The sequence below is a fragment of the Papio anubis genome, chromosome 18 (assembly GCF_008728515.1).
Source record: "Papio anubis isolate 15944 chromosome 18, Panubis1.0, whole genome shotgun sequence".
NCBI lineage: Eukaryota > Metazoa > Chordata > Mammalia > Primates > Cercopithecidae > Papio > Papio anubis.
The window spans coordinates 52,689,127-52,977,484 of record NC_044993.1 but is presented as its reverse complement, the minus strand read 5'-3'; the positions used below and the strand labels follow the sequence as shown (position 1 = coordinate 52,977,484).

The window sequence follows — 288,358 nt, the reverse complement described above, 5'->3', positions numbered from 1 at the left end:
TGTATTCTTGCAACAGCAAGAGAACACTCTTGACGGAAACCCCCCTTTCTGCAGTTTGTCTGTCTAGCTAACATCTTCCTCTAAGCTACACCATGAAAATCTGTGGTGCCATCTCCAACCCCTTTAGGTAGAGTTGATCACTCCTCCTCTGTATAGCCACTGACATTTGCCCTCATCTCTAGTTTTGTATTTGTTCCTAGTTCGTTTTCTTTCCTGGCCTAGTCTCACTTCCTTCATCGTGGACTTCTTGAAGGAAGAGACCATATCTTTATTGACCTTTGTATTCCCAAAGCCTAAGACAGTGCCTGTTTCCGAATAGCTGCTCCATCATGTTGGCTGAATGAATAAATTAACAAATAAATGATCACTGAAAATGGAGATGAACCTACCAAATTGAATTTGGACAATGAATCCGGGGGTGTGTTTATCCACTAGTTTACCAATCATGCAGATGAGCTTGTCTGCGTCTGCTGATGGGATTTCGGCATAATTTGCATGCTAGAGGGGGAGGCTGCCAATTCACAGAGGATTCTTCTAGGCATTTGTCATTCATTATAGAACATAAGCTTGCACTGGAGTCTATGCAGCACAGCATCAGCCAATTAGAGGAGATTGTAGCTTTGGAAACAAACATCTGCTTGATGCTGGGTAAATAATATTTAGAGTCTGGTGTCTTATGCCTGTCTATGTGATTAATTTGAATCCTGTGTAATTTTGTATTTGATCATGTGGGACTCACAGAGATTACTTCTATAGTCTAAGTTACAAAAACCATATCTGGCATTTCCCAGGATTGGTCCCATGTTTTAGGAGATGCTTTCTGGTTGAGATGACACCTGGGACTGCAGGTAAGTGTCTATGCAGTGGTAGCCACCTTCTATAAAGGAAAATAGAGACGGACGTCTGTCTCCAAATTCTATCCTGGATAACCCTCATGTAGAAAATTCAGGAGTATTGGGAAAACGTGAATGTTTTTTCTTAGCTGTTGCTAATTGGTGCTTCTCTTTCCAGGGTTAAGGAGGTTACAAGAGATGCAGTGAGATTAGTACCATTTATAAAGTTCCTACTCCATGGCAGGTTCTTCCCCAGATGCTTTTCTTACATTTTTCCCATTTGAAACTTTTTTTTTTTTTTTTTTTGGGACAGAGTCTCTCTCTTGTTGCCCAGGCTGGAGTGCAAAGATGTGATCTTGGCTCACTGCAACCTCCACCTCCCAAATTCAGGTGATTCTCCTGCCTCAGCCTCCTGAGTAGCTGAGATTACAGGTGCCTGCCACCATGTCTGGCTAATTTTTTTTTTTTTTTTTTTTTGTATTTTTAGTAGCAATAGGGTTTCACCATGTTGGGCAGGCTGGTCTGGAACTCTTGACCTCAGGTGATCCGCCCACCTTGGCCTCCAAAGTGTTGGGATTACAAGCGTGAGCCACTGTGCCCTGCCCCATTTGAAACTTATATTACTATGGTGTCAGTAGAATTCTTTTCTGTTTTACGAACAACAAACAGGGTTGAAAGAACATATCCTGGGCCCCCAGCTAGCAGGCAGCAGTGCTGGGAGTTAAAGCCAATCTGCTACAGTCTCTGCTCCTCCCAGGACACCACCCTGCCTTCCCAGGGGATGCAGCCAAAGGTATTCAACAGAGCTATTTGCTGTAATATAGCTGTGATTCTCTACAGAGAGTGCTGGGTGGATTGGCTGTGAATTTTGCCTCCCTTGCTTCCAAATGAAATAATCAAATGCATTGGCATCCTCATCCGTGGGGTTCTCAAGTATATCATCCAAATGCTTTTTGTAAAAAGATGAGAGACCCAGTCAAGAGCCTGCTGCTGGTGGGCTTGGGCATACAGCAAATGCTAGCCAAGTGGTTAAGAGTGCAAAATATTTGCCAAGCTAATAGTACTGCCTAGCTCTGTAGCTACCATCAGAATTAAACAAACAGATAGGCCACTGCATTTCAACAAAATCACCTATGGAGCTTGAAAAAATATGCATGTCTGGTCACCACCCACAGATATTCTGATTCCATCGGTATTTTAAACGAGCTTCCCATGCTATTCTGATGCACAGTCAGGCTTTGGAATCTGTGATCTAGTCTATGGATCATTTGAGTCATCAGAACTTGAATAAGAATTGCTTTCTTTGGATACATCTTTTCTTTATCACATCAAATCAATCTCCCCCCAACCCCCACCTTCCCTCTCCCTCTTTCTCTAGCAGTCAGAAATTCTTAAAAGCTTTTTGCCACTAAACCATCTGCTGGAGAAATCTCCCACTAGGTTTGAAATGCCAAACCTTTCCCAGTAGCAATTTTCTTTATTATTTTGGGGGAAAAGAATGCATTACATTTCTCCCTATGAAAGAAAGTACTTTAAAAATAAAAATGTTCATTATGGAACTGTAGCAGTTACTTATATTTTAAAAAAGAAAATAGCTTTATTAGACATGCGTCCTGGGAGTTTACTCCAGGCTTCCTTCACAGGCTTGATTCGGACTTCAAGGACGGGAAGTATGGCTGATCATAGCACCACGATGCCCCGGTGAATAGTGGTCATGTAGAGAATAGAGATTAATTCCAGTCAAAGAATAGTAGGATACTTTCTTGGCTTCCTGATGCCCACAAGCTTTATGGCAGCAGACCATGCTTCAAGCCTAATTTAAAGGTTTATGTAGGTTATAACCTTGTCATACTGCATAATCCCCTCCCTGTTCGAAGTCTTCACCCATTGGCATAAAAGCCTACATCCTGTGACAGGGAACAGGAGTGCTAAGAGACTTGGAAAGAATAGGCCGGATGTGGTGGCTCACACCTGTAATCCCAGCACTTTGGGAGGCCAAGGCAGGAGGAAGGCATGAGGCCAAGAGCTTGAAACTAGCCCGGGCAACATAGCAAGACCTGATCTGTCTAAAAAGAAAAAAAATAAATAAAAAATAGCTAGGCATAGTGGCACTCATCTGTAGTCCCAGCTACTTGGGAGGCTAAAGCAGGAGGATTGATTGAGCCCAGGAGTTCAAGGCTTCAGTGAGCTGTGATCCTGCCACTGCTCTCCAGCCTGCGTGAGAGTGAGATCCTGTCTATTAAAATAAATAAATCTGAAAATGTTGTGGGTTTTTTTTTCTTTTTTTTTTTGAGACAGAGTCTCACTCTGTCACCCAGGTTGGAGTGCAGTGGTATGATCTTGGCTCGCTACAACCTCCACCTCCCAGGTTCAAACAATTCTCCTGCCTCAACCTCCCAAGTAGCTGGGACTACAGGCACATGCCACCATGCCCGGCTAAGTTTTTTATTTTTAGTTGAGACAGGGTTTCACCATGTTGGCCAGGCTGGCCTCAAACTCCTGACCTCCAAGTGATCTGCCCGCTTCGGCCTCCCAAAGTGTTTGGATTACAGGTGTGAGCCGTGGCATCTGGCCTGGAGATTTCTTAAGGGTCTCATTAGACGATCTTCCAATTCCTTGAATTAGAAGATCATCTGAATCCTTTGAAATTCATTGGCTATGGCAGATGACTAGCTATCCACGAAAAATTCCTGATCCCCTTTCTACAGCATGAAGTTGCTGCTGTGAGGCGACTTCGAGGCCAGCAATGCCATTTCCCAGTTTCCTTCACATCAGCAGGGAGTCATGTGATGAGTTCGCACCACAGGAACACGAGCAGAAGTGATGTGTGTTATTTCTGAGTTAGCTTTACTTATTTATTTACATTTTGCTAAAGTTTCTCTCTTTTCTTTTTTTTTCCCCCAACTTTTATTTTAGACGTACACGTGCAGGTTTGTTGTAAAGGTGTATTGTGTGATGCTGAGGTTTGGAGTACAAATGAATCTGTCACCCAGGTAGTGAGGATAGTACCCAATAGGTAGTTTTTCAAATCTTGCCCCACTTCTCCCCTCCTCCATTTTGTATTCCCCGATGTCTGTTGTTCCTACTTTATGTCCATGTGTTGAGTCAGCATTTTTTTTCTTTTTAAAGAAGTGGGTACCCTCTTTCCTTCTTTATTTCTCTTTCCTTCTCCTCTAGCAGAGTGCAGATAATCCCAAAGCTTTAGGGAAAAGTGGAACTGTAAGATGGAAAGAGCCTGGGTCCCTGAATCACTGTGTGGAAGAAAGTTGCCTGTTGATCAGATACACCACCACTGTGCTTTATGTGCATGAGAAATAAACTAAACCACTGGAATTGGGAGGATTTTCTTATGACGCTGGTTTGGATCACCCTCATTAACTATACACTGACCAATCATCAGGATACTGAAGACTTTCATCTGGCGGGAGGCACTTTGGCTTCCTGACACGGGGATGCTGCTAAGAGCAAAGATGGTTTCTAATGTCTGGCATGAAGCATATGGAATGGGTAAAGAGTTTTTGTCCTATGACAAACATTCTAGGAGAAAAGGGAATAATATTTGTCATCAGAAAAGGGTAGATAAAAATATTAAGGATGAGAGAGGTCTTTAAAAGCAATGCCCATTGTGACAAACAGGCAGACAAATAATTTCTGCCCCTTAAGATGGGAGAGCATTTCTCACCCCAGTCCTGTTCAATCCTCCAGTAATGGGCTCTGTATCATCCAAGCACTAACCATGCAGTGACAATTGTGGCAGTAACCAGGGAAGAGGATCACTTTGCAAATAACATGTATCAGTAGCAGTAAATAGGGTGAGAGTGCGGTGGCGCGATCATAGCTCCCTGCCGCCTCGACCTCCAGGCTCAGATGATTCTCCCACCTCAGCCTTTCAAGTAACTGGGACCACAGCTGCACGCCACAATGCACAGCTAATTTTTTGTATTTATTTATTTATTTTTTTGTAGAGACAGGGTCTCTCTATGTCATTCAGGCTGGTCTCAAACTCCTGGGCTCAAGCAATTCTCCCACCTCGGCCTCACAAAGTGCTGGAATTATAGATGTGAACTAGTCAATAAATATCCTTGAAAGTCCACTACAAACCAGTCAGTAGGCTAGGTACAGTGAGGCCAATAAAAAAAAAAAAGTTGCCCAACTGTATGTCTTCACAGTGCTTACCAAGCAGTCAGGGTGACAGAACATAATGACAAGAAATATTAAGCAACAGAGGCTAAGTATGAAATAAGTGGGAGGAAGGGAGCTAACACAGGCCTGCAGAAAACAATGAACACACTCGGGTGCATGACATGACATCAGGGAGAGTCTTGGGTAACAATCCCAATTCAGCAGCTTGCATCTGGGTGAAATGCAAACCAGAATAATTTTTAAAATTTGGGTAAGCCTATGAGAGTGAGTCTTTTATGTAAAAGTAATTTGACATGTGAGTCATGACCGCAATAAAAATTGCGAACTGATGTTCTAAAATTCTTCAAGCAGGAGCATCATTATGCAATTCTGATTGGAGCCAACATGAGCCTTAAAAAAAAAAATCACTTTTTGGGGGAGGGGGAAAGAACAATAGATATTTTTAAAATTAACAATTTTCCCAGCCTGTAAAGAGACCAAGCTGAATGGACCCTGGCCTTAGAGTTATATTAGGGAATCTGGAAGCTCCTAGGTGTATTTGGTGTTAACCCTTCACCTGCTGGATCATGAGTGGATTGGGGAGAGTTCTTGCGGGGCTTGGGACAGTGGCTTTTTCCAACTAGTACAGAAGCATTTTATTATTTTGAATATCCACACAGCTGGTGAAATATACTGCATATTAGCCAAATGTCACCCCAATATAGAATCTGCTATGGTCTGAGTATTTGTGTCTCCCCAAATTCATAAGTTGGAACCTAGCCCCCAGTATGATGGTATTAAGAGTGGGCCTTCAGTAGGTGATTAGGTCATGAAGGCTGAAACCTCAGCTAAAAGTTGCTGTCAATGAGAAATGGGCCCTCACTAGGCACTGAATCTGCCAGTGATATTGGACTTCCCAGCCTCTAGAACTGTGAGAAATGAGAATGTTTGCTGTTTATAAGCCACCCAGTTTGTGATATTTTTGTTATAGTAGCCAAACAGACTAAGACAGAATTATTATAAAAAATGAAAATACTAGTGAGAAGGTAAAATCTCACTATGATCCCTCCTCTCAGAGATGCCTACCATTAACAGTTTAGGGTATATTTTTCCAGACTGCGAAAAGTTTTCTATGCAAACGTAAACAAGATTATACTATGCGTTCTATACTATGAGCTGCCCTTCCCTTCCCTCTCAAAACAGTATATTGTGAGTATGATGCTATGTGAACACATAAAGAATTATCAATTATCTTTTTCTCTTGCTCTTTCTTTTTTCTCCTAATTAGAAGTTTTGGATCTAAATCAATACTGTTATTGCAGTGTTTTTGTGCGCTACCAAGCTACATCCTTACACTCAGGCTGCATTTCTAGGTATACACAGTTCTTCAGTGTTTCTGAAACTACATCAAGAGTCCTCTCCTCATGAACATTTTCACAAAAAGACATACATGCAGCCAACAAGCATATGAAAAAAACTCAATATCACTGATAATTAGAGAAATGCAAATCAAAACCACAATGAAATACCATCTCACATCTGTCACAAAGGCTACTATTATTATTATTTTTTGAGACCAAGTCTCACTCTGTCACCCATGCTGGAGTGCAGTGGCGCAATCTCGACTCACTGCAAACTCTGTCTCCCAGGTTCAAGCGATTCTCTTGCCTCAGCCTCCCAAGTAGCTGGGACTACAAGTGTGTGCCACCATGTGCAGCTAAATTTTGTAATTTTTTTAGTAGAGATGGGGTTTCACCATGTTGACCAGGTTGGTCTCAAACTCCTGACCTCAAATCTGCCTGCCTTGGCCTCCCATGCTGGGATTACAGGCATCAGCCACTGTGCGCATCTCTGAATGGCTAATGACTATATTAAAAAGTAAAAAAAATAACAGGTGCTGTCAAGGTTGTGGAGGAAAGGTAACACTTATACACTGTTGGTGGGAGTATACATTCCTTTAACCATTGTGGAAAGCAGTATGGCTATTCCTCAAAGAGCTAAAAACAAAACTGTCATTCGACCCAGCAATCCCATTACTGGGTATATACCCAAAGAAATATAAATCATTCCATTATAAAGACACATGCACGCATATGTTCGCTGCAGCACTATTCACAATAGGAAAGACATGCATTTCACCTAAATGCCCACCAATGGTAGACTGGATGAAGAAAATGTGGTACATATACACAATGGAATGTTACACAGCCATAAAAAAGAATAAAGTCATGTTCTTTACAGGAACATGGATGGAGCTAGAGGCCATCATTCTTAGCAAACTAATGTGGGAACGAAAAACCAAACACCGCATGTTCTCACTTATAATGGGGAGCTAAGTTGATGAGAACACATGGACACAGAGGGGAACAACACACATTGGGGCTTATCAGAAGGTGGAGGGTAGGGGGAGGGACAGGATCAGAAAAAAACTATTGGGTACTAGGCTTAGTACCCAGGTGATGAAATCATCTGTACAACAACCCACTGTGACACAAGTTTACCTATATAACAAACCTGCACATGTACCCCTGAACCTAAAATAACAGTTTAAAAAAGTGAATCCTCTCCTGAAGCTACCTTCTTTCCATTATCTCCCCAGGCCATTTTCCCAGTCTCTCTCACCCTATACTCTGCAGGGCTTACTCTAATCTTGACTCCTTGAATGAACTTTAGCCTTTGGAAGGATCTGTTGAGAATGGATAATTTTTCAGCCAGTTCTCTTGTAGTGTAGCCTTTGAGGAGGTCAGTGGGGCAGTGAGGGATAGGATAGAAGGCAAGATACATAGGAGGCTGATTTAAACCTGGGTTTGTCAAAAGGGCCACTGGGCCGGGGGGGGGGGGGGGGGGGGGAGCTGTCCAAGGTGCTACACAATGGGTTCTGACATATCCCTGAATATGAAATGTATCAGCATGGTTTTTGTCAGCAATAGCAGGGGCAAGAATCAAACAAGACTCACAGGATAGAAGTTTTTCTTTCCTGGCTGTTTCTTCTTTACATAAGGAGAGTCAGAACAAATATAGGAGGCTGGCTGAGTTTTCTTTCTGGATATATTATCTTGAAAGCCTTGCAGTCATCTCAAATTCAGCATGTCTAGAAATGAATTCATCACCCTTACTCATCAGACCTGCTCCTCCTCTAGTTTTCTCTATCTCAAAATGACACCATTGTCCTTAAAATGTTAAATCAGCCTCCATGCTACCTTCTGTACCTTCATATCCTTGTTGGCTGCCTGTATGTCTCTGGCCTCATGCAGTCTCTCACCAAGTTTTGTTGCACTTACCAAAAGCATGCCTAGATACCATCCGTTTCATTTCCAGTAGTCTAGCCACTGGAAGTGGCCAACTTTCATCTGGACAACTGCAAAGGACTGCAATTTACTTCCTCCTTTTTCTCTTGTTTCTTCCCACCCAGCCATCAGAATTATCTTTAAGAATGCAAATAGAAATCCAGTCACTTCTTTGCTTAGATCATTTGATGGCTTTCCCCTGCCTTCAGGATAAATATGGACTCCCTAAGATGACTGGTCAGGCCCAATATGATCCAGTATCTTTGCTTTATCTTACATCACTCTCTTCCTTGTTCTATACTTCTTCCTCTTATTCAAAGCTGACATGCTCTATCCTGACTCAGGGCCTTTTCTCACATTATTCCTTCTGCCTGGAATGATTCATCTGTCCCCCCACCATCCAGCTAACACCTGCTTCATTTCTTACCTCACATATCACTTACTCCAGGAGACCCCACGCTGGTTTAGATATACCATGATATGTTACTGGTGTACTCTGTACATCTTTCCAATAGCCAGTTAACTTACTCAAAGTTTGTTTTCCCTTCTAGACTTTGTTTCATGAGGGCAGAACCTGCTTCTTTCTTGTTCACCATTGTATCATCGATAACCATGCTTGGCACATAGCAGATGCTTAATAAGTATTTGTTAAATAAATAAGCAGAAGTTCAAGGACCCAGACTCGTTGGAGACTGAACTAAATACCCTAAGACCCTTCATGCTTGTCCACAAGCCTGAAGTGACCTCAGAGAGGGAAGGGTTACAAGTTTAAAACAGCTGCAAAGTGCAGAGAAAAGGCCAGCAGATGTTCTGACTGTTAGATGTTCCCGGTGGGTTGTGTGCTGTGTCATATGGGACTGCCAGCCAGGGCCTGCCATGTCGGGAGACCTTGGGGGAAGGAGCAGATCTCAAGCTACAGCAGATGGTAAGTGCTGTCTTTAGTCTTTAACATTTAAGGAAAAGAACTGGGAATAGACGTTCGGCTCAGTAGCAGTTATGATGCATTTAAATAAGCCTTGCAAATCATTTACAGAATGCATATGCCTCCAGAATTCTTCATTGCTCATAGATTTTGTGGGAGCTTCCTCTGGTCCATCTTTGTATCCTCAATGTACAGTAGTGTCTGTGGCACAGGGTGAACCTTCAGTGTGGGTGGGCTACCCACTGAAGGAAGGCACATACTTGAGACATATTGGCATTTGACCGGCCATGGGTAATTGATCATCTTACTCGGGAGAGTCACGCCCCCTAAATGCAGAGACTGTGCCTTGTGCCTTTTTGTACTCCCGGTCCCATTTACGCAGTTTCTTGTTCCCCTCTAGCTAATATCAGGGCAGGTGGGTGGGACACTACTCGCCCTATCTTAGTTCAGGTTGCTGTAACACAAATACCATAGATTGTGTGGCTTAAATAGCAGAAATTTCTTTCTTACAGTTCTGAGCCTGGGAAGTCCAAGATCAAGGTTCTAGATGATTTGATTTGGAGAGAGTTTTCTTCCTGGTTTGCAGACAGACATCTTCTTGCCTGTATCTTCACACGACAGAAAGAGAGAGAGATGGAGGTGGAGTGAGGGAGGAGAGAGAGAAAGACACACACACACACACACAAAGGAGAGTGAACTCAAGAGTGCTCCATCTCGGCCGGGCGCGGTGGCTCAAGCCTGTAATCCCAGCACTTTGGGAGGCCGAGACGGGTGGATCACGAGGTCAGGAGATCGAGACCATCCTGGCTAACACGGTGAAACCCCGTCTCTACTAAAAAATAAAAAAAATAAAAAATTAGCTGGGCGAGGTGGCGGGCGCCTGTAGTCCCAGCTACTCGGGAGGCTGAGGCAGGAGAATGGCGGGAACCCGGGAGGCGGAGCTTGCAGTGAGCTGAGATCCGGCCACTGCACTCCAGCCCGGGCGACAGAGCGAGACTCCGTCTCAAAAAAAAAAAAAAAAAAAAAAAAAAAAAAAAAAAAAAGAGTGCTCCATCTCATCTTAGAAAAGTACTAATCCCAGCCGGGTGTGGTGGCTCATGCCTGTAATCACAGAACTTTGGGAGGCTGAGGTGGGCGGATCAGCCGAGGTTGGGAGTTCAAGACCAGGCTGACCAACATGGGGAAACCCCATCTCTACTAAAAATACAAAATTAGCTGGGTGTGGTGCACACGTCAGTAATCCCAGCTACTCGGGAGGCTGAGGCAGGAGAATTGCTTGAATCTGGGAGGTGGATGTTGCAGTGAGCTGAGATCGTGCCATTGCACTCCAGCCTGAGCAACAAGAGCAAAACTCTGTCTCAAAATAAATAAATAAATAAATAAATAAATAAATAAATAAATAAGTACTAATCCCATCAAGAGAGCTCCACCCCCATGACCTAATTACCTCCCAGAAGCTCATCTCCAAATACAATCACATAGGGCATTAGGGTTCAATGTATGAATTTTGGGGTGACACAAACATTCAGTCCATAGCATGCTCTATCATATTTTCCTGGAGAACCATAGTTTTGGAACAATGGAAGTAGGGCTCGGGTATTTCAATTAGCTTCCATTTGAAAATGGGAATGAGAATACCTGCTTCATAGGATTATTGTAAAGATTAAATGAAATCACATATGTAAAATGCCTCAGCCTCTGCCTGACCCATAAGTAGTTAGAAAATTATGGAGTTGAAGAGACAGTATGCCATGCCATTGTGGTCATGGGCCTTGCAGCCATAGAGTCCTGGGCTTCACTATGGGCCCTGCCACTAGTAAGTGAATTTGACAAGTTATTTAACTTTTCTGAGTCTCAGTGTCCTCATGGGGAAAAACAGGGCCAAAAATCTGTCTAGCTTATGGAGTGAGTGCAGGATTAAATGCAATATACATACAAAATGGCTTGCCATATAGTAAGTGCTCAATAAAAAGATAGTAATTGTTATTACCATCATTTTTATTGATCAGCGAGTGATAAATGGGGTAATCCTGACTGTCTTAAATTGTCTCAGAAATGTGGGATCTGGTGGGTATTTGTAGAGGCTTCTTGTTCTTTCAATTGTTCAACCTATAAAACTTAGAGTTGTCCTTGAATCTTCCATTTTTTTCACTTCGCACAACCTGTCCATTGGATATTCTTGTTGGTTCTACTTTTAAAATCTAGGTAGAATCAAGCTACTTCATTTCTTTCCTTTTTTTTTTTTTTTGGCAAAATTCAGAAGACAATGTAAAATACATATTACCAAATGCATTACAAATAACATTTCTATATCAATCAGTGATTTTTTTTTTTTTCCTTTTCAACTTCTATTTTAGGTTCAGAGGGTATGTATACTGATGTGTTACATGAGTAAATTGCTTGTCACTGGGGTTTGGTGTACAGATTATTTTGTCACCCAGGTAATGGGCATAGTACCCAACAGGTAGTTTTTTGATCCTCGCTCTCCTCCCACCCTCTATCCTCAAGTAGGCCCCAGTGTCTGTTGTTCCTTTCTTTGTGTTCATGTGTACTCAGTGTTTAGCTTCCACTTATGAGTAAGAACAGGCAGTATTTGGTTTTCTGTTCCTGCATTAATTCGCTTAGGATAATGGCCTCTAGTTCCATCCATATTGCTGCAAATGACATGATTTCATTATTATGGCTGCATAGTATTCCATGGTGTGTATGTACCACATTTTCTTTAACCAGTCCCCCATTGATAGGCATTTTGGTTGATTCAATGTCTTTGCTATTGTGAATAGTGCTGTGATGAATATATGCATGCATATATCTTTATATATTTTTTGAGATGGAGTCTCACTCTGTTGCCCAGGCTGGAGTGCAGTGGTGCAATCAGGGCTCACTGCAGCCTTGACCTCCTGGGCTCAGGTGATCCTCCCACCTCAACCTTCTGAGTAGCTGGGACTACAAGAGTGTGCTACCATGCCTGGCCATTTTTTTTTTTTTTTGGTAGAGACAGGGTTTTGCCATCTTGCCCAGGCTGGTCTCGAACTCCTAGGCTCAAGCAATCCACCTGCCTTGGTCTCCCAAAGTGTCAGGATTACAGGCATGAGCCACCACACCTGGCCGCATGCATGTGTCTTTATGGTAGAATGATTTATATTCTTTTGGGTATATACCCAGTAATGGGATTGCTGGGTCTAATTGTAGCTCTATTTGAGAAATCTCCAAACTACTTTCCACAGCGGTTGAACTAATTTACATTCACACCAGCAGTGTATACACATCCCCTTTCCCCTGCAACCTCACCAGTATCTGTTGTTTTTGACTTTTTAATAGTAGCTATTCTGACAGGTGTGAGATAGTATCTCACTGTGGTTCTGATTTACATTTCTCTGATCAGTGATATAAAGCATTATTTTCATATGCTTGTCGTCCACATGCATATCTTCTTTTGAGAAGTGTCTGTCCATAACCTTTGGCTATTTTTTAATGGAGTTGTTTGTTTTTTGCTTGTTAATTTGTTTATATCCCTTATAGATTCTGGATATTCCAATGGTTCTGCAACTACCCCAGAGTAAAAACCAAAGTCATTCCAATGACCCAGGAAGCCCCACATGCTCTGCTCCTTCCCTGATGCCATTCTCTCCTCATCTCCTGCCAGTCTCCCCCTTAGTCAATTCATTTTGGCCACTCTAGTTTATTTACTGTTTCTTGAACACACTGGGTACATTTCTACTTTGGGGACTTCGCACTGACCATTCCTTCTTCCAATGCTCTTTTCCTAGATATTTGCATGGCTAAGTTACTCTTCTTCTTCAAATCTCTTTTCCAATGTCACCTTCTATATGACCACTGTGTCTAAATATCAATAGGCAACCCCTGCACAATTTCCAGTTCCTTGCCCACTGTACTTTTTCTGTCTTTTCTTAGCACTTCTCCCATCTAACGTACCCTATGCTTTACTTAACATGTTTATTGCTTATGGTCAATCTCCCTCTTCTAGAATATAGGCTTCCTAAAGACAGGGATCTTTGTTTTCTTCATTGTTCTATCTCCAGTGCCTATAACAATGCCTGGCATATATTAAGCATTCATTAAGTATTTGTTAAAGGGAAAAATGAACCAAAGGGAAGGAATAACTTCAAAGACCTAGGAGGCAACTTACTAAGTGAGAAAAAAAATCACAGTTACGGCGAAGTATTTAAACAAAGTTTTTTAAAAAAACTGTTGAAAAAAGGTTTTTTCTTCCAACTTAAAAATGTGGTTTTGTTTCAGTTTACAATCCAAATACACAAATTTTAAGGAAGAGTGAAACGATTTGCCAGCATTGGACCCTCATTCCTTCATGGCAACTGTGGGCAGAGTAGAGAAAAGGTTGCCCTCTTTAGATCAGGCAGACCCTCTCCAGTTTGCTGTGGTACCAACTGAGCTCACTTTCCTCTTAGAATTCTGGCGCCTGGAGATATTTGGGTTTGCTTGTTTTGATACACTTTGCTAACAACTGGAGTGTCTGCGCTCCCATTTGTAAGGAAGGAGTTCCGTTCCTGGGAGCTGGATCTCCCCCTTTGCCTGGGCTCTCTATTCATGTTGCCAGTAATTAGAACCAGGGTGATTGACCATGAAAGATCAGTTCGCAATCATTCCCGAATACATAAAAATACCATGAGTACATGAAATAAAAATGTTACGTGCTGGGAACATCGATCAGAAGGATGATGTTTTTGTAGCATTGTTAATTGGATTTCTGCAGTGGGATATTCAGTGGGTTGGGGTTTATCTGATAACACTGTAGTCTGTGACAGCAACTTCTGTGACTCAGCGTGGCTTCAAGGTCAAGGAACTGAGCGGTCTCCTGACCAACAGGCTGGGGAGATCGTTGGGAGTTCTTGTGGGCCAGACTTATCGGTGAGCTGTATGGAGAACACCATCTCTCAGATTTATCCATAATTTTAATGAATGCTGTGTTTGAGATAATGACCCATATCTTGACTTGCACAGAGCCCTGAAAATACTTCTACGAATTGTGTTTTATCTCAAGTACTGCAGCATGCGGCATCCAACATTACCATTGATATAATCTATTGAGAACTCTTTCCCAGGTTCTTTATTAAGGTTTAATTAAATTTTATGTCTTATCAATTAGGATTAATCTACATTTAGTCTGAATTAGAGGGAGCCAATTATAAATAACACCACTTCTCATTTATTCCTGAATACAAAATGAAGGTTTTTAAACTTTCTTTGGAGGAAAAAATAAAAAACCTCACAACCCCCCTGACTCAAATATGTCCTTTTAAAGAGTTTTACGCCCAGGAGACCACAAATTCTATTATAATAAAGTGAAAAGATGAGAATTCCCATAGGAAGGTGTTACAGACAGAAATGGGGGTCCAGAGGGAAAGGAGAGGTAATTTCTGTTATGATGTGGGCAGTTGAAGCAAAGAGATTTTCAACTTTAAAGTTTTAACTTGGAACAACGGCAGAAAGAGAAACTGAATTCTCCACGGTTATTGTGACATCTCTGTTTCTAGAAGAGGACAGACCAGCTTGTGCCCTGCGGTTGTGTTCAATGCTGCTAATTAAATATTTCCAATTCTGTTATTTCTGGGCATAAGTTGGATCGTACTCCTCCCCTCTCTCCACCTTGGAGTCAAATATGGGCATGGGACTCGTTTGGTCAATGAAATGCAAGAAGAAGGAATATCTGTCAGTTCCATTTGGAAGCTCCCATATGGGTTAGAGTGCAATTTCTCATGTTTTCTTCCTCCTGCTGCAGTGGTCATGGAAACACAATTCAGACAAAAGCCCCATTAACCCAAGATGAGCCAGCCTGCATTGTTTGTGCAACATGAGCAAGAAGTAAACTTTTGTTGTGTTAAGCCACTGAGATGTTGAGTTTTTTGTTACTTCAGCATCACGTAGCTTATCCTGCCCTATAGAATCTCTAGGAGCTTTGATTTCTTCTAAGCTTTGGTACCGACTTCATTGGGTTGTTATATAAGGAAGACTAATGAAGTAATTAACAAAAAGTGTTTCATTTAGTGCTGGCACACAAGTACTCAGTAAACATTAGTGCTTCCTATTATTGTTGTTGTAGCTGGGGATGTCTATGTATTATGGCTAAATGATCCTATTTGGGATATTCTGATAGTATGTTCAAAGTTTATTTAAACTCTTAGTATTTCAATGTCTTGCCTTTCCACCTGATCAGAACAGAAGCTTCACATTGAGCACTTTTATTCCTCTCCGCTAACGAGTTTACAAAGCCTTCTACTTCTCAGTTCTATTTACTTCCTTCTTTCTCTTACAGCACTATTGAATAGTCCCATAATATATAGTTTAAGAAAGGGCAAAAAGCCTTATGGTAACAGTCCATTTAGGAAGGTACTGTGTTTTCAAATGAGCTTTTGGAGATCTGGCCTCGATCTGGCAGACCTGTGAATTCAAGGACTCCTTTTCCACAAGTATTCAGAGTAACTTGTGATTTATAACTTGGGCTTCTGTACATTTTCTGGCCTGGACCTCATTTAAGTGTGTCCAGCCAATATACAATGGTGTAAACCATAAGGTTTTTAGAGACTCAAATTCTTGTTGTGACCAATATAACGGGTACACACTGTGAACTCTTCCCATGAGCTTGGTGCATTATTGAGCCAAGAAACCTCTAGAGGTTGCCTCATAGTAGGAAACCAGAGAGATAGCCAGGAACAATGATAAGACCAGTTCAAATTTTACCTGGACCCAGCATTTAGAAAGTCTAGTTCTTACGGATGCAAAGGTCTTGTTCTAGAATTGGGGTGTGATCCCAATATGTGCAAACTCACCACAGTCGGGAAGGTTTTGATTGCAAGTGACAGAAACCCAGCACAAACACCAAAGGAAAATCGTTGGCTCTTGTAACCCTGAAATTTAATGGATAAACCCTTCCACCTTCAAGTATGGCTGTATGTAGTTGTCCAAATGAGGTCATTAGCTCTTTCTCTTCCACCACTCTGACTCGTTTTCTCTGTATCTATTTTCTTTTTTATCAGACTCTATCTACATGGCAGCAAATATGGCATTGGCACCTGTAGGTTCCCATTGCTTTTATTCCAGTGATCCCAGAAAAAAAAGACTGCTTTTTTTTTTTTTCTTTGATAGTTTCAGGAAAAATACTTGGGAGGGTGCCAGGGCTAGTTTTTCTGTTTCTTTTCTTTTGTAAACTTTTAAGTTCAGGGGTACAAGTGCAGGTTTGCTACCTAGGTAAACTTGTGTCATGGGGATTTGCTGTGGATTATTTAATCATCCAATAATTAAGCCTGGTACCCATTAGTTATTTTTCTGGATCCTCTCCCCCTCCCACCTTCCACTCTCTGAAAGGCCCCAGTGTATGCTGTTCCCCTCTATGTGTCCATGTATTCTCATCATTTAGCTCTCACTTATGAGAGCGTGTGGTATTTAGTTTTCTGTTCATGTGTTAGTTTGCTAAGGATAATGGGCTCCAGCTCCACCTATGTGCCTGCAAAGGATATGATCTTGTTTTTTATGGCTGCAGAGTATTCCATGGTGTATATGTACCACATTTTCTTTATCCATCTCTCATTGATGGGCATTAAGGTTGATCTAACCAGGGCTAATTTTTCTAATCCACAAATAACTTCTGCAAATTGAAAAAGACTTAAAAACCGAGTACAGAAATAGATAAAGTATAGGAGTAGGCAATCTTCAGAAGAGTGGAAATGCAAATAGCCAATAAACAAATTATGCTCATTCTTATAGGGGGAGGAGAAATGCAAATAAAAATGAGAATACATTACTTTAGAAATTAATCAATTTGGCCCAAACTGAAATGATTTATTACTGTCGCTTATGATTGTATGGAGGAAGAAAAGGCTTTCATACTTTGCTGGTATGAGTAAGAATTGCTTTAACCATTCAAGAAAATTCTGAAAGTAGCTACTGAAATTCAAAATATACTTACTCTTTGACTTAGAAATTTCACTTTTGGCATACAGAAATAAAAGTACCAATTCCATAGAAAAATGTTTATTACTTTACATACCTGATCTTTGCAAAAATCTGGAAACAAAATTAATGTCCAAAAGCAGGGAATTATTGAATAAATTATAATATTTTATGTTTTAGAATTTTATGCAACTGTTGAAAAAAGACGTTTCAAGACGCCTCAAAATCTCTCCATATCCTTGAGTATATGGAGAGATGGCTATACTTTCTGGTTAAGTAAAAATCACATTTGTGTAATATCATGCTATTTTTGAAAAAAAAAAAAAATCTTTCATGTGGCTTTTCATGTATGACGTTTGCGTGAACTCAGGAAAAACATGGAAAGATACATAGTAAATTGTTGACATTGGTTACTTTGAAGGGAAGGGCGCATGTGACATATACTGCAGCTTGAATTTGAAGGGAAAATTCATTAAAGTGCATATAAAACAGGATAAACTGCACCTGTGTCCTTAAGACAAATTACCGCAATGGACAGGTACAACGTGACATCCTAAATCTTGGGGTAGGCATATGGGGATATGCATGTCTTGTCAAGGTCTGTTTCATGGTGTTTAAAGAACTTTATTTTATTTTTTTGAGACAGGGTCTCATTCTGTTGCCCAGGCTGGAGTGCAGTGGTACAATCACAGCTCATTGCAGCCTCAACCTCCCTGGACGCAGGTGATCCTCCCACCTCATCCTCCCAAGTAGCTAGGACTACAGGTGCTCACTATCACACCCCGGCTGATTTAAAAATATTTTTTAGAAATGGGGTCTCATTATGTTGCCCAGGCTGGTCTCAAACTCCTGGTCTCAAGCAATCCTCCTTCCTCAGCCTCTCAAAGCGTTGGGATTACAGGTGTGAACCACCATGCTTGGCCTAAATGAAGAACTGTGGACAAATGAAATTTAACAGAGTTTAACTGAGCAAAGGACAGTTTGAGAATAGGGCAGTCCTCCTTTTCAGAGAGACTCCTGCACTGCCACATGGTTGGAGAGGATTTATGGACAGAAAAGGGAAGTGAGGTGCAGAAACAGCTGGTTTGGTCACAGCTTGGCGTTTGCTGTATTTGAACACAGTTTGAACAGTTGGTTGCCTGTGATTGGCCGAAACTCGGTGATTGGCACGAGAGTAGGTTACAGACTGTTGACACATCCGGTTAGGTTACAGTTCACTAAGTGCGGAGAAACCTTAAGCCCAACTTAGAACATGTCAGGAGGGGCTGGGTGCAGTGGCTCACTCCTGTAATCTCAGCACTTTGGGAGGTCGAGGCAGGTGGATCACCTGAGGTCAGGAGTTCGAGACCAGCCTGGCCAACATGGTGAAACCCCATCTCTACTAAAAATACAAGTAGCTGGGTGTGGTGGCACATGCTTGTAATCCCAGTTACTCCAGAGGCTGAGACAAGAGAATCGCTTGAACCTGGGAGGTGGAGGTTGCAGCGAGCCGAGATTGTGTCATTGCACTCCAGCCTGGGTGACAGAGAGAGGCTCTGTCTCAAAATAAATAAATAAATAAATAAATAAATAAATAAATAAATAATAACCAAGATATTACAATGTGACTCTATGTAAAGAAATACAAATGATTCAATGATGCAGATATTTTTAATAAAATATGAATTACAAAAATTGACTTATGAAAAAGTAATGTCTAGAATAAAAAAGTAAATATACAAAAATAAAAAGTGCTTGGGCATGGTGGCTCACACCTATAATCCCAGAAACTTTTTGGGAGGCTGAGGCGGGAGGACTGCTTGAGGCCGGGAGTCTGAGACCATCCTGGGCAACATTGTGAGATCCGGATCTTTACAAAAAATAAAAAACTATCTAGGCTTGGAGGTGTGTACCTGTATTTCCAGCTACTTCGGAGGCTGAGGTGGTAGGATCCCTTGAGCCCAGGAGTTTGAAGATGCAGTGAGCTATGATCACACCACTGCACTCCAGCCCGGGTGACAGAATAAGATCCCATCTCTTTAAAAAATAAAACAAATAAAAACAAAAAATTAAAGTATTTTTAAATGGTAATTTTAAAATAGCCTCCTTAAACAGATTTTTCTAATGTATTTTTTTCTCTGCAAATTTTCTAGTAACAAATTTATTCCTATACTCAATGAAAGGTTCCAGATTATAGAAAACCATGGAAAACTTTCTTTTTTTTTAAATTATTATTATTATACTTTAAGTTCTAGGGTACATGTGCATAACGTGCAGGTTTGTTACATATGTATACTTGTGCCATGTTGCTGTGCTGCACCCATCAACTCGTCAGCACCCAACTACTCGTCATTTACATCAGGTATAACTCCCAATGCAATCCCTCCCCCCTCCCCCCTCCCCATAATAGGCCCCAGTGTGTGATGTCCCCCTTCCCGAGTCCAAGTGATCTCATTGTTCAGTTCCCACCTATGAGTGAGAACATGTGGTGTTTGGTTTTCTGTTCTTGTGATAGTTTGCTAAGAATGATGGTTTCCAGCTGCATCCATGTCCCTACAAAGGACACAAACTCATCCTTTTTTATGGCTGCATAGTATTCCATGGTGTATATGTGCCACATTTTCTTAATCCAGTCTGTCACTGATGGACATTTGGGTTGATTCCAAGTCTTTGCTATTGTGAATAGTGCCGCAATGAACATACGTGTGCATGTGTCTTTAGAGCAGCATGATTTATAATCCTTTGGGTATATCCCCAGTAATGGGATGACTGGGTCATATGGTACATCTAGTTCTAGATCCTTGAGGAATCGCCATACTGTTTGAAAACCATGGAAAACTTTCTAATTCATTTTACGAGAACGGTACAACCCTGAAATTCAATCTTGAAGAGTTTAGTGGAAAAAAAAAATAGAACAGAAGACCAAGGCACTAGATGAAAAACTATAAATAAAATAATGGCAAACAGAATTCAATAATACATTAATAGAGTCACTTACCATGACCAAGCAGGATTTAGCCTAGGAATGCAAAGACATTTGTTTTTTAAATCATTTTATTTAAAAAAAAAAAAATAGAGTAAATCTTATAGGGTAGAGTGACACTTTTTGTACCCCTCCTGGGTTTTCTTCTCTTCCTTTTTCCATCCCCTATAACGTGCAAAAACCAGAGATAAGTACTATTTTGAAGTTAGTATTTCTCTTTCCAATCTATGTTTCATATCCCTACAATTTTTATAAGTATCCATCAATATTTAACTACATATTATCTTGTATGTTCTTTACAATTCCATAAGTGGTTTTATTCTAGGTGTGTTCCTGTGGAACTGGCCTTTGTTCTTTCAGCCTTCTGTTTTTGAGATTATCCACGTTGATACAAGTAGATCTAGCTCATTCATTGTATAAATGTGCTGTCGGGGCATGGTGGCTCATACCTGTAATCCCAGCACTTTGGAAGGTTGAGGTGGGTGGATCACCTGAGGTCAGGAGTTCGAGACCAGCCTGGCCAACATGGTGAAACCCCGTTTCTACTAAAAATACAAAATTTAGCCAGGAGTGATGGTGTGTGCCTTAGTCCCAGCTACTTGGGAGGTCGAGGCAGGAGAATTGCTTGAACCTGGGAGGCAGGGGTTGCAGTGAGCCGAGATCATACGTCTGTACTCCAGCCTGGGCAACAGAGTGAGACTCTGTCTCAAAAAAAAAAAAAAAAAAGTAACATTATTTATAATTTTTTACATGTAGACCGAATGTTTGGGTCCCTTGCCCCCAAATTGAAATGTTGAAATCCTAACTCCCAGTTTGATAGTTTTAGAAGGTAGATCCTTTGGGAAGTGATTAGGTCACGAGGGTGGAGCCTCATGAATGAAGTCAGTGCCATTACACAAACGACCCCTGGGAGCTTTCTTCCCCTCATTCCCCCATGTGAGGATACAACAAGAAGGTAGCCACCCGCAATCCGGAAGTGAGCCCTCACCAGAACCCAACCATGCTGGCACCCTGATCTCAGACTTCCAGTCCCCAGAACCATGAGCAATACAATTCTGTTGTTTATAAGCTACCCAGTTGATGATATTTTGCTATAGCAGCCTGAACTAAGACAAATTTGGATTGCTTTATTTTTTTCGGTAGATATTATAAACAATGCTATAACAAACATGGTACAGATTTTTTACACTGACATGTGTGAATAAGGTTGTGGCAGTTTACTGTCCTATCAACAGAATGTGAGAGTTCTTCCATATTCTTATTAACTCTTGTGTGGGATGCGATTTTATTCCCATTTTTATTTGCTTTTCCCTGATTACTAGCGAGGTGGAAATTTTTCCAATGTTTATTGATCCGGAGTACTTCCCATATCCAGAATTGTCTGTCTGTATCCATTGTCTAATTTATACTAGATTAAAAAAAATTCCTTTCCTATTGATTTGTAGGATTTCTTTATATATTCTCAATGCTGACCCAAGACTGTTTAATAACAGGAAATCTATTATTGTATTCTATCAAAGAAAGAGACAAAAATTCTGTATGATTTAGTCAATAAGTACCTAAAGGCATTCAATAGGCCTGATATCCATTCCTGATAAAAAGCTCTCTGAAAATTTGAGATAGAAACATGATAAAAATATCTCTTTTAAATCAAAGTACACATCAGACTTGAAGAAACATCAGATATATTCCAATGAGAGACAAGAAATATTCACTATTATGGATTGAATTGCATTTCCCCAAAATTCCCTTTTTTTTTTTTTTGAGATGGAGTCTCACTCTGTCACCTTAGCTGGAGTGCAGTGGTACGATCTAGGGTCACTGCAACCTTTGCCTCCTGGGTTCAGGTGATTCTCCTGCGTCAGCCTCCTGAGTAGCTGGGATTACAGGTGATTGGCATCATGCCCAGCTAATTTTTGTACTTTTAGTAGAGACAGGGTTTAGCCATGTTGGCGAGGGTGGTCTTGAACTCCTGACCTCAGGCGATCCACCTGCCTTGGCCTCCCGAAGTGCTAGGATTACAGGCGTGAGCCACGACGCCCGACCCATTTCTCCAAAATTCTTATGTTGAAGTCCTAACCCCAAATGCCTCTGAATATGACTAAAGACATTACCTTTAAGGAGGTGACTATGTTAACGTGAGGTCGTTAGGGTGGGTACTAATCCTATATAACTGATGTCCTTATAAAAACAAAATCAGAACACAGACACGTACAGAGGCAAGATCACGTGAAGACACAGGGAGAAGACGGCCATCTGTAAGCCAAGGAGAGAGGCCTCAGAAGAAACCGACCCTGCTGACGGCTTGATGTTAAGCTTCTAGCTTCTAGAACCAGAAGAAAATAAATTTCTGTTGTGTAAGCCACCTCGTCTGTGGTACTTCATCAGGCAGCCCTAGTAAACTAATATCCTCATTTACTGATCTAAGTGTGCTGTGATTTTTTGTTTTTTCTTTTGAGACAGGGTCTTGCTCTGTCACCCAGGTTGGAGTGCAGTGGCATGATCTCCACTCACTGTGGCCTCAACCTCCCAGGTTCAAGTGATCTTCCCACCTCAGCCTCCTGAGTAGCTGAGATTACAGGTGCACACTGCTATCCACAGCTATTCTTTATTTTTTAAGAGATGAGGCCTCACTATATTGCTCAGGCTGGTCTTGAATTCCTGGGCTCAAGTGATCCTCCCGCCTCAGCCTCCCAAGGTGCCAGGATTACAGGCCTGAGCCCCCATGCCTAGCCTGCTGTGAAGTTTTTGACCAATGGTGTAAGAGAGAAATAAGAGACAGAACTATGAGAATGAAAGAAACCAATGTATCATTTATAAGTGACATGATTATATGATAAGAATTATAACAATATCAATAAGACAGTTCAGGAAAGTGGTCAGATGTGAGATAAACCTCTGAAAATCAGTAACAAATAAGGAAACTATTATTAAAAGTATTTTGTGCAATAGCAATGAAAAAATAAAATAACCAGACTGTATGTAACATAAAATGTACATGAGAAAAAACTATAAAAATTTACAGAGCAATACAGATGGTTTAAATAAATAAAGAGAGATTTTAGTTGCTTGCATTGGAACGTAAAGAGTTTAGAGATTTAAATTCTTCCAAAATTAGCTGACAGACTCAACATATGGAATTTACTGTTTTTAGTAGCTTAATAAAATAATCCCGTGGTTCAATTAGAACAATTTGAGAAAGGTGGGAACATCAGATATAATGACTTATTTCAAAGCTCTAACAATTAAAACAAGATGGGATGGCTAAAAATTCAAAGCCAGGGAAATGGAACAGATACCTAACCACGTGTTACTTTATTATTATTGTTTTTATTATTATTATTATTTTTAGACAGAGTCTCACTCTGCCGCCCAGACTGGAGTGCAGTGGCGTGATCTCAGCTCACTGCAACCTCCACCTCCTGGGTTCAAGTGATTCTTCTGCCTCAGCTTCCCAAGTAGCTGGGACTACAGGCATGTACCATCACACCCGGCTACTTTTTGTATTTTTGATAGAGATGAGGTTTCACCACGTTGGCCAGTCTGGTCTTGAACTCGTGACCTCAAGTGATCTGCCCCCCTCAGCCTCCCAAAATGCTGGGATTACAGGCATGAGCTACCGTGCGTCACCACTATGTTACTTTACCTATTAGCAAAAGTAGAAAATAAGGAATAAATAATGCAAAGATAACATTTTATTATTATTATTATTGAGACAGGATCTTGCTCTGTCTTATTATTATTATTATTATTGAGACAGGCTCTCGCTGTCACCCAGGCTGGAGTGCAGTGCAGACCACGGCTCAATGCAGTCTCAGTTTCCTTGTGTTCAGCCTCCCAAGTAGCTGGGACTACAGGCTTGTGCAGTTATGCCTGCCTAATTTTTGTTTTTTGTTTTTCTGTAGAGACGAGGTCTTGTTATGTTGCCCAGGTTGGACTCCAACTCCTGGCCTTAAGCGATCCTCCTGCCTTAGCCTCCTCAAGTGCTGGGGTTACAGGCATGAGCCACCATGCCTGACACAAAGATAATATTTAAAAAAATCAAAGAGCAAGTGGAACTTGGAACAAAGGAGCAACATAGAGCAAATAAGGCCAGAACAGGCTGTGAATATAGTTGCTGGACAGTTAGAGGAATCTACAGTACCTGCCTCTGACCCTCATCTTCCCTTTGCATCTATTCCTGTTGACTTTGGGGCAGGGCTGTGGGATGGTCACCCTAGGTACTCCATCCTTATTTCTCCTCCAGCTGGCTGCATAGAATTTCTATAAGGGCCCCTCATGGAAAGGCTTTGTGCAATAAAAGTCACACTTGAGATGAGCGTTTCATAAAACTCATGCAGCTCAGGGCTCTATGGTTGCCCGTACATAGCACGAGTACTTCTTAAGAAATCACATGTGGGTGTGTGCTCCTGGGTGAGTGCTCCCCAGGTAAGTCCACTGGCTCATTCTCTGAGGTAGCAGACCTGGTGTAGGAGGCACAAGTTTCCCAGGAGTCTTGCTTGTGATGGCCTAGGCTTCACCTTACCCCTCCTCTCAGCAACAGAGCAGGACAAGAAGGAAGAATGCCAGTTGGGGCCGGGTGTGGTGGCTCACGCCTGTAATCCCAGCATTTTGGGAGGCCAAGGTAGGTGGATCACTTGAGGTCACGAGTTCGAGACCAGCCTGGCCAACATGGTGAAACCCCGTCTCTACTAAAAATGCAAAAATTAGGTGTGGTGGCACGTGCCTGTAGTCCCAGCTATTCAGGAGGCTGAGGCAGGAGAATTGGTTCAACCCAGGAGGCAGAGATTGCAGTGAGACTGTGTCTCAAAAAAAAAAAAAAAAAAAAGGAAGGATGCCAGGGGTCTTTGCAAGCTGGCTGTGGGAGTGGGAGGATCCCGGGAGTCCCACTCAACCATCTGGAATAGGTCTCCAACTTGTGAGTGGGGTGGATGGTATAGAAACGTCCTGAAGGAGTAGGAGGAGGAGTTATGAGGAAGCGCTCCCTGTGCAATGTATGTTCTAGAACAGGAATTGGCAAACTTCTTCTGTAAAGGGACAGACAGTAAATATTTTAGGCTCTGTGGGCCATCTGGTCTCTTGGCGAGGACTCAGCCCTGCCCTTGGAGTGGGAAAACAGCCATAGGCAGTAGGTAAACAAATGGTCATGTTTTATGTTCCAATAAAACTTTATTTACAAAAACAAGGGCAGGTGGGATTTTGCCCACAGGCCATCGTTTGCAGATCTCTGGTTTTAGAACTGGGTTTCATAGTTAGACCCATCTCTACTGCTTCCTTGTAAGTCATTGGCAAATATTTCTGGGATTCTATTTCCTCAAGTCTAACGTGGGGGTGGTAATAGGTCTGTCTCCTAATGTTGTGCATAGTAAGTGCTCAAGAAATGGTATCTGTTGTTACTTGGTTGTTAACTTCCTCGTCATGATTATTATTTCTTGTGATGAACAGAAGGCACTCAGGAAAGTCACCCTAGGACAAACACGATCTCCCTTCCTGGCTTAAAAATAAAATGGGAACACTGATTCTACTTAACACTTCTGTCAGTAGGCATGAGTCTCTAACATTTCCAAAACCCTCTAACATCTGTTGGCAGGTCTTTGGATAGACTTAACAGTAAATCTGAATTCCTGAAGGATCCAAACTCATTTTCGTAACTTCAGATTGGAGACTGAACTAGAGATTTTTATGGAACTCAGACAGGTCAGGACTTGATGGTGGTTTAGGAGAGTAAGTCATTGTGCCCGTAAATCATATTTGACTTCTAGTTTCACAGTGTGGTGAGACCATCTTTCTGCACTCGGGCTAAATTTCTTTCTCACCGGGCAGTCATTTGTTGCTGGACACTCAGGAAGGAACATACATTTTCCTTTTACCTCTCTGCGTGCTACTCCCCAAGTCCCTGCTCTGGGGACTGCCTGTGTGGCGACTCTGGACACTCAGGAAGGAACATACATTTTCCTTTTACCTCTCTGTGTGCTACATCCCCAAGTCCTTGCTCTGGGGACTGCCTGTGTGGCGACTCTGTTTGTCACTGTCAGGACCCAACATGCGGTCTCTGGAAAGCTGGCTTTTATTTGATCAAAGGGCCTCTGGCACTAAGATGTCAAAAATATTTTATTTGATTTTTTCAGAGCCAATATATCAGAGTCTGAGATATATCTTGCAGCCATCTCCTTACCTATATACCTACTGCCTTGATAGAGGCCATCGTGTTGCCTTCCTGGATTATTTTCACAGCCTCCAGACTGAACTCTATGCTTCTGCTCTTACGGGTCCTCACCACAGCCTCCCCACCGCCCCCATCATCACACAGCAGCCAAAGTGGTCTTGGAAACTGAAGATCAGATTACATTAAAACTTTTTAATGGGGATGGGCATGGTGGCTCACACCTGTAATCCCAGCACTTTGGGGAGCCAAGAAAGGAGGATCGCTTGAGACCAGGAGTTTGAAACAAGCCTGGGCAACATAGTGAGAGCCCATCTCTCATAAAAAATTTAAAAAAAATTAAAAGATTAGCTGGGCATGGTGGTGCTTGCTGGTAGTCCTAGCTACTTGGGAGGCTGAGGCAGGAGTCTGCAGTGAACTATGATCGTTCCACTGCACTACAGCCTAGACAACAGAGTTAGATCCCGTCTACAAAAGCAAAAACAAACAAAAACCAAAAATACTTTCTTTTTCTTTTTCTTTTTTTTTTTGAGATGGAGTCTCACTCTGTCACCCAGGCTGGAGTGCAGTGGCATGATCTCGGCTCACTGCAACCTCTGCCTCCTGGGTTCAAGCAATTCTCCTGCCTTAGCCTCCTGAGTAGCTGGGATTACAGGTGCGCACCACCATGCCCGGCTAATTTTTGTATTTTAAATAGAGATGAAGTTTCACCATGTTGGCCAGGCTGGTCTCAAACTCCTGACCTCAAGTGATCCACCCACCTTGGCCTCCCAAAGTGCTGGGATTACAGGTGTGAGCCACCACGCCCTGCCCCACAAAAACTTTTTAATGACTTCCCATCAATCTTAGAATAAAATCCTGACTTCTTATGGAGGGTGGTCCATGAGGGCCTGCATCATCTTGTCCACTTCTTCTACCTCCTGGTGTTCCTGGCCCACTGGGTACCAGCCACATGTGTCCACTTCACATTTCTCAAATAAAAGCCCTCCTGCCTCAGGACTCTGTACATGCTGATCCCTCTGGGGTGACACTTGTGTCAATTTCCTCTTTGTGCTGTGACTTCATGACCACAGACTTAGTGGCTAAAAACAACACAAATTTCTTATCCTCCAGTTCTGTAGGTCAGAAGTCTAAGATGGATCTCCCTGGGCTAAAATCAAGGGGCATTCTTTCTGGAGGCTCTCAGGATGATCTGTTCCCTTGCCTTTTCCAGATGTTCAGGCAGCCTGCATGCCTTGGCTCATGGCTGCATCATTCTGACCTCTGCCTCCATCATCACTTCTCCTTCTCTGACCCCTCTGTCTTCCTCCTTCCCTTATTAAGGACCCTTGTGATTATAGTGGAACAACCTAAATCATCCAGGATAATTGCCCACCTCATGATTCTTAATTTAATCACATCTGGAAAGTCTTTACTGCCATGTGAGATTACATGTTCACAGGTTCTGGAGATTGGGACGTGGACATCTCTAGGGGCCTAGTACTGTGTCCACCACTGTGTTCTTGTGAAACAGCTGATCCCTCTCCATCTTCTGGTTTTGATTTAAATGCACCTTCCTCAGAGAGGCTTTTGTGCCAACCCCATCTGCATTGACTTCTCCTGATTTTCTCTTCCATAACACCCTGTTATTTTGCTTTATAGCAATTTCTTCAATAAACATGCCTCTATTAAGTAAGCCCTTTAAAATTAGGTACTCTGTGCCCTAAAACTGAAGACATCCTTGCTACAAAAACCTTAACAGCCTGCACTTCAGTCCCCTAAGATCCTCTAGTCAGAGGAACCTCCTTCTCTCCACCCAAAAGCTTGGTCCTACCCTGCCCTGGTCTCACATAAAATTCTTTCTTCCTTTCCTTCTTTCTTTCCTTCTTTCCTTCTTTCTTTCTTTATTTCCTTCCTTCCTTCTTTCTTTCTTTCTTTCTTTTCTTTCTTTCTTCCTTCCTTCCTTCTTTATCTGTCTTTCTTTTCTTTTCTTTTCTTTTCTTTCTTTCTTTCTTTCTTTCTTTCTTTCTTTCTTTCTTTCTTTCTTTCTTTCTCTCTTTCTCTCTGACAGGATCTTACCATGTTACTCATGCTGGAGTGCAGTGGCACAATCATGGCTCACTGCAGCCTCCACCTCCCCAGTTCTAGCATTCCTCCTACTTCAGCCTTCCAAGTAGCTGGGACAACAGGTGTGCATTACCATGCCCAGATAATTTTTTATTTTTTGTAGAGATGGGATATCACTATGTTACCCAAGCTGGTCTCGAACTTCTGGGCTCTAGCTATTCACCCACCTTGGCCTCCCAAAGTGCTGGGATTATAGGCATGCACCTGACCCCAGATAAAATCTTGAGAAGGAGCAGGAGCATCTTAAAGATGATCTTGGCTTACCCCCAAGTCAGTCTTGCCACTGAGCTCCAATGTCCAGTTTGGTTGGGATCTCAGGGGCACAGACTTCTCATGCCTTCTCAGTGGGGCACTGGGCTAGTGGGAGAGAAGATTCAAGAGTAGAGGGGTTTAGCTTGTTGACACGAATATGCCCTGCCACTTACAGCGTTACTAGCAGGACTTTATCCTTGTCTGAACCAGCTAATGGCCTGTCTGGATAGAGTGCTTGCATGCACTAAAATTTATGATCTTAATCACAGCTCAGTGAGAATATTTGTGAGCAGAAGACTCTGTGTGTTTTAGGTTGGGCTCCCCAGAAGCAGACCCTGAGAGGAGGATTTGTGTGAAAGTGATTTATTATGAGGGGTTCTCAGAAACACTGGTAGGGGAGTGGGAAATGGGATGGGGAAGAGAAGAAGCCAAGAAGGGTATGTGATCAAGCAAGGTCCCACGGGAGGACAACTGTGGCTCTGTCCCCAGGGCAATTCCAGGGAGAGTTCAGGCTGCTCCTTGCAATTGTCCCATCAAGGCAAGAGAGCTGGTGTGATGTTTCAGAGACAGGATCTCGCTCTGTCACCAAGGCTGGACTGCAATGGTGTGATCATAGCTCACTGCAGCCTCAAACTCCTGAGCTCAAGCAATTCTCTCACCTCAGCCTCCCAAATAGCTGTGACTACAGGCACTCACCACCATGCCCGGCTATTTTTAATTTCCTTTTTTGGTAGAGATGGCGTCTTGCTATGTTGCCCAGGTTGGATTTGAACCCCTGGCCTCAAGCGATCCTCCTGCCTTGGCCTCCCAAAGTGTTGAGATTATGAGCATGAGCCATTCCACTCAGCCAGCTGGCATGCTTCTAAACCTGCCTTCACCACTAATTGGTTAAGGGCTGGCCTCCAAGGGGAATGTAAATTCCCAAGCACTCCAGTCTCAGCACACACAGGCAAAGTGAGAGCAGCCCTCTGCCAACATGTGGGTGCTGGCTAAGAGAAAGCACACCAGGAGCTGTGTGCAGAGCGTGGTCTGCGTGTGTGTGGGCAGAGGCCCCAAGAGCCCTGCTATGTGCTCCTATTGCAAGTGGATCCATTAGTTCATTCTGTACACATTCATCCATCTTCAACTCTGTGCCAGGCTCTGGGCATGCAGGCGACAAAGACACAGCCCCAACCCTCATGAAATTTTTACAGCCAAGTAGGGGAGACAGACATTAAGTTTTAAAAAGCCTCCAAAAATGAGGAACTGTGATTGTGAGTAGCACTGTAGATGAGAAGAATGTGCGACCACCTGGGAGGAGACCTCGTCTAGCAGGTGGATGGGGATGAAGCGTCCCCAAACAAGTGATGCTGAGCCAAGAGCTGAAGGATGAGTAAGAGTGAACCAGGCACAAAAGGGAAGAAGGAGCATTACAAGCCTGGGGTGCATGTGCAAGGGTCCTGGGGCAGGAATCCACAGGAGCAACTGAAAGGCTGGTGTGACTGGGGTCCCGAGACCAAGGGGAGAGCAGTAAGAGATGAGCCTGTGGGTTGCTGAGGGGTCATTATTCCCCACTTGCCACCTGATTCCTTTTCGAGCCTGTCCAATGTCGTTCATACCCAGATCTGTGAGCCATTCCTTGGTACGTTTCCTGGAAGCAGAGGGGAAATGGGGACATAGCGAGGATGTTAGGGTGGAAGAGTTTATTTTCAACGGTTCATCTTTTCCCCACTGAAGCTTATAGCTGAAATTAATACATAAATTTACAGCCACAAGTCAGTTGTGATAAATAATCCCAGAAGTGTTCCGATTATTTACATTTTTATGGAATCTTGCCTGAGCAAACCCAGAGAGCGCACCAGGCACTTGAAGAATTATGTCTTGTTCAAAACCAATTTAATAGCAATGGAAAATAAAGCCATCTGTGGGAACTTGTAGAGCAGAGTAGTAATTCTCTGCCAGATGAGCAATATACAAAAAACACCAAATCAACCCGAGCACGCCAAGCATTTGCACAGTTCAAGGGAAAGTAACAACTGCAACTTCAATGAACCGTCGGAAGACATCAGGCCTCAGAGTGTCTTTTGCTTGTGTTTTCGGCAGATGTCAGACAGATGAGGATTCTGCTCACGTAGCAACGTGAGAAGAGTCCCTCATGGTCTCCTTATATATACAGTGGTGCTGACTGGTGAGAGGCTGTACAAAAGGGAAGAAAGATCACATGTTGGAGGGGTTAAGAGCATGCGTTTGGGGCCAAAGAGTTGGGAGTTTGCATCTGGGCTCCCCCACTTACTAGCTGGGTGACATAGGGCAAGGCATTGTTTCTAATGTGTAAAAATGGGTAATACACGTGAGTGTTCTTCTCTCCCAGTTCAGCATCCTTTCCAGCTGTGTTAGTCTGCTTTGCATTGCTGTAAAGAAATGCCTGAGTCTGGGGTCTGGGTAATTTACAAGGAAAAGGAGTTTATTTGGGCTCACAGTTTTGCAGGCTGTACAGGAAGTATGGTGCTGGCTTGGAAGCTCAGGAAGCTTCCAATCATGGCGAAAGGCAAAGGGGAGCCCGTGTGTCACATGGCAACAGAGGGAGCAAGAGAGAGAGAGGGGAGGTGCCAGACTCTTTTAAACAACCAGATCTCATGTGAACTAAGAGCAAGAACTCACTTATTACTGTGAGGCAGGCACCAAGCCATTCATGAGGGAGCCACCCCCATGACCCAAACACATCCCACAAGGTCCCACTCCAACACTGGGGATCACATTTCAACATGAGACTTGGAGGAGACAAATATCCAAACCATATAATCCCCAATCTAACAGCATCACGGTTTTCTCTTTTCTCTTGCTTATTTTTTTCATGGTTTATTATTTATTTTTTAACAGCTTTATTGAGGTATAATTTACATACATTAAAATTCACCCATTTAAAATGTACAGTTCGATGAGTTTTAGCAAATTCATATAATGCCACAATTATCTCTACAATCCAGTTTTAGAAAACTTCCATCACTCCCAAAAGTTTTCTCATTTCCATTTATAGTCAATCCCAACTCCAACCTCCAGCTCCAGGCAACCACCAATGTTGTTACCATCTCTACTGTTTTCCTTTTTCTAGAAATTTCATGTAAATGGAATCATACAATATGTAGTCTTATGTGTCTGTTTTCTTTCACTTAACATAATGTTTTTGAGATTAATCTGTGTTGTTTATTTATTTATTTATTTTTTGAGACAGAGTCTTGCTCTGTCGCCAGGCTGGAGTGCAGTGGCATGATCTCGGCTCACTGCCACCTCTGCCTCCCAGGTTCAAGTGATTCTCCTGCCTCAGCCTCCTGAGTAGCTGGGACTACAGGCCTGCGCCATCATGCCCAGCTAATTTTTGTATTTTTAGTAGAGATGGGGTTTCACCATGTTGGCCAGTATGGTCTTGATCTCTTGACCTCGTGATCCACCTGCTTTGGTCTCCCGAAGAGCTGGGATTACAGGCATGAGCCACCACGCCTGGCTGATCTATGTTGTTTTAAGTATGAATAGTTTGTTCTTTTTTGTTTCTTTATGTATACACCACATTTTGTTTACCCATTTACTAACTGATGGATTTGGATGGATTTGAATTTGGATTGTCCACTTTTTTTGGCTGTTATGAATAATGCTGCTTTGAGCAATTGGATATATGTCTTTGTGCTGATATATCTCTGCATTTGAATCTTGAGTAGATACTGATGAGTGGAATTGTTGCATATGTGGTACATAACTTAAGAAACTGCCCAACTGGTTTCAAAAGTGGCTGCACAATTTTACATTCCTACCATCAATATATGAGGATTACAGTTACTCCATGTCCTTACTAACATGTTGAATTGTTGGCCTTTTCTATCTAACCATTCCATTAAGTGTGTCATGGCATTTCATTGTGGCTTAAATTTGCATTTCTGCAATAGCTAATGGTATGGAGCAAGTTTTTATATGCTTATTATTCATTGGTATATCTTCTTTGGTGAACGGTCTTCCATTTATTTAAAAAATTGGGTTATCTATCTTCATATTATTGAGTGCAAGCATTCACTGTGTTCCATACAGGTTCTTTATGCATTTTGCAAATATTTTCTTCCAGTCTGTGGTTTGTCTTTTCATTTTTCTTAGTGGTATCTTTTAAAGGGTAAAAATGTTAAATCCTGATGAAATCTAACTTGTCAATTTTTTTCTTTCATGAATTGTACTTTTTAGGGTTATTTCTAAGAAATGTTTGCCTAGCCCAAAGTCACAGGAGTTTTCCTCCTAGCCCAAGGTCACACAAGTTTTCCTCCTATGTTTTCTATTATATGTTTTATAGTTTTAGCTCTTATATTTAGGTTTCTGATCAATTTTGAGTATTTTGAGTTAATTTTTGTGTGTGAGGTAAGGACCTAAGTTCTTTTTTTTTTTTTTTTTTTTTTAACAGGGTCTTGCTCTGTTGCCCAGGCTGGAGTGCAGTGGTGCAATCATAGCTCACTGCAGCCTCGGACTCCTGGGCTTAAGCAATCTTCCTGCCTCAGCCTCTCCTGAATAGCCGGTACTACAGATATGCAACACCACCAGGCTCAGCTAATTAAAAAAAAAGTTTTTTAGAGATTTTTTTAGGTCTTGCTATGTTGCTCAGGCTGGTCTTGAACTCTTGGCCTCAAGCGATCCTCCCGCCTCAGCAACATATAGGTATCCAACTGTTCTAACACCATGTATTGAAAGATTGCCCTTTTCTTCTTGAATTACCTTGGCCACTTGTTGAAAGTCATTTGATCATTTGTGTGTGGAGTTATTTCTAGACTCTTTTAGTTTCCTTTTGAGGAATAAGCCCTTTTCTATTTGATGCAGATTCATAGGATAGTAATAGGAGAATTGATCTGGGGTTCTCTGAGGCTTTCAACCTAGGATTTGAATCTCTAGCAGAGAGACTTTGGTTATAATGGTGGTTTCCTAGCCACAAAACTATCAATGGTAACAGCTAGCACCCATATGGCTCTTACTAAGTGCCCAGCACTCGTGCAAAACACTTTAATTATATTAATTCATTTAATACTTACAATAAAACCATCAGACACATACTATTATTGTCCCCATTTCTGAGGGGAAAACCAAGGCATGCAGGGCCTAAGTAACTTGCCAACCTCAAAATTAGTAAGTAGCAGGGCCAGGATTTGAACCCAGGAAGTCTGACTCCAGAACCCATGCCTTTATTTTTTTTAGAGACAGGGGTCTCAGTATGTTGCCCAGGTTGGTTTTGAACTCCTGGGCTCAAGCGATCCTCCTGCCTCAGCTTCTTAAATAGCTGGGATTACGGATGAGCCACTATACTCAGTGTGAGCTTATGCTTTTAAACATCAGGCTATCCTGTCTTGGTTATGCTTCCTCTTTTCTACCCTCTGGGGATGCCTTAGTTCCTGTCTTCTCCCAGGCCTGGCCACAGTATAAGCCCATCTTAGAGGATCTGGTCCCAACTTCCTCCCAGGAAATGGTACAGGAGTTGCTGAAGGGGTTTACCTCCTGGGGTAACATTGTCAGATGTACGTTTAAAAAACAACTGTGATTTCCACCACAAAGTGATATTTTCTTCAATTGTATCTTAGTTTGCTAGGGCTGCCATAATGAAATTCCACAGGCTGTGTAGCTTAAAGAACAGAAATTTACTTCTCACAGTTCTGGAGGCTGGAAGTCCAAGATCCAGATGTTGGCAGGTTTGCTTTCTCTTGAGGCCTCTCTCGCTGGGTTGTGGGCGGCACCTTCTTGCTACATCCTTACATGCCCTTTTCTCTGTGCACACCCATGCCTGTGTCTCTTCCTCTTCTTATTAGGACACCAATCCTATTGCATTAGGGCCCCACCCTTATGACTTCATTTAACCTTAATTACCCCTTTGCAGGCCCTATCTCCAAATACAGTCACATTGGGGATTAGGACTTCAGCATATGAATGGGAGGCAGTAATTCAGCTGGTAACAAATAGCTACAATTTAATGAAACATTTATTATCTCCTGGGCTCTGCACTAAGTAATTCACATATAGTCTGTCATTTCATCCCCATACTAGCTTTGTAAACTTAGACAACTAACAAACTCTCTGTGCTGAGTTTCCTCATCTGCAAAATGGGGACACAAATAGTACCTGCCTTATAGTGTTGTTATGAGTATTAAATCAATGAATATGTGTAAAGCACCTAGAGCAGTGTCTGGTGCAGGGTGTTTGTTAAATAAACCCACACTGTGAAGTTGGTAGAATTCACATCCTCAGATAAGCAAACCAAGCTCATCTGAGGATATGAAGCAAGCACTTTGTCCAAGGTCAACTGGCAGAAACATGTTTAAATTCAGTGCCGTGAGCAAGGTACGGTGGCATACGCCTGTAATCCCAGCACTTTGGGAGGCTGAGGAGGGCAGATCACCTGAGGCCAGGAGTTTGAGACCAACCTGGCTGACATGGTGAAATCCCGTCTTTACTGAAAGTACAAAAATTAGCCAGGTGTGGTGACAGATACCTGTAATTCCAGCTACATGGGAGGCTGAGGCAAGAGAATCGCTTGAACCCGGGAGTCGGAGGTTGCAGTGAGCCGAGGTCATGCTACTGCACCTGCGCGACAGAGCAAGACTCCGTCTGAAAAAAAAAAAAAAAAGAAAAGTAAAGAAAAAATAATTCACTGTCATCCTGATCTTTGTAATGGGCTCAGGAAGTGGCCCTAGAGTCCTGGTAGATTCTAGTTTGTGTCTCCAGGGAAGGAGAGACTGACCAATCTTACATTTGGAGAGCAGGACTTAAGAAAAAGCAATCACCAACGGCCATTCTGCTCAAGCAGAACTCGCACTCTGATCCGCTGCAATCCACTGCCTTGAGTGATCGGTAGGGAATTTTTCAGGTGAGGAAGCGGGAATACAGCAGAGAGATCTATGCCATGCATTGGGAGAAAGAGCAGGAATTCCAAGTGACTGAAGCGGCAGGTGGCTGGGGGGATAGGGCAGTGAGGAGGCAGGGGCTTGGCAACTGGGGAAGCTGAGCCACAGTTGTACACATTGGGACTTGTCTGTCCTTTGTGTTGTAAGCCACAAGGATGCAGTGGAGAGTTTTGTGCAGGATCACTGACTGCATCAGTATCAAGCCACAAAAATGGATTCTGGCCAATTTAAGCCAAAAAAAAAAAAAAAGCTAAAATAGAAATAAAGCTTTTTTGAAAAGCCTGCCTCAAAGATCTAGGCAACAGGAACTAACCGAAAACCCTTTAAGGCACCTTACCACGTTTCTTTCTCTGGAATGGGGCTTGGGGGGCACCTCCAGGCCTGTTCTAAGGAGAGCTAATATGATTGGTCTAGCCTGGGTCACATGACCACGCCTGGGCGGGCAGAGCTTCTTGATTGACAGTCCCACCCGACTGTTCTTAATGAGGGAGGGAGGTTCCCCAGCGTTAGAGTGGGTGCTGTTGCCTGAGGAAGGGGAGTTGTCTAAAACAAGAGGAGAAGCTGCAAGTAGACTACTAGTAACGAGAGCAGACCTGGGAAGCAAACCAGAAAAAGGGACTTTTGTTAGTTTGTCACCAGGACACACTGCCGTTTCATGTGCAATGCAGCTGTGCTTAAAATCGGCCCCCTATGTAATTTCGAGGGTAAATAGAGCTTTTTCAATAGTTAAAAAAAATCTAATGGCAAGAACTAGATACATTTCTGTGTGTTTTATGAAGAAATTTACTATTTTTTTGCGTAGAGAATACTTGAGCAATATATCCACGTAGTTCAGAACTCAACATGATACAAAAATATATACATGTGACAGTTTCATTCACATCCCATTCTCACCCTCAGGCTTATACGTAAGCACTTACTTGTTTCCTATATGCCCTTCAGTGTTTTTTTATTATTATTATTTATTTTTTATTCTGCTATAAGTTCAGATGAGTATGTTTGAGTATATGAAGGATTTGTCCTGAATTTCCTTTTTGGACGGTGTTGGGGACCTGAGGAAGCCCAGGGGAAGTTGGAGGTCTATTTTATCAGCCTAGGACCAGCTCTGGGATTCTCCCATTGACCCATTGACAAGGCAGGTACTATTTGTGTCCCCATTTTGCAGATGAGGAAACTCAGCACAGAGAGGTTGTTAGTTGTCTAAGGTTACAAAGCTAGTATGGGGATGAGATGAAAGACTGCATGGGAATTACTTAGCACAGAGCCCAGGAGATAATAAATGTTTCATTAAATTGTAGCTATTTGTTATAGACTAAATTATTGCCCCCCCCCCATTCATACGCTGAAATCCTAACCCCCAATGTGACTGTATTTGGAGATAGGGCCTGCAAAGGGGTAATTAAGATTAAATGAAGTCATAAGGGTGGGGCCCTAATCTAACAGGACTGGCGTCCTAATAAGAAGAGGAAGAGACACAGGGATGGGTGTGCACAGAGAAAAGGGCATGTAAGGATGTAGCAAGAGGGTGCTGCCTGCAACCCAGGGAGAGAGGCCTCAAGAGAAAGCAAATCCGCCAACATCTTGATCTTGGACTTGGTCTTTTTTGAGGTCCTGGGTACACTGGAGTCCTCAGCCCCCTGCTGTATTTCTGGAGGAAGGTCTCCGGCTTCCAGGCCTGGGAATAAGTACTCTTATTTCAATGGAATACTCCAGTTCTTCAGGCCTGGGGAATGTAGGAGTTCAGCTTAGTTTTCAGATTCCTCCCAGTCCTCTAGGGCAGGAGTCTGCAAACTGCAGTTGGAGGGCCAAATCCTGTTCATCACTTTTTTTTTAATAAAGTTTTATTGGAACACAGCCACAATAATTTGTTTACATATTACTTGTGGCTGCTTTTGCTTTATAGCAGCAGAGTTGAGTAATTGAGACAGAGATGGTACGGCTTTTGAAATCTAAAATATTTTCTATGTTGTTCTTTATGGAAGTTTGCCAGTCCCTGCTGTGAGAGCTGAAAAGGAAATGAGGACCTTGTCCTGGAAGTACTTCCCAGTGGTTACAGAAACCCTCAGTGGCCCAAAACGAGGAGGCCATCACTACAGAGAAGGAGCAGCTCAGTCTAAAGTCTGGGAGTCATCCTTGTCACCTCCTTTCCTTCATCCTATCCCCACCCCACATTCGATTCCATAGCAATGCCTATGGATTTTTTTCCTCCAAAGTATTCCTTGATTCTGTCCTCTTCTTTCCATCTCCAGCAGCATCACTGCTTCATCTCTTGCCTGGACCCCTTCAGTCACCTCATGACCCCCTTTCCTCCTGCTTTCACAGCGAGGCTGTTGCAATCCATTCTCCACCGAGCAGCCAAAGTCATCCTTGCAAGGTGCAGATCTGAAAATCCTTCAATGGCTTCCTGTTGTACTTGGGATAGTGACCCAAAGCACAGTCTGACCTCTGCCCACTTCCCTGGAGCCCTCTTGTGTCATGCCTACCACCAGCTCTCTGTACTCTGGCCACACTGGTGGTGCTGGTTTCCTCCAGAACAGGGCTTTCCCACAGACTATTTACTGTGCCCACATGCTCCCCACTCTTCCTGCTTTTCCAGTGAGCTCCTTCTCATCCTTCAGGTGTTACCTTGACCATCACTTCCTCTGATAAATCTCTCTTGACCTCCTTTACTGGGTAAATGCCCTCATTACAGGCTGCTGCAGCCCTGTGTCCCCATTCTCCCAAATGGTGTTGAAGTTGCAATTCTATACGTGTGTGTGTGTATGTGTGTGTGTGTGTTTGTTGGTCACCTTCTCCATGAAGGCAGGAACCCACATCTGGCCTTGCTGACCATGGTGTCCCCAGTGCCTAGTATAGTGCTTGGCACGTAGACCCTCCATAAATATTTACCAAATAGATAAATAATGAATCTTACTCCATTCCAGCCATTTCCGAGTATGGGAGAGATTCTGCTGTGCTCTGCAACTTGCTGAGGTTTTAGGTGCCAAAGTCTCAACTTCATCCCTTGAGAACCACGTTTAACCGAGCGAGTTGGCGGAGCCAACCTAGCCTGGTGTTGATTGAATGCCACTTTGAGATGGCAGCTGCTGAATTTCTTCCAGTCGGTGTCTCCAGCCCCAGACGGGGTGTGCATGAGAAACTTTTCTCCAGACTGTGTCCTGGAGATCTGTCATATCAAGAGGAATGGATGCTTGTTCCATTTGCTTTTCCAGCTTCTGTGCACCTGGTTCCCACAACCCAACCAGTGAAGATGCTAGTGAGGAAGGCAGACAGGTGTCTCAGCGCCTCCCCCTCCACACCCCCACTAGCTGTTAAGTATTCCACGGCATCCAGAGAGAGAATTTTATTTGTTTTTCTGGACCTAAGCTGCCCCTTGACATAGCCGGTGATTGCTTTTTTTTTTTTAAACCACGAAGGAGAAACTAGGTTTTTTCATACACTGATAAGGTGTCAGGTGACAGAGAGATCAGCATCCCAACACATAAATCTGCAACTAATCCTTAGAAATCAATATTTTTCATTAAGAACCTGTGAGAGTTGGACCATTATGGGGAAAATCTGTTTAGGTTGACACCTTGATGAAGTTATTCAGTTCAGGGGCTTAAGTCATTGAAAGGTAATAAAGAGCACAGAGCAATCTCGGGACTGGTTAGGGGAGAAAACGATGGGAGTATTGAGCTTCAGTTCAGTGAAAAATGACCTCCTGATTTATTGGGGAATGATGGGGTGCTGGCCTCTTGGGCAGGCTGGGCCAGACACCATGCACATGGCAGCCTTTCAGTCTCACCACCTCTCCTCCCTCTGCAGTCACTGCTGTTTATAAGCTGCCTGGCAATAACAAAGTAGTGGGGAAATATTTAGAGGGTCTTGGGAGATTTCCAACATTCTCTAAGTCCCCACCCACATAATGCTCTTTCACATTGGACTTTCTCCAAAGGGAGACTTTCTCCAAAGGGAGTGGAGTCAGGGGAGCCAAGGGTTGAGAAGGACGGAAGGATTGACTGAGTCACCATCCTCAGAGGTTGTATAAGATCACTACTCAAAATGCCCATTTTGCTGGTCACAAGGAATGGGGGTATTTAATTATTCTAATAGTTTAACAATGAGATTGAATTCACTTTTGTAAAATTGCCTTTATGACCTATTGGATCTGAAAGGACCCAGTTCATTGTCAGAAAGAACCAGGGTTATTTGAAGCCAATCCCTGGTATCGTCAGGATCAAGAGGGTGAGGGTGGCATCAAATATTTCCTTGTGGGTCTCAATTGTTCATAGAGAATCATGCTGGATGGGCTCTAGGAAGTACATTTTCTTGTCTCTCTCTCTCTCTTTCTCTTTCTTTCTTTCTCTCTCTCTTTCTTTCTTTCTTCTTTCTCTTCTTTCTTTATTTCTCCTCCCTCCCTCCCTCTCTCTCTCCTTCCTTCCTCCCTCCCTCCCTCTCTTTCTCTTTCCTTCTTTCCTTCCTTCCTTCCTTCTTTTCTTTTTCTTTCTTTCTTTCTCTTTCTTTCTTTCTTTCTTTCTTTCTTTCTTTCTTTCTTTCTTTCTTTCTTCCTTTCTTTCCTTTCTTTCTTTCCTTTCTTTCTTTCCTTTCTTTCTTTCCTTTCTTTCTTTCCTTTCTTTCTTTCCTTCCTTCCTTCCTTCCTTCCTTCCTTCCTTCCTTCCTTCCTTCCTTCCTTCCTTCCTTCCTTCCTTCCTTCCTTCCTTCCTTCCTTCTTTCCCTGTCCATGATCCCTGATCCATCTTTCTCCAGTCCTCTGTAATCTATGCCACATGAGAGCCATTCCTGGTTTTGTCCTGGGAACAGAATGGTGGATTCTCACATTCTTAGAGTGGATCATTTACAAGACAAACAAGTCTCTGTCTTATGACTATTGATTCCCTCTCAGCATAACTTTCATGCATTTATAAGCACTGGAAGCCACGTGGCATGGAAATATCCCTTTGGTACCTTCTTATAAGGTCAACAGAGTGCTGCAGCACAGTCTTTTGGATCTGATGAAATATGATATGATTTCTGATTTAATGCAGTTGAAAGATGTCCTGTCTGGGTGTGAGGCTGAGGAAGTATTGAAGTGATGAAAGGTACAGAGAGCCCCATTCCACTGAAAAGCCACACTGGCGGCTGGGTGGGATGTGTGTGGGCAATTGCAGTAGGGATAGTAAGAGGAGGGTGGATTCAAGAAAGAGTTAAAAATTCAAATAGATAGGAGTGCTAACAATTTGGATTAGGAATCCGTTCATGTGTTGAGCTTTCACTACCTCCTCATCACTTAGAAAGAGTGGGAGGAAAAAGAAGATAAGAAGAGCCAAGAAGGGAATTCAGATGAATGTCGAGAACTAAGGCACAAATAGAGGAGACTGAGGCACAGTCAGAGAGAGAGGGAAAACCAGAAGGGAGTGGAGTCAGGGGAGCCAAGTGTGGAGAAGGACAGAAGGATTGATTGAGCCACTGTCCTCAGAGGTTGTGTAAGATCACTACTCAAAAATGCCCATTTTGCTGGGCAAATATGGTGTTTTCTATGACCCTACTCAGAACCGGCTCAGTGCAGTGATGGGAGCCAGAGAGCAGTGGATGGAGGGGTGGGTAGAACTCAACTTCTGGGGCTTCCCTTTTGCTGTGTTCCATAGAGCTAAGTTTCCAGATTTATCACCCTCACAGAGCATGATGTGAATGGTGCCCCTGGAGGTTCTGGTTGGAAGTGGAGTCCCTGAGCATAGACTACACTACTCTTGAGTCTCTTGGCTGAGAAGAGGAGGGAGGAGCCAGTAGCTAGTGGGGAGCATTATTTTTATTATTTTATGTTAATAAAATAATAAAAAATCCCCACTGAGGGGATAGTGGTGGTGAAGAGGCATCCATGACTATTAAAAACAAAGAGGGGCCAGGTGTGGTGGCTCACACCTGTAATCCTAGCACTTTGGGAGGCCAAAGTGGACGGATCGCCTGAAGTCAGGAGTTTGAGACCAGCCTGACCAACATGGTGAAACCTCGTCTCTACTAAAAATAGAGAAAATTAGCCAGGTGCAGTGGCATGAACCTGTAATCCCAGCTACTCGGGAGGCTGAGGCAGGACAGTCACTTGAACCTGGAAGGCAGAAGTTGCGATGATGAGCTGAGATCATGCCACTGCACACCAGCCTGGATGACAAAGCGAGACTCTGTCTCACACAAACAAACAAACAAAAAACCAAAGAGGGCAGGAAATAAATGAAAGGGTGGGATCTAGAGAAAAAATGGGGAACCTGGCTTTGTGCAGGAGCCACCTCTCTTCCACTGAGCAGCAGGAAAGGGATTAGTGTCCACCCATCCCTAGCTCTTTAATGGAGCTTGTTCCCTGACACAACATACACTGGGATCCTGTTGGGCTCAGTCTTTTTCTAGATCACAGCTGTGGGGCTAGGCCAGCAATTGTGCTCAGTGTTTTTCTACATTTTCTGGCTTGCCTACATGAACTGTCAGTCTAGCTCTTATTTCCTGGCAGTGCATTCTAACACCTCATTCATTCATTTCTCCATTCAATAAGTATTCATTGAGCACCTACTGTGTTCTAGATACTGTACTAAGCACAGGTGAGTACAAAGCTGAACACGATCCAATTCCTGTCCCCAAGGAGCTTAGAGTTTTGTGAGAGAGGCTGACAAGCAAACAGGAAATTACAGTATCATGTGGTAGGGGCTTTTCTATGGGTAAATCACAAGCACCAGACTCAGTCTTGGAGCAAGAAGCTGCCTGGAAGAAGAGACATCTGAGATTAAAAGGGCGAGTGCAATTTAGCCAAGCCAAGAGGTGGTAGGGATGGTATTTTGGGAGAAGAGCAGTCCAGTGAAAAGGCTCAATGAGTAGAGAAGGTGTGGCACATTGGATGAATGGAATAAGGCCCAAGAGGCTGGACTGTGGATTGAGAGAAGGGAAGTGGCAAGAAGTGAGACTAGGGCAGAGTTTGTTAGCCTTGGGACAATTCACATTTGGTGCTGGGTAACTCTTTGTCACAGAAGTCTGTCCTGCCCACTGTAGGATGCTTAGCATCCCTGGCCTCTTCCTGCTAGATGCCAGTAGTACTCATTCCCTGCTTGTGACCACCAAAAATATCTCCAGGCATTGCCAAATGTCCCTGGCTGGAGGTGGGGGAGCAAAATCACCCCCCACTGAGAACCACTGAATTAGAAAAATCAGGCAGGGATCCTGTCCAAAAGGGTCCTACAAATCATGATAAAGAGTTAGGGCTTTATCTGGGAGACAAGGGGCAGCCCTTGAGGGTTTTAATTATGGGATGGGGGAGGGGTCCCACGAACAAATCCATGACTTAGAAAGATCATCTTGGCTGCAATGATGCAGAGACAGAAGTGAGATCGAAGGCAAGAAGACCACTTTCGAGGCTGCTGCTGTGACCCTGGTGAGAGAGAATGGTGACACGGATCAGGGGACAACACAGGTAGGGAGAAGTGGGTGGAATTGGACTCTCACCCTTGTTCTGGTGGCCCAGTGAGATGTTTTCTTTGGTTTACAAATCTCAGCTTCTCTCTCCCCCTACCCTGTTTCAGGATGTTCCCTGAGTTGGAGACAGTGGTTCTCAACTTTGTGGGCAGTCACCAAGAGTACTAATAACAAGTGCAGTGGTTCAGGCTCCTTGAAGGAGGAAAGGGCCCAGGCCTTGGCATTCGGCCTGGCTTCCCTGGGTGATTCTGATTCCCACCAGCATTTGGAAACCACTGACTTAGGGTATCCATTGCTACAGGCAAGATATATACTGTGGGTCTCCGTCCCACCTGACCTGCAAAATCTGGGATGAATGTCCCATCTGATGCACAAAATCTGGGATAAATGTCCCACCTGACCCACAGAATCTGGGATGAATGTGCTACCTGACCTGTGGAATCTGGGTTGAATGTCCTACCTGACCCATGGAATCTGACATAAATATCTAACCTACCCGTGGAATCTGGGATAAATGTCCCCTGACCCATGGAACCTGGGATCAACATTTAACCTACCTATGGAATCCGGGATAAATGTCCCACCTGACCTATGGAATCTGGGATAAATAGCTAACCTACCCACAGAATCTGGGATGAATGTCCCACCTGACTTGTGGAATCTGGGATGAATGTCCCACCTGACTTATGGAATCTGGGATAAATGTCCCACCTGACTTATGGAATCTGGGATGAATGTCCCACCTGACTTATGGAATCTGGGATAAATGTCCCACCTGACTTATGGAATCTGGGATGAATGTCCCACCTGACCCACAGAATCTGGGATAAATGTCCCACCTGACTTGTGGAATCTGGGATGAATGTCCCACCTGACTTATGGAATCTGGGATGAATGTCCCACCTGACCCGCGGAATCTGGGATGAATGTCCTTCCCCCAGACGTGGTCTTTTCCAGGCTGCTCAGGGATCATACTGGGAACACTTGTTTCCTGGGCGTCCCTCCTGTCACATATCCGGGAGCAGTGCATGAGGTCTTGGTTGTGAAATTGAGTATCTGCCTCTTGCTGACAGCTCCTGCAGCTCAGGGGATGCCTTGAGGACAGAAGTTGACCATGGACACGTCTGCTGCTCCCATACAAGAGAAATTTGTAGGTGATTCCAAGCCCGGCTTCCTGGCCCTGATGCAGTCATATATCAAGATACAGAGGGGCTGTTTCCAGGGGAACCTAGGCAACAGTAATAACAATAAACAAGAACAGTAGTGATAACAGCAATAGTAAGAACTGCCATTTACAGGGGGCTTACAATGTGTGTACCAGACATTATGCTGAGAACATCGTATATAGTATGTCATTAAATCTTCCCATCAAACTAGAACATAATTACTAGAACGTTACCCACATGTTAGTGATAAGAAAATGGAGGCTCACAGAGGTTAAGAAACTTGCCCGAGTTCATGTAGCTATTAAAAGGTAGAATTAGGAACTCAGGTCTGCCTGACTTGAGCATAAGCTCCTAACCACTGCACAGCCACTATATCCTTTCCCACTTCAGCCCAGCATCCATCTCCAGTAACTTGAGACAGAGAATTTGTGGGTCCTTGTTTCGTTCCTGGGTATATCCATTAGGATCGTGTTTGTTTGTGACAGAAACCCCAAATAAAAGTAGTTTATGCAAGGTAGAATGTTGTCTCCTCTAAAAAGAAGTCCAGAAGTATGCAATTTAGAGCTGGTGTTATGTCCCTTTTACCTTGATGCTCTGTGATTCTCAGCAGACAACTACTACCTCATGATCCAAGATGGCAGCTCACATTAAGCCATCACATCTGCATTCCAGCTAGCGGAAGGGAGGAAGGATCAAAGAAGGCACCGTCTTTCCCCGAAGTCACACATAACCCTGGTTACATGTTGTTAGCCAGAATTAGTCACCCAGTAGCAAGAGAATCTGCTCATCAACTAAAAATGAGTGTTCTATTTCTAAGGTAGGCAGAGGAGAAGAAATTAGTGGCAGCTAGTAGTCTCTGCCGGTGGAAGGCTGCTAAGGGTCTAGGCTAGATAATTTTTAAAATTGTTTTATTTTACAACTTTCACTTTTGTGGGTACATAGTAGGTGTATATATTTATGGGGTACATAAGATATTTTGACACAGACATACAATGTGTAATAATCACATCAGGGTAAATGGGGTATGTGTCACCTCAAGTATCTATCCTTTGTATTACAAACAATCCAATTATACTCTTTCAGTATTTTTAAATGTATGGTTAGATTATTATTGGCTGTAGTCAATATACTGTGCTATCAAATACTAGCTGTTATTCATTCTTGCTATTTTTTTTGTAGCCGTTAACCATCTTCCCCTCCCGCTATTCCCCACCACCCTTCCCTTCCCAGCCTCTGGTAACCATCATTCTAGGCTAGATAAATGTTTTGGGAGGGTTGCCATATAATTTATCATCGTAAGATGGACACTTTGTGGGAGCAAACGAAAGTACTAAAATACTGAATAAGTATGAATGGGTTTAGATCGGGCATGGGACTGTCCAGGAGAACTGGAATGTAAAATCGCCCTACTGGAGGAATCTGCCTCCTGCATTAGAAATAAGACTGGGTCAAGGTTGTTCTCATTATAAACCTAATAAAGCAACTCCATCCCAGAAGAATGCATATGTCCACTCCCTGGCTGACTGTCAGCACACACATTTTGATTGAGGTTTTTCTCAAAATGCCAACTTGAGGTAATATCTTTGCCTTAGGTGTTTGTCCTCAAAGGGCAGCAACCACCATTGATTTCTGCGCGATGTGGCAGCTGTTTAATTCATTCCTTACCTAATTTTCCCTCCACCCTCTGAGGTCTATGAGTCGGGTGCTATCATCCCCACTTTACATGCATCCACTGAGGCTGGGGATGGTGGGATTAAAAGATGTTCCCAAAGTCACTCAACAAAAAATGGCAGAGCCTGGGTTTGAACTGGTACCTTGTGGATACTGAACACCCTTCTTATAACCACTCTATTATACTTCAGCCCTATCTCAGGCTATCCACTTCCCTGCCTGACCCACTGTACTGCTCGTCTGTCTTTTCCATTCCTGGTTCCATAAGCTGGGCTGCCTCATCACTGGGACAACCATTTGGATCTCCCAGTTGATGTTCCTTAGTTATTCAAACCTCCTCCTTAGCTCCACATCCTCTCCTTTCCTATTCCACTCTGAGCTCTCCACGCCATCTTGGTTTCTATTCATTGGTAGCTCCGTGCTCTTGGGCCCATCATGGAGCTCAGACCAACTGGACCATCTCTGAGGTTTTCCCCACAGTGAGGAAGGATGAAGATAAGACACAAAGAATGAAAGACATAGAGGCAGAGAAGTTTGCTGGTGGAGTGGTGGAAGCTTTAAGCTCTTCCTACTGTTGACCACAACTTTATAGGAGAAAGAGGGTGTGGGGTCTTAATAACTCACCTTGAAGATATGGAAGGGGGAGCCGACCAGGAGCACTTGAAAGGATGGCATAGCGGCGTGAGAGCTCTGCAGAGGTTGGAGAGCTTGTATGTAGAGCTGCTTGTATGTGGACTGGGTTCGTGGTGTGGTGTGATTTCCTTTCCTACAGCTCAGTCTCCTCTGGGGTGGGGAAAGAGAAGGCATGGTTGAGGGAAGCCTTGATGTGTATCCCCTGTGCTATTCTGCTGTAACTCATAGTTAATTTTTCACATGTCTCTCATCTTATCAATTCTTGTATCCCCAGGGTCAGACACAAAGCCTGACACCTGGGAAGGTGTTTCTCCGATGTGAGTGTCTGATGAATGTTTCCTTTCAGCTCTAAACCCTGATGGCCTTTTAAATGTTGAGTATTCCTGTACGCCTTTCATGATCCATCCTCTGTCTCCCTCCCAACCAAATACTCACTCAAAAAAGATGCAGTCTTTTAAAACCAGCTATATTTATTAATAGCCATTAATGCATGTGGTCATTTAAAAATTAATCATTCAATAAAGCAATACATCACAACATAAAATAGAAATAACACAAAAAACAGTGCTTGCTCTTTATTTAACTCTTTTTAACCCAAGGCTGGGTTTTTGTGAGCCAGCTGGGGTCTTTTGTAGCGAAATGTCCACATTTCATTAGGTGTTTGTGACCCCCTGGAAATAGCTTGTAGGTTCCCCTTCCTCTTCCTGCAGATGGCAGCATGGAGTAGTGGTTAAGCCCATGGGCTTTGGAATCAGGTTTTCTGCGTGCAAGTCTTGTCACTGTGATCTACTAGCTGTGTGACCTTGGGCGAGTTACTTAACCTCAGTTTCTCCATCTGAAAAATGGGGAGAATAATAAATACCTATCTCACAGGGTTGTTATTAGATCTTTCATAAAAAGCCTTGAATAGAATTGCTACTTTCCTTTCTGCCACCCAGGTGGGGTGGGAAACTTCTGCTCTCGACAGTCATTTAAATCCTGTGCTCTGGTGAGGTGGCTCACGCCTGTAATTCCAGCACTTTGGGAGGCTGAGACGGGTGGATTTCTTGAGGTCAGGAGTTCGAGACCAGCCTGGCCAACATGGTGAAACCCTATCTCTACTAAAAATACAAAATTGCCGGGCGTGGTGGTGCGTGCCTGTAATCCCAGCTATTCGGGAGGCAGGAAAATTGTTTGAACCTGGGAGGTGGAGCTTGCAGTGAGCTGAGATTGCCTCACTGCACTCCAGCCTGGGCAACAGAGCAAGACTCTGTTTCCAAAAAATAAAAAAATAAAATCCTGTGCTCTGACGACCCAGTGACTGACTTCTTCATAGACAGAAAGAAACTCCTGGCCATCCGACTCTTGGTGGAGAGGAAGGGGTATTGCTTTTTAGTTTTGCTCTCCATGATTTCCAAAGGCAGCAGCATTTCTGAGTGAAAACGAATGCTCGCCTGCTGCTCACTGGTTCTGTATGTATTGATTAGCGTCACAGGAGTAGGGCTGGGGGTACTGTTCTAGAAACACTCACTTTGATTCCTCAAATAAATCCCCCCTGGGTCCTGCTAGGAAACTAATTGGGAGTTGATTCTGATGAATAAACGTGCTGCCGCCGCCTGAGGAATTGACCACGCCGGCAGATGGCTGGAGCATGAGAAACACTCTGTCGTGGCCTTCTAAGGGGCCCATCAATAATAGATCGGCTCCAGCCCTGGGAGAGGGAGGCATTTCTGCTGCAGGTATGAATTATGGATGCCGTTTAGGGTAATGCGGATCTATCTCAAAGGTTCCGCTCAGTTTATGTGCTAGTAAAAGCGGGCAATTTGCTTGTGTTCCAGCTATAATTTGCGCTACATTAAGGGATCCTCCTTTCCATAATGGATGTGCGGTTGAACGCAAGCGCAGCCAGGCCTCGAGGGCAGGGCCTAGGCAGCCAGCTCAGGAGTACAGCTAGGTGTGATCCTCTGCAGCCCAGTCACAGCGCCCCAGATGTGTTGCTGCGTATGCAAATGGATGCCTTAAACTCTTTCCCAAGGTCCTGGAGAGAAACTGCACTACAGCCTTGCTGTGACGCAACTATCAAATGCAGTTGGTGCACATACCCAGAGGAGCACAAAGGAAAACCTACAGGCTACAGTCTGGACAAAGACACAGTAGTCTTGCAAGAGAAGCCATAGATAGGGTGGTTAAGAGCACAGATTCTGGAGCCAGATTGCTCAGGTCTGAATTCTGGCTTTGCCATTTTCTAGCTATGTAGCCTTTTGCAAATTATGTAGCCTTTCTGTGTCTCAGTTTCCTCCTCTATAAAATAGCAATAATAGCACTAGCCAGTTATATGCTGAAGCCAGAGCAAACACATGAAAGCCAACTGTTTAATTATCAGACACTTTGCAAACTGGTTGTTAAATACAGCCTTTATTAAAAATTAAATTTTATAAGCTTGCAATTAAAACTAAAGGTAATAAATGCTCCAAACTCATCAATTCCTAATTATTTTACTCCATTTTACTATTATCTATGCTCTTGAGGCTACTTATGTCTACTGTGTCTGCATGGTGGCAATGATACGTAATATATGTCCCTTTCCAGTGATACATGATGTACATCTTCCCAGTGATGTGTGATAGGCATTTCTTCCCAACGCCAAGATCATGACATTACACTGATAGCTTACAACTGGCCACAGTGGGAGTGTTTACACTAGGGACATTGGCAAGTGCTGCAAATCAAAGCTTTCCCATTGAGAGCTGGTTGTTAAACTTTTAAGAGCCTACCAGTGGTACTGACCTAATAAAGTTGTTTGGAGGACTGAACAGTTAATATGTTTATAAATTGCTTATAACAGAGCCTGGCACAAAGTAAGTGCCGTATAAAAATTTGCTGTTATTATTTTCAGAGATTTTTATAATTTTTTCTAGCATAGATCAAGTGGTCACTGTTTGAATGAAGTCCTTCAAGGAACGGCAATCTTTTTCTTTCTTCCTAGCCCCTGTGATCCAACAGCCTGAGAAAAGACATAAACTTTCCCTTAAAGGCAAGGACACACTGAAATGTAGGGGGGAAATTGGTTTGGGTTCTCCTGAGCTTTTCAAAGTACTTTCTTTGGTGTGAGCTGGTGCGATAGTGGACCGACTTTAGTGAGGAATGGGATTCTGGGTTTATCACTGATCTGAGAAGATTACTTTACCTCTTCAAGTTAGGACTACAGGCCCATGCCACCATGCCTGGGTAATTAATTTTTTTTTTTTTGAGAGATGGGGGTTTCACATTGTTGTCCAGGTTGGTCTTGAACTCCTGGTCTCAAGCAATCCTCCTGCTTTGGCCTCCTCAGTTGTGAAAAGAGGGTAATAACGGCTGCCTCATGGGTTTGGGTGGTAAAGGTGATATAGTTGCCTGAGATCCAATTCTACCTCTAGCACTTGCTGCCCCCAAGACCTTAGAAAAGCTCTCTGATTTCTATAAACCTTAGTTTCCTCTTCTATAAAATTGGAGCAATAATACTTCTGTTTCCTGGTGGCTGGGAGATGAAATGGGGCAATACAATTAAGAAGGTTAGCATTTTACCTGGATATAGGAGATGCTTAATAAATATTAACAGTAACCTTAGCTACTACTTGGCAATGATACCTCTTCCCATCCCTGATAACCTAGGTAGTTTTGGCTGATCTGGCTGGTTGGCTGGGGAAGGCTCCCTTTCTTTCTTCTCTCTTGCAGATCTCTTCCTCCCAAAACTCTGCCTCCTTGAGATGAAGGGCTTGTGACCCTCTCATACTGAGGCTGTGTCCTCTTGGATAGAGTGTGATCAGAAGGGCTTGTGACCTACTCATACTGAGGCTCTTTCCTCTTGGGTAGAGTGTGATCGAGCAGTGCATCCTTGCTCACACCTGCAAGCAAACGGCTCAGAACTGTTGTGAGGATTAAATGGGACAATGTAGGTGAGGATTAAATGGGATAATGTAGGTGCAGCAGGACCACTCATTAGGAATTTAACATGGCAGAATGGCCTGCTGAGGAACGAGTTGTCTTATTTTCTCAGCTGGATATTCATCAGTGAAGGATGAGACGTTCTTTCTCTTCTCTCGCGCAGGAGGATGGATGGGTCTTTGTGTCCTTAAGGTTTGAGTTTGTACTGTCTCCTCCTTGGGAAGGGTTAACAGAATTTTTCTTAAGCTGTTGGATCTCAGGAGTCCAGGAAGGAAGAAAGGGTTTTAGCTCCTTAGTGAGGTTTGCTCAAAAGCAGTGTCTGGGTGGTTTTCTCTGAAAAGCCAGATGATATGGGCAGGGGCCTGTGAATCATAGGAGGATATCCTGAGGCCAGGCTCTGAACGGTGGGTGACCCGTGGGTTTGCTGGCCACTACCCTCTCCCAAGTGGGAAACAGAACTTATGGCACCTTTGAATACTCGGTGGGAGGCTAGGCACTGAATGTGACTTGGGGCTTTCCAGGATCACACAAAGAGGAAGTGGGGCTTGGAGATGATCGGGAGAATCTATTTATTTATTTATTTATTTATTTGAGACAGGGTCTTGCTCTGTTGCCTAGGCTAGAGTGCAGTGGCTCAGTCACATAGTTCACTGCAATCTCCAACTCCCGGGCTCAAGCAATCCTGCCTCAGCCTCCTGAGTAACTGGGTCTACAGGAGCACACCACCACACCTGGCTAAATTCTTTTTCTGGAGGCAAGGGTCTCACTTTGTTATCTAGGCTGGTCTCAAACTTCTGGCCTTACATAGTCTTCCTGCTTTGGCCTCCCAAAGTGCTGGGATTACAGGTATGAGCCACCACACCTCACTTGGGAGAGGTCTAATAAACGACTGGTAACTCAACTTCATGGTAACCTTGTTCTCTTGGGGTATGAGGTTGGGTTTGTACTGGATTATGTTTAGTGCAGACAGAGAAACATGCTATTACTTTCACCTTTCAACTTGAGAGCAATTCATATTTGTGACTCATGTAATATGCTGGCTTCATAACATAATAGAGGCTCAATAAATGGTTGTTCTCTTCACTCTTCTGTTTATACTTTATTACATCTGATCATAAATCTGGATCCCATAGCAGTTTAGAGGTTGAAACCTAGGACTTGAGAGTTCAAATCCTTGATCCACCACTTACTTGGCTGTGTGAACCTTGGGTAAATTCCTTAATCTTCATGAACCTCAGTTATACTATGTGTAGAATGGGGATTAAAAAATAGTGCTGTCTGTGAAAATGAAATGATTTTTGACCCAGTGCCTCAGGTGTAATAAGTACTAAGTAAATGGTGCCTTTAGTTTTGTATGCGCTATGAGTCAAGTGGGACAAAATAAACTCCATTAAACAAGGGAAGAAATGAAGGCACAGAGAGCCAGATGTCTCCCCTGGGGTCAGTAAAGGACTCATGAACCCAACACGTGGCTCTCTTGTGATCCAAGCCAGAAGGGAACATGGTGTTCCCAGTACCGCTCAGAGCCAGGATTCCAGCAGCCTGAAAGTTCCCTGTTCCCAAAAGCTTTTCAAAGCTATAAATATAGATGGAGGCTTCTGAGAAATGTGCTGGGTCAGGGCTTCTGCCTAAGCAGACAACTTTGGCGGACTTTGGCGCTTTTTCCTGCTTGCCCTGTTCCATGAATCTGTTGTTGTAGTGCACTCTGTGGTTTCTATTTGAGTCTTCCAGAACCACTTTAGACTTAGAGAGGAGAGGCGGGTAGGATGCCAACCTCTGGAAAAACACAGGCACTGGAGAGACCCAGTTTAATTTAGCCAGAGTTACCACTGAATCTGTTGGGGCAATTGTTTTTAAATTTTAAGTGGTATATTTTCTTGTTTAGTTATTTTTAGAGCTGGTTTTCTGATTATAAATGCATTACGCGGCAATTCTGAAAAATATGGAAGACAAAAATCCCATCCTTTGTTTTTTTTTTTTGGGAAGGCAAGCAGTTTAGTAAAAACCCAATTTACCTAAATCCCATTGGAGTTTGAAAAAAATACATGCCTTATAGAATTGATAGCTTTTCCAATGAATTAATCAGTAAATCAATTAACCAGAAAATCTTTATTGAGTGCCTTTTGTGTGCTAAGGCAGATTCCCGGATGAGGTAAGAAAATGAAAAACTCTGAACTAATAAATGTCATCCAGTCCCAGAGGGAGATCAATCCAATGGCAATGCAATTAGTGATCAAGCGATTGGTCCTTAGAGGTGGCAGGAGTTGAGACAGACAATAAATGTGGTATGAACTGGAAGAAAAATGAGCCCCAAGGTGAAGGAAAGGCTTGTTGAAAAAACCCAGTAGGGAAACATCCTGTTTCTTAGGCCACAAGTGAAGGAAAGGCGACCATATCCATCCACCCACTCAGTCACCCACCTGGTTTGTAGAAATTGATCCAGTGATACATCTAGTTAAAAACTGCATGCAGTTAAAAATTTTTATTACCCTGGCCTGGCACACTGGTTCACGCCTGTAACCCCAGCACTTTGGGAGGCCAAAGCGGGAGGATAATGAGGTCAAGAGATCGAGACCATCCTGACCAACATGGTGAAACCCCGTCCCTACTAAAAATACAAAAATTAGCTGGGTGTGGTGGTGCACACCTGTAGTCCAAGCTACTCAGGAGGCTGAGGCAGGAGAATCACTTGAACCTGGGAGGCAGAGGTTGCAGTGAGCTGAGATTGAGCCATTGCACTCCAGCATGGGTGACAGAGAAAGACACTGTTTCCAAAAAAAAAAAAAAAAAATTACCCTTAAAAAACAGCCTTTTGAGGTATAATTGACATATAATGAACTGCACGTATTTAAAGTGTACAATTTGATAAGTTTTGACATAAGTCTACACCAGTGAAACCATTGACACAATCAGGATAATGAACTTATGCATCACCCTTAAAAGTTTCCTTGTGGCCCTTTCTAATTCTTTCCACCTACCTTCCCAGACAACCATTGATCTGCTTCTGTTGGTATATATTAGTTTGGATTTCCTACAATTTTATAAAAATGGAATAATACAGTATTCACTAGTTCTTGTTGAGTTTACTTCACTCTGCATAATTATTTTGAGATCTATCCACATGGTAGCATATATCAATATTTCACTATTTCTATTGCTGAGTAGTATTCCATTGTATGGATATACCACAGTTAGTTTAATTCACCTGTTGTTGAGCATTTCGGTCGTTTACAGTTCTTGGATACTAAAAACAAACTTACTTTTTGTATGAACATGTTACACAATGAGAGGTCAAAGGACAAGCCTGACAAATCCAGTTTCTCAGGAAGAAACATTTAACAGGGACTTACAAAGAGGACCAATGTCTTCGGAAGCCACAGGATGTTGGTTCACTGCATTCACCCTAAAAAATATATTCTTCCTATAGTAAGCTTTTTTGATAAAACATGTGCAGCTAGTCATGTCTCAGACTTTCTTGCAAAACTCTTGACTACTGGATAGGTTAGACAGATGTCTTTATGAGGGGTTATTTAAGCTACAGAAACATCTTGGTAGGCAGGAGTCACACATTGGTCATCTTGGTGGTTTCCCTTCAAGATGGTGTCACACTCCTGCCATGCAACACACTGTTTTCCTGCAAGACATATGCTTTCATTTGTTCATGGGTAAACACCTAGGAGTAGAATGTCTGGTTCATATTGTAAGTACATGTTTGACTTTTTAAGAAACTGAGAAACCATTTTCTAAAGTGATTGTACCATTTTACATTGCCACCAGCAGTATATAAGAATTCTATTTTCTTTTTCTTTCTTTTTTTTGTTTTTGAGATGGGATCTCACTCCTGGGGTCTCACCCAGGAGGCTGGAGTGCAGTGGCGCAATCTTGGTTCACTGTAACCTTGACCTTCTTGGGGTCAGGTGATCCTCCCACTTCAGCCTCCCAATAGCTGGGGCCACAGGTGCATGCCACCATGCCCAGCCAATTTTTTGTATTAAATATTTTGGTTAGAGACGGGGTTTCACTATGTTGCTCAGACTGGTTTTGAACTCCTAAGCTCAAGCAATTCTCTCACCTTAGCCTCCCAAATTGCTGGGATTATAGGCATGAGCCGCCGTACCCGGTCAAAAGTTCTATTTTAACCATTCTAATTGACATAGTAGGGATATGTGATTTTAATTTGCATTTCCCTAAAGATTAATGATTGAGTCTGTTTTCATTACATACATCCCATCTGTATGTCTCCTTTGGTGAAGTGTCTGTTCAAATATTTTGGCCATTTAAAAAATTGGCTTGTTTTCTTAAGTTTTGGGAGTTCTTTATATATTTGAGATATAAATTTTTTATAAACTATATGATTGATCAGACATATGATTCTCTAACTCTGTAGCTTGTCTTGTATTCTCTTCACAGTGTCTTTTAAAGAGCAAAAAATTTTTAACTTGATGAAGTCCAGTTTCTCAGTTTGTTCCTTTTGGGGTCATACTTTTGATGATAAATCTAAAAAATCTTTGCCTAGATCAAGATTAAATTTTTCAATGCCCTAAATGTTTTATAATTTTAGGATTTATGTTTATATCTACAATCCATTTTGAATTAAGATTTATATATGATGTGAGGTATGGATAGGAGTTCGTTTTTCTTTTGGCATATGGGTATCTAATTTTCTCAGTACATTTTTGAAGCAACTTTAATTTCTCCGCTGAATTACCTTCGCATGTTTGTTAAAAATCAGCTGTCCACATATATAGGGTTATTTATGGATTTTTTTATGCTATGTCATTGATCTATTTATCATCTTTTTTGCAAGTATTACACTGTCTTGATTATTACAATTTTGTAATAAGTCTTGGATGGTATTAGCATTACAACTTTGTTCCTTTTTTTCCCCCAGAGGTATCTTGGTTATTTTAGGTCCTTTGCAGTACCATATACATTTTAGAATACGACAATTTCTACAAAAAATTCTTCCTGTAGATTTCTGTTTGGATTTCATTGAATCTATACATCAAGTTGGGAAAATTTACATCATCTTAACAATATTGGGTTTTCTTGAACCTATAAACATAGGTTCAAGACCAACATTTTATGTATGTATGTATGTATGTATGTATGTATGTATTTATTTATTTATTTTGAGATGGAATCTCTGTTGCCCACGTTGGAGTGCAGTGGTACGATCTGGGCTCACTGCGACCTCTGCCTCCCAGGTTAAAGAGATTCTCTTGCCTCAGCCTCCTGAATAGCTGGGATTACAGGCATGCACCACCACACTCAGCTAATTTTTGTATTTTTAGTAGATACGGGGTTTCACTATGTTGGCCAGGCTGGTCTTGAACTCCTGACTTCAAGTAATCCACCTGCCTCGGTCTCCCAAAGTGCTGGGTTTACAGACATGAGCCACCATGCCTGGCCTATTTTGGTCTTTAACTTCTCTTGGCAGTAGTTAGTAATTTTCATAGTATAAGTTTTTCACATCTTTTGTCAGATTTCTCTCTAAGTATTTAATATTTTTGATGTTATTGTGAATGGTATTGTTCATTAATTTCAATTTCTGGTTGTTTATTGGCATCATATAGATATCTAATAGATTTTTGTATCTTGAGGTTATATCCTGCAACTTCACTAAACCCAATTGTTGGTTCTAGTAGCTTATTTGTTGCTTCTATCAGATATTTTGCATAGATGACCATGTCATCTATGAATAAAGAGAGTTTTACTTCTTTTCTATCTGAATGCCACTTTTCTTTTTGCACTACTGCACTGGTTAGAACCTTTAGTACAATGTTGAATAGAAGCAGTGATAGTGAACATACTTGTTTTGTTCCTACCCTCAGAGGAAAGCATTTATTCTTTCATTATGATGTTTGCTTGTAGGTTATTTGAAGATGCTACATGGTTCTCTTCAGGTTCTACATTGCTGAAAATTTTTGTTAGAAATGAATGTTGTTAAATATTTACAAATAAGTTTTTTTTTTTTTTTGCATCTATTGAGATAATCTGTTTTTCTTTTTTGTTTGTGAATTTGGTAAACTACTTGGTTTGTTTTCGAATGTTAAACCAACCTTGCATTTCTGGGATGAAGCACTACTCATCATAATATATTATCCTTTTTATGTATCGTTGGATTCAATGTGCTAATACTTTGTTTTGCAGTTTTATATGTATAATCATGAAGAATATCCATCTGCAGCCTTCTTTTTCTGTAATATCTTTATCTGATTTTAGTGGTAGGGTGATAGTGGTCTTACAGAGTCAGTTGGGGAGTATTCTTCCCTGCTCTATTTTCTGGACGACTTTATACATAATTGGAACCTACCAAGTATGTGAGTTTGGGGAAGTCTCTAAACATGCATCTGCAAAATTGAGGAATAACAATGCAATAGTGCCTACATCATAAAACTGTTGTGAGAATTAAATGAGATATTCAATAACTTTTACTTGTTATAATTATTACCATGAGCCAGTGTCTCCGAGACAAGACTAAACTGGAGAATAGGATAGAAAAGGGCCTCAAGGACTCCAGCCTGGGTGACAGAGTGAAGACTCCGCCTCAAAAAAAAAAAAAAAAAAAAGAAAGAAAAGGACCTCAAGGAAGGGTGTGGACTGTTTTTCTCTCCAGATATGGTCTCATTTGGGCCTTTATGTTCCTTACTCCTTAAGGTCATTGGAAAGAAAAAACTGGCCCCCCTTCTTAATCTCTGCCCACATTAATTAACTTCTGCTAGCCTTGTTTTCTTCATTCACATGAAGGGATATTATTAATAGCAAATATTTGTTGGACACTTTCTAGATGCCAGATACTGTCCTGGGCACTATCCATGTGTCATCACTTAATCTTCACAACAACTTATGAGGTAGGTACTATTATGATCCCCAATTTTGGTGATGGGAAACTGAGGCAGAGAGATGTTAGTAACATTTAAAGTCACACAGCTAATAAATGGCAGAACTGAGACATAAACCCAGGCGGTTTGGCTCTGGTGTGCACTTTCTTACCCCTTCTCTTTTCTTACCTCATAGATGTTGTTGTCATTGGTGGTGGTGGTGTGTGTGCATGTTGATTGAGATAACCTGGAACACATGAAAGATGTCAATAACTGTCACTTCACTTTCCACAAGTTCTACAAAACTCTGGAAGGAATAACACACTGATTATTTTGTCTTCTCTCAACTTCCATCCCCAGGACAGCCCCAATCCAGGGCTGACTCCAATTAGAAGAGACTCTGTTTCAGCAGAGAGGATAAGCTCTAGTCCCAGAAGAACCCTGACTCTCAGGGTAGAGTGCAATGCCAAGGCCCCGTGGCCCTTTGCTACTCAAAGTGTGGTCCTGGGACCAGCAGCATTAGTATCATCTGGAAGCTTGTTAGAAATGCGTGATCTCAGGCTTCACTATGACCTACTGGACCAGAATTTGTATTTTAACAAGACCCCAGGTGATTTGTGTGCACACTAAAGTCTAGGAATCACTGCCCAAAATCAATACTTTTTCTGCTTGATCCTTCCAAGCGGTCACTCATTTGCTGAGGTGATGGGGGTTCACCGATGCATCCCTTCACAGATGTGATGTTTATATTGAGTACACATTTATCTTCCCTGTGCAGGAGATGCAAAGTCAAATCCTGTTAGTCGGCCAGATGGGAACTCTGGTAAACTAGAGTGTGCGTGTTCTGTCTAAAAGGGACAGCTACCATTTCACTGCAGTCAACTGCAACATGGAAACACAATCCTAGTGTTTAGATCTTCTGATATTTTCTTTTAAGATGGGTCTCACTCTGTTGCTTAGACTGGAATGCAGTGGCATGATCACAGCTCACTGCAGCCTCAACTTCCCAGGCTCAAGTGATTCTTCTGCATCAGCCTTCTGAGTAGTTGAGACTATAGGCATGCACCACCATACCTGGCTTATTAATTTTTTTTTTTAGTAGAGACAAGATCTTGCTATGTTGCCCAGGCTGGTCTTGAACTCCTGAGCTCGAAAGATCCTCCCACATCGGCCTCCCAATGTGCTAGGATTATAGGTGTGATCCCCACACCTGTTGGGATCTTCTGATATTTTAATCAAAGCTGGAAATGTGGATCTTCGTCTGAAATCTCTTATTTGTTAAATGTTAATAACTAATTCAAACTAGTAAAATAACTCTGAGGGCCAAAGAAGCATGTGTGCTGGCCATATTCTCCAAGGGATGCCATCTTGTGACCTCAGACCTAAAAATGACTTCTAAAGAGTGCAGCTTCTCAAATAAATCAAGTATGTATTGTACATGACAGTCTTTTGAATGTTCAGAGGTTTTTGCAAAGCATGCAAGACTTTCCATTACTTGGTTGTCTCTACTGTCAACTACACTCAACCACAAGTATTTAATTGCTGTTTCATCTTCGGAACTTCGGCATGTATCTGTTCTCTTTGCTTTGACTATCCATTCCCCTTCATCCTTCTGGCTAGCTTTGATTCATCCAAGATGCTAAACCAAATTTCACCTCCTCTGTGAATATTTTCTGGTTTCCCTCCATTACAGTTAACCACTAGTGCAATTCTCCACCCTGGGCCATGTTGTGCTGGAATCATTTGTTTATATCATTGTTTCCCCTATAAATGCTCAGACGTCCGGGACCAAGTCTTATTCCCAACATTTAGAAAGTGTTAGGCACAGAGTAGATGCACTCACTAACTATTGCAGCATAACCAATCACTCCACAACTTAGCAGCCTGAAACAGTAAACATCTATTATCTCAGTTTCTGTGGGTTAGGAATTTGGGCACGACTTTCCTGGGTATCTCTGGCTTGAGGTTGCTTACCAGGTTGCAGTCAGACCTCAAAGTCTCTAACCAGGTTGCAGTCAGAGTATAGGCTGGAGCTGTAGTCTCACGTGAAGGCTCAGCTGGGGAGAATCTGCTTCTAGGCTCCCTCCCATGGCTTTTGGAAGGTTTCAGTTATCTGTGGGCTGTTGGAGCTGAGGGTCTAGGGTCAAAGTTTCTTGCTGAATGCTGGCCAGAGGACTTCCTCAGTTCTTTGTCACTGGGATCCTTGGACAGCTCACAACATGGCAGCTGGCTTCCCTTGGAGTGAGAGTGAGAGAGTGCTCCAGATGGACGACACCATCTCTTTGTAATCTAATCCCAGAAGTGACATTCTCCTCTTCTGCATTCTGCTCGCCAGAAGCCAGCCACTAAATAAAGTCCACACACAAGTGGGGAGGGAATTACACAAGAGTGGGGCTACCAGGAGGCAGGGTGTATTGAGGCCATCCAAGAGGCTGCCTACCAAAATGCCCTCCATGCAGTTATGTGCTGTGGTTACTCAGCCTTGGGATTCAGATTCCCCAGGTTCAAATCTTAGTCCTGTCACTCTCTGAAAGTTTGCTTACCTGTAATGGGCATCAAGGGCTTCTTGACCCATAGAATTGATATGGGGACTGTGTGTAACAGAATGCCTGCCTGCCTCTAAAAAGGTGAGCTATAATTAATGTTGTTTTAAGAAATGATGATGATGATGATGATTTTTTTTGAGGTGGGTTCTCTCTTTGTCACCCAGGCTGGAGTGCAGTGCAGTGAACATGACTCACTTCAGCCTTGACCTCCTGAACTTAAGTGGCCTCCTGAGTAACTGGGACCACATGTGCATGCCACCATGCCAGGGTAATTTTAAAAATTTTTGTAAAGACAGGGTCTCACCATGTTGCCCATGCTGATCTTGAACTCCTGGGCTCAAGGAATCCTCCTGTCTTGGGCTCCCTAAGAGTTGGGATTACAGGTGTGAGCCACCGTGTCTGGCCAAAGAAATGATTATTGAATGTACCATAGGTATCTAGGTAAGAGAGTGACCATACAAAAAAATGAAAGAAGCATGGATGGTTATATGCTCAGTTCTCTGAATCACCCCCTCCGACTCAAGTTCCTCATTCCTAGATTTTTTCCTTCCCTTCCTACAAATTAGCTTGATCTTTCCCTGGTGTGCTGGTGTGACTCCTACAATTCTGCCCTGGCCTCCAACTCTAAGTGAGCGCTCCCTATTATGCTCAAATCCCGCCCTTTTCCCACAGGAGATTGTTTTAACCCTTGCCATTCTTCAAGCCAACAATTCTCCCGACAATTTATTTCTTCCACTCCCACCACTCCAGTGCTCAGTCATTGAGTGCTTCTAGGAAGAGTGGCCTGGCTGGGTTGGATGGCCAGCTCTATTTCAAGTTCATCTCAGCCATTTGGTTATTTAAAAAAAAAGAAAAGAAAAGAAAAAAAAAAGCTCTGGGAAGTAGTCTATTTAAACACACACAAGCAGCTGTTCCTCCCTTTCCACCTGCTTTCATCCCTTTCTCAGCAGATGGGCTCATCATCTATTTTATTGAAATAATAATACCCCCAAGTTTTGTTTTGTTTTGTTTTTCTTGAGACAGAGTCTCACTCTGTTGCCCAGGCTGGAGTGCAGTGGCACGATCTTGGCTCACTGCAACCTCCTCCTCTTTGGTTCAAGTGATTCTCCCGACTCAGCCTCCTGAGTAGCTGGGATTACAGACTTGCGCCACCATGCCCAGCTAATTTTCGTATTTTTTGTAGAGACAGCGTTTCACCAGGTTGCCCAGGCTGGTCTCAAACTCCTGACCTTAAGTGATCCACCAGCCTCGACCTCCCAAAGTGCTGGGATTATAGGCATGAGCCACCCTGCCTGGCCAATACCCCCAAATTTACTGACCTCTTAACTATGTTCGATGCCAATCTAAGCCCCTTTAATGGATTATCTCCATTGTCACAATAACTCCTATGAAGATAGTACTGGTATTATCCTATTTTACGTGTAAGGAAAGTTAGGCTCAGAGATGTGGAATGATTGGCAAATATCCAAAAATAGAGCTGACATATGAATCCATGTTAACCTGATCCCCAAGTTTAAGCTCTTATCCACTTTTACTGAAAAGCCGGTTGGATTCTTTAGTCCACCTACTTTCTATCTCTGCTTAATGGGCTACAAGATGCCCATTTCACTGAACTTGTTTCTCCTAAGGACCTGCAGGCTATATTGCTGAATGCTCCTCCTCCTCCTTGATCCTGCTTTGGCATTCCAAACTGCTGGGTTTGTGATCCTTTTTGGATCTGTTTGCTAGTTTGTGGGGCTCTGCATGCTCCTGGCTCTCCAACAACCACTTGAACTGCTTACTGACTGGTCGTTTTCATTCCATCCCTTAAATGTCAGCATGTTCTGAGGTTCTGTCTCAGCCTTCCTTGCAGGCTACACATTCTCCCTTGGTGACCTCATGTCCTCTTGTAGCTCCAGAATCATTGCTTCATAAACAATCTCTCTGTTAATTTTTTAGTCCCTGCTTTTATTTGAATCTTCTGATCTGCATTTCTAACCAGTGGGTGTTCTGGGGGTGCTTCAGAATTAGCTTGACTCAACTCAATGTCATCATTCCCAAAATACTCCCTTCACCCATGTTCCTTAGCTTAGTAGTAAAACCAGTCTACCCAGGCTGGACTTTAATTAACAAATTCTGTTTGTTTCTCCAAAACAGTACCAGCGATTATTCCTCTGGAAAGACCTCTGTCTCAACTCAGTTTCCCATTATCATTTGACTGGACTATTGTAATAATTTCTTAAGGGTCTTTCTATCTTCAGAATCTTCACTGCTACCCATCTCCAAAGACATAGACCTATTTATGTTATTTGGCATCTTGAATTTTTCCCGCTATATATTTCATAAATATCACATTTCTTGGACTAGCATTCCATGACCTTCTCATATTGCCCAAACTGACTTTGCTAAGTTCATTTAATTATTAAAAGTACTATTTGGGGCTGGGCACAGTGGCTCACTCCTATAATACCAGCACTTTGGGAGGTTGACGCTGGAGGATTACTTGAGCCAGGAGTTTGAGACCAGCCTGGGCAACATGGCGAAACCTCGTCTCCATGAAGAAAAATGCAAAAATTAGCTGGATGCAGTGGCACGCCTGTAGTCCCAGCTACTTAGGAGGCTGAGGTGGGAGGATCGCTGGAGCCCAGGAGTTGGAGGCTGCAGTGAGCTGTGACTGCGCTGCTGCACTACAGCCTGGGCAACAGGATGAGATCCTGTATCAAAAAAATAAATAAATAAAAATAAAGAGCACTATGTGATAATTACTGGTAGAAAAGCTCTTCATTTTTATAGGTTTATCTCACAACCATACAGCATCTGAAATTTCTACTTTAAGTGGTAGATACAATGGATCATAGTGATAGATTCTCCTGCATCAGCCTCCCGAGTAGCTGGAATTATAGGTGCCCACCATGATGTCCAGCTATGATGTTAAGTCATTCTTGTGCTTCTAATATAGGTGTATTATTATTTTGATGAACTGATGGGCTTAATTTTCTAATATTTGTTTACAACTATGTATCTGTATTCATAAGTGAATTTGTCTGTGGCTTTCTGTTTTTGTGCTTTCTTCATCAGGCTTAACTAATAAGGTGATTCTAATTTCATAAAAATAGTAATATCAAACATGTATGCATGTGGCCCTTAATAGGCACCAGATGCTGCTCTAAGCAGTTTGTAGTTATAAACTCACTTAATCTTCACAACAATCTGTATGAAGTAGAGTTTCCTCATCATTTAACAGAGAAGGGAGTGGAGAAAGGGAGAGAATAAATAACTTGCCCAAGATCACACAGCCAGTATTATAGCCATGACTTGAACAAGGCAGATGGTTTTAAGAGCTTTGTACAAAGTGCTTTGCTAACTTCTTCGAAGTCACAGTCAACTTGGGGAGTTTCATCTTTTTCTGTAGTCTAAGATAGTTTAATAATATAGGAAGAATTGTCTTTTTTTAAGGCTTGATAAACTTGCATGTAAATCTATGCAAGTGTGGTGATTTTTAAAATGGTAGATCTTGACCTTTCCAATAGTTCGTGTTATTGATCTGTTTAGGTTTTCTTCTTCTTTGGTCAATTACTTACGTTTTAATTTTGTTAGACTTTCTTCAGTTTCCCTTAGATATTTAAATCTGTTGCCATGGTCTTGCACAGATTTGAAGATATTGCTCCATTGTTTTCCAGTTGATACTTGTTGCTAATTAGAAATGTGATGCCAACCAGATTATTGTCTCCCCTATACTTTCTATATTGGTTTCTTTCTTTTTCTTTTTTCTTTTTTTGGCAGAGTTTCACTCTGTTGCCCAGGCTGGAGTGCAGTGGTGTGATCTTGGCTCACTGCAACCTCCACCTCCCAGGTTCAAGCAGTTCTCCTACCTCAGCCTCCTGAGTAGCTGGGATTACAGGTGTGTGCCACCATGTTTGGGTAATTTTTGTATTTTGCATTTTTTTTAATGGAGTCTAGCTCTGTTGCCCAGGCTGGAGTGCAGTGGCATGATCTCTGCTCACTGCAACCTCTGCCTCCCAGGTTCAAGCGATTCTCCTGCCTCAGCCTACCGAGTAGCTGGGATTACAGGTGCCCACCATGATGCCCAGGTAATTTTTGTGCTTTTAGTAGAGATGAGGTTTCACCATGTTTGTCAGGCTGGTCTTGAACTCTTGACCTCAAGTGATTGGCCCGCCTTGGCCTCCCAAAGTGCTGGGATTACAGGCATGAGCCACTGTGCCCAGCCTATCTCTTAATCTCTATTACTTTCTAGGGCAAATGATACAAACTTGGTCTTCTTTTTAGGGCTCATGCAGGTATTTCCTTAATCAACTTATCCCATAAATCACATGACCTGTTTCAGAGACCAAGTAATTACAAATAAAAGATTCCCCCCATACCATAGATTCTTGTTGGCAATGAGCATCAGTTGAGCTCAGATTCGGTAAAAAGTAAAAATGAAAAAAGATCTATAGCTAGAGATTTACGTTAGCCTTTTTCCTATGGTTTTTAATACCAAAGGTATTAATTAATTAATTAATTAATAATTGGACCATTAATACCAATGGTCCAAAATACCAATAATGTAAGTATAAACTCTTCCCAATGCAGAAAGATCAGTCTTTTTTGTTTCAAAAGCCAATTTCTCCCTGGTGGGATTTTTTTTTTTAAACAAAATCTAAAGTCCTCTTCCCTTTTAAATATTTCTGACTTGGAAAATTAGTAGGTAGAATAGCTGCTGGCAGCCCAAACACTCAAAATCACTTCTTTGTTCTTTCAACGGTTGCTTCGTTCATTTAAAACACTAACAAACACTGCAAACCATGATGGAGTGCCCCCTGTGTTCCATGTGCTGAGGTCACAGAGATGATAAAGCCTATAGGCCTTGAAATGCCTATAATCATGCATGACTTCCCCCTCCACCTTTCTGTCTCCCACTACCTTCCTCTGGAGCTATTATACATTACTCTCCTCTGAGTTCCTTGAAGCATCTAGATCTCCTTTGAACAAGGCCTTTGCATGGAGAAGTTCTATTTTCTTGAAAAGCCTTTTCCTTTCTCCTGCCATCCAGGCCTCTTTCTTAGGAAAGCCTTTCCTGAGCCTCCAGTACCTGTATACCTTACTCACTGGGCACCCTGTACTTCTCCTTCCAGGCATGTGGCTCAAATGTAATGAACAATGTGAGTAACTGTGGTTTGTTGTCTGTTCCCTCCTGAACCCAAGTTTCACGCAAGCAGAGGCCATTATGTCTTTTTTGCTGCTGTATCTCTAGTGCTTAGCACAAGCCAGACCATTGGTGTTCAATAAATGCTTGACAGGGAAGGAATGTGGCCAGTTTCCCTACCCTTGGGATGTCCCCAGTCCTGTGGGTTTGCCTGTCACCACCTGAGTGACTGTAGATACTTTACCTCCTTCTCTGTGCCTCGGTTTCCCCTTCTGTGAAAGGGATGATAACAGTACTGGTCATAGAGTTGTGGTGGTAATTCAATGAAATAATGCATGTGAGGTTCTTAGAAAGTATGTCATGCATAGGAAGTGCAATGTTCAACCAATCTTAGTAATTATGACGATGATGGCAAATACATAGAGTTCTGTGCATCTGTGAGGAAGAAGCGATATGACTCAACTTTGGGTTGGGTCTGGGAGGATTCACTAACACATACACGTCCAAAAATCTAATCCTAATTCAAAAATCTGAAATCAGAAATGCCCCAAAATCCAAAACTTTTGGAGCACCAACATGATGCCACAAGTGGAAAATTCCACACCTGACCTCAGGGGATGGGAGCACAAAATTACTAAAAATATTGCATAAAATTACAATAAAATATTGTATAAAATTTAAATATTGTATATTTTATCTGATATACAATTGTATCAGGTGTGTATATAAAACAGATGAATTTCATGTTGAGACTTGGGTCCCATTTCCAAGTATCTTAGTATGCATATGCAAATGTTTCAAAGTCTGAATAATCTGGAATTGGAAACAGTTCTGGTCCTAAGCATTTCAGATGGATATTCAACCTGAAACATTGGACTGGGTGGTCAGGGAAAGGCTGCTTTGAGGAGTGGACTTTTGGGCTGAGACCTGAGTGGCAAGAAGGAAGGAACCATGGTTAGGGCTTGGAGATGAGCCTCCTAGGAAGAGAGGACAGGAGGTGCTGTGGACTTTATGAGGAACCATGTTGGGTTTGCCCAAGCAATGGCAAGGAGGCCAGTGTGGGTGGAGCAGAGCAAGTGAGCGGGAGAGTAGCAGGAGAGGAGGTCAGGTCAGGTCATTCAAGATCCTTCAGGTCATGGCAAAGAGTTGGGCTCTTATGTTGGAGAGTTTTAAGAAGGGGCATAACACAATCCAAGTTTAAAAGGGTCACTCCGATCACTCTATGAAGATTGCACTGCGGGGACAGGCTTGGAAATGTGAACAGAATATGTCAACCAGAGAAAGGCATTTCACGGGGAGAAAATGGCACAGTCAAAGGCCCTGAGCTGGGAATCAACATAGCTTGTTTTGGGGACTGAGGAATTTCAGGGGGGCAGGAGCTTAATGTGCCTAGAGGAACATGTGTCTGCAAATGTGACCCGGTCCTGCGTTGCAATAGGCCTGAAGGACATTCCAAGGTGTTTGAACGCACTCATGGAGAAAAAGATAGAGATTCTGGCAAGGTATTTAAGCAGGGGATTTATAAGGAGTATCAGTTGCTCAAGATCCAAGCAGAAAAACATAAACCTTTAGATACTTCTAACAGAGGCCATTTAAGGGAGGGAATTAGCTACACAGGTGAAGGAAGAGCTGAGAAACCAACCAGGGCATGTGAAGCAACTCATAGATGATTACTATCAGTAGGAAGCCAGTACCACCATTTGGGCTGGGGGAATGATGAGGGAGGAGGTGGTGTTAGTAGAATCTAGGAGCTGGGGCTGGTCAGTGGGACTAGATTCACTTGGGGCCTGTCCAGAAGGACCCTTTAGAAACCAGATCTATAATGGGGGCTGTCCAGTAGACATTAGTAGGAACTAGAACTGCAGTGGGGACTGTCCAGTTGAGCTTAAATCATGGGAAAGATGAAGCAGCTTCCAGAGTCACTGCCTGGTGCACTGAGGCTGGGAGATAAATGCCCTGACTTCTTCCTTTCCCACTGTGACTCTCCCACCCATGCCTCCCATTGGACAAACCCGGTCATAAGTCAGAGATCAGGAAGCCTGAGAAACCCAGCTTGCAGGAGGAGAAGGACAAGCATGGGTCTGTAAGCAGCAGGACATAGCCGGCCCACAGGACCAGGTCTGTTTTCTAGGGAGATCCCAGTAGTGACTGTGTTGGAAGGGCTGGCTGGCCTCAAGGAGTCAAATTGATTTTGAAGGATCCATAACGAGAACAGGGCATGAGCTCTACCGTGAACTTGGGCAAAGGCAGTGGAGATGGAGAGGAGGGGTGGCTTGAAAAGACCTGCCTAAGTCTAGGTGACCACCTGAATGTAGAGAGGGAGAGGGAGGAAGGAGAGCAGGTGTTGGATATTTCATGTTAGGGCAGTTGCACAGAATCCAGGTGCAGAGTGGGAGGAATGATAAGTAAAGAATTCCATTTCAATGTTCTACGTTTGAGGTTCCTCCAGGTCACCCACATGAAGGGGAAGCCCTTGTGCTTCCCTTCAGCCCTCTGCTTAATGATGATGAGTAACAGTAGATAACATTAATTAGTGCTTGTTATGTGCCAGACATGGCTGTAAGCACTTTATGTGTAATAACTAATTTAATCTTTTCAACACCCTTATGAGGTTGATAATTTTGCTCTCCCCATTTTACTCATGGGGCAACTGAGACACAAAGGGATGGTGATGCCTGACTACACTCACCTAACTTGTAAGGGTGACGATTTAAACCCAGGCAGCCTGGATTCAGCCTCCTAGTGCTGCCATGAGAATTAATTGAGATAATATAGATCCCTTGTTTTTTTTTGTTTTGAGACAGGGTCTTACTCTGTCGCTAAGGCTGGAGTAGTGCAGTGGCTATGATCATAGCTGGAATTCCTGAGCTCAAGTGATTCTTCCACCTCAGCCTTCCAAGTAGCTCAGACTACAGGCACACGCCACTATGCCCAGCTAAATTTCAAAGTTTTTTTGTGTAGATATGGGGCCTTGCTATGTTGCCCAGGCTGGTCTTGAACTCCTGGCCTCAAACAGTCCTACTGTCTTGGCCTCCCAAAGTGCTAGGATTACAGGTGTGAGTCACCACACCCCGCCACTTGTTTTTGTTTTAATATTATTATTGGAATATGTTAGTGTTTGTGAGAATTTTTGGCCCATACAACTTGACATTTAAGATCATGTTAACATCACACTGAGAGAGGGAGAGGGTGTGAGGATGGAAATAACAGAGTATTAAAAATTTGATAGACTTGAACTGAAATATGGTTACCTTTCCTGACATCTTGCTGATCTGGACAAGTAGACTTGAACTCTTTGGGCCTTAGTTTATTTATTGGTTAAAGAGGGCACAATAACACCTCACTTGGCTGTTGGGAGGGTTCAGCAAGGTTAAGTATGTGCAGTGCCTAGCTTGGTGCATGGTACATAGTAGGTGGGTGGCAATGTAAAGGTCTCCTTTCTTGGGGAATCTCCTGGTTTAATGGAGCAAGGGAATTTGGGGTCTAATCCAGCCTCACTAGGGACTTGTCTTTGGTGAGTCCCTCCTGCACTTGATCTTAGCTCCTCAACATCAGAGGAGTTGGATGCATCTCCAAGGCTCCAGCTCTGGAATCCCAGTAAGTAACCTGTGATTTCACGTCCCCAACATTCCATCCTGTCAAATGGAAATATAACGTCAACCTCCAAAGCAGACTGAGTGCCGGGGGGCCAGGTAGAGGACACATGGTCTTTGGGAACAGTGGTTTGTCCTCTGAGGGCATGGATTTGACATCATGAGAGCATTCTGAATCTACTCAAGGTGAAGGAAGAAGGCTTGGGGCAGGAGGATCAGTACGGGGATAACATTCGTAGGAGGTATTTTTTGGCATGGAGTCTTGCTCTGTTGCCCAGGCTGGAGTGCAGTGGCATGATGTCAGCTTAGTGCAAGCTCCACCTCCCAGCTTCAAGCAATTCTCCTGCCTCAGCCTCCTGAGTACCTGGGGTTACAGGTGCACACCACTACTCCCCGCTAAGTTTTGTATTTTTAGTAGAGACAGGGTTTTACTGTGTTGGCCAGGCTGGTCTCAAACTCCTGACCTCAGGTGATCCACCCACCTCGGCCTCTCAAAGTGCTGGGATTACAGCCATGAGCCACTGCGCCCAGCCACATCTGTAGGAGTTTTAAGCATTTTTGAGAAGAGTGTTCTGTTCATAAAACATCATATTAATACTCCGTTAATTTGGGCATGGGCAAATCCAATTCCTTTTGCTTTCCTTGATTTGCTCATGGAAAAATGATTGAGGACCTATTACGTACCATGCATAGCAAAAGGGGCTGCAGTTACAGCAGCAAACAGGAGTCCTCCTGGATCTTATAGTCTAGTAGGAGCAGCAATGAACAAATCAACACATAAGACAATTCAGCTTGACAAGAAGTGTTATGCAGAAAATGAAATAGAGACAAGGAATGTGTGGTTGGGAAGGAGCGGTCAGGGAGGTCTTTCTGAGAAGGTAACGTCTGAGCTGAGACCTGAACAGTGAGGGGAAGAGAATTCCAGGCAGATGGAACAGCAAGTGCTAAAATCGCAAGGCAGAATAACCTGGAAGGCTGTAATGAAACGGGACTGAGTAGGAGCCAGATTCTTGACGTATGCTAAGTAGAGTTTTGCTTTTATTCCAGGTGTACTGATCGCCATTGGAATGCTTTTAACATGGAAGTGGCAGTCTAGGTTGAGACGTCATTTACATTTTAAGAGTGCTCAGAAATCCTCGGAAGCTATTTTCTCTGCTGACTTAGGAGAGTTAATTAACTAATATCTGCACAACACTTGATATTCTTGGAGGAACAGAGATACGTTATGATTATTTCCCCGTTGAGGTTTTCTAAATGGAGGTCTGAGTACCTGGGATTCCCACCCTTAGGAGACTGAATGAGAATGGCACGCCTTCCCTGCTAAAACATCTCTTTCTCCTGCCCTGCAGGGAAATCTCACTTCCATTTTTATAAGGCCAAAAAGGGACTTGAAAACAGGGCTAGCTCTGACTCTAATTAATTTCAAAGAAAGTCTTTTACTTTTACTGCCTATAAAGATACTACAAAATAATTTTTGTTTAGATAATCCTTTTCTCTAGAGAGCTCACACAAGGAGTTTGATCTTCTCACCTTGGTGTGAAGTAGGCAGGAAACTTACTACCTTTTAATTTTTACTTTTAAAACAGGCAAAAAAAAAAAAAAAATTACACAAAAGATTTCCCGGCAACCTAGGGAAATCCAGCTCTTGGAACATCCACCCTTCACTGTATCTCAGATCCTTGTCCCTGACTCCATTTCATTTCTTTTGAGAATTTGGATTTTTGCTGATTTTCATCTAGTTAATCTCTCTCCCTGCCTTTCCTAATAACAGCTAAAGCTGATGGTGCTCTTGCCCTAAGCCACATACTCTGCATGCATCATCTCATTTAATTGAAAATTTACGGAGGTAAGTTTTGTTGATACCACCAATGTCACAGATGCGGAAACTGAGGCTCACAGGAGCCAAGCAACATCCTGAAATCACATTGTTTGTAAGAGTCAGGGTTGGGGCTTGGACCCAGGCAATTTGACGCCAGATGGCACATGCTGAAACATTACCATCTATTGCATCCTTAGACTTAAAACCCTAAGAATAACTTGGATGTCTTTGCAGATTCTTCATGTAGTACCATATTCAGGGCACTGAAGGCATACTCTTTTTTGTTTATTTACTTATGTTTTGGGCAGCAATATCATTTTTTTCTTTTTTTAAATGTGAAGTGCTGGAGGTGGGAGGTGGGTGGGTACCAAGTGGAGAAAAAATGCCTTTTATGGATTGTCTGTTAAACCTCATGAAGTCGGAGCTATGTCTCAGTGCCAGACAACTGTGCCTGCTGACTTAATGGCTCTGAAAGATGACAAGGCTTAAAAAATCGACTGTCACTGCAGCGCTTGGAACAGATTGAAATAGAGCACTTGAGTCATCTGTTAAAGATGCCACTCTGGGCCCCTGTCATGCAATGCCCAGTTAGAGGCAGGAATGCATTTTTAAAAAACTTTGATTCAATTCTGATGCCTAAGGTGCCCTGTCCCAGGTGAGGGGACTGTGGGATGGACACTGCTGCTTGGCAAATACCCCACTTCCAGTAGCTGCTTGAAGCTGAAGGGTGCAGCAGAGTTGCTGTGGTTAGTAAACAGTGATGTTCCCAGTAGAGCTCGCGACAAGGGCTAGGAGATATATACTGTATTGTCTGCAATGCCCCTGTATCTACTCTGCTTGAGATACTCCTATAATCCTTGGCATTCCACATAGCCCGGTGCCCACATGTGTTCCCAATGCTTGTACATCTGTACCCACAGCCCCACCCACACTCAGCCTCCTACCAGACTATCTCTAACCCAAACTTCACACCAAGCCTTGTCTGGAACTCACCTCCAATGGTATGGAAATTATTAAGAGCACGGGGTTTAGAATCAGAGGAGCTCTAAGTGGAAAGTCCCCACTGTTCCAAAGGTATGTAAAACAAACCCACACAAACTGAAGAACGCCTGATTGCATCGAATCAGGATGTCGGCGGAAGCCAGTACAGCTCAGATGGTATATTTGGGTTCCTTAAGTATTGTGGTGTAAGGGGTGCAATGTGTGTTTTGTTGAACAAGGTGGATGAGGGCCCCTCAGGAGGTAGAGGTGGGTTTACAGATATGATAGCAGGTAGAGCTGGAGGGCAAATGTATGAGAAGACCAATTGGCTTTGAATCCAGCTCCATTAATTACCAGCTGTGTGACCTTGGACAAGTTACTACTTAACCTCTCTGTCATTCAGTTTCCCCACCAGCTCTAAAATGTCGAGATGAATAATAATATCTAAGTTTGGGTTGTCATAAAGATTAGATCAGTCAGAAGTGCAAGTGTCTGGCACTGTGTTAGTGCTCAGTGAACTTTAGTTAAAAAAGAAAACCAATAAACGGAATGTAGGATCTTATTTTCAACCCGGGAAGATGGAGAGAATTGGTACGAGCAGAGGTAGCTGGAGGATATGGAATAGGAGGTCCCATGAGCTTCTATAGCCATTAGCCTGGGGGAATTGATAACCTTGTCTTATATGAAGTATCATGACCATTCCAATGGGTACTATTGACCAGAAGGAAAATCTATAATACCGGAAGAGGGAAATGTAGTAGGGAAAATAATATGTTTGTAAAAAGTAATTTATACAAGATTTGATGATTTGGCGGTGCCACTTGAGGAATGTTCTGCATGTTATCTGGGTTTCTACTATGGAAGTATAGTAATATTAGTGGGTTTGAGCAGACAAGTCTTGATTGGAAAGAGAGTTGAAGACTACCATGAGAGGAAGAGGAAGCTCTGGGGAAAATTTCTTTCTATAATCATAAGAATGAGGTAAGCCAAGGACACAGTTGAAGTACATCCATATGGAACAGAAGGCCTGGGTCTTATCAAGTTGTGTGGATACCACTCCTGGATTACAAAGCCCTGCTTCCCATTAATGATATTATACTGACACATGTCACAAGCTAATGAAGAAAATGTTAACCACAGGCAGGACAAAATGTGGACTTGCCTGATCCACTGTGAAAGAGGGTCTGCAGGGAAATTTGGGAGGGGCTCACAGAGAACGGTGAGATCACAACAGTGAGAAGGCTAGCACCGTGCATAGTGGATATGGAATGGGCATTCGGTAGAGCATCCTGGAGGGTAGGTTTAACTGGCACCATATTTTGAACCCAAGAGTATAGTAATTTGGGGAAAATTAATAGAAGAGCCCATACATGTACACACACACACACACACACACACACACAGAGATATGTAATTAGATATTTTGAGCAACACACTTTTTTTTTTTTTCCTGAGACAGGGTCTTGCTCTGTTGTCCAGGCTGGAGTGCAGGGGTACAATCACGGCTCACTGCAGCCTCAACCTTCTGGGCCCAAGGTAGCCTCCCATCTCAGCCTCTTGAGTAGCTGGGACTACAGGTTCATGCCACCACCCCTGGCTAAGTTTTTTTTTTCTTTAATTTTTAGTAGAGACAGGGTCTTGTTATGTTGGCTAGGCTATTCTCAAACTCCTGGGCTTCAGTGATCCACCAGCCTCAGCCTCCCTAAGTGCTGGGATTACAGGCATGAGGCACTGTGCCTGGCTGATCAACATACTTTTTAATCAAATATATTTAGTATTTTGTTGAAGCTTCTAGAATCCTGTGGGAGAGAAGTAAAACCATTAGTAAAGTCTTGTACTTAATCAGACTTTTAAGCAAGTACATGGGCAATAAACAATAATTTGTGCAAATAGCAATAAGGCCTGGCTGGGTGCGGTGGCTCACGTCTGTAATCCCAGCACTTTGGGAGGCTGAGGCAGGTGGATCACCTGAGGTCAGGAGTTTGAGACCAGCTTGGCAAACATGGTGAAACCCTGTCTCTACTAAAAGCACAAAAATTAGCTGGGTGTAGTGCTGCGTGCCTATAGTCCAAGCTACTTGGGAAGCTGAGGCAGGAGAATTGCTTGAACCTGGGAGGTGGAGGTTGCAGTGAGCCGAGATCACGCCATTGCACTCCAGCCTGGGTGACAGAATGAGGCTCCATCTCAAAAACAAAACAAAACAAAGCAATAAGGCCTAAATTAAAAACAGTGAAGTTGAGGATGAAGAGAACTTGGATGGAAACAGAATCCAGATTGGACCTTGATAAAACCAGCACTAGGTAATGTTTGTTGAGTCCTGTGCACAGATGAGGCTTTTACATGTATTAATCCTCACAGCATCCCAATGACATGGGAATTGTCCCCAGCATATCCGCTAGGGAACCAAGGCACAATAGCTGCCAAGTGGTAGAGTCAGAATTGGAAAAAAAGCCTGGGGGCTGAGTATGCCAATGTCTTATCCTTTACTATTTCTTTTATAGAAACAAAAATCAGAACTGCAGGTGTAAATCATTCATACTTTCGTTGTTTTTGGTTATTTCTCCATTTGGAGTAAAAGGTATATAGTTCTCATTCCTTGGCGGAGACTATATAATTCTAAATAAATCTTTTTGTGGTCTTCGTAAAGTCTTGCACTGAAAAATCCCTCCAGGTATAGTAATCGGTGGAAATCTTGGCAGGGTGGACCCTATTTATTCTGTTATTGTAGTGAAAATTCTGTTGCCCAAGCAATATATCTGAACAGCCTACTTCACAGATCCATCAAGATGTCTCAGGCACATCAAATTAATATGTCCAAGGCTGGACTGAAATGTGTTCTGAAGCTTTTTTTTTGTTGTTTGTTTTTTTCACAATCGGTGGCACCACTGTCCTTCTGGTCACTCAGGATATGAGCCTGGGATCCTTGATGTCTTCTTTCTCTTTCAATTTCCACCCCTATGTCCAGTTGGGCATCCAGTCATTAGGTGCTAGTTCTTAAATGGCCCTCAGACAGGGCTTTGGTTCCATCCCTACTGCCTCCACCCCAGTTCTGGCCCTCTCAGACTCATGACAATTGCAACAGCCATTTTCTAACTGGTGACCCCACTTGTGTTTTGTCATCTTGTTTTTAATGCTCTTCTTCTTCTTCTTTTTTTTTGAGTCAGGGTCTCACTCTGTCACTCAGACTGAAGTGCAGTGGCATGATCACAACTCAGTGCAGCCTCCAACTTCTGAGCTCAAGCAATCCTCCTGCCCCAGCCTCTGGAACTACAGGTTCCATAATAACTACTTTATTCAGGATGGATCTTTGAATGTCAATGTTTCAGAAAACTCTTTGGTTACTTCTCCCCAGATGACAACTTTGCTGGACATAGAAATCTTTGGTTGTAACTCTTTAGTGCTTTGTAAATAATGCTTCATTATTTTTTCGTTTTACCATTTAGTATTGCAGAATGCAAGTCTGATGCCAACATGATATTTCTCCCTGAATATTTGTTGGTGTTAACTTTTCCCAATAATTTCTACGTGTGGATCATTTTTGCCTAAGCAAAAGTCCAGTCTTCATTTTCAAGCTATCGTCTTCATTTAGATCCAGAATTCCTCTTCTTTTATTTGGTAGTGTGTTTGCTCCTTTTGAGGTTTCTGTTATCTGTTTTTGGGTTTGCTCATACTTTTTGTCACTCTGCTATCTTCTCTGAGTTTAATGAGAGAGGGGAGTGAGTTTTCTCAAGTGTATCTTCACTGATGCTGTCTTCTGTGTGGCCTTCTCTCCTATGCGCAACCTTCAAAGTGGCTTCTAATTAGATTATTGTGCTTTTCATCTTTAGATAATCCTTCCTGACCTACAATTAATTTCTCATTATGACTACATGCTCCAGTTCCATAGATTAAAAAGACTTATTGGATCTTGTTGAGATCACACATCAAATGTTTAAAAGGTGCTTTTCTTTTCCCCTTCCATTCTCTCACCTTTGTCTTCTTCTTCCTCTTTCTTTTTCTCCTTTTTTTTTTTTTTTTTTTTTTTTTGGGGGGGGGAAGCAAGTTAGTTTTCCTTGACTCTATAGACAGGTTTCCTTCCTTTGAACTGCAAAATGTTTTTCTATGCCTCATATTTCTCTTATTTGTCCAGATGGTTGTAAGAGGAACCTTCCAGTTCACACTTGAGGAGAAAGGCAAAACAAAACTTAAAGGAGTTCAGAGGCTTAGGAGGTATTGAGTCTGGTGGGGAGAGAAGACTTAAGAATAATGGAAGGAACAGAGTCTTCGGGAGACTCCTGTATGGGGCTTTGTCACAGACACTATAAACAAAACCCGGGTCTCTCTATGCTACACCCTGGACCCAGAGGTGTCATGTGTATAACACAAGGTATAAAAGATGGCAGAGGTTTTCCCCAACAATGTAAACAGATCTCACCCAACATGGATCTGCAAAGGAAAGGTTTTACTCCATCAATCCCCAGCTGAGAGTTGGTTCAGCCAGGAAGTCCCAAGTTTGGGTTTTGAAATCCACTCTCCCATCTCTGCTCATCTAGGGAAGCTGGATTCTAAGCTTAGTCTTCGGCCTTTTTAAATATGCTCAAAAATATGTTCAGTGACACTGCTGTAGGTGCCAGGGCTACAGTGATGAGTCTTTGCTGTCAAGGAGATTACAATTTATGGGGTAGTAATTGGATGCTAATCCAAGAATGACACTAATAAATGCAAATAAAGCCTAATTGCAAATTGAGAGTGTGTAACTGGAAGTAGGCAGGGGGCTCTGGGATGCTTCCTGGAGGAAGTGATATTTGAGCTGTGATCTGAAGGGTGAGTAGGAATTAAGTGAGCTAAGTGGGTGGGGATGGGGAGGGAAGGGCACACAAGGCAGAGGATGTTTGCATGCTAAGTATTCCTGGTGGGAGGAAGCCGGGACTATTTGAGGAATCTGAATAAACAGCTCCTGTGGTTGGAGTGCAGGTGCGGGAGGAAAGCTGCAGGGTAGGTGGGGAGAGGCAGAGGTCCAGATGCTGTGTCATAGTTATGGGCCCAGGTTTCCTCTTAAGAGCAAGGGGGGGCCTTGGAAGAGCTTCCTTGAAGGAAGGAGCTGGAAGGGAGGGATGACTCATTCAGAATCTGCCTTTTGGGAAAGTTAATTCTAGAATCAGAGACTCTCCTGGCTGGGGTAGCAGGTAATGAGCAGGAGGAAGAATAGATTAAGAAACACCTACCAGCACAAGAGCATCAGCTGTGCCCTTGTAGAAGGGAGTGGTGTTTTTTGTTTTGTTTTGTTTTGTTTTAACTTCCTTTGTGAAAACCAGGTGGTTTGTCCAAGCATGGGTCAGGATAGGTTGGGGAAATTGGTTACTTATTTGGGCTTTTTTTTTTTTTTCCTTATTATACTTTAAGTTCTAGGGTACATGTGCACAACGTGCAGGTTTGTTACATATGTATACTTGTGCCATGTTGGTGTGCTGCACCCATCAACTCGTCAGCACCCATCAACTCGTCATTTACATCAGGTATAATTCCCAGTGCCATCCCTCCCCCCTCCCCCCCTCCCCATAATAGGCCCCGGTGTATGATGTTCCCCTTCCAGAGTCCAAGTGATCTCATTGTTCAGTTCCCACCTATGAGAACATGTGGTGTTTGGTTTTCTGTTCTTGTGATAGTTTGCTGAGAATGATGGTTTCCAGCTGTATCCATGTCCCTACAAAGGACACGAACTCATCCTTTTTTATGGCTGCATAGTATTCCATGGTGTATATGTGCCACATTTTCTTAATCCAGTCTGTCACTGATGGACATTTGGGTTGATTCCAAGTCTTTGCTATTGTGAATAGTGCCACAATAAACATACGTGCGCATGTGTCTTTATAGCAGCATGAATTATAATCCTTTGGGTATATACCCAGTAATGGAATGGCTGGGTCATATGGTATTTCTAGTTCTAGATCCTTGAGGAATCATCATACTGTTTTCCACAATGGTTGAACCAGTTTACAATCCCACCAACAGTGTAAAAGTGTTCCTATTTCTCCACATCTTCTCCAGCACCTGTTGTTTCCTGACTTTTTAATGACTGCCATTCTAACTGGTGTGAGATGGTATCTCATTGTGGTTTTGATTTGCATTTCTCTGATGGCCAGTGATGACGAGCATTTTTTCATGTGCCTGTTGGCTGTATGCATGTCTTCTTTTGAGAAATGGGCTTCTTACTCACCCTTTCTTCGTAGGGTGGGTGAGGACAACCTCCCTGCTGAATCCACGGAGTTGAGTCCATGGGGCTGGTCACAGCCCAAGGAAGCCTGTGCTACAGCTATCACCACCCAAAGGGTTCATTTTGCCTGCTGCCCAGATAGGGCCAATTTCTCAAGACAGGTGAATCACAATAGAGAAAGAGTTTAATTCATGCAGAGTGTGCTGAATAGGAGACTGGGGTTTTATTATTACTCAAATCAGTCTCCCTGAAAATTTGGAGACTGACCAGAGTTTTTAAAGGATGATTTGGTGGATAGGGGTCCAGGGAGTGGGGAGTGCTGATGCCCATTGGTATGGTCAGATGAAATCAGCTGAGTTGAAGCTGTCTTCTTGCACTGAGTTGGTTTCTGGATGGGGGCCTCAAGACCAGATGAGCCATTTCATCGATCTGGGTGGCACCAGCTAATTCATTGAGTGGAGGGTCTGAAAAATATCTTGAGTACCAATCTTAGGTTTTACAATAGTGATGTTATCCCTAGGAGCAATTGAGGAATTTCAAAATCTTGTGGCCTCCAGCTGTGTGACTCCTAAACCATAGTTTCTAGTCTTGTGGCTAATTTGTTACCCTACAAAGGCAGTTTGGTCCCCAAGCAAGAAGGGTGTTTGTTTCGGGAAAGGGCTGCTATACTCTTTGTTTCAAAGTTAAACTATAATAAGTTCAACCCAAAGTTAATTTGGCCTATGCCCAGGAGTGAACAAGGACAGCTTGAAGGTTAGAAGCAAAATGGAGTCAGGTCAGATCTTTTCACTGTCATAATTTTCTCACTGTTAAAGTTTTTGCAAAGGTGGTTTCACAGGAACCAAGCCTCTCACCCTGCCCTTACCTGCAGCCCAAACCCCTCCAACTTAGAAGATACTTCAGGGGCTGGGGGGAGGGTGGATGTTTCTAGCAGGTTCTCCCCATTATGCCCCCGGTACACCACCTTTTCCAGAAGCATAATGGCATATCAGACTTCAAAGAACTCTTTTAGTCTGGTTTTGTCCACACTGCACTGTGCAGAAATTCCTTGAAACTCCTGCTATGTTACTTGCATCCCATCTGTGTCTTCTATTAACCCCTGGTGACGGAGGAGCTAGAAAGCTGTGCTCACACACACACAAAATAGATCTTTTTAAATGAACCTCTAAATAGCCTTTCTCAGACCAGTCTGGGCAACATAGCAAGACTCTTTCTCTACAAAAAATTTTAAAAGATTAGCCAGGCATGGTGTCCTGTGGCTGTAGTCCCAGCTACTCAGGAGGCTGAGGCAGGAGGATCACTTGAGCCTAGGAGTTCAAGGCTGCAGGGAGCCATGATTGTGCCACTGCCCTTCAGTCTGGGCAACAGAGCAAAACTCAAACAACAACAACAACAACAACCACAACCAAAAAACACCACCACCACTACCAACAAAAACCTTTCTGAAAAGTAAACCAGTTTACATGGCTCAAAACAATAAGCAAGAATGCCTGCTCTATTCCTTTGCTGGGTATTCTTGGGATGTCTGCTACTTTTTGGGATGAAAATATTATATCTTCTTCCTTGGATTTGCGCTTCCTTCTGTGAGCTTGCTTGGGAATCCTATTTTCTCTTTCATCAATGTCTGTTCAGGCTACAAAGGGTTAATTTAAAATGAGCTACAACTAATTACACTGGCTCTGGGAGATCTCTGAGCTCATTTCAAGGTAGATCAGAGGTGACTTTTGAAAATGTATTCATTGCTGGGTGGCTTTTGCAGGAGAAATGAAGGAGGGACCTGCTCTTCTTCAGGACTAATTGGTTGGCCATGTGCAATGCGAAAAGTAGTTCTTGGAATCTGTTCTGTTGTTGGTTTTTATTTTTTATTCTATAGCCGAGAGACTTGTTATCTATCACCAGAAAATTCGATAAATTAATGGACTCTGCAAATCAATAAAATAATTAATAGGACATTTCTGGGTGAAAATTTTTTTTTTAAATCAGAAGTTAATATGATTGATGACAGGGATTAAGCAGGTGACAGAGTGAGGCCAGCCGGGTCGCGGAAGGGAATAGTCAGGGTGTGACTGAGGAGAATCCGAAAGTGGATTTCCTGATAATGGGATTGCTGGGTTGAATCGTAGCTCTCTTTTAGGTTCTTTGAGATATCCTCACATTGCTTTTCACAATGGCTCAACTAATTTACATTCCCATCAGCAGTGTAGAAGCATTCCCTTTTCTCCATAACCTTGCCAGCATCTGTTATTTTTTGACTTTTTAATAACCATTCTGACTGATCTGAGATAGTATCTCACTGTAGTTTTGATTTGCATTTCTCTAATAATGAGTGATGTTGAAAAGTTTTTCATATGCTTAGGAAAATAAATCATTCTACCAGAAAGACAGATGTATGCGTATATTCATCACAGCACTAGCCACAGTAGCAAAGGCAAGGAATCAACCTAAACGCCCATCAGTGGTAGACTGAATAAAGAGAATGAGGTTTGTATATACCATGGAATATTATGCAGCCATCAAAAAGAATGAGATCATGTCCTTTGCAGCAACATGGTTGGAGCTGGAGGCCGTTGTCCTAAGCAAACTAATGCAGGAACAGAAAACCAAATACCACATGTTCTCACTTATACGTGGGAGCTAAATGTTGAGAACACATGAACACAAAGAACAGCAGACATCAGGGCCTACTTGTGGGTGGAGGGTAGGAGGAGGATTAGAATGGAAAAACTATTTATGTGGTACTGTGCTTATTACCTAGATGATGAAATAATCTGTACACCAAATACCCGTGACATTCGATTTACCTATAAAACAAACCTGTGGACCAGGCCTGGTGGCTCACGCCTGTAATCCCAGCACTTTGGGAGGCCGAGGTGGGTGGATCATGAGGTCAGGAGTTCGAGACCAGCCTAGCCAACATGGTGTAACCCTGTCTTTTCTAAAAATACTAAAATTAGCTGGGCGTGGTGGTGGGCGCCTGTAATCGCAGCTACTCAGGAGGCTGAGGTGGGAGAATTGCTTGTGAACCCAGGAGGCGGAGGTTGCGGTGAGTCGAGATTGCGCCATTGCACTCCAGACTAGGTGACAAGAGCGAAACTCTGTCTAAAACAAAAAGCAACAAACAAACAAACAAACAAACAAAACCCGTACACATAACCCTGAACCTAAAATAACAGTGTTTTAAAACCGAAAGCATATTTCCTGTCAGCTGCAGCTGACTCTAGCCATGTTGGAATGTAGGCCCACTGTTGTCTTGTCTTTCAGTTTTTTCCAATGAAGCTGAAATTCTGGATATTTATGTGAAATTAGTTGGCAGATAAATTCAAAATATGTATGTAGGCTGAACAAAACACACACATTATAGCCCACCAGTTTGCAGCATAGAGTCTAGATTGCAGAGTGAAGAAATTATTATTATTATTATTTTATTTTTATTTTTGGAGACAGAGTCTCACACTATCAACTCACTGCAACCCTCTGCCTCCCAGGTTCAAGCGATTCTCCTGCCTCAGCCTCCCGAGTAGCTGGGACTATAGGCAGCCGCCACCACACTCGGCTAATATTTGTATTTTTAGTAGAGATGGGATTTCACCACGTTGGCCAGGCTGGTCTCAAACTCCTGACCTCAGGTGTTCCGCCTGCCTTGGACTCCCAAAGTGCTGGGATTACAGGCGTGAGCCACTGCGCCCGGCAAAGAAATTCTTTTATCTCAGTGATTTACATCTACTTGGGACCCTTACCAAAGGAGGGAAGATTAAATATTGGGCCCCTCAACCTCAGTGCTTTGTTTTTCTTTTCATATTGGGAGAAGACTGGTATTTTCAGAGCTCTGTTCCTGAAGGACTCGATAAGTAAAGTGTGGAAACATAATCCATGTCTAACCCATCAACCTAACAGGGAGTGACCACTGGGGAAACCACCATGTGAGCCATCGGGGTGACAGCTCCGGCCTATCATTTTCTCAGCTGTACATGGGATCCAGTGGAAGCTGCCATGTAAGGTTGTGTAGGTTGTCTACTGTTCAACTGTAGAGAGTCTAATTTATACTGCAGACTATGTAAATGACAACCTGTGGGGTTGTGCAATGAAATCACACAAACCTTGTCAGACACCAGATGTCCCATATTTAAGAATGGACAGTGATGTATATGTTTGGATGTATGCTTAGTATAACTGAATATATTTAGATTTAACTTTTCCACTTTATTGTGAGCTTCTTGAGAGGAGGAAATTTGCCTCATTCATCCTTCTATTACTAGGAATTCACACAGTGGCACACGGTAGACCCAACACTTTTTTTTTTCTGCATAAAATGTCCAGAAAGCAATTGAAAGTATGCTTTGGAGATTGGGAAAAAGTTAGTTTTGGAGGTAGAGGTTTGTGAGTCATCAGTGACTTCTTCAAGATATTGGAGTAACTGTCATTGGTGGGAGAGCATCAAAGACAGGAACCTGGGGTAATGGAGGAAGAGAAAGTGTATTCATGAAGGAGATTGAGGAGGAAGGGTGTGAGGTGTGCAATCAGGAGATATGTTGTCACAAAAAGCAAACAATAAAAAACAACAAACACCACCCCCCCCATTATTGCATCCTCCTGGTCAACCCATAATATTCTCAATAACTATCTGGCAAATAAATAAATGAACAACATAGTGGACAATGGGCATTGCCAAGTCCTGCAGAGATATGTAGAATGCAGACTGATGCAAGGTCATTGGGTTAAAGAGAGTCATTCATAGAGTTGTGGGTGACTTTGAGAAGAGCAGTAGCAGTCTCAGGAGAGTGATGGCGGCAGAACTTTGAATTGAGTGGGTTAAAAGAATGAGCTTAGCTGTCTCTTCTTCCAGAGAGCCGTGTATGACTGTCTCAGTTGCCCTGTAACCTCCTGATTGAGTTTATGTTCCTATATGCCCTGCCGTAACACTCTGTATTCAACACCTAATGAAATAATTATTACTCAGTATTACATTTGTTGGCACTTCTCTGTAGCCTTCATGAATCTGTAAGCTATGTGAGCACTGAGACTCTAACCCGATTCCTTTTACATCAACCCTCATGGTTTAAGTAATGGTGTATAGTGAAGGTGTTCACAGATATTTTTTGAATAGCAATAACTGAGAAAACAGAGAAAAGTAACTGGCATACCATATAATAAATGTAGGCTTGAGAAACACACAAACCTAAATGGATGTAGAGTGGAAGGAAAAGTTGATTATTCCTGGCAGGGACATTACTAAGGTTTCACACCGAGATTCAGAGAGATCCTTCACAGCAGGAACGACTGAGAGAACAAAGTATCCATTTGGACTTCTTAAAATGCCACTTAAAACACAGGGGCATATTTTTCTACATTTTTCAGACCTAAGAAATGAGAAGAATAACTTTCTTAGCAGTAAGAGTTTCTGAGGTAAGAGCAGTCAGGGAGGTTTGGTAAGTCTGACCTTCAATAAAATAAAGCTGGAGGTTAGAATCCAACAGGGCTTCCGGCCAGCATACAAATATTTATCAAACATGGAAAAGTGTTCAGAATATATTGCTAAATAAACATCAGGCTACAAAATAATATGTAACATTTTTTAAAAATGCATTTTTCTTTTCCTTTCTGAAAACATGAGTATTTCTTAGAAATAAACGGATGTGTAGAAAATGAAAGATTGCAAGGGCATTCACTAAAGTGTTTACCTGGTTACGGTTGACTTTTGGTGCTTGGTACTTTTTTTTCTGGGGGTTCTGTGTTAAGAATTATTACTTGTGGAAAAAAGCCCCATAATAAATATATTCGATGAAGTCTTTGAATAACATGCTTAATAACATGGAAAACGATGATTGTATTTGTTAAGTGAAAAATGTAGGTTGCAAAATTTGTTACATGTGAAATGATGCCATGGTTATAGCAATTTATGGGTCTGCACATCTGTGCACAAGAAAAGATAGTGGTTATCTCTAGTTGGTGAGCCTAGGGGTGATTTTTATATTCTTCTTTTCTGCATTTTTTTGTTATAACAGGTACAATTATTGCTGTAATAAAAATTCTCTAAATTAATAAAAATTTGTTATAATATTGATGTGTTACTTTGAAGTTAAAATGACTAATGAACATAAATACCCACTAGGATGTCAGGAAAGGCAGAGATCAGAAAACATATCTGTAAATATCTAAACGTTTTTAGAGATGTTACATCTCTAAAAATTCATATTTGTTAGCTTTTTGTCTTTTCCGACTATTTTTTTTTTTTAGAGACAGGATCTTGCTCTGTCACTCAGGCTGGAGTGTAGTAGTGTGACTACAGCTCATTGCAGCCTCAAACTTCTGGGTTCAAGCAATTCTCTCACTTCAGCATCCGGAGTAGCTGAGACTACAGGTGCACACCATCATGCATGCCCAACGATTTTAAATACATTTTTTGTAGAGACAATCTGGTCTGTGAACTCCTTGGACTCAAACAATCCTCCTGTTTCAGCCTTCTGAATAGGTGGGACTATAGGCTCATGCCACCATGCCCAGTATCAATGTGTTCTCACTATTCTTGTTTTACTTTTTTGTAGAAGCAGGGTCTCACTTTGTTGTCCAGGTTAGTCTTGAACTCCTGGCTTCAAGTGATCCTCCTGCTTTGGCCTCCCTGAATACTGGGATTACAGGCATGAACTCCCATGCCTGGCTTATTCCTGACGTAGTATTTTATGTGTGTATATGTACCATAAAACATGATCAAAGTCTATCAGTGATGTGCCAGAATCCAGGAGCTACATTTGATCATGTCACTCCCCTGCTTTAAATCCCTCCATAGCTTTCCATTGCTTTGGAATAAAGTCCAAACTCCTTAGGCGGATATATTAGGTTGGTGCAAAAGTAATTGTGGTCTTTGCCATTGCTTTTTCAAAAACTGACTTACTTATATTTTATTTTACAATTTTATATATATATATTACAATATATTCACTAAATAAGGAGTGTTCTGTCTTGCTCTTTCCTTCCTTCCTTCCTTTCCTTCCTTCCTTCCTTCACTTCCTGCACCTCCCTGACCCTACACCTCTTTCTTTCTTTCAGCCTTCCTGCCCTTCCTTCACTTCCTCTCCTGTTCTGGGACAGTCTTTTTTCTCCCTACCCCACTGGCCTCCCAAATTCTTACACAAAGTTGAGACACCAGCTAAAATGTCACTTCCTTTCAACTCTCTCTGCTTCTCTGTTTAGTCATTCTGATTTACATATTCTCTCAGCACATGGTACATCTTCTATTTAAGTTCCCATGACACTGTTGTCATTTCTCCTTTAGCATCCACCTTGCTCATTAGATTGTGTTTTTGGCAACTTGCTCACTATGGTAGTCTTAATGCTTAGCACAGTGCCAGCAAAACCATAGGTGCTCCATAAAGATTTGTAGAATGAATGAATGAATGAATGAATGAATGAATACATTCAGGGGCAGCACAGAAAGGGAGAGCTCAAGGGTCCCAATCATTGGTCAGCCTTTGGGGGTGGAATAGGTGGTGACAGTTATAAAGGGATCCAAGGGTCTAAAGCCTGATAGAAGAAAAGCCCAGGGAACCAGCCTGGGCTGGGAACAGTGGCACTAGGCTTCGAACTAGAAAGGCTGATCCCTGAAAAGGTGATGTTTTAGTTAGGCCTTGAATGAAGACATTGCCCAGGGAACTTGCACAGGTAAAGCCTATAGGGTGGAAAGTGCTTATTGTCCGGAGTGACAAGGCCTTAGGGTGAGCAGAAATGGAGGAGAAGGGTATGACTGGTAAAGTGACATAGGACAAGATTGTAGGTCCAGATTGCAAAACCATTTAGCCAGTCACTTTGGGCTTTAGGAAACACAGAGCCATCCAAGATTGGTTTTGTTTTGTATGAATATTTAACAAGCAGCTTAATAATTGGAAACAATGCCAATTAGTTCTCTGTCATCGTTTCCATGTCACGTTTGCAAATTCAGCACACACAGGCATGCCATGAGCTGTGTCAAAGAAAACTCAAAACATGCAAACAGCTCATTTGATCTGAAATTCTAAGCTCTTTTATTCAAAAAATGTTACAGGAAACAAGCTTATAAACGGTGTTTACAGGCAGTGTCATTTGGGAGCTAAAGCATTTCTGTTTTGCTGAAGCTCTTTAAAAAATTTATGGCAAGATCAACATTATAATGCCAATAAAGGGAATTTTGAAAAGGCTGAACAAATAAAGAAATGTAACCACTGGTTAAACACAGGAGGATATGACAAGACTTGGGCTGAAGAATTGTTAAACTAGAAGAGCTTTTAAAATTTTTTAAATGAAAATAATATATGTTCATTGTAAAAAAAAAAAAAGGGGGGGAACAAAACAATACAAAATAGTTTTTTTGGTTTTTTTTTTTTTTGATGGAGCCTTGCTCTGTCACCCAGGTTGGAGTGCAGAGGCTTGATCAGGGTTCCTTGCAACCTCCGCCCCCCAGGTTCAAGTGATCCTCCCACCTTAGCCTCCTGAGTAGCTGGCATTACAGGGACACGCCACCATGCTGGGCTAATTTTTGTATTTTTAGTAGAGATGGGATTTCACTGTATTGAGCAGACTAGTCTTGAACTCCTGACCTCAAGTGCTCTGCCTGCCTTGGCCTCCCAAAGTGCTGGGATTACAGGTGTGAGCCACTGCACCCAGCCAAAATATTTCTTCTAGTAGTTACCTCCATATCTCTACATAATATGCAAAAACTGTTGTTTCTTGATTTATCAATTGTGGACATTATGTATTGACTGCCAGCCGTGATGGATGAGGATTTAACTGATTTTTCGCTACATTCCTTTTTCTTTTTTTTTTTCTTTTTTGAGGCAGAGTTTCACTCTTGTTTCCCAGGCTAGAGTGTGGTCACAGGATCTCGGCTCACTGCAACCTCCGCCTCCCAGTTTCAAGTGATTCTCCTGCCTCAGCCTCCCCAGTAGCTGGAATTACAGGCATGCGCCACCACGCCTGCCTAATTTTGTGTTTTTAGTAGAGACAAGGTTTCACCATGTTGGCCAGGGTGATCTCAAACTCCTGACCTCAGGTGATCTGCCTGCCTCAGCTCCCAAAGTGCTGGGATTACAGGCGTGAGCCACTGTGCCCGGCCACATTTTTTGTCTCTTCCGTGTCTTCCTGCTATGATTATCTTATTATATATATTTACCTTTGCAATTCTAGGGACAAATTTAGGCTAGAGTTTTACAATTTAAGCTGTTATAAATGTGACGTTTACGACAGCCCTGGGGAAGGAGGCCAGGTGGCCGCAGGATGGGTGGATAGCAGGTGAGGAAGGACAAAGCCTTGGGGGCATCCTTCATGTTTCTCTTTCTCGGACAGTCCATGTCCACAGAACCAGAGGATTCTCTTGGCTCTGCCTTCAAAATATATCCAGTTAGACTGCATCTCTCGATGCCTGTGATGCTTCCATTCTGGTCTGAGCCCTGTTTTCTCTTGCCTGCGTTATTGTAATTGCCTTCTGATGGGTGTCCCTGTTTCTGCTATTGCCTCTCTGCCAAACGAGACATTTAAAATGTAAGTCAGAGCACACCACTTCTATTCTAGCTCCCCCACCACCCCCACCACCCCCATAGCTCTCCACTTCATTCAGAGTCAAAGCCAACTCCCTGTTGCCACATCTGGACCATAGTTGCTGCCTGGGTTTCACCGCCAACACACTCCTCCTTACTCACTGTGTTCCATACTGGCCTGGATGTTTGTTCCTCAACCAGCCCAAGCACACTCCCACCTCTGAGCCTGTGCATTTTGATCCCTCTGTCTAGAATATTCCTCCTCCAGCAATCTGCATGGCTCATTTCCTTTCAGGAGCTGCTCTGGAGGGAGTGGCAGTAAATCTATGAAATGGCAGGTGCGACCAGGGTTTGAGGGAGCTTGACAGGTGGGGTAGAAGGAGAATCGGGCACCAGGAAAAGGTAGGACCCAGCTATGCCTGTAACAATACAACAGCCTCAGGCCTGATTTTTGATTAAAGTAGAAGGAGCAATGGGAAAGGGAGAGGCTAGAACCTAAGAAAGAAGGAAAAGTGGACAGGTCGCGGTGGCTCATGCCTGTAATCCCAGCACTTTGGGAGGCTGAGGTGGGTGGATCACTTGAGGTCGGGAGTTTGAGACCAGCCTGGCCAAGATGGTGAAACCCTGTCTCTACTTTTAAAAATACAAAAGTTAGCTGGGTGTGGTGGCACACACCTGTAATCCCAGCTACTCTGGAGGCCGAGGTACAAGAATCGCTTGAATCTGGGAGGCGGAGGTTGCAGTGAGTCAGGATTGCGCCACTGCACTCCAGCCTGGGTGACAGAGCAAGACTCCATCTCAAAAAGGAAAAGAAAAAAAAAAAGTTAATGCGGGAAGAGTGTCCCTAAGGAGGGAGAGGGCACAAGGTAGAAAGGATAAGGGTACAAAACAAAATTAATTAACAAGTTCATGCCTGCGAGTCATACTTTTCTCTGTGAAACAGAAGGCAGGGTCCAATCCAAAGGGGCTGGAGCCAACTTAGGGGACAGAGAAGTGATCACATGGGTTTCAAGCTCACCAGCTGCTGAGGGGTACAGGAGAGGGAGATGACAAGGAGAGTATAAATGAATTTCCCAGGGAGGGATAGCATTAGGAGAAATACCTAATGTAGATGACGGGTTGATGGGTGCAGCAAACCAGCATGGCACATGTATTCCTATATGACAAACCTGCACATTCCACACATGTATCCCAGAACTTAAAGTACACCAAAAAAAAAAAAAAAAAGTGGAAAAAAAAATGAAGTTTCCACTGAGACAGCACTAATTGTGAGCAAAGGAGGATCATTGATAAACATCAGCAGTTAGGTTTTGCGTGTGTTCAGTGTGAGACAACTATTGTATGCCTACATAGTACGTGGCCTTGTGCTTCCTGACCCATTCTTTGTGATTTCCTTGCTCTATGTGTACGGCAGGTCTTCACCCCTGCAAGTAGTATTTCCCAGGCTACCTTGTCAGCTAAATTTTGGTAGCATATGGCCCCTATTAAGAACTGGCTGGAGCTTGGAAGGCAGTATAAGGCAAAAAGGCGAGTATTTCTCCCTTTTTTTTCTGTGCTTTAAGTGTGGGTTTCCATCAGCAGCTATTCTCTTCCATGACTCCAGGTCCCTCCATGCAGTTCCGGTTTGTCCTCATTTATTCCCATCCAGTAACTCTGCCTTCTGCTTTTCCCCCTGCAGTGAAAGGATGGCAAAAACATCTCCTCTTACCTAAGGCTTATCAGCTCTTCTAACATCTGTATAAACAACTTCATAAATTAAATTATCTCGATTTCAAATAAAAAAAAAAAGAAGGATTTCCCTGAATGCTGAGAGACCCAGCTAAACTGGAGTTGAATTTGAAGTCTCCACATTGATGCTTGTATGATGTATGCTTTTCCCCTAGCAATGCTTGGCAGTATGTTGTAATAATAACAGCAACAATAATGATAACTGACATTTAGTAGTGGATTATTATTTTCCCCATTTAAAAAATGAGGAAACTGAGGCACAGAGAGGTTACATAGTGAGTAGTCAGTGTTAATCAGGGTTCTTTAGAGAAACAACAGAACCAATAGGATATTCATTCATTCATTGATTCATTCATTCATTCATTCGGAATTGGCTCATGTGATTATGGAGGCTGACAAGTCCCAAGATCTGCTATCAGCAAGCTGGAGATCCAGGAGAGCTGATGGTGTAGTTACAGTCTGAACGATGGTAACCTTTATAGCCAGAAAGAGCCCATGATGCGCTTTCAGTCTGAAGATAGGAAAGAACCAATGTCCCAGTTGAAAAAGCTATCAAGCAGAAAGAATTCCCTCTCACTTGTGGAAATGCCAGCCTTTCTATTCTATTTCTGCCTTTAACTGATTGGACAAGGCCCACCCACATTAGGGAGGCAAATCTGCTTTACTCAGTTTACCTATTCAAATGTCAGTCTCATCAGAAACACCCTCATAGACACTTGTAGAATAATGCTTGACATATGTCTGAGCACCCCATAGACCAGTCAAATAGATGCATGAAATTAACCATCACGGTGGTGGAGCCTCAATTCAAACCCAGGCAATCTCTACTCCATTGGAGTCTGAGGCCGAGCGATTTTTGAGATAGTGGCTGAAATATTGTAAAGTGATTGAAGTAATGCTCTAAAGGAAGTGGGAAATACTAGCACTGATGATATTACTACTAACAATTATTGCTTTTAGAGATCAAGCCAAGATAAAGGTTTGGGAGTGGGAGGTATTGGAAGTCTCCAGGGGGCTTAAGAAACAGTTGAAACAAAAGTGCTGGAAGGTGTATTATGGAAGGTATAGGAGAAGCTGCTGCAACAAAAGAACCAGAAAATACAGAGGTTTAAACAGAATGGAAGTTTATTTCTTCCCCTATAACAGTTCAGAGGTGGGTGAGAAGGCTCTGCCAACCCCAATACATAGCTTCCATCTCTAGCCCAGCTCTTTCAGTTGTTAGCATCTCCCAGCCAATGGGAAGAAGGATTGCACAGAGCAGTGCATGGCTACCTTTTCTAGGATCTGCACCTTAGCTGTCTGCCATGGTGGCCATCTGTGGCTATTGTGCACTTGAAATATGGCAAGTGAGAATGAGGAAGTGAATTTTGTATTTAATTTCATTCTAATTAGTTTAAATTTAAATTTTGAAAAATCATACTCCATTCAGTTATTGTAAAGCTTTTAAGTATGTTTCAATAACTTGGATATATTGAATGTGCTTTTTCAACTACAAATTTTATAAAACTGAAATACAAATCAACTCTTCCTTCCTCCCTCCCTCCCTCCCTCCCCCCTCCCTCCCTTCCTTCCTTCCTTCCTTCCTTCCTTCCTTCCTTCCTTCCTTCCTTCCTTCCTTCCTTCCTTCCTTTTTTTCTCCTTCTCTTTCTCTCTTTCTCTTCCTTCCTTTCCTTCCTTTCCTTTCCTTTCCTTTCCTTTCCTTTCCTTTCCTTTCCTTTCCTTTCCTTTCCTTTCCTTTCCTTTCCTTTCCTTTCCTTTCCTTTCGAGACAGGGACTTGCTCTGTCACTCAGGCTGGAGTGCAGTGACACAATTGCAGAGCACTGCAGCTTTGACCTCCTGGGCTCAGGTGATCCTCTCACCTCAACCTCCCTAAGAGCTGGGACCACAGATGTGCGCCACCATGCCCAGCTAAGTTTTGTATTTTTTTTTTTGTAGTAACAGGGTTTCCTCATGTTGCCCAGGCTGGTCTCGAACTCCTGGGCTCGGGTAATCCACTTGCCTTGGCCTCCCAAAGTGCTGGGATTACAGACATGAGCCATGGTGCCCAGCCCAGATCAACTATTTCTGATGAAAATGTAGCATCTTCATTGAAATGCGCTGTGAGTGTAAAATACCCTCTCGATTTTGAAGACTGAGTGTGGAAGAAAACAACGTAAGGTATCTGTTTAATACTTTCTTACATTGCTTACATGCTGAAATGATAATTTTTGGATATTTTGAGTTAAATAAAATATATTATTAAAGTTAATTTCCCTTGTTTCTTTTTACTTTTAAAAAATACAGCTACTGGAAAATTCAAAATTACATATGTGGCTCACGTTATATTTCTGTTGGACAGTGCTGGTCTAAACAACTGAAAAATGTACATGTCACTTGAGCTTACATCCATTGAGCAGGAATTAGTCACATGTAGGCACCAACCTGCAAGGGATGCTGGGAAGTGTAGATGTCATCTCAGCTAAGCAGCCAAGTATCTGCAGAGAATTAGCAGTGATGGACAGTCAGCAGCTTCTGCTTTGGAAAGACCAGAAGTTATTATCAGAGATGGTACAGGCATGACAAGGTCCAGGATGTAATAGAGTGTGAATAGTTAATCCAGAGGAGGAGGTTAAGCAATTGTGGATAATCATTTTGTCATTAAATGCAGGATACTTGTCTTCCTGTTTAGTCTAGCAAAAAGATACAAATACAATTCTCCTCAACAACTGTCTTGGACACTGTTACCAAGTTGCACCTTAAATTTTGACAGAGCGTTATAGTTTTATAAATATCATCATACAATCCTTATAAGAGCCAGCACTCAGCACAATGCCTGGCTTATGGTAGGTCCTCAACAAATATTTGTTGAACAAATACATGAATGAATTAGGCCATTTAGATGGAGATAAAAGACAAGGAAGTAAAGGCCGGGCGCGGTGGCTCAAGCCTGTAATCCCAGCACTTTGGGAGGCCGAGACGGGCAGATCACGAGGTCAGGAGATCGAGACCATCCTGGCTAACACAGTGAAACCCCGTCTCTACTAAAAAATACAAAAAAAATAGCCGGGCGAGGTGGCGGGCGCCTGTAGTCCCAGCTATAGGGAGGCTGAGGCAGGAGAATGGCGTAAACCTGGGAGGCGGAGCTTGCAGTGAGCTGAGATCCGGCCACTGCACTCCAGCCTGGGCGACAGTGCGAGACTCCCTCTCAAAAAAAAAAAAAAAAATACATAATTCATTTATTCAACAAATATTTGAGCATTTACTGTGCTAGGCACTGGGGATATAGCAGTGAACAAAAGAGACAAAGAATTCTCTTCTCTGGAGGAACAAGGCTTAAAATAAACAAGTAAGCATACAAATAGTATAATATGATATCGGTTCACAATAAATACAGTAATGTGTTGCCTAACAATGTCTTAGTCAATGACAGACGGCATGTGTATGATGATAGTCCCATAAGATTATAATACCATATTTTTACCGCACATTTTCTTTGGTTAGATACACAAATACTTACCATTGTGTTACAGTTGCCTAGAGTATTCAGTACCACAACATGCTGTGCAGGTTTTCAGCCTAGGAGCAATCGGCTATTTACCATGTAGCCTAGATGTGTAGGAGGCTCTACTGTCTAGGTTTGCGTAAGTACACTCGATGATGTTTGCACAATGACAAAATCAACTGACATTGCATTTATCAGAGCGAAGTGAGTAAGGTAGAGTTGGAGCTGTCTGTGGGAAGAGCGTGACAGGCAAGACGAACAGCAAGCTCAAAGACCCTGAGGCCAGAATGTGCTAGTGCTAGTCGAATAATAGCCAAGAGGCCAATGTGGCTGGCAACGAGTGGGTTAAGAGTGGGAATAACAAAAGATGAAGTCAGACCTGGTGACAGACTACTTGGATTGTATTTGATTTTTATCTTCAGTGAGAGGGAGACCCGCAGAAGAGTGTCCTTCTTTGAACTTGTTTAAAATTGTTACTGCACCTTTTTGTAAACAATTCCTGTCACAGAAGGCAAGGAGGTGTGAACAACCTTGTGAATAAGAGCCCAGGTAGGGAGAGAGCCAAGCTTTCTCTGACTTTTGCTAAAGAGCTTTCAGAAATTGGTTTACTTAACTGTGTTTAGCATTCCCACACTTTCTCTTTGGTGGACTGAGGAGACAGCAAAGTGCTATTTTGGGCTTCCTTCCAGACTTGGAATTAGTTTGTTTTCTGTCTTTTATCACAAACATCCTGCTGCCCTTTGACAGTATTCCTGGTAATGGAACCTTTTTGTTTTGTTATATTTTAATCTGCTTAGTGCATGTGGCTTGTCTATCTGGCCTCACAAATCACTGGTTATCATCACAGTCAATGGTCTGTGTCCAGCCAATTTCACAGACAAACACCTCTTTCCTGGTCACAGTCCCTGACGTGGGGAAGTCTGATTTACAAAGTCAATAAAAATGCATTCAGGGAATTACTGGGCCCCGTTGGCTTAATATACGAGATTAAAATCTCCAAGTTTAGGACAACAAGAAGTCATTTAACACACGTAAGATGGCAAGTGGGTTATGGAAATGTCAGCTGGTCAGGGTCAGGTACCACTGGGAGGGGATTTAGTGGAAGATGAAAAGACTAATTGATTAATTGCCTTCAGTACTTTTCCCAGTGCGACCTGGGGAACAGATATCATGTTACATCACTGGTCACTTTGGAAAGCGGACAGTTTCTCATAGCGGAAGGTCATCTAGACCCAAACCAGGAGGGTATTTTTAAAGAAAAACAATTTTTTAACTAAAAGTTTTACTCATTGCCAAATTAGTAAGTGTTCCTTTTACATGTTGTAGTCTGGTTAACCTGGAAAGTGAACTCTAAGAGAGGAATTCACGTACAGTTGACTACGGAGTACCCTTGGAATCACACCCCTCAGGGAGGGAGGAAAGGAGGCCTGGCAGGGGGAGAAACTGGGCTGTGATGCAGTTGCAACAGAGGCTTCAGCTGATCCCGGGAAAATTCGGGAACTGGGATTAGGGAAAGGGACCAGTTATTGGATGTAGATATCCCCAGGAAGGGTGTGTGACCCTGGGTGAGGCTGTTGTCAGCTGAGGACAATTCTTGGGAAGTGTTTCAGCTGAGAGCTGTTAGTGGCTAATGTTCCCGCAGCTGAGGCAGGAGTTCCTCAGGCCCACAGTGGTGATCTGGGTGGCACACCACAGCATCCACTACAATAAACATTTTAGAAAATAGAAGCAAAAGGAAGAAAATAAAAATGACTCCAGATTCCACCATGTTGGGAAGAGGATTATTAACTTTTTGGTGTGTATCTTCTAAATCTTTTATATCCTAAATATATAGATAAAGGCACAGATATCTATATCTATATACAGATACACACATAGGTATATACATAGAGACATGTACATATATAAACTGTGTATTGTGTGTATATTTTCTTCATACATATGCAAAAATGAATCATGTTATTTCATCTTGTTTTTTCTTAACATAAACATTTTTTTCTGTGTTAATGTAGATTAAAACAGATACATCTAGTTCTTGACCCAGAAATTCACAGCAAAGAATTTTCACTGGGGAAATAATCCAAGATGCACATACAAGATGTTTACTGCCACATTATTTATAACACTTAAAAAGTCTGGAACAACCAAATGTCCAACAGTAAGGGTCTAATTAAATTACATTATGGGATATCCCTACTGTGACCATCATGGCTTAGAACAGGGGTCCACAACCCCCAGGACTGGTACCGGGCTGCATAGCAGGAGGTGAGTGGCAGGTGAATGAGCACTACCACCTGAGCTCCGTCCCTGTCGATCATCAGAAGCATCAGATTCTCATAGGAGGGCAAACCCTGCTGTAAACTGTGGATGTGAGGGATCTAGGTTGCACACTCCTTATGAGGATCCAATGCCTGATAATCTGAGGTGCAGTTTCATCCGACAATCCTCCCCCAACCCTTCCCCAGTCCATGGAAAATTGTCTTCCATGAAACTGATCCTTGGTGCCAAAAAGGTTGGGGACCACTGATTTAGAAGTTTATTTTAATGATGTGTGAAACTGTGACCAATACATGGTTAATTTTTTTAAAATTTACAAATATTAGCATTTTGTAGAAAAAAGCTTATGTGCATTGAAAAAGAAATAGTAGAAGCCAGGCACAGTGGCACGTGCCTATAGTCCCAGCTACTCCGGAGGCTGAGGCAGGGTCACTTGAGTCCAGGAGTTCAAGGCCAGCCTGGGCAACATAGTGAGACCTGGTCTCAAGAAATATATATAAAGAAATAGTAGAATATCAACCAAAATGTTACCAATGGTTATACTGGGTCTTGAATTCCTGGCCTCAGTGATCTGTCTGCCTCAGCCTCCCAAAGTGCTGGGATTACAGACATAAACCACTGTACCGGACCCCAATGGTTCTAACTAGTGCCGTTTCTTTTCTTATTTTAAAAAATCATTTTGCATTGTTTTCCTTTGTCAGAATGCGTTCTTATTATTAGAGTTTATAGATTTAGGTGGTACAAATGCAGTTTTGTTACATGGAGATACTGTGTAGTGGTGAAGTGTGGGCTTTTGATGTAACCATCACCTAAATAGTGTATATTGTACCCAATAGGTAATTTCTCATTCCTCACCTGCCTCCCCACTCAAACTTTTTGAGTCTCCAATGTCTATGATTTCACTCCGTATGTCCATGTGGACCCACTGTTTAGCCCCCACTTATGAGTGAGAACATGTGGTATTTGACTTTCTGTTTCTGAGTTATTTCAACTAGTATAATGGCTTTCAATTCCATCTTTGTTGCTGCAAAGGACATGATTTCATTCTTTTTTATAGCTATATATGTATCACACTTTCTTTATCCAATCATCCGTTGATGGACACTCAGGTTGATTCTCTACCTTTGCTATTGTTAATAGTGCTGTGATAAACATGAGTGCAGATATCTTTTTTATGTAATGATTTCTTTTCCTTTGGGTAGATATCCAGTAGTGATTGATGGATTGCATGGTAGTTCCATTTTTAACTCTTCGAGAAATCTACATACCGTTATCCATAGGGGTTGCATTAATTTACATTCCCACCAATAGTGTATAAGCATTTCCTTTTATCTGCATCCTCGCTGGCATCTGTTGTATTTTTTGACTTTTTAATAACACTCACTCAGAATATATTATTTTCCAATTAGAAAAAAGCATTTAAAATATTTTCAGTTGGTCCCCAAATATTTTTAAGAGTACTTTAAAAGTTAAAACAGTAATTAATGCATATGGCACAATAGTCAATAAAACAAAATGCCATAAAATGAAAAGTTGTCTGTCGTTCCAGAAACCTCCTTCTTCTCCAGTTCTCTCCCCAAGAGGCAACCGCTATAAGGAGTTTCTCATCCATCCTTGTGGAAACGGCCTATGTAACATATACACTCACAACAGCACAGTCTTTGCACTGTTCAACGCCCCCCTCCAACTTAATATACCTTGGAGAACTTTCTAAATCACAACATATAGATCAACTTTATTCTTTCATTGCCTAAGTAGTATATTACTATATGGCCATGTCACACTATGGATAACTTTTTATTCTTGCAAATATTGTTGTAATGACCGTTATTCTACAATCTTAAAAAATACTCATGTACAGGTTTTTGTTGGATAAATTCCTAGAAGGAGAATTGCTGAGTCTGTTGGTAAGCGTATTTTAAATTTTGAGAGGTATTTTCAGACTTCTCTCCAAAGAGGCTGCCTTATTACCAGGAATGTGTATGCCTATGACTTCAGACCCTTGGGATATCTTGTTCTATCAAAGTCTTTGTTTTTGTCAATCTGGTGGGTGAAATGTACAGCTTGTCAATGTTTTAGATTGCAAATCTTTATAAACAATCATTGTGAAGGGAAGGACAATAAAGTAAGGTTGTGAGAGATTTTGTATTTTAATTTTCCTTTCTTTCCTCTCTCATCTCCCCTTTCCTTCTTCCCTCCCTTTGAGTGTGAGATGAGAATGTCTACAGAGGACGTAGGGTAAGGGTGGAGGAAGAAATAGAGTTAGCAAATAATGAAAAGAGAAGTCCTGTAGGTAAGGAAGGAGGGAATGGAATTTTCTCTTACCTCTAAAGTTAGCTCATTCATCCAACAAATACTTCTTGTGCATCTACTGTGATATTAGGGAGTATCATTTACTCTCATCTGCCTCCCTCTGTTGCAGGGGAGTTTACTTTTCCACCTCATTGATGTTGAACTTGACCATGTGACTTACCAATGAGAAAGTAGCAGATCTGATGTAAGCTCAGGCTCTGTACTCGGTTGCACCATTGATGTGGCTGCATTTGACTGTATCCAGTGATTCACCATGACAAGAGCTTTCTCCCACATAACTGCTGTCCCCTTTTCCTGGGCCCCAGTACAAGTACACTTGGTCAGACCTGACCTCATGCACAGCCTGGAGCCAAGCAAAACTGAGCTGCAGCCTGAAGCAGAGCTTCCTGGGTAACCTGAACTCCTGTTGGCCTGCAGATTCATGAGCTTGAGAACAAATGTTCGATGAATAAATCATTGAGCTTTGGGGTAGTTTGTTATGCAGCATGGTGACTACGGCAGTAACCAAATGATACACCCCCTTTGTGCCCAATGTTATTTTAGAACATTCCAGTAAGCAAACAAAAATTTAAAAAATCTTTCTTCTACCATTGAGTTTACTTTCTTGTAGGGGGAGATAGACACTAAGCAAATATATCAGATTGTGATAGGTGTCATGGGCCTCTGCTGTCAGCACAACGTGTTCATTATTCGGGACTGCTTAAGGCAGTCTCTGGTTTCCCTCTGAGGACATAGTTGGGCCATCCCTGCTATGGCTTCTAGGTTTTGGACAAACAGATCCTGTAGTTCCCCCGCTTTCCACTGTGCCCTCTCCTTCCTGTGCTACCTATCATCCTGCCAATTTCTTCCTAGCAACACAGGGCAAGAGCTGGCATGAATTAATAGCCACCATGCATAGAGCATCAAGTTCTGTGTGCCTGGCAGTGTGATAAGAATTCTACATGTGTGAATGTGCACAAAATTTTATGAGATAGCTACCATTATTATCCCCATTTTACAGATGAGGAAACTGAGAACCGCAGAGAAGAGGCAGAATCAGAATTTGAACCATGGCAGATAATCTCAGGAGTCCATAATATCTTAACTGTGATACTATAAATGTATGTCAACAGAAAGATTTCCTTTCTTTTAAAAAGTTGGATATTTTGACTTTTGGAGTAAATATTTCTAGGATCACTGTTTTTCACTCACTGGCTCTTGATTTTTTGCAACAGTTAAACTCACAATCAATTAAATTATTTAGCATATAAACCTAATTTGTTCCAGGAACTCTCTACACTTTAGGGATATAAAAATTAGGATAGACTTGGTATTCTAGTGAGTCTAGAAGTTCACAGTCTAATAATAAAGATGTAAACAAATGACCACAGCGGGCTGCAGATTGGATTATATAAAAATATAACAGTAATAATAACATAGCAGATAACATTTGTCAAGCACTGACAACATGCTAGACATTGCGTTAAGTACTTTATAGACATTATCTTGCATGATCCTCCTAAGAATCAGGAGATTTTACAAGATGAGGAAACTAAGGCTTAAAGAACCATCCCCTGCCCATAGTAGTGCCGCCAGATGAAATTCAAATTTCAATTAAACATGTCCCATACTTATACTGAAAAATTATTCATAGTTTATTTGAAATTCAAATTTAACTGTGTATTCTGTATTTTTAGTTGCTGAATCTGGCAACCCATGCCCAAGGTCACCTTTGGACCCAAAGCTGTTTGACGCTGGAGATAAGGCTTGCCATCCCCACCACACACTGTACCTAAAACACCCGCACAACCAACAGGCAGCATGCTTTCAAATGCCCCTTGGAGCCGGGTAATCTTCAGCGCTTACTGGCCTTGTAGAGTCAATGCACCAGAATGGTACAGGCACTCAGAGAATTTAGCGGGGTGTGTGTGTGCGCGCGCGCGCGCGCGTGCGCGCAGAGATGGCGACAGGAGGTAAGGGGGAATCTTGCCACCTTTGCCCTCCAGGTGCCGAGAATACAGCAGCTAAGCAGCAAAATGAGCGGCTCATCTCTGGGCTGCTCCTTCCGGAGGGAAATCAATGATTTAGTTAAAGCCTCGCCTGGCCCGTGCTGCGGATTGGGGCCGTCCCGAAGGAGCTGCTCTGCAGAGCCTTTTTATAAACCGGCATCAATTTACTCTCCAAATGAAGTCCTAATAAACTGCTGCCGCAGCCCTGCCAGGAGTAGGCCGGGTAAACACTTCCTTTTAATAAAACACATGCACACTGCTCTCAGCAGGGCTGGAGCTTTTGTGCACGGAGCGTCGGAGTCTGGACCCAGGGGACTGGGGGAGGAGTCCCTGCACAGCCCATTGGTGTAAGTTCACCTGTTCTCATTCGCCCAGGTCTCTCCTGGTCTTCAGATTCCCAGGGTGGGAGGAGCCTTAGATTTCCGCCAGGACAATCCCACACTGGATGCTGCTGGAACTCTAGTGTTTCCCAATCTGTCCACCATTCCTCACCACTTTCCTTGGGGGAACAGTGAAGCAATGTTTGTTAGGAACTCTGATCTAGCGTCAGGCAGTTTGAATTCACGTACAGATTCGACCTCTTGCTAGCTGTGTGACCTTGAGTATATTTACTCAGCTTCTCCGTGCTTTGTTTTATCATTTATAAAATAAAGATAATAATAGCATCTACCATTTAAAGTTGTTGTACAGTGACTGGTGTAAATACTTAATTACAACTGTTATTGTGATTTTATTACTAAACTGGCTTTATATATCACGATGTGACATTGTTAGCACATAATGAATGCTCAGTAAATGGTATAGTATTTGTATTATTATATTTAGTATGATTACACGAATTGGTGATCCATAGCAGAAAAACCTTTATAACTTTCAGACAAGGCTATGTTGCTATAAATTCTATCTGTTGTCCTAACTCCATCCTCCTGAAACAAAACGAAACAAATATAATCCTAACAACCTTCAAATATTTGCCCCACTCCCAAATGTGTCCTAAATTCTGTTTCATTTAGGCGAAAGTGCACCAATTTCTTCAGCTACTGATCCAATGATGCCCTAGTTCTTTTCCTGGGAAGCCTCATGTTTAAAATGCAGAATCAAATACTTATCTTCCAGGAGGGTCTGAGTTAGTGCACATTAAAGTTCCTAGCAAGTTTGTAGCACAAAGTAAGTACTCTTTCCCCGCTGCCTCCCACGTGAAAACAGAGCGTCGTTGTCCCACTTCCCGAAAGTCAGCCTAGCTAGTGGTTTTAAGTGTGGTAAGTTTGCCTGGGTCCAAAGCTGGCTTCGTTAAAGCTGTGTGACCTTGGGCAAGTTATGTAACCTCTGTTTGCTTCACATACCTCACCTGTAAGATGGCAATAATAACACTGTGTGCTTGTGTTGATTTGCTGAGACAATCTGGGTAAAGCACGTAGCACAGTGCCTGGTGTACAGTAGGTTCTCAATCCATCTTGGGCGATTATTATTCCAAGTGAGCCACACGGAACTAAAGGCTAGTGCTCAAGAGGAGAGCACTGTTTCTGCCTTAGTCCATTTGTGTTGCTGTACACAAACCCAGAGGTTGGGTAATTGATAAAGAAAAGATGTTTAGCTGGGCTCGGTGGCTCACACCTGTAATCCCAGCACTTTGGGAGGCTGAGGTGGGGGGATCACGAGGTCAGGAGATTGAGGCCATCCTGGCTAACACGGTGAAACCCCGTCTCTACTAAAAATACAAAAAAAAAAAAAAAAAAAAAAGTAAGCCAGACATGGTGGCGGGCACCTGTAGTCCCAGCTACTCAGGAGGCTGAGACAGGAGAATGACGTGAACCTGGGAGGCAGAGCTTGCAGTGAGCCGAGATCATGCCACTGCACTCCAGCCTGGGCGACAGAGCCAGACTCTGTCTTAGAAAAAAAAAAAAAAGAAGAAAGAAAAGAGGTTTATTTGGCTCATGGCACAAGAAGCATGTACAAGAAGCACGACGCCAGCATTTTCTTCTGGTGAGAGCCTCAGACTGCTTCCACTCATGGTGCAAGGGAAAGGGAACTGGTGTGTGCGGGGACCACACGGTGAGACAGGAGGCAAGAGAGAGGGGAGGGAGGGGCCAGGCTCTTTTTTAAATAACCAGGTCTCATGGGAACTAATAGAGCACGAACTCACTCCCCCTCTTCCCCTGCATGGAGGCCATTCATCTATTCATGAGGGATCTGTCCCCATGACCCAAACACCTTGTACCTCCAACATTGGAAATAAAACTTCACCCTGAGATTTGCAGAGTTCAGACATCCAAACTACAGCAGTTTCCTAATCCTTTCTTTGGTCCAGCATCAATCCACCCTCCTTGGCCATTCCAGCGTCAATGTGCCCTCATTGGCCATTCGAGCATCAATCTACGCTCCTTGGCTATCTTCTCCCACTGTTGACTTATTTCAAGTTTATAGTCTTTTCTACACAAGCCATCACTAAGTGTCAACACCTTATCCTCTACCACCTGTTATTTCCTTTGGGCTCAAATATAGGCCTTCCCATTAATCTGTATTGAATTTCATCTTGCTAGCTTTGTGCCATGATTCCAATTGTTCAAGAAGCTTTTGGATGCTCCGTCTGTCACCAAATACTGGCCAGCACTTCTAGTGTCCTGGCTCACAAACAAAGTGGATGTTATAAAACCTGGAGGAAGAGCCAGAGCTTGTAGTGGACTTCTGTTGCTCCTGCCTGCCCAGAATTCATGCCCATTTTTTGCTAACTGCCCTTCAGTATTTCTTTAGGAAACCATCCCTTTCCCATGGCATGTGGTTTTGGTGGGGTTGTCAGTCAAGGTGCTGGAGGAGGGTTCAGGTCCTAAGTTGGGCCAGTAAGAGTATTTCTCTGGGGTTTAGCTGTTGAAAAGAATGACAGGAGGAACCCTCCCAATCCCAAGGAAAAAAGAAGAGAAAAGAGGCCGGGCATGGTGGCTCACGCCTGTAATCCCAGCACTTTGGGAGGCTGAGGTGGGTGGATCACCTGAGGTCAGGAGTTCGAGACCAGCCTGGCCAACATGGTGAAACTCCGTCTCTACTAAAAATACAAAAAATTAGCCAGGCGTGGTGGCATGTACCTGTATTCCCAGCTACTCGGGAGGCTGAGAGAGGAGAATCGCTTGAACCCAGGAGGCAGAGGTTGCAGATCGCATCATTGCACTCCAGCTTGGGAAACAAGAGTGACACTCTGTCTCAAAACAAAACAACAACAAACAAAGAAACAAAAACAAAAGAAAAAAGGTAGAGGTGGTTTATTCTGAGGACAGTAGACAGTGGACAGGAATTTGTTGACTAGTTCCTACCTATGGATCCTTCATGCTGCCTTTTTCCTCTCCTTTTGGGGGCCTACTTCTTCAGCTTTGCCTTGATGTCATATATCAGTTATTTATTGCCACAAGAATGCTGTGTGACAAACCATCACCCAATCTAGTGACTTAAAACACTAAGCATTTATTTATGAATATGTGGAACACCAAGTGGGTTTTTGGGTCTTGGTTAGGTTCACTCATGAATCTGCAGTTAGCTAAAGGTCAACTAAACAACTCTACTGGTCTTGGCTGGACCCTATCACATTTGTAGGGTGTCAACTGGGAATTGGGTCAGCTGGCTTAGGATAACCTTCACTGGGACAGCTGTGGTGACTCAGCTGTGTTCAACATGGCATCCTCTAGCAAGTTATCAGGGCGTGTTCTCAGGATGCAGGCAGAGGTGCAAGAGAAAGAGTGGGGAGTGCCAGGGCCTTTCCAAGCTCCTGCTTGTATCACTACAGCTAGCATTTCATTGGTCAAAGCAAGTGAGAGCATCCGCAAAGTCACAAAAACTGTGGATACAGAGAGGGGCTGGGAGTTGAACTTGTTATTGGATCAACCACATGCCATGAGCTACTTCAAAACCTGAAAAGTTTATTTTATACCCAGCATTTGTTTTTGTTGCTTGCAGCTAAAGAGCCCTCACTGATAAGAACTGGAAGGTAAAATGGACTTACATCCACATCCTAGTCAACAGAAGAGAATGTTTCAAAATAGAAGCCATGTCAACACCTTTGGCTTTCCTTGTTCTGGGGCTCTTGGGCTTGGACTGAACCACACAACCAGCATCCCAAGTCTCCAGCTTGCAGATGGCCTGTTGTGGAACTTCTCAGCCTCTGTAATCATGTGAGCCAGTTCCCCTAATAAACCCCCTCTTTATCTGTCTATCTATCTATCTATCTATCTATCTATCTATCTATCATATCATCGATTATATCTCTTATCTATCATCTATCTATATATCTATAATATAATCTATTATATCTATCATTATCTATCATCAATCTGTGTATCTATCTATCTACAATATCATCTGTTATATCTATCATAATCTATCTATCTGTCATCTATCCATTTAGTCATCTATCCTATTGGTTCTGTCTCTCTGAAGAATCCTGACTAATACACCTGGTAAACTTAGAAAATCAGAAAAGGAAAACTTACCTCTTATGTAACTAAATTATATCTGGGGAGCAGCCCCTCTAGAGGGCAGAGTGGAATGAAAGCCAGTTGCAGGGAAAAGAACTAGGAAAGGGAAGACAACATCTTAATTTGAGTCCTCTGTGACTCAAAACTGAAGCCAACTCATGTAACAGGATCATCAGCTCCAGTGGTTACTTCTGTGTGACCTTTCATGGATGAATTGATGTCTCTGGGCTTCCTCCTCAAAGGATTATGAGACTTGAATAAAATTCCACTCGTAATTTGTAAAGCATGATGCTTGCCTAATAAATTGCCCTTTCTTTTTTCATCCACTGTGCAGCTACTAAATTACAGTTTCTTGGCTCCAAACCCAACTTTCTGTATTCAGCTTTGTGATGCTGGGACTGAGACTCACATTTCTGCAGTGCCAGCTGCTCCCTGTAAGGCTCAGTCCATCAGGGGCACTAGTGGGAGACCATGAAGTGGGAAGAGGAAGTAGAGACCTACTTCTTTCTGTTGGCTTCCTGATACTGCAAGCATGTTCTTAACAAGCTTCTTCATCCCAGGTCCAGCCTGTAGTTTCTCCTAAGCTCACAAAACCAGTCCTAACACTGGCACCAGCTGGCTAGCTGTCCCCTCTCCTCAGAGATTTGGGTCCCAGACTCAGAGGAACTCTCCTCTGAGTTTCAGAGTTTTTTTTTTTTTTTTTTTAAACAGAGTTTTGCTCTTGTTGCCCAGGCTGGAGTGCAACGGCGTGATCTTGGCTCACTGCAACCTCTGCCTCCTGGGTTCAAGCGATTCTCCTGCCTCAGCCTCCTGAGTAGCAGGGATTACAGGCATGTGCCACCATGCCCAGCTAATTTTGTGTTTTTAGTAGAGAGAGAGTTTCTCCATGTTGGTCAGACTGGTCTGGAACTCCCGACCTCAGTTGATCGGGATCAGTTGATCACTCAGTTGATCGCTTTGGCCTCCAAAGTACTGGGATTACAGGCATGAGCCACAGCACCCAGCCTGTGTCTGAGTTTCAATAATTCTAGTCTCTTCTCTTGGTGCCCCAGTCTCTGGTGGCAGCTGCTTCCTGCAAGGGCTACGTCTGTGATACCTTAGAGTTTTGTTTATCTTCTTGCAGTTACCCAGTTATCACCTTTATAACCTGTTAAAAATACATCACCATGTATCCCATAATCATGTACAGTTATTCTATGTCAATATAAAAGAAAATATAGCATAAAATATTTTTTACATTAAATTCCTCCTGTTCCAGTAACCAGTATGACTCCTGTCTCCTGACTGGACCCTGACTGAGAAGCCCGTTTTCTCTTTCACAGAACCTCATATGAAGGGCTAACAAAGGATCCTTTCCATTGTCCTGAATGTTTCTTTCCTCCTATTTCCATTGATACAAATATTTGTTTTATAGTGATCGCTAAACTTGGTTGTGTAAGAATCCACTGGGACCTCTGTTAAAACATTTTTGGGGATGGCACCTCTAGAGAATCAGGTGAGAATCTGGAATCTGTGTTTTTATTTTTATTTATTTATTTTTTGAGACAGGGTCTCACTCTGAACCCAGGCTGGAGTGCAGTGGCACAATCTCGGCTCACTGCAGCCTCCGCCTCCTAGGTTCAAGTGATTCTCCTGCCTCAGCCTCCTGACTAGCTGGGACTCCAGCACATACCACCACGCCTGACTAATTTTTGTATTTTCAGCAGAGACAGGGTTTCACCATGTTGACCAGGCTGGTCTCTAACTCTTGATCTCAGGAGTTCTGCCCGCCTTGGCCTCCCAAAGTGCTGGGATTACAGGCATGAGCCACTGTGCCCAGCCTGGAATCTGTGTTTTTAATAAATGCTCCAGGGAACTCTGAGGCATAGTTTGGTTTGGGAAGCCACTTTTCTGCAGGCAGGGACCAGGTTTTTCAGTCTTTGTTCTCAGGACTGTGGCATTGGGCAGTCCTCAACATGAATGCTCATTGAATGAGTAGATACAAGTGGTAGTTGCACGACTCTGCAGCTATTTCCTCCCCATAAAATTGAGAACCAAAAAGAACTGCAAAGGACTTTGCTTTTCGCTTAGTGAAAGCACATATAATGGTGGTCAGTAGAATAGAAGATACACTCAATCCTGCTTTCTTCTAAGATAAGATGCTGGACCAAAAGATCCAAGCCTCAGTTCATTAAGAATAAGTGTAACAAACATTTTGAGAAATTATCCTGTAAAATAACAGATCTCTTTTTTTTATTAGTATTGATCTTTTTTTAATTATTATACTTTAAGTTCTGGGGTACATATGCAGAACATGCAGGTTTGTTACATAGGTGTACATGTGCCATGGTGGTTTGCTGCACCCATCAACCTGTCATCTACATAAGGCATTTCTCCTAATGCTCTCTCTCCCCTTGCCCCCCACCCCCTGACACGCTCTGGTGTGTGATGTTCCCCTCCCTGTGTCCATGTGTTCTCATTGTTCAACTTCCATTTATGAGTGAGAACATGCGGTGTTTGGTTTTCTGTTCCTGTGTTAATTTGCTGAGAAAGATGGTTTCCAGCTTCATCCATGTCCCTGCAAAGGACATGAGTTCATTCTTTTTTATGACCTTAGGAAGTACTGAGCACTTAAATGGTGGGCTAAGCTAAACTGCTTAGTTAATTGACGTAAATAATGCTGTTGGGAAAAGGTCTTTTTTGTTTTTTGAGATTTACTTTATCCAATTTAGTGAAATCAGGTGAAAGTAGATTACTGGTCCCTTCACCAGTAAAAGCTGGTTTGGAGGCAGCTGTTGGGGAAGCTCATCATGCCTTGAAAGTTGGGAAAAGGAAGATGGTTTTTCACTAGTTCACCTCTCACAGAAGGGAGAAAAGCTCTGAGAGGTTAAGAATGAACCAATATATACAATACTTATCCCTAAGTTAAATAGATGGTGTGTATCCAACACTTGTTTCAACTATATTAAATGAATCTGTAGGAAAAATGACTATTAATTGATGGATCAATATTACTTTCTCCTACAGAAGTGATTCTTGGAGATATAACAACCCTCCACGTTCAGATATCTCCAGGTAAAGCTTAGCCAATCCTGGAATGTTGGACCTCAGGTATAATTATGAGAGTTATAAGTACACAGACAATGTAGGGGCACAAATGATCAGTTGATAGTAGCTAGAAAGTCTCTATTTAGCAACTGTGATAGGAGGAGGAACACATGTTGAAGTATATCCATACTATTGAGGCATTGACCCAATAGGAAGAGTCCGTTTCCTAGCACAGTGTATAAATCTACAAGTTCAGAACTGGATACCCTAACATTAACTGGAATTCCTTTGGTTGGCCCATTTCTCAAATATTTTTTTCCTTACTGTCAAAGAAGAAGCTTGACAGGTAATTCATTTCCTAAAATCTAGCCTTTTGCAGATAAACCTGACAGATCAAAGTCTGTTTGTAAAATCTTGTCCACCTTATACATTATGAGAGAGGCTTGTGGGCCACTGGGAGGTAGTATCTGGGAAGTTACCATGTCTGGCAGGAGGTTTAGGATAATAGAGCTGTCATTGCTGCCTGAAGGACACCATGGGAGTTGGGTAAGGCTCATTCTTCTGAATTAAGTTAATTCCATATGGTCAACTAAGTCTTTGTGTGAGAAAATCTGCAGGCTTTTTTGGACCTGGCTACCTGCATAATGAGAAAGCTCAATGTGAAGCCAAGGAAAAAGAATGTATAGTATGCCTGAGGCAGAAGGAATAAATGGTAAGGATCAGCCTCAGGGGCCAAGCCTTTGGCAGAGGGGAGATTTGAAAGGCATCATAACTGCAAAACAAAAGAAGCAGGGAATATGACCCATTAGGGGAAGATAGTTGGGTAGATTCCACAGGCGGATGAAGGATGGCTTAATTGGATAGCACATCATTAGGATGTGGAATTGGCACAAAGGCCTAAATACGTTTAGATATTATTTAGCCCATGATATAAGGACTCACATCTGCCTCAGATATTAATAATAGTCCCTGCCCCCTCAGGAGCCACACAAAGGAATATGGGCAGAGCCAACTCTACTCCAAGGCAAACACAGGGGCCTAATAACCCACTTTTGCCCCCAGAAGTTGAAGCTTTTGCTCACAGCCAATCTTAGTCATGCTGTTTGCCTAACCTTGATAATAAGAATGTGCCGGTATTTCAGTCTTTTTAGGAGATGTACTTTGAGGCACGGGGGAGGGCATTTCTGTGGCAGAAACTATTTAACAGGTCATTGTTGGGTATTTGCTTAGAACAAATGAAGCAATTATGTTTGTTGTCACTAAAACACAACCAAATATGTAAGCAGTTTGATGATAGGGCATCAATTTCTTCCCAAACCTGTGCCTGTGTGATTTGGCTCTTTGGACTGGCTTTGGGGCTCCTGATCACAAATGGCCCCCACGTTAATTATCCAATGTCTTGGCATGGCACAGATCAAACCTATACAATGTGCTGTTTGTTTCTACCAGGTCAGGTGCCAGACTACAGGAGTAGTTGTGGCACTTTATAGGGAGCATTGATCATGGTAAGAAAACCAAATTACCTGGTGTATTAGTCTGTTCTCATGCTGCTATGAAGGCATATCTGAGACTGGGTAATTTATAAAGGAAAGAGGCTTAATTGACTCACAGTTCTGCAGGGTGGGGAAGGCCTCAGGAAACTTACAAATCATGGTGGAAGAGGAAGCAGACACATCCTTCTTCACATGGCAGGAGGAAGAAGTGCAGAGCGAAGGTGGGAAAGCCCCTTATAAAAACACAGATCTCATGAATACTCACTCACTATCATGAGACAGCATGGGTGAACCACCCCCATGATCTAATCACCTCCCACAAGGTCCCTCCCCGAACACGTGGGACTTACAATTTGGATTATCATTCAAGATGAGATTTGGGTAGGGACACAAAGCCAGACCCTATTACCTGGGCTAGTTAGTGATAAGAAAATAAGTTTATACTTGTAATAGGACATTTTTGCTAGCTAATGCTGGTCAAGAAAACATTCAATCTCTCCTTAACCACCCTCTCTCACCACTCTGTTCCCATCTGTCTATATCCATTCACACCCATAGAAGCTCGTTTTTATTTTTTATAATTTCAACTTTTATTTTAGATTCAGAGGGTACAAGTGCATGTTTGTTACGTGGGTATATTGCATGATGCTGAGGTTTGGGGTATAATTAATCCCATCACCCAGGTAGTGAGCACAGTACCCAATAGGTGGTTTTTCACCCCTTGCCCTCCTTTTGCACACTGTCCTCTAGTAGTCCCCAGTATCTATTGTCACATTTATGTCCATGTTCATTCAATGTTTAGCTCCCACTTATAAGTGAGGAGATGCAGTATTTGGTTTTGTGTACCTGCGTTAATTCACTTAGGATAATGGCCTCCAGCTGCATCTATGTTGCTGCAAAGGACGTGATCTCATTCCTTTTTATGGCTGTGTAGTATTCCATGGTGTATATGTACCACATTTTCTTTATCCAATTCATTGCTGATGGGCATCTGGGTTGAGTCCATGTCTTTGCTATTATGAATAGTGCTGCCATGAACATATGAGTGCATATGTCTTTTGGGCAAAGCAATTTATTTTCTTTTGGATATATACCCAGTAAAAAAAAATTGTTTTAAACTGGAGGAAGGGGAAGGAGTTGATAGGGGAAAGAGGTCAGAGAAAGGAAGAGGATGGAGGAAACAGAACTCCCCCATTCTAAAGTTAGGAAATGGATTTGAGAAGTCACAGGGTTGTGGAAATGAAATAGGTCTGGGTGACACCTGAGGTTATGCATTTCCAACAAGTCCTCAGAAGATGCCCCTTCTGCTGGTTCTTGGACCACATTTTGCATAATTCTTTTTCAAATAATTTTTTGATCACATGCCACAATAGGCGTATGTTTATTTCTTTCTAAATTGTACAAATGTGATATTATGTATATTATAAAGCATACAAATTAGGAAAAGTTAAAATGAGATCATACTAAGTAGAAATAGAATTTTGCATGCTTCCTTCCTATATCTCAGTGAGTCGTCTTGTCATTCCTAGGGAGGTATGCACAACACTTTGGGGGGTCACTGCTCCAGAGGGGAGATGTACAAACTCACTATGGAGAGCCCTTAAATTTTGTTGAGTTCTGTTCTTTCCAGGGATTAGATGTCTGAAACATCCATGAACTGCCTGATATTCCAGTTATCTTCTGATGGTTTCCCTAGAGGGTTTTCTGTTACTTGCGCCCAAAGGAACTGCAATGGACTGAATGTTTTTGTTTCCCCAAAAATTCATATGTTGAAATTCTAACCTCCAATGTGATGGTATTTGGAAATAGGACCTTTGGGAGGTAATTAGCTCATAAGAGTGGAGCCCTCATGAAAGGGATTAGTGCCCTGATAAGAAGAGACACAAGAACTAGCTAGCTCTCTGTCTGACGTGAGAGGATACAAGAAGATGACCCTCTGCAAACCAGGAAGAGGATCCTCACCAGACATTGGATCTGACGGCACCTTGATCTTGGATTCTCCAGCATCCAGAACTGTGAGAAATAAATATTTGTTGTTTATGCTACCCTGTCTGTGTTAATTTGTTATAGCAACCAGAATGAACTAAGGCAGAAAACTTGACTAATAAAAGGGCAATTGGAGTCATCACACAGACAGAAGGAAAATATGAGTTACAGGCAGCGAAGAGGGCAAAAGAATGCCCAGGGTCAGGAACAAAAAGAGACATGAGGCTGTACATGGGAAATTGAGTCAGGGAGCAAAACAGGCTGTGGGGCATGAAATTGGTTAGGATAGGTGATTTAGTTCTAAGGCCCTGGACAATGCAAAGATGTCAGAGATTGTTTTCCTGCTTCCTTCTGCTTAAAGAAATGGGCAGTAGCAGCAGCAACCAACAGAAGAATCTACCTCTATTCTACAGGAAACCAATTAGTGATAATACCAGTATGGGCACACCTATCCTTAGCTCTCACAGTCAGGGAGGAGGTATGGGACTCCCTGAGTGTTAGGGATTCCAGACTCTTACAGAATCCTCTGAAATGATGCCTGGTAGGAAGATAAATCAATTTGATACTAATCCCACAAGAGGTGGACCGATGTGAAAGAAATTTTGAAATTTAAAAGGTGAACAAGCATGTGAAGAGGTGCTCAAACTCATTAGTAATAAGAGAAATGCAATGACTGGGCATGGAGGCTCATGCCTGTAATCCTTGCATTTTGGGAGGCTGAGGCAGGAGGATCACTTGAGACCGCGAGTTTGAGATCAGCTTGGGCAATATAAAAGACCAGACCTAGTCTCCACAAAAAATATTTTAAAAATCCAGGTATGGTGACATGTACCTGTAGTCTCAGCCACTTTGGAGGCTGAGGTGGATGGATTGCTTGAGCCCAGGAGTTTGAGGCTGCAGTGAGCTGTGATCATGTTACGTACTCCAGCCTGGGCGACAGAGTGAGACCCTGTCTTTGAAAAAAAAAATCAAAACAAGAATTCCAAAAGATGTCACTTTGTACTGGCAAAGTTAGAAAGCTGGGTTATACTAAGTTTTGGTGGGGAAGGGTGGTTTCTGGGAGCCTTATGTATGTTGAAGGAAGTAATATTGGTACAGTTGATCTGCAGAGCATTCTGTCAATACTGAAGCAAATAGAATATTCACTGAACCAGTAAGCCTGCTCCTAAAGAAGGTGACATGGATGATAATGATCCGCACAGCATGAATGGTGGCAGCAGTCCTGGTGTCACTGGCAGGATGGAGAGGCAAAGCCTGGAGGTCTATATAGCAGTTAGAAGACTAGTTACACAAAAAGCAATACAGATGCATCTTAAAAAGAGTGCGTGTTGTGTATGGTGTGGAAAGGCAGTGGGGTTAAAAGGGGATACCCTAATAAACAGGGGAGGGGCCTTGCATAGATCAATGATAATATTTCAGGATGAAAGATTTATTTATTTTCTTATTCTTTTTATATTTTAGAGACAGGATCTCACTCTGTCACCCAGGCTGGAGTGTAGTGGTATGATCATAGCTCACTGCAGCTTTGAATTCCTGGGCTCAAGTGATCCTTCTGCTTCAGCCTCCCAAGTAGCTCAGACTACAGGTGAGCAGCACCATGTCTGGCTTCAGATGGAAAAAAATTTTTTAATCTAGATTTTTTTTTGGACTAGAAATTATTTTTGAGACCAGAAAAAATTCTTCTATCTAGTTAAGGCTTCTTTGTTGTACTTCTGCAGAGTAATGGTGGAATTCAACAACTTGACTGTTAGTTCAGACTAAACTCAGGGTATAACATGTAAAATGGTGAGTGGGTGATCTTCCCAAAAGGATTTCCTTAGCTCCACCTTCACCACACACCACATCACACCCACACCCACACCCCCCCCCCCCCCCCCCCCCACACACACACACACACACACAGAGGCCACTTCTTCCTCTATTTCTGGAATGCTGTTCCTTCTAACATCCCATTTTTTCTGTGTTAATACACCATGTGGACTTGTCTTCCTAGGAGAGGATTTTAACTTGTAAGTTAATTAGATCAGTAGTCCCACTGGATATTCTAACTATCAATTCCCAAGGTCCATCCCAGACCTGTTCCATCAGCATTTTTCACAGTTGAGGACCGTGAATCTGCACTTTTATTTAGATAGATGGTAAAATTGGTATTTCAGCACCCTATGTGATTGTGATCTTCTGACAACTTTGGATGTCAGGGTACTAGCCAGCATTTCTCAACATGGATAGCATGGTACTGTCAGCAGGAGAGCTAAAACCAACCAAGCAACCTAAGGAACAGCTAACTAAAACCAACCAACCAATCAAACAAACAAACAAGCAAGCAAGTAACCAAACAGCTAACCAACCAACCAAACAACCAACCAACTAATAAATCAACAAAGCAAACAAACAACAAAGCAACCAAGCAACTAACCAACCAACCAACCAATCAATCAATCAATCAATCAAACAAACAATAACTGGCCCCAGACCAATAAACTAGAATCTTAATAAATGGATCCTTTCTAGGGGATTCTACTGTGCAGCCAGTATTGAGGACCACTGTCTCTGGGCAATATTCCTCAAACTTCTCTGCTGATGTGAATCACCTGGGGTGCTTGTTAAGCATACAGCTTCCCAGGACTCTCTGGAGATTCTGATACCCACGCCTCTGGTTTGGAGCCCAGGAATTTATGTTTTTAACCAGTACAAGGCTTGATCTTGCCTAGAATATTGAGATAAATGTGAAAAGGAATCCCCTTCACTGTTCTCTTTCTTCCCTTATCTAACCCTGGGAAGACGTCTCACTCAAAGCAGGTGCATTTTTGGACACTTTTTTTGTAGTTTGTTTACCAGTGTTCGCCACTGAGTAATTAAGGTATTTAGTCTTTAGAGTTGTGCCTTTTTATGCAGCGATTGCTTTGTTCATTGTCCTTAGGGGCTGTCCCCTGTATTTTTCTCCCATGCCAGGGCTGCATTTCCCGGAGTTGATGTGGTATTGACATTCCCTGTCTGTAGATCCACTAGTACGGAGGTTAGGAAAGCGATGTGACATGGAGTAACTACTGTCACTTACAAGGAGGATCCCCAGGTGCTCTTCGAATGGCCCTGCTGGCTTATGTCAATCCTTTTCTTGAGACCAGCAGGTAAGGACTCTGAATTAATCCGTTCTCATCAGCCATATCAACGTATCTGGGAGATCTCCACTCTCTCTCTGGACCAGAGATTCTTCTTGAAATTCTTTTGGGGGTCATTCTCAACTCTTGACCTTATCTGAATTAAACTTATCAATATATTTGATAGATACTACTATCTTTCCCTTCTCCCAAATGGGCAAAAGACATAAACAAATTACAGGAGACAAACTACAAGTGACCAGTAATAATAACAAATGCAAATAAAAGGACAATAATCCATTGAGTTTTCACTTGGTCTGGCAAAGATTAAAGATTAATAATAGTATGCATCGTTGATGAGGTTGCTGTGAAAAAGGAAATTCCCATTGGTGGGAACTCTGAATTGGTCCAACAACTTTAGAGGAAAATTTGGCAGTAGCTATCAAAATTTAAAATATACATACCATTGAGAAAGCAATTCTGGCTGTAGTAATTTGCTTTATAGAGCTGTGCACAAAAGTATGCAAAGATAGACAGATCGACGGACAATTTATTGCAGCACTTTTCGTAATAGGGAAACATTGAGAAACCACCTAAATGTCCGGTTAAATAATCTGTTGTATGTCCAGATACTCTGCAGCTGTTAATGATGTGAGTGAGGTGGATCTGTAGGTGCTGACATGGAAAGACAACTATGTCATTCACTAAAGAAAGCAAAGCTTCTACTAATTAAACAGTGAGGAATACCCAGCTTGCTTATAACTTCTTAAAAACATTTGTTCTGGGGTTATAAGAAATCAAGCTATAAAAGCAAAGGCTTACATCTCATTTCCATCACTTATGAGCTGTGTGATTTTGGCCAAGTTACTTAACTTCTTTGAACCTCAATTTCTTTATATGTAAAGTGGGAGTCATAACAGCCCCTTCACAGAATTCTGACGATGTTTAAAAGAGATCATGTATAAAACCCTTGTCACAAATAACACTCAACAAAGGTTAACTCCTATTGCTTTAAAAGCAAAAAGTAAGGTGATATACATGAAGATCTGTATAAACGGTAAGAGTAGATCAGTTCCTTATTGATGTAGTTTGGATATTGACCCATGCCCAAATATCATGTTGAATTGTAATTCCCAGTGCTGGAGGTGGGGCCTAGTAGGAGCTGTTTGGAGCATGGGGGCAAATCCCTCATGAATGGCCATCGCACACCCCCCACACCTCAAGTGAACTCTTGCTCTGAGTTCACATGAGGTCTGGTTGTTTAAAAGTGTGTGGCACCACCCACTCCACACACTCTCTGTTGCTTGCCGCTATTTTCACTATGTGACATGCTTGCTCCCCTTCACTTTCTGCCATGATTGGAAGCTTCCTGAGGCCTCCCTAAAAGCTGAGCACATGTCAGCATCATGCTTCCTGTAAAGCCTGCAGAACTGTGAGCCCATTAAACCTCTTTTCTTTATAAATTACCCAGTCTCAGGTGTTTCTCTATAGCAATGCAAGAACAGCCTAATACACTTATCAATCATAGTTACCCTCTATAAACTATGACAAAGTTTTCTAGAATTGGCCCAGCTTTTTTTTTTTTTTTCCTTTCTTGGAGTCTGGGTTTCAGGGAGGCTGCAGCTCAGGGGTGGGAAAATGAGAAAATGTGGGGTATAGATGGACTTATTCTAAGACCCATGTAGCCCCCCTTAGCCTGATTCAGTCTTAATTCATTTATTTTCTGTCATTCTGAGCTCTCATTTGAAGCCTTTAAGACAGGGATTTAGCTAAAGCTGTATTTCAAGGCCCCAAATCCAAATGCTTGCCTGAGTTTGAAAGGTAACAAAAAATGAGTGAAGCAGGCAGGAAATTCAATATTAAAAACTAAGAAAAGTCTGTTTATAAAAAGAAATCTGTTCATTCTGTCCTCTGCCTATCCCCATCTAGTTTTTATTTTCCTTTTTTTTCTTTCACTAAATATAGGAACAGAACATGTTTTCTTTCTTTTGTAACTCTAAGAAAAACCACACAAGTACAATGATAAATGGGAACTGAAGTGCAGTCTCAATATTGAGGAGACTATAGGGAGTGGTGGAGACTGCAGCAAACAGGAAATGCTACATCCTGGCTTAGGGTGGGCAGCTGACCCTCAGCTCTAGCCCAGTGATGCCATGCAGAATCATAGGCCTAGTGCTGCCAGCATTTCTACTTTTCAAGAGAAGTTGGAATTTTTTTTAATGTAAAACATCTTATTTTTTTAGTGGTGACAACTATTCTCTCAAATATAAAAGTATATGAGATCCCAGCATGGAAAGCCCAACAAGACAGATCTGTGGACCAGATGTGGCCTGAGGGACTGAGCTTGCAACCTTGGTTTTTGCTTCTTCACAGAGAGTATCAGAGAAAAGAGTGATGAGAGTGAGTTTGTTAGTCAGATTGTACTCAGAAAACAGATGGCACACCCAAGTTAGTCTAATTTGAGAAGGATTTATTAAGAAGGAGGCTGAGCACAAGACTGTGAGTAGGGTGGTGGGGGATCTGAAGCATGGTGCAAGACCTGGGACTGGCGGTGGTGGAGTTGCCACCTCCCACACATCAAAGGGATGAGGGGAGCGGGAGTTGAGTAGAGCAAGCCTCTTTGAGTGGTACAGTGACTTTCTTTTCAGGGGCACAGCCAGCCTAAGCTTACCTCTCAGAGATGGAACCAGAGAAATAAATATCCTGACCACCTTCCTTCCTGCTCCTGGTGTTTCCCATTGGCCAAATCTAACTGGAGCACGAGGACATGGCAGCCCATGGATATAATGCAGCCAGCTTAGCCCCTGGCTCAGAGAGGAGGATGCAAGGAAGTGGAGAGGAGATCAAGTGGGACAAATGGAGACATCTGGCATAGGGAATGCAACCAACAGATGTTTGAGGATTCCTAAGGCTTCTCGTGAATCAGGTCCTAATTCTCAGAGTCAAATCAAGTCACAGTCAAGTCACCAGCCCTTCCCTTCCCACATTTTAAATAAGGAGGAGGAGAGCCTGAGAAGAAGGCATCACTGGAGGCAGCCCAGAGGACGGCTGCAAGGGAACTTGACTGAGAGTGGGCAGTTCAGGCCTTCCGAGAGGATCCGTGCTCTGCTGGAGGAACACAGGATTGGGAATGCACGAGGCTTGTTGGCAGCTCCACAAAACAGAGATCTGAATCTGCCTTGTTCCTTTGTTCCTCAAGCACAGTCTGGCATAAGCAGTTGCTCAGTAAATGCTTCCTGAATGAATGAGATGTTTGGGTAAAATGTGGCAGTCCGATTATATTCTCAATGTAGAACCATCCTGCTGCATTTCTGAGCAGATAGACCACTGGGGACTGTTGGGGTATCCTGGTCTTTTTAGGAACTACTCTTGGGCATACCCCAACATCAGAAGGGCCCGGATGGAGCAGCTATATCCCAGTATCACACTGGGATTCCCTGCTTCAAGGAACAAAACCTAAACAAAACCTAAAGTCTCTTCTCCAGCTGCCTCCCACTCACCGGCTGGGAAGAACCCTGGGAACAAGTGGCTTGTGTCTCTGCATATTCCTCACTTGGCAAATCAACAAACAGTTGGATTAGAGGACTAGGCATTAAATGAATGGCTCATGGCTTCTGTGAGATGTTGCACAGAGGCCATAAAGCAGGTGGCAGGGCACAAGCTGAGCTGTAGAGTTTACCAAGGCAGGCCTCAGGCCTTCATCCTGGAGAAACTCTAAGAAGGAAGAGAACACGGGAGAAGATGGATCTATTCCTCCTTTGTAAGGCCCAGCTGGGCTGATATCTTAACCCTTGCTCTATGGATTGCTAAGTCAAAACAAAGGATTAGGGTCAGAGGCTTGTTTTCCTTCAGTCAATCGATATTTTTAAAACTTATACCATGTGCTAAGCTTGTTCCAGGGTCTGAAGACAGAGACATGAATAACATTGACACTCTTCCTACCTTTACCTTAGCTTATAGTTGAGAATATATATATCAGAATTACATGGAACTTATAATGCAGAGTCCAGAGGCTCATTACTAACTATCCTGACATAGATCTGGGGCAGGTATGAAGAACCTGTGCTTAAAAAAGGCAAACATCCTGGGTCCTTCTAATGCAATTGGTCCAGCCACATCTTGAGAACCAACTGGTCTACCAGGAATCTTACACATTGAGAAAGAGTTTCCTAGCCAGACAATTAATACCCAGCTCCCCCAAACTGGAATTCTGCTTCACCTTAGGGACTCAAGTAAGCAGAAGAGAAAAAACATCTCAAGTAGGAAGAAAAAGAGAAGAAAAAGCACTTACATTGTCAAAATTACTCTTGAAAATCACTTAGGAAGGTACCATGTTGGAGGTTGTTCTACCAATTTCAAAAAGACCAGCCCAGTCATTTTCTCTCCACTATAGGAAGAAATCTGTTTCTTCAGTTGGACACCAAATGAATGGCTAGATTAGAGGCCCTGCTGTTTTAAAAAGTTAATAAAGCTGGAAAAAAAAGAGCACCAATCTTTAAATACTCCATATGGTGTGGTATTCTCTTTATAAGAGGCACACAAAGAGTAGCAGATTTGAAGCCCCATTTCAGGCTCACGATGGGGTGTGCACACACTGATTGAAGTGGCAGGCAGAATTGCCTGTATTATTTATTATTTCTTTTCCTTAATTTTTTCCCAAATCAAAGTGGTTGGATTTGCAGAAATTAAATGTGCATGTGATACAACTCCACAGTTCTAGACAGACCATGAAAAGTGCCTGCCACTTACATTTTCCCATCTTGGGAAAGCCCAGTGTGCCTCCAAGCCCATCATTGTCTTTGGAGGAATTCTTGATGACTGGGTCCCTATACTTTGCATCACGTGAACAACGGGTTATTGCACTCAGGTTGTGTACTTCACAACCTTTGGGGGTGCCATTCACAAAGACCGTAGTGTGAATGGTGTCCCTAGAATTATGCAGTACACAACCTGCACAGTCTATCATGCTACCCCTTATTGTATCCAAAGGCAGTCAGGAAGGCCCAAACACCTGCTCTAGGCTTTTCACTGGGTGTGTGGAAGGTACACTTATGTTATTGTTTTCAAATAACACAGCAGTGAAAAGCCAGACAAATGAAATACCCAAGAGAATCCGAGTATCCGTATTTCCAATTACACTGAACATGCATTCTTCACCCACATAAGTGCCAATTTGTATTATTCTAAGTTCCACTGAAATTGGCCCAAGCCCCTGGGGCACTTCTTGCCTAGTTTCACTTGTTACCCTGGGATAATTGGTTTAAAACTGATTACTGGGTCACTAATTATGGAGCCTATTGACAGTATATTTCAGCTTAGGGAAGCAATTAAAAAGTTCACCCTAATTAATCAGGGGTAATTAACAGGTCTTAAATTTCATCAAGAGATTAATTATCAAGAAATCCAGAACAAATCAATGTGCATTCCAGGAGGGTGAGAGAGGACTTCATCATTGGCGCTGGAGGTTATTTGGATGATCCATTCATTCATGTAACAAATGTTTACTGAGCACCTACACGGTGCCAAGCCCAGAGCCCAGTGGTTTTGCAGTTCCAGGGGCTGTGCTGATGTGACTTCCCATTAGACAGGGAATGGTGGAACACGTGACCAGGCAGTTTTTCAAATGGTTGCAGAGAGGCTCCCTGAAGGCATAATCACAATATTTCGAGTTAATTGTTTTGAGCACTTATTATGTGCTATGTGCAGGACTAAGAGCTTCTATCTATTATTTGATTAAACCTTCACAATGACCCTATTATGTAGAAACTATTGGTTATCATCATTTAACAGGTTAGGAAACTCAGGCATAGCTGGGTTAAGAAACTTACCCAAGAACACACAGTCAGGAAGTAGTAGGGCTAGGTTTTGAAGCCAGGGAGAGTGAGACTATGCTCTGATACACCTCTCAGTGTGTCAGTGTTCTGAGAAAGGATCAGGTTAGCCTTTCCCCAAGGGAGGTTAGTGGGAAGACAGCCAAATAAAGTGAAGTATGGGGCTCTAGAGTCAGACTCCCTGCATCAAATCCTGGTGCTACTGACTAACCATATGAGCTTGGGCAAGTTCACCCCACCTCTCAGTGACCCCACTTTCCTCTTCTGTAAAATGGGCATGTAATGGTACCAACCTCACCATGCTAATTTAAGGTGATGCATGTAAAGCATTTCAGATCATTCCTGGCACCTGGTAGCTGTTGGGACCATTTATTACTGCCTTCTTGCTGAGCCAGGAAGTTACTGTCTTAGCTCTTTTTCTACCGGCTGGCATGATTCTGCTGTACAGATCCTTCTTTGGGTTTTTAGGAATGATTTTCTATTTAGTTTGGGAGTGTGCTATGAACTGATTTGTGCCTGCCCAAAATTCATATGTTGATGCCCTGATCCCCAGTGGGATGGTATTTGGAGATGGGGTCTTTGAGAAGCAAATAGGTTTAGATGAGGTCATGTGAGCAGGGCCCTTATGATGGAATTTGTGTTCTTATAAGAAGAGACATCAGAGCATTCACATGAATGTTCTCTGTCTCTCATTTCTTAACCTCAGATCTTCAGCCTCCAGAACTGTGAGAAAATACATTTTTATTGTTCAAGCCACCCGGTCTAGGGTATTTTGTAGTGGCAGCCTGAACTAATACAGAATGTTTGCTAATTTTCCAGAACTGATTGCTTGGGGCCACTAAAGAGGTTAAGCTACCAGGCGTCAGAGTGTCATTCCCATCACTCTAATACAGAAATGCTCTGTTGCCTGCAAGGCAACTTTGATAACAGGGAGCATGGCAGTCCTAGAGAGTGACGCTTCTGTAAATTCTATGCTTGCATCTTTTCGGGAGCTGAAAAGCCATAGATCAGGAACTCAGAGGTGGAGGCAATGGGCTTTTTCCAATGCAATGCTTTGGTGATGTCCAGAGACCTATAGAGGTGAGAAATACTGATGTGAGAATATTATCAGTAAGGAGATGTGGGCTGCAAATAGGGCTCAGATGTCCTTGTGCTCATCTCAGCCACCAGCCTGAGACTACAAAAATAAGGATGCACTTCCTAGGTCTGACCGACAGCTACAGAAAGAAATATATACAAGGTATGGTGGTCAGGAGTGTGGCAACTGGAGTCAGATGGCCTGGATTCAAATCCTGTCCCTGACACTGCCTAGCTGGGTGACTGGGTAGGTTACTTAACCTTCATGACTTAGCTTCCTCCTCCATCAAAGAGGATTCAATGACACTGAGTATGTAAAGTGAATAACTCAGTGCTTGGGACGTAGTGATCACCCCAGATAGCCTTTGTCGTTATATAACAATCCCTACTACCACTTGCCAAGATGAGGTGAACATTCAATTTATTCCAGGAGTTGCTTTCCCAGAACAGTCCCGAGGACTCTTCAGGTATTTTCCTCACTGTTTTCTGCCTTACGTATCAGAGAATAGTCAGAAAAATACTTATGAACGGAGAAGGTCAATAAACTTGTAATGACTTTAAGTTCTGTAGTTTCTGAACCTTTTTCCTTTGGTCTTGTAAAGCAGTGATTTTCCACCTTCCCCTAACTCCTTGGTGGAAGTGTTTTATATGAATTATTGTTTCCGTATTGAATTAAGGCATTACTATAGTGCTAAGCTTTGGTGGAAGACTTTCTGCAGGGGCAGGGAGTGTAGTTACAGGGTTTTTCCAGGGCTGTGCACCTGGAAAAGGATATGTCTTGCAGACCAGAAGAAGAACCTGGGAAAGAACTCATAGGATCATTCAGGGCTGAGCTCAGGTTCTCTTATTATGTACAGTGAGGATGTCTAGCAAGACGGTCCTTGGTGAGGGAAGGAGAGTCTGAGCTGCACCAACCTCTGTGGTCCAGAGACTATCTTGTTGCATCAAGACAGTGTGTGACATGCTCTAAGGCTTAAGAGTTCTGGGAGCAAGCTAACTGTGGCAGGATTATACGCTCTGCTTGGTTATCCAGAGTGTTTTTCTAGTTTTTCAGCAGGGGGTGGGGGTGGGAGTTTCTCAGTGTTTGCTTCTCTTTTGTTCTCTCTTAGCATTTGGCAATTCGAATATCCCAGCTAGTTTAGCTCTGCTACAGGGCTGGGGTGGTTAAATCCATGTTGGAGCAAAGCTTTAAAAGGCAGCTTGATGTTTTTTTGAGATTAGAGGTGAAATTCTTTAATTCTTCCTTTCATCCTTTCATCCACCCATCCATCCATCCATTTGTTTACCCACTTGATAACCCATTTATCCTTGCATTCATTCATCCATTTACCCATTTAATAACCCATTCATCCATTCATTATTGCATTCATCCATCCATTTGTTCATCCTTTTATCTACCCATACATTTAGCCAGCAAATATCTCCGAGCACCTGCTGTGGGCCAGGCACTGTTCTAGGCATTGGAGATACAGCAATGAACAAGACAGAGACTTGCTCTCAAGGATCATGCTTCCCAGTGGTAAAAGAAAAACAACAAACAAATGCAATATATACTACATCAGGTGGTGGCAAGTGCTTTGGAAACTAAAATCAAGGAAGGGAAATAGGGAGTGTGAGGGGTGAGCAATTAGAAAATGAATTTGGGAGGACAAAAGCATGGCCACAGATTCTAGCTGTTCTTCCTGACCAAGAGACTTTCAAGAACATGTGGTATTACCTTAGCGACCTCCCGAGGCTTATTACATTATGGAAATGGAGGGAGCTCAATGGCGGGTGGTTGCCCATGCATGGAGTCATTTAGTTTGTGCACGCACAGTTGAAGAGGACATCTGCCATTTTTGTCTGTCTAGCATCAATCCTAATTCATGTAACAACACCCTGATTTTTCCCTTGGGGAGCCAATCCGCTCCCTTTCTCATGGCCCTTGGTTTAGAGGGGGCTGATCTCCCTCCCAAGTTTTATAGTGAGCATGTGACCCAGGATTGGCTAATCAATAGGTTCATTTTTCCTGGCCACGTGGATGGTTTCAGGCATTACCTGACCATGTAAATCTAAGGAGAATTCCCCTGAACTTTGGTTGGAGCCAGTGAAGAGGAGGCTCCCTCTTTATTGATGGTTATAAATATGTTATAATGAAATGAGATATAATTTAAACACCTACGATTGCCACTGGCCACCTTTGCACCTAGGGAAGAGGCTACCTGAGAACGAAGCCAGCACAAAGGTGACCTGGGAGACAGAAAGAGATTAAATCCTGGATCTATCTGAGCCTGGTCCACCTATCCCTAGACCATCAGCTTTGTGAGCCAATAATTCTTTCGATAAACTTAAGTCATTTTTGTTTTTAACTTTTAAGTTCAAGAGTACAAGTGCTGGTTTGTTAACATAGGTAAATTTGAGTCATGGGGGTTTGTGGTACAGATTATTTCATTACCCAGGTATTAAGCCTAGTACCCATTAGTTATTTTTCCTGATCCTCTCCCTCCTCCCACTCTCCACTTTCCAAAAAACCCCAGTGTGTGTTGCTCCCACGTGTTCTCGTCATTTAGCTCTCACTTGTAAGTGAGAACATCCAGTATTTGGTTTTCCATTCATATATTAGTTTGCTAAGAATAATAGCCTCTAGCTTGATCCATGTCCCTGAAAAGGTCATGATCTTGTTCTTTTTTATGGCTGCATAATATTCCATGATGTATATGTACTACATTTTCTTTATCCAGTTTATTATTGATGGACATTTAGGGTGATTCATGGTTTTGCTATTGTGAATAGTGATGCAACGAACATATCATGCATGTGTCTTTATATCAGAATTTTTATATTCCTTTGGGCATATACCTAGTAATGGGATTGCTGAGTCGAATGGTATTTCTGTCTTTAGATCTTAGAGGAACTGCCACACTGTCTTCTACAATGGTTGAACTAACTTACGCTCCCACCAACAGTGTATGTGTTCTTTTTTCTCCACAACCTCACCAGCATCTGTCATTTTTTGACTCTTTAATACTAGCCATTCTGACTGGTATTAGATGGCGTCTCATTGTAGTTTTGATTTGCATTTCTCTAATGATCAGGGATATTGGGCTTTTATTCAAATGATTGTTGGTTGCATATATGTCTTCTTTTGAAAAGTGTCCCAAGAATCCTGATTAACATGGTGCTCAATGAATACTTATGGAATGGATAACATCAGAACTTTGCTGGAAGGAGTCTTAAAAAACTGGAACTCTGCTCACTTTGTCCCAATTTTTCACATTGAGAAGTTCAATGTGACCTCTAAGGTGACATGAACTGGCTCTTCACAGATACCTGTAAAAAGAAGTTTCATTTATGTTCAGAATCATGATGCATAGGAATTAGACATGCCTTCTAAGTATGTTTAGGTATGATTTCAGTATGTTTCAAAAGTAATACATGCTCAATACAGAAAACAGAAAAGCACAAAGAAGAAAATAAAAATTATATATCTAACCAGCCTCTAAATAACTTGGCACACCAAGTTTTTTCTTGGCATCCATATTTTAAAATAAAATTTAGAATATACTCTATAAATCTGTATTTAAATCTGTATTTATTTTCACTGAAAATATATTTTTACTATTTTCCATGCCAGCGATTACTCTCCCATAACAACATATTTGACCACAATCTAGAAATAATTTAAAGTTCTAGAAAAGGGCAAAGAACAACATAATAGACATGTATACTCCCAACCTGTGCAGTTAACAACTATTAATATTTTATTACATTCACTTTCAGTCATTTTTCAAAGGAAAAACATTACATAGGTAGCTAAAATCTCCTACCAGTGAGTCTTTATTTATTTTTCACCATTGTAAAGGCACTCTGAAGAATATCATTATTGAACCTCTACACAATACAAAATTACATGACCTTTGTGTACATCCACCCCTCCCTCAGGGTGAAGTCTTGGAAATGGTGGAACTGCTGGATCGGCGGGTGAATTTGTACTCCTGCCTGCAATAAATGATAACTCCCCTGTCCCTATATTCTAGCCAACACTGGATCATTCTAATTCACTTAAAAAATTTTCATTTGAGGAAAGTGACATTTTAGTATTGCTTTATTTTGTATTTATTTGATTTCTAGTCATGTGACATATACACTTACTATATACCAGCCAGTTTATAATTTTTCTATTATTAATTGCATTTTCACATCCTATGTGCTTTCGTTTGTTGTGTATTCACCGTTTCTTTTTGAGTTAAAGGAGCTGCTTCTATATTAAGGATATCATCATCAATGGCAAACATATGTTCTGCTGTGTATCAGTTGCTCTTCAGTTTTATTTATGATGATTTTTGACATATTAAGTTGTTACTGTTTTTTATGTGTTATAATCAAATTTGACAGGCTTTTCCTTTATGTTTTCTGCCTTTGGTGTCATGCTTAGAAAACCATTCTCCATACCTAGTTTCTAAAATTGTTCACCCATGTTTTCAGGGTCCTTATGGTTTATTTTTACATAAAATTTAAAAAAAACTGGAATTAATTTTGGGGTGTGGTATGGGCTAAGATTCTTATAAGTTTTTCCCAGATGGGCATCATGTTGTCTCAGCATCATGATGATTGATTAAAAATGCCATATACTACATTGACTTTTATAGATCTATGTCAATTTCTGGAAATTTTATTCTATTCTGTCAATGTGTATGCCTTTGCTACACATCACTGCAGTGTTTTAATTATTATGTCTTTATAATATAGTTTCCTATCTATTTTAAAGAATCTCTCCTCTTCTTAAAAACTTTGGTCATACTTGTGTTTTTCTTTTTCTAAATGAGATTCTTAACCAAAGATGAGCACGAAAACAATCTGTGGAGGTTTTTCATTAATCTGCCCAGGGCTCACATCCCAGAAAATTCTGATTCATTGGGTCTGGTTTGGGGGCTGGGTATCTTTCAAAAATAAATAAATAACACATGCATGTACACATAATATATGCATTATACATAAAGGACTTCCGACTTGATGGGGAGGCCATTAAGAACCACAGCTCCCACATGAGAACACGTGGACACATAGAGGGGAACAACACACACCGGGGCCTATTGGAGGGTGGAGGGTGGACGGTTGGAGAAGGAAGAGGATCAGGAAAAATAACTAATGAGTACTAGGCTTAATACTAGTGATTGGTGATTAAATACTCTGTACCACAAACCCCCATGAGACAAGTTTACCTTTGCAACAAACCCGCACATGTATCCTGAACTTAAAATAAAAGTTGAAATAAATAAATCAGAAGGCAAAACCAAATAAAAAGAACCACAGCCCCAGCTTCAAAAGATGTTTATAATTTCAGAATCCTGTGTCAGAGTTCCCCTCTTCTCTTACTTCTACCCTGTTTCCAAGTGCAAGATGCTCTCTGGGGGCCACCTGGGGTGCTCTTATGTAATTGGTCTTGAGGATTTAGCTCACGCTTTGGGGTTTTTGAAAGCTTCCTCAGTGATTCTAATGTGCAGTCAGGGTTAGCAATCACAGGTTTAGAAATTCCTTCTTAGTCCTGACCACTAAATCTTTGCTCTACTGTACAGATAGAATTCTATCTGTGAATTAGTGTGGGTTTCAATCCTGGTTATATATCAGAATCATCTGTGGTTCTTAAAAAACAGACTGAGCTGAATGTATACATTAAATATTGACCATCAGCATTAAAAAAAAATACAGGTGGGTATGGTGGCTGACACCTGTAATCCCAGCACTTTGGGAAGCTGAGGTGGGAGGATAGCTTTAGGCCAGGAGTTTCAGACCAGCCTGGGCAACATAGTGAGACCCCCGTCTCTACAAAATAATTAAAAAATTAGTCGGGCATGCTGGCATGTACCTGTGGTCCCAGGTACTCGGGAGGCTGAGGTGGGAGGATGGCTTGAGCCCAGGAGGTTGAGGCTGCAGTGAGCTATGATTGAGCCACTGCAATCCAGTCTGGGCAACAGAGTGAGGCCCTGTCTCCAAAAAAAAAAAAAAAAAAAAGAAAAGAAAAGAAAAATAAGTCCAATTTCATAGTGGATTCTGATGCACAGCAAGACTAAATAGCCATTTTCCAGGTAACTGTCCTTTTTAAATGACTAACTCTACTTTTCAGGTGAGAGCCCACCTGTTTAAACACATGCATATAGAACTGATCCTTATTGATATAAGTGTTTCATCATGTTTTGATAGAAAGTGGTTCTCAGACTTAAGCATCAGAGCCACCTGGAGAACTTGCTGAGCCCCAGCTCCAGAGTTTCTGAGTTATTTGACATGGGCCTGAGACTTTGCATTTAACAGGTTCCTCGATGCTGCCCCAAGGACCACACTTTGAGAAACACCGAACTGTGGCATTCATACAAATTTTAGACTTGTTCTGTCACAGAGAGATTACTCCATAGCAATGACCTTAAGCATGCTGGTAATCTGAAGACCCCTGAGAAGTGATGGCAAGGGGTATCGAAAACTCTCTGTGCACCTATCACTGCTGAGAGTCACTGCTAAAGCATCTTATTAACCCTGTAGGGCTGTACCTTCAGTCTGACTTTGAGCTAACTTCTTACATATCCCCCTCCAGTTCCAATGTTGCTCTCATTATTGTGAGCATGCAACTCCTGATGCATGACCTCAGTGGTTGTAGTGTTGCATTACACGGTGTATAGGGTGAGTGACAAGGTGTTCCCTAAAGGGTAAGACCTTGCCATGATTATCTGGGGAAGGGCACATGTCTTAGAATGGGGTGGGGACATTTAGATGGCCAGAAGAACTGCCTCCATACCCAATTCATTTGGAAGCATCATCTTCCAACCCATTATCTTCAGAGGAGCTAATTAAGTGTTCTACAACACAACTGCAGCCATGTCACTCCCTTGCATAAACCCTTCAATGGTTCCCCAGTGGCTCCTAGAATAAAATCCAAAATTCTGGACATGATAGTATAGGTAGGGTTCCCCAGAATACAGATGGAGTTTGGCATGAAACATGTTCATTCTTAATCCCTTGGGATAAACACTCATGGATGCAGGAGATGGAAACACGAATGGGCAGAAAGAGTCAAGCCATGATATGGGCCCAATGACAGCCTCTGCTGGTCCCATGGGGAGCTCTGGAGTTGGACTGGTCCATCACTGTTTTCCTGAGTTGAGTAAAGACGGTTACACCTTTACAGCCCCACCAGATATGCATTGCCCCATAACCGGTGTGACAATGGATGAGGCAGCCATCTGTAGTTGAGACAATCCCTGAAGGTCCTGACCGTGGACAGCTGGCCACCACAACATGCCTACCATCTAGAGTAACAAGTTCTTCCTTGGAACAGGGCCTGAGTGGTAGCACAGTGTTCACCACAGATGGCCACAACATTCTTTGCAATCTGAAAGTTGCCTACCTCTCTAGTCTCATCTTTTGTTATTTTTCCCTTTATTCTCTCCTCTTTAGGCACACTGCTTTTTCCTTCCATCTCTCAAATTCACCATGTTCCTTTCTGCCTCAGGACCTTTGCCCGTGCTCACCTTCCTGCTTGGAATGTCCTCTGCATTTCTGCCCTCCTCACCTCCCATGCAGATATTCAAACTCCTTTTTCAGGTGTTTGCTGCAGGGCTGTTTTCTCCGGGGAACTTATCCGACCCTCGACTTGGGTAGGATGCCTGGTATATACTTGCAAAGCTTAGGAACCTACTGGACTTGAGCCAGGAAATGAGGGACTCATGCAAATCTGCCTCTTTCCTTGGGGTTCCATGTTGAGAGATGGGCCTGAAAGCCACGGTGAGCTGGCAAGATGGGGTAGAGTTAGATTCTTTGTAAGAAGTGTGCTGATTTGACTTAAAATTTAGCAAAACTTTTTGAACTTTCTGCCCTGTTTTCATTATGCTTTTTTGGGGCTGGAGCTGACCGGGAGAGGCAGAAAGAGCCAGAATCAAAATGAGGGTCCTCAAATGGAAAGCGGCATTTAAGAGGATCAATTCAAGGGCCCTTGATCAGGCATTCCTCTAAACCAGGGGATCCCCGTTCTTGTATTAAATTGTGAAGATTCAAGAGTTTTGTGTTGTTGAATAATAGCAATATAATAACAGCAGCCATGCTGCCCTGTACTGAGCATTTACTGAGTAACACCATGCTATGTATTTGCTTGCCTTGCTTCACTAATCCTCATATCAGCTCTGGGAGGAGGAAACTGTCATCTTCATCTGTCTTTGTTGAAGAGATGAACAGAGGTTAAGCGATTTGCCCAGGATCACACTAGTAATTAGTGGCAGAGTTGGGCTATGAAGCAGTGCTGCTGTAGGAACAGAATTGCCAGGCCAATGCAGCATGCATCTGGCCTCTTTGACACAGGTGCCTATCTGAACCTGCTCGAGGGGATGGTGCCTGTGGCCCAAGTCCCTGGTCCTCAGCAGTCTGCGGAGACCCAGCCTCTGCTGCTGGTTCCATGTACCCATCCCCCATTGGGGCTTCCTCCTCCTGCCAGCTCAGCCCTGGCTGCTTAAGTCCCAGCATGCCTCGAGCTGTAGCCAGCCTGAGTTATGACATAACTAGCCTGAAAATTCCCCTGTAAAGGGAAAGGGGCCAATCCAATGTGAGTTATTCTTATTGTAAGCTCCCCAAAGCCAGGGACCTTGTATAATTTATCTTGGTATAACCCACAGCACTGAGAACAGGGCCTGGCACACAGCACACAATAAATGTTTATGGAATTGACTGAAGTTTCCAGAGAGATGAGGGCGACACACACACACGCACACACACACACACAGCCTGGCACACACGTAGTACATGCACAAGTGCACACACGCTATACCTACAAATCCTTCACACCCACACACTCTTTACACACAAAGACACTCTGCACACACACACACTGATTTTGTGTGCTCTGTGTGAGTTTGTGTTTGTGATCTTTCTCTTCCTATGACATGTCATGTGTATAGCTCCATCACTCGTTTTAATTACATTATTGTGGGCTCTGTTTGGCCTTTGGCTATTTTTGAGGCCAGATTAGAAAATTTAAAAACATCCATCTTTCTTCAGGAGAAACTTATAACAGCAATTTCCCTGGGGTGGGGAATTGGGATACAAAAGTAGGGATAGGGGGATTTACTTTTCATGGTCTTCCCTTTTGTTCTGTTTAAATTTTTTAAAAAACCATGTGCACGTGTTATCTGTTCAAAAAATAAAAATAGAAACATTTAGGAAAAAATACTAAGAAAGCTGCCTTGCTTCCCAAACACTCACTTACATAAAAGCTTGCATAACTGGATTAGAGATTAAAGTTGGGGCCGGTTGTGGACAGGTTCACAGGCCCCGGGAAGCACGTCACCACCACCCATGCTGCCGACAGCTCTCTAGGGCTTGGGCTCCGGACGTTGTCCAGGATGAGCCCAGAGGGATGTTTCTTCTCCCAGGAGCTCCCCCGTGGTGACCCCCAAACACTCATTTAGTTATTCTCTTTGCTAGGTCAGTGACAAATCTGCAAGGATTAGGCGACGTAAGCTCTGAAATCTACTCAGTAAGATGAAAATCTGTCCCTTCGTTCTCAGGCTCAAGGGGAAGTGATTAAATCCGAGGGGTCGGGCTCAGGGAGCAGGGGGCTTGCTGTAGCCTTTGAGTTCGAAGTTCTGCTGCGTCCTACCCTGTGATTTTAGAATCACCGGCATCTGGTCCCCAGACACGGTGGCAGCTGTCTGGAGCCTCAGAGTCAAACCCGGGGAGGATTGGGGCCTCCAAGGTGGACTGGATACTTAAAACCAGCTAATGAGAGAGCTGAGGCTTTCTTCTGAGTCCAAGATATTCCTGGAGGGATTAATTTTTATCAAATGACTTCTTAATGAGAGTCCGCTTACTTCCAAATCTGGAGACTTTAAAGCTCCTGAAATTTAAAACTAATCAGCAGGCTGGTCTGCTTTGAATGTGAGGAGTTCACACAATTAGAAACTCAAAAGAGAAGAGAACATGTTAGTAACAGCCAGGAGCTAGCAGAGTGGAAAATATTAGCTTGAAATTCAGCAAATGGCCTTGCTCTGTATCCTTGCAAAGTCAGGATAGGTTGCTAGGTTGGGGTCTGGAATTGAGCTCCTGGGAGCTGAATCTGACTGGCAGGTATGTTTTGTTTAGCCCACAAATAATTTAAAATTTTGGGAAATTTCATGGACAAATGTGGTTTAAGGGGCTTCTTTGTAAAGTGAGAAATTCTGGCAGGAATAGGACTGCATTCCTGCATGGACAACAATCTCCTTGAGCTGCCTGGCAGCAGTTCCTTTATGATGCGCCATGTGCATCCAGTTTGCCGCAGTCTCCAACTTTCCTTTAAGAGGAAAACTGTATGGATTATGTTACCTGCCCAGTCCTTGTGGATACTTGAGTCTGAGCTTCCTGCCCCAGATAAACCATATTCATGCTTAGAAGAACTTATGGGATGGGCCACTTTGCAAATATGGGGATGATTTTGTCGACAGTGAGGCCAAGACAATGCCATTGGACTCAGTTTGGGGAATTCTCTATCCCAAACCACACCTTTGATTTGGCTTCCCCGATGACTCAGCTTCAGTGAACTAATGTTTCTCTCTTCTGCCCTGTTGTGAACAGACTCTAGGATTGTTTCAAATGATCTCTGCCTCCCAGTGCCTTTGTAGAATCTTGCCCCTTGCAGGACAGGAAGGACTTGTGAGTTCCTTCTAACCCATATAATGGCAATGGTGACAGGACGACACTTTCATGATTATATTTCTGGCTTTGATGAAGCAAGTGAGTATGTTGCGAAGGCCCATGAGCAAAGATCTGAGAGAGGCTCCTGGCCAACAAACAGCTGAGAACTAAGAGGGACCAACAGTCAGCAAGAAACTGAGTTCGTCAGTCTAACAGCCCACAAGAGCCTGAATCCTGCTGACAACCACATGAACTTGGAAGTGGCTTCTTCCCCAGTCAGGTCATCGGATGAGATCACAGATCTGGCTGACATCTTAATTGCAGCCTTGTAAAACTCTGAAGTAGGGAACCCAGCTAAGCCATGATCAGACCCTGAACCCCTGTCAGAAACTGTGAGACAATAAATGTGAGTTATTTTAAGCTGCTCAGTTGGTGGTATTATAATATTGTTATGTAGCAATAGATAACTAATACACATGCTTTTTGGGCTTGGAGTTTCAACAATTACATTCCTTCTCAGTTTGATCCTATCTCTGTCCCTAAACATTTTACTCATGGTTTAGAACTGCTAATTGCTGCTACTGATTCTTCCAAATCTAGATCACTTGCCAAGAGAGACCCTTTTTTTTTTTTTTGGTGGGGGAGGAGAGAATATGGCCACACTCAGTTCACACCTCTGTTGTATCATTAACCAAATGTCTCCCACAATAAAATGGCAGTTTCTTAATGGTAGGGATTCTGTTCTGTTCACCTTGTTGTCAGCAGTACTGAATATTGAGTAGTGCTCAGTGAGTAGATGTTGAGTGAATGAACATAGTTGAATGGCTGAATTGTCAATTGCAGACACTTTTGTTCCCCTCCAGTTCCATTCTTAATGACTGGATCATATTCTCTGTTTGCAGGTACCAGAGTTTGATTAATATAGGTGATTAATATTCTTTTTGTATTTATCTTGTTTCCACAGGTTTTTTTGCTAATATAACTAATATAATAATAATAATGCTTCAATTCAGCATTCTAATAGCCAAATGTTTGTACCTATTTATGATTATTGCTGGGCTAAAACGTATGCATAATATTATGATTTTTAATACTTACTTGAAAGATATTCACATTCCTAAAAATATAGTATATAGGAATGCCAACTTTCCGACACATCTGCCAGTATTGGCTAACATTTTTCTGGTTAACTTTTGCCAATTTAATAGGTGCGGATGTTATCTTGTTGTTTTATTTGCATTTATTTACCAGTAAAAGAGGTAGAATTTTTTATTAACTGTTCGTATTTCTTTTATAAATTTATATTTCATGTCCATTGACCATTTTCTATTGGGAAGGTTGATCTTTATTTTATTGATTTGTAAGAGTTCTTTATATATTAGCTCTTAAGATAAAATATTACATATTATATATTATAATATATAAAATTTTGTCCTTTTAAAAAGTATGTTTTGGAACACATCAAAAAATTTTTATTTGGCGAAATTTACTAGTCTTTTATTTTATAGTTCCTGTCTTTGTTTTCATACTTAGTTATTCTGAGAAGTATCTGTTCATATCCTTCACCCACTTTTTGATGGGGTTGTTTGGTTTCTTTCCTTGTAAATTTGTTTAAGTTCCTTGTAGATTCTGGTGAGGCTGTGGAGAAATAAGAATGCCTTTACACTGTTGGTGGGAGTGCAAATTAATTCAACCATTGTGGAAGACAGTGTGGCAATTCCTCAAGGATCTAGAACCAGAAATACCATTTGACACAGCAATCCCATTACTGGGTATATACCCAAAGGGTTATAAACCATTCTACACTATAAAGACACATGCACACATATGTTTATTGTAGCACTATTCACAATAGCAAAGATTTGGAACCAACCCAAATGCCCATTGATGATAGACTGGATAAAGAAAATGTGGCACATATTCACCATGGAATACTAATCAGCCATAAAAAAGAATGAGTTTATGTCCCTTGCAGGGACATGAATGAAGCTGGAGGCCATCATTCTCAGCAAACTAACACAGGAACAGAAAACCAGACACCACATGTTCTCACTTATAAGTGGGAGTTGAACAATGAGAACACATGGACACAGGGAGGGGAACATCACATACCGGGGTCTGTTGGTGCATGGTGGTAAGGGAAAGGAGAGCATTAGGACAAATACCTAATGCATGCAGGGCTTAAAACCTAGATGACGGGTTGATAGGTGCAGCAAACCACCATGGCACGTGTATACCTATGTATACTTGCACGTTCTGCACATGTATCCCAGAACTTAAAGTAAAATTTAAAAAAGAACAATAAAAAAAGAAAGTTATTTACCACCTTCAACATTGTATGCTCATTCTCCAACCTTTTTTTTTTTTTTTTTTTTTTTTTGAGACGGAGTCTCGCTCTGTCGCCCAGGCTGGAGTACAGTGGCGCAATCTCGGCTCACTGCAACCTCTGCCTCCCGGGTTCAAGTCATTCTCCTGCCTCAGCCTCCTGAGTAGCTGGGATTACAGGTGCCCGCCACCATGCCCGGGTAATTTTTTTGTATTTTTAATAAAGACGGGGTTTCACCGTGCTGGCCAGGATGATCTGGACAGGTTCACAGGCCCCTGGAAGCACGTTACCATCACCCATGCTGCTGACAGTCCTCCACGGCTTGGGCTTTGGACATTGTCCAGGATAAGCCCAGAGGGATGTGTTAGTCCAGGATGAGCCCAGAGGCTACCATTTTAGCCAGGATTGTGACCTCGTGATCCACCCACCTTGGCCTCCTAAAGTGCTGGGATTATAGGAGTGTGCAACCTTTTTTCTAAGGAAGTGGTTGATCTTCTGAGTACTTTTTACTAAATTTTGCAATGGATACAAGGACTTTCTCTGTATCAGTAATATTTTGGCCAGGCAAAATTGAAATCTGAATCGGACTTGGTCTTTCAGCAGACTCACGCTGATAGATTCTTAACAAAACCTGTTTTCTCTACCCAAGATTCCAGAGGCACTGCATGCCATTGCCTATCCAACTTCTTATTCCCATATTCTCCCCCTTCCAGTGGTGGAAGTTGCTTCATATCTTGAGCTAAGCTCTAGGAATAAAAGTTTCCTTGGAAGACAGACTCAGCAATGGGTGTTTGGAGGCAGAACATGTAATTTTGACAACAGGTGGTAGACGGGACAAGTAATCAGTGCTGAGTCCTACAGGAAATGGGAGCATCCTACAGGTGATCAGAAACATAACGGGATCAGGAATTGCTCGAGTATGGACTCAGTGCCAGGAGCTGTGTTAGGGTACTCATCTCCATTACATAACTTAACCCTCTTAATAACTCTATGATGGAGACATTTTCAGCCACATTTTGAAAACGAAGGAACTAAGACTCAGGATCTTGATTCAGGTTTGTCTGACTTTGAGGTCTGTGCCCTTTCCACCATCCTAGAATGCTGCTTCATGTTTCCCTGCATGACTATCGGTGATATTCAGGGATGCAGGCAGCATCAGGAGCAGAATAGTCAAGCTGTGGGGCTAGGTTTCAGGTGGAGTGCTAGGTGAGCACCGATCTGGTATCTGGGTGGATTATTATAAAGGAGGAATGTGGGAGCCTCATGAACTCAGTCTATAGCAGAAATGGACAGTCCTGGCCTACAAATGCCCATTGAGATACTTATTAGGGTTTTCTAACCCTGCATTTTCTTATCTAGGCATGGGATCACCCTGTGTTAACATGTACTCCTTGTAGCAAGTTTTCTCTCACCATCCTCCTTTATTATCTGTAGGATCCCTTGGGGGTGACCCATCTATAAGCCCAATGTTCTCCTTAGCATTGGGTGTCGGAAGTGTGCTGGTATATATGCCACTTTTCTGGTGTTTATGAGTAGGTATGTCACATCTCCAGATCATAGAGGGATAAGACAACTTCATCAGGTGGAATCACTGAGAGCAATTGTCTCTGAAACCATATTTTACTAATTTATTCCACAAATATTTATTGAGCACTTACTATGTGCCAAGCACCATCCTAGCTGCCTGGAAGATAACAAGTGAACAGAGTCTTACAATATATTAAATGGACCAAGCTGAGAAAGAATCTGCTCTCAGTGAGCTTACATTCTAGCACAGCAGAGTAGAAACAATACACACAACAAATAAACAAATTATATGGTACGCCAGCAGAAAGTGATAAGTGGTATTAAATTAAAAAGTGGAGCATGTAATTGCCAGAGGTGGACAATGGGGATGGAGAGCAGTCACAGTATTGAATAAGGAGGTCAAAGTGGGCATCACTGAGAATGTGATTTTTGACCAGATACTTAAAGAACGTGTGGGAGTTAAAGAAGCAGATATTTTGGGGAAAGGTGTTCCAGGCTAGAAAGAACAGCAAGAGCAAAGTTTATGAGACTGGAGTGAGCCCAGGGTGCAAGGAGACAGTGTCCGGAGAAAAGGGAGTGTAAGTTAGAAGAGATGAGGCTGGAAAGATAATAGGGTGGGAGGAGCACGTAGGACCTCGTAGGACATTGTAAGGGCTTTGGTTTTTCCTTTGGATGAAATGGAGGTTCATTGTAGGGCTTTGGGCAGAGGTGGGACATGATCTGATACATAGTAGAATCTGGTGGCTGCTGTATTGAGAATAGGTCATAATTAAGCAAGAATGGAGTCAGTGAGGTCAGTAAGAAATCCATGCAAAAACCCTGAAATGATGGTGGCTCCGACCAGGGCGATAAGAGTTAAAGTGGTGAGAAGTAGTTGGATTCTAAATATACTTTGAAGGGAGAGCCAATGGGATTCCCTGATGTAATAGACATAGGGTAAAGGAATGAGAGTACTCAAAGTTGACATGCTCAAGTCAAAGGATGGAGTCGCCTTTAACTCAGGCAGGGAAGGCTGTGGAGGGTACAAGTTTTGAGGGGGAAGATAAATATCTCTGTTTTAGACAATTGAAAGGTTATTCCTTATGCCTTTCATAATATCCCTGATTAGTCACGGAATGTGGCTTGAGGTGATAGGAGTTGAGATGACTCAAACGGGAACTGAGGAAATGTGCAATGAAAGAGAGGGCTCCTCCCATATCATCCTTCTCTGAAAGTGTTTAATGAGTAAGTTATGAAGATTCCCCTCTAATGGGAGAGACTTCTGGTTCCCAACATCATGTGATCCTCCTCTTTCCCTGGGCACACCAGAGGATGACACAGCCTAACCCCCATAAACTAGGACAGGGCTATGTGGACAGTGGGCCGGGTGGAAGTGACATGTCACCTCTAGACCAAAGCATTGAATTATCATGATGACCCTATCCCTCTCTCTTCCTTTGTCCTGGTGACCAAGGAAGGCTTCATATTCTAGATGGTCCAGCAACAAAATGTCAGAGTCTCCATCCATCATTCTGGGTAACTCTATGGAGCAGAGTTCCCCCACTGACCTTTCTGGATAAGTACTGTGAAGAGGAAATACAACCTGTTGGATTGAAGCCACTGAGATTTCAGGGTTAATATGTTACCACAGCGAAACCTAGACTATCTTGACTAAAACAACCTTACAGACAAAAGCAAATTACAGCTTACTCTATTTCCTCTTTCATCTCTTATCCTTTTAAGAAATACAAAAGCTGCTAACACTCTCCCGATGCTCCTGATAATACGTCAGTACATCAGAAACCCCACCCATCCAAAGAGACTCGGCTCTGTGTGAAGCTTTCCCCACCCCCACTCCAAGCAGAGTGAGAAGATGCTTCCTTTCTGTTCCCACGGCGCTCTTATCATACCTCTATTAGAGCACTTACCACATTGTATTGAAATGATTTGTGTACGTCTGTCTCTCCCACTAGACCGTAAGTGTCAGAAGGTCCCTCTATTTCTCTCTTAAGAAATGGGAAAATATACCAAAGGAAGGATAAATACAGATAAAAGGCAGCTGCCCTTAGTCTCTCCCCAGACTTTATATGGCACTGTTTTAGTTGAGGCTTTTTTGATTGCAGGCAACAAAAACCTAATCTTGCTAGCTTAAGCGAAAAGAAAGAAAATTTGTTGGAAGAATAGGAGGATATAGTCACTCTTGGAATCCAAGGAAAAGGCGAACAATACCTCAAGAAATTGCAGGAGCCAGGACAGTCTTGGGATGTCAGTGAGGGACTTTATCAACATTCCCTCTAAAGCTCTACCGTGGCCTGACATAGCTGCCAACTCCAAGACTCTGGATCCATCAGTGACATTTTTCAGGACCAAGAATCTGATTGGCGCAGTTGGGTCAAGTGTTTGCCTCTGGCCCCATCCCCAATGGCCAGAAGACGTGTGCAGTAGAGACACAGCCATGGTTTTGGGTATAGGGGCAATTCTCAGAGATAAGGGTCAGGCAGATCCTCTAATGGATGCTTATGTCAGGTAATATCTTGTCCGACCCTTGGTAAAAGCATCTACCTGCCTCACAGCTCTCTCTTGACTTGATACTTTCTGATAAGTTTCAACCAAGATAGACTCTCTCTTGACCTGACACTTTCCAATAAATTTCCACCAAGTGCCTTCCTGGAGCCTGCCTTAATGTCCCAAATCACCCTGATCATTTGCAGAAATTCTGGGACATACAATCTTCTTCTGGAGACCAGAATACATCTCAGAAGTGTAGGTCACCTGAGTTGCTTTTACCTGACTGCCCTATTGCTCTGTTGCTTTTCTCCTTGATGGTTCACAGGCACTGGGCTTTGCCCAGAGGCTTTATCACCCTCCTTTGAGGCTGACTGCTCAGCCAAACTGGACTGTTAGCTAGAAACAGACAATGAGTTTACTGATATTAAGCCCATAAAAAATGCATATTGAATTAAATGGAAGTGGATTACTAAAACCTAGATAGTGTCTTCTCTTACCAGGCTTCTCTGGAACGGAAAACTGGAGTCCTGCAGGGAAGAGAGTGTGTGGCATCAATTCTGGAAACAGATTACCTCAGTCCTGATGGCTGATTCTCAGATTCTCATGTATTCATTCACTCACTCATTCAGCAAACATTTCTGGGGGTGCCAAGCACTTTATTAGGACTGGGGATATTAAGATGAAAAAGATCTTATCTTGCCATTACCTCAAGTCTAGTGTAGTAGGGGATGCAGACATTTACATTCCGGGTGATAGAACAAGCAACAAAGTCTTATAAAAGAGTATGAGTGTTGGTGGGACTGTAAATTAATACAACCAATAGGGAAAACAACATGGAGACTTCTTAAAGAACTAAAAATAGAACTCCCATTGGACCCAGCAGTCCTGCTACTGGGTATCTCCCCAAAGAAAAACAAATCATTATGTAAAAAAGACACCTGCCCTAGTATGTTTATAACAGCATTATTCACAATAGCAAAGTCATGGAATAAACTTAAGTGTCCATCAATAGACGACTGGATAAAGAAATGTGGAGCATATACATCATGGAGTACTATGTAGGCATAAAAAAGAATCAAGTCATACTTTTTGTAGCAACATGGATGGAGCTGGAGACCATTATTCTAAGTGAAATAATTCAGAAACAGAAAATCAAATACGACATGTTCTCACTTATAAGTGGGAGCTAAACAATGGGCACACATGGACTTAAAGATGGAAATAATATACACTGAAGACTCCAAAAGTGGGGGAAGTGGAAGGAGAGTGAGGATTGAAAAATTGCCTATTGGGTACAATTGCCTGTTTGCATGATGGGCACACTAGACATCCAAACTTCATCATTAGACAATCTATCCATGTAACAAACCTGCATATGCACCCCCTGAATCTATTTTTAAAAGAGAATGTGGATTACAAAAATACCTCAATATGAATGCTCCCTCTACCACTTCCTGGGCAGAAGACCTTGAACAAGTTACTTGACCTTTCCAGATCTTAGTTGCTTTATGACAAAAGCAGGCAAAAATAATGTCAGCTTTGCAGTGTTATATTGAGTACTATATATACTATGTAAAGTATCTGGCATATAATAGATTGCCAAAAGATGGTAACTATTAATATGATTATGAAATCCAAGTTTTTCACATAGTTAAAATTTTGTGTAATTTCTGGGTCTATAACAGTGTCTGGCACATAGTAAGACTTCAGTACATATTTTTTTGAATGAATGGTCATTTCTCTGGCACTCACCCTCTGTCAGGCATCTGTATGTGTGTCTGTAAAATAATTCAATTTAGAGAGGACAATGCAATCAATATAGAAGCTAAGACCTTCATCTCCAGTGTCAGAAACATTTGTGTTCTGAGCGTTACTATGATTTGGGCTCTGTCTTAGGTCAGGTGCCTAGAAGCAGAACCTGAGAACGGGCTTCCTGTGTAAGTGATCAGACTCTTCTTGGGAGAAACATGTAAGACAGTGATGGAGACAGGTGAGAAGTTAGAAAAAGATGTCTGGTGGTTTCCGGGGCCTCAGTCTGGCTTCAGTCTAATCCCATAGAGAGCTGCAGAGTGTGAATTGCACAAGAAAGGGGGTTGGCTCTGGTACCCCCCACATCAGTCAGCTATTGGAGGCAGGTAGTCCTGGGGAGGAGGTTTATAATCTCTCAAGCATCTCTAGGCAGAGTGCTCCCATTGAGAGAATGCCAGTATGAACTCACAGTCATCACCACCAGAAGCTGGGGGCTGTAAAGCGGACCTGGTGAGGAACCAAGAGCATGTACTATAGGCTTGTAAGCACTATCATCAAATATGGCACCCCCCCCCTGCAATTTATGACACTCGAGGGAATCGAGGGACTGAGAACTTAAAATACTCATCCAAAGTTATTTAGCTCTAAGTAAAAAGTGAATCCCAACAGCTACTCATATGTCCCTAAAAAATATGGACATACACATGTATGAGAGAGAAGGAGAAGGAGAGACAGAGAAAAAAAGAGATACCAACAAAAAGAGACAGAGACAGACAGAGAGAGAAAGACAAGGCAGAAAGAGACAGAGAGGGCCAGGCATGGTGGCTCATGCCTGTAATCCCAGTGCTTTGAGAGGTCAAGGTGGGTGAATCACCTGAGGTCAGGATTTCTAGACCAGCCTGGCCAACATGGTGAAACCCCATTCTACTAAAAATACAAAAATAAGCTGGGCGTGGTGACACACACCTGTAATCCCAGCTTCTTGGGAGGCTGAGGCAGGGGAATCGCTTGAACCTGGGAGGCGGAGGTTGCAGTGAGTCAAGATCGTGCCACTGAACTCTAGCCTGGGTGACAAGAGTGAAACTCTGTCTTAAAAAAGATAGAAAGAAAGAAAGAGACAGAGAGACAGACAGAGACAGAAAAAAGAGATAGTTTGACAAAAAGAGACAGAGACAAAGAGACAGAGATATACACAGAGAGAAAGACAGAGATAGAGAAGAAGGAGAGAAAGAGGAAGAGACTGAGAAAAAGAGACAGACAAAAAGAGACAGAGACAGAGATAGAGAGCTACAGGAAGAGAGAGAGAGGAAGGGAAGACAAAGACAGAGAAAGAGAGACAGACAAAAAGAGACAGACAGAGACAGAGAGAGCGTGAGAGCACTTTTTGGATCGCTGAGCAGCAGAGATCTGACTGACCCTCACTTCCCAGGAGCACGGATGGGGGAAGATCACAAAACTCACAGAAAAAAAGGCCATGCAGTGCTTCCAGGCAGATGGGACCCCAGGAAGGCTCACAAAAGATTCCCACTATCTAAGCTTTACAAAGAAGCACTGAATAAATGGATGAAAAGAAGTCACACGGACAGGGACAACAGCTGCATCCATGGCAGCTTGTGTAGACAGATGACTGAGAATCAAATTCAGCCACTCTTTGGGTGCAAAGACGTGGATGTGACATGACCCTGGGAAGAACCAGAGTTTTTGTTTTTGTTTTTTTTCCTACAAATCAGAGGGATAGGGAACATGCAGTGAAATAACCACATTGGGCCAGAAAAAAATAAAATACATTTATTGCACTACTGACTTGGAAGTTTGAAATGTGTACCTATGACAAATGGAAAAACAATTTCTTGGCTTCAGGGAATGGGGTGATAGTGTCCTGCGTTATGGTGAGTGGAGGGTGGGTTATGGTGACTGAGTTATAGTGAATGGATTATAGTGGCTTTACACTGAAGTCAGCATTACTACTCACTAAGAGGCAAATGTTATCTATTTATTTGTGTTTCTCTACTCACTGTTCCTACTAGATGATGGCAAATATTGAAAATTGAGGTCTAGGTAAACTAAAGCTAGAACCCTGATAGGGCTATTGTCTCCGTGAAAGGGGGACTAATACATTGTGCCCACCAGTGTGGAGAAGCAAATTGAGGAATTTGTCACTCACCAGGGCTCTGGGTTGGAAAATTACAAAACGACTCATCCATGAGAAACTGAAGTGCCAAGTCTGCACCACATGGTCATGTTGAAAGTCAAGTTTACACTACTGGTAAGTGCAGGAATTTCTCTAACGTGATCAATTAACATTATAACCTTGTCCTAAACTGGTAAAACACCCAAGGTTCTCTGCAGACCAAAGGCAAAAACATTCTGTAAAAACATGATCAGAACACTAGGCTCCCTGGGACTCCCATGGTATAAAAAATCCCTGCTAGGATTTAGCAATCATTCAAAAACTACAAAACATAGGAAGAAATTATCAACCACAAGGAAAAGCCAGCAGACGCTCAAACAGTAAAATTAGCAGTCCCAGCAACTTCGGGTAACAGAATAACAATGTGAAACAGACTATAAGTCTGCTTAAAAATATTAAGGCGATAAAAGCAAAAGTAGACACAATACCAAAAGAGCAGAATGATGTGAAAATCACAAGCAGAATCAAACAGAATGTCTGCCAACAAAAATAAAACCTCAATAAATGTGTTAGACAACTGATTAAACACAGCTGAAACAAGAATTGTTGATGTGTAAGACAGAGCTAAGAATATTACCCAGAATAAAGGTAACAGAGAGGAAGAGGTGGACAGAATGAAAAAAGATATGGAGAACATGATGTAAGAAAGTGTTCTAGAAGGAAAGAATAGAGAGGAATATGCAATGATCGTTTCCAGAATTCAGGAGGCACACTGCGTTCTAAACAGGTACATAAAATTAAATCCACAAATGGATACATAAAGGTAAAACTGAAAAACAAGGAAGACAAGGAAAATCTTAAAAGCCACCAGGGATAAAGGATAATGAAATTACCTGCAATGGAAAAACAGATTGATAGTCATAATAGACACTCAGAAGAATGAAACAGTCCCTCCAAAGTCCTGAGAAAGAATACTGTCAATCTAGAATCCCACATTCAGTTTAAATATCAAGGATGAAGGTAATAAAAAGACATCTCTAGACAGAAAAGATGGAGAGGATTTAATAATCCCAGGGATGTGTTTCTGTAAAAGGATATTGAACACAGAAGGAAGGAGTGGGGGACAGGGAGTATTATTGAGCTGACAAACTGGTGACATTTGTGGGTAACTCTAAGAAAGCATTTTTCTTAAAAAATAGTAACTAACATTGAAGAAGGGAGTAAAAGCAAGGTGGAAATAAAATAACCAGACAACAAAAATAAATCAGATGGGAAAAGAACAATGAGAGTTAAAACTTCCTAAGGCCCTCATGTTGCTCTGGAGGATAGGAGAAGTAGTGATTAACTACAGAAATGACCTACGCACACTAAAAACTTAAAGGAACTACTAAGAGAACAGAAATGGAATGCACAACTTCCAAACAAGTAGGGGGAAAAATAACTAACTCAATAAAAGTAGGAGATAGAGGCCGGGCATGGTGGCTCATGCCTATAATCCCAGAACTTTGGGAGGCCGAAGGAGGTGAATCACGTGAGGTCAGGAGTTCGAGATCAGCATGGCCAATATGGTGAAACTCTGTCTCTCCCCAAAATAAAAAAGTTTGCTGGGCGTGGTGGAGGGTGCCTGTAATCCCAGCTGCTGGGGAGGCTGAGGCAGGAGAATTGCTTGAACCCCGGAGGAGGTTGCAGTGAGCTGAGATCACACCATTGCACTCCAGCCTGGGCAACAGAGCAAGACTCTGTCTCAAAAAAAAAAAAAAAAAAAAGGAGGAGATACAAACTATAAAAAGTATATAAATTAAAAATATATAATTTTTTATATATTTTTAGATGGTCCAAATAAACCCAAAGATGCTAGTAATTACAATAAACATAAATGGATCACTGCCTTTTTTTTTTACATGAATAAGTTCTTTAGTGGTGATTTCTGAGATTCCGGTGTACCCATCACCTGAGCAGAATACACTGTACCCAACGAGCAGTCTTTTATCCCTCACTCACCAACCACCCTTCCTCTCTAGTCCACAAAGTCCACTGCATCATTCTTCTGCCTCTGTGTCCTCATAGCTTAGTTCCCACTTATGAGTGAGAACATATGATGTTTGGTGTTCCATTCCTGAGTTACTTCACTTAGAATAATAGACTCCAATTCCATCCAGGTTGCTGCAAATGCCATTATTTTGTTCCTTTTTATAGCTGAGTAGTATTCCATGGCATATATATATACATATATATATGTATGTATATGTATATATACATATATGTATATATGCACACCACAGTTTATCTGCTTGTTGATTGATGGGCATTTGGGCTGGCTCCATATTCATTACCATTAATTAATATATAGATATGCTTAAGTTGGACAAAAAACCTGAATGTACCTACATGTTATTTATTAGAAATATACCTAAAAAGTAATTTTTGAAAGTCATGGGATGTAAGAACATATCCCAGGCAAATGCCAACCAAATATGTACAATATGTACAAATATCAGCATCACATAAAATATCATTCAAGATGATAAAGGATAATTCGGGATTAAAATGATCATTATATAATTATTAAAGGGAAAATTCATCAGCTACGTTCAGCTAACAACACAGCTTCAAAAATAAAAAGCAAAGATGATAGAATTACAAGAAGAATTTGACAAATCTACAATCGTAGCAGGAGATTTTAGTAGATATTTTTCAGAAATTGATGGATCAAGGAAATGAAAACTGAGTAAGGATATTGAAGTTCTGACCATCATAGTTAACAAGCTTGGTCTAATGCACATGTTGAAGATGTACAACCTAAAAATTAAAATATATTCTTGTTAAATAAACGGAATATGTATCAAAATATCCCAAGGCTACAAAGTGAGCCTCAACAAATACCAAAGACCCAATATTATGTTGACTACTTCCTTAACAATGCAATAAAATTGAAAAAGAAATGCAGAAAGGAAGTCAAATCCTCTCCCACTACATTTGGAAATGATAATACTTTTAAACAATTGATGCACCCAAGAAGAAATTTAATGGAACTTAGGAAATATTTAGACATAAACAACCCAAACCACTATCTGTTACAGCATGGGGATCTTGATTTCAAAAATTCATGTGGAAGAGTAAAAGGTCAAATCCAGTAGGAATTTGGGAAGTGCAAATGGAAATAGCAATGAGATTCTTTGATGCCTATTGGTAGGGCAAAAACTTAGAAAGTCTGACAATGACAAGCATTGGCAAGAATGAGTGAGATGGTAGGAACCCCCAACCCTGCTGCTGGAGGGGTAAACAGCAGAGCCGTTCTGAAGAGAGGCTGAGCATGAGGATGCCCTTCAATTCAGCAAGTAACCTCTAGGCATATACCCTGGACTGTCTACCCCTCATTAGTGGTTGTGAAACCCAAGGGTAAGCTTACCACGCTCGGCCAACATGTCTTTAAATTGTAAAGATGCATATATATTTGTGGTAAAAATACTGAGATATTCACGGGAAAGATCCACACCAACTTCAGGGTTGTGCTTACATATGAGGCAGAATGTCGGGAGGAGACTAGGGAGGAGTATGTGCCTGGCGTGACTTTTGCTTTACCTGTAACATTCTAGATGTAAATAAATCTGAATCAAATAAGGGAAAACATGAACACCTGTACAATTTGAGTGCTGGGTACACAGATGGCTATAATCTTATTTACTTTGTGTTTGAAATTGTTCACAAATAAAAACATGAAAATTTAAATGATCACAATAAAAATACCTTCCGAGCATCCCCTACCCAGCAGAGGCTCCCATCCCAAACTGAATGGCCAGTGTGGACTCGGCCATTTGGAAGGGGATGCTTGCTGGCATTTAAGCTTGAAGCCAGGCAGACAGAATGTAAATTTATATCACACACTCCGACGAAATCAATAGAGGTAATTTCCTGATTCAAACCCATAGATGTGCACAGAATCATCCAGATCTACATAGAACTATACACATGGAGAGGGAGCTCAGGGGGGCAATTCAGGGCCTGAATTATTCAGTGTCTGTCTCACGTCCCCGTCTCTTTGGGCTTCACTTGGGGCGTGGTGGAGAAGCATGAATTCTGCTGCTGGACTGGCCTCGGCTCAGATGCTCTGACAATAAAGACCTGTGATGAATGATAATTGTGTTTTCTCTACATCAGAGTATGGAAATCTGTTTATAGATTTGGATTACAAATTCTGGAAGCTTTATATGTTTAATGATTTTTTTTTCACCGACCTTAAAGGGCTCTGTACTGTTTCAACCATGACTCTGCTTAAATTCAGGCCACTGCTGAATTAACTCCGATTCTGCCCTGCGGAATTAACTTCTATAATTAAGTCAAACTGGAAATGCCACTTATCCCATCCCCAACTTCTTCTTGTGATTTAGAAAACAGGTTGGGAAGGGAAAAGACAGATATTTGGGAAAGAATGGTGAATGGCTGTTTTTCTTCCTTAGGCTTATAGGAGCCCCGTGATTCTAGACTTCATAACTGAAATCCCTGTTGAGCACAGAGTAGTCCATTGAGTCTCATTTGTGTTTCTCAAAGACCGAAGCAACTGGCCATGAAGTTCAGTTCTAATAGGATTAAAAAATACAGCAGCAGGTAGATGGCTACAATATCAAAAGGTGCTGAGTGACATACACATTAGAAAAAGAAAACTGAATTAGCAGTGACATTTTTTGGCCTGAGGGCTTTTTTTTGGACTGTGGAAATAAAGACACACTTTGATCTATTCTACTTAGAACCTGACAAAACATCAAGGCCAGAATATTGCCTCTAATCTTATTAGTCATTTCCAGACTGTATCCCTTCGGCTCTTCTGTTCCTTGCGGATAAGGCTGTGTGTTTCTCTGAATGGACATTTTATGCTTCTGTTACAACAACCCCAGAAGAGAAGTCATGCTGGGCACTCGTAAGGGGTCCCGCGATTGTTGTAGGAAGCAGCTACTGGATTGGCTGTGACTCTGTTAGATTCACGAGATTTTAAGCGTTCTTCCTCAGTGTGGAAACACCATCACCAGTGAGAGTGAAATGTAAAAGAAGGCAGGGAAACGACAGGCTAGTGAATATAAAATTATAAAAGACGCAAGCAGCAAAAACTCTCCTGTTCATTAATAAAATGTTTCATTATTTTCTCAAAAAAAAAAAAAAGAAATGGGACCTACCATTAGACACAATCTAAAAGTGTTTTTTTTTTTTTTTTACATTTTGAAGATAAAAAACAACGCTGCAGGCATTCAAGCAAGAAAACAGTTACCTTTGAAAACAAACACAAACACAAAAGGAAAACAAAACAAAATATATATTTAAAAAAAGAATCCGGCAGGCTCAGACCTTTCTGCTTCAGCAACAAACACCGTCACAAACTGAAGTGATGCCTCTACAGCTTCGAGAAAAGAAGATTGTAACTCGATACGCATCCAAGTTGGCATTCAGGTATGAAGAAAACAGAAAAGCATTTCAGAGATCCTCTTGTCAGGAGAAACAGGATTGCAAAGCTATCCAAGTGAAAAGACCTCAGCATGTAGGACTTTGAAGCCCGCAGTAAGAGTCTAGAATTTTTTCTATGGATTTTAAGCAAAGGAGTGATGTGATTCAATGGATGTTTAAAAAATATTAATCTAGCTTGCTGGGTGGAGAACAGACTAGAAGGCTAAGTGTAGGAGTGGGCATATGAATGAGGGGGTTTTGCACCCACCAGGTAAGAAATGATGAAGGCCTCGACTGGTGCAGTGACTGTCAAGAAAAAGAAGTGGTTGGATTTGAGACCTCTTTTCTAGGAAGACCACATAACAGGAATTGTGGATAAGTTGCCTTGGAGGTGGGCTGGGGTGGTGAAGGACTCAGAGAAGGCTTCAGGTTTTGATTGTGAGCACTGGGAAGCTGGTGTTGCAACTTACGAAAGTGAGAAAGACTAGTGAAGGTGTAAATTTAGGGTTGAAGATCAATGGACTGGTTCTGAACCAGTTTGAGAGACTAAAACTTCCAAATAGTGAGGCCAAGAAAGTAATTGGATATGCAAGTGTGGAATCATGAAAGATGTTCCCTGCTCCATATCTCTCTGTGCATCCGCTGCTGACCCCTTCTGATCCCTCACATCCTCCCCAACTTTTCCATTGACCCTCTGGGGCTCCTATACTGTGATCAATAAATGCACCATCCTTCAAATATTACCTCATCAGTGAATCCTAATCCAATATAAAGCAACATATTTTCCCTCCTTGGCCATCACCACCTGGCTTACTTTCTATGTTTATTTGTTTGTTTCGCCACACTAGAAGGCAAGTCCATGAGATCTCTGACTTTGTTTTGTTCACCAGTGTATCCCTATAGTCCAGAACAGTGCCTTGCACGACTGGGTAGAGACCCAATCAATATTGTTGCTGGTGACTAGAAGCCCAATCATCTGGATTTTAACCTCTATTATAACGTCATGAAACCTCCCTGAGATTGTTTTTAGTTGTGAGGTGGGGACCTTAGTATCTGCCCTGCTAGCTTATGGGGCTGCTGTGACCATCAAGTGAATTATTTGACCCCATGGCTTAACTGTTAGACAGAAAGATTTTGACATTTTCATAGGCCATGGCCTCATGCCAAAAATGCAAAGCAGATTGTGTGAAACTCAGTAAGGGGATGTTTGACAGTTTTCTATATAATTTCCATGGGGGAAAATGGGGTGGGGGATGAGGGCCCCAGAGAAACGAGTGTGTTCTCATAGGGGGCTCTCTGGTGAGTTCTGATCTTAAAATGATCAGTACGTAAAACATGGAAAGAGGGCCTTAAAACTAAAGGTGAATACAAAAGAGTGGTGAGCACGGACAAGAATGGTTTCAGGGAGGCTGTGGCAAAAAAAAAGCTAAGGCTTGCAAAAATGTTAAGGACGAGAAGAATTGATTTGGGGGCACATTTGAAGCAAGAAGATAAATTACAAGATCGTGCCAACACATGACAGATTAAAAGCAGAACTTGGGTTTTAGTTTGTTTCCAACAAAGAAAATGCTCTTCGGATTTGAAATAAGAAATCCTTAAAAATGAAACCTAAAGAGCAAGGGAAGTATGAAAAGGGACAACATTTTGCTTCATTAGATAAGATTGAGTCCCCCAAACCTGGCATAACTGTAAACTCAATCCCCTTCTCCATTTCTTGGGCCTTTTATTTTCTCCCCCAAGCTTGGCACTCAGGTTACCTATTGAGTTCTGGGTGTATTTCCAGCCAGTTCTCAGCTGAGTCTGATGAAAGAGATTATTAGGGAACCACGTCAGGTGAAGACTTGTTAGAAAGAATAACTGCTGTAGAGAGGCCTCTGCTGATCCTTATGATGGGCCTAGAAGAGTCATGACCGGCTGAGCATGTGCATGCTTGGTTGTGTGTGTGTACGTGCACGAGGGGTATTTCTTTACAAGGGAGGTCAAGGGAGGTGTCTTCTGATGATAGGAAACTAGGCTTTATTGTCACTATCTCCTCTGCCAGAGGTAGGAGAGTTTGGGGAACACAAGGGCTGTGGTTCCCCTGCTGCTAAGAAGCACAACATAGACATACTTTTGGATTTTCCAGCCTCTTACTAAATACTCCAAGAAAAGTTGATAAGGCCTTGCCTTCTCTTCTGGGAGCCCCACAAAACATTCATGAGATGGAGAAGACCCTGGGAAGGTCGTTGGAGTGAAACCCCAAATAACAATTACTAATCTTATTCAACAAAGTAATGTTTCGGCATCATTGTTCTTGGATAGTACTATTGACCATCTCAGATCATAGTTCTGACTTAATACAATATAGCAAATTTAGCCTTTATCTGGGTCCTTAAAATGCTAATCCTGCATCAAGATCTCTCAATACCCCTTTTCTCCTGTGTTAGGTCGTTTTTGTGTTGCTATAAAGGAATATCTGAGACTTGGTAATTTATAAAGAAAAGAGGCTCAATTGGCTCACGGTTCTGCAGGCTGTACAGGAAGCATGTGCTGGCATCTGTTTCTGGTGAGGTCTCAGGAAACTTACAATCATCATGGGAGGTAATGGGGAGCCAAAGTGTCACATGGTGAGAGTGAGAGAGCAGGAGAAAGACAGCGAAGGTGTCAAACTCTTAAACAACCAGCTGCCACGTGATCCGAGTGAGAACTCACTCATCACCAAGGTGAAGGCACTAAGCCATTCATGAAGGATCTGCCCCCACAACCCAACAACTCCCACCAGGCCCCACCTCCAACACTGGGGATTACATTTCAACACGAGATTTGGAGAGGACACACATCCAAACTATATTACCCCCATTCTTTATAAGGCCATTGGTGGAAAACATCTTTCAAAATTTAACTATCGCTTGAAACTTGGGAATTACTCATACCCATGTTGATATGCTTTAATCCACTTATAAGTGCTTTACTCTAGAGCCCACTCCCCTTTCCCCTGCTGACCTGACCTTAGTGTGTTCTTGACCTCTCTTTTTCATAGTCCAAACTCATAATTTACCCATTATCTCCCTGGTGGAATGACCTTGACTGTTGCACTCTGGACTGGACACTGGGTTTCCATGTGGTCATCTGACTATTGGGATCCAACTCTGCCCCCAAGGGGTTACTTGGGATAAGTATGGGTTCATAAGAATGGGATTCCATTTTGATTTCCATTCTTTGCTCTTATTCTTACAAATTGTTTATGCTTTCCATCTCCCATCCCCATGGGGATCACCATCCTCACTCTTGCTGGGGCTGGGTCCTGCCACCCACAAGGAGGCTTCTCAGACACTGCCTTTCTGTCTTCTTGGGCTTCTGAGCACTGTTCTTCTGGGAGCTCTCCCCTGACACCCATATGCCATTACTCTCCATAGCAGCCAGTGCGCCAGGCAACCACTTAGTTACACCATGAGCATGGAAGATGATATAGGCATACATGCAGGAGACCACACCTTGCTAATTGAACCAGTAGCCCCTGCTACTTTCCATGTCTCTTCCTTACTAGAAAGAGAATCTAGTCTAGATTATGGTCTGTCTGCCCTGCCTACTTGATCTTGCTGTGAATTCTCTATTCTTCCTGACTCCCTTTGAACAATAATAGTTCTAAAACTTATACATATGGGATTCCCAAACAACTGCCAGTAACCGTTTAACGTTTTGACAGGCAGATACTGAGTCTCATTCATCTTTCTAGCCTGGGGCAGCAAGCAGCTACAATGTTTATAGGAAGAAAAATCAGGAGACTAGAAAAAGATGCTAATCTTTGTTTCCAAAAAATGGCAAATTCCAACACGTGAAAGAGAGTTAAGTGGTGAAACCCTCAATAAATCTTTGCAATTTTGGTTTGTGGTACTTGGGAAAGAATGACAGTCACCAAGTGAATCATATGAAATTGACCTAATTCCCTGATTCCGAGGGGATAAGTCTCAGGGATATAATACGGAGGTTGTGTATCTCAATCTTTGTAAAAACTATATATCTTTATATACACATATATATGTTACGTATATATGTGGTGAATACAATTCTCCATTTTAACCATTTTTAGGTGTACATGTCAGTGGCATTAAGTATATTCACATTGTTGTATGACCATCACCATCATCCATCTGCAGAACTTTTTCATCTTCCCAAATTGAAAATCTACCCAGTAACTTCCCATTGTCTCTTCCCCCAGCTGCTGGCAGCCACTGTTCTACTTTGTCTCCATGCATTTAGTGATCCTAGGAACCTCGTAGAAGAGGAATCACACAATATTTATTCCTTTGCTACTGCCTTATTTCACTTAGCATAAGGTCCTCAAGATTCATCCATGTGTAACACGTGTCAGAACTTCCCTTCTTTTTAAGACTGAAAAATAGCATATCTCCGTTTTAAAAAGACAGAGTTTCTCCCACTATCCTATAGGAATTCAGGCCGAGGGATGAGATACGGAGACATCACAGAATCCATGCATCTGGAGGAAGTTGTCTCGGAAAGTTCCACAATACTCTTGTCCAGGCTCTGCCCTGGACAACATTTCTAACAATGACTTAAGTGAGGCCACAGGAGGGCTGCCAAGCTAATAACTTGTGAATGACACAAAAATTGGGCCTAATAGCTCTTTGGTCGAAGGATGAATACAGATTCAAGATATGTAGTATACTAAAATGGTATACTGAAACCAAGGAGATGAAATTTAACAGCAATACATGTAATTTACTAAAATTAGGTTAAGGTGCACATGCACATATGTGTGCATGCATGGGAGTGTGTGAACAAACACAAACACACACACACAACTGCAGAAGCACAAGAGGGACTACAACTGCCTAAGAGCAGCACAACCAAGAGCTGTGGGTTTTAATTGACCACAAACTCAGACTGAGTCAACAGTGGGATGTGGTTGCCAAAAAAAACAACTAATGTGATCCAGAGGGGCATTAATAGAAGCACAATGTTCGGAGCAAGGCAGGAAATAGCTCGTCTGCAGGCCATGATGGTTAGGCCGCCCCTGGAATGTTGTGCTCAACTGGGTACCACAGTTTATGAGGGTTATTAAAAAAAAAAACAAAACTGGAGGGCATTTGGCAGAGGGTGAATGGTCTGGAAAACGTGCTGCATGAGAAGCAGGAAGCAAATCAGGAAATTTAACAGATAGAAAAGAGGACTTTGCAGGGGCCACACAGAGGGTGACTTTGCAATTTGGAAGGCCTGCTTCTGTGTAGCATTAGGAAAGGGAACTGCTACTCATGGATGGAAGTTCTGGGCAGGGTAATTTCTACTTAGAAAAAGAAACAACTTCCTTACAGTTGGACCTATCAAACAATAGAATGGGCTCTTTCAGGAGTGAGTTGCTCATCACTGGAGGCAATTACTCAGTTGTTTTAGGACAGTGGTTCTCTTAACCACGTGTGGTAGCTCCTGCCTATAGTCCCAGCTACTTGGGAGGCTGAGGCAAGAGGATTGCTTGAGCCCAGGAGTTCGAGGCTGCCGTGAGCTATGATCACACCACTGTACTCCAGTCTGGGTGACAGAGTGAGACTCTGTCTCTAAATTAAAAAAAAAAAAAAAAAAAAAAATCTTTAAAAAAGAACCATAGCTCTCAGGGGCAATTTTGCCCCCCTGGGGATATCTGACAATGTCTACAGACATCGTTGATCTTCACAAATGGGGAATGGGAGGTGCTGCTGGCTTCTAGTGGGATGCTGCTACAGTGCACAGGACAGCCCCCAGAGGCTGAATGAATCCCGAGATTTAACATAGATATCAATAGTGCTGACCTCTGGCTGTAATCCCAGCACTTAGGGAGGCTGAGGTGAGTGGATCACCTGCAGGAGTTCGAGATCATTGCCTGGAGCTCAGTACATGGATGAAACTTCGATCTCTCCGATTCATCAGAGTCTTTACCTGATTACCTGTCTGACATTGCAGGCATTTGAGTTTGTGACCTCGTGTGCCTTTCATCCAGTGGATCTCAACTCTGCCGTGCATTTGATCACCTGGGGAGCTTTGAAAAATCCCAGTGCTAAGTCTGCACCCTCGACCAATTACATCAGACTCTCCAGAGGGGAGACCCAGGCTTCGGTGTTTTTTATAGGTCTCCAAGATGGTTCCAAGATGAAGGCAAGGGTAAGAACCACAGCTATAGATAATGTAACACTATAACCTGCAGGAAGAAGTTCTAAGACAAGCTGACTCATACCCAGCAGATAGAGCTTTCTAATAGTTAAAGAATTTAAGGCCAGGCATGGTGGCTCATGCCTGTAATCCCAGCACTTTGGGAGGCCAAGGCGGGCGGATCATGAGGTCAGGAGATTGAGACTATCCTGGCCAACATGGTGAAATGCTGTCTCTACTAAAACACAGAAAATTAACCGGGGGGTGGTGGAGCGTGCCTGTAGTCCCAGCTACCTAGGAGACTGAGGCAGGGGAATTGCTTGAACCCGGGAGGCTGAGGTTGCAGTGAGCCAATATCTCGCCACTGCACTCCAGCCTGGTGACACAGCAAGACTCCAACAACAACAACAACAACAAAAACAAACAAACAAACAAAAAATTAACAACTGAATGGGTTGCTTTGGAAGTGACCTCCAAAAGAAATCTTGACTTTGGGATGTCTGAAAGGGAGAGAGATGGAATGAAAGCAGTTTGTTACCTTGAATGTGGATGCTCTGGGGAGTATCCCCAAGTACCCAGGTCCAGGTACTATCCTGGAAGATTATAATCTAGTAAAGTCAGGTGGGCTGAGCAGGTATAAGTTGAAAAACTTCCCCAGATGATAAGCTGATAAGTGCTCTTAAAAGAGAACACTAAGTCAGATGAATGACCTCTACAAACCCCCAACCTCAACCTTGGCAATGACCCATGTCCTTAAGAAAAAAATCTATGTAAACCTTCAAATACACACTGAAATAGAAACATAAGTAACATAGACATTATGGGTTGGGGAGTATTTTTACTGAGGTTAAACTTGAAGCTGCAAGATTCTCTGATTTGGTCTAACATTAAGGCCTAAAGGATGCCAGGAAATAAATTTAAAAAAATAACTGTTTTTTAGGTTCTAGCTCTTTTTCTGACACACTTGACATGTGATGCTTGCTTAAATAACTTCTCAGAAAGCAGCTTATGTACTTGTGTGAGAGTTCGTAGCTTCAAGCAACAGATATGATGCTTGATTCCACCTGCTTTAAGCTAAAAGGAATTCTATTAAATGAATGACAGTGTAAGAAGGTTTTTGAATATGTTTGCTTTAATAAAGTATGATATATCTATGCAATGGCTTATATTAAAGCCATTAGAAACTATTAAACAGATTTGAACTTTTTGGTATGTAAAGATGTTCACAACAGTGGTCTTTGTGAGAATATTAGGTTACGTAAAAGAATATAAGCTATGATATGATTTATCTTTAAAGTAGCATATATTTATGTTGATAGTTATATACAAAATCTGGAAGAAAACTGAGCCTCAACCTAAACCTCATACCTTATTTAAAAATTAACTTAAAATAGATCATAGTCTTAAATATTAAATATAAATCTATAAATTTTTTTTTAAAAAAGAAAAATCTTAAAGATCTTGGTTTTTAGACTTAACACCAAAGGCATAACCTGTAAGAGGAAAGACTGATAAATCTGACCTCGTCAAAATTAAAAACTTTTGCTTTGCAAAAGAACTCATGAAAAGAATGAAAACAAGGAGGTGCAGACTGGGAGAAAATACCTGTAAACCACATATCCAACAAAGGACTAGTAGCTAGAATATATAAATGATTCCCAATACTCAACAGTAACAAAAAATAAGATTAGAAAATGGGCAAGAACATGAAGAGACATTTCAGCAAAAAGGACATGCATTTGAAAAATAAGCATAAGAAAAGATGTTCAGCGTCATTAGGAAATATGTTAAAACCACAATAAGGTTATCACCACACATCTATCAGAACGGCTAAAATAAAAAACAGTGACAACATCAAATGCTGTACAGCATGTGGAGAAACTGGACCTCTCACACATCGGAAGATAGTATGGCTACTCTGGAAAACAGCTTGACTGTTTTTTATAAGCTATCGGGTTGGTACAAAAGCAATGGCACCGTTGACTTTACATTTTGGAAGGCCTGCTTCTGTGTAGAATTAGGAAATGGAACCGTTACTCGTAGATGGAAGTTCTGCGCAGGGTAATTTCTACTTAGAAATTAGGTTCCTTTTGCGCCAACCTAATAAACATGCAATTACTATTTTATCCAGCGGTTGAGCTCTTGGGCATTCATTTACCCATGGAAATGAAAACTTATGTCCACACAAAAACGTATACGCAAGTATACATAGCAGCTTTATTTGTACTGGGAAAAACTGGGAACAACCTGAATGTCCTTCAATGGGTGGATGATAAGAAGCTGTGATACACCCACACTATGGAATACTACTCAGCAATAAGTAAGAATGAACTATTGATATGTATCACAATTTCGATGGATCTCCAGGGAATTATGCTAACTGATAAAAAAGGCCAGTTCCAAAAGATTGCATGCAATGTGATTTCATTTATCTAACACTGGTGAAAAGATGAAATTTTAGAAGTGGAGAACAGATTAGAAGTTAGGGATGGGGAGTGGGGCAGGAGAGAGGTGGGTGAGGTTATTAAAGGTCCTTGTGATGATGGAACTGTTTTGTATCTTGACTGTGGTAGTGGATAAATGAACACAATAATACTGTATTCAATTAAATACACACACAAATGAGCACAAGTAAAATGGGAAATCTGAATAATATCAGTGGATTAATGTCAATGTCTAAATTAAAAAATTAGCTGGACCCATTTTCCTCCATCTGTAATCCCAGCTACTCAGGAGGCTGAGGCAGGAGGATCACTTGATCCCAGGAGTTTGAGGCTACAGGGAGCTATGATAGCACCACTGCACTCCAGACTAGGCAACAGAGCAAGACCCTGTCTCAAAAAAAAAAAAAGAAAAAAGAAAAAAGGTCAATATCCTGGTTGTGATACAATAGTTTTCCAAGATGTCACCACTGGGAGAAATTGGGTAAAGGATACATGGGCTCTTCTTGTATTATGTCATACAATTGTATGTGAATCTACAAATAACTCAAAATAGCAAATTGAATTAAAAAAAGAAAAATGGATCAGGTACAGTGGCTGACGCCTGTAATCCCAGCACTTTGGGAGGCCGAGGCAGGCGGATCACTTCAGGTCAAGAGTTTGAGACCAGCCTGGCCAACATGGCAAAACGCCGTTGCCATTAAAAATACAAAAATTAGCTGGGTGTGGTGGCAGGGCCTGTAATCCCAGCTACTTGGGAGGCTGAGGCATGAGAATGGCTTGAACCCTGGGGGTAGAGGTTGCAGTGAACCGGGATCACACCACTGCACTCTAGCCCAGGTGACAGAGTGAGACTCTGTCTCAAAAAAAGTCATAATAAAAATTAAAAAAGAAAAACGCATTGGCATCTAAAGATGTCCACAATACAGGGTTTTGTGAAAAAATTAGGTTGCAAAACAGAATATACTCTATGAATTATTTTTGTAATTTTATATGTCTATATTAATGGTTACATATAAAATCTGGAAGGTTATATGCTGAAATGATAACAGTCAGTTCTTCAGTGTGGCAAGATTTTGAGTAACTTTAATTGTAACTTTCTTTTATTTCCTTGTGTGTTCTATTGTTTTTTCTACTGGACACATGGACTCAAGGGGTGGAAATAAGTAAACATTTTAAAAGAGAGAATAAAAGGCTGTTGGGTAGCTCATAGAATTGCTGAGATGTCTGGAGAAAGAGAAAAGTGGAGACAAGCAAAAAAAGAGGCTGACCAGTAGAAATCTCTGGCCATATCCCTTCAAAAACGGTCCAGTTAGGGTACTGCTGCTGCTGCCCCAGCGGTAGATGCAGCTTGCCATCAGCACCACCAGCAATGGACCCCATTCTTCCTGCTACCACTTGCCTTTGGAATGCTAATCTTGCTGCAGCTGCCACTGCCACACAGACAAACACACACACACAGCCACACAGACACACACACACACAACTGCACAGACACACACACACAGACACACACACACACACACTGCTCCCTCCCCCCCGACACACACACAGTGGTGGGTGGAGACTCTCTGTAGTCCTTGCTTCCTTGTGTCTTTTGCTACTGATGCAAAGACCAGAGCAGGTGCACAGACAATTCCTAACACTTTCAGGCCTTAGAGCAAGAGCACAATTGAAGTCCAACCTACTGTATGCTTAAACATTTAAAAGTTATAAACCAAACCTAGGAAACTATTACATAAAATACATTCTATAATATGCCTTCAGAACATCCTTAAAGGCCCAGTTCAAATGAAGGTGATGGCAGGGGGAGAACCAGTCTGATTGGTGGCTCATCCCCTTTCTCTTTCCACCACTGACTCATTCTCCACTTTAAGTTGCCTTATATACAGGCATGTAAGCATCCAAGCACCATCCACACACTACCCCCATCCTCTGCCTGCAAACAGTCACTTCATGGCCACCCTTTGAGCCTTAGGAGGTGCATGCAGTCCACCCTCAAAATAATGGATTTGGGGAGGAGATTGTACAGGCTTGGAAATAAATTGAAGCTGTTTGACCAGGTAGTCCAGGATCCAGGATACCTGGAATGTGATCTATAAGTTGGGGGGCGGGCAGCCATAGGTGAACACATCTCCTTGGCCCTGTGGACTTCTCACCCCATGGGAAGGGACACAGCCAGAGTCTGGATTTCCCTAGCTGCAAGGGAGTCCAGGAAAGTGAAATCTGACACTTTTCAGCTTGAGGTTTTGCCTGCCACCAAGTGTAGGGAATTCCATAAACATAGGAAAGGTGCTCAAAGCTGAGCAGCTTAAAAGAACAAATGTCCACTATGATATTATCCAATTGTGGGCTTAGACATTCATAGATTGATGATGATGACAATGACATTGATCACAATAAAGGCTAACCTTTTTTGAGCATTCACTTCTATTGGCACCATGCAAATCTCTTTACTCTTTTTACTCTCATGACAACTCTAAGATACAGTCCCTTTTGTTATTGCCACCCCCAACAGAGACAAGAAAAACGAGATGGTAAGAGGTTAGATCACTTAGTCAAGGTCACTTGGGTAGCAAGTAGCACAGACAGGCTTTGAACACAAGTCCACCTGTCTCCAGGAACTCCAAGGTTTACCTCTACACTAGACATCCTCTAGAGAATAGGCTGGTAGAGATCACCTCCAAATCAACATATATGTTAGCAGCTATCTGCCTTAACTATAGGAAATCTGACCAATGCTCCCTACAAATGTTTAATTCTGAACCAGAAAACCCATTAGGATGAGTTCACTGGGTGGTGAAAACATTCTAGGGTGCTCTGTAAGCTGAGTTCAATGATATTTTAACACAGTTGGCCTGCTACCCTCTCCTCTCACCAACCTTCTTTAGGACCAAGGATTCACAGAGGTTGAAGTTGTGGAGATAGGACTGAGGAATCCCAGTAGAAACTGAAAAAATATGGCGAGTGACTGGGAGGTGAACATGCGTTACCCTCGTGGTGGAGAGAAGGCAGGCATTCTCTGGTCTCTTTCTTTTCTTCTCCCCCTCTCCATACCCTAAGTGTAGGATTAGGGTGGGATGCTTTTAGGGATTATTAATAAAGAACAGATTTTTCAGTTTTGCAGGAAGATGATAAGAGATGAGAGAACCTTTCATAGCTGAGGCGTTTTAGAGGAATTTAGTTTGGGGGCACTTGAGCACAGTGGTTGAGGGGAGGGTGAGGTAGTCCATTTTCTACTGGGGGTACTGGTGGTACCTTGCTGGTTAAGGATAGATCCTAGGTAAAAGTTTCCCAAAGCTATCTTCCCATTGGAATCACCTGGTGCACTTTTTAGAAATACAGCTTTCGAGCTGTGATTCAGACCTACCAAGCTGGAATCTCTTAGGGAGATTTATTGGTCAATAGATGGTTAGCCTGGTTTAAAGGAAAAAGAATCCAAAATCATATTCAAGCTTACTTTGGGGTCCAGCTAAGATAGGAAAAGAGGTATATAAAGGCTCTCACTAGAAATAAAAGCAAACATTGGGCTAGAGCAATGTTTCTCCAAGTGTGGGGTGTTTATGAGTACCAAGATAATATTAGGTGTCACACAGCCATCAAGTCACAAAGAAAGTTATTCTTTTACAAACCTCTTTCAGTCCTTCTGATTACATCAAGAACTATCAGTCTGGTGCTAAAATGTCTTTAACGCCTCTCTTGCTTATTCCTCTTCCAAACAAAGAGAAAGCAAATCTCAAATTCAGTTTCTAGCAGATAACAGGATCTAAAGAATGTTATAGTATTGTGTTGTCTGTATTGAATGTGTGTTTTTTTTAAAAATTATACTTTAAGTTCTGAGATACATGTGTGAAAGTGTTTTTAAAGATTTTATTTCTTGATTACCTTTTAATTGTCACATAATACTTGTACATATTTATGGGATACAATGTGATGTTTTGATACATGTGCACCTTGTGTAATAATTGAATCAGGGTATTTAGCAAGTCCATCACCTAATACATTTATCATTTCTTTGTAGTGAGAACACTCAAGTCTTCTCTCCTGACTATATTGAAATATACAATACAATATTGTTAACCATGCTCATCCTACTGTGGAATAGAACATTAGAACTTATTTTTTTCTTTTTTTTTTGAGACTGAGTCTGGCTCTGTCGCCCAGGCTGGAGTGCGGTGGCCGGATCTCAGCTCACTGCAAGCTCCGCCTCCCGGGTTCACGCCATTCTCCTGCCTCAGCCTCCCGAGTAGCTGGGACCACAGGCGCCCGCCACTTCGCCTGGCTAGTTTTTTGTATTTTTTAGTAGAGACGGGGTTTCACCGTGTTAGCCAGGATGGTTTCGACTCCTGACCTCGTGATCCGCCCGTCTCGGCCTCCCAAAGTGCTGGGATTACAGGCTTGAGCCACCGCGCCCGGCCTAGAACTTATTTTTTTCTATGTAACATAACTTTGTATGCGTTGAGCAATCTGTCTTTATCCCACTGCTCCTCTTCCCTTCCCTGGTGACCACTATTCTACTCCCTACATCTATCTATGTGATCAGTTTCTGTAGATTCTACCTGTGAGTGAGATCATGCTGTATTTGTCTTTCGGTGCTTGGATTATTTCACCTAACATAATGTCCTCCAGGTTTATTCAAGTTGCTGCAAATGACAGGATTTCATTCCTTTTATGGATGAGTAGTATTCCATTATGCATATATGCCACATTTTCTTTATCCATGATTTCACTGATGGACACTGAGATTGATTCCATATCTTGACTATTGTGAATAGTACCATGCTCTTAGTTATTGGGAGAATTAATATTGTAAGAATGTCTATACTACTGTAGTGATTTACAGATTTAGTGCAATCCCTATCAAAATACCAATGACATTCTTCACAAAAATAGAAAAAAATCTTAAAATTCATATGGAACAACAAAAGATCTCAAATAACCAAAGCATTCTCGAGCAAAAAGAACAAAGCTGACAGCCTCATACTACCTGACTTCAAATTATATTTCAAAGCTATGATAGTCAAAATAGCATGGTACTGACATAAAGATAGACACACCAATCAGTGAAGCAGAATAGAGAACACAGAAATAAGTCCACCAACTTACAGCCAACTGACTTTTGAGAAAGGTACCAAGAACACAAATTGGAGAAAAGGCAGTCTCCTTAACAAACGGTTCTGGGAAAACTGTGTGTTCATATTCAGAAGAATGAGACTAGACCACTATCTCTTAACATATACAAAAATCAACTCAAAATGAATTAAAGACTTCAATGTAAGTCCTGAAACAACAAAACTCCTGAAAGAAAACATAACAGAAATGCCTCATGGCTGGTCTGGCAAAGATTTTTTTAGTAATACCTCAAAAATACAGTAACAAAAGCAAAAATAGACAAATGAGATTACACCAACCGAAAAGCTTCTTCACAGCAAAGGAAATAATCAACAGAGTGAAGAGGTAACTTAGACAATGGTAGAAAATACTTGCAAACTATGGATCTGACAAGGGATTAATATCCAGAATATACAAGAGATTCAAATGACTCAATAGCAAAAGAAAATCTGATTAAAAAATGGACAAAAGATCTGAATAGACATTTCCCAAAAGAATGCATACAAATGGTCAACAGGTATTTGAAAAAAAATGCTTAACATCACTAATCATCAGGGGAATGCAAATCAAAACCACAATGAGATATCATCTCACACATGTTAGAATGACTATCATCAAAAAGACAATAAAAATACTGGTATGGATGTGGAGAAACAGGAGCTCTTATATACCCTGGGTGAGAGTGTAAATTGGTACAGCCATTATAGAAAAGAGTGTGGAAGTTTCTTACAAAATTGAAAAATAGCTGGGTGTGATGGCTCATGCCTGCAATCCCAGCACTTTGGGAGGTTGAGGTGAGTGGATCACATGAGGCCAGAAGTTTGAGACTAGCCTGGCCAACATGGTGAAATCCCGTCTCTACTAAAAATACAAAAATTAGCCAGATGTGGTGGCTCATGTCTGTAATCCCAACTACTCGGGTGACTGAGGCACAAGAATTGCTTGAACTGGGGAGGTGAAGGTTGCAGTGAGCTGAGGTTGCACCACTGCACTCCAGCCTGGTAGCAGAGTGAGACCCTGTTTCAAAAATAAATAAATAAATAAAAAATAGAACTACCATATGATACAGCAATCCCACTATGGAACATATAGCCAAAGGAAATATATCTAATATGTTTTAAAGGTTACCTTCAATTTTGGAAAATGAGACTGCTGTTTTATTTTGAGTAATGATAAGGTTCACTTTTAAAAATCATATACATGTATTTTAGAGTCAGATAACATTAAAAAGTTACATAAATAATCATACTATTTGTACACTGGTGGGGGAGAAATCTTGGAGGTGCAATGTGAATGAATGAAGTTTGGGAAACATTGGAATATTCCCTAGTCCCCTTTTTCTCTCTCTCGGGAATCTGAGTGTGGTGGAAAGAGTACAGAAAATTAAAGACTCCCAATAAACAGCAGCCACGTATTTTCTTCTTTTTTTAAAAGTCTTTCATCTTATACTCAGAAAGAGGGACTCCAGACATTAACACATACTTCCTTTAATATGTTAATACATTATCTGAAATGAACTATAGTCCTTGCAGCTCACAATGTCATTAGACAGGTTGAGGAGGTTGGGAGTCAGAGACAGAGCCGTTGGGGGGATTAGGGAAGAGGCAATTGCTGATGAAAATAAAGAAGCCTTTTCATGGTCTGCAGCTAAGCCTCAAGGCATCACTGTGTGAGCAAGGAAGTGCTAGAAAGTTGTCTGTGTGAAATGGAGTGTAAACTGCAAACGTATTATTGAGGTGGAGGAGAGGGGAACAGAGACTGAAGGAGTAAAAATGGAATGCATGGACAGAAGGAGGGACCCACTTAGGAAGCATTAGCACCCCCTGCAAGTGGGAGACATTGTAGGAGTTTGGCTGTCCTTATTTACACAATACCAGATAAGGCTGCAGTTCACACTCCGTGTGTTTGCTGCTGCATCTCCATCAACAGATGGAGGTAATAAAGAGGCTAAAAATGGAAACATGAACTGGTGTGTAGCTTTGTTGTGGCAGTTTGTCACAGAACAGTCAAGAATCCCTCGCTGGTAAGTGTGCTTGTCAAGGTCACCCATGACCTCTTTGGTATTAAATCTAATAGACACTTGGCTGACTGGGCTGTAGCATGGCCAGGGAGGCCAGTCTCTTGGGGCATGAGGTTGGCCGCTGCCCATTTGTGATCAGTTGGACTCAAGCAATGGCGTGGCTTCCCTGGGGTTTCTTGAGGGCTGTTAGTTCCAGCTTTGGTCAATAGCCTATATAATTAATCAACTTAAAGGGAGTGCTGGTTAGCAATGGTTCTTGACCCTGGCTGCACATTAGAATCACCCAGGGAGCTTTAAAAATAATACCAATGCCTAGGCCTCACCCAGGACCAATTGAATCAGAATCTTGGGAAGAGGAGGGAGCCTTAGATATCAGCATTTTTTTAAAGTTCCCCAGGTGATCCTAATGTGCAGCCAGGGCTGAGAATCAGTAGGTTAGATCATTAAGGGGCCAAGTTCAGACACACATGCCTAATACAAGTCTGACTTCCTGCCTCTTCCCAGTCAACTCTGAATTGGGATAGGGGGTTGACATTGAGAGAGCAAGAAACCGTAATTTATTTAAGCAATAACCAGTTAATGCAGCGTTAAGATTGCTTCCAATTTTATTTGTATAATGTGACAAACACTAACCTTATGCATAAACCTTACTTTGGGAGGCCGAGGCGGGTGGATCACGATGTCAAGAGATCGAGACCATCATGGCCAACATGGTGAAATCTTGTCTCTATTAAAAATACAAAAATTAGTTAGGCATGGTGGTACGTGCCTGTAGCCCCACCTACTCAGGAAGCTGAGGCAGGAGAATCACTTGAACCCGGGAGTGGAAGTTGCAGTGAACTGAGATCGTGCCACTGCACTCCAGCCTGACGACAGAGCGAGACTCCGTCTCAAATAACAATAACAACAACAACAAAATCTTTGTAAGTATCTACAATCTATTTACAATCTATTTCTTGGGATACAGTTCTACCCTGAGTGAAAAGGTATGAATACTTTCTAATGTGTGTTATACACACAGCTAAATTGTCTTCCAGAACTACTGCTCCAATGTAAACACTCAAGTGTGCATGAGTGTGCCCTTTTTATATAGGGTTGATAGCCTGGAGCTTATCATTTAAAAAATATTGGCCAATTTGATAGGTAAATTCTATTGAACATTAATTTATCTTGTACTTCTTTAATGTTCAAGTTTCTCATTTGTGTATTAGTCATTTCTTCTTTTCTGAAATGGCTACTCATATGTTTTGACCATTTTCCCATTGTGTTGTTCATTATTTCTTATTGATTTTTTTAAAGACTTTACATATTAAGGGTATTAAACTTTGTCATATGTTGCTGATTTTTCTTGGTGTCATGTGTTTTTATTTTATTTTATTTTTTAAATATACAGATGTAAAGTGTTTACGTAGTCAAAATTGACCATCTTATCCTTTGTGGTATCTTCCACTGCTTTTATGTTTAAAAACTTCTTTATCTCAAAATGTTCTTATAATATTTTATGGGTTAATTTCTTTTTTTATTATTATACTTTAAGTTCTAGGGTACATGTGCACAACTTGCAGGTTTGTTACATATGTATACACGTGCCATGTTGGTGTGCTGCACCTGCGAACTCATCATTTAGAATAATATTAAATGCTTCAATTCATTTGGAAATTGTTTTGTTTTGTTTGGCAAACTGTCTCAACTCCAACAACCAAATGCCTACTCCCTCACATATTCAACAAATACTGAAGGCTTATTACTTGACTTTCTTTTTCGTCCTTTTGATCAATTTGTGTATTCTGTCTTAGGCAAATACCACACTGTTTAATTACCATAACTTTATAACTTATTTTAAGATCTGGCAAAGTGAAACATTCTTCATTTTCAAAAGCATTTTGTCTATTATTTATGATTCTTCTTACATAAATACTATTTCTAAAAAATCTTACAAAAACATTACAAAATTGAAACATGTTAAGACCATATTGTTTGTAAATGTTGACAAATGGATCTATGGAATCAAAGAGAGAGTCCAGAGGTTAGAAACATAGCATTTTATATCAGCGAGAAAAGAGAATATCATTCAGTAATTGATTTTGGACAATTACTTATCCAATTGGAAAAAACTTAGTGCACTACTTCAGATTATAAACAAAAGTCAACTCCAGGAAAATGGGTAAAGTCTGTGAAGAGTCAGTTGACAAACCAGAAATCAAGTATGGTCATGAAATATATAAAAGATTCTCACCCTCAGTGATAGGAAAATGCAAATAAAAACAAAAATTTGATATCATTTTTCTTCCATATGATTAAGCAAAATTATTTTTAAGATATGATTTCTTAATATGTAGAATTGTTGAGGCTGGGGTGGTATTGCTGGGGTGGTGTGGATTAGCATAGGTAACTTGGAAGAAAATGTGGGAGAATCTATTAAAATTAAAAATATGTATACCCTGTGACCCAGTGACTCTTCTTCAGAGACACACTTTCACGTGTCCACTGTAAGGAAAATATAAGCAGGCCTCTACCATTTTCTAGGATATCGAAATGCTTCTCCTTTGGTTGGTAGATAGCCCCAACCTCAGGTCGTTTAAGTGCCTTCGACCCTCACTCCCTGGACTGCTTCAATCCCTTACCCTTAGCCCTACACTTTTCTGTGATCCAGCAACTAGAGTTAATGACTGGCACAGAAGGACCCTTCTCTGGCTATAGGGCCAGGGTCTGTTCTAATTGGCTGGGGATATTTTTACTGATCCTTGTTGTTAAAAGATGCTTATTGAAGCATTGTTGTTAGAATACAGAATATAAACAACTGGAAGCAGAAACTGCTAGCTGCCTACTTCCTATCCACTTCTTTTTCAAAACAATAGGACTAATGAACACTACTACTCATCAAAAGAGTACACACCCTAGCTTTCCTTGTGGCCAGATGTGGCCATGTGGTTAAATTCTAGCCAATGAAAGGTGATCAGACATTTGTGTAGACTTCTGAGAAATTCTCTTAAGGGGGAAGAAGAGTACCCTTCTCTGCTTCCTCCACATAGTCAACAGGATTGGGGATGTGATTGTGGACATGTCAGGTGCCGATCTTTAACCATAAGGAGGTGGGATACATCCAAGGTTGCAGAGAGATGGAAGAAGTGTGGGTGCCTGACAACTTCATAGAGCTACCATACAGACCCAGATTGCTTCCTTTTGTACTTCCGTTAAATGACATAGATACATTTATATCCTATTCAAACTGCTATTGTTTTGGGGTTTTCCATTATATGCAACCAAATCTAATCCTAAAGGAAAAGGATAGAAAGTTAAATGCCCATCAACACTGAAATGGATATATAAACCACAACACATAAATAAATATAAACGGGAAGTAACTTGAGGTATCATATATGTGATGAAAATACCCTGAAGAGCCTAAGTTAAATCTATAGGCATTAACATGTTCAGTGAAAAAAAGCAAGTTGCAGAATACCCTCATCATGTCTGTACATTCCTAGCAAAACCCCCAACAAAGTATGCTGGGTTTAAAATTTCTTTTCTATTTTTTTCTATACATGAAGGTATAGGAAAGATTAAAAGTATACTACCTAAACTGTGACAGTGTTAATAACTTTTGGAGAAAGGAAGAGAGCACAAAAATTGCTGGGGATGGGTGGTCAAAGGGCATCTTATCTTTGGCTGTACTATTCTACATTTTTACAAAAGGACCGAGTCATGTACTACTTGTATGGTATAAATTAATTAGGTTTCCCTGCTACTCACTGGCTGACCTTCTTAAACTGTTTACTTGCTCACTGCTTGCCACTTAAGGCCAGAGCTGAAGACTCAAAACTGGAGGAGTTGCCTCTTTCGTACAGAGAGATTAACTCAAGAGCCACCACCTGATTGCTTTTTGTTGGTGAAGTTCAAGGTTCTTTCAGAACACTTCTGTCACATAAACTGTATTTCTCACAATACCACTGTGTCTAAAGGAATGAAATAAAGGTATTAATCTACAAGGACAAAGAAAGTGAGAGGATGCAATGGAGAATGTAAGATTACCATAAAATGTTGGAAGCATCACCCAGCATAGCAGACAAGTAGGTTGCAGCTGACTGCCTACAGTAGGAAACATTGCCTCAGAAACCTTCAAAAGTCTCAGCACTTGGAGGCATCAGGTACTGTGGGGAGCAGGAAAGAGGCACAAGGTTGAGCAGTTGGATCCCATATGTGTCCCTTGCCATGCACATAACCAGAAAACAGTGCCACTCACTCTGTAGTCACTTATTCTACAGGAAAATTGATTAAGAGGAGCTTCAGACTGGGAGAGTTCAAACATAGTGGTGGGAAAAGTCACAATGTTAGCATGAACCAAGAAGAATTAAGTTAAAATCATCCTCTTATGTAGTATTTATTCATGGATCCCATGCCAGATTCTTCTGATTATTTTTCATTTTCAAATGGGGTCAGTTCTTAGTCTGTTTGTTGCTTAAGAACAGTGTAGGGTCAAGGTGGAGGTGAGTGATCTGTGCAGTTGGCAGTATTATTTTGGCTTATTGTCCTAAAAAATTTCTTACCACGTTGACAAGTGTTTAGCTTCAGGAATAGATCTTCTATTTGAGTGATATTAGAAGCCATAGAGGGCTTTAAATAGAAGGATTCCTCTTTTTGAGACTGGACTTTAGGAAGATCTGTTAGAGGACTGTCAGTCAACATCCACTCAGGAAAACAGAACAGCTCTGGGTATTTCAAATGGAAAGGATTTAATAGAGGGAATTTGTCCCAAAAGTGATGGAAGGGTTGGAGGAGCAAAAAGGGGAGAATGGAAGTTACTGAAAAATTAATAACTGCAAAAACCATGCCTAGACTGGAGGATCAAGGAAAAGTGGTGTTAACAGAGTCCATGACTGCTACATCGCTGTGATAGTTGAAGCATCTGCTATTGTTACTGCTGCCTTAGGAACCATGGCCACATCCACCTTGCAGGAAGCCAGAAGGTCACACTTCCGCTAACATTGCAGGATCCTGGGGCACCCAAAATTGTCTGAGAGGTAGAGGGTCCATTAAACATGTGGGAGCCAGGACCTATGAATTCTGTGCTGCAGAGGCTATAGGAATGCCCACTTCAACTACCATGCAACACGAGAAGGAAATTATAAGTCTGCACACAGCCACCCCTGCTGTTGCTGCTAATGCTATATGAGATATCTCTAGAAGCAAAACGTGGTTTCTTCCTTCCATCTGTTTTTCAGTCTTCTGCCAGGATCTCCTGTGGGTGAATCTAACTGGAAAACCAGCTGGTCACAGATTCTGGGAAATGTAGTTTTCAGACTTCCAGCATCTTGCAATTCAAAGGAAAATATGAAAGAGTGGGAACAGAACCCAGAGGAAAGAAATGACTGTCAGTAGCTATTGCAGGAATTTAGATGAGAAAGGATAGTAACTTGGACCAGGCTGTTGACAATGGAGATGGTGAGTCAGTCAAATTCATCCAACAGGGATATGTTCCCAGACCCCCAGTGGATGGTTGAAACCGTGGATAGTATATACTGAACTCCATATATACTATGTTTTTTCCTATATACACATACCTATGATAAACTTTATAAATTAGATACAATAAGAGATTAACTTATCCAAAAATACAAACAATAACTAATAATAAAATAGAACAGTTATAACAATATGCCCACATCACTACTCTTGTGCTTTGGGGTGATTATTCGGTAAATTAAAGGTTACTTGAACAGAGGCACTGTGATGCTGCAACAGTTGGTCAGTTGGTCTGTTAAGCAAGAAGGCTATTAATGATGAACGGGTGGGGTAGCATCTACAGTGTGGCTATATTGAACAAAGGCATGAATCACGTCCCAGGCAGGACAGAGAAGGATAGGGAGAGATTTCATCATGCTCTTCAGAATGCTGTGCAATTTGAAACTTACAAATTGTTTATTTCTGGAATTGTTCACTTAATATTTTCAAACCATGGTTGACTGTGGGTAACTGAAAATGCAGAGAGCAAAATTGCAGATGGGGAGGGACTACTGTATAGACTTTGAGGGGAGAATCAACAGGATTTGCTCACATATCAGGTGTGGAGTGTAAGAAAGAAAGGAATCAGGACTAACTTTTCTTGACCTGAGCAAATGAAGATTAGGATTGTCATTTATTTATATGACTAAGACTATGAACAAAGCAGGCTTTAGGGAACTCGTAAGAGTTCAATTTGGGACATGTTTATTTGAGATGTCCATTAGGCATCCAAGTAGAGATGCTGAGTAGACAGTTAAGGGGAAAAAATGTATGCATTTGAGACTCAATAGCATGTAAGTGATATATCAAGCCATGAGACTTGTAATATCACTGAAAGAATGAATGTAAGTAGCAAAGAGATGATGTCTCAAGACTAATCCCTAGGATACTACAAGTTAGGGGTCAGGGAGGCAAAAAGAAATCATCAAAAGAGGCTTCAAAGGAGAAGGAGAGAAGTGATAGAAACACTAGAAGAATGTGGCATCTTGAAATCCTGGTGAACAAAGCATTTCAAGAAGAAAAAAGTGTCACCTGTGTCAAATGCGTAGAACGAATGAGGATGAAAAATTGACTTGAGTTCAACAATGTGGAGTTCATTGGTGACCTTGAGAAGAACAGTTGTAGAGGAGAGGGGAGAGGTGGGAGCAAAAGTTGATTGGAATGGGTTCAGGGCAATTGGGACCACTAAAGATCATTCTTTTGAGGAGCTGAGTTGTAAAGGGAAGCATATTAATAGAGCACTAGAAAGGCAGAGGTGAGTTCAAGATGAGGTAGTTTCTTTTCTTTTTAAGATGTCACAAATAACAACATGTATGCTGATGAGAAGGACCCAGTGGAGAGGGGAAATTGATGATAAAGGAGGGAAAGTGAAGGATTTCTGGGGTCATGTCCTAGAGGAGACAAGAGTGGATTTGATATGTGTACAAGTGGAAAGGTTGGCTTTATCTAAAAACACAGACAATAAAATCATATTGATAGGCACTTGCAAAAAGATGGATGGAATTGGGGATGATTATGTTCAGTGATCTCCAGCCACAGAAAGACAAACATCTCATGTTCTCACTGATTTGTGGGATCTAAAAATCAAAACAATTGAACTCATGCACACAGAGTAGGATGGTTACCAGAGGCTGGGAAGTGTAGTGGGGTGTGCGTGGAGTGGGGGAGGTGGGGATGGTTAATGGGCACAAAAAGGTAGCTGGAAAGAATAAATAAGACCTACTATTTGATAGCCCAACAAGGTGTCTATACTCAATAATAACTTAATTGTACATTTAAAGATAACTTAAAAAGTGTAACTGGAATTGTTTGAAATACAGAGGATAAATGCTTGAGGGGATGAATACCTCATTCTCCTTGATGTGATTATTACATATTGCATACCTGTATCAAAACCTCTCATGCACCCCATAAATATATACACCTACTATGTACTCATAAAAATAAAAGATAAAAAAAAACAAACCGACCATAAAAAAATCATACTAACAAGAGAGAAAATAAAGTATATGAACACAGATGCAGGTAGGTGAGTAGAGGTGGTCATAAAAATTCTCTTCTGGTCTCTTCTACGTTACCAGTAAAGTAAAGGCAAGGCCATTGGCTGATGGGGATAGTGGAGAAAGTGTTAGAGGTTTGCAAAGAGGAGGGAAGGTACTAAGTAGCTATATAGAGCCTGAGAATGAATGGACTAGGAAATATAGTATGATTGCTAGGAAGTGTTAAGGGCCCTCTTGAGAATAGAAATGATGAATTTTAAGTGAGACTAGTCGTCATGCTTGTACATTCGCTGTGTTCGGTTGTGCGGGTGCAGACATTGAGTGGGAAGAAAGTTGATTTTAACCCAAGAAATACAGCACAGTGAGAGATGGTCAACGAGTTGATGGTTATAAGCGAAAAGTTGATTATTGTGCTTATCCATAGAATTTTGACTGAATAAAGAGGGAAGAGAGGACATAAAGGAGGTGATCAATCAACAGAGAATTTGGTCCTTTAAGATAAGTTGTACCATGTCCTCATGGCTAAAATTGTTGTCCTTCAGGCAAAGGGGTGTTTGAAGGTATTATCTGTCTATTTATCCAGGAAGCACTTATTGAACACCTGCCATGAGCTATGTGCGGAGAGGATATTTGGTTTCTTCCTTAGAAACATTTAAAATATCAAGGAGATACATTGGATTCAAAGCAAGAAGGGTCTTAAGTGATTACTGAGAACACAAAGCGATTTTATTTTGTTTTCAATAAAATTTTCAAGTTGGTTGAAAGATATATATCTTATTGAAAAGTACATATCTGTATTAATCAAAATGGCTTAAGCCAAAAAAAAATTATTGATGGTTGTAATTGAAAAGTTTTCAGCATGATAATGGCTAATGTTAGCCAGGCTGTGTTCTAAGTGCATGACTATTAATACCCTGTTAAAACCTAGTAGCAGAGCCAAGATTTGAACCCAGGCAGTCTGCTTCCAGAGACTGCACTCCTAACCACTCTGCTTTACTGCCTCTTAAAGAGAGAGCTTTAGGCAAAGCTGGATCCAGGGATTGAAGCATTATTATCAAGACTCAGCTTTTCACTGTCACTCTGCTTACTTCTGTACTGAGTTAATTCACATGCAGGTTAGGTTTTCTCCATTCATAGTAGCTGCAGACTCACACCATCCTTACATCTAGCATTTTCAGTATAAAGTTATTTTCTCTTTCTAAAAGTACTAGGCTCATTATTACCTAAGTCCGTATTTAATGGCATAGAATAGAGTCACACTATTACAAAGTTGAAAAAATCAAAACTTTACAAAACAGTAGGCATGGACTGAACCATAAGCAAACAAACATACAAATACACTTATAATTGGAAGGATGGAAATAAAATATTAGAAATAGTTATTTCTGCGTGTTATGATTTAGACGACCTTTTTCTTACCAGTATTTTCATTGTTTCTACGCTGAGGATATATTACCTATAGAACAAAAATGTTAAAGGGAAACAAAAAAAATCAGTACAAAACAATAAAGATATGTCCCTATATTGTTCTCTATAGCTAGATATTCTTCCATTTATTCCATCATATACCATTAAGGTCTGTATTTTAGGAAAGTGATAACAATTGTGGTCACCCCTGGTTCAGTAGTGTCATTTTTATCTGCTTCCAGATAAAAGGAAAATTAGAGGAGAGGGTGCATTACTATGTCAGCCATACTATATTATTGTTCAAGTAAACAGGCTAAGTATCACCTTTGCCATTACAAATAATCCATGCTGGATATATTTAGAAATGAAATGTTAGTTCTTCCTTGTAAGCCCCAATGTGGGTAATAGTTAGTGGTCCATCAAAGAAGGGGAAGGGTATAAAGAAACCAAGGGAGAAGTCCCAACATGAATATGCAGCCCAAATTCCAAGAGCCAGACTGAGTCGGAACTTGTCATTTTGTCCCTGCCCCTAAGGAGTTCACAGTTGCATTAAGAAGGCAAGATGGTAAGACTGGGAGAGATAAGATTGTGTGGTTTAAATAATGCAGCATAGGAGATGGAGGTGCTAAACAGTACTGACCCATGGGAATATTATGAGATGAGTAAACCTGATGAGAAAAAAAAGCATTAATGCTTTTTTTTGAACTAATGTCCCCCTCCCTCAGCCTGTAACATCTGTAGAAACATGGAAAATTCAACCTACCTGAGACTTTCCTTATTTATAAAATAGGGATAATAATAATAATGCCTACTTTATTGGTTTATTGAGAGTATTAAATTAGGTAATGCATCTAAATGCACCAGTCCATGGTGCAGAGTAAATGCTCAATAAATGGTACCTACTATTATTATTGGCAAAAACAGAAGTCACCCACATGGAGAATAACAAAGGGTTTGGAATCTTACAGAGTTCTTAAAATCAACCAGGTCTCTGGTCTTCTAGATTTGAATCCTTTCTACAGGCAGTATCTGGAAGCCCCTTGAGCTTTTATCCTCTGATTTTATTCAAAGAATGAAGCACAACTGAAATTTTATCTTATTCTCACTCTCAACCTCCTTCCTAAACGTAGCAGATATATGCACATCCTCTGATTCAGATGCAAGCTTTGTACCTCACAGATCCTGCAGACCATGTGGCTCCACTTCAGTGTCCTTTGCCTCATAGGAGTCACCATCTTTGGGACATTTTCTCATATTTTTTGCAAAACTCTGCTTTAGGGAACAGATTTGAAGCTTACACACTGAAATAAAACTGAATAACAAGGCTTGACTAGGCCCAAAGACTGAAGGGGAAGACAATTTCCTTGTTTTATAATTTTAAATTCAAGGTCTTGAATGCAGGGCATTAGACGGGAAGGAAGATTCAAGAGAATGCTGATGCAAAAGAAAAATGGACTCAGAAAAAGAAAAGAAAGAGAGTGTAATGTGCTCTGTGGTTACTATTCTATTTGAGCCCAGTTCTCCAGCCTTCTTCTTAATTCTGTGAGCTACCCCAAAGTTCCTTTCCTGTATGAGACATCCCAAATCTCTCTCTCTTTTTTTTTTACTTCTCGTAACCCTTACTGATTCATAAACAAAGAGCAATGGCAGTTAAGAGTGAGAAGCAAAATAAATAAGATACAAGAAAGGGAGAGAAGTTGAAGAAAGTAACTGGATCCTATGACTGTCTCAAATTTGGAAGGGCTGTAGTCCTGATATGTGCATATCCTTCAAAATAAGCACCCCCACCACTTTTTATTAAAATGGTACCTATTCCTTGCAACTGAGGGAGCAACTCTTTTTGTTTGTTTGTTGTATTAGTCAGCACTCTTTCAGTTGCAAGTGCTAACAGAAAGATAGCTAATCACTGGAGCTATAAAGTCCAGGGTCCATGCATTTGGCATGGCTAGATTCAGAGGTTCAAAGGATATTACCAGGAATCTAATTCTCCCTTTGTCAGTTCTGCTCTCCTCTTCGTTGGCTTCATTGTCAGTTTCTCCACTTTATGGTAGAGATGACCATTGGAAGCTTCAGGCTTATTTTAGATTAATTCATCATCTCAGAAAAAGAAGAGTTTCTCTTTTCTAATAGTTTTAACAAAAGTTGTGTGGTTTATTCTCACTACAAAGATTTGAGTTACTTTCAGTCCTTGAAATATAATTAGAAAGTGATGATGTCAGGTGTCATATGCCTGTCTTTGAACTATGTTCAACCCATACAAACCACATGGGAAAAAAAGATGGAATATTGTTTGTCCAAGGATGGTAAGGATTACTAGTTGTCTTCCATAACCATTCTTTAGTTCTTTCTTGATAACAAAATCTCAAAGTGTTAGCCAGGCACATAGCCATCCAGAATCAAGACTACATTTTGAAGCATCTCTTGAAGCTAGAAAGACAAATGATAAAATGCTGTCAAATTGAAAATGAGTGGAAATAATACAGGCAACTTCCAAGAAATGTCCTTAAAGAGATATTGCATGTCTTTACTTATTTACTGATGATCAGAATGTGAACATGATGGCTGTAGATGAATAAGTCATTGTAGACTATGTGGTGACTTTAGAATGGAGGAAATGCATGGTGGAGTAACAAGATAGAGGGAACCTGGGTCCCAAACACTTTGGGGCTTCCATATGAGTCCTGAATTACCTTCATCTGGACTTTCATGTGATACAAAAATAAACACATACCTTGCTTAAGTGGGTGTTAATTGACAAACTACACAACCCAACATAAACCTACCTGATACCCCTAAACCAGAATCATGTTTGCTACTGTAAACAGATAAAAGTATAGGAGATGGGCAGGTATGTCCACAATCTCACTTCCTAAAAAATTCTATCCGAGTCAGTCGTTACTCTGATTGGAAATTTGAAGAGGAAAATCTTCCTGGCTTTCATATATTTGGGTACCCAGGGATATCACAGTTCAAAGATTAAAAATTATTTAAAAATTAAAGCAAGCACAGAATTATGAGAAATCATTATATTCATGTTTTATTTTCTAAGGGAAATAGTACTCATCGTAGCAGATGACTCCACACTTAACCTTGTAATTTTAACAATGGAATACAAAAATAGCAGGTTCATGATGTGAATAATTGTTCAAAGTATATATAAGAGCTCCTTTCAGGCCAGGCATTATGGCTCATGTCTGCAATTCTAGCACTTTGGGAGGCTGAGGCAGGAGGATCACTTGAACTCAGGAGTTCAAGACCAGCTTGGGCAACACAGTAAGACTTCATCTCTACAAAAAATTTAAAAACTAGCTAGGTGCGGTGGCACATGTCTGTAGTCCTAGCTACTCAGGAGGTTGAGGCAGGAGGATCCCTTGAGCCCAGGAAGTGGAGGCTGCAGCATGAGCTGTGATTGCACTACTGCATGCTAGCATGGTCAACAGAGTGAGACACTTCCCCCCATCCAAAAGGAGAAGAACTTTCAGCATATTTGTTTTGACATTTTTATTAACAATTAGAATGATGAATTAATTAAATTGTGATCAACTGTGGAAATTACATGATGCCAAGCAAGTGGTTCATGCTTTGGATAATGGAATCATAAAATTACACAACATCTAAACTTTGAGAGGCTTTTAAGGTGGATTATAACTTCCCATTTTACAGCTGAGGAAACTGAGGCTCAAAGGGGGTCCATTTGCCCAAAGTACACCTGGAATAAAGGGTAAAGCTGGGATATAATCTTTCTACTTTTTCTTTTTGAATAAATGAAAGCTACCTCATGGTTTGACTTCAAATAGACATTTGACAAAAACTGGAGCAGTGAACTGATGAGACAAGATGAAAAGTAATCAAGTCAAATCTATAAGGACCTACATATTGGGTCCAAAAAGGCCCACTGTACAAGCACAGTATGGGGTAGCTGTGCCTTAATCAGCAGCACTTGTAAGAAACATTTAGAGATGTTACTTGGCTGCAAGTTTGAGATATCAGCAGTATGATATAGCTACAATAAAAAGATGATAGAGTTTTAGGTGGCATTACTAGAAATAGAACTTACAAAAGAGAGGTGAGAGTCCTGTTGAACTTTTCAATCCATATCTGAAATTCCTCATGCAGTCCCAGGTGCAAGATTTTGGAAGAGACATAGACAAATTAGCTCACATCCAGGAGAGGAGCCTAGGATAGAATTATATGAATAATGGTCAAAGGAAGTGAGGAAGCTGCAAAGTGCTGTAACTAAGAGCTTGAATCTTGGAGTCAGACTGCCTGGGTTAATCCCAGCTCTGCCAGTTACTGTGTATATGTTTGTTAAAATCTTCTTTTCACTGCCTGTAAATTAGGAATTACAATAATACCTACCTCCAAAGATAAATGAGGTAATGCGTGTCAAGTATTAGTGCATAACTCGTACAAAACAAGCACTCAGTAAATGCTAGCTACTATTAGAATTAAGACAGCAAAGTGATGTGGGGGTAATAGTAACAACTTCATAGGTTGTGGTGAATATTTAATCAGTTAACCCATGCTAGGTGCTTGATAAAAAGTTGGTAGCTATTATTATTATCTGCAGTAGAATTGGTTTAAGGTTTCTAGGGATGGGACTGGTTTGGGGACAAACTATTTTTTGGTTTGGGCTAAGATCCACAGAACCTAATGATCAGTTTACGCCCTGAGGAAGGAAGTCAGTTGTAACCCGATTGGGGTGGGGGTGATGGTGGTCATCTAGACATTCTCTGGGGGGGGGGGTGGTGGGGTCACTTTGTGAACGCCCAGACATGGTGAATTGGCATTGGCATTGTTGTTGAAGGACAACTCAGCTGTGTTCTTGGCCATGGCCATTTAGGCCTGTTCTGATGCAGGGTTCTGATCCAAGGTACCAGCGTGGTACCTCAGGGAAGTACTGGAGATCGTCACTTAAGCCTGTTCTGGACATGGTCACCGAGAACTGTCCTGTGGGCATTCACTTAGGAATCATTCGAAGTGGAATTGCTCCTGGATACGTTCTCCTTGTACTCTGTTTCCTCCTCCTAGTGTCTCTGCTTGAAGAAGCCCTGAGCACTCAGCCCTCGGCGACCCTCCAGTACCCTGGACAGCTCCCCGGGGAGCAGTCTACCGCTAGGCGGCGGCTGCTAAGAGAGGAACCCTTCTGGCGTGGAGTCTGCCGCTCTGGGGCTCGCTCTCCGGGCAGGCCCGGGGAGAGGTGGGGTGACAATGGGTTGGGGTGCGCGCGTGCCTCATAGGTGTGAGACAGAGCAAGCCGCCGGAGTGTGAGTCAGCGTGCGGGGGGCTAAGAAGCTTGGGTGAATAGTCACGGAATCTCACTCACGCTCGGCTCCTCCACCCATCCCATCTACAGCGCGTGTCCCAGTCCTGGGCGTGCGTGCGCTCCGTGTCGGATTCCGGGCTGTGTGTGTCCATTTGGCGAGATGTCGAGAGGGGGGCAGTGTCCCTGTCGGTGTATCTGGGCCCAGGTCAGGGGACTTCTCCTCCCCGTGTGGGGGTGTGTCCGAGCTAGGGCGTGTGTGCTTCTGTGCCTGTGCGTGTGTGTGCGGGTCAGGGTGGTGGGACCGCGCATCAGGGCAGGGTGCCTGCGTCTGCGTCTGGGTCTGTCTGGTCTGGATGTCGACGCGATCTCGACCTGGGTTCGTGTCCCTCGGTGTCGAGAGGCCCGCGTGGTAGGGTTGTCCAGCCTCCCAGAGGAGTACTATGCCTTGACACCTTCGCTTCACCGCCCCAAAGCTGGCCTGGGGCTCTGTAGGGAGTGGCCTGCGTGAGGAGCGCCCGCGTCCTGTGTTTCTGGGAGGGGTAAGAGAGTGGGGGCGCAGGGGGCGGGCCAGGTCCCCGGGCGCGGCGCGGGCTCGGGGGACCCGCGCGGCTGACGTCAGGCGACTCCTTAAATAGAGCCGGCAGCGCGCTCCGCTCGGCATTTCCCGAAGATCCAGATCGCAGCCCGCTCCAGCGCCACCGTTCGGTCCACCCGCCAGCCCGCACAGCCGCGCCGCCACCGAGCGTTTCGTGCGCAGCGCTCCGAGGATCAGGAATGGGGCTTCGGGCGCTGGGCGCGCTCCGAACCCGGCGCACGTAAGAGCCAGGGAGCGCCCGAGCCGCCAGACTGCCCGGAGCCCCATCGTCTAGGACCGGGAGATGCTGGAAATGCAACCGCCTGTTCCCCGAGGAGCAGCTGCTCCCGGGATCCCGGGGCACGGTGCGCACCCCGGCCAGCAGCTCCCGGAGAAGACGGCGCCCCCAACGCCCGATCCGCGCGACCGGGGCAGCGCCACGCGAGCCCTCTAGGCGACCGCAGGGCCACAGCAGCTCCGCCGCCGGTGCCCCCTCGGAAACCATGACCCCCGGCGCGGGCCCATGGAGCCATGGCCTATAGGGTCCTGGGCCGCGCGGGGCCACCTCAGCCGCGGAGGGCGCGCAGGCTGCTCTTCGCTTTCACGCTCTCGCTCTCCTGCACTTACCTGTGTTACAGCTTCCTGTGCTGCTGCGACGACCTGGGTCGGAGCCGCCTCCTGGGCGCGCCTCGCTGCCTCCGCGGCCCCAGCGCGGGCGGCCAGAAACTTCTCCAGAAGTCCCGCCCCTGTGATCCCTCCGGGCCGACGCCCAGCGAGCCCAGCGCTCCCAGCGCGGCCGCCGCCGCCGTGCCCGCCCCTCGCCTCTCGGGTTCCAACCACTCCGGCTCGCCCAAGCTGGGTACCAAGCGACTGCCCCAAGCCCTCATTGTGGGCGTGAAGAAGGGGGGCACCCGGGCCGTGCTGGAGTTTATCCGCGTGCACCCGGACGTGCGGGCCTTGGGCACGGAGCCCCACTTCTTTGACAGAAACTACGGCCGCGGGCTGGATTGGTACAGGTAAGGACCAGGAGCTCAGCTCCGTGCGCCGGGTCTCTGGTCGCTTCCATCGGGAGACTCATCCGTCTCTTGTGTTTTCTTTTTCTTTTAACCCGACTCGTTGTATGGGTTCAGGCTGACACGTCGGGCCATGGGGGACTATAGCAGAATTTACCCAGAACTTCCCAGTGATAATCTAGATGGGCAGTTTCTGGAACTGCAGAGGGCGTTCCCTGTTGTCACCGGAGTCGTTGGAAAAGGATTATCTCCAGTCAAACCTAAGTGCCAGCTGGAGGGCTAACTCCCTCTGTGACCAGCCCTTAGGGTGCTCAAGGAAGGGACGGGCAAGGACCTGTGATGCCTGAACACGGCCCCATCCTGACCCTCTGTAGGTCTTTGCTGGTACCCAGCACCTGAAGGACCCTGAAAAAGGGAAGGCAGTTCAGAGACTCCTTGCAGCAAGGCTCTGTTTGGGAAAGATCCCCAGAGTTCAGGTCAAATGACAGTGCATCCCCAGAGGTCTCCAGTAAGAAAGATGCCTTAGGGAGTCTCAATCTCAAACCCAGGTATTTGCTGCTGTACCGGGGCTGAGATCCCCAGTAGATCTGGCCCTGGGTAGGTGGTCTTGGAGTAGTGGAAAGAGCCCTGGATTCGAGTCTTGGGTCTGTCACTTACGCTTGAGCAAGTTTCTTAAACTCTATCAGCCTTTAGTTTCTCATCCATCCCAAGGGCAGGAAAACAGTTCTTGCCCTGTATACCTTCCAAGGCTTTTCTAAAGTGCCTTAAAGGTGTAAAAAAGACACTTCACGTTAAGTGATACTTCTAAACCAGCAGCCAAAATGTGGAATTTGAAGATGGGCATGTGGGTGAAGGCTGGGGAGGGTCCTAGGGGCAGCCAGTCATGCATAGACTGTCTATGCTTCCCATGCATGCCAGGAAGGAGAATTATCCCCACTGGGGGTGTCAAGGCACAGACCAAAGCTTCTGTAAGGTGGCAGCATCCACTCCTCAATGCCCATCCGCCTCCCCAGCCCTGTATGGTGCTGAAGTGTAGGATCGGCCCACATTTGGGGATGTAATGTCTGGGCTCCCTGTTAACACATAGGTCACAGAATTCTCACCATTCACCTGACCCTTTGAAGACTTTCTAGAAACATCTGCATAGTGATGACGTTGGGGAGGGGTAACATGGTAGCTGACACAGTAGCTGAGGCTAAATCTGCTATTTTTATCTACAGCTTTAGGCAGTAGAGGTCATATGCATATTGGACAAGGGACAACTTCATTAGAAAGAGGACCCCACTGGACTTATAACAGAGGGCCCTGGATTTACCAAAAGTAGGGGACCACAGGCCTGATTTAGCACCTTTGCAGGTTAGCCCTGACCCACAATAGTTGTGGTTGTGGGGACAAGGAGTGGGTCATGCACCGTCCTTAGCAAGCCAACACAGAGTCTGTCCCCATTGCAGCCAAGCAGTGGCTAACTAGCCTGTGGGTGGCCCCAGCACCACTATGTTTGGTTAATAGGGTAGGGTGGCACAGAGTGGCAGATCTGGCTTCGTGCCAACGCCAATAGCCCGCTGTGCTTTCCAAGCTATGACTCATGGGCATCCCGTCTAGGTGCATGTGGACACTGTCTGAGCCAGACCCCGGGATGGGGGAGGCAAACACATTGAACAGCAGAGCCCGGAGTGGGTCAGCCACAACATTCGAATGCAGGCCAGCATTTCCTCGATGGAAGATCTGAAGATCATTATGAAACCTTTTGCCAATGTGAAGTGCCTTTTAAGTGCAAAACAGCAAAATTCTGAGCATCTGGCTTTCAGTGTGCCCTCCGATAAATACCTATACGCTGAACCCAGACTCTCCTCCCTCCCCTCTCTTCCTTCCACCACTAAACAGCATACCTCAGGCTTCCATCCCGGAGCCCTTGTCATTCAGGGATGGCTGCTTTTTATTTTTAACCTTGGCATGTGTGATTCTAAGCCAGCTTAGCTGTGAACCTTAGAGATGGGAGCCATGCCTTTTTTTTTTTTTTTTTTTTTTTTTTTTAGCACATTTGGATTCTGCTAAAATTCTCAGCTGAGTCTTGGTAGGTTTTATTTAACATCAAGCATGCTGACAGCTCCGCTTCTCTCTCCTCTCCCCCTCTACCACCTTTCTCTACTTTATATTTCTAAAAGATTATCCTAGAGTTCTGATCGTAATTGCCCTCTCCCTATTGCTCAACCAGGAAAGCTGGGAAGCTCCAGTGTCAGGAAAGGGCTGTGTGGTTTGTGCTTCTTTCAGTTACAAATCCACACCCCTAGAGTCAAGTGTTTAGCTTGTGGATTGCCATTTCTGTGCAAGGTAATACTACCCCACTTGGATGCTGTTTCCATAACCTCCAGAACATCTTTCTGTATATAAAGAACATTTACGTACATTTCTCTTTATTATGGCCAAGTCATATGCATTAACTGCAGAAATCATGGGGATTTCTGGAATCCTTTAAAACCCACGTTCTCACTTTCTTCCTGAATTCCATGAGCTATGTACAGTGGGTGATAGGATATTCCCCTCTCTGTCCACTGCCTTGTCAGTTCACAACTTCCCATCATAAAGCCAGGGTTCACTGGGCAGACATGGCCAAAGAACCCTTGCGCCCATTGGAGTGGATTGTGCTTTCCAAAGGGGGTGTTGCAAAGTTGCAGGCAGTGTGGATCTTAGTACGATCTGCCCACATCAAAGCCCCTGGTGATAACTTCCTGGTCAGGAGGCTGAAATCCAGATAGTGGAAAAATCAAAAGCTTTACCCTTAACACAAAGAAGGGGCTTCTTTCTGTGGGTAAATGGAGATAAAGCTGAAGGCCAGGTGATGTAGTCAGAGAGACACCATCATTTGGAGAGACCAGGAGACAGAGTCTGCACCTTCTTGTCCTCAGCCTGATCCGCTTCTTGGGAACCAGTCCAGTTCAGGCCACCACCAAACCCAGCCTTCTGCAGTGGGTTCTTTCCAATTTACTGTCTTTCTGCAATGCCATCTCTGATGCTTACCTCAACTATGTATCTGGCCTGGGTTCTTCCCCACCCACATTTCCTCTCCGAGGTAAGAGCTGCAGGGTGGCCTCTCCTAGCTGCTTGGACAGGTGGGCAAAGCAACACCAGGCTGACGAGGGAACCAGGACAGGACCCACTATTGGAAGACCAGAGATAGTCACCTAGGTGCTGTATGATTTGAAGAAAGGTGATTCTCCCAAGTCTCAGCTTCCTCATCATAGAATGAGACCTGTAGTAACTATCCTAGAAACTTGTTGTGAAGAATAAATGCAAAACTGTACATGAAATTGCCCTGGAAAAGTCTATGATATATAAAGATAAGGCAGTAATGTTACACTGTTATTGCTGCTAATTACTACAACACTCCCGTTATCACTATTAGTTCTGTTAGTATTTAAAATATTAGTTTCTGACCCTGCTGCTGTTACTAAATCAGGCTGAAGAATTAATCAATTGCTATAAAGATAGTTCCATACTTTCCTCTTTATTCCTTCCCTTTCCTTCCCTTTCTCCTTCCTTCCCTCCCTCCCCACTTCCTTCCTTCCTTCCCTCCCTCCCTGTTCCCTTCTCCTTTTCCTCCCTCCCTCCCTCCCTTCCTTCCTTCCTTCCTTCCTTCCTTCCTTCCTTCCTTCCTTCCTTCCTTCCTTCTTTGTTCCCTCCCTCTCCCCCTCCTTTCCTTCCTCTCTTCCTTCCTTCCTTCCTCCATTCCTTTTCTCTTTCCTTCCCTCCTTCCATGTTAACAGGAGGTCAGTTCACATATCTGGGTGTCAGTTTGCTCACCTATGAAACGGGAATGATGCCTGAAGTGCTTTGCAACCTTATAAAAATCAAGTAAGATTATGTGAAAATGCTTTTCCAAATCTAAGGTTATCTTTAGGATGCCCTCCATTCTAAGAAAGTTTGGATGTGAAATAGACTCTTCAGGGTCATCTTTTATAAAGAGATATAAGCTTTGCTGTGTGTAGTAGTTTTTAGAGTCATAGGGAAAGCTGAGTTATGTCTGAAGTGTTCTCAATTTTGCTAGTGTTTTGGTATGGCAGGGGAACGTGTGTGGAGGAAGTGTATCTTTTCTAAACGCATTGAAATGCCAAGAAGAGCAAGTTAATATGTGATAATTGACTCTGTGTTCTGGTGTCCAAATTTTGATAGATGAGCCTATTCTATAAATTTCAGACTTCACTTCACAACTCTGGTTATTTATTTGTTCAGCATCGATGATGTTCTTGGGATGGCGCAAAGCAAAGAAGACAGAAATATTTGCCCCAGAGGCAACAGTCTAAGTAAGAAAGAGAATAAAAATCACAGAATAAGATCTCCAGTTCATTTTAATCAAGAAATCATATTCTAATTCAAAACCCAATTCTCTGGAAATGCAAAACCTTAGAAAAAAATAAAACCAAAGGCAGAAAGTAAGGGGCCTCCTGCATGAAGTAGTTAATGCAGACAGTTTTATCATCTTTTAACAAATTGATCAACACATGAAACAGATTGATCTGTGCTCACTAGGTGTGCACACAGATGAATGTGTGTGCACACCCACACACATGCACCTGCATGCACAATTGCAGCATCTATGCAGACTTAGGCCTTTATACAGAAATTTCCTGTCTTGGTCCAGGCGAACATCATACACTATGATTAAATGAAACCATTGAGTCTATAACCACCCCCCCCTCATTTGTCTTGCAGCACTCTGTCAGCCTTGTAGCATGCTGGAGATATAATATTTAGTGCCAGCAAATGTACAGTTCTTGTCAGGCACGGAGGAACATTCAGAACAGGCAAGGAGAACTGTCATTGCTCAAGGAAGTTTTTTGAAGAGGTGGTTTCCCTTCCCCTTGGAGCTGAGGACTGGCAAGAGGTTGCAGTGAAGAACAGGCTTACCCCAAAGCCTTGGTCTATTAGTCCATTTTCACACTGCTAACAAAGACATACCCAAGACTGTGTACTTTATAAAGAAAAAGAGGTTTAATGGACTCACAGTTCCATGTGGTTGAGGAGGCCTCACAATCATGGCAGAAGGTGGAAGTCATGTCTTACATGGCATCAGGCAAGGGAGAAATGAGAGCCAAGCAAAAGGGGAAACCCCGTAAAAAATCATCAGATTTCATCAGACTTATTCACCATCATGAGAACAGTATGGGGGAATCCACCATGATTCAATTATCTCCCTCCCACAACATGTGGGAATTATGGGAGCTATAATTCAAGATGAGATTTGGGTGGGGACACAGCCAAACCCTATCACTTGGTACAGGAGAATTTTAGGTGGAGAAGATGCTCACAGCCCCAGTACTTTCCAGCTACACACATTGTTAAGGCTGTTTTGGATGTGAACATGTGAAAATACCACTGAGAGATTCTGAGAAGCATCTTTAACATCTCTGAAATTAGCATGTATCTTATGATTGATGGTGTCTTAGATTGAGATACAGGATGATTCCATACTGATTCCCGAAATGCCCTCTGCCTGGGAGACCTGGCTTCCCCAGCTTAACCTGGACTTTCTGGATCTTCCAAAGAGACAGTGACTAGACCCTGCTTCATCTCTGTAGCCAGCAGGGCTCTCTTCTGATTGGTCCAGGAGCTGAATTCATTTTGTATTTTTGAATGTTACCCATGCCATCTCCCTGAAAGCAACTATCCTGAAATTAGGGAAGGTGTGGGGCTAGTGCTCACAGGAGATAAGATGCGATGGTGGGCATGTCCTTCATGGCCTGCTGTACAGAGGCACTTGCTGTACCTTACACATATCTGGGACACATCCAAAGGGCCCTAACGGATTTGAAGCAGAGTCAATGCCCAACAGGTGCTATTACTTGCATTTATGCTTTGGTAATGCTTTGGTAATGTTCTGTGTATCTGGTGTGCAGGGCTGTAGAATAACTTCCCTCTCTTTGGTTAGACCTCTATGAATCATTCCTGAATGACTGAGTGACAGGGTGGGTGGGGAGGGGGTGGGAGTACACAGTTCCCTATTGATCAGATCCTCTGGAGGACTTGAGGAGAGGTCATCTCTACCTGTGAGGGCTCAGGGCAGGTGATGGGGGGGGGGGGGGCTTGGGGGGGTAGTGAGTCAGCCTTAAGGGAACTCATAAGTCACGCAGGCAACCTAAACCTGTGGGACTCACTGTCTCCACTGGAGCTAACTCCGGTGCGGGTTAATCCATTCATTTGTCAAATGCTTTCCATTGGCCAGGCTCAGTGCCAGGCTGCTGTAGGCCGGCTCAGCTGCCACTTTGTTCTCCTAATGGGCTGCATGGCTGGGCTGAAGCACTGTGAAGTTCACAAGCAGTTTGACAAGGTGGGTAAAAGCCACCCAGGAGGGGAAATGACCTTGTGCTTCTGAGGTAATTGCTGCCTGTCAAGCTACACTGCTGGGCTGTTGGTTCAATGCTATGCTCCCAGTGGCTTTCTCAGTGGGATAAGGGAACTGAGTGAAGACAGGGGACAGGGGAGTTATTATTAAGTATGCTTTTCCAGGGTACATGAGACAGAGGTTTGGGCTTGGGTGATCTGGAGCCCGAGCATCACATGGATTTCCTGGGCATGGGTCCATTGGGTGTCTTCCTAAGCTTTCAAATCAGAGGAGCTGACAATGGCTCCACCTCAGTGCCCATGGCCACCAGCCACCATGAACACTCCCCACGTGAGAAAGCCAGAAGTGTCTGCTCTATCTGGGTGGAGGCTCAAGGACCTCTCACGCTGCCTTCCAAATGGTGGCATAGTTATTTGGGAGGGAGAATTTTTTCAGATTTCGGACATTCTTGTGCCACCTTCATGACATTTGCCAAAGCACAGCACGACCTCTACTATTATTTTCTTAATTTTTTTTTTTTGAGACTCAAGCAGTGGCACAATCAAGGCTCGCTGCAGCCTCAATCTCCCAGGCTCAAGTGATCCTCCCACCTCAGCCTCCCAAGTAGCTAGGACTACAGGCGTGCACCAACACACCTGGTTACTTTTTAAAATCCTTTGTTAGAGACAGGGTCTTGTTTTGTTGCCCAGGCTGGTCTCAAACTCCAGGGCTCAAGCAATCCTCCTGCCTCGACCTCCCAGAGTGCTGGGATTACAGGTGTCAGCCATCTTGTCTGACCTTCTTAATTTTTTTGCTTAAGATAACCCATTTAAAAATTATAATTTATCACAAAGAACACATTTTCCCCTTCAGTTTATATATTTTAAAATAGACAAGATATTCGACTGGGTGTGGTGGCTCACGCCTGTAATCCCAGCACTTTGGGAGGCCGAGGTGGATGGATCACCTGAGGTCAGGAGCTTGAGACCAGCCTGGCCAACATGGTGAAACCCCATCTCTACTAAAAATACAAAAATTAGCCGGGCGTGGTGGCGTGTGCCTGTAGTCCCAGCTACTTGGGAGGCTGAGGAAGGAGAATTGCTTGAACCTGGGAGGCAGAGGTTGCAGTGAGCCAAGATAGTGCCACTGTACCCCAGCCTGGGCAGCAGAGCAAGACTCTGTCTCAGAAAAAAAAAAAAATTTTTGTATTGTGCAATTCAAAAGTGACAAAGGGTATTCAGAGAAAATGAATCCCTTTCTTTTCACCTCATCTTTCAACCAAGAAGTTCCTCTTCCCAGAAGCAACCATAGGTACCTGTTTTTGTGTATCTTTCTAAAGATATGCTATGGATTTGCAAATCTAACGCATACTGTGCAAGTATAGTTAAAGTAAATATTGTTTAAAAGCAACTTTATTTTAAAGCCACCCTAAATGGAAAACCAGCAACACTTGCCATAATTAGAAAGTGATCATAAAAATAAGTTAGATTGAAAACAAAACAGTGATTGAATTTTTGCTCTCTAGTGTGGCTGGAAAGTTCCAAGCCTACAGTGTTTTCCATCTTTGCTTAAAAAAGGCTACTAGGGGACGCTGCTAAGAGCAGTTAAAGAAATACCAATATCAATGTGAGACATTTCTCCTTGATGTAATCAGAAGGAATGAAGGTGAAGAGGAAGAGATAATACATCTCACTGTGTGATGTGGTGGTATTTAGTAGGTCTGTGTAGTACCTAAAATTACCAAGATGAAGCACACAACTGACGTTTTGGGAAATATTACTGGAATTTGCTGAAAACTCAGCTTAAGTAAATCCAATGATGGGCTGGGTGTGGTGGTAATGCCAGCACTTTTGGAGGCCGAGGCTGGGTAATCGCCTCAGCGCAGGGGTTGGAGACCAGCCTGGGCAATATAGGGAGACCTCGTCTCTAAAAAAAAACAAAAAACAAAAAATTAGCCAGGCATGGTGGCATGCACCTGTAGTCCCAGTTACTTGAGAGGCTGACATGGGAGGATCACTTGAGCCCAGGAGTTTGAGGCTGCAATGAACTATAATTGCACCACTGCACTCCAGCTTGGGTGACAGAGCGAGATTCCTTCTCAAAAAAAACCAAAAAACCAAAAAACAAAAAACAATAAAAACCATGACATGAAGCTTACACACAGGGCAGGGTAGGATGTCAATTTTGCTTTCTCAGGCAGTTTAATTTCACTGGATCAAGAGCGGAAGACAATGCAACTTCTTTGTGTGCTTTTAACTGTGTAAAAGAAGACCCACTGCAGAAAACGGTCCCTGGAATTTCCCTTATATTGTTAACAGAGGCAATGTAGAGGGTGTCTATGAAGACAGGGCTTCCCAAACTTGCCTTTAATAGGGCAGATGGTCAATTAAGGAGAGATGGCTTTCTGCCCGCTCAGGGTGCCCCCTAGCCTCAGTGCTTGCTGCTGGGTGAAAGAACCCCAGATCAACCCTGAGGCTGATGGAGAGATGAGTGGGCACTGAAGGAAGGCCTCATGGTGGCACAAGGGCTTTTTCGGAAGCAATACAAAGACAGATCTTATTGGAGAGAGAGAGAGAGAAGCCGAGATTCCAAGCATGAACTCAAAATGGAGATAAAGTTGCAGAAACTACTATGGAAGGCAGTTTCAGCACAGCTATGAAAAATTCGAACTCTGAGATGAGAAGGAATGTGTCGGAATCTCAGCTCCACCACATGCAAGGTGCGTGTGTGCCAACCAGTGGCTTCTCGGTCTCAGTTCCTCCATCTGCACACTGGGACTAATCATATTGACTGCCACATAGGGTTGCTGTGAGGATTCAATGAACAATTACACGTAAAAGTGCTCGAAACATCTGTGGCACATGGGAGGTATTAAAAGCCTGTTAGTTGTCATTGTTGGCCATTGATTTCTTCATCATACCTTCATTGAGCAGCATGCTGAGGACACAGAGATGAATATAACACAGAGCCTCTGGGCTCTTCACTGTTTGGTGAGGCTACTAGATGTCCATGGAAAGTTTGCACACAAGTCAGATGAGAATAGGTACCATACTAGAGATACACGGAGAGCTATGGTAAGTAGCGTGGAAAGGAGGGAAAATTCATTTAGGGGAATTTGGGAAAGCTTCCTGGAGGAGTTCCACATGAATTTATTGGCCACCTGCTATGTGCCAGGTAATGTGCTAAGCCCTGGAGAAATGAAGATGGGAAAGAATTAATCTCTCCTTTAAAGAGATAAAGATGCAGAGAAATTCAGTAGTCAGACTTACTGAGAGAGAAAGCTCCCAGCATTTGTGGAGTCATAGAGGAGGGGCCCCCAACCAGGGTGAACAAAAGAGGCTTTCAAGAGAGCTGGTGCCTATGTTTTGGGGTGTTTGCATCTGCTGTTCCTCTACAGGGATCATTCTTCCCCCAGAACATCTCAGGTCTGGCTACTTCTCATCATGCAGGTCCCAGCTCCAATGTTACCTCCTCAAAGAGACCATTCTCAGCCACCTAGTCTAGGCTAGCTCACCTCCTGTCCACTCTCTATCTTTCCTCACCATCTTGCTTTATTTACTTCTTTCTTCTCACTGCCATCTGAAATTATTGTGTTCTTTTTCTCTTTTACTTACTGTTTCCCCACTAGCCTGAAAACTCCCCCTAGAGACCAGGAACCTTGTCTGTCTTATTCATGGCCGTATTCCTGAAGCTCAGAATGGTGCCTGGCACACAGTGAGTGCTCAATTAATATGCGTTAAGTGAATACTCTTAGCTATGAGGGATGATTAGGAATTGATGAGTCTGTTCTGGAGCTTTAAACTGGTTCACCCCTTTGTTAAGCTTGCCACACCTGGTTCTGAAAGAATGTGGAATGTAGATGCTGGTGACTCAGTCATCAATAGGTATTTATTGAGCACCTACTGTGTGCCAGCCACATAGTCACTGGAGAGAGAGGAATGAAAAAAACATACAACAATTTCTGCCTTCATGCTGCTTACTTTCCACGGGGTAAGAAGGAGATAGTTAATAAATAAGTCAGTCAAACATATCTATGTCAGATGGTGGTAAGTGCCATGGAGAAAATACGGGGAGGAGGAGAGAGAGTACTTGGTCTGGGGAGGGTATTGGAATTTTAAACAGAGTGGGTAGGGAAGGCCTAGCAAAGAAGGCAACATTTGAGCGACAATCTGAAGGAGGTGAGGAGGGAAAACATGCCGTGATCTGGGAGAAGTACGTTCTAGCAGAGGAAGCACACACGCAAAGGCCCTGAGGACAGAGGGTGGCTGGCATGATTGAGAAAAACCCAGGGGCCAGTGCGTCCAGGTTGGAGTGCCCAAGAAGTGCACCAGGGATGGGAAAAAAACTTGGAGAGGTAACAGGGGCCAGATGGTGCAGGACCTTGTAGTGCAGGTCTTTGCAAGGTCTTTGGTGCAGGTCTTTGCAAGAATTTCGCCTTCTACTCTGAGCAAATGTGGGACTATTGGGTAGTGTTGAGTGAAGGCATTATATGATCTGACTTACATTTTACAAGGATTTCTTTGGCTGCTATGCAAGGGAGTAAGGATGGAAGGAGGAAAACTGGTTAGGGGGCTGTTGCAAAAGTGGTTGCAGAGCAGTAGTGGTGAAGAGAGATGGGAGAGGGGACAGATGCTTGATACACCTTGAAGGGACAGTGGCAGGATTTGCTGATGATTGCATGGGGCAAAGTGTGGGAGAGAGGACTCAAGAAAGATGGCATTTGTGATAATGATGGTAGCAGTGTTGCTGCTGAGGATGATGATGATAGCATTTCTTTCTTTCTTTTTTTTTTTTTTTTTTGAGACAAGGTCTTGCTCTTTTGCCCATGCTGGAGTGCAGTGGCACAGTCATGACTCACGACAGCCTTGACCCTCCAGGCTCAAGCGATCCTCCCACTTCAGCCTCCCTAGTATGAAACTACAGGCATGAGGCACCATGCCCGGCTAATTTTTGTATTTTTTAGGGACAGGCTGTCACCATGTTGCCCAGTCTGGTCTCCAATTCCTGGGCTCAAACAATCCTCCTGCCTTGGCTTCCCTAAGTGCTAGGATTACAGGCGTGAGCCACTGTGCCCAGCCCAAGTTCCTGTTAAGGACTTGCTATCTTTCAGGCTCTTCCTTACAAGTGACAGGCTGGAGTCTGAACCAAATATACTTCCCAATACAGCCCCTCGCTTGACTGGTCCTGTCTATCTATAGATGTCCCTAAACTAACCAAAGAAAAGAACATTATGTTCTACTGTAGCTTGGAGTCTCCACTCCCAATGAGGAATCTGCCATCTCCCATAGGTAGGAGATAGCAGACTCCTCATTTCTAGAGATCTTTGAGGCCCTTTTTATAAATACAGAGTTCTTAGGTAACCTCTTGAAATCTGTTAAAGGTTAAATTAGCCCTTCTTCAACCCAGAAAAGGCACGTGTCACCCAATGGGAGCCACCCTGTTTCTCATTCTTGTTCCAGCCTCATCAACATGCATGGGGAGGTGGCTGCTGTGGTGACACTGCCAGATTTAGGGGGCTTGTGCGTGTGGCTTCCCTTAAGCAGAATTGAACATGATAACACCTTCCTGCAAGATGGTCAGAATCTGAATCTCTCCGACTTTCCCAAAGCTGCTGAAGCATGGGGAAATGTTCTCTGCCTTGGCAGCCTCTTTGCAGTGAGTTTCTGCTTTGATGGTTTTAATGAAGACATGAAATCATCTAACAGCTTTCATTTTGCTCAGGCAAGATGGCTTAAAGTGGAGGTAGCATTTCCTAGGATCAATCCCCATTTTCAGAAGTGGTTGGTTAAACTCTCTGAAGTTTATGGCCACTTCTAGCTGAAACACTGTGGGATCTGAATTATTAATTCCGTGAAAAATGAGTTAAGTCATTGCAAAGCTCTGTGGTGGTGCAGTCCCTACTTTAGGCCCCCTTCCTGTATTTTCTCTAACACAAACTTATCCATTAACAAGAAATTCTTGGATAACTTGGCCAAATGTTTGTCTGTCACTCATTTCATGGAGAGGGAAAGAACTTGACTTAATTCAATTGTTCTTTCCTGCCTAGGATGAAGAAGAGAAATAACCAGAAGTGACTCTGGGAAGTACTCATGCCAGAGCCACTTATAGGTTCTCAAATTTGGTCATCATTCAAATGGCAATTGTGCAAGCAAGGTAGTCTCTAAAACATGAACCTCTGAGCACCTCCTTCTGTCCAGGTGGCTGGTGCCAAGGGAGGTATGTAGAAGGATGGGGAAGCTCTGAGCTGTTCTGATTATGTCGTTGTCAGCTGGGGACAGTGGCCAAGCTGCAGAGAGCTCCTATCCCATGGAGAAGCAGGTGGAAGTAGTGATGGCATCACAAACTCAACATCCTTAGGGATTCTGTGGCCACATAAATGAATGAATGAAGTTGGCTGTGGGTTATGAAGAATAGGTGGGGACTTGTCCCATTTATACAAATCTTGTTTACATAGGGTATTTGGTCCCATTTAGATAGGGTATTGATTATCCCATTTAGAGAGGACAAGCAGTAGTCAGTCCTAAATGATATTTTTGATATCTCTGCATGGCCAGATCTCCCAGTTATGGCTTTTTATTTTTTTAAAGAAAAACTTGAATATAGCATTTTAAAGAAAGTGAACTCTCAATTTATAATCACATCTGACTGATTCATAACTGTTATGGAACACTTGTGGGTCAAACAGGACATGTCTGTGGGCTGGATGTGACCTACAATCTGCCCTCTTATGATTCTAGGAAGGTGGGTCTTAGAAATAGGTACTAGTGGCTTCTAATCCTGCTTCTGCCATGGCTGTGGGGCAAGTTGCTTCCTCTTTCCAAGTTTTGGCTTCTCCTATATAAGATGAGGATATGATGAAGTGTTCCTACCTTTTAGGTTGTTGTAGTGATTCAATGTGATAAGAAAGTGTTTGATTTTATTATTCCTATCTTGGGTCCTGCTTCCCTGATTGTGTTTGAAGGAGGTGTAATAATCACTAAGCTGATGGCTGTGCTTGGAAGACAAGAGGCACTCACTGTCATCACACGGACCTTGGTCAATATGAGGGGAGCTGAGGTCTTAATAACCGGGCCAATACAGAGGAGAAGAATCTCAAGCCAAGATGACCCATACTTGAGGAAATCCGTTTGGTTATAGAACTAGGCCCCAGCCAGCCAGCCAGCAATCTCCACCTCTCTTTATTGTCATTCATGTACATGCCCACAGACTCCCTGTAGGATGTTGAGTTTGTGATGCTTCTCTGTGGGATAGAAGCTCTCTGCAACTTGGTCACTGCCTCCAGCTCCCAATGACACATTCAGAACACTAAACGAAGAGCCTATACACTTCTCTTGGCATCAGCCACCTGAATTGGGTAGAGGTGCTCACAGGTTCTTGTTTTAGAGATCAGCTTGCTTGCACAGAAGGTGAGTACCTCTCTCATTCTATTGGTGTAGATGAAGTCTAACCTGGAGCATGTGGTCTTGCTAACAGGAGGAGGCGAAGAGATGAGTAGGAGTGCACCATAAAGATCAGCTGGGAAGAATTTCTATTCACCCTTGATCAGTACTTTGCATCTGCAGAATGACAGAGGAACATTGGGATGGTGGGACAGAGAGGGATGGAGAATGAATACCTGCCAAGGTGGCCTCAGAGATGATACAATTCCCTTTAAAGTCAAGCAAAGCTTTGATACAAATGGAGGTTTGTTGGGATTGGTTCTCAGTTCAGTATTGAGAGTCTGGATGCATGAACCCTTGGTGGAAGAGCTGGGAGACCATCCAAACTTTGCCTTGCTTCTGGGGCAACCTGTCTACAAACCTCCCCAATCATGGGTCATCAATGTCCTTTACAACATCTAACACATTGCCTCCCATCCTTCAGTCACTTGTGTGCCATCTTCATGATTTGTTTTTTGGACATATGTACAAATAGTTCCATTTACTTTACATCATATTGAGGTCCACTCATAACTTTTACTCAAATACATTTACTTAAAATTGAAACTTTATATCACCATCCTAAATGAGGCTCCTCATCTCTTGCCAGAAATAGAATGTAGTCATAAAACGAATGCAGTGAAAACCAAACAATGCAGTGCAATTCCAGCCCGATACAGTTGCCTATGCTTTTGTTCTACATGAGGCAACCTATTTCTCTGTTCCAGAGAGAGATCAAGAAAGGTGTTAACAACATTCTAGCACCCAATGAAGACTTTCTCCATGATAGAATAAGAAGACTTGAATAGAATGGAAAAGGAAAGATAATTATCTTCTAATGATGTGATTAGACGACATTTAAAGCCATATCATGTGCCACCTAAATTTGTTTTTAGCCACTAATGGTACGTATCCCACATGTTGGGAAATGCCCACTGAGATTCTCCCTGCTTTGATGGCACTATATTATTTTATCATGTTTGGTTGTCATGGTCTATCAATAGCCTGGGAGGGTCTGGCTGACATTACAAAGTCTGGGTGGTTTAAAAAGCTGTGATTCCAATTTCAATTGCAAATGGATGGGGCATCATGGGAAAGCAAGTGCAGACGTGAAGAACTGGAGGAAAAGATTCAACTCCACAGTATTTTTAGGTGTTCTTTCCTGGATCAGTTTTACATAATTTGTATCTGGACTGTAGGTTTGATAAGTTCTGATATCTGCTCTCTAATACGTTACCTGAGGGCTAACCCAATTTTTTTTTTTTTTTTTACTATCTCAATTTAAATCACCAATGAGAAGCCTTTGTTTATTATTTCTTAAAAACTGTAACTTGGATGAATCTCAAAGGCATTATGCCAAGTGAAGAAAGGTTATGCACTGTATGTTTCCATTTCTATAACACTCTCAGACACAATGAAAATGACAGAGAACAAATCAGTAGTTCCAAGGGCTTACGGCAGCGGGGAGGGTTGACCACAAGAGGCAGCCAAGCAAGTTTTCTGGGTGTTCTGTAGGGACACCCAAAGGGAACTCTGTACCTGATTGTGATGGTGGTCACATGTATCTATACATGTGTTAAAATTCATAAAGTGAATGCCAATAAAAAGATGATTTTACTGTATGATAATTTTAAAAGATAACATTTTTTATTTTATTTTTATTTTTTGGACAGAATCGCATTCTGTTGCCCAGACTGGAGTGCAGTGGCACGATCTCAGCTCACTGTAGCCTTGGGCTCTCAGGCTCAAATGATCCTCCCACCTCAGCTTCCTGGGTAGCTGGGACCACAGGCATGTGCCACCATGCCCAGCTAATCTTTTTTTTTTTTCAATGTTAGTGGAGATAGGATCTTTCTGTGTTGCCCAAGCTGGTTTCAAACTCTTGGGATCAAGCAGTCCTCCCACTTCAGCCTCTCAAAGTGCTGGGATCACAGCCATGAGCCACTGTCCCTGATCTGAAGATAAAATTTAAAAATAAATCTTTATTCAAGAAACATCCCTGATTATAGAACTCAGCAACTGGTGAGCATCCTACACCCCTCAACAGAGTGTGGTTCCTAATGATCAAAGAGATCCAACCCTCACATTTTGGGAATTCACAAGCTTCCCTAAATTTTCATCCTTATTATGAGTTAGAATGTGGATGTGGACAGTATTCAAGTCTTCCCCATCCCACACCCACATTCCTGAATGATGCTGGGGTCTGAAGTAAAGGCTGGGAAGATTCCACTGTGGTCTGAGGCCAGGGTGGCCAGCATAGATGTCCAGCCACGCTTCTACTGAAAGGCATGAGATCAGGATACTGGAAGGCAGCTATGGGAAATGCATCTCATAATAGGAGTGAATGCTGGTGGATAAAAAGATCCACCTGAAGGTCCTGGGGAAAGGTGAAGGGGATATAAGATGAGGAAAGATGGGCTATGAGCCACAGTGGAAGGGGTATCCCGGGGTTTTCCCCCAAACAAGACAGTTCACAATCTACTGACAGCATCGATGACCTCCTGCCCACCAGATAGCCTGAGGACTGAGTGAGAAGCATCCCTGTTGCTCACCCCACCCACTCTACATCCTGAGCCAACTCAGCAAGGATGAAAACCTACCTGATGCACCCTCCCCAGCCAGAACAGCCCCAGAGCTGGGGGAGAGCATCTACCCTGGACTGTTGATGCCCTCAGTTCCTTCTTCTCAGTACTGTGTAGAGAACCCATGCTTACCAGAGGCTCGTGTGCTACAAGACCTCACTCCCCAGCCTCTGCTAAAGATGGGTCACCAATGGTGTTGATCTGGAATTGGACACAGAGACTATGTATATGACAGAGAGAGTAGCCATTGTAGCCATTAAAGCCTGGCTGTACTGCTTGCACTTTATATCCACAAGGCACCCCTGCATTCTTCCATAACCACCATTTTTCACTTGGGCGAGGTTGAGTGGGTTTCTTTTCTTAGGTGACTCAGACACTACCTGTGTGGTTGTCAGTGCACACACTTTAGTGATTGTGCTGAAGCCACCTGGACTGGAGGCAAGAATGTGTGTCTTGCTAACCCATGGATGATAATTAAATTCATGGAAGCAGCAGGAATGACCTAGGAGCATGTATAGCTGGAGAAGAAGGTCAAAGGTAGGGTGTGACCAGGAAATAGATTAACATAATGGGGAGGAGGGGCAGAGGATGGTGTCCCTTCATAAACCATGGTGGGGCAAAGGGGAGGCACATGGGACCTGTTTGAGGAGTCTACTACTCCAAAGGTTCTTCCTCTGGGCCAGCCCATGAGAGAAAGATATTTGTTATTTCCCACCATTTTTCCATGGTTATTGATCTATGTGGACTCTTGTAGGGTCATTTTTTGTTATTTATATTTGCCTATTTCCAAAATAATGACAATCACACTACATATTGAGATGTGTGGGATCTGCTACTATCATCACTGTCTCCAACATATACTTTTATCTTTCCTGATTATAAGAATAATTTACAAATAATTATTTAAATAAGCAAACAAAAAATTAAAGAGACTTTCACATGGCAGAATCCAGCATAGCAGATGAAAGAAAATATATACTTCTATGGGAAGTTCTCAAGATATATTGTTCAGCTAAAAAAAAAAAAAAAAGCAGAGTAAAAAACATTTTATCTTTTGTATAAAGGGGGGAATAGATAATGCATATTTAACTCATTTATCTGTAAATAAATTTTGAAAGCATACACAGGAAACTAATAACAGTTTTCTGGGTGTGAAATTGGGTGCATGGAAAAGCAGGGATAGGAGACAGACTTTTCTGTATATCTTTTGCATTTTTTTGTGCTGTGTGAATATATTCTTTGAAAAATAAAAATGGAAATTGTGCATTGTGGAAAAATTAAGAAACTGATTAAAGAATTTAAAAATTACCCAAAGTAAAAAAAAAAAAAAAAAATTACCCAAAGTGTACCCACAGTTGTAATCATTGTTAGGAGTTTGCTTTTTACCATTTTAGACAAATCATGTGTATACATAATACACCATTTTATACTGCTATTTATATCAGCATATATAGTGGATATCATATGCTTTATATTCCATTTTATAACTTGCAATTTTATTTAACAATGTGATGCAGATATCTCTCCATGCCAATAAGTATATCTACGGAATCATTTTAAATGCTCAGAATTATTTTAAATAGCATCTAGTTGGATAGATATACTATTATTTATACAACCACTAACCAGATCGCCTGCTGATAGACATTTAGATTGTCCTCACTTTTTGCTCCTTAACAATGAAAGGGCAGCAGCAAGTATCATACCCAATGATTTTCCTCAGAATAAATTTATTTCAGAGGAATTTTTGGGTTTGAGGGTAACCATCCTTTAAAAAGTATCCATTTTTTGATACAAATTATCAAGTTTTACCCACCCCTATGGCAATATAGCTGAAGCATTTATACTTCCCTAGTGTGAAAGTATGAAAGGGCTTTTGGCCACATCCTTGTCAACATTGACTATTAGCAACCTATTTATTTGCTCTTTGTCAATCTAATGCATGAAAACTATCTTCTTTTAATTTGAATTTAGGGGTAGTTATTTAAAAATATTTATTGCCCATTTGCATTCATTTTCTGAAATTTTTGCTTAATTTTTTCCCTGTTGGAGATATTTCTTTCCAGTTTTAAAAGAGGATGTTTAATGATTAATGATGCTTATACTGGATTGACTTTATCTTTTAGTGTTTTATTACTTCAGATGTTTCTAGGGAGCTGAATTTGGCTGGGTTTTACATTTTCATCCAGTGTGATCATCTTCATCTTTCAGTACGAAAGTCTGAATTTTTTATGTATTCTGATTATCAACGTATTTGAACTTTTCAAATATTCATCTTGCTCATTTTTTTGTTTCTTTTTTCTTCTTCTCCTGACTCTTCAATACTGGATTGGTGGAGCCTTCTTTATTCCCCTCTTTTTCCCTCTGAGGTGGAAGTAATATAGGCTATTTCTATACTTCTTCTTGTTTGTTTGTTTTCTTCGTTTTTGTATTTTTAATAGTACTCGTTTATCTGACCACACTAAGACTTAACAAAGAGTAACTTAGAGAACAACGACTCCAAACCTCCCTCTTCCCCAGTTCTATACATGTTATGGATGCCAAGTATTTTAATCCACTTTGTTTTTGTGATTTTAATGCTTATCAAAACAACAATAACATGTCTACATAGTTTAAACAGGTAAATAACATTATAAGGCTTATCACAAAATAGCAGCCTACTGTCTGACTACCCTGCCTTCTGATTCTTGCTTCACGGAAGCAACAGATTTTCAATTCTTTGGGCTCTCTCTCCACCTCTATGTTCCTCCATATTACTAAATAACCTGTTTATATTGAGAAGTCTTACAAATCACAAAAAGGGATAGCCTTGGGAGTTAAAATTGCAGCTGTCAGTTACTCAGGTAAAAGATAAATTTCAAAACCGCAGTTGTATAACATAAAGAAAATACTCATGTCTACAATACTTACTGAAACAAGTCAGATGTAGCCAAAGCTGCACTCAGCAGCAACTTAGCTTCTTTATTAAATGAAGAAAATGAATTGGCTAAGGATTCAACCACAAAAGTGAGTGGAATGTTAAAGATAAAGAAACAAGGAAGTATTTTGGAAAGACGAAAACAGAAATTAATGAATAGAGGGAAACGGAAACATTGATTCTTAAAAAAACAAACCCAAGACTTATTATTTGAAATAAAAACAATAAAATAGACAAACATTTATGGTATCTAATTAAGAATAAGAGATAACAAAAATAGACAAAATTAAGAATGAGAAAGAGGATATAGCCACAATCTGTGAAGGGCTCAAGCATCTTTATGATACTGAAAAAAGGATTAGATAAAAATCTAACATTTAATCCTCATACAACACTGGTTACATGTTAGAGATATTTTCTTAGCATGATTTAAAAAATAATTTTCAAGCTAATAGAAACATGCCATCTGTATTAGTCTGTTCTCGCACTACCAATAAAGAAGTACCTGAGACTGGGTAATTTATAAAGAAAAGAGATTTAATTGACTCATAGTTCTGCAGATTGTACAGGAAGCATAGTGACTTCTGCTTCTGGGAGGCCTCAGGAAACTTACAACCACGGCAGAAGATGAAGAGGAAGCAGGAGGATGTTACCTTGGATGCTTCACTTAAGCTTTATAACTGTATCTACAATTACATCCTTGTTTACTGGCTCTGGTCCTCTCCTTCCTGTCTCCATTAATTTATTCCTTTCTTTAGTTGTGTGTTTTTATTTATCTCTCAATCAGCTGATAGACTTTTTATGAGTAACTATTTTTTTTTTAGTTAGTGCTTTAACCTGACCACTGTGCAAATTTAAGAATATCTTTCTGCTTTTCTCACACATGAGCAATAATTCAGCTGAATTGAAGTGTTTAGGATGGCTCACTGCAACCTCTGCCTCCCAGTTCCAAGTGATTCTCCTGCCTCAGCCTCCCAGGTAGCTGGGATCACAGGCATGCATCACCATATCAGGCTAAATTTTTTTGTATTGATTTATTTTTTATTTTTTAGTAGAGACGGGGTTTCACCATGTTGGCCAGGCTGGTCTTGAACTCCTAGTCTCAAGCGATCCGCCCACCTCAGCCTCCCAAAGTGCTGGAATTACGGGTGTGAGCCACGATGCCCAGCCAAGACAAAATCTTTTTAAAAGCACCTCTGAAATCACGGATCTGTTGTCTTAGGTCATCTGTGTGTGTGTGGCAGAGGACAAGATTGATGTCAGCTAGGATCATTTTTTTCCCTTTGTTGGCAAACTGTTTTGCATTGCTTTCCCTTCCTGGATGCCTATACAGTTTTTTTTTCCCCATTATTTAAGTAAAAACAGAGGTTCTAGAGTCAGAATATCCTGAGTTCCACTCCCTGCTCCTCTGCTTAGTAACCTGTGTCCTCTTGGGCAACTTATTTATCTGCTCTACACCTCATTCTCCCATGTGTGAAGTAGGGGTAATAATCATACTGGGATGTTATGAAAAATGAGGAATTAACTGTGTAAAGTGCTTAGAGGAAGGCTGAGCCCATAGCAAGTACTATATAGGAGTTTTCTACTTCAGTATTGCAGTAATCATCCCTTATCCAGGGGGGTGTGTTCCCAGATCCCCAGTGGATGCCTGAAACTGCCAATAATACCAAACACTATATACGTGTGTGTGTGTATATCTATATCTATATCTATATATGATAAAGTTTAAGGTCCAAATTAGGGACAGTAAGAGTTATGCATAATTAGGCACAGAACTGTTGCTAAGAGATTAACAACAACTAATAATAAAATAGAACACTTACAACTATACTATAATAAAGTTATGTACATGTGGTCTCTCGCAAAATATCTTATTTTACTCTACTTATTCTTTTTGTGATGCTGTGAGATGATCTGTAACACACTAGTCAGAATTTAATGTTTTCAAAAAAAAGAATTTAATCTTTTCAACTCTCTGCATGTGCTTTTACATGTATCTACTGTCTGTGGGAAGAGGTACCGGTTTTCCATTTAAGTGTCTAACAAAATTGTACGTAAAAAATAGTTTTATGTAAGTGAAAACAAAGTGAGTGGAATTCAAAGAAAAATATAAAGTAAACAATAGTGCAAGGATGTGGCAGGAACTGTGAGAGTTGCATGTGAATGACTGAATTTGGAGAAAATAGACTTAAAGATCCTTTGTCCAGCTCTAGAATCTCTTTGTGCGAAAATCCCTCTGTGCAGTACTCACAGGGATTTTCGCACAAAGAGATTCTAGAGCTAGACAAAGGATCTAGCTCCTGAGCTCAAAGGGGGCTCACGATGCACTATTCCACGGCCCAGGATTTTGAAGGCTCCCTTTTGGATTCCTCTGGAATATGTTTGAAGCTGACCCGCTGAGTATGCCTGGAGTTGCACCTTTCAGAGGCAAGCATGCCTGCCACACTGGATCAAAGAGGCTTTTTTAACAGTTGGTGGAGGCCTCTCTCCTACAGCAGCCACAGAATGAGTCCTTAAAAATCATAGACGACAAATGGCCTCTTTGGCTGCTTTGACATTCTTATTTAGTTCAATCCAGGTGTATGGTAGCTGAATAGTTTGGACCAGAGTCCTGGCTGGGGAGAAAATCGTTATGAAAAGCTATCGATTAGGTGTCCACAGCTGCTGAAACTCAACCGCGGAAGCTCCTGGAGCTGCATTTATGAAAGGGCAGGGGGCATGGAGAAGGGCAAGAATGTGATGGGGCGAGGAGGCAATCTGTTTAAAGGACAATGGTGTGCGAAGGCAAGCAGCCGATGAGAAGTCAGTTCTTCCTTGTGCTAGGTAGCTGGGTGGATCATCCAGTATCTGCTAGGTTGTACCTTACGACCTCTTGAAGCCCGGGAGAGAGTTCAGGGGATGCTGCTGCTTTGCCTTGGATCTCATTACCTTCCTTTTTCACCAGTCCAGGCCATTGCTGCCCTTCACTGCCCAGCAGCAAACACAACCCCATGCTTCCCTGCAGAGTCCAGCCTGCACAGCACAAGCCAACACTGTTTCCCCAATCTGTGAATGGCACTGGGCTGTAATTAACATGGTGCATATCCCTGCATTTCCTCTGACAACCCTGTGAACTCGCTCCTTCGCTGTACTGAACATCCTCAAACACCTGTGCATTACTGCAAAATGAAACATAGCCCTGCTTATGCCTCCAGCTTCTGTGCCTAGAAAAGTGCTTGGCACATAAAAAGATTGATAAATATTTGTCGAATGAATGAATGAGGGTTTGTACCAGATGGATGGGGCAGGACTCAGCAAGGCTCACAGGCACCCACTGAACACACATCAGACTGTTGACTTATAGCTACAAATGCATGAAAGACTGAAGAGGGCTCAGAAAACCTGGAAGGGGCTCCTGACAAGAACAAAAGTATAAGTGGCAAAGGAGGAGTAGAACAATGCTCCTTCCTGCCTGGAGCTTCAGAATAGTTGTAATTTTGAATGGTCTGTCAATCACACTTGATAAATTAAATCATACCTTACAGCAGCATTTCACAACATTATTTTCTTCTTGGCTTAAAAGCTGCTGCATAGGTAACTCTGAGAGTTATGTGAAATTTTCTTTCCTGGGTAGCAGTAATTTCAGTCTTTTTCTTCAAGTTAGGATATTGTATGGTTTTTATTTTTTGTTTTTGTTTTTTTTTGTTTTTTTTGAGATGACATACAGTTTTTTCCCCTTTTACCTAAAGATTCTGATATCAGCCACCTGTTACTCTTGCTAGTTAGAATTAATGTCTTGGATGCTTCTTACCAAATTTGTAAATACACACATGCAACATTTTGCAGAGAATGCATCCTGTTTCAGTGGAAGACGAGTGCCTTCAAAACCATGCACTATGAATGTGATCTTTACAAAGAGCTATCTATGCCTTTTCACCTCAGCTTTTTAATGTAAAAATAAATGATCACATTCTGGAAAATAATATAAACTCAACGTTGTGCAAAATAAGACCAAAAGTAACCTTTAACCTTACCCAAAAGCAAATTTCAATGATAATGTGGCTGATGTTTAGATTGCACAAGGAGCTGGAATTGTGGTGCAAAGCACATGCCATCTTTGACATCAAATCAATTCTGACTTTTGGTTTTGATGGTGACAGGCACCTGACTTACAAAGGTAAGCAGAAGCAAATCCAGCCAGAGGATTCCATAGGCACCTTTGCCTGGTAAGGGTCGCCAGAGGTCAAAGGGCACAAGATTTCTCCAAGACTTCTTAAGATGAATTCGTGCCACATCATTTCCTTCATACTTGTGTCAGGAAAGTCACTTCCAGCCCAGTCTGCATATTCTTTGCTGGATAAAGAAACCTTTGCAATTTACCAACAGGAGCTCACAAAATAGGAAACTTCTTTTTTTTTCTTGAGACAGAGTCTCATTCTGTCGCCCAGGCTGGAGTTAAGTGGCAGAATCTCAGCTCATTGCAACATCCCATGTTCAAGCGATTCTCTTGCCTCAGCCTCCGCAGTAGTTGGGATTACAGGCATGTGCCACCATGCCCGGTTAATTTTTTGTACTTTTAGTGGAGACGAGGCTTCGCCATGTTGCCCAGGCTGACAAAACAGGAATTCTTTCATGGTGTCAGTGTGCATACAGAGGTGAGCACAGGCTTCTTGCTGCACTGGGAGGCAGCAGCAATTTATCCAGCTACATGCTAGAAAGAATGGGGGAATTATCATTTTCTCCATGACCATCCTCATACTATTAGGAGAAATGCCAGTGGTTCTGGAGTAGGTGATGACATTCTATGGAAGCACTCCCTAAATTTCTCTTTTTTGAGACACAGTCTCACATTGTCACCCTGGCTGGAGTGCAATGGCACGATCTCAGCTCACTGCAACCTCTGCCTTCTGGGTTCAAGTGATTCTCCTGCCTCAGTCTCCTGAGTAGCTGGGATTATAGGCACCCACCACCACGTCCAGCTAATTTTTCGTATTTTTAGTAGACACAGGGTTTCACTGTGTTGGCCAGGCTGGTCTCGAACCCCTGACCTCGTGATCTGCCCACTTTGGCCTCTCAAAGTGCTGGGATTACAGGCATGAGCCACGGCGCCCGGTCTCACTCCCTGAATTTCTTTTGGCACTACCCGCATTTCTTTCTCTGCTCCTAATCACAAACCAGCTTGACAGCCTCACTGACTTCTTCCCTTCAGCTACTTTGGAAATTGTCTGTTCTACTTATATTCTTTAGTGGTTATTCTTACAATGTTTACTTGACTTAACAGCTCAGAATTCATCAATATTTTACCTTCTCCCTAAATAATACAAGAACCTTAACACACTAATTCCTATCACCACCCCCACCTACCATGCGATTGTCTAGTATTTTAATTACACCATGTTTGTATCAACCAAAACCATATCATCATTATTGCTTCCTTTTTAAAAAACAAGATTGTAGATTTATCCAGAAGTTTTCCTAATTCCCCTGCTTACTATTGCTTCTTTCACCTACTTCTTCTTATGAGTTCAGTTGCCTGTAGTGGTTTTTTTCACTGGTGAATTCTGTCAATATTTTTTAATGAAAATGTCTCTGTTTTGCCTTCTCTTTCAATTAATCATTTAGCTCAGTATGGAATCCTAGGTTGGTGATTATTTTCTTATAGATCCTGGAAGACATAATTCCAGAATCTTCTGAACTTTCCTTTTGTTGTTGAGAAAACTTCTCAGAATCTAAACAACCTTTCTTTTATCTCTGGTCGCTTTTCACTCTATCTTTGGTGTTCTGTAATTTCTTTTTATTTTATTTTATTTTATTATTATTTTTTGAGACAGTATCTTGCTCTGTTACCCAAGCTGGAGTGCAGTGGTGCATTCCTGGCTCACTGCAAGCTCCACCTCCCGGGTCCAAGTGATTCTCCTACCTCAGCCTTCCGAGTAGCTGAGACTAAAGGCATGTGCCACCACACCCGGCTAAGTTTTGTATTTTTAGCAGAGACAGGGTTTTACCGTTGTTGGCCAAGCTGGTCTCAAACTCCTGACCTCAGATGATCTGCCCACCTCAGCCTCCCAAAATGCTGGGATTGCAGGTGTGGGCCACTGTGTCCAGCTAGAGTATTGTAATCTGGCTGGAGTACTGTAATTTTATTGCAATGTGTCTAAACATGGATTAGTTTATTTATTTATCGTTTTTCAAGAATACAATGTATTGTTATTAACTAGTCGCCATGTTGTATAATAGATCTCAAATGTATTCCTCTTATCTAATTAAAATTTTATATCCTTTGATCAACATCTCCCCACCCACCCCCAGCCTCTGGTAACCACCCTTCTACTTATTTATATTTTTATCAGAATACATTTTACTTCCACATTCTGAGGATTCATGCCTTTTATCAGTCCCAGAAAATTCTCAGCCATCATCTTTTTGCTTATGTTCTTTTCCATGATCTCTACTTCCTCCTCCCAGAGCCTCCTGTTAGACACATGTTACACCTTTGGATGCATTCCTCCCATCTCTTAACCTTCTCCCTAGCTTACTTTCCTTTAGTCTGTCTGTGTTGAGCTATAGAGACTTCCTCTGTGATTTTTCATTTGTTTAGAGCATGTATTTTTAACAAGAGAAAGGCTCGATTTGGAAAGGCTAGAGCTTTTGCCAAAACTGGGATTTGTCTGTCCCATCATGCCACATAATGTACTCTTCTTTCATTAGTGTTTCTGGTTTTTTAATCTCTTCAATTGTGTTAAATATACTTATTTTATAGTTTCTTTTAAATTACTCTATTATTTCAAGTTTTGAGGAAGGTGCCATTCTCTTTTTGACATGTTGTGTAGGGAAAAATTTTCTCAAACCATGTTTTTCTTCTACTCTCACACTACAAAAATCATAATCCCAGAATAAGATCTCTGTGACTAAATGTATGTGTCTGTGTGTGAACACATTGCCATGTGAGTGCCATGTATCCCAAGTGTAGAAGCCACTGAGTGGATTTACGTTTTGCTTCTGCTGTACTAGGACAAACTTTTGGGTTAATTTCCCATCACCAACCAGCAGACACCAGCTGGGTGTCCTCTAGTTCAATTCTGACATTATCTACCCAGAGACAGCGTCAGATCCCACGGGTTGAGGACTCAGTCCCCAAGACTGCTCCCCCTTGCCCGCTAGTTGCAAATTCAGGCCTCCAGAACTTCTGACTGATCGGCTTCAAGTTTGACTGGCTTCAAGTTGGGGTTTCCATGACCTCCTCTTTGAGACTGATTAATTTGTTAAAGTGGCTCATAGAACTCAGGGAAGCGCTTACATCTGCCAGTTTATGAAGAAGGCTCTTTTAAATGATGCAAATAAATAGCCAGATGAAGATATACAAAGGGTGAGGTCTGGAAGGGTCCCCAGTGGGTGAGCTCTGTCTGCATGGGGGTGGGGTGCATCACTAACTGAGCTCGTGGATGAGCTCTTCTTTGCCTTCCTGTCTGCCTCCATGTGTTTAGCTGTCTGGAAACTCCCCGAATCCTGTTTTGTTGGGATTTTATGGAAGCCTCAAGATGTCAGCATTCCTTTCTCCAGCGTGTAGGGTGGAGACCCTCTCTGGGGAGGATCTGAAGACCCACAATCAGAAAAGTGGGGAAGATTAGAGTCCTGTCTTGGGGCAGGCGAGAAAGGAAGGCAAGAAAGAGACACTGTTTCCTAAGGCCTAAGGCACCCAACATTATAACAAAAGACTGTAACAAGGGATATGGGAGTTATGAACTGGGAATCTTGGATGAAAACCTACACACACACACACACACACACACACACGCACATCATAACACCACATATGTCTTCTTACTTTCCATTATGATGAATCATTTCCTGGTATGTTTCATAATTTTTGAATTTTGAGCTCATTTTAGCTGAGTTTCATTTTTCATTTTTTTGCCATGTGAGTGCCATGTGTCCCAGGTGTGGAAGCCTTTGAGTGGCTTTACATTTCACTTCTGCTGCACTGTGACAAACTTTTTGGTTTATTTTTCACTTTGGGATTCCTGCATCACACTAGACACAAGCTCAGGGTTTCAATTTCTCAAGACTTAGTTTTTCTTTCCAGAGCCCTGAGTAGAGACAAAGCTCCTTACAGTTCCCAGGGGCTAGTGGGAAGAGCTTCCCTAGTATTCCTTCCCCAAAGTGGCAACCTCTGTAAGATTCTCAACTCTATGCAGAGTCTCAGTTCCAGGTAACTTCTTCATATAAACTCAGGGCGGCACCTTCAGTCCTTCTGGGAGGGATATGGTTTGGATCTGTGTCCCTACCCAAATCTCACGTTGAATTGTAATCCTCAGTGTTGGAGGAGGGTCCTGGTGGGAGGTGATTGGATCATGGGGGCGGACTTCCCCCTTGCTGTTCTCATGATGGTGAGTGAGTTCTCACGAGATCTGGTTAAGTGTGTGTAGCACCTTGCCCTTCTCTCTGTCTTCTTCTTGCTCCCACTATGTAAGATGTGCTTACTTCACCTTCACCTTCACCTTCCACCATGATTGTAAAGCTTCCTGAGGCCTCCCCAGCCATGCTTCCTGTACAGCCTGCAGAACTGTGAGACAGTTAAACCTCTTTTCTTTTCTTTTTCTTTCTTTTTTTTTTTTTTTTTGAGATGGAGTCTTGCTCTGTTGCCCAGGCTGGAGTGCAGTGGTGGGATCTCAGCTCATGGCAAGCTTCGCCTCCCAGGTTCATGCCATTCTCTTGCCTCAGCCTCCCGAGTAGCTGGGACTGCAGGTGCCCACCACCATGCCCAGCTAATTTTTTGTATTTTTAGTATAGACAGTGTTTCACTGTGTTAGTCAGGATGGTCTGGATCTCCTGACTTCATGATCCACCTGCCTCGGCCTCCCAAAGTGTTGGGATTACAGGCATGAGCCGCTTTGCCTGGCCTAAACTTCTTTTCTTTGTTAATTACCCAATCTCAGGTAGTTCCTTATAGCAATGGGAGAAGAGACTAATACAAGGGGCAGTACAACTTCATCCACTAAGGCTCTGTAGGCTACTGTAGCATCATTCCAGCTGCCAATGCTGTCATTATTTCTGTCATTTGGGAATTTCCTTTTTTGTGTGAACTTATCTATTTATTTGTGATTTTTTTTTTTTAAGATGGAGTCTCACACTATCGCCCAGGCTGGAGTACAATGGCGTGACCTTGGCTCACTGTAACCTCCCCCTTCCGGGTTCAAGCAATTCTCCTGCTTCAGCCTCCTGAGTAGCTGGGATTACAAGTGCCTGCCACCATGCCCAGCTAATTTTTTGTATTTTTAGTAGAGACAGCATTTCACTATGTTGGCCAGGCTGGTCTCGAACTCCTGACCTCGTGATCTGCCTGCCTCAGCCTCCCAAAGTGCTGGGATTATAGGCGTGAGCCACCACACCCGGCCTATTTGTGATATTTTATCTATCATTTCTATTGATACAAAAATCCATGTTAGGTCAGGCTACTTTGCCGCTAGGCCTCATGATGTCTCTTTCATCATGGCAACATTTGTTTAGCAACACAAGAAGTAACTTAGTAGGATGCTGAAGGTAAGGCTTTTGTGCTAAAGCAAATGCAACTTCTGGTAAAGTTCCAGTCTTTTCAGATTGAGTTTTCTTCTCATTGACAAAAGACCCTTATTGTCTGATGTTATTACAAGATGGGAAGACAGGAGTTGACACTTCAGATTGGTTGCTGCATTAGGCCAAGAGGCCCAGTCAACACTTGTTAATATATTGTTGTTGGTTATGAGGCTGGGCGCGGTGGCTCACGCCTGTAATCCCAACACTTTGGGAGGCCAAGGCTGGTGGATCACCTGAGGTCAGGAGTTCGAGACCAGCCTGACCAACATGGTGAAACCCCATCTCTACTAAAAATACAAAACTAGCCAGGCATGGTGGCGAGTGCCTGTAGTCCCAGCTACTCAGGAGGCTGAGGCAGAATTCTTTGAACCTGGGAGGCAGAGGTTGCAGTGAGCCGAGATCATGCCACTGCTCTCCAGCCTGGGCGACAGAGTAAGACTCGATTTCAAAAAAAAAAAAGAAGGATATATGTATGTGTGTGTGTGTATGTGTATATATATATGTGTGTGTGTGTATATGTATATGTGTGTATATATGTATGTGTGTGTATATATATGTATATGTGTATATATTATTGTTGACTATGGGCAGTGGTGTGCCCAATAATCTCATTGCAAACCGTTTCTTTGCTCTCACCTCTAATGCCTCCCTTGTTATATTCCTGGTCTTATTTTGTACCTTCATGTAAGCTTAGTGAGAGTCTGGGCCAAGTCATATGAGTGTTTCATATCACCTATGGTGTCAAGCACACAGTGAGATGTTTAAAAATCTGGATGTTTACGTTGACTCCTCTGTAATCAGAGATATTAAAAGTACCACCATTTGAGCTGCCATTTCACACCAATTACACTGGCAACAATTAGAAAAATGCCACGCATTGGAGTCATGAGAGGTTCAAGGAATTGCCATGTACTGCTGATGAGAAGGTGGACTAGGGCAATTCCAAAGAGCAATCTGACATTGCTGTCAAATTAAACATATCAAACCCCAGAGATCCACTCCTAGGCATGTAACTCAAAGATAGTCTCATAAACCTTAATTTAAAAAAAAGTTCCAGGAAAGTAACACTAAAGGGAGTGGGGAGCTGGAGACAGTCTGGATGTCCATCTCTGGCAGAGTCGGGATACAAAAGTGGGGATACACAGCGTGGAGTTCCTCTACAGTGCTGTGAATCAGTAAATGTGATGAATACAAAACAACACAGATAGATCTTTTTTAACTTTTATTTTAGGTCGGGGTACATGTGCAGGTTTGTTACGTAGGTAAACTCATGCCATGGCGGGGGTTGTTGTACAGATTATTTCATCACCCAGGTACTAAGCCTAGTACCAGATAGTTATTTCTTTCTGATCCTCGCCCCTCTCCCACCCTCCACCCTCAAGTGTGCCCCAGTGTCTGCTGTTCCCCTCTTTGAGTCCGTGTGTTCTCATCATTTAGTTCCCACTTATAAGTGAGAACATATGGTATTTGGGTTTCTGTTCCTGCATTAGTTTGCTAAGAATGATGGCCTTCAGCTCCATCCATGTTCCCACAAAGGACATGATGTCATTTTTGTGGCTGCATAGAATTCCATGGTGTATATATATACCACACCTTCTTTACACAGATAGATCTTAAAAGCATAGTGCCTAGTGAAAAATGCAAGACAGGAAGTGAGACATTTAGATAAATATCATTTATGTAAATTTTAAAAAACCCATTTGCAAATTTTTTGAAGCCCACGTGCAAATTTTTAAAAATGCAGTGTATATTGCAAAACAATATACATTTTGCAAGATCGTACTGTAGCCAAAAGATATCCATTAGATACATGTTTCCTCATGGAGTGCCTATAGGAGAGGGGAATGGAAGAGAAGAATGAGGATAGAACTGAAAACATGAATTTATAAATATATTTTTTAAAGGAGCTGTGCAAAGGGCATACCTGATAAGCTATCAAGCCATAGAGTCAGGAGTACAATTAACTCTAAACACCTGATGTTAAAAAAAAAGAAGAGGGAGAGAAAGAGAAAGAGGAAGAAGAAGAAGAAAGAGGAGAAGCAGGAGGAGGAGAAAGAAAAAAAAAAGAAAAAGGAAGGAAGGAAAGAAGGGAAGTAAGGAAGGAAGGAAGGAAAGAGAAAGAAAGAGAAAGAGAAAGAAAGAGAGAGAAAGGCAAAGCAAGAAGGAAAGAAGGAAGGAAGGAGGGAGGGAGGGAAAGAAAGAGTGAGAAAGAAACCTTTGTTCAATTAATAGTCTCATTTTCTTCTTCAATTCTTGCCTGATCAGGTCAGCCTCATGTGTTTTCTGGAATCCTATAATTCTTATTTTAATGTGTCCTTTTCCTTCAACTGGCTGGTAAGCCCCTTAATTGCTGTTGCTATGTTTCATTTGTTGTTTGTTGTTACATGGCTGCAGCGAAATGTAGCTGGAAGAGCCTGGATTTTGGGGTCAGAGGAGCCTCTACCACTTATTGCCTGTTTCACCTTAGGCAGGTCACTTCATCTTCTGAGGCTCAGTTTCCTCACTTGGAAAACAAGGGCAAGAAGACCTCTGATGGCTGTCACAAGGACTAAATGAAATTTGGACTATTGCCAATACAGTGCCTACAATAGGCACTAGGAAAATGCTAGCTTCCTCTCCTTGATTTTATTTCCTATAATCCCCAGCACATTATAGGTGTTCTGTCAAGATTTTTTGAACAGACATTAACTGATGTTCACCAGAGACTGGAGCAGAAGATGATGGCTTTAGCTCAAGCTGAAAAAGAACTTCCATACAGCATTTTTAAAAAAGCCTCAGGATTGCTTCTGAGTGCAGTTGTGAAATATGCTCCTTTGAATACCTTTAGAAAGGAATTCTCTACCTTCACATACGCCTCCACCACTGCATTCCCTGGCTCTGTTTCTCTGCATTCAGTCTTGAGCATCCTGTGACTTCTCACTCACCTTCCTCCCTGCTGGTCTCTTGGAAAAGTGCTCTACATATTCAAGTTGATTTCTCTCTCCCTTTTGTTCTCTGCTGTCTGTTAAAGAGGCCATAACTTAACATGAGGCTCTATGATTATCCCCATGCTGGCTGCCGAGGGAAGGAACCCTGACACCGTACCATGCATGGTGGTGATTTTCTGAAGCCGTTAGATTGTTTGCATTCATCTTACCAGCAGGTTACACCCGCCTTACAATTATCCAGCTGCTTTTATAAAATCTTGCGTTCAATGTGAGAGTCTTTAAAAGCTTTCACATTTAGAACATTTAAAAATCCAGCAGGTTTGGACAATGAAACTGACTCACTGTGCTTTGGGTGGGTGTTTTTACATATCTATGCCTTGTTTTTCTCATCTAAGAAACGGGAATGATCTTCCATGTGGCATATACACCCAGACGGACTTGAAGCATGTAATGTGCCCTAAATAGCAGGTTTCACAAATGTAGACCAACTCCCTGGCAGTTATGACTCCCGGATCCTCTACAGGAACACACTCATGCTGTCTCACCATTTCCAGTCAACAGGATCTCACAGATGTATGCACTTACCTCTTTATCCCAATCCTCTCTTTAAAATAAGCCAGCCCACCCAGAGACTAACAGTATAAATTAAGGGCAAACAAACCTCTTACTAAAATGTCTGCAATACAGAAATGTTACAGCTCATCTTCTATATATGGAAATACTATCTTTTTTTTTTTTTTTTTTTTTTTTGGAGGTGGGGGCCTAGTTCTTATTCTGAATCTATTTAGGAGGACAGAATAGGCTCAGTTGTGCTGCAGTAACAACCACAGCATATCAATGGCTTAACACAGCAAAAATGTGTTTCTTGCTCAAGCTACATGTCCTACAGGTATCAATGTACTCACTGTGGCCCCTCAGGGACCCAGTTGACAGACACTTCATCTCAACATAGGCTTCTAAGGTCATCACAGAAAAGGAAAAGGGATGGAGTAATTGTGCACTTGTTCTCAACATGTCTGCCTGGAGGCAGCTTCAGGCAAGGCTTGATTCAGGACACAGACTATACCATTATGCTCCATCTTTCAGATCTGCTTCCTCTGGCTAACCTCTGTTCTTGGCTTCTACTCAATAACCTCACAGCACCTAATTCAGCCAAAGGGACAGGATGATTTTGAATAGTTCTCACACCAGTCCTGGGATTCCCTCTCCCATTACCCCGGTTGGGGTAATATAGCCATCCTGAAGGGATAACCGTAGCTAGCGGAATACAGTGCATTACCATTACTGGCTAAGTGTAAGGTCCTCCTCGCTGCTGGGGCTGGGTATGGGAGTAGAGTTGCTCCCATACAATAAAATACAGGATTCCCAGCTAAATTTGAAATTCGGATGAATAACAATTTTTTTAGTATAAGTAAGTCCCAAATATTGAATGGGACACACTTATACTAAAAACATTCATTGTTTATCTGACGTTTAAATTTAACTAGGCATCTTTTATTTGTATTTGCTATTAATAAAACAGGTAACCCTTAATGGGAGCCCCTTTCCAAAACACATGTAGGAAAAGGCTGGTTCCCTCCAATGCAATGATATGTAGCATGATCAGAATGAAGGACAGTGGCAGCAACTGTAACTGTTCACTCTAGTAACTATGTCAGGGCTTGAGTGGGTGTAATACTCTCTGTAGGTATATATGTGTGATATTGCCCTAAAAAATAATACCTTATAATGGCATGCCATTGTTCCAGTTATCTATTGTTATGTAACAAACAACCCTAGCATTTAGTTGCTTGAACCATAATTTATTATTTCTCATGGTTCCATGTGATGACTGGGCTAAGCTGTTCTTATTCACAATCTCTCATATAGGCTGGGCACAGTGGCTCATGCCTGTAATCTCAACACCTTGGGAGGCCAAGGCGGGCAGATCACTTTAGGTCAGGAGTTCAAGATCAGCCTGGCCAACATGGTGAAACCCTGTCTCTACTAAAAATACAAACATTAGCCAGGTGTGGTGAAGCTCACCTGTAATCCCAGCTACTTGGGAGGCTGAGGCAGGAAAATCACTTGAACCTGGGAGGCAGAGGTTGCAGTGAGCTGAGATTGTGCCACTGCACTCCAGCCTGGGCGACAGAATGAGACTCCCTCTCAAACAACAACAACAACAACAAAAACAAACAAACAAAAAACACCAAACAAAAACACAACAACAAAAAAACCCGGAATATCTCACACAGCTTCAGTTCTGCAGTTAAATATCAGCTGGGCTGTAACCATCTGAGGGTTCTACTGGGATGAATGTCAAGGATGACTTACTTACCCGCATGGCTGGGAGTTGCTTGCTGGCTGTCACCTGTGAGCTCAACTTGGGTTGTCAACCAGGATAACTACCCACGTCCTCTCTGTAGGGCCTGGGCTTCCTGCACATGGCAGCTGGGTTCTGGGAAGGAGCATCTCAAGGGCAAGCATTTCCAGAGGCCCAGGCAGAAGCCACAGGACATCTTATAAATTGGTCTCACAAGTCCCAGAGCATCATTTTTGCCTTACTAGTTAAGCAAGTCATTGAGTCCAGTCTAGATTCAAGGGAAGGGGAATGAGACCCCATCTCTTGTGTGAAGAGCATCCTGTGTGTACAGGGAGGGGAGAAACTGCTGGGGCATATATTACATCATGTATATAAACCACCTGCGTTTTATGTGCATAATGTAATTTAATGCTCACATCAACTCTATTGGGTAGAAACTGATTTTGTCTCATTTTATAAGTGAGGAAACCAAGTCTTACTGGAGACAAGCTCAAAATCAAAGAGCTAGTAAGTGGCAAAACAAGAACTAGAACTTAGTCTTCTGATTCTAAGTTGATGCTATTTTTTTTCTCCATTGCAGCCCAGCTGTCTCCTCGTTGGAGTGGTATAGCCGTAAAACATGGGTTTAAGAATAAAGTTGAAAATCTATCCTCCTGAAGGAGGGAATCTCAGATACAATCCACACTTTCCTGATTCCTGGGAGTTTCCCATCCCCTAGTTACTTATCATATTTCCTGGGTCTCCTCTAGGATAATTTAAGATAAAAGGTGAAGGACTCCTTAGACTAATATAATTTCAAGCCAATTGTGGTGTTGATGGCTGTGATAGTTTAGATTATTATTCCATAAATATTCACTCCCATCTCCCCTCCACTGGGACAAGATGTGCTTCCTCACTCCATCAATGTTGGGCTTGACTGTGCGCACTGCTGTGCCCTAGGGATGTTAGCTGATGTAACACGACCAGACGTTTGAAATGTGCTCATGGGATTGTCCTTCTGCAGTCACCTATGAGAACACCCTGAGCCATCTGGTTCCAAAAAGATGAGAGACACGTGGGGCAGGCTTGGACCCAACCTGAAGCTTAGACACAAGCCCAGGTGAGCCCAGCTCAAGCTCAGCCTAGACCAGTGGTTCTCAACTGAAAGTGATTTTGGCACTCTCAGGAAACATTTGGCAATGTCTAGAGACATTTTTGGTTGTCACAACTAGGAGTAGGATGTTACGGGCATCTAGTGGATAGAGGTTACTTCTAAACAGTACAGTGAGCAGGACAGCCCCCATCATAAAGAATTATCTGGTTCCAAATGTCAATAGTGCTGAGGTTCAGAAACCCTGGTCTAAATGAGCTCCTAGTGTAGACACAGGAGCAAAAATAAGTGATTTCTGTTTGAAATCTCTGAGTTTTGTGGGAGGTTTTAAATGCAGCGTGATTGTGGTAGTAAATAGCAGATATAATGGCAAATGTGAGAACCATGTTTTATGAGGCAAGCTCAGTAGGCAAGTTCCTTCTAGTAAACCTTTGCAATCTCCCTCCTGGCTCTGGTCCCCAGTCATTCCTTCTGTCACAGGGCAGTCCTGCAGATGAGCTCAGATGTGTACTAGTTCTTAGACATCCTGGGAGAAGAAGGCACTACCTTGGACCCCAAAGATTCCTCCCTCAAGCTTTGTGTCATCCTCTTTCTTGCCTTTTGAAGCCCTTAATGACTCTCTGCCTCACAAGGCCTGCCCCTTCCCCTCTCTGTCACATTCAATTTGTCTGAAGAATTTTCTCCAGCTGGTTATTAATGCGTGTTTCTCCTGCAGAAAAGCTCAGCCATTTCTCTCATCATTCCAGGCTTGACTCTCCGGCCCTGAGGACCACATGCCCTGGATGGTGACCCGCGTTCCCCAAGGAACCGAACTCATTCTGTACTTTTCCAGGAAAGACGAAAAATGTTCCTTTTGGTCCTTCATAAAATCTCCACATCCCTTAGGATATTTTTACGTAGTTTTGGTTTCCAAACCAAGAAAGAAATCGGGTTCTGACTAATCTACACGAAAGAAATTATAGAAACATTTCTTTCTCTACTGAACATGCATCCCATTTTACATCAGCTTACCTGTTTCACCCACTTCGAAGAGTTTTTAAGAATTGAGGTTTAGCCGGGCGCGGTGGCTCAAGCCTGTAATCCCAGCACTTTGGGAGGCTGAGACGGGCGGATCACAAGGTCAGGAGATCGAGACCATCCTGGCTAACACGGTGAAACCCCGTCTCTACTAAAAAATACAAAAAACTAGCCGGGCGAGGTGGCGGGCGCCTGTGGTCCCAGCTACTCCGGAGGCTGAGGCAGGAGAATGGCGTAAACCCGGGAGGCGGAGCTTGCAGTGAGCTGAGATCCGGCCACTGCACTCCAGCCTGGGCGACAGAGCCAGACTCAGTCTCAAAAAAAAAAAAAAAAAAAGAATTGAGGTTTAACTTTGCATAGAGCAACATGCACAAATTGGAAGGGTACAGCTTGATAAATTTTTACATGTGCACACACCTGTGTAACCAGTACCCAGATCAAGGTCTGGGACATGCCATCACCTCAGAAAGCCCCCCATGCACCTTTCCAGACAGTCACTACCCCCACAAATCTAACCTATTCTGTCTCCTATCACCAGAGATTAATTTTGCCTGTTTTCAAACTTCTTACACGTGGACTCATATGGTGCATCTTGCAAGATATGCACATTTGTTCTTTTGGTCAACCTAAAGTTTTAAAATTCATCTATGTTGTTGGGTATAACAGTTAAAGGATTCTAAATGGCATCTTCCACAGAAAAGAGGAAGGATTTTGTAACAGTTCCTACCACTACTATTTCAGGAATCCATGAACGGGTAAAAGAGACAATTTAGGCCTCCTGGGGAAGGTGGGAACTTGAACATAGGCATCTACATCTTCCTCTCTTCCTCCCCTCACTCCCATGACAAAGATCAGCGCTAATCGGAGGATGATCAGCATTGGTTTTCAGATGCTAGGATAGCTTCATCCTTATGATAGAGACTTCAAGATGAGACGGGTCTGAAGGTGCCACGGAAGTCAGCTTCCCTCTTCCCATCCTGAGAAGAGAAGAGAGTGCTGTGGGACAGACAGAGGTCCCTACAGCAGAAGTGGCTGGGCCTCCTCCAAGACTGGAAGGCTGCCACGATCACAAAAGTTCCAAGGAAAGCATCTCCCCAGCATCCGCAGCCAAAACAAAAGTCCACTGAGACAGGGCATCCTCTGAGGCTGGTTGTCTGGTCAAGCAAGAAGCCTGGCACACTTATTGGCCTCAACAGGTTGACTCTTCTTGAGTCAATTTTGGTGACTTATCTTTTCCTAGAAGAGCATCTACTTTCTCCATATTTTCATTTTCTAAACATGGACCCATGTGGTCTCACTATTGTATTTTTAATCAGCTGATGATTGGCTGGAACTTGATTTCAGTCATGTAGAATGTGGGTGTTGAACTTCCTGAGCCCTTAAATATCTGAGAATATCTTCCCATTGCTGTGCATAGGGGAATGGCAACTTAGTTGTGTGTGTAGATTTCTGGGGTTGCAGGCTTCCAGAACCCTGAAACTCAACATTGTCTTTGATGTCTACTGTTAGGGAGGTAAAGTCTGAGACCAGGCTGACTTTATCCTTTATAGTAGGCTTTTCCCCTGAGTATTTATAGAGTTCTTTTCCTTGAAGTTAGAATTGTGCCAGGATACATATCTAGGTTTTAGTCTCTTTTTAATGAATTTTTTTCTGACGTGATTTATACTCTTTTGAAACACAGGTCCAGGTTTTTCTTTAATTCAGGAACTTTTCCCTCATATTGGATATTGCTTCTATTGTACTTGTTTTGGTATCTTGTTCACAGACATACATTTCCTATGTGTTATATCACATTATCTGTCTTGATTATCACCACTTCCCTGTATCCTTTTCCTCTGAATCGTGAGAAACTTTCTCAAGTTTCTTGTTATCACTGAATTGCTTTTCTGCATTGTTAATTTATCGGTTACTGTATTAAATGCTTTTTTTTTTTTTTTTTTTTGGAGACAAGGTCTCACTCTGTCTTTCAAGCTGGGGTGCAGTGGAATGATCATAGCTCACTTCAGCCTCAAACTCCTGGGCTCAAGCAGTCCTCCCACCTCAGCTTCCCAAGGAGCTGACACTACAGGTATGTGCCACCATGCCCAACTAATTTTTAAAATTTTTTGTAGGGACAGGGTCTCGCTTGGTTGCTCAAGCTGCTATCAAACTACTGGGCTCAAGCAGTCTTCCCACCTTGACCTCCCAAAGTGCTGGGATTATAGGCGTGAGCCACCACACCCAGCCTCAAATGCATTTTTAAATGGTTTAATTTCTTTCTGGCTTTAAACTACAATCACTTTAATCTCTTTTCTTCTCAACTTGTCTATGTTTTTGTGGCATGGAGTCTGCATTGAAAAAGAAATTTATGAAAAGTAGAAAGCAAATGCTATTGGAATTTACTCTATTTCCTGCAGTAAATCATTTTCCAAACCACATTTTTCCTCTGCCCATTTTATGACATAGGCATTTTTCATAGGCCTCATATTTCTCCCCTTGTTTATTGCTTCTAATTGATGAGAGTTCTATTTGGGTCTGGCATGTCCTCCCAAGCAGAGGGCAGTGGATTCTTCTAGTAGTTTCCCCTTGAGCTGGGGGGTTTTGCAAGTTCAGTGGTTGAGCATCCTTGGGGACACAGAAGGAAGGTGAGGCCACAGACAGTCCCAGCCCTGGCCTGTGACTTCTGAACATTTGACAAGGTCACCATGGCAGGTTTCAAATATCTTCAGCCTCTAGGCTGTGTCTGGCTGCCTGCTTCCTACCATGCCTGCAAGAATTCCTGCTGCCTTGGGAAATTTCCCCTGTCCAGCTGCAACTACCATGCCCCTGCTGCTCTCTAATCATCTGGAAGGCTCTCCTGCCACCCTGCTCTTGAACTCAGAAAGCATTCCTTTTCAATCTCTGATCCTCTCCCAACTCCAAGTCATCTGGCTTCTGGGGTCTTTCTGTCTCTCTCTCTCTCATATGCTGACTTCATTCTCAGACCCCTTATGTTGACGTGATGCTTCAACCCTTATATCCTCACAATTCCAAGTGCAACAGAATTTTCTTTTCTCCCAGCATTCCCAGAAAACTTCTAGTTGTGACTCATTGGCTCTGACTGGGTCACCTGCTCATCTTTGGACCACTCATCACAACTAGCGAGTGGGATGTTCTGCCTGGTTTGCGCATGGGTCATATACTCACTTGTTGAGCAGGGATTTGGATCTGCCCCACTCAAACTCTAAAAAGAAATGTTGGGGTATCATTACTATAAGAAGGATGAATCGTTGGTAGATGGCACAAATAATAGACATACATTACAGAAGACTTCTCCACTTAATTCTGCAAAAGCATTCTGCTTCCTAAGTATAGTAAATTGTGAACTGGCTCAGCAGGGATGCCATGTGAGACTGGGCAGGTTGTGCACTGCACAACCGTGCATATGTAAGGGGCCCAAGTTACATCATAGACACTATAGATTTGCATAACTTTTATAGTTTTCCAGCAGATGGAAGTAGGGTTTTGAGGAAGGGACACCTTTTGCTAATCATATAAAGATGCCATGTAGACTGGTGACAAGTGACAGTCCTGTCAAGATAGCTTTACTCAATATTTGTTTCCATGACCTGCAATTCCTTTCCCTGAGCTGCCAGTCCTGATGCAGTTTCTTCAGATTATTTTTGCATCTTTAAGTCTGTAAGTCCTCAGTCTCCTGTCTTTTCCCAGAAATAGAAATCCTATTGCTAATGTAGGATTGTTCTTCTCTCTTGCTCCCATGCTTATCCCCAAAACACATAACCTCCACTAAGAAACCCAACTCTCCCCTCCTTTATCTTTTGGGTTTTGAGCATTTCTGATGGGAAAGAGTGTTGGGAAGTCCCTCCTAGGGTAGCTGGATTTGACTCTGGAGGAGCAGGAGAGGCCGTGTCTGCTTCCATTCAGTAGCTGATGTGTCCAGTTGACCGTGACCTCAGAGGGCCTTGGGGAGCTGTACTTTGCAATCAGGAGTCCAGGCAAGGAATCGCCTGGATTTTAGTCCTCACTTTTCTCTGCCTTGGGCATGTCACATCACTTCTCTGGGCCTTTCCATGGGAGTGCAGAGCTGAGTCATTTCTGAAGACTTTTCCATGCTCAGATCCGATGCCTGTGGGTGTCATTCAATGGTAAGAATAAAAACATTTTCAACAGAGGCTACATAATCTCAATGGCAATCCTTAATACAATGTACATATAATACATACAAGGCACTATCCTAGGTGTTTTGTATGCACCATGCGGTTTCATCTTTCCAGCACCCCCACAGATATGTTACCATCATGATCATTTCATAAATGAGGAAAGCGAGGTTCAGAGAGGGCTAAATAAGACCTCATTAAAAAAAATCAGTTAGGTCTCAATCCCATGACTTTGTATGTGATTTCCTGGTGCTAAGTATAGTGATGAAAGTAATGTTATTAATTTCCACAGCTATAATTTTAAACACAAGTCAGTATGAATGCAAATTGTTTCACAAGATGCTTCTTGCATCCTTCCACACGTATGTTACCCAACCACCGTCTTCTTTCTTCAAGCTAGAGGCCTTTTGATTATTTTCTTTTAAGAAAGCACCTCTTTGTGATTTTCACCGTAGCCTCTTGATGAGTATTTGAGATGATTTTAAAGCGTAAACAGTGGAAAACACGTTAATATCATTTCCTTTCCAGCCTCATTTCAAAATGAAAGGGAAATGTGTTTGGGGAAAAATTCACTTACAAGGTTGGCCAAATGCCTAAACTATGCAAAGAGCCTAACAAATGGAACAAAGTTTAACTTGCTCTAAATAAAATCTCCGTGCCTCTGATTCTGCGCTGGGGAAAGCTCTTACACTGACCCGTTTGCTAATGATAGCCCGGACATCAATAATGGAATGTGAAAGACAATCTTCTAATCAATTTTTTTTTTCTGCTGGTTTAGATTAAAGCATAGAAAATGCCCAAATGCTCCATCTGCTTCCTCTAAGATTTCTGGTAGGCTGGAGCCCAATTATGGCTGCCTTATCCATTTTTAATAATCTACTTATGATCGTGCAAACACAGGGTGTGATTATACCCACATCGGCTTCTGTTTCAGAGCTTCCATTTCCATCCATAATTAATAAACCACTCAGTACATTGGAGGGGAGCTGAAGGAGAGATGTGAGAGATTCTTAAGTAGGATAGCTTTTGCGGTGGTTGTTCTTTGATTCATTTTACAAACCCTCACGGATGTCTACAATGTGCCAGGCGCTGTGCTAGACACCAAAGGTAAAAGAATAACACACACTTTTGCCCTCTTTAAGAGCTCTTGGCAGTTAGAAAGAATGAATAAGACCTAGTATTTGCTGGCACAACAGGGTGACTGTAGTCAAAGATAATTTAATTGTACATTTTAAAAATAACGAAAATAGTATAACTGGATTGTTTGTAACACAAAGGATAAATGCTTGAGGGGACGGATACCCCATTTACCTTGATGTGATTATTATGCATTGCATGTCTGTATAAAAATATCTCATATAACCCATAAATATATACACCTAGTAGGTACCCACAAAAGTTTTTTTAATTTTAAAAAAGAGCTCTTGGACTATCAAAAAAGATGTATACGCATGCATGTTTTGTTTGTGATGTGAATTGGGCTTTTTAACCAGAAAATTCAGCTGCTAAGACAATCAAGATGTTTTATGTTCCCAAACAATGAAGTATACGATAATTAGATCACTATATTATTACAAATATAATTCTAAGAGAGCTTATTTTGGAATCCTTTTTTGTTTGTTTGAAAGGAAGTGAGCTATTCTTGGAGGAAGTCAATTTTATAAGGATGTGAGAGTAGAAAAAGACAAACTTGCAGCTAGACAGCCTGGGTTCAAGTCCCAGCTTTGTACTGTGTGACCTCAGACAAGTATCTTGACCTCTCTGAGTCTGTTTCTGTATTGTAAAATGAGGAAAATGCTTCCTTCACTGGGCTTCTCTGAGATAATGTGCATGAATTCAAGGTATGGATTGCAAAGTACTATATCAGTATAATAAAGAAAGCTCAAAGTCTTACTGATCCGAAAAATGTAAAAACCACTTCGGGCCAGGTGCAGTGGCTTACACCTATAATCCCTGCACTTTGGGAGGCTGAGGTGGAAGGATCACTTGAAGCCAGGAGTTCAAGACTAGCCTGGACAACATAGCAAGAACCCTGTCTCTATTACAAAAAATTAAGAAATTAGATAGGCGTGGTGGTGTACGCCTGTAGTTCCAGCTACTTGAGAGGCTGAGGTGGGAGGATACCTTAAGCACAGGAGTTTGAGGCTGCAGTGAGCTACGATCATGGCACTGTACTCCAGCCTGGGTGACAGAGCAAGATACTGCCTACAAACAAACAAACAAACAAACAAACAAACACTTTATCCTTATTTTTCTGATTCTATTTCCCTGCCCAGTTCTCCCAGTCAAATGTTACTTATGCTCTAAGAAGACCAAAACCTTCACCTTAGCGACTAGTATGAAGTATTTTGCAGTATACAAAGTACAAGTTATTTTTCTTATTTGCAAACAATGCAAACTGCCTTTCATAATTTTTAACACAGAAGGGATACTTTAGGAAAGATATTGGGGCCTCACACATTTGCAGAAAGCTAGATAACTGAATTTAGTCCATGTTCTGTTGTTATTTGCTGAAAACGTAATTGAATCAGTGATTTACTACTTATTCTCATTTTCAGTGCTATAGCTGTCAGATTCCTTACATCTTTTATGGGTCTCGTGTTAAGAATCCACTGTGCCCACTCTCTTATCTCAGTCTTCCTTATTGGGTCAAAGGGGTTCTTTCTTGACAGAATTGCTTCCTTAGCCCATCTTAGAGGAATTCTCTACCTCTGATTTCAAAATTCCCACTGCTAGGCTTGATAGAAAATTCCAGCAATCTATAATCTATGATTTATAGCTGAGTGAAACCTACAAACATTAATCTCCAGCAGTAACTGAGCAGTATTAAGTGAGGGTGCAGGCAACAAATGCCTACTTCCAAGGCATGAGAGTTACTCTGATCTGGTTTGGACCTGGTCCGAGGGGATTTCTGACTTAGGCATGTAGGGGTGATTGGCAGTGGGGTGGATGCAGAATGGGAGGGATCTGAGCGTGTGCACCCCAGGTCCTTGACATCCTCCTCAATCTGAAGTCCAGCCACATAGCTCTTCCTCAAACACTTCAAGTTCACTCCGTGTGTATTAGTCTGTTCTCATGCTGCTAATAAAGACCTACTTGAGAGTGGATAATTTATAAAGGAAAGAGGTTTAAATGGACTCACAGTTCCACACGGCTGGGGAGGCCTCACAATCATGGTCGAAGACAAAGAGCAAAGGGACGTCTTACATGGCGTCAGGCAAGAGAGAGAGCTTGTGTAGGGGAACTCCTCTTTATAAAACCATCAGATCTCATGAGACTTATTCGCTATCATCAGAACAGCACGGGAAAGACTCACCCTCATGATTTAACTACCTCCCACTGGGTTCCTCCCATGACACATGGGAATTATGGGAGCTACAATTCAAGATTTGGCTGGGGACACAGCCAAAGCATCTCACCCTACATACGCATCAGAACTCCCCATCTGACTTCTGTGCTTTATTTATTTATTTATTTATTTATTTGTTGAGCAATGATCACTTTTTACCATATCACTTGCTTTTGGGGAAAAGTCTGTCTCTCACCTGCAGGCAGGAATTGCCATCTATTTTGCTCACTGCTGCAATCCTCAACACTTACACCAGTTTGGGCAATTGTTGGCTCCCAATAAAAATTTGTGGAAGGAACCAATGAAAGCCGTAGTCTTAGATATATAAATTGCCTTTATGTATCACAGTTATGAGTGTATAAAAGTATGAAACATAAAATATACATATTTAATAATTGAATACCCTTAATGTATATTTAACATCTTACAATATAAGCTAAAATATATAGTATAGTTAATATAGTAATATATAAATATATATTTAATATAATTATGTATAGAGAGACAGGATCTTGGTCTGTTGCCCAGGCTAGAGTGCAGTGGTGTGTTCATAGCTCAATGCAGTCTCAAATTCCTGGGCTCAAGCAATCCTCCTGCCTCAGCCTCCTGAGTAGCTGGGACTACAGGCAAGCACCCACCACACCTAGATAATTTTAAAATTTTTTTTATAGATATAGGACCTCACTTTGTTGCCCAGGCTGATCTTGAACTCCTGAGCTTAAGCAATCTTTCTGCCTTGGCCTCCCAAAGCACTGGGATTTACAGGCATGAACCACTATACTTGGCCTAAAAATATATTTTATATATCATAGTTGCATATCATAGTTTTGATATATAGTGTTCTTTTCTGGCCTCTAGGACCACAGCCCACTCTGGGGGGTCCACTAGAGACTCTATACTTGTGGGCCCATCTCTCTACTTTTGTCTCTGCTTGTGGCCTGGGGGCAGCTGCCCTGACTGCATCTGAACCAGAGTTGAACCCAGTTGGCTACTGGCATAAATAGCACCTGTACTTGCTGGAGAGGAGTTTCTTATTTCTGAGAGGCCTGGAGGACTTGGGGCCTTGCCCTGGAATGTCAGTGGGGAGGTGAAGCGACCAGAAGCTGGAGGAGCCACAGTCCCCAGGACCAGCCTTGGCCCTCTCCTCTTCCACAGGCATCTGAGCTATCATCTGAGTACTAAATGGTGCATGGACATATTGACAGTCAGAGACTTTTAGAGCACAGTAACTAAAAGAAATACAATTTTTAATCCAGAGCTGGGGATGGAACCTCCTTCTAGAAGTCATGGGCCAAGGGAACTTAAAATAATAAAATACACATCTCTTATTGTGGCCTCCAGCATCTCATGTGATATGGCTGCTGCAATCCTCTGTGGACCTCCTACTTCCCCCTTGCTCACCACCCTCCAGTCACAGTGCCCTCTCTGGCTTTTGAACCTGCTGAGACACTTCCCTGCCTCGGGACCTTTGCACTGGTCTCCTAAAGAGCTCTGCTCCCCAATCTCAGCCTCCTCTCATCATTCAAACCTGAGTCCAGTATATCCCATTGGAGAGACCTTTCCTATGTAAAATAGCTGCCCCATCCTGTTTATGTTTTTCATAGAGAAAAGTAAATGTACTTGTTAAATGTTCACTGCTTGTCTTTCCGCCCCGACTGTGGTAATGTGAGCTCTATGAGTTCATTTCTCTGGTTCATTTACAGCTCTAGCCCTAATGCCGAGTACAGCACCTGGAACTTAACAGGTGCTCTGTAAGCATTTGTTGAACGAATAAATGGAGGAATGCACCAACAGACCAATTAGGCATTCCTGTTTTAGAATCTAAAAGCAACTGTGTGTGTGTGGGTATGTGTCTCATTCATGAGGCAGGCTTCTCCTCAGTTTTTTTTTGGTAGGAAATCAGAAGCAAAGGTTGCAAACTGGTAGACCGTGGGCTAGATGGAGCCTGTGGATCTGTTGAAATGGTTTGATTGGTCTCCCACCATGTTTTAAGGGCAAACTAACCAGGCACCTGTTATGCTTGCAATCCCAGCTGTTCAATATAGTCATGTTATACCATTGCTATCTCACACATTTTCTGTTATCTGTCTGGCTCCTGCAGCATGTAAGCTCCACCCACCCTGGACTATTGGATCATTTGGACTCAGATCATTTGATATGTGGGTTCTGTAGCTTCTACTGCTGTCCTGTGGATCAAAGTTCATTTTCAGGAACCTGGGTGGCAAACCAGTCTTCTCACCTGGGACTCAGCCAGGTTGCCAGTCCGAGACATGTCTACCACATTCCCAGGCTCAAGGGGTATTCAAGGCATGACTGATGGCTTTCTTCTTCCCAGAGAAGCCAAGCAAGTTTGATAGCCAAGAAAGAAGCATGGAGTGGACAATAAAGATTTGAAACATCTCTTACGGGGATGCAGGGGGCAGCCCTCATGGGCAAGATCCAGGTCTGTTTTGTTCACTGCTTATGTCTTCAACGTCCAGCATAGCTTGGAATGCAGTGAATACTAAGGAAACTCTCCCCAGCTTAAGGTTCTTCACTTAATCACATCCGCAAAAACTGCTTTTCTGAATGAGGTCACATTTCCAGGTTCCAGGGTTAGGACCTGCTGGGGACCATTCCTCAGCCAACTACAGACAGTCTTCCCAGTTGTCCTGGCTGCCAACAAGGCACTAGAAATTGCAAATAAGCTTCTGTAGGATCTTCTGGAATTTCTGGTAGCCCCACTAGTGCCTCCAGATGAACAGAACTCATGATACATGTTGGAGAATGATGCACCTCCGGAGTCTTGCCCTTTGGGATAGCACATCAGTAGATGTCACTGCCAGTTTGTTCCCACCTTGGGGCCATCACATTGGTCTTAGTCTCCTGAATGTGCTCTTAAAAATGGCCACCTCACTCACTGCTGTCATTCCACACTTGTCCTCTGACTCAATGTGTGTCCTCTGACTCAATGCTCCTCTTCCTCCAGGATGCCCTCAAAAACCTCCCTGGCCAGGGCCCTTCTGAAGGACCTTTTATCTTGCTCTCTTTTTTAAAAAATCATTTTAACTTTTATTTTAGATTTAGGAGGTGCACGTACAGGTTTGTTACCTGGGTATATTGTGTGATACTGAGGTTTGGGATACAAATGATTCCGTCACCCAGAGAGTAAGCATAGTACACAACCGTTAGTTTTTCACCCCTTGCCCCTGCCCCCACCCCGTATTAATCCCTAGTGTCTATTGTTACCATCTGTCTGTCCTGGGACCCATCTTCTGGCTGCCCCTAAAATCATCAGCTCCTGTGACGGTGCCTCTGACCCAGCAAGCTGCCTTTGCTCACAAGGTTCACACACAAGGGACTGCCTAGAAGTCCCATCGATGAGGGCCATTCTGGCTCTCTTAGCATAACCCATAGCTCTCCAGGCCGTGCAAGAAGCTCAATGGCAATTACTTGCCACCCTCTCCCTTCATCCTTTGTGGTTCCCAGCACTCAGTGCTCCACAGTTCCTTCCCATATTGAGTTTGGCAGGGTTCTCCACTCTATCTGAAAGCCCCTTCCCTCGAGTTCGAGTGACTAGAAAACCTCAAATGTATAGGACGAACTTTCTCTTAGTAGAGTGGGAATCGAAGTCTCAAAGTAACATATAAACTTAAACACCAAAAATTCATGCCTGGCTCCTGCAGCATGTAAACTCAACCGCCCTGGACAATTGGATCATTTGGATTCAGATCATTTGATCTGTGGTTTGACCGGCAGTCACCCCATCCACCCTGCCCTTTTAGTCGAGGCTGCACCCATATGCTCAGCATATAATTTCTTCTACTTCTGGAGGTGGTGAGATGATGGATGCCTGACCCTCAGTGACTGTCTTCATCAAGAATCCTCTGGCTGCAAAGAGCAGAAACATTAAAATTAGGTAAGGCAGAAAAAGGGTTAATTATCAAGTTACAAGGATATTTCATGGAACCAACACAAGAAATATGTCAGAACCTCATGAAGAACTGTACCTGGGAACCAAAGTGATAATTATTGGTTTGAACACATGGCAGACATTAACTAGCATCTCTAATTCTCAATTCCAAGCTCCCAGGAGAGATCGCTTGAGGTAGCTTGAGCCACGTGTGTGTAGCTGGTCTGGTCCAGATCAAAAGGGCTGGGTTATTCAGTCCAAATGTGGCTGCAGGAGTCCTGCCTGGGGGTGAAGGGTCTGCTCACAGAAAGGGAGATAGAGAATGAGCAGAGCCCACAGTGCATCTGTCCTAGTGACTGAGTGCATACGAATCACATGTTTACCACTCTCCTAGGAAGAGGGCCCTCAAGACACTGTAATTAACAAATAAACCCAAGTGCTGTTGTTTTAAAAAGACAAAATAGACAGACTTTGGCTAGATAAACCAAGGGTCATGCCTGTAATCTCAGCACTTTGGGAAGCTGAGGCAGGAAGATCACTTGAGCCCAGGAGTTTGAAACCAGCCTGGGCAACATAGGGAGACCCCATCTCTATAAAAAAAATAAAAACATAGCCAGGCATGGTGGTACACATCTGTAGTGCCAGCTACTCAGGAGGCTGAGGTGGGAGGATCACTTGATCCCAGGAAGTTGAGGCTGCAGTGAGCCATGATCCTGCCATTGCACTCCAGCCTGGGTGACCGAGTAAGACCCTGTCTCAAAAGAAAAAAAAAGAAAAAAGAAAAAAAGGAAAAGAAAAACCTTATATGCACAATATTAGAAAGACAAAATGCAGATTTTTTGAAAAATTAAATTGAATTTATTAAAAGTTGAAACCGCATTTAAGAAGATACTTTTCTAGAAAAAAAATATTGACTCAAGAAAAACTGAATATTCCAACAACCATTGGAGAGTTTGTAAATAATGTCCAAAAAAAAAGTGCTGCTAGGCCGGGCGCAGTGGCTCACGCCTGTAATCCCAACACTTCGAGAGGCCGAGGCGGGCAGATCACGAGGTCAGGAGTTCGAGACCAGCCTGACCAATATGGTGAAGCCCCGTCTCCACTAAAAATACACAAAAAATTAGCTAGGTGTGGTGGCAGATGCCCGTAATCCCAGCTACTCAGGAGGCTGAGGCAGGAGAATTGCTTGCACCTGGGAGGCAGAGGTTGCATTGAGCCAAGATCGCACCACTGCACTCCAACCTGGGTGATAGAGTGGGACTCAGTCTGAAAAAAAAAAAAAAGTGCTGCTAGACCCAAAGATTTTATATATGAGTTCAATCAAGTCTTCAAGGAACTAGGCTATTTATGCTGTTTCCGAAATATAAAAAAACATACTTCCTTGTTTATTTTACTACTGAGTAACTGGATTACTCTGACAACAAACTCTGAATACAGATGCATAAAATGTGAATAATACAGGAGCAAACAGGATTCAAGTAAATTAGCAAAGATAAATCTGCATTTAGAGAATTTAGGGAGGCAGGGTGGGGGGAAAATGTGTAGTAGCCAAATAGGATTCCTTCTAAGGATGCCAAGAATGTCTTGTTATTAGGATGCCCAGTAATATAATTAAAGAGCTATAGTGGGTCAAAAGAGGGGAAAATGCACAATCAAATGGATAGTTTTTAAATTAGGCATTGATGGAAGTCAGAGATCATTTCTGAAAACAAAATCCTAAATTAGGACTAAAAGATGGTCTTTAATGTAATCAAGAACAAATACCTGACTGGCTCCTTACCTTATGTTTAAGGCAGCATTTAAACCCAGAACAACATGACTGCAATTATTTAGTATTGTTCTGGAAGGTATAGCCAATGTGACAAGACAAGGAAAAAGAAAAAAATAGACTCAAATCTTGAAGAGAAGTTATATTGTTTTGTGATTAGCAGATAATGGTATTGTCTGCCTATAAAAACGAAGAAAACCAACTCACAACCTGCTGGAACTAATAAAAGATTTTGGCAGAGGGGAGAATTCACATGCATGCACACACACACATTAACAAATTTGACAATATGGTGTGTGTGTGTGTGTGTGTGTGTGTGTGTGTGTGTGTTGGGGCAGAGGAAGGGTTACTTGCAACAAAAACCAGAAAGAATTTGTATGAAGGCTGGGCTCAGTAACTCATGCCTATAATTCCAGTACTTTGGGAGGCTAAGGTAGGCAGATCACTTGAGCCCAGGAGTTTGAGACCAGCCTGGGCAACATGGCAAGACCTCATCTCTACAAAGGGCAACATGGCAAGACCCCATCTCTACAAAATATAGAAAAATTAGCCAGACATGGTAGCATGCATCTGTGGTCCCAGTTACTTGGGAGGCTGAGGTGGGAGCATCACTGTGGTGATTGTGAAGGTTGAGGGGGTGGTGAGCCAAGATTATGCCACCACACTCCAGCCTGGGTGACAGAGTGAGACCTTGTTTCAAAAAAAGAAAGATAAAAAATCTGCATGAAGAAAACTGTAAAACTTTGCTAGATAATATAAACAAAAGACCTGAGTAAGTACAGGGCCTGGCATATACCTGGATGTTAATTCTCTTCTAATTAATCTATTCACTTTATTTAATTAAATGGAAACTCCTATTAAAAGAACACTTTCACTTTTAAAGTTCATCTAGAGATTGGTGCGAACACTTGGAGAAAATCTGAACATGGAGAGTAATATTATTATTTTAAAACATAAGTTTATAGTAATTAAAAGTATAGTACTGCTGTGGAAAGATCGGTGGGATAGAAGAGAAAATCCATTTTAAAAATAGAGTTTACTATATGGCAAGGTGGCATTTGAATCAGTGGGAAAGACTTATTTAACAAATAGTGTTGAGACAACTGGCTTGCCATTTGGAAACTAATTCTTCCCTCATGTAGACCAAAATAAGTCTCAAAATAATTGCAGACTTACACATTAAAAATGAAACCACTTTTTAAGTTACGGAATGGTGAAAATTTTCTAAGCATGGCACCAAAGACAGAAAACACCAAGAACAAGACTAAGAAATTGGACTACATAAAAATGTAAAATATGTTTACATTAGAAAATCACAAAGGCAAAGCAGCCAGCAAAATGGGTAATGGGATATGCAACATATAAAGTCGAGGTGTAGATATCCTGAGCTTGTAAAGATTTATGACATATAAACAAGAAAGAGATAAACAACCTAACATTGTGCAATGAACATGAACAAGCAACATGTAAAAGCAGAAATTCAAATGGACAATCAGCAAGTGAAAGAAAAAATGCTTGACTCAGTAGGCATGAAAAAATGGAGCAAAATAATGATAGCGTTTTTTGCAGTTGAGAAACATGGAAAAGATCCACTTTTAGTGCTGTTATGAGTGTCAGTTGGTACAACTGTTTTGGAAGGGTATTTGGAAGGATATTTTGCAAAAGCTTTAGACTCAATCTAGGATATGTTTTTAGAAAACAACTTCAAGGAAATAAAGGGTATATGCATATTTAACTTCGAGGATGTTTCATATAGTTTTGTTTGACTGTTAAAAAATCCAAACAAGTGTCTGATATGGGAGATTGGTATGGAATACTATAAGCTCTTTGAAAAGATTAAGTAAATGGATGTAAACAACTAATACAGAATATTATCCACTGTATATGATCAAGTTTTAAAAGGTTACAGAATGATGCACTCAATTTGTGTGATTCTGTTTATTTTTTTAAAATACTACACATGCACAAAAATTACACAGACATACAAATAAGAACATTAAAAGTCTGGAAGGATAGGCTGGGCATGGTGGCCCATGCCTGTAATCCCAGCACTTTGGGAGGCCGAGGTAGGCAGATCACAAGGTCAAGAGATGGAGACCATCATGGCCAACATGGTGAAACCCCATCTTTACTAAAAATACAAAAATTAGCTGGGCATGGTGGCGCACACCCGTAGTCCCGGCTACTCAGGAGGCTGACACAGGAGAATTGCTTGAACCTGGGAAGCGGAAGTTGCAGTGAGCTGAGATCATGCTACTGCACTCCAGACTGGCGACAGAGAAAGACTCCATCAAAAGAAAAAGAAAGAAAGAAAAAGAAAAAGAAAAAAGAAAAAGAAAGTCTGGAAGGATCTACAACACACTGTTAATAGTGTTTATCCCTCCATGGCAGGACGTGTTATTTCCATGTATATCAGCCAGAGAATGCAAAGTCAGGAAGTATTCTGAAGCCAACAGCAGTTAAGTTTCAGATCCATTTCTGAGCCTGGGGCCTACCCAGGACTGTTGTTAATTTAAAGATAAATTCGTCCGCCGCCGTGCTCTGTCTTACAATTCTGGGCATTGATTTGTTTCCTTTTAGCGTTAATTTTGCTGCTGCAGCTTTCTGAGGTCCCTGAGCTGGGGGCGCCTGTTTAACTACCGGTCCTGTGTGTCTCTTGCCAGATTTATTCAGCAGTTTATCTAGTGCTTTTCCTAATTGAATAAAACCTATAATTTCATTTTTAAAATACATGGACCCATTAGTGTCAGTAATTAGACATTAACTAGTATGAAGATGGCCCATTAATGAAGCAGCAGTTTTAGGAGGCTCCACTGGTAGAGTCTATGGGGGAATCACGTGTAAATGCTGTCCCTTGCTGATTTATGATGAGCCTGTTTGTGATCCTCTGAACAGCAGTGGGACCTACAATGAAATTAGCATTTTCCTAACAGGTATTAAACAGCAAGAACTGCAAATGAGATGTATGTTGTTGTTGGAACAGCCCGGAAGCCTAGTGAAAAGGGATGCTCTGTAAAACTAGCCCTCAGAGACAGAGCTGATCCTGACTCTTCCTGATAGAGACCTCCCTCATCTGGCCTGCTGGACAAATCATTGAGCAAAAGGTCTTCCAGCACCCATGGGAGGAAGCATGGTGTTGTAGTTAAAGGCATGGATTTAGCATCAGACAGCTGTGGGTTCAAATCCAGCTTTGACACTTTCTAGCTCTGTAATCTTGGGCAGGTTATTGCTAATTACTTAGCTGGCCCAAGACTCAGTTCCCTGATTTGAGATTATAGAGCAGGCCTCTGTTAAAAACTGTGTTAGTCTGTTTTAATGCTGCTGATAAAGACGTACCCAAGACTGGGCGATTTACAAATGAAAGAGGTTTAATGGACTTACAGTTCTACATGGCTGGGGAGACCTCACAATCATGGTGGAAGGCAAAAAGGAGCAAGAAATGTCTTACATGGATGGCAGCAGGCAAAAAGACAGCTTGTGCAGAGAAACTCCCCCTTTTAAAGCCATCAGATCTGTGAGACTCATTTACTAACATGAGAACAGCACAGCAAAAACCCGCCACTCTAATTCAATCACTTCCCACTGGGTTCTTCCCACCACATGTGGGAATTGTGGGAGTTACAATTCAAGATGAGATTTGGGTGGGGACAAAGCCAAACCATATCAAAAACCTAAGATCTTCCACCTCCTGTTAATGTAGATCAGGGAAGCCAAAGGAGTCCTCTTTCAGCACCTATGGTCTATCTCAGGTTGAAGGCAAAGCCTCGGAACTCAATCTTAATTTGGGTCACAGACTCCTTGAGAAAATTGGATGGAAATAGCTCGTGTAGACTGAACACTTACTATGAAGTGCTATGCAAACATAGTCTTAAATTCTCACATTGCGTTTATAAAGTAGGTATAATTATTAATATCTCCAAGCCTACAGGTAAGGAAACTGAGGCTTAGAGAGAGATTTATACCTCCCTCTAGGGTTACAGAAAGTGACTGATGTGGAATTTGAAATTGGGCCACTTAACTGTGGTGCCCTGGGATACACTGCCTTCCTCTGACTCGCTCATGCATATATCACACACAAAACAGCATTCCATGGTGTTCTGGAGCCCCTGAAGCCCGCCCAGGAATGCCTAATAACCTATGGGGACAGGAATAATTCCAGGATTAAAATGTATCCAGATATGACGACTACTCACTCACTCTCAGCCAAGCTACCATCATCTCTTTCGTGGATGACCATGTGCAGCTTCTAACTGATTAGTGCTCTGCCCTTTCCTCTCTTCTGTCTGTCCCCAGCAGAGCAGCCCACAGGTCTGCTAAAGCATAAGTCGAATCACGTCACTCCTTGCTTCTCATCTCATTCAGAGTAAACGCTGAAGTCCTTATACAGCCTCCAAGGTCTTACACCCAATGCCTGTTCCTGTTTGTCTCTCTGATCTCCTCCCCAGCTACTCACTCTTTTGCCTGTTCTGTTCCAGCAACACCGGCTTCCTCCCTGTCCCCTGGAGACACCAGGTGCATTCTCACCTTGGAGACTGTGCACTCGTGTTTCTCCCACCTGAAATGTTTGCTCCTCTGAGAGCCTCATGCCCAGCTCCTTCATTCCTTGTAAGTCTTTATTCAAACTCCCCTTCTGAGGGAAGTTTTCCCCAGCCACTCTTTGCACAGTCTTAACCTCCCTGCCCCTCCGTCCCTCCCTTGCTTTATTTTTGCTGCTTAGGACTTATAACCACCTAATGTGATTTAACCATTAGATACAGATGATCCCTAACTTACAATGGTTCAACTTAAGATTTTTCGACTTTACGATGGTGCAAAAGCAATAACCGTTCGGTAGAAACCATTCAACTAGTCACACAGGCACTCTGTTTTTCACTTTCAGTACAGTATTCAATAAGTCACATGAGCAATGCAACACTTTCGTATAAAATAGGCTTTGTGGGCCGGGCGCGGTGGCTCACACCTGTAATCCCACCACTTTGGGAGGCCAAGGCAGGCGGATCACGAGATCAGGAGATGGAGACCATTCTGGCCAACATGGTGAAACCCCGTCTCTACTAAAAATATGTCTCTACTAAAATTAGCTGGGCGTGGTGGTGCATGCCTGTAGTCCCAGCTATTTGGGAGGCTGAGGCAGGAGAATTGCTTGAACCCAGGAGGTGGAGATTGCAGTGAGCCGAGATGGTGCCACTATATTCTAGCCTGACAACAGAGCAAGACTCTGTCTCAAACAAAAGAAGGGGGGGGGTGGGGGAGGCCTTGTGTTAGATGATTTTGCCCAATAATAAGGTGACGCAAGTGTTCTGAGCATGTTTAAGGTCAACTTGGCTAAGCTATGATGTTCAGTAGGTTAGGTGCATTAAACGCATTTTTAACTTAAGATATTTTCAACTTGTGGTGGATTTAGCAGGATGTGACCTCATTTTAAGTTGGCAATCATCTATACTTTGTTATGCATCTTACTCTCTGTATCCCCACAACACCACAATCTCCATAGGTCAGAGATTTTGATTCTTCTGTTCAGTCTATCTCTAGGCTCAGGAAAAGTACCTAGCACATAGTAGATGCTCAATAAATATTTGATGAATGGATGAACCTGGCCCAATGCCCTTCTATCCACAGGGGTCTGCGATTGGATAGGCAAGTCTCAGGGAAACCAGAAAGACTCCTACATTGAGGGCAGCTGTTAGCGGTAACACCTTGTGGATTAGAAACCTGTGTGACTCTGACGCCAATGTTGGCAGGGAAAGGATTCATTTCCAGGGCCAGGGTGGACTCACCTGGGAGGTGCAAACAGACCTGGAATAGCCCTGCAGGGAAGTGACCAGGTGAAATACATTTCTTTTGGTACCAGTGTAACGATTACAGATGGTGCCAGGGCTTCTCCAGACAGTCTGTTTATTGTTGATGGAAATGAGATCTGTATACTTTAGATACACAAAGAGCCAATAGTACAGCAGACACTTTGAGATGAAAATTTCAGAACTTGGCTTATAAATCTGCTGTCTACACAGAAGTGGGACAATCTTGTGATTTGTCAACTGAGCGTTAGGATTTCAAATGGCAGCCCTAGAGATAAACCCAAGTAAAAGACTATTTAATAATCTACCTTTCACTTCTCATATCGACCCTAAGGATGATTATTCCAGACTTATTTTCAAGGAGATAAGTTCCCTCCTTCAATGCATTCTGATTTTTATTGTCATTTACCCAGAGCTTTATCTCCTACACCAAATATAGCAAATGCTGCTCTTGGATAATATTTGATCCAGAGAAGTTTTGCGTGGCTCACAGGGTATTTTGAGAAAAAATTCTTTTATTGGTTGCTGATTTAAAAATCAAAGCATACCAAAAATGTATAGTTCTATCTTGAAAAATGGGGAAATTGGGCAACACTGGACGTATATTCCTGCTTGTAAATAATCAGCCGGAAAGAAGTGGTTCCTTCTGTAGATGGGCACACCCTCTAAGGTTCCCCACCAGCCCCACCCAGCCCACTGCACTCATCTGTTACCTGCCTGGCCCTTGTAAGTACCTCAACCAGCAACTCTGATGTGGACCACTGGGTGGTGGACTGCCTCACTGAGGTTGAGGAGGGAGCAGCCCTGGACCCAAGAATACAAGGTTCTCCCTAACATCATCCCAGAGAACCCAAAACATGGACTTATTTGGCAATCGGCTTCCCTACCCAGAGCCCTCATGTTGGTTTATGAGAGTCACATTGTTTAAAAGCTGTTTATATAATGACTTCCAGACTTTCAACCATTAGTACTGAGAGCTCTGGCTGGAAGTTGGGCTCTGGAGCCACAAAGCCCTGTGTCAAATCATGTCTCAACCCCTCACCGGACATGTGACCATGAACACGTTTCTTAACCTTTCAGTGCCTCAGTTTCCTTATCTATAAAGTGATGATAGCAATACTTACTACTGTATTGGGCTAGAGTTGAGGATTAAATTATTCATGTAAAGCATCTAGAAAAGTATCTGGCATGTAAGTAGTAGTCAAAAAGTGTCTGCTGGAAGAGGAATCTTGGGGTGTCAGCAAAACAGTCTAACTTCAGAGCTAGCAGAGTGGAATTCAAAGCTCCATCACTCAAAGGGAAAACCAGCACCGCTTCTCTGAGCCTCATCTTCAGCATGTGTAGAAGAAGAATCTATTTCATAGATTAGTAAATGGGAGTGGTGGGGGCAAAGGAAACCAAGAATTCTTTAAATACAAAGCTCAAAGGCTGAAAGATGGCAGACATTTAAATGTTCACTAAATCTTATCTCACTTTAATGACAACTTTCTTGGACAATTTTCTCAACCTCTAAACCTGCTGGGTAGCAGATAAACTAGATTAGAAGAGCAAGAGCAGTGGGAGATGGTTTTTTGTTTTTGGTGCAGGAATTTTTGAATGTAGAGTCACTGTCTTTGTTAAACTTTACAAGTGACCATTCTGGGATGTTCTGGGCAGATATCCTAGTCTACCAGGATTAAGCCTACTCTATCTTGGCAACCTCTGACAAAACAAAACCCGTGTTTTTCAGTTTGCTTTTGTTGTGTAACAAACCACCCCAAAACTTAGTGGCTTAACACAACAGCCACTTATAGAGTCCAGCAGCTCTACCAATTGACAGTTTGGCTTGAGTTCACCTGGGCAGTTCTAGACTGAGCCTGGTTTAGCTGAGCTTGACTGGGTTCACTCATGCATCTGGGATCAACTAGTGGGTCAACTGCAGGGCTGGCTGATGGACGGCAGTTTGGTCCAGAGTGCTTGAGATGATGGAGGCTGCCCCATCTCTGAGTGATCTTCCATTCTTCAACAAGCTTGCCTGGGCTTACTCAATGGAGATCACAGGGTTCCAGGAACAGCAGGAGGGCAAGCTTCAGTGCTCAGAAGCTTTTCAAGTGTCTGCATGTGCCACGTTTGCAACTATCCTGTCTGTCAAAGCAAGTCCGGAGCCAAGTTTTGAGTCATCCTGGGAGGGCACTACCAGAGGGGGTTAATACAGGAAGGGGACTGCGTGTAGCCATTTTTACAAACAGTAGACCTCCTCAGGACCATAAATTAAGCTAGAAAACTGTTCCTTCAACTTTTAGTTGTCAACTGAGCATTAGGATTTCAAATGGCAGCCCTGGAGATAAACCCAAGTAAAAGGCTATTGAATAATCTACCTTTTGCTTCTCATATCGACCCTAAAGATGATTATTCCAGACTTATTTTACAGGAGATAAGTTCAGAAGGTGAGATTTCCTCCTCCACGTCCCATCTGCAAGTTCTCAGATTTGCGTGGAATTTATTCACTGGCAATTGCACTAAACAGGGTTCCAGCAAAGCCTAGACACCGCTGTCCTCAAGCCTGGTTTCACAGCGATCCCGTCTGAGTCTCCCACCCCATGCTTCCCTGTGTGGCCTGACTTGACCACAGGCAGTGAGCCCATATGGCTGTGAGTCTCTCTCCTGGGTGCCAAACTCTGCCAGGGCCATATGCTGTCTGGAACGAGGCATTATTCACTGTAAATGTCATTGCTGAGAGCTGGCAGAGGCACCTGCTGGGGCTGGAACCTGTTACAGTCAAGACAGTACTGGGACCTGTTATACCTCCAGGCCCCAGGAAGCTGAACCACTTGATCCAATGACAAATCTCCTGGTTCTCCTCAGATTTCTGGATCCTAAGTTCCTAGACCATTAACCTTAAAGGGCTGAGTCGACACAGTGGTCAGGACTCCTCTGCAGCTGAGAGTGTTTGGAGCCTGAGGGTCAATCCCAAATCACATACAGGGAAGGGCGTGGGGGCCAAGACTGCACCAACGTGTCCTAATGGGACAATCCTAATAGCGACCAGCATTGACAGAACATTCACCTACACAGTCATGTATCGTTTATTGATGGGGGCGTGTGCTGTAAAATGCATTGCTAGGCAATTTCAGTGATATAGATGATCCTGGCCCTGTGCAGGCCTAGGCTAATGTGTGTCTTTGTGTCTTAATTTTAAAAAAATGTTCAAAAAGTAAAAAGTAAAATTTTTTTAAAAAATAGAAAAATGGTTATAAAGAGATAAAGAAAATATTTTTGTGTAGCTGTACAAAGATATTGAACTAAGTGTTATGACAAAAAAGTCAAAATGTTAAAGATAAGTTTAAAAGTTTATAAAGTAAAAATGTTATAGTGAGCTCAGGTTCTCTTATTCACTTGTTATTGAAGAAAGAAAAATACTTTTAATAAACAAATTACTTATTAATTAATTATTAATTATTAATTAATTATTAATTTGTTTATTTTGAGATGAAGTCTCATTCTGTCGCCCAGGCTGGAGTGCTGTGGCACAATCTCGGCTCACTGCAACCTCCACCTCCTGGGTTCAAGTGCTTCTCCTGCCTCAGCCTCCTGAGTAGCTGGGACTACAGGCACCCACCACCACACCGAGCTAATTTTTTGAATTTTTAGTAGAGACGAGGTTTCACTGTGTTAGCCAGGATGGTCTCGATCTCCTGACCTCGTGATCTGCCTGCCTCAGCCTCCCAAAGTGCTGGGGTTACAGGCATGAGCCACCGCAGTGTGGCCTGAGTATACAGCGTTTATAAAGCCTACAGTCGTGTACAGGAATGTCCTAGGCCCTCACAGTCATTCGCCACTTACTGGCTCTCCCAGAGCAACTTCCAGTCCTGCAAGCTCCGTTCATAGTAAGTGCCCTATATAGGTATACCATTTTTAACCTTTTATACCACACTTTTACGTTCTTTTCCTGTATTTAGATACACAAATGTTTCCCAATGTGTTGCAGTTGCCTGGAGTATTCAGGACAGCAACATGCTGTCTAGGTTTGTAGCCTGGGCACAAGACTATACCATATAATCTGGGTGTGTAGTAGGCTCTAACATCTAGGTTTGTGTAAGTACATTTTGTGATGTTCACACAACAAAGTTGCCTAATGTCACATTTCTCACAACATATCTCTGTCATGGAGTGACACATGTCTGCACATAATATTGCATTCCTTTCTTCCCCTCCCAAGTTCAAAATGAGTTAAGTCAAGAATGAGACAAATGGCCATCAAAATGTCAGCTATAGCAAACTATGCACCCGACAAAGGACTAGTAACCAGAATCTACAAGGAATTCAAACAATCAGCAAGAATGAAACAAATAATCTCATCAAAAAGTGGGCTAAGGACATGCACAGACAATTCTCGAAAAAAAAAAAAGATATACAAATGGCCAAGAAATATATGAAATGTTCATCATCACTAATGATCAGGGAAATGCAAATCAAAACTATAATACAATACCACATGACTCCTGCAAGAGTCGCCGTAATTTTTTAAAACGTTAAAACATAATAGATGTTGGCATGGATATGGTGAAAAGGGAACACTTTTATACCGCCAGTGGAAACACCACCACTATGGAAAACTAGCACAGCCACTGCGAAAAACAGTGTGGAGATCTACTAAAAGTAGATCTACAGTTTGACCCAGCAATCCCACTCCTGGGCATCTACCCGGCGGAAAAGAAGTCATCATATGAAAAAGACACATGTACATGTATGTTTATAGCAGCACAATTTGCTGTTGAAAAAATATGGATCCAGCCCAAATGCCCATCAATCAATGAGTGGATAAAGAAAATGTGGTATATATGTGCCATGGAATACTACTCAGTCATAAAAAGGAACAAAACAATGGCAGTTTCAGCAACTTATATGGAGTTGAAGGCAGTTATTCTAAATGAAGTAACTCAGGAATGGAAAACCAAACATTGGATGAGGGATAAAAGACTATGCATTGGGTACAGTGTACACTGCTTAGGTGACAGGTGCACCAAAATCTCAGAAATCACCACTAAAGTACTTATCCATGCAACCAAACACCAGCCGTTCCCCCAAAAGCTTATTGAAATAATAATAATAATGATGATAAAATGTCAGCTATATCACTGGTGAATGTGACTGGGAGATATGACTTTAGTTCTGAAGTCACTAGAGCCTGCTGGGTTAGACTCACCCACCTGGTCACCTGAATAGTTGGGTGACTGCAGTCTTTCCTCCAAAGAGCTCTCTCTCTGCATGGATGGCACAGAGGAGCAGGAATACTTTAGTTGGAGGCTGGCTAGTCCTAGCAGGATTGACAGGGAGGATTGCTGACCATGGCGTGCTCGGTGACTTCTCCTAAATTTGCCAACTAGTTGACTCGACATGAGAAGACTGGTTATAAGTAGGCAGGAAAACGGAGCCTGCTTCTAGCACACTAGGTTGGCCTGGTGACTTACTGCAGAGTGGAGGATGCATGCCTTTCTTTATTGGTCCGTGAGATGCTCATTTGTACAGAGGAGACAATCTGAAAATCCAAGAGAGTTGTAGGATCATGACTTATGCTGAGAAGGGTGCAGGTTTGTATCAGCTTAGATTTCATCCCAGACCTACCCCTAACTCCAAAGTGCTAGGCAAGCAAATCATCCACAGAATGTATGTAAGACGGTGTTTCACTCAACATTTATTAGTACCTGATACGAGCCAGGCACTGTGCTAGGCATGGCAGTAATGAAGAGGAAGAAGGCAATGTCTACCCTCAAGGTGCTGCTTGTCTGACCAAGTAAGACAGTGCCGTGTAATGAGTGCAACAATACGGGTATTACGAGGTATCCAGGAGGCAGAGAGAAGCAAAGGATGAATTCTTTCTTGCATAGAGGGGGATAATGAGGTCTTCTTGGAGGGAGTGATGCTGGTGCTGATACCTGAAGGACAAGCAGGACCCCACCCACAAGACAATGCTGGGAAGCACGTTCTGGGCCAAGATGTGTAAAAGTGTGTTAAGTGCTGGGAGAAATCTTAAATATTCCTGTATTACCAGAGTCCAGGCTGTGCAGAGGAGAGTGTCTAAGATCACAGCTAGTATCAGGTGTGGAAAGCTCCAAGGGCACTGCTCAAACATATTTAGAATTTATTGTGTACATTATGATGTCTTAAACTTCTGTCATTCATGTAGCCCCTTAGGGATTTTCTTCATATCAGCTACCTGAGTTTTTTGCTTAATTTTTTTTAGAAGGTCAACTTTTTAACACTGCAGAAAATGGAAAACAGGGATCCTTTGTCAAAGAAATAAGTAAACAAAACCCAAATGATGTTACTCAATTCCGATTAGACACTGTTGCCCGTGGAAGGTTCGGAGCCTGAGACCTGCTCTGTCTTTGTTAAGAAGGGAGATTCGTACATGTTTAAGTCATACTAACACTAAATTGAGACTTTGTCCTCGACTAAGGGAGGAGTTGAAAGGGATTAACCATCTGGGTCTGTGATGCAGGGTTAGTTGATGATGGGCTCACTGACCATCAGAAGCATCCTCCCTGTAAGCCCAGGGGAAACACTGAAGTATATGAAGCGGGGGCCTAACAGGGTCAAAACAAAAGAAATAAGTACATTATAGAGCATTTTAGAAGGTGGTAAGAGAGGCAGAGAACAACAACAAGAATTGAGGGTGAGGGGTACTGAGGGAAGGGTGTTGCAATTTTAGACATGTGGCCAGGGAAGTCCCCCTGAGACAGCAACATTTGAGTGCAAGCCTGAAGAAGGTGAGGGAAAAGCCACGTGGATATCTGAGGGAAGCACTTCCATGCAGGGTGGATGGCAGGTGCCAAGGCCCTGGGGTAGGCAGGTGTCTGGATGTTCCATTGCAAAACAATCAGTGAGGCTGGAGTGGAGTAAGGGAGGGTGAGATGGCTGGAGACAAAGTCAGAGAAGTTAGGGGAGCAGGGCAGAGGGTCTCCTGGCATTTGCCCAAAGCCCTATCTACATATTTCTGCAACCATCTTAGAGGAAGAAAAGTTAAAAGGTCAGCTGGCTGCTTCATGCTCTCTTTTTATGAGCTGAGCACCCATCTTAATAATAAGTCAGTTCCAGGGCCATCTATGCAGACTGCCTGGGCTCTGGCTGCAAACTCAGCAACAGTGCCATGTCGTCACCAACCCAGCATCTCTGTCTACACAGCCCCAAACCCAGGCTCTGTTTTCTGAGCAAATAACCAGTCTCACTGATAATTTCTTTGGATTCCAACAGAATCCACCAGGTGTTTCAGTGTCTTGTAGATGGTCTCCAGAGCTTTCTAATAGCTAATGCCCCGCAGGCGGGACTGCTGATACCACGAGCGCTCCCGCCTTCGGAACTGTTACTGGGCTCTCCAGGGGAAGGTAACTGAGCTCCTCTGAGGCCTGTGTTCTTGCCAGGTATTCTGCACCATGCCCTTGGAAGGATAAAGGCAGAGGGTGGATGAGGTGGGGGTGATGAGCACACTCTGCTGGGGAGCATCCCAGTTGGAAATCCACCTCAGGGATCGGACATTGAGTGCACGTGACCCGAGTGAGCTGGCCCCACTTTACATGAGATTAGCTGTGTCTGAGGTGTGGCAAGGGAAGGAAAGGAGCTCTGAGCTAATGAGCTGAGTTCCTGGCAGCATTAATGCGGCCGCACACCCAGCAGGCATTGCCATCCATCAGTCTGTCAGTCTCTCTGGGGGCCGCTGGAGTGTAAATTAATCTGGAGGTACCGACTCCACTGCCGAATTCTTCCTCCAATATGTTTGTGTCTGAAATTGTTCCCTGGGCTCCCAGAGAAGATAAGGCAGTCACTTCTGCCTTCTGCCATCAAAGCATGGGGATTTTTCATGACCATGAACCCCAGACTGGACTCAGGGACTTGGGAGGGAAACTGTGATTTCCAACCATAGACTGGGTGAGTCATGGTGAGAAAGAACAAGGGGCCTCTGAAAATGCACAAAGCTCCATAAAGCACAGAGCTCGGCCTCTGGGACTGTTGAAGAACATTCTGCTAACTTAGGTATTGGAGAGTAATCAAACCACATAAGGAAAGGCTCACAGCTGCTAACTCTCCTATCTTGATTCGTCTTCTTGCCAATAAAAGTGTGGGGGCCAGGGGTAGCTCATTCCTGTAATCCCAACACTTTGGGAGGCCAAGGTGAGAAGATCACTTGAGTCCAGGAGTTTCAGATGAGCACGGGCAACATAGCAAGACCCTATCTCTAAACACATTAAAAAATTAGCTGGGTGTGGTGGCACACCTGTAGTCCCAGCTACATGGGAGGCTGAAATGGGAGGATCGCTTCAACCTGGGAGGTTGAGGCTGCAGTGAGCCATGATTATGCCACTGCACTCCAGCCTGGGTGACAGAGAGAGACCTTGTCTCTAAAAATAAAATAAAGTTAAATTAAAATTAAAAACCGGGGGGGGGAGGGAAACCTTCAGTAACAAAGTATAGTAAACAAATGTGTACACTCTGTCACCCAGATATATACATCTGTTGTCTATATGTTCTGTTTTACCTATCCAGTCCCTTATTTGGCTGGTACCACTTTGATTTTTGTCTAGGGAGACTTTTGTGCCATGTGGCCCAGGTCAAGGAGTGTATAACTCTGCCCTCCTCCCATGGAGATGGGCTCATGACCTGGGCTGGCCACTCAGGGAACTCCATGCCCCTTGGCCGCTGGGATTTGTTCAGGAATGGCATGTGACTCAAAATGGGTCAACCCAAAACTCCCTAAGATACGGTCTATGGACTCTGGTGGAAATAAGTGTCTTTTCCTCTGGGATCAAGCTGTGAGGATTATGTAGCCCAGGTGCTAATAGACACCTTTGCCAGTCACCTGAAGGGAGCGATCTGCAAAACGAAATGAACATACAGAGAACAGTAGAATCGAGTGATGGATACAGAGAGTCCCAGGGATGCTACTGGATGCCTTAGATCTGGATGGGCTTGAGACTAGATGCATCATGGGACTTTCAAAGTATGTGTGGCAATACATTCCCTTGTTGTTTGAGCGAGTTTAAACTGAGTTTCCGTCATCTGCAACCAAAGGACGGATCTCCATTCAAATTCTAGTTCTGCCAATTACTAGCTGGATGATTCTGGGAAAGAACTTCCCTCGTCTAAAGTCACTTCCTTCATCTGAAAAGTAGAAATAATCATAGCACATGTCTTGTAGGGCTGCTGGGAGAGTTGAAAGGAACACCTATGAAGGCTCCTGACCACTTCTTGACTTCAGCAGGTGATTTGTGAAATGCTGTTTCCCTTCCTTCTCCACTGCCGAGCGTTGAGAGCACACTCTGCCTGCTGCTGCGTGGAGCAGACATCGGTGCTGTCAGGAGGAGACAGGGCTGAGTCCACGTGGTCACCGCAGGCTCTGAGGGCTCTTCTGGGCCCTGCTTCTTGCTCTGTCTCTACCCTTGTTCCTGTTTCCTCATCTCCTCTCAGTCTCCAGAGGGCTCCATACTCTAAAGAGGGTCTCAAAATCCACATTCAGCCATATTGGAATGGAAAGAGCCAAAAGAAGCCGGTTGAGAGAAAGCAGAGCTTGCAGGAAGCTGACAGGAGTGGGAACGAAGGGGTCAACATAGGGGAAGATGACTCTTACAACAGAATCCTAACTTCTCAGCAAGATGAGGACAGGAGGGTTCCCGGGGGCCTTGGAAAGCTGGAGAAGCCTCTTCACAGCATCTAAAAGACTTACGACAAAGGTTCATAGGTTACTTTAATTCTGGGCAAGATTCACATGTACAAGAACTGTGGGTCCTTTACTCACTTCTCTTCTAGCATCTTCTCAGGTGCCTGGAATCGAACAGGTCCTTCGTAAACATCAGCAAAAGAAAGAAGAATAGGCCAGTGGCTGAGGCATGCAGGCTGCAGACTGGCAGACAGTAGCCTGAAGAATCAGGAGACACAGTTTACTTGGCTCTTACCATGTTTTTTGTTTGTTTGTTTGTTTGTTTGTTTTTGTAGCTGTTGATGTTATTTAAAAATAATTTGCCAAAATTTTATAACTGAGAAATTTTGCACGAAATCTTTATTTCTTACATCACATTTAAAAAATGATATACAAGGTCAGGTGTGGTGGCTCACACCTGTAATCCCAGCACTTGGGGAGGCCGAGGTGGGAGGAGTCCTTGAGCCCAGGAATTTGAGAGCAGCCTGGACAACATGGTGAGACCTCATCTCTACAGAAAATTGTTCAACATTAGCCAGGTTGGCGGTGCATGCCTGTGTTCCCAGCTACCAGGGAGGCTAAGGTGGGAGGGTCAATTGAGCCTGGGATGTTGAGACTGCAGTGAACCGTGATTGCACCACTGCACTCCAGGCTGGGCAACACAGCAAGACCCCATCTCAAAAAATAAAAAAAATGATATACCTAGGGTTTTCAAGAGAACCTTGGAGATCAGTGAGGGAGTAAAGTTAGCTGCATTAAGATTCCCAGATCACTGGGTGCAGTGGCTCATGCCTGTAATCCCAGCAACTTGGGAGGCCAAGACAGGCAGCTCACTTGAGGTCAGGAGTCTGACACCAGCCCGGCCAGCATGATGAAACCCTGTCTCCACTGAAAATGAAAAAATTAGCTGGGCATGGTTGCACATGCCTATAGTCCCAGCTGCTCAGGAGGCTGAGCCAGACTTGCTTGAACCCAGGAGGCAGAGGTTGCAGTGAGCCAAGATTTTGCCACTGCACTCCAGCCTGGGTGACAGAGTGAGACTCCATCTTAAAAAAAAAAAAAAAAAGAGAGAGGCTGGGTGTGGTGGCTCATGCACTTTGGGAGGCTGAGGCAGGCGGATCACAAGGTCAAGAGATCGAGACCATCTTGTTCAACATGGTGAAAGCCCGTCTCTACTAAAAACACAAAAATTAGCCAGGTATGGTGGTGCACGCCAGTATTCCCAGCTACTCAGGAGGCTGAAGCAGGAGAATTGCATGAACCCAGGAGGCGGAGGTCACAGTGAGCCGAGATCGTGCCACTGCACTCCAGCCTGGCAACAGAGAGAGACTCCATCTCAGGGAAAAAAAAAAAAGAAAGAAAAGAAAAGAGAAGAAAAGATTCCCAGACTGTAGCAACATTCCTGCTATCTATATACTCCATTTGGGGAAAATTCAGATCACTTTATAGTACTTGCAGAATATTGTAAAGTGCAGCAGATGCCAGTTCCCAAACACGTGAGCCATTCTTGCCTCTGAGAACCACAAGATGAAAGCAAATGACTGTAAAGAAGCTTGGGAAGTGTCCCACCAGCCCAGCTGTATCAGACAACTATTGTCCATAACATCAGACCCGCAACTCAGTCTGAGGGTTTATACCCTTTTAGAGAGAGCCAGAAAAAATTGGGGAGGCCAGAAGGGCAAGGAAACTAAAAAACAGGTCCGATGAGAAAGAGTTGAATGAATAGGAGCTTTTTCTGGGACAAAAGAGTTATCTAAGACAGAAGTATTTGAAAAGCTGTTATGTGGAGGAGAAATTGGGTCTGTGCTACGTAGGGTGGGTAGGAAGTCCAGGGATCCACAATTAGCACAATCCAAAAAATAAAGTGAGCTCTTTTAGAAAGTCACTCTAGTGGCTAGAATCTATGTAACTGGTGTTTGTTTTTTGTGTTTTTTTTGGATTGAAGGTAAAATATTAGATGATGGCTAAACTGTACACTTTCCTTCAGTTGAGGTTTGAAGTCAACAATTAATGCTTCTCTTCACTTTCTGGTTCTAAACTAAGTTAAAAAATAGGTGCAGATGGACATTAAAATATAATTTATACTTGTATTCCTGATCAAGCTAGATTGAAGAATGCATCTGGAACCCAAGGCCAAAATTAGGCATTCCATAGCTACTCATCACCTCTTAAACTTGACTTTGGGATCTGCCTGAAGGAAAAGTTGAGGCACCCACCTAGCCAGCCACAGAGGAGACCTGGACCTCCCTCACCCTCTCTGGGGCCTCGTAGAGAAAAATCATAGATGTGGCTTCCAGACCCACCTCTAGAAATCAGAACAATTTGGTCCTGCCCCACTGAGGATAAAGGCTTTATCATTTTTCTGCAATGGGCAAGTCACAGAGACAGAGGAAAAGTGACAGACTCAGGGTCAAGAAAGGAGTTGAGCTATGCTTGACCCAGATTGCACCATGTAAACGTGAATTTTGACATCTGATACCTCCAGGGCACTTGTTATGTGTCAGGGACCATTCTTAGTGCTTTACGCGATATCTTGTATCTCATTTTATCTCACTGAATCCTTGCAACAACCCTATGAAGTATTACTACTACTGTCTCTGTTTTATAGAGAGAAACCCAAGGAATAGAGAGGTTAAATAATTTGTATAAGAACACACTAGTTAGAGATTGGGCTGACTTTTAAACCCAGATTCTTCTGACTCCACGTTGGAGCTCCTGCCAAGGTAGAAGGAAAAGCAGAAGCTTCATTTACAATAGTTTATGGAGAGGATGTGGGTGTTGGCGGGACTCTCCGTAGCTTCTCATCACAGGATTCTATCCATAATAGAAGGAGCTGCGCATTCTTCTTCTCCCTGAGCCCTGGGACAGGTCCTGTAGCTTCTGGGTTCAAACCTTTGCTTTGCTATCTTTGAACTGGATGGCCTTGGGTAACTTCCCTAATTTCCATTTTCCAATCTGCAAAATAGAGAAATATATATATATATGTGTGTGTGTGTGTGTGTGTGTGTGTGTGTGTATACACACACATACATATATACTCTCCTATATATATATATATATATTTTCTCAGACTTGCTTGAACCCAGGAGGCAGAGGTTACAGTGAGCCATATATATATGTATATATACATATATATACACACACACTCACTCTCTCGGGAATATATATATATATATGTACTCTCAGTTTTATACCTTGTGCAAAGTTAGTCAGGCTTTGATCCCACCTAAACATCTACCTTGACCATCCCTCCTTTTGCCCTGTAGCTTTTCAGCCCTGAACCATTGCATTTTTCACTCTTTTTTCTTTCTCTTTCTCTCTCTCTCTCTTTTTTTTTTTTTTTTTTTTGAAACAGAGTCTCACTCTGTCACCCAGGTTGGAGTGCAGTGGCATGATCTCAGCTCACTGCAACCTCCACCTCCCCAGTTCAAGTGATTCTCATGCCTCTGCCTCCCGAGTAGCTAGGATCACAGACAGGTGTCACTACGCCCAGCTAATTTTATTTTTAGTAGCTTTTCAGCCCTGAACCATTGCATTTTTCACTCTTTTTTCTTTCTCTCTCTCTCTTTTTTTTTTTTTTTTTGAAACAGAGTCTCACTCTGTCACTCAGGTTGGAGTGCAGTAGCATGATCTCAGCTCACTGCAACCTCCACCTCCCCAGTTCAAGCGATTCTCATACCTCTGCCTCCCAAGTAGCTAGGATCACAGACAGGTGCCACTATGCCCAGCTAATTTTATTTTTAGTAGAGATGGGATTTCACCATGTTGGTCAGGCTCCTGACCTCAAGTCTTGAACTCCTGACCTCAAGTGATCCGCCCACCTTGGCCTCCCAAAGTGCTGGGATTACAGGTGTGAGCCACCGCTCCCAGCCAACATTTTTCACTCTTGAAAATTGCCATATTGCCACCCCCTCCCCCATCCCCCGTTTTTCCCTCTTTAAGGATCTGTGAGAGGTGGCTTAGAAGAAAAAAGTCTTGCCCCAACTTTGATTCTGTAAGCCTCCAATATAGAAAAATCTTCCAGATGTCAATGCAATCCATAGTCCCTAGAGATAAAATTGAGAAGGGGTGGGGGGAAACCAGCAAAAAAAAAACAAAAAAAACCAAAAAAAACAGGAGGAACAGGACTTTAAATCTCACTCTCTGCTAGAAGACTTCACTGTATGTCATTGTGGATCCCATGTAGTCCTCAATTTTTTTTTTCTTTTTTTTTTTTTTTTGAGACAGAGTCTCACTCTGCCGCCCAGGCTGGAGTGCAGTGGCGGGATCTCAGCTCACTGCAACCTCCGCCTCCCGAGTTCAAGAGATTCTCCTGCCTCAGCCTCCTGAGTAACTAGGATGACAGGCGCATGCCACCATGCCTGGCTAATTTTTCTATTTTTAATAGAGACGGGCCTTCACCGTATTGGCCAGGCTGATCTCGAACTCCTGACCTCAAGTGATCCACTTGCCTCAGCTTCCCAAAGTGCTGGAATTACAGGTGTGAGCCACTGCGCCCAGCCAAGTCCTTAATTTTTACTGAAGATACTCCTCTGCCAGGGGCAAAGTGGGGAAGACTGAACAGAAGGTTCTGCAGACAGTCACCCAGTCCACCCACTGTGGTCACTGGTCGACAAAATGCCTAGAGTCAGAGATAGGGACAGACCATCTGGCCCAGTCCAGCTGTCTCAGCCTGTTCCCAAGGGTCAGGCCATCAGAAATCAGCCTTTCTTTCCTGGCTCATGCGTGGAAGCCCAGGCTCCCTCATACCCCAACACGGAGAGCTAAATGTACATGGCTTACAGGGGATGCCGTTAACACACAGATTATCTTCTAAGCAAAGTAGCCCTGGAGGTTCATTTGCTTTTCCCTCAAAACCCTCTCCAGGCAGCTATGGATTCTGTTTTATAGCTCAAGTTAGCTGCACAATTAAACCCAAAGCAGCTCATTTACGAATATGAGATGCCAAGTTTCCCTGCAAAACATAGCAAAGTAACAGATGCTTTAGAGCAATAAACAAACTGAAATATAGCTTTTTGTTTCTTTCTCTGATACTAATGGGCAGAAAACCTTTCTTGGGAAGTACAACTTGGGGATGCGGTGATGTAAAATGCTGTGTTCACGTCTCTCCGTTGGACACAGGGCCTTGATGACCCATATTTGAAGACCTACATTGGCCCAAATCCCTGGGCTTCTTGTGTGAAGTGCAGGGATGCTGCTGGCCTCACGGAAAATAGACAGAGTGCCACTTCCCTGTAAGCCCAGCTATAGGGGAGACAGCTTGGTAAACTAAGTGAAGACTTGGTTTCACCTCCATTTCTCCCTTGGCTGGGCACCCTTGGCCATAAAACAACTTGGCACAACTTTAAGTAGCGGGCCTGACGCAATTATTTTTCTACCACCTAGAGAGTGACCTCTGTTTCATAGATTGAAGAAACATAACAAATTCAAGAATCCAAAAAGGGAGACATTTACTCTATTTTCCTTTGCTGGCTTATACTTCACATTTTTGGTGTTACTGTGGCTTCGATTCCACTTCTTTTTCATTTTTTTTTTAAAGACAGGATCTTGCTCTGTCACCCAGGGTGAAAAGCAGTGGTATGATCATGACTCACTGCAGGCTCGAGCTCCTGGGCTCAAACGATCCTCACACCTCAGCCTCCCAAGTACCTGGGACTACAGGTATATGCCTAGCTAGTTTTTACATCTTTTTATAGAGACGAGGTTTTGCTGTGTTGCCCAGGCCAGTCTCAAACTCCTGACCTCAAGTGATCCTCCTGTCTCTGCCTTCCAAAGCACTGATATTACAGGCACGAGCCACCGTGCCTGGCCTGATTCCACTTTTAAATTATGAGTCACAATTCATCAGAGCCCCTAGCATTTCTAGTGATTTATCGTGTGCACCTGGGAACCTCCCACTCCATTCCCCCAATGGCCATTTCAAACCTTTCAGTCCACTGTAAATCTTTGGCCCTGCAGCACATGACCTTGCTCCTGCAAATCCTTCCATTTCCCACTGTCTTCATCTGTTTGGGTGGCTTATAAACAACAGAAATCTATTTCTCACAGTTTTGGAGGGTGGGAAGTTCAAGATCAAGGTGCTGGCAGATTCAGTGTCCAGTGAGGCCCCATTTCCCGGTTATTTAATAGCCATCTTCTTGCTGTGTCCTCACAAGGCAGAAGAGATGAGGGAGCTCTCTGAGGTCTATTCTATAAAGGCACTAATCCCATTCGCTGGGCTCTGTCCCCATCAGCTAATCACCTCCCAAATACCTGACCTTCACATATCATCACCTTGGGGATTAGGTTTCAACATATAAATTTTGGGGCAACACAAACACTCAGTCTATAGCACCCTCCAAACTATTTACACAGCTGCCTGCACCTGTAGCAGACACGATTGGTGCTTGGCTCAGATCCCGGTTAGTCTTCACCCTCACATGATGAAGGCTGTGACTCAGTAGGGGCATTCTTGGCCCATGAAGGCCAAGGTGGGAGGATTGCTTGAGGCCGGGAGTTTGAGACCAGCCTGGGCAACACAGCGAGACCCCATCTCTATGGGGGGTGGGGGGAAACTAGCCAGGCATGGTTGTATGTGCATACAGTCCCAGCTACTCAGAAGGCTAAGGTGGGAGGATCCCTCGAGCTTCCAGGAGTTCAAGTTTGCAGTGAGCCATGATCATTCCACTGCAAGCCAAAATTCTGGAGACTTCATAAGCCTGGAGCCAGCCCTCAGTGAATAACAGACAAAGATGTGGAGGATAAATACAACAGCTTTCTTGTTCTTCAGTTGGGACAACTCTAGGCTGAATCCCACACTGCCTTCCAGAGCTCCAGTGGGACCAAGCCTCAATTTCCCACAGTGGTAACTGGCTTAACAGCACACCCTTTATTGGCTTCCTTTCTCTCTTACTCTCTGGTGTTTTCTTAGATCACCTTCCAAATACATTTCTTGTGTTTAAATCCTTGTCTCTGTGTCTGCTTCTGGAGTGGGGACAGGAGAAACAAATCTGAACACTCCCTAAACCAGTCGCTATTCTTTCACTCATTCAAGGCTAACTGATCTGTGCTCTTACGCCCACATATAACTGAGGCTGTGTAATCTCACAGATACAAAGACTACTTTTCAAGAATATCTCTGGCTTTTCTTTCTTATTTATTTATTTATTTATTTATTTATTTATTTGAGACAGAGTCTCGCTCTATTGCCCAGGCTGGAGTGCAGTGGCATGATCTCGGCTCACTGCAACCTCTGCCTCCCAGGTTCAATAAATTCTCCTGCCTCAGCTTCCCAAGTTGCTGGGACTACAAGTGTGTGTCACCACACCCGGCTAATTTTTTGTATTTTTATTAGAGACGGGTTTCATGATGTTAGCCAGGATGGTCTCGATCTCCTGACCTTGTGATCCGCCCGCCTCGGCCTGGCAAAGTGCTGGGATTACAGGTATACGTCACCACGCCTGGCCCCGTCTCTGGCTTTTCTTAGCATTAGACACCATTGACTATTTGCTCCTTCTGGAAACTATATGATCTGTTGTTGGCTGCCACTTCATCTGAGTGTTAGTTTGGATGTAGATTTAACCAAATTAATGTTGGCTTAACTGAGACACTCTTGCACTCTCTGGGACACAGTGAGGTGCCACTGCCTCACAGGCTCTCATTGCACCTTGGGTGCATTTTGCCCTGAGCATTTCTCTTTGTTTTGTAGCCCTTTGTCTTCTTGGCTAAAACATGAATTCCTTAATTAAGGCAAAAATTTGCTATCAGCACCAGGGACAGTACATAGCACAAACAAGTTCCCCTCTCTGTCAATGCTGAATGAACTGGTTGACAAAACTGTACAACAGCCATGGCATCGTGACAGTCGAGGTCGGCCCATCTTCCTTTATGCTTTAGCCACACACAGAAGTGTCTACCTGAAAATTCACATGCAAAAACTTGGACACACACACACACAAACACAGACACACATTTCCTAAAAACAGACAAAGGAATAAGCAGAGACAACAATGAAAGCTTCAGACTCACAGACTTTGGTGACAAATTTACAATCAAAATCAAACTTATTTGCAATGATAATGAGTATGGAGGGAAGTTGTGAAGGGCATCCTACAACATGTGCCAACACTTCATATACAATTATTTAATCATATGAATCATTCACTGAAGCCTCACAAAAGCCCTGTAAGAAATATACAGGTTGACCATCCCCAGTCTGAAAATCCAGAATTTGGAATACTCCAGAATCCAAAACATTTTGAGCACCAATATGACAATTCAAGGAAATGCTCATTGGAGCATTTCAGATTTGGGATTTTCGGATTTGGGATGCTCAATTGGTAAGTATAATACAAATATTCCAAAATCTGGAAAAAATCCCCAATCTGAAACACGTCTAGTCTCAAGCATTTTGGATAAGGGATACTCAACCTGAATTGCTTTCTCCATTTTAGATGTGTGGAAACTGAGACTTGGGGAGCTTAAGGGACTTGCTCAGTGTACCTCAATTTTTAAGTGATGGAAACAAGATTACAACTTAGATTTGTGTTTTTCACTAAAATAGTTTCCAGTAGGGATTACCCTTTACACATTCAACAGGTTTATGCCACAACCAGGAAGTCAGATGAGATGGGAGACTTTGGGAATTGCCTATAAATTTCTGGGAAATAACAGACTTTTGACAAAAATATTTTTTTAAAAATAAAGTAAAATACAACCGACTAAATTATTGCCTCTTCAGCAGTGACTATTCTTAGGATTGACTTCACGATATACTAGTTAACCAGTGAATAATTTCCTCTATTTCAAGATTCTTGGCATAATAAGGAAAACCCCACATATCCTTCATTACAATCTTGTACAATCAGAAAAGAAAAAAGCTTCGGATTATCTCTCCTTTGACCTCCTTGCTAATCCGAAGATTACTTTCCACACAAGGGCTTAGAGTTAACTAATAATTAATTACATGTATATGACAACATGCCCATTGAAAAATGGGGAGATATGAGAGATACAATTTAATAATCACATTAATAATCAGAGTTTGGGGTTTCCTACAAAGATTTTCGTTTTAAAGGAGCATTGCTTTATTTTTTTTCTCTTTGAAACCATTGAAATGTTTTTGACTACAATAGAATGATACATTTTCTCATATTTTACCTTTAGGGATATCTAAAAAGCCAGTTATTTATAAGCTTACCACAGAGGACAATGTGAATGTTCTTTGTGATTGCTTTTATCCTGTTGTTAAAACTTTCTTTAAAGAGAACCCAGTTATATACATTTTTCTGCAATAGGTGACCTTCCTGAGGAAGGTTCTTTTAATGCAAAAGCACATACATCTTTATTTTGTCAAACTTTTTAGGTCTTACCAAGCACCAAGCACTGTACAAAGTACATCACACTTAATTATGACAATAATCCCAGGAGGTTAAGCACCACAATTTGACCCATTTAACAGAGGAGAAAACTGAGGCTTAAAGAGGTTAAATAACTTACCTGTGATTACTCAGGAGGTGGGCAAGTAGAATTAGAAACCATGTCAGGCAGATTCCAGAGTCTGTAGGTTTAACCACCAAACTCTTGGGCCTTCCGAATTTTAAAGAGCTATCAAACTGACCCATTGCATGAGAAGTGCCTTTCCGTGGATTAAGTAAAAGCCTTAACCATCTAATTCTCCAGGCATTCAGCAACTGGCTGGAGGCACTAGTAGATAGAAGAAATCACCTGTGTTTAACAGAAAATGGCCAGAGTTTGCTGACATATTTAGCTAATCCACATAGAGCTCGCTGATGAGGATTCTGCTTAATTAGTTATGGAATTTTTAAAAACGAGCAGATGTGCTATGGTGAAATGCATTTTACTTCCTGAACCCTAGGGGAAAGCAATGGGTAGGTTCTGAGGCTGTGTACTTACATATCTTGATTGAACATTCAGCTGCATGTTTTGCAAGACTCAGGTATCCTGGCCTGGTTCCAACATGGATAATTACATTCTGCTTCAGTTCTCCCACAGCTTCAGGCAGATACAAGGTTAATCATAACTACAGCTAACAAGCGCCTACTACGCATCAGAACATACTGAGAAATTTCCATGCATCCTCTCGAAGCCTTTCCACACTTCTGCAGAGTGAGTTTTATTTTATCCCCTTTAATGGGGAAACTGAGGCTCAGATTGAGGTTAAGTGACTTGCCTGAGGCTGCACAACAGTAAGCAGCAAAACAGAAATTCAGACTTTTCCCTTGTACGATCTTCATTTGGAAAAAAACAAAAAACAAAAAACACGCACTTGACCCAAGAAGTCAAAGGGTGCAATGAGGATATAATTTGTATTTCAAAGGATTAACATTACAAAGGATTAATTTAAACATTAATTCATAATTACAATTTAAAAATCAATTTTAAAATTACAAACGATTTAATTTTTTATTTCTTTGATGTCTGATGACGGAATATTTTGCAATATTTCTATCTTCTTTCAGGAATTATGTCTCACAATAAAAAATGATTTTCCTTCCAACCCTTAGCCCTTCAGTTCCCTCCTCAGAGACCCAATGTAATATGTTCTTATGCATCATGCAATATATTCTATGCATCTACACCTGATTTTCTCTTTGAAGTTGTTGTAATAATTTGTTTGGCTGAAATGGACTCTACCTCTGTGCTGAAGCTTCCTATTTCGAATTTATAAGTGCACAGGGAGTAAAGCAGTGAAGGGTTTTGTATGAAAATCAAACAAAGAATAGGCTGTTCTACACATCTTTCAGGAAAAGTCGTCAAGAACTGCAAGTGGTATATTTTATAGGGTTGGGAGAAGTAGAGAATACCAGAATATCATGAAAAAATTATGTCTTCCTTTTAATATCCAGTACACAAATATACAGGCCAGTTATTGTGCATATGAAGCATTTTCTGATTTTTGTTAACCTACCAATTTACACTGGCATTTTCCCTATATCTCTAGCATTTTCTAAAACGTTATTTATAATCACAGCATAGCGTTTCATTAAATGAATGTGCTATCATTTAATAAATATTAGCATTGTGTTACACTTAGGTTGTTTCTATTATTTCACCACTTTAAATAAATAATACTAAGTTAAGCATCCTTATCCATCTTTTTGCAAATATCTTAATACTTTGACAGGATAAATTATAGAGAGTGCCTTCCATAAAATTTAAACTTATCTGCAATCCAAATATGTTATAAGAGTGCATATTTCTATGTGCCATGGATTGCTAAATAATTTTTAACACTGTGATAGGTCAAAATGCTATCTTGGATTTAATTTGTATCTCTTTGATATCTAACGAATGTGAATATTTTGCCCATTTTATATCTTCTTTCAGGAATTATATCTTTCCTCAGTTTTCTGGTGGGACATTTTTCTTATTGATTTATAAAAACTTTGTATTGAAACTATTTATCTATTATATTTGGAACACAGTTTATCTTTTGCATTTTCTTCCTCTATATGGTGAGTGTTTTGTCTTCCAATACTTGAAATTTTTTTTTTTTTTTTTGAGACGGAGTCTCGCTCTGTCGCCCAGGCTGGAGTGCAGTGGCCGGATCCCAGCTCACTGCAAGCTCCGCCTCCCGGGTTTACGCCGTTCTCCTGCCTCAGCCTCCCGAGTAGCTGGGACTACAGGCGCCCACCGCCTCGCCCGGCCAGTTTTTTTGTATTTTTTAGTAGAGACGGGGTTTCACCGTGTTAGCCAGGATGGTCTCGATCTCCTGACCTCGTGATCCACCCGTCTCGGCCTCCCAAAGTGCTGGGATTACAGGCTTGAGCCACCGCGCCCGGCCCCAATACTTGAAAATTTTTATGTGGTCCATCTAAAGTCTTTTTCTTTGCTTTCTTCTAATAATACCATGGTTATAAAGCCTCCCCAATTCTCAAGAATATATACATGTTTACTGATATTTTAATTCTTTGCATCGTTTTCTTTTTAACATTGAATTATTTCATTCATCTTGAATTAATAATGGGGTAGGGTATGAATGAGAAAACCTAACACCATTTTTTCCCCAAATGATTGACTAATTGCCTCAACAAAGCCCCAATAATTCATAATTTCCCAACTCATTTGAAATGCCACGTTTATCACGTGTTTTTTTTCACGTAGCTCTACTTATTTCTGATGTTCTATTCTCTCCTGTTAATCCATTTGTCTGTTCCTGAGCCAGAACCACACTGTTTTAATTACTACAGCTTTACTATATATATATGTAAATATTGACTATTACAATTCCATCCCCCATGGCTCTTCAAAATGCGTTAGCTCTTTTCATTCATATACTGATCCAATAGAAACATTTTAATTATTATGTCAAATTCAATTTTTAAAATCCTTTTGGGATCTGGATTGGAATTACACTTCATTTATACGTTCATTTGAGAAGAATTGATGTCTTTCGAACATTATGATTTTCCATCTCTCCAGTTATTAAAGTTTTAATTGAGTTGTCTACACATTATAGAACAATATTAAATATTAATTGTGTTAGGGGACATCTTTGCCTTGCCTAACTTTAATGAGACCTGTAGTCTGGAGTTTATGGGGACAGATACTAGAGTAAAAACACTTGAATTTGTATCTTAGCTTCACTACTCAGTCCCTTGGGTCTTTGGGTGGGTACTTCTCTGCCTAATTCCCTCAAGTGATAATAAGGTTAATAATAAGGCTATAAAGTTAATAGTAATAGCTTCTTGATGATATTCTGTGGTATTTAAATGAGATAATACATGTAAAAGCTCATATAGCTATGTCTACCACAAGGCTCTCAATAAATGTTAGCTACTGGTATTATTTCATCCTTCAATATGCTAGCGCCTATGGGGTTGAGATAGATATTCTGTTTCACATTAAAGATGCAACCTTCCTGCTTTCTTAAGATTATTATTTTTTTCCTTAATGAGTTATAGATGTAGAATTTACTAAGTGCTTTTTCAGAATGTGTTGAGATGATAATTTTTTCTTTTGACCTATTTCTGCACTGAATTATAACTGGATTAGATGCAGTGATATTGATCTTGATGAGATTTGGCAGCTTTTATTTTTTCTTTTTTCCTTTTTAAAATATATATATATATATATTTTAAAGGAACAGAAAACTGAACGCTGCATGTTCTCACTCGTAAGTAGGAGTTGACAATGAGAACACATGGACACAGGAAGGGGAACATTTTTCCCTTTTTTGAAGCAGGGTCCCACTGTCGCCCAGGCTGGAGTGCAGGGACGTGATCACAGCTCACTGCAGCCTCAAACTCTCAGGTTCAAGCGATCCTCCACCTCAGCCTCCCAAGTAGCTGGGACCACAGGCCCATGCCACCATGCCTGGCTAATTATTTTTATTATTTTTAATGTTTTAGTACTTTTTTTGTTTTTGTAGAGACTTGGTCTCACTATGTTGCCCAGGCTGGTCTTGAACTCCTGGGCTCAAATGATGTGCTGGCCTTGGTCTCCCAGAGTGCTGGGGTTCCAGGCGTGAGCTACCACGCCCATCCATGCTTTTCTTGCAATACATTGTGCTCTGGTAGATTGAACTCGACACTTTGGTCAATTTCTCTTGAGATGGCTCCTCCACTGTCAGGTGGGAGTAGCTACACTTCCTGCCAGCATTCTGGCTTGGTGCCTCACCACGTTCTTCTCTGTTCCCTACGTCACCGACCCTGGGGGCTCCCTGGTTCAAAATCTCCAAGACATAATCTTGCCTCTGCTGTCCTAATAGGTGTAGGGCAGCTGCCTGGCTGTAGGCAGGGGGAAGGCTCTGTGAATGTAGCTCCTCCTTCTAGAGACCTCTAACATTGATTGTGCCTTTTCCCGAACCTCTCACCGCCACTGGGGTCCCTGGTGCCTCCAGTTCCTGAGCTTTTGGAAGGTTCTGTGTCAAGAACTCACTTTCTCTTCCTTAGTGACACCTCCTCTCCCACAGTCACTTGAGTTTCAGCCTTCTCCTCTTTTCTAAGTCCAATGCCTCTCACAAATCAGCCTCAGGGCCGGGTGCGGTGACTCACGCCTGCAATCCCAGCCACTTTGGGAGTCCAAGGTGGGAGGATCACTTGAGGCCAGATGTTCAAGACCAGCCTGGGCAACATGGCGAGACTCCATCTCTTAAAAAAAAAAGACTTGGAGGCTGCCGTGAGCCATGATCGTGCCACTACACTCCAGCCTGGGAGACAGAATGAGACCCTGTCTCAAAAAGAATAGATATATCAATAAAAACAAATTAGCCTCCCTTCTTCCAAAAATATGCCTATATTTGTTGTCTGCCACCAATGCTTCACCATTTCTCTTTGACATTTTGATATTTATATTTTGTATCCACTTATTATCAATCTAGTGCTAATCAGAGAAGGAGTGGAAGTAAAAGCTGGATTTGATTTACCGTGTTATGTACAATTTCCAACTATGAATTGGTCTCTTTTTCTTTTTTTTTTTTTCTTCTGCTTTGTTTGTTTGTTTTTGTTTTTGAGACAGAGTCTCTCTCTGTTGCCCAGGCTGGAGTGCAGTGGCATGATCTCAGCCCACTGCAACTCCAGCTCCTGAGTTCAAGCTATTCTCCTGCCTCAGACTTCCAAGTAGCTCAGACTACAGGCGCCTGCCACCACACCCGGCTGATTTTTGTATTTTTAGTAGAGACAGGGTTTCGCCATGTTGGCCAGGCTGGTCTCGAACTTCTGACCTCAGGTGATCCACCCGCCTCAGCCTCCCAAAGTGCTGGGATTACAGGCACCTTTTTCAATATTGAATGGTTCACTTTGTCTCATTTAATATATTTGTCCTAGGATTCTACTTTCTGTGGAATTAATATCCTATCTCTAGCTTTCTTTAGCATTACATTTTCGTGATGTATCTTCACCTCTCCATTTTCGTATAAAATGTTCCTGCCTCTGTGTTCTGGGGTGGTCTTGTGAACACAAATGCTCTTATTGTTGTCATTTTGAAAATCCTGGTGTTTGGCCTATTTCCAACAATTTTTAATATTAATACAATTCGTCTTTTATACTTCTTCAACTTGCCCTAAAATGTTTGCTTTTTCTTTTTTTTTTTTTTTTTGGCTTTCCTATCTTTTGTTATATCCAAACAATTTTCTTTTCTTTTCAATTTTCCACTATTTTGGAAGGTATGTGTCCTGTTTATAGTAGTTCATTTTGCAGTTTTCTAATAGAGTAAATGAGTAGACAGTATCTCTTAGTAAAGAGACTTGTGTAGTTTTTCTCTGTCCCTTCTCCTTTTCTTCCTGTATTGCCAACTCTTCTGTCTTTGTTAATGTGGATTTGATGCATCAAATTATTAATTTTTATATTTTTTAAGAGAGAGTCTTACTATGTTGCCCGGGCTGGACTCAAAATCCTGGGCTCAAGCAATCCTCCCGCCTCAGCCTTCCAAGTAGCTAGGACTACAGGTGCACTCCACCATGCCTGTCTGTATCTTTTTTAAAAGCATAATGTTGACATTAGAAGCTTCATGTATTATTTATTTGGGGTTAGTGTTTGTTTAACCCCATCACTGTCCTTTCATATACAACTTTTCCATTCTTGAGCTTTTCCACACCATCACTCAGGATGTTGTTTTTCTTTTCAAGGGATTTTTTTGAAGAGCAGGATCTAATGCTTTTCAAGATTTTGCATGCCATAAAACACTTTTCTTTTGCCTTCACACGCATGTTAGCTCAATAATAATTATTATTAGGAGTTACACATTTTTTTCTGCAAAACTCTTTAGATGATAATACGTGTTTTTCTAGCATTTAATGCTGCTAAAAGGCCTTTGACTGGCTTAAATTTGTAGAAAAACTGTTTTGTTTGCTTTATCTGCCCTGGGTGCCGGTAATACTTGTAGAACTTTGGAATTTTACCTATAATTTAAAATGTTTGTCCTGGTGTATTATGTATTATAGATGATAGATGGATGGGTGGGTGGATGGACGGGTGGGTGGATGGATGGATGATGGATATTCAGCCTCACGGATGTGGGTTTTATTTCATTCGGACTAGGCTGACCTTTTAATATACCCACATAGCCATCTTATATCTCTGGGAAGGTCTCTTTAATGAAATCTTTGCCTATAGCTCTGCGCAATTTGTTTTGGGTTTCTTCTTCAATAACACCAGCAAACTACAAGTTGCCTATAACCACTCTGTCTTCCATCCCACTTTCTCTCTCATCAGCTCAATCTTGTGAATTTTATTTTAGAAGCCTAAGATCAGGTTCGAGTTTGTTCTGATGTTTATTTTTGACATCACTAATCCTGTTCTTTACTGCTGTCAGTATAATCGTATTTTTAAATTCTTTTTGGTACTAGCTTACTTCATCCATACCTTGTTTTTTCTGATCTGTGTTTTCATGTCGTCTTGCTGTCTTTTCTTTTCTCTTTCTTTCTTTTGTTTTCTTTCTTTTCTCTTCTTTCTTTTTTTATTTTGTTAATTGAGACAGGGTCTTGCTTGGTTGCCCAGGCACTGGAGTGCAATGGCACAATCTCGGCTTACTGCAGCCTCGACCTCCTGGGCTCAAGTGATCCTACCACCTCAACCCCATCAAGTAGCTGAGACTACAGGTATATACCACGATGCCTGGCTAATTTTTGTATTTTTTTTGTAGGGACATGGTTTCACCACGTTGCCCAGGCTGGTCTCAAACTCCTGAGCTCAAGCAATCCAGTCACCTAGCCCTTCCAAAGTTCTGGGATTACAGGCGTGTGCCACCATGCTACCCTTGTCTTTTTGCTTAAGCCTGTGCTCACCTCTTGTCCTTCTGCTCAAATGTCCCCCAGGGTTTCTCTGATCACTTAATTTCCTCATTACGCTTGTTCTCTTTCTTTTCCTTTATCACACGTTGTATTTTTTTTATTAAGACGGCTGGCAAAGAGTGGGTGCTCAGTAAATATTTGCTGAGTGAGTATATGTCCATATTACTCTGGTTTGGATTCCCTTTGGCCGCACCAATATTGTTTTGAGCTAGAGGTTCCCAAACTTTAGTCATTGAAGGATCAACTTTTTACCATATTCAAGGACATAGACTATTATTTACTTAATATTTATGTTTAGATCAATTTACATTTTCTACCTTCACTATGTATTTAAGCTTCATCCTAAACAATGAAGTCAGTTAAGTAAAAGTGATGTCCTGGTTCCAATTTTCTAAAATATATTAAAATAAACATGTAACTGTAAAAAATGTAAATTTCATCCATGAATCACTTGTGCGCCACAGATGATAAGTAAACACACTTTGGGAAATTCTTTCTAAAGATCTCAGGCTGCTGCATTTCCTCCAGGAGCTCATATCTTCTTGATTTAGGCTTTGATTCCTTCCCATCTTATTCATTTAACAAGCAAAATATTTGGTAGGTATGATTCATTCTCTTTTGCCTGCCTATGATGGCATGGCACAGTGACAAGGACTGAAGATACCACAGCCAGCAAGCAAGACACTCTGCCTTCCTGATGGGGTTCACAGACTAACTAGGGGGGAGGCAATAAACAGATATGCAAGATGATTACAGATTGTGCTTAGAGTGATGAGGAAATAAGCCAAATAAGCCACTTCAGAGAGTGGCACAGTGCCTTCCTGATGGGGTCCACAGTCTAACCTGGGGAGGGGGGAAGGCAATGGATAAACAGAGAGGCAAGGTAATTACAGATTGTGCTTAGAGTGATGAGGAAATAAGCCACTTCAGAGAGTGACATTTGAAAGTGGTGACATTCTAACTGAGACCTGAGCGTAAGAAGGATTGAGCCACAGGAAGAGCCAGGGTAAAGTGATCCAGGCAGAAAGAACAGCACAGCCCTAGAGACAGACAGAGAAATGACTGGGGGATTCAAGAGTGTCTGCTAGTTCATCTTGCTGGGTTTTGCAAATGCCTTCCAGAACGGATGTGCAGAGCTGGACCATTCTACACAAAAGCCTAGAAAAGAACTCACATGTGTATAGTTTAGGCAGGCCTTGAACCTGCAGGAGTATTAGCGACCCAACAACTACACAGGTGGTTTTAGGCACATCTGAGACATGAATTATATGTAGGCAGTTGACTTCCCAGTGCATGGCCCTTGCTCCCTCCATGACGAGAAAGCCAGCTCCTGCTCACCCATTGCAATCATGGAGCTTAATGTATCCTGATACAACGACAACATTCGGGAGTCAGAGTGGAAAACATTCCTATCATTGGTTAATTTCTTCCAGGGAGGCAACAGGTGTTGGCTCCAACCACTGCAATTGGATCACCTCCCGCTACCCACTAGGGGGCGCTGCTATGCTGCAAGAAGTGGGGCTGGCTTGCGGAACTCATCCCTGCAAAACCATTAATACCCCCGGGGGACTCTGAAGTGTGAGGTTGTAAAGCTTGGTGTTAACAAACAAAATAAACTCACTGACTCATGCAGTTGTTGGCTGGGGAGTTTGCCTGGGAAGCATTCAGATCTGGTGGGAAAGGATGAGGGTGCAGATGGTGGAGGGTGGGGACTACGTGGACAATTCAGGCAGGAAACTGGGAGGTGGGGGAGGTTTCAGAGCAGGGAAGCTGGCATCAGGAAACGGCTGGGTTGACCTGCTCCATCCTCAGCCTAGTGCTGGGCAGAATAGAAAATGTTATGTGCTTGGTAGCAGGATATTGAGGGCATTACATTCTAATGGTTTCTATATTGTCTGTGGAATGGGATGCAAGGTCACCTACTGACAGTGGCAGGAAAGGGCAGGGTTTCGTCATTTGCAGAGAATGGGAATGGTCTGAAATAGTCATGCAGAGTGAGAGAGCCAGTTGTCCAGAGACACATGGCACAATAGTGCTGTGTACTAAAGGCCCCTGCATTCGTCTGTTCTCATGCTACTAATAAAGACATACCCAAGACTGGGTAATCTGTAAAGGAAAGAGGTTTAATAGACTCACAGTTCAGCATGGCTGAGGAGGCCTCACAATCATGGTGAAAGGTGAAGGAAGAACACAAGCACATCTTACATGGCAACAGGCGAGAGAGAGCATGTGCAGGAGAATTCCCCTTTATAAAAACATCAGATCTCATGAGACTTATTCACTACCATGAGAACAGCATGGGAAAGACCCACCCTCGTGATTTAATTACCTCCCACCGGGTCCTTCCCAGGACACATAGGAATTACGGGAGCTACAATTCGATATTTGGGTGAGGACACAGCCAAACCATATCAGCCCCCTTTGTGTTGGCAATCAGGTGTCTGGAGTGGAACCAACCTGTGATTTCAGGTGTTCAGCAGCGCTCTGCCCTGCTGAGTATAGAGAGAGGGCAGTCAGGTGCTCCTGGCTCCCAGTGTTGCCTCAGGAAGCTTCTTGTACAGGTTCCTGGCCCTTTTTGAGGGTCTCCTGCAGGTACTCAGGGATGATCCATCATTCACTCTGGAGGTGGTGGCTTCAAAATTTCTATATGGGGGAAGGGGTAGGAGTGGCCCCATCAGAGGAAGGATAGAAAGCTTGTCTGGGAGTTGCCATGCATGCTGTTTCGTGGCATGCATGCACTCTGATTGACTGACGGAGACTAGAGGGAGATAAAGATCCCTTTGGCCTCCACTTGGCACCATCACTGTCCCCATGTGCCATTTTGTTTCCTGGATGCTAATGTCACTGGGGAACATCTCACGAGAGCAAGCTGCCTCAGGCTGGAAGCTACAAAGTAGAGCCTAGCTAGAGATAGGCACTGAGTTGCTCCCCACAGCTCTGATCATGAGTGAAGAGAGCTGTGGTGTGTCCTGAGCTGGCTGGGACAGACGTCTGAAGGGAGTGAGTGAGGAGAGATCTCCAATTGAATTTGGTTATAGATTAGACATGGGTGTTGCTGGGACAACTGGTGAATAGTGGGGCCATTAATTGAGACATCAGAAATGGTAAGTTGAGGAGAAATAACTGAAGTGTGTATGGAGAAAGAATGGTCAGTGGGAGGCAGGGGCGGGGAGGAAGAAAGAATGTGTTCCCAAAGGAAGAAAAACAAGTTTCAACAAGCAGGGAGTGGGCAAGTGCTTCAGAGGCCACAGAAAAGTGAAACAAGACCAAGATTCGAGGTAGAGTTAGCATTTAGGGTTGTGTTCGGAGAGTACTGCTTCAGAGGGTGATGGGGTGGGAGGAGACGGAGCAAGAGGATGAATGTGAGGTGAGGAAGTGAAGCCATGGAGCTTTATTTCAAGAACTCTGGCTGGGAAGAAAAGGAGATATACAGGACTGTCGCAGGAGGAGGTGAAGGGATAAATGGCTAGCTTTTTGAAAATGAAAAAGACTTGAACTAAAGAGGGAAATCAAGTAGAGAAAGAGGAACTCACTGATAGATGGTCACGGTGCGTTACACTTTATATGGGACTCTCGCAGCTTAGACCTCACAACAACCAGGTGAAGTCGGCATTACCATGATCCACACATTGCAGGTGAAGAAACTAACATGAAAGTCACATGGCCAGGAAAAGGAAAAGCTGGGACTCCAATCCAGGCTTTCTGAATTCAAGTCATCCGCAGTTTTTCACCCAACATCAATTAGCCGATTCCGATTAAGGCAATAATTATTCATTGGCTATGTCCTTTGTACCAGTATTGCTGGGGCTGCCTTAAGACCTTGCAATTCAACGGATGGCCCAGGGAGCAGAAAGTCAGCCTCACCGTGGAGCCTGCTGGAAGTGCATACTCTTAGCACTCCCTCCCTAGACCTACTGAATCAGAATCTGCATTTCAAGAAGAACCCCACACGCGATTCAAATGCACATTAAAGTGTGAGAGGCACAGGCTTATGGGGTCCACTTCCAGAGAGAAGGGAGGGCAGGGAAAGAAGTTAAGCCCAGACCACAGAAGAAGAGATATCCTGGGAGTTACCTCCAGATAGTGTCCCATGGTCAGCTGCAGATGGGGCTGAAGAAATTGAAGTCCAGTTGCCTGGAAACTTATCAGAGCTGTACACGCAGCAGCAAAAACATTCCTTCAACACCCACAATCACCGTTCCTCCTTTCCAAGCAAGCTTCTTGAGAAAGGAGCTATACATTTTCACCTTCCATATCCTTCCTTCCCGCCCACACCTCAGCCACTCCAGACATGTTTCCTCCCCCTCACTCCACAGTAAAGGCTTTCTTCATCCTAAATAATATCAATGGAGACTTTTAAAAATAGCTTTTCATTAGCTAGTTTTTTTTAAAATGACAAAAAATACATGTGCATGGCAAAGACAAAAATAAATCCAAATGCAAAAAGCTAAAGGTGAAAATAAAGTCCCATTCTACACTACAGCCCAGCCCAGATTCCCCAAGGTTATTTTCCAAAGATAATAACTGTTAAATGTATTGTGTATCCTTTTAGAAGAGGTCTATGCATATAGGCACTAGCACGCACGTGTATATTTTGTACGTAAATAGGGACATATTAAACTTACTGTTCTGCAACCTGCTTTTTTTCACTTAATATTATGTTGACTCCTTTTGGTGTCAGTATTTGTAGATCCACCTCACTTCTTGACAGCCAAATCATAATCTGTCATATAGCCTCACTGTTGTTCTGATAGACACGTGGGTTGTTTCTAGTCTTTTTTTTATTACAATGTTGGAGTAGCTAAGTTAATACTAGCTGCTATAACAAGCAAACCCCTAGGAAAATTTTATTTCCTGCTTAGACAATAGTCCAAGGGTGTTGTTTTCTAGTTGTAGGTGTTCTCCCATATCCTTTCTACCTTTTAGACCTGCCCTCTGGGAACAACCTATGCAGGTGTCCTTGGGAGATGCCTCCCCATCTCTACTTCAAATGCTGCGATGAACAGCTGGCACATGAGTCTTTACGCACTTGTGCAAATACATTTCCAGGAGTGGAATTGCTGGGTTAAAGGGTATGTGCATTTTACATTTTGATAGATAATATATAATTGTCTTCCTAAAGACTGCATCAGTGTATATGCCTACCAAAATTAGGAGAGTGTTAGTTCTTCACATTCTTGCTGTCATAATTGTTACAATTTTAAAAAACAATTTTTTGCAGCCTTACAGGTGACTAATATTATCTCATCATGATTTTAGTTTGTGTTTCCTTAATTTTAGAGATTTATCTTTTCATATGTTTATTTTCTATTCATAGCTCTTTATTAACTCTTTTCTCATGCCTATGATCCTTTCTTCTACTGGCTGGTTCTCCTTTACTTATTGATTTGCAATGTATCTGTAAAAATATATAAAACATAAAAAGATACGAAAAATAGATATGAAATCAGCTCTTTGTGTTTATAGTATAGGTGCTGCAGATATTTTTCCAATTAGTCATTTTCTTTTTATTTATGATATTTTTCTATTCCAGGGACTTACATTTTTTTGAGAGTCTAACTTTTCCATCTTTTCCTTCATGATTTTTGTCTCATGCCTAGAAAGGCTGTCCTCATGCCAAGATTCATTTTTATATTCTCACGTTTTCTTCTTGTGTGAGAGTCACACTTGAATCTAGATTCTGCAAACTGGCTGTGTTGCTTTGCTGATTTCCTTTAGTTCTCTGTGTCCTAGTTTCCTTAGCACAAAAACTGGAATAGCGTGAGTTCCTACTTTGTAGGGTTATTGTGAAGATCAAGTGAGATGATTTAGAGTTTAGAACAGCATGTGGCCCACAGTCACTGTGCAATAAGTGTCAGCTGTTGTCTTGTTTATGTCCAAGGCACCGATGACCACATGTGTGTCTGATGACTGCTGCATACCCATTTTTTATGGTTAGCAAGTGACAAGACTCAGGTCTCTTTGATTCCAAATCCTATACTCATACCCAGCCATTAAAGTAGCCAGTGGCTGAAAGTGGGGATCATGACTGTCACATCTCTGTATTGGCAATGCTTCATCCTGTGCTTGGCATGCAGTAATGTAATCATTCCTGAGGCAAGTGTTTACTGGGCACCTACTATATACCAGGGATACAAAGATAAGCGAGGTGCAATCTCTTTGCTCAGTGGTCCTCTATGTGGACATACCATGTAAGAAGGATCCCTTTGTAGTCTCCACCTGTCACACAGCAGGACTAGGGATAAATTCCACAATACACAAGGGATGGATAAAGGAATAGGCTTTACTGGGGACATTTGCAAGCCGTGGGTCACAACACAAGAGGGAGAAGGACAGCATTACCCTCTCTTCTCACCATCTCATTGAGGGGACTGCCGGGGCCTGGACCCAATGTGGTATATGCCCCAAGGATGAAGGGACTCAGCCCCTTCAGCTTTATCAACTTCCCTCTTGTAGTGCAGGGATTAGAGCAGCCTTGTCAGTTGGGGAATAATCAAACAACTGGCTGACTGGATTTAGATACCAGCTATTTGCAGTAGTTATCTGGGACAGCCAGCTGCCCAGCACCTGAATGCCTGAGGACCTATGAGAAACTGGGTTCAAGGACAACCTCTCCTGCCAGAGGAAGAAAGCTACCACTTCTTATAGGAAGCCAAGTTTAGGTGCAGCCCCTCACACTAGGAAAAGGGGACCCTGCCACCTCCTGTCCCAGTTGGTCCACAAAGCTGTTAACTCTTTGATGAAAGAGACTGCACCTCACTTATCTCTGTATCCCCAGCATATAGTAGGTGCTCAGTAAACACTTGCCACATGAATGAATCCATGATTGCATACCAGCAGAGGACTAGACACTGTCGATATAGAGATGCCACAGTCATGATCCCTGCCTTCAGGGACACTGAACTCTAGAGGGATGATAGACTCAGATAATGTATCAAAAATGGGTTATGTCTGTAGTGGGTACCATGGAATCACAAGAGTGATTTCTCCGGGAAGGGAGAAATAATAAGGGCATAGTCAGGGAAGGCTTTATGGTGGAGGTGACGATGAGCTGAGAGATGAAGTTTTGCCAGGCAGGTTAAGGAGGGCTTCATGCAAAGGGTACAACATGTCAAAGTTCCCTTAGCATGAAAGATACAGTTTTTGGAGGAGTACAGACTGGCTTCAAATAATCTAGTCTAGCCAGAGCCCAGGAGGGGCCATGGGCAGGATCAGGAAGAGCCACAGAAATCCTGGTGAAGTCTCTATCTTGTGAGCAATGAGAATGGTCACTGGAGTTTGAGCTGAGACTTAGTGACCTGCTCCAGGGTCACGTAAGTGTAAGGATTTGGGGCTGTGGACTTGGAAGGAAATGGTCCCACAGTGTGAGAGGGAGTTCATGACTACGCTCAACTAGACGAGGATAAACGGCCACAGGTGCTGCGCCTGCCACATGGCTCAGTGTGTGGGGCTTTAGCAGGTTTGGTTTGAAGAACTGGTTTCCTGCAATAAGGCCTTTTCCCTCCTCTTCCGCTCTTAATTATCTCTCCGGAGACTGCAATGATTTTCAAGGAGCTTGGTTGCCCAGTTAGAAGCTAATAAATCACCACAGGCCTCCAGGCAGCCGGGTCTTCCAGAACACATATAAAGAGTGTACAAATTTAGCAGAAAATGAAACCTTCCAGAGAATCCTATCAGTAATAATCAGCGGTGTGCCAGCTCTGTAAGTTTCCGATGATGGCCGGGCATCAGGCAGGTTCCCACATGCTCACACGTGCAAGGGATGTTGCTTAGGTGGACAGTGGGTTCCAAGGGAGCTGTCTTATGTTCCACTGGGTAACCTAGTGTGGGTTAAAAATATAATTTCCAGAAAGCCTCGGGATGACAAGAGAGTACTTGGGTGGGTTTTTTTTTTTTCTTTTTCTTTAGCAAGGGGCTACAGGAAGTCTGTGATGTTTCCCTTAGGGTGAAAGAGTACAGACTTTTATAGCATAGAAAGAGCGACACATCTTCATCAGTACAAACAGTATTATTCTGCCTCATTGTTCCAAGATTAAAGCCTTGTCTTTATTATTTTTTCCCTTCTGTAAGTATTTTCTGAACCCTTACTAAGTGCCAGCCTTTGTCCAGGCATAGAGAATACAGCAGTAAATAATACAGACAACAATCTTCACTCTCAAAATTTACCATCTACCGTGGGATGGGATGGATGTGGCCAGGGACAGTAAACACGCGAATCAACATCAAATATATTAGGTAGTAATGAGTGTGCCCATGTTACTTATGAGAATACCTTTTGTTGAGATTGTATGCCCCAAGCTTCTCTGATCATAAGAATCATGGGGGGAGCTTGTTTAAAATGCATATTCTTGAACTGCACCCCAAACCCACTGAAATTGGAATGTACTGAAGAGGGACCTGGGAATTTTTTCTCCAAGATGCACTCAGTTAATTCTCATGAGCAACTGTATTAAGGGACACGTGGCTAAAGGAAGGTGCAGTCTGCCACAGTGGTTCTTAGCACTGGTGGCCCACTGGAATCATCTGGAGAGCTTCAAAATTGCAAGTACCAGCCGGGTGCGGTGGTTTATGCCTGTAATCCCAGCACTTTGGGAGGCTGAGGTGAGCGGATCACGAGGTGAAGAGATCGAGACCATCCTGGCCAACATGGTGAAACTCATTTCTACTAAAAATACAAAAAATTAGCTGGGCGTGGTGGTGCATGCCTATAATCCCGGCTACTCAGGAAGCTGTAACAGGAAGATCGCTTGAACCTGGGAGGTGGAGGTGGCAGTGAGCCAAGATTGCGCCACTGCACTCCAGCCTGGCAACAGAACGAGACTCCGTCTCAATAAATAAATAAATAAAATTGCAGGTACCTGAGCCTCATGCCCAGAGTTTTTGATTTAATTAGTCTGATGTGGGACCCAGACATTTGTATTGCTCCAAAACCCCCTCAAGTGGTCCTGGCATGCAGCTTAACTTCACCACCCCCTCCCCACCAGCCACAGGGCAGAGCCTTGGGCTAGGGACAGTGTACGTGTGGCAAAACAGAAATGGCGTGAGATGTTCGTTTAAATCTCATTTTACCTTCCCACATTTGGAAAGTTTGGTGAAGTAGAGCTTGGACTCCTCCTCAGTCGTGAGCCAGAGCCCCTGTGGGCACAATGAAATCTTAAAAACAACAGAAAAGTTCCCTGCAGAACTAGCTGCCCGAGGCCAGAATGCTAAAGAAGGGCTGAACTTTATAAAACAGCACTGACAACTTCTGAGGACTCAAGGGCCACTTCTCAATGGGCCCCACCTCTGACACTGGATCTTTGATCCATTTATGGAGCACCTATGGTATGCTAGGTGTGATGTGAGGGAGGTAAAAATGAACAAGAGACATGCAAGTTGCTGAGGAGCTGTTGGCATAAATGGGTGCATAACTGACAATTCCCACACAAGAGGATGAGGGTGCTAGTAGGTGGTTATACAAAGTGCCATGAGGTTACAAAGAAGGGTTTACAGAGGGCGTGTGTGACTTTTGGTTTGGACTTGGAAATATGAGTAGGCATTCACCAGGGCAAGAGAGACAAGTAAGATGGACCAGAGTCTTAAAAAATAAAAATAAAACACTTGGCAAGTGCAAAACACACATGAAAGGGCAGGTTCCTATCTAGGGAGAGGATTTTATGTTCAGCATGGCATGAACATCAGGCTACCAAGGAAGGAGCAAGAGATTAATTCTAGAAAGGTAGACAAGGGCCTCAAATGCCAAGCCAAGGAATACGGACCTTATTCAAAAGAATCGTTGATGCCTGACTTAATTGGATTTGCTCCAGAAAGCTTAGAATCCATGATTGGATTCCCTGGTGGACATGAAATGAGTTGAAAAGGGAAAAAAGAATAGGAACATGGAGGGCAGAGAGAAATCTGTGGTCTGAGGAAGAGTTGACAAGGGCCTGCGGCTGTGTTCGTGGACTAAGGGAGGAGGCTGGAGACTTCAGAAGGTCGGGGAGGTAAACTTACAAGAATGAAAGACATTCGATTTGAGGAAGAGAAAAGAATGATTCTGAAGTTTTCCTCCTTTCATAATGATATTTGCAAAGCAGGCAAAAGGGAGAAACAAATCTGGGGAGGAAGATGTTAATTGTTGAAGTGAGGTAGCCAGTCCATAGACAGGCATTCCAGTTAAGAACATAGGAAAGCTTTCAGTCGGAGCTGCAGTTACAGATTTGTGTGTCAGCATCTCTTAGGTGATGGTTAAAGGCTGGGGAAGGAATGAGGTCATCCAGGAGGATCACATAGAATGACAGAAGTGGGCCTGGGTGCAGTGGCTCCCCTCTGTAATCCCAGCACTTTGGGAGGCTGAAGTGGATGGGTTGCTTGAGCCCAAGAGTTCGAGACCAGCCTGGGCAACATGGCGAAACTTTGTCTCTACTGAAAATACAAAAAAAAAATAGTCAGGCACCTGTGGTCTTAGCTACCTGGGGAGCTGAGGCAGGAGGATTGCTTGAGCCTGGGAGGTCAAGGCTGCAGTGAGCTGAGATTGTGCCACTGTACTGCAGCCTGGGAGACAGAGCAAGACCCTGTCTCAAACAAACAAACAAACAAACACAAACCAGCATGAGAGAAGTGGAATGCAGGCCATTGAGAAGTTCCGGAATGGTTTGGGGAGAGTTAGGAATTTGTAAAGGGGATGAGGGCTTCAATGCATAAATGGATTAGATAGGTTGCTGACTCCATTTAAATTTCAAAGATACTGATAAAGACCTTACTTGTGCCATGGATTGTGGTAGACTCTGGAGATACAGCTGCAATTAAGATACACCCTGCCCTGCCCTCATGGGATTTATAATCAAGTGGTGAGTATAGCTTCAACAGAACATAAGTGTCTTAGTCCATTTTCTGTTGCTCATAACAGATTACCTGAAACTGGATGATTTATAAAGCAAATGAATTTATTTCTTACAGTTATCGAGGTTGAGAAGTCCAGGGTCAAGGGGCTCCATCTGGTGAGGACCTTCTTGCTGGTGGGGGCTCTCTGCGAGGCAGCACAGGGCATTAAATGGCAAGGGGATTGAGTGTGCTCACTTGCTAGCTCAGATCTCTCATCCTTTTCTTATAAAGACACCAGTTCCACTCCCATGATAAACCACTAATTCATTAACACATTAATCCTTTAATTCATTAATCCATGAATAGATGAATCCATTCGTGAAGGCAGAGCCCTCATGACCCAATCACCACTTAAAGTCCCCACCTCCCAATAGTACCATGTTGAGGATTAAATTTCAACATGAGTTTTGGAGGGGACAAATATTCAAACCATCGCAAGAGGCCAGACTGTAAAAGACAGGTTAAAATTCTTGGATTGCAAGTGACAAAAACCAACTCTAACTAACTTAAAATAGTAGAAACTTACTGGAAAGATGTGTAGTAATTCACAGAATCCAGAAGAAAAGGGAAGAGCCAGGTCTCGGAAAGGGCAAGAACCTACATAGCTGCAGGGATTTGGCAACAGAAACTAATGAGGAATCTCTTCCAGGGTTTTATATCTGATTGGAATTTCAATCTTTATGACACCTTTTTAGTCTTTGTAACACAATTGGTTCCCAATAGCCTAACTTTGGACATGCACCCCCACCCTTGGCCCACCAAGATTTTGTCCAAAGCAGGAGTGGTAGTCCTCAAGGAAAAATCTGGGGCTGTTACCAGATGTAGGGGAAATAGTTCCTAAGCAAGTTAAAATAACAGATGGGAGGAAAGTCCAAACAATGAGCATTAGATTATTCTTTCAGTAACTTTTGCAGAGCTACATAGAAAACAAAGGAGGCAAAAGCTTAAAAGGGTTGCAGGGTGAGAGAAAAGTTCAGCTGTTTGCTAGCAGCTGGAAACAAGTAAGCAAAATTTAAATAGTGACATAAAGAAGAAAGATGAGCCCCAAGGCAAAGTCTAATTACGCCTTCCTCCAATGTGCACAGGGCATGGGAAGGTATACACAGTACCTTTGCACATTATCATCACACAGAACTCCAACACTCTATTCCAATGACACAAGGAGAAATAAATATTCAAGGATGTTTTTTGGTGGGATAGAGAAAATTTGAAGTACCCAGGAGCCCTCTGACTTGTGGCATGACTACAGCGTGTTTGCAGCCTGATTTTTGTATCTTCTTTAGTATTTGCCATTTGGTTTTGCAACTGATAACACCAATTAGAAATTAGAAGGGTGGGCTGAGTGCGGTGGCTCATGCCTGTAATCCTAGCACTTTGAGTGGCCAAGGTGTGTGGATCACCTGAGGTCGGGAGTTCGAGACCAGCTTGACCAACATGGTGAAACCCTGTCTCTACTAAATACAAAAAAGTAGCTGGGTGTGGTGGCACATGCCTGTAATCACAGCTACTTGGGAGGCTGAGACAGGAGAATTGCTTGAACCCGGGAGGCAGAGGTTGCAGTGAGCTGAGATTGTGCCATTGCATTCCAACCTGGGCAACAAGAGCAAACCTCCGTCTCAAAAAAAAAAAAAAAAAAAGGAAATTAAAGAAAAAAAGAAATTAGAAGGGTGGAGCTTCACTTTAGTGCACAGATGGGGGAATAATGTGGTACTTTGGAGATCACTGGATTTGGTCAGCATTTTCCAAACTGGTAACAAAAAGAGATGTTAATTGGTGCTTCACAGCTCTATAGTCAAGTAAGCTTAGAAAATCTGTCCTCAATTCCTTTCTTGGATATTCTTTAGTGTATTGAAGGATATTGCAAAGGAATCTGTTTAGTGGCAAGTCAAGTCAATTTCCTTGTGCTGGGAAAGACCTTTATTTCAATAGCCCCTGTAGAGTTTGGGAAGTCTTTAAACACAGTTTAAATGCACTGTTATCCTTATGTAATTTCATCTATTCCTGTCATACAGGCCAACACCTAATTACCATATATGCCATAGTCACGATATAATATGTCCTGATTTCTAAGAAAATCCAGCCAAAGAATTCTATTCAAGTGCCCTTGTGATTGTTTGCACATAATGCAAACTATCTACTCAATACTACTTTATTAAAATTAGTTCTACTCAAGTTTTAAAAAATGGTTTTTAATTGTTCTACTCAATACTAATAAATACTATTTTTTTAAATTGTCCTACTTAATACTAATAAGTACTATTTCAATTGACCAAAAAGGGTCCACATAGACTTTGGGCCTGGAAGCAAGAGATCAGTTGTATCAGCCTAGCAATGAATTAGAAGGTTCAAGGCGCTAATGGGTGCGTTTGCAGGAAAGGCAGAAGGGGAAGGGATCTAAGCACAGGTGGATGGGTGAGCCCTCGTGTACCTTGTTCTCTGAGACTAGCAGGAGGGACTCAGGATGGTTGCACATAAGGATCAGCTTTAAGCTGGAGGAAAGGCAGGTTGAAGGAGTTGAGGTGTTAGGTTGAAAGCTTATGGTTTCTAGTGTCGGGAGACTAGCTGCATGTTAAGGATGGATGACAGGATTCAGGCTGGGAGTGTATGATGAGAATTGGAAACACTTACTATGAAAAATGATGGAAAGGGCCTGATAAGACAAATACAAGATCACTGAGCAGTATTGAAGATTCAATGGAAGCTGGAATCCATGAACATAGTAAGGATCTACTTGTAAGTGCTAGCAATTTTCTCCACTGCTGTTTGGCAACCCAGGGACAGACCTGGAAAGGAGAAAAGGCTGGAAGGATGTATTATTAGAGACTGGGGAGAGCAATTAGAACGGGAAAATGGATGAGGATGAAGATGATGCTATTGAAATGATTGTTCATTGGGTTCAGGGAAGGTATGGAATAAAGTGAAATCAAGAGAATCCCAGATGAATTTGAAAATGGGTATAAGAAGTTTGAGACTGGAAAAGGTAGAAAGGGACGAGGTTGTAATCTGTAGTTTCCTGTGGCTGCCATAACAAATTACTGCAAACTGGGTGGCTTAAAACAACAGAAATGCATTATTTCACAGTTCTAGAGGATAGAAGTCAGAGACCAAATTGTTCGCAGGGTTGGTTCCTTCTGACTGCTCTGAGAAGAATCTGCCCTGTGCCTCTCTCCTAGCTTCCAGTGGCTGCTCGTGGCAGTCCTAGGTGTTCATGGCTTGTAGATATCTGACTTCACACTCTGCCTTCGTCTTCAAGTCACCGTATTTAATGTGTGACTCTTCCTCCCTTCTCTTACAAGGACACTCGTCACTGGGCTTATGGCCCACTCTAATCCAGGATGATCTCATCTGCAAGTCCTTAATTACATCTACAAAGACCCTTTTGCCAAATAAGGTCACATTCAAAGGTTCTGGGTGGGCTGGGCATGGTGACTCACACCCATAATCCCAGCACTTTGGGAAGCCAAGGCAGGCAGATCTCTTGAGCCTAGGAGTTCAAGACTAGCCTAGGCAACATGGTGAAACCCTGTCTCTACAAAAACTACAAAAATTAGCCAAGAGTGGTGGCGAGTGCCTGTAGTCCCAGCTACCCGGGAGTTGTCAGGTGGGAGGATCACCTAAGCCAGGGGAGATTGAGGCTGCAGTGAGCCCTGATGGCGCCACTGTACTCCAGCCTGGGTGACAGCGTGAGACTCTGTCACACACACACACACACACAAAACCCAAAACAGAACAAAGGTTCTGGGTGGACATATCTTTTGGAGGGTCACCATTCAAACCTCTACATGGTCTTAGAGTGAAATTTCTGAATTAACCACTTCAGAGTTAGGCAAATTTCAATGACATGACCCAAGGTATGGCCATGAAAAAAGAGTTGGTGAAAGGAAGAGAAAATGGAAATACTTGGAGTAGCAAAGGTCAAAGAACTGTGAGGTCAGGGTATTGGGTGGAGAGAGTGATAGGAGCCGGGAAGCAGAAAGCTAAGAACTGGGAGGTGATATTCCAAAGGATGCGAGAATGAATATTCTGGGGGTTAGTAAATCATAGTGTTAGTGACGCAGGGCAGGCGAGCCTTGGGGAGTTCTTGGCTTTGCCCAGGAAAGAATTCAAGGGCAAGCCAGTGTTGTTAGATAAGCAACTTTTATTGAAGCAGCAGTGTACAGCAGAAGCAGAGGCACTGTTCCTTGCAGAGAAGGGCTACCCTACAGGGGTAGTATATAGGCAGAGTATCCAGAGTAGCAGCTCAGAGGCAGTTCTGCAGTCATATTTATACCCACTTTTAATTACTTGCAAATTAAGGGGCAGATTAGGCAGAAATCTACCACCCTAGGAAAAGGGTGGTAACTTCCAGGTCATCAGGTTGTTGCCATAGAAAGGGATGATCACTTCCAGGCATTGCCGTGGCAGTGGTAAGCTGACAGGGCACACTGGTGGGCGTGTCTTGTGGAAAGCTGCTTCCGCCCCGCCCTGTTTTAGCTAGTCCTCAATTTGGTCCTGTATCCAAGCCCTGCCTCTGGAGTCTAGACCAGCCTCCTACCACGTCAGGCTTGGGAAAGGTGTTTCTCAACTCTGCCTTCCCATTAGAATGATCTGAGGAACTTTATATAAGCATATGTCCTCCCTCAATATTTTGAATCAGTTGTTCTAGGACAGAGCCCAGACATGTTTGAAAGAGAGAGGAAGGAAGGAAGGAAGGAAGGAAGGAAGGAAGGAAGGAAGGAAGGAAGGAAGGAAGGAAGGAAGGAAGGAAGGAAAGGAAGGAAGGAAGGAAGGAAGGAAGGAAGGAAGGAAGGAAGGAAGAAAGAAAGAAAGAAAGAAAGAAAGAAAGAAAGAAAGAAAGAAAGGAAGGAAGGAAGGAAGGAAGGAGGGAGGGAGGGAGGGAGGGAAGGAAGGAAGGGGAAGGAAGGAAGGAAAAGGAAGGAAGGAAGAGAAAGAGAGAAAGAAAGAGAGAGAGAGAAAGAGAGAGAGAGAGGAAGGAATGAAGGAAGGAAAGAAAAGGAAGGAAAAAGGAAGGAAAGGAAAGAAAGGAAAAGAACTTCTCGGGTAGTTCTAAGGTGCAGCTAGAATTAAGAAAAATGCACGTAAGGGTCAACAGTGACCTTCATCAAGAAGTAGCGGTTGGGAACCAGGAATGCTCCCCTCCATCAAGGTCTGAATGAGATGCTCCCGGGAAAGAGACTTCAGTGCTTCTTCCCAAATCCCTTAAGGTCTCAAGCACAGCCAGGAAATTAAAAAACAAGGGAAAGAGAGGTTGCATAGCCTGGCTCCTGACTGAGATCCCAACCAGCCTGGAGTTCTTGGCTTGTTCAAGCCTACACAAAGGATGTGTTTCAACCGTTTTTCAGCAGAAGAAGACGTCAGAACTCATATCTAAAACAGTTGCTATTCCTGCAAGACAAGACTTTTTCCCCAAAAAAAGATTTTCTTAATATATTTGGAGAAATATCTTTTGCCAGAACAATATTCAGTGGCTTACTTTGTAATTTTTGAATATGTAATAAATGCATTAAAATTTTCAAGCAGTTTTAAAGGTTATAAAATAAAAAGTAATTCTTATCCAGGTGCAGTGGCTTGTGCCTATGGTCCCAACACTTTGAGAAACCAAGGCAGGAGGATCACTTGAAGCTTGGAGTTTGAGACCAGCCAGGGCAACATAGTGAGACCCTATCTCTACAAAAAAAAAAAAAAAATAAGCCAGGCATGGTGGTTTACACCTGTAATCTCAACTGCTCAGGAGGCTAAGGAAGGAGAATCACTTGAGCCCAGGAGTTCAAGACCAGCCTGGGCAACACAGTGAGACCCCATCTCTACAAAAAATTGTTAAAAATCAGCCAGGAGTGGTAGCATGAGCCTGTAGTCCCAGCTTCTTGAAGTGAGAGGATCAGTGGAGCCCCGGAGTTCGAGGCTTCAGTGAGCCATGATTGTAACTCTGCATTGCACCTTGGGAGATAGAGTGAGACCTTGTCCCTTGAAAAAAAAAAAAAAGAAAGAAAAGTAATTCTCATTTATCCCTCATCTTCTGATTCTGCACTCACCTTGAGTTTCCTCCCTAGAAGCAACTGCTCTTATTGGTTCCTTATGTATCCTTCCTAAGATGTATAAGCTGTATCTTGCCTATTTTCATTTAACACTGTATGTTGGAACTCATTTCATATTAATGCATACAGATCTACCTAACCCTATTAATTGGCTATTCCACAATTTATTTAGCTCACAATGATGGATGTTTAGATTGTTTCCAGTCTTGAAGCAAACAGGTTAAACATTAAATAAGAAAAAAAGCCTGTGATCCCAGCACTTTGGGAGGTTGAGGTAGGAGGATTGCTTAAGCCCAGGTGTTCGAGACTAGCCTGGCAACATAGTGAGACCCTGCTCTACAAAAAAATAGAAAAACTTAGCCAGGCATGGTGGCACACACCTGTAGTACCAGCTACTTGGCAGGCTGAGATGGGAAGATAGCCTGATCCCAGGAGTTAGAGGCTGCAGTGAGCTGTGACTGTACCACTGCACTCCAGCCTGGGCAACAGAGTGAGACCCTGTCTCAAAACAAAAGAAAAAAAAGAAAAAAAAAGAAAAGCAACAAGATTTAAAGTGAGTCCCTCACCAGGTGAGAGCTTTGAATGGAACAGAGGCGAGTAGGGGGATGCAACAGGTCCCTGGGTGGAAGGGCTGATGTAGCTGGGCCTGAGGCCTGGCCCCAGGCAAACTTATTTGATGATGTGTTCCTTCTGCCCACACAGGAGCCTGATGCCCAGGACCCTGGAGAGCCAGATCACCCTCGAGAAGACGCCCAGCTACTTCGTCACTCAAGAGGCTCCTCGACGCATCTTCAACATGTCCCGAGACACCAAGCTGATTGTGGTCGTGCGGAACCCTGTGACCCGCGCCATCTCTGATTACACCCAGACACTCTCCAAGAAGCCCGACATCCCGACCTTTGAGGGCCTCTCCTTCCGCAACCGCACCCTGGGCCTGGTGGACGTGTCGTGGAACGCCATCCGCATCGGCATGTACGTGCTGCACCTGGAGAGCTGGCTGCAGTACTTCCCGCTAGCTCAGATTCACTTCGTCAGTGGCGAGCGACTCATCACTGACCCGGCCGGCGAGATGGGGCGAGTCCAGGACTTCCTGGGCATTAAGAGATTCATCACGGACAAGCACTTCTATTTCAACAAGACCAAAGGATTCCCTTGCTTGAAAAAAACAGAATCGAGCCTCCTGCCTCGATGCCTGGGCAAATCAAAAGGGAGAACTCATGTACAGATTGATCCTGAAGTGATAGACCAGCTCCGGGAATTTTATAGACCTTACAATATCAAATTTTATGAAACTGTTGGGCAGGACTTCAGATGGGAATAAGCCCACGAGAGGAAAGGGCTCGCAAGGGCTCTTCTGCTTATCTCTTCCATGAGATTTGCTCCCAGACCCTCTGATCTTCTCCCTCCAACACACCTCAGCTCCAGCCCCCTTTCCCACCTTGAGCTGCATCATCTTAGAACCAGGAAGCCCAGCTAAAGCCGAGAGAACAGGAAGTCCCTGCCACTATCTCTCATCAGTCTGTTCAAGCAAAGTTGATCTGCTCCTGGCATGTCCAGTAAATTCCAGAATCATTTTCCTTTCTGCCCATAAGGGGCCTTGGGGAATTGCTTTAAGAAGAGTGAATGTTCCAGTGATGATAGATACTATAAGCGATGATGGTTCTGTTGCTATGGGCACAGCGGTCAGTCTCTGTCATTGTCCACGCAGGAGTGGCCTTGTTAAATCCAAGTGGCATGTATCTTCCCTCTGAGCTTCGTTTCTTCAAGATGCTCTGAGTGGTGGGATGGGAGACCATCCTTAGCCTTCCTCAGACCTTAGCAATTCATTGAGAGATCGCAAAGCTGAAAGCACCTCCGGCCGCTCCTGGGAGACAGACCCTTTGGTGATGAAATAAACCAGTGACTTCAGAGCCTGTGGTCTCAACTGTGCTTGAAAAACACCGTCTCTGAAAACCACTTTGTGATTCTCCCTGCTCCCTGTGGACAAAAGCACATAATTCTGCTGTTACGGGTACTCTGCTCATTCGAGCTTTCATGTTCAGCATGCAATGGAATCATGCTTGTCCATGTGAAATAAATATGGCTCTCTCGTGTCCTTAATGCTGGGTTTTTCTCTGTAAGCTGGGTCTGCAGCACAGTTCATTAATTCAACTTCTCCCAGTGCTAGAAGGTAGCTGGTGCTGGGGGTGGTCTGGGGGTCAGGGAGGAGGGCAAGGACTACATGGGGCAGAGGCAAGGTGGTGGAGATGAGGAAGGAAGTTCTTGGTGGCAGAAGCTGAGGCAGAAAGATCATGTGAGACCTATGGGGACACCCTCTATCTGAAACACAAGTCTGTGTTCATTCTCTGCTTATAAATTTTAGATCAGAAGTGCCACACTGAAGGTCCAAAGGTTGATGGGGCATCAGATATCCTTTTGCTTGGCCAGGATGATATTTTGAAATAACTGTCAACAGTTAGAAACTGGGATCATTCGTATGTAAAAATTATGGATTTCCAGCTTCCTATTAAAAAAAAGAGAGAGAGAAACTTGACTACACTAAGCCCACCTCGCATCATGGCAACAATTGGCCGCTGCCTTTGGATGGAACCTGCACTCCCCAGTTTTACAACTCCCATGTAGGCACCCTCCCTTGCTGGTTTGTCATTTGCCAGGCTCCTGTAGGCATTTGAGTTCCCAGCCCTGGCTTGAATGTGTCTTATAACCTCCAGTAAAGCCCAAATCCTCCAGCATGGCACCCAAGACGACCCCAACTTACAGTTTCTCCTTCATCCTCTGCTCCAACCTTGCAAAACGATGTGCCTTTTGTTGCACTTTTCAAGTCTCCATTACCTATTCCCATGCCATTTCCTTCACCTGGAATGCTTTCTTCCCTGACACATCTCCAGCTAATGGAAACCCATGCTCCCTTCACTCAAGTGTCGTTTGCTTGATATTTCTGAAGCCTTCTCCAGCTAAGCTATCTGCTCACTCTTCTGTTCACTGGGGAGCTTGTGCATGACTCAATGGCAGCTTTTATCATACTAGATTATAATTATTTGTGTAAATGTGTAAATGTCTGCCTCCACCATAGACGATGAACTCCTCAAGAGTCAAGACTATATCTTGTTAAGATGTAGTAGGAACATAGCAGATGTCTGATGGTTGAATGTGTGAGAGGGTGGATGGATGTTGGAGGTCTGGGGTTGTGGATAAGGGTGTCCCAAGGAACTGCATTTCTGGGGGATGCTTCCCAGATAGCTCCATGTATCCATAGGAAGCAAGGAAGGATTGCTGAACATCTGGGGACCGCGTGGACTTTGTGTACTCTGTCAGGCACAGTAGAAGCTCCTTGAAGATCAGTTTTGACTTATAAGGGTGGAAGACACTAAAGTGTAATACAACAATTCTGCATCTTGGTCCATCTTCCTTACCCAAGCGTCTTACAGGGAATCAGATGACTGGATCCATGGCATCAAGAAATCAATTCTGCAGGTCTGCCTCTGTGCTTCCCCTGTGGATCTGGAGAAGTGACAGGGTGCAAGCCATTCCTGCTTGGAAGTTGGGGCCCTGAGCCTCTGGTGATCAGAAAAAGGGCAGATTATATATGGGCATTAATTAATTGCCCTTATACACTTCCCATCCAAAAGCATTTGGTGTTCTGTAACTCTGGGCCTTATAGGGGCCAAAGCCATATCCAATGGGAGACGGAAGTGCATTGAGACACAAAGGAATCGCCTAAGAAGGAGTCAATGCAATTTGCTTGTTTATTCTGAAGAGATCAGTCAGAATTGATGAAAATTTTGAATTTTGTGCGCATAAATGCAGCTTTATTCCTTTGCATGACAAGCACTCTCAGACTGCCCGGACTAAGTAAATTTCAAGTATTAATGAATAGGTATGAGTCTCTCGTAATTATCATCTCAATCATTGTATGCAAATGAAAGATGCTTAAAAATCCTAGTTTTAAATGAGTAAAATCTGGAGTACATGAATCTGCTCAGCAAACTCTGATTTTTTAATCCAGTGCAAATGGACCCTTTTACCCAGGCTGCCCCAGGGCAAACTTGTGCAAGTTCCAAATTAGTATGCTTTAAATAGATGAAGTTTGAATGTTCAATCTGAACTAGAAAGGCTCCTCAGGGTGTGTGTGTGTGTGTGCGCGCGTGTGTGTGTGTGTTTGGTTAGGTTGCTGAAACAGAGACACAAAATGGCGGTGTCTTAAAAGGCTGAAATGTATTTCTCTCTTACTAACAGCCCAGAGTGGACGGCAGTTCCATGACACCAGAGACTGGAGACCCATGCATCCTACTATATCTGCATTCCACCCAGCAGGAAGAGGGTGCAGAAATAAATGAAGACTATCCAAAAGAGAGCAAGCAGAGGTCATCGATTCAGAGCTCGCTCTAGCAAGGAGTCTTGCATTTGGCAGAAACTCACAGGCTGGCAGAACAGTGGGAAAGGTTCATATCGGAAAAGAGGGAAGGCTTCAGGGGTGCCTGATTGTAGGTAGTTAGCATAGGAAAGCTGGAAGTGAGCTCATTAGAAGTGGGTCATTTGGCTGGGTGTAGCGGGTCACATCTGTAATCTCGGCACTTTGGGAGGCTGAGGCTGGCAGATCCCTTGAGCCTAGGAGTGCGAGACCAGCCTGGGCAACATGGTGAAAACCTGTCTCTATGAAAAAAAAAAAAAAATAGCTAGGATTGTGCCATGTCCTGTAATCCCGGCTACTTGGGAGGCTAAGGCAGGATGATCATCTGAGCCCAAGGAGGTCGAGGCTGCAGTGAACTGTGATTACACGACTGCACTGTAGCTTGGATATCTAAAACAAAAACAAAAATCAAAACAAACAAAACAAAAACGGGCATCTTATGTGATTGATTCAGAGGTTTATGTGACTCTCTGTCTGGTCCTGAGTTGGAAGCACGGACAAAAAATGGAGGAGCTGGCAGTTATTGAACAAGTCTTTCTCATTCTGGGCCGGTTGCTGCAGGGATTGTGGTCTGGCTTCCCAAGCGGGTTGCTAAAGAGGTTGTGGATCAGAGTTCTATTGCCATTGTTCGTTGGTACATTCAATCTCGTAGGAGCAAAAAGGGGCACAGGAAGAACATGCCTCTTCCATTTGAGGTTGCAACATCATTTCTACTCACAGCATCTTCATATTGTGAATGGTGCCTCCTGTGGTTGTGCAAAGGTAGTGGTACCACTTTGACTTACACCCTCTTGGGTAGAACATAGTTATCTGGTCACACTTAGATGTGAGGGAAGCTGGGAAATGTAATCTTTAATTTGGGTGTCACCATGCTGAGCTAAAACTAGCATATTCTATGAAAGAAGGGGAGAACAGATATTGAGGGATATCTAGCTGTCTTGGCCACAGAACCATATCAATGTAGCAAAGCCTCCAGGTGTCTCTGATTCTCTCTGTGGTTTTGTGTCAACATGTGAGTATGCTTCTCCACACATATTGGAATGTGTCTGTACCTGTTTCAGTCCCTGCTTTCTTTCCCCTGCCTCTGTCTAAGGACAATATGGTATAGAAGCAAGCACAATTTGCTCAGACCCAGTAGGTCTGAGTTTGAATCCCACCTCTGTCATTCCTTAGCTACATGACCTTGGGGAAATTATTTAACTTCTTTGAGCCAATTGTATCATAAGTAAATTGGGACATAAATTTGTACCCATGATAAGGAGTTTTTGTTGTGAAGATTAAGCGAGAAAACACTTGCCTCACACGTAGTAGGCAGTCCATTCATATCCCCTTTATTCCTGGCAGTGGAATCCACCACCGCTCCAATATTTCTGTTGGCTGAGATCAGCTGCAGCTCTAACAGAACTACAGAATTGCTCATAGCAATTTCCTTTTTCCTATGAATGGGTGAATTAAATCACTTTCACAACCCAGGATCAAGTGGCTCAGTCTAAACGCTGGGCTCCAGATTCTCTGGCCAAATAAACCCAGTCCCTGTGCCCCCTAGGGTAAGGTGCTCTTTCACTCTGATTTTCCCAGTTCAGACCCAGTTTATACCTGTTGTCCTGGCATAATTATCAACATTGCCTCTTTCACTCTCAACCATGCCCCACTTGGGATGGTAAATCTCTGGGTGTCCTTATTGTCCCCAAACTCTGACACCAACTTGTTCCTCCTAAAGGGCTAATACTCAAGATTTCATGGCCATCTCTTTCTTATCATCCAGTTCTAAGCTCAAATATCCACTCAAAACTTGCCCTTTGTCTTCCCCAGTCACTCTCAATCTTGTAATTCTTAAAAGTCTATTATAGCACTTATCACTATCTGACATTATATATTAGTTTACTTGTTTGATATCTGTCTCTTCTAGAGGTCTGGGAGCTACATGAGAGTGGGGACTGTGCTCATATTTTTCAGCATAGTGCCTGACATATGTAAGTACTTAATAATTATCTGAGTACATGAATGAACTTCTGGGGCTCTCTAACCTGAATGTTAGCCCTTTTGATCATTGCTTAACCACAAGAATAGACCCTGTTCCTCGGCTCTGTCTTCTGCCTGAAATCACTCAGGTCTCTTGGGATCTTTATTGCCATCATTAGCCTTTGTGAGGTTAGAAAAAGGCACTCTTCATTGGCAGATAAGTGGGAAAAGGTGTGTCTTTGGGGTGGACACAGCGTTTTGAGTATACAGCATGGTGAATGGAGTACAGATTGGATATCACCCCCCACTCTGCCCCCCAGCCCCCAGCTGGCATCTTTTTGTAAGGCACAAACTGCAGTCTTGCATGGCAGCCCTGTCTGCAGTTCCTCCCCATTCACTGGGATTCCATGTCCCTGAATGATCTGGAAATTAGCACTGAGATACTTCTGCCTTTGGACATCCAAGACTCTTTCTATTTGTCTAGCTCTGCCTTTCAGGAGCTTCTCCAACTCTGCTGGTATTGTGATCCTTAGTGATTCCTCATACTCCACATTCAGTCCTTTTGGTATGCACATGTGTGTCTCTCCACGGATGCATACTTATGTGTGGGTTTGTGTCTTCTTGTGTGTATGTGTCTCTTTATTACAGCCTCATAAACACTTATTAACACTCAAAACTATTCAACAAAAATTTACTGAATGTGTGCAAAAGGGAAGTGCAAATGTAATGACAGCTAACATTTATTCAGTGCTTTTTGTATGCCAACAATTGTGCTTTCCATATCTTATAATAACTCTATAAGGCAAGTACCATTTCCTTTTTGTTAATAGTTTATTATTATCATTATTATTATTATTATTATTATTATTGAGACGGAGTCTGGCTCTGTTGCCCAGGCTGGAATGCAGTGGCGCGATCTCGGCTCAGTGCAAGCTCTGCCTCCCAGGTTCACGCCATTCTCCTGCCTCAGCCTCCCAAGTAGCTAGGACCACAGGCGCCCGCCACCAGGCCAGCTAATTTTTTTTGTATTTTTAGTAGAGACGGGGTTTCACCATGTTAGCCAGGATGGTCTCGATCTCCTGACTTTGTGACCCGCCTGTCTCAGTCTCCCAAAGTGCTGGGATTATAGGCATGAGCCACCTCGCCCGGCCAAGGCAAGTACTATTTCAAAGTGTAGTCAAAAGTGAAACTATTCGGTGTGGTGGTGAAGACCACGGATGCCTAAGTTCTAACCCTAGCTTACTACTCTCTTACTCTGAGACCTTAAACAAGTTATTTTAGGTTCCTGTGCCAGTTTCTTTATCTATAAAATAGGAGGATTAAGAATTGTACCAATATCATAGTGGCTTCATGAGGATTCAACAAATTTAATTCATATGAAGTGTTTGGAATCACACTCAAACGTGATAGCTGATATTGATGCTCTCCTCACTTTGAGATAAGAAAAGTAAGGCTTAAAAAAAGTAAAGAAAATGTCTGAAGTTCTCACATCTGGTAGAGCCAGGAGTCAAATCAGGCTCTAGTCTCAAGGCCACACCCTTGATTGCCAGAGTATGAGCACTGCCCTGGAGCAAGTCACACAGGAGACACATGAGACAGTGAGCAAAGTGCAATAATTAGAGCAATGCAAGAATTTACGGTCATATAAACGAGGAGAACAACACCGAATCAGCAAGAACTTCATGAAGAAGGCCATGGAACACCTTCCCACTCTTCTCCCACTTATGATAAATCTCTCAACCTCTTAGATGAAGTTCAGCTTGTTACCCACACAATGGATAGGTTTTGTAGCTTGGCCGGTGACAGCCCAATGACCACAACCAAGAGGGGTTTAACAAGGGGGTTTTTATTACTCGCAACAAGTAAGAGGAACACCAGGGATAGCTTCCAAAGCAGTGCCTTCTGGAGCTGATCCAAAACCTTCTGGGTCAGGTTTTATAAGCATAGGGTAATGAGGTGCAATCTGATTGGATCTTGAAATGAGGTGATGTCAGGAGGCCTGATCTGACTGGGTCCTGCCATGAGGTGACAGCAGAGCCTGATCTGATTGGATTCTGGATCCTGCCGTGTGATATCTGCTTCTCCATTCAGTCCCCGCTCCTTGGTCTGGGCACTTACATTTCCCCAGAAGTTGCAAGCTTGGTTCACGTGAGCATGCTTAGGTTACATGACCTGAGGGTTTGTGGCAGCTGAGAAACAACTCACAACTTTGTTACATAAAAGTTGAACCAAATCATTCATTGGACAAGCTTGCCCCAGAGGGACAATGAGGTTACATTTTTTCCTTAAACTTGATGAAGAACCTACTAGATGAATTTTTTAAAATGAGTAATTGATGGGATTTAATTCACTTAACCTTGAACACTTAGGTGTACTAGCCGGGCTCCAGAGATGCGCAGTCATATTGGCCTTCCTTCCTGCACCCCCATGGAGCCCCCAAACTAATGAGAATTAGAGTCATATAAACAAGTAATTACTATATAATGTAATAAGTGGAATCTATGTGATGAAGGGCACAGAGAAGAGAGTGGAGACTTTCCTGGTGAAAATCGGGACAGGAGGAGGTGACAGCGGAGTCCCGTCTTAAAGCATGAGAGCAATTTTCATCTTTTGGAAGAGTGTTACACGCCAGTCTGAAAAGCATCTGGAGGCGTGATTGTTTTAGGTGGGGGAAATTGGGACCAAGAATTAAGGCCACTGGGCTAAATTCTGGTCACAAGATTTGACCCCGGACCCATCTACACCATATCCCAGTCCAGGGCATATACTCAGCTTTCCCATAGATTCAAGGTGGATCTCACACCTACCTACCTGTACTAGGGGCAGAAATACAAACCCACCTTTCCAAGGATAAGATGGGCTGCTGGTCTCCTTCCTGTTTAGTCCCCTTCCTAGGTAGACATACGCAGTCTCCTCACCCTCTCACACCACCTCCCAGTGTTCAGCACCAGAGATCTGAAAAACCAATTTAGGCCAATAAATAGTTGTCTCAGTGGGGCTCCTCACATTGTGACAATGAACTTTGCCTTTGGTTTGCTGGTAAATACTGAGAACATGTTGCTTTTATCACCTCAAGGGAAAAAAGCAAGCCCCCTCCCCCCCACAAACAACTTATAACACATTTTATTCCATTTTTCTAGTGTGAAATGAAACTATGAATGTGCCTTCTAGGAACTGTATTCCTAACTGCTTTTTATTGACAACAGTGGCTTAAATAAATCCGCGGTTTAGTCTCTCAAATCAAAGAAGTCTGGAGTCAGACAGTTAAGAGTTGGTGCAGCAGCTCCATTATATTATCAGGGACTCAGCCTCCTTTGGTCTTTCTGCCACACCATACTTATTCCATGGTTTCCATCCTCATGGTCCAAAATGGCTGCTGGGGCTCCAACCACCATATCTATGTTGTAGCCAGAAAGAAAAGGAAAAGAAAGAAGTTACTCCTTCTAACTAAATCAACCCCCTTTAAGGATATTTCCCAGAAATTCTACCCAGTAACTTATTTCTTTTTTTTCTTTCTTTTATTTTTTTTCTTTTGAGATGGAGTCTAGCTCTTGTTGCCCAGGCTGGAGTGCAAGTGTAGTGATCTTGGCTCACCACAACCTCCGCCTCTTGGGTTCAAGCAATTCTCCTGCCTCAGTCTCCCAAGTAGCTGGAATTACAGGTGAGCACCACCACACCTGGCTAACTTTTGTATTTTTAGTAGAGACAGAGTTTCACCATCTTGGCCAGGCTGGTCTCGAACTCCTGACCTCAGGTGATCCACCTGCCTCGGCCTCCCAAAGTGTTGGGATTACAGGCGTGAGCCACCACACCTGGCCCAGTAACTTATATGAACATCTTTTTGGCCACCTCTAACTATAGAGGAGACCAGAAAATGTAATCTCTTGGCTGAACACATTGCTTCCCTGACAACCCAGAACTGAAGTTTCTGCTAAGGAAGAAGGAGAGAATGAATATTGGGGAAAAATTTAACAATCTGTGTTACAATGAAACTTCAACTATTTGAAAAAGCTGTCTCTTAGCTTACCAACACTTTCCAACCAATCTTCAAAATGACTCCAGCACCTCCCACATTAGAGACCTCCAATTTGTCTCACTATCCCTTCCACTTGACTTCTCAAGGCAAGTGCCCCCAGCACCAACTTCTCCCTGCCTTTATCTCCAGCTCATAAACTGGCTCTCTGAAGGAGTATCAGGGGAAGGAAAGACGTCTGATTTGCAGCATCTGCCAATTTCCCTGGTGTAAATACACTCACCTGGGCCAATTTCAAGCTACCAAAGTGGCATCGCTGCATGCAAATTAGGAAGAGACAAGCGCAGTCAGCTCTCAGGAGACAGGACTAGCAAGCTCAGGCACACCACTCTCCCTGCTTCCCGTAGCCAGGGAACACCTGAGAGAACACATCGAGGCCCTGGAGTTTTCTTATGCACTTGTGGGCCTGGTGCCTGGATTTAGCCTGAGCTCTGGGAACTGGACCAAACATATTTTCAACACCTCTAAAACAAATCAGATTGCATTTCATCTGATGATGCAAGGGAGTCATCTCATAAGGCATTTAACTCACCTAATCCAATCCTATTCTGTCGAACTGAGAAAAAAAGAGATGACTTAAATAGTATAAGCAATTTTACCTGCTATCTTGTTCATGAACATATACTGCAGGATAACCATGAGAAGGGAGATATAGATCTTTCGTCCTTTTGATCTCGGCATACCCTTCACAGTGTGAGCATTTTTCCCTACTAACTGTGATTCTAATGTTAGTTATTACTTATTTTTTATCCTCTGTGGTCCCCAAATGCAAGCTACCTACTTCCTCTGACCAACTGAATAGACAGCAATGTGCAGCAGTGATGGAAGGCAGTATGGTTTGAGTGTTTGTCCTCTACAAAATTCATGTTGAAACTGAATCCCTAATACAACAGTATTAAAAGGTGGAGCTCTGGGGAGGTTTAGGCCACAAGGGCTCCACCCTCATGGGCGGGATTAGCACTCTTTTAAAAAGGGCTTGAGGGAGTGGGTTTGGCCCCTTTTGGCCCTTCCATCCCTTCCGCTGTGCGAAGACAGTGTTCAGGATGCCATCTTGGAAAAGACCAGGCTCTCACCAGAAACTAAATCTGTCAACACCTTGATCTTGAACTTCCCAGTCTTCAGAACTGTGAGAAAGACATTTCTATTATTTATAAATTGTCAGATCTGTGGTATTTTGTATGGCAGCCCCAATGCACAGAAGGTAAAACAGGCGAAGTTGGACTGAGGGGATTTCTCAAGGCGGCTTTGCGTCCGTGCCTTTGTCATCTGACCTGTTCACTCCAGAACCCAATCTCTGAGTAAGATGCCACTCCACTTTCTTTGTCCCCCACCATGTGGCATCTGCACTGCTGGGTACATAGCACACTCAGACTGCAGGAAAAGGGACCAGAAAGGTGGTAAGAGAAGAGCCAGGGAGGATGGAAGGGCTTCTAGCAACTTCTTAATTCTTACATCAGCCTTTTTCCTGCATGCTGCTGGGGGCACGTGGTTTGTGCCCCTTTCTCATGCAACACAGTGTCGGATGGAAATGCACCCAGTGGACGTGTGTGTGACTGACGTTTATTTTACTCCCACAAGCCTTGAAGAACTGGAGATGAGTCTGTGTGACTGGCATGTGTCTGGCTGATCCACATCTGACCAGAACATGATTGACTGCACATGACTAATTAGATCACGGCTGACTGACACATACTTAATGGATAGCACCCACCCCAGCACACTTCAGTCTGCAGCTTATCTGTGGAGTTCCAGTCAATTGACATATGCTCAGCCTTGCCGTGGGGCTGGCATCTTGCCATCTGTTGATGGGCCTGCTATCCTGCCCTCAGGCTTCTAGGAAGACACTCTGTTCCTCTCCAGGCCTAGAGGGAAGGATGTATTTATAGCTTGACTGTAGCTGCAGCTCAGCCCCTGACCTAGCTACCCTTCCATGCTGGGCATTTTGCTGTGTCGCAGATCAGCATGGGCTCTGCAGCTCACTGTACTCAGATGAACCTGGCCCTCATGGGGTAGAGTTCCAGGGTCCTCACAGTGGCTTTAAGGGCAATACATGCCACCGTCAGAGTCCTGGATCCTTTTCCAAAAGCTGTAGCCATTCAAGCCCTTGGACAGAGGTATAGCAAGGAGTTTCTGGGTAATAAGAAGAAACAAAGATAACAGAGGCAAAGTACTTAGGGCACAAAGGTATTTTATACAAGACTTCAATTTTCCTCCTGCCTTTG

The 288,358-nt window shown here is 42.6% G+C and overlaps 1 protein-coding gene across 1 annotated transcript; it reads left to right on the top strand.

The window, feature by feature from the left end:
- The first annotated feature begins 176,429 nt into the window (after positions 1–176,429).
- On the top strand, positions 176,430–277,830 carry HS3ST2 (heparan sulfate-glucosamine 3-sulfotransferase 2). Its single transcript, XM_003916664.3, has 2 exons — positions 176,430–177,363; positions 276,433–277,830. The coding sequence occupies exons 1-2, from the start codon at positions 176,879–176,881 to the stop codon at positions 277,049–277,051; spliced, it is 1,104 nt and encodes a 367-aa protein (XP_003916713.1). The 5' UTR covers positions 176,430–176,878; the 3' UTR covers positions 277,052–277,830.
- Positions 277,831–288,358: the final 10,528 nt, after the last annotated feature.

Bases quoted from the DNA above. Each gene is read 5' to 3' on its own strand.
- HS3ST2 (XM_003916664.3), top strand. From the start codon at position 176,879: ATGGCCTATAGGGTCCTGGGCCGCGCGGGGCCACCTCAGCCGCGGAGG. The intron at 177,364-276,432 runs GTAAGGACCAGG...CTGCCCACACAG, and splicing joins CGCGGGCTGGATTGGTACAG to GAGCCTGATGCCCAGGACCC.